This window comes from Ranitomeya imitator, chromosome 5 (genome assembly GCF_032444005.1).
Source record: "Ranitomeya imitator isolate aRanImi1 chromosome 5, aRanImi1.pri, whole genome shotgun sequence".
NCBI classification, from domain to species: Eukaryota; Metazoa; Chordata; class Amphibia; order Anura; family Dendrobatidae; genus Ranitomeya; species Ranitomeya imitator.
In genome coordinates, this window is record NC_091286.1 from 110589707 (window position 1) to 110853623 (window position 263917).

At 45.0% G+C, this 263917-nt stretch overlaps 2 protein-coding genes across 4 annotated transcripts; one reads left to right on the forward strand and one right to left on the reverse strand.

Annotated features, from left to right (window-relative positions):
- Positions 1 to 1250: 1250 nt before the first annotated feature.
- Positions 1251 to 74949, reverse strand: RIOX1 (ribosomal oxygenase 1). 2 transcript variants are annotated; one of them, XM_069769040.1, is made up of 15 exons: positions 74844 to 74923; positions 69355 to 69576; positions 66422 to 66567; positions 65712 to 65811; positions 55308 to 55421; positions 54622 to 54728; positions 46582 to 46689; positions 43090 to 43124; positions 40784 to 40962; positions 40133 to 40237; positions 35670 to 35811; positions 17670 to 17790; positions 10262 to 10361; positions 4335 to 4421; positions 1251 to 1607 (listed from the first exon to the last, which is right to left on the reverse strand). In XM_069769040.1, the coding sequence occupies exons 1-15, from the start codon at positions 74916 to 74918 to the stop codon at positions 1518 to 1520; spliced, it is 1731 nt and encodes a 576-aa protein (XP_069625141.1). In that variant the 5' UTR covers positions 74919 to 74923; the 3' UTR covers positions 1251 to 1517. The 2 variants fall into 2 exon arrangements, with proteins under 2 accessions (XP_069625141.1, XP_069625142.1); XM_069769041.1 differs by having other exon boundaries at positions 1370 to 1607; positions 69355 to 69564; positions 74844 to 74949.
- Positions 74950 to 92050: 17101 nt separating this feature from the next.
- Positions 92051 to 219879, forward strand: EDARADD (EDAR associated via death domain). Of its 2 annotated transcripts, none has more exons than XM_069769043.1 (6): positions 92051 to 92161; positions 196900 to 196958; positions 198735 to 198774; positions 210737 to 210852; positions 210942 to 210987; positions 218000 to 219879. In XM_069769043.1, exons 1-6 carry the CDS (start codon positions 92134 to 92136, stop codon positions 218362 to 218364), a joined length of 654 nt encoding a protein of 217 aa, XP_069625144.1. In that variant the 5' UTR covers positions 92051 to 92133; the 3' UTR covers positions 218365 to 219879. The 2 variants fall into 2 exon arrangements, with proteins under 2 accessions (XP_069625144.1, XP_069625143.1); XM_069769042.1 differs by having other exon boundaries at positions 92055 to 92161; positions 196897 to 196958.
- The last annotated feature ends 44038 nt before the right edge of the window (positions 219880 to 263917 follow it).

Here is a 263917-nt window from a genome sequence, read left to right on the forward strand (position 1 = left end):
AAGGGGTAAATTTCCAATGAGGTCGCTTGAGGGGGGAGGTTCTCCTATTCCAGCACTTCAGAGATCTGTATATGGAGTACGCAAACTATTCTAGGAAAATCTGCGCAAAAAGCGTTCCCATCCCACCAAGTCTCTCCATATGGCTAAGCAGTGCTATACAGCCACATATGAGGCATTTCTACATTCAGCAGAAATTGCAGGACCAATTTTGTTGGCAAATGTAAAATCTGGGGCTAAAACTTTTTTTTTTGTGGCAAAAAAATGTTTATTTTTTCTTCACAGCCCAATGGTATAAAATTCTATGACACACATTGTGTCAATATGATCACTGCAACGCTAGATTAATTCATCAAGATGTGTAGTTTGTAAAATGGGGTCACTTATGGGGAGTTCTGCTGTTCTGGCACCTCAGGGGCTCTCCCACTGGGTCATGGCACCCACAAACCATAACAGTAATATCTGCACTATATATAATCTGGCGCTCCTTTTCTGAGCTTTGTGCTGTGTCTGAAAAGTATTTCCAATTTACATGTACGGTAGGTTATTGGTGCACTGAGGAGAATTTTTTACAACAAACTGAAGTCCATTTTTTCCTAATTAGCCATTAGAAAAATTAAAAACTTTTGGCCAAAACATTTTAGTGGTAAAAATGTAATTTATTCTTTCTTCACTGCCAAATAGGATAAAAATCTGTGCTGCAGATGTGGTGTCAATATGATCAGTGCACCCCTAAATGAATTCATCGGGGGTGTAGTTTGTAAAATAAGGTCATATATACAGGGATTCCGCTGTTCTGACACCTCGGGGGCTCTGCCAATGTGACATGGCACCCGCAAATCATTCCAGCAAAATCTGAACTCCAACAGGGCGCTTCTTCATTTCTAAGCTTTGCACTGTGCCTCAAAAGTTGTTTTCGAACACACATAGGATATCGTTGTACTCCAGGGTTACACTTGGTACAGGTGAGCTCACCTCTGGGAAACAGTGCAAGCCCTTCTCATTCAACATCCATGCCAAACCTCAGGAATGCGGTTTTAGAATAAGTACAACAAACGAATACAGGTCAGGTGTCCCCCCAATTTAAGCCATATAGAGTACATTTACACCATGATTGTGCTGAAATCCACTGTGCTGGGAAAAAAAACATGGATTTTTCTGTCTTTGCATGATCCAGGGTGATTTTTTTTTAAACAAAACAAAAAACCCACACACATCTACCTTAGCATATATACAAAAGTCCTTAGTCTTAATTATACTCCTAAAATATTTAATTATTGAAAATATAATGCATTCGGTCAATGAAGCATTTACAATATACACAAGTCATTTCCAAGGCTACAGAAAATGCCAATATTATAGAAATAAAAACTTCTTTAAATTACATTTCAAAGAAATATTAACTTAATATGGAGGTAAACATCTCGAAGCAGATCATATCTAAGGTGTGGACAGTTCTCAGAATTTCATAGGACACAATCTCTCTTCACAGTATCGATGGATGGTTCTTCATTCTGAGATCACTCAGTTTCCACAGTTCTTGATAATGGAGTAAGCCGCTCTTTGGTGGTCAGCAGACCCTTCTCAAATAACATGTTGGCCACAGCAAGCTGAAAAAAAAAAAAAAAAACAATCCCTTAATAACCAGACTTGAAGGAACATTAAAGGGTTATTTCCAAAAAATCAAGTTATTTATCAATAGTATAGGCGATAACATGCTGATCACTGGGGATCCTTGAGAAAGGGACTCTGCATCCCCTTCCTGATCAGAGTTGAACATTGCATGATCTTTGCTCTAATCATGGTCGATGGGACTGACTGAAATAGTAGAGCACCCTTGTCGAAATCTCTAGAGGTCCTTATTGCTGGCTAATTTTTTTTTTTAATTTTTGCCTCTACACTTTTTTTTTTTTATACTGATGTGGCTGTATAAGGCTTTGTTTTATGCAAGCAGTAATTTATATAAATCTAAAGAGAAGTTACATTGTAACTTATTGGTGCACCTATTTTTAATGTACCGTATTGTGACGTAAATATAGATCATTATCTTTGGTTTAGTTTTTATTTTTAGGTTATACTTTTACTGGTAATGTTTCACACCAAATTACACAACCGTTATAGTCTGGATACTTCATTCAACAGGTAGATACATAACATGTAGGTTTTTTTGTTATGTCAGGGGCAGACAAATTTAAAAGGCGCCCCTATACAAGATCAATATATGGGCTCTTTTTATTCCAATAGCTCATCATAATGCACCATTGCATTTAATTTGGAGGCAGATGTGGACCCCCTTACATCTTGGGCCCCTGTGGTGGCAAATGTTGCACAAGTGGTATGTCTATCCCTGATATATGTAACTAGCTATTGAACCCGTTCTACGCCCGGGTGGCGAGCATTTATATTGGTATATGGTCTCCATCCTGGTATGTGCTGCTCCCATCCTGTGCCCCCGTTCTGTCATGTGCTGCTCCCATCCTGCGCCCCTGTTCTGTCATGTGCTGCTCCCATCCTGTACCCCTGTTCTGTCACGTGCTGCTCCCATCCTGCGCCCGTTCTGTCATGTGCTGCTTCCATCCTGCACCCCCGTTCTGTCATGTGCTGCTCCCATCCTGCGCCCCCGTTCTGTCATGTGCTGCTCCCATCCTGCGCCACCATTCTTTAATTTGCTTCTCCCATCCATATGCCCCATACGCTGCTCCATTATGGTTGATGGCCCCCATAAGATGCTCCATAGTATATGCCCCGTACACTGCTCCATTATGGTTTATGGCCCCCATAAGATGCTCCATAGTGTATGCCCCCCGTACACTGCTCCATAAAGGTTTATGGCCCCCATAAGACACTCCAGTGTGTATGCCCCCGTACACTGCTCCATAAAGGTTTATGGCCCCCATAAGACGCTCCAGTGTGTATGCCCCCGTACACTGCTCCATAAAAGTTTATGGCCCCCATAAGACGCTCCAGTGTGTATGCCCCCGTACACTGCTCCATAAAGGTTTGTGGCCCCCATAAGACGCTCCAGTGTGTATGCCCCCGTACACTGCTCCATAAAGGTTTATGGCCCCCATAAGACGCTCCTGTGTGCATGCCCCCGTACACTGCTCCATTATGGTTGATGGCCCCCATAAGATGCTCCATTGTCTATGGCCCGTATGCTGCTGCGATATATATATAAAAAAAATACCATACTCACCTATCGTCGCTGGGCGCCGAGTGCTGGGGGGCCTGAGCAGGCGGGGACACCGGCGCGCTGTGGGTGTCAGGTACCGGTATCGCCGCTAGCTCAGGCCCCCCAGCACTTGCTATATTCACCTGTCCCCCGTTCCAGCGCTGCGCGCCGCCATCTTCCGGCTCCTCTGGCTGTGACTGGTCAGTCAGAGGGCGGCGCCGGCGCGCATTAAGCGCGTCATCGCGCCCTCTGAACTGTGAACGTCACTGCAGAGGACCCGGGAGATGGAGCCGCACGCAGCGCTGGAACGGGGGACAGGTGAATATACTTACCCTCCTGGCGTGTCCACGGTCCCTGCCTCTCCGGTGGAGATCGCGGTGTGCGTTCAGTGTTTACGCATACCGCGATCTCCTGGGAGCGTCACTCTGTGGGGGCCAGACTGCGCCAGCGTTTGCGCAGTCTATAAAGGCTTCGGACAGAGTGACACTCCCAGCATTATATTATAGATAAAGAATACATAGTATGAAAAAAAAATTCTGATTTTTTTTTTTCTTTGACTTTATTGCTCATTTTTTCCACTATAAGTAGTTAAGGCATCCATAGGTGTCCCAGTTACAGGGGAAAATAGATCAGTGGCATAGCTGATGTGGATTTACTAGGACTCCGCAGCTCTGCCAGATCCTACATAAGCACTGGCAGTGCCAATGCTACCATACACTACATGTAGCCGGTGAGTGGCACGACATTAAGCACTATATGTAGCCGGTGAACTAGAAAACAGAAGAAATAATAAACTGCTTCTGTCTTCCCCCCAGGGTCCATGACCGAACCTTTGCTCTAACGTTGTGCCACAAATGTACAATGGCACAGGGCTAAAGCCCAGGACCAAGTGACAAATTTATAACTCCTGGTCTTTATCAGGTGAATATAATAAATATGACAGCATTCTTCTATTTCTGCAGTCCTGTAGCTACAGCTCAACCAAAACCCAACGTATAATGTGAATTCAGCAATGTATAAACATCGAGAATATGTGAGATGTCACCAAATGGTATATAGGAAAGCTATACTGTAAACATTTTCTGAACTTCTAAGACAACTCATCAATACCTATTCTACTCATAGTAGCAACCTCTGTAAGAAAAAAAAATGTTGCCATGTCTACCTTGTCATCCAGGTCTTCACAGGGAAGGCTTTCTACAGTCGCATATTGAGGATAACGGTGGATGAGATATTCTATTGCATCCATATGCTGTAACAGAAACAGTGACATTATCAATAACATAAAAGGAGAGGCCACATCTCAAATATTCAGAGTACAATCGACACCAAATCAGCCATAACATTAAATCACTTGCTGAGGAAGAGTCCACAAGACCTTTGAAGTTTCCTCTGGTATCTGGCACCATGACATTAGCAGCAGATCATTAAAATGCCTCGGAAAGATTTGCATGTCTTTTATATCTGCTTAAACACTAGGCAAATCAGGTTCTACAGAGTTGTTTTTTTGCCCTTTTTTTATCCTAGCCAAGTGACGGGGCTGTCCTCCATCTTTTTCTTCTTGTTAGGGAGGACAGATCATGCGCTCCTCAGTAGGGTAGCTCCATGCAGAGGTCACATTTCCGTTGGTCACCCGTTTACCAAGGCTGAGCAGGTCAACCATTACCCAGGAGGAGTTCTGGTGACCCCACAATCTTGAAAGGTCACCAAAGAGGTAACTTGACGGGTGTCCAAAACCGCATACCATTTCTCTTCCCTATCTAGTGGCTTGGGGGATTGTCCTTCATTTTTCTTCCCCTCGGGCTCTCACCTCTTTGGGCCTCTTCCATTTAGGTCCACCTCTTGCAGTGCACACTACAAAGTAATAGCACTTTTTATGCCTCTTTCATGGATGGGGGTTTCCTGCTCTTGGGAGAACTCCTAGATCCATACTGGACTTCATTGTCGATCAAAGGTCTTACTTTACTTTCAGGCCTACCATGCCGATGTTCACGCTGGATGTACTTCACTAGAGGGAGGACCAACTTATTATTTTTTTTTATTTATTTATTTATTTTTTTTAATTCAACCCCCCATGACCTGGGTGCTCCAATTTTATTTGCTCATGCTTTGACAAATGTTTACTATTTACTATAGAACGACCCAGGCTCGATCTATCCCCAATGCAGTTACCCCCTGCATGCTCAGGACCCTTGTATCTTCATTAGAAACTGTGTCCCCCTGAATGGGTCAAGTATTTAAACCATGCCATAGTTAACTTTACCAACCTCTTCCAATCTATGGTCCATTTCCTGGAGCACTTTTCAGGCCAGCTCACCAGTCAATGCTCTCTTGGCCAATCAGGTCACACAACTTTCCATGACACACAACTTGAGGAGTTCTGCTCACAGCCACTCTGACAAAATCGCTGGATCTTTCCCACTGGTCCTCTTCTACCTCCCCAGATCACTACTAAGACAGAGCCATAGATGAGACTGCTCCTCCTACTGCCCAGTCAGAATCACCGGGTGGCACCACTATGAATCAGAGTAGGATTCTAAACTGGCTTCGGCCACGCACAACCTTATCCGAGCAGTGAGGGACACCTTCCACTCTCAGGAAATAGTTTACTGCCATCTGCACTGCTGACAACAAGTCATATTCCCCAACCAAAAAAGATCTTGCTGAACTTCGTGTCAACGGTAATTGCTTGTCAAATGTCCCCATCTCATTCCATAGATCCCAGAGTAGCATGTCTGATGCATCGTCCCTCGGTGACCCACTGGATAGTAAGATTGATTCAACCTCACGTGTCCTTTTCTTCAGCTGTCTTAAAGTCACCAAACGCTATTAAAGGGAATCTGTCACCTACTTTTTCGTATATAAGCTGCGGCCACCGCTATCAGGGACTTATCTACAGCATTCTGTAATACTGTAGAAAAGCCCCCGATGTAACCTGAAAGACAAGAAAAATACGTTAGATTACACTCACCTGGGGAGATGGTCCGGTCCGATGGGTGTCGCGGTCTGAGTCCGGCGCCTCCCATCTTGATGCGATCCTCTTCCTTGCTTCCTGTCGCGGCTCCTGCGCAGGCTTACTTTGTCTGCCCTGTTGAGGGCAGAGAAAAATACTGCAGTGCGCAGGCGCTGGGCTTCTTGGACCTTTCCTGGCGCCTGCGCACTGCAGTATTTTTCTCTGCCCTCAACAGGGCAGACAAAGTATGCCTGCGCAGGAGCCGCGACAGGAAGCAAGGAAGAGGACGTCATCGCATGAAGATGGGAGGCCCCGGACCGCGACGCCCATCGGACTGGACCGCCCCTTCAGGTGAGTATAATCTTGTTGTTTTTTTTTATCTTTCAGGTTACATCGGGGGCTTATCGACAGCATTACAGAATGCTGTAGATAAGCCCCTAATGGCGGTGGCCGAAGCTTATATACGAAAAAGTAGGTGACAGATTGCCATTACCCTGCAGGTATAAGGTTAATCTGAAGGTTAATACCTTGCTAATGCTGTGTGTTGGCCAAAGTAAAAACCCAGCTACCGGAGGAAATAGCTTTATTCCTCCCAGCAGCCTTCAGGAGTCGCGGCTTCAGCCACCGCTCAGTTCATAGTGAGCCAGATCTGTAACCACGCTCCAGCACTGACTGAGAGCCGGCTCACCAGTGCATCAGCACAGAGTTGGCTTTCAGTCCATCAAACAAGCACTCCCCTTTTCAAGCTGAAGTGTGTGGATGGTGACATCATTTGTCTATCCATTCCCAATTTCAGGTTACTTTTGTAGTCTCGCGTCAGGCCTCTATTTCTCAGGTCTGAAAGATGGCCACCGGGGCCCCTGTACACACCTTCATCAAATTCTAGAAGATCCACTCTATACCCCAAGCTTGCATCAGCAGAAGCTTTAAAGTGTTACAGACTGCAGTCTGTACTGGTCATCTGTACTTTTTTTCCACCCATTGGGACTGCTCTGGGATGTCACCCTGTCTTGTTTTCCTCAATGGTATTAACAAGAAAATTGGATTTCTGTACTTACCATAAAACACCTCACTGGTTGAGTAAATTGAGGGACACAGATCCCACCCTATTCCTGGTGTTTGTGTCCCACAAGTATTTTTGGGTTGCCCGTGGCCAATGTTTTTATTCTTACCAATTTCATGTCATATTGTTTCCTGGTTCTTTTTCTTATTTGTTATTGGTTTTGTCACTGGTCACCTACTGCTTTTATCACTAAACTGAGCTTCCTTGTGTCAGAGGAGAGAGGATACAGAACACCAGGAAGAGACAACAATTTTTTTTCACCTAATGTTGAGCACCCTAGTGGCAGGGCCTATATCCACAGTGCCATGTCCCCCAATGTAAATTAGCAAAAAGGGATTTTAAGGTAATTACAAAAATCCAATTTTTACTTAAAGTGGTTGTCCCACTGCAAAACTCAATTTTAATCAATGGATTTTGGAATAAAAATCAGTTCCACAATTGGATGTATTGAAAAAAAAAAAATGTTCCTGTGCTGAGAATCTTAGAAATGTGCCCCTGCTGTGTACGGTGTAATGGCCGTGTCTTACTGTACAGGAACATGGTCTGACCATACCACAGCTACTTGGTAGGGCAGGACGAAAAGAGTATACTGACAGGACAGCAGGAGATCGCTTTCTGTGAGGTAAAACATTTCCCTGCCTGACTAAAAATATATTTTACAGCACCGAAAGAATCAGCTGCAATCCTATACTGTCCTGTCTGTATCCTCTTTTGCTTCCTCCCCTGCCCAGGAGCTGTGGTATGATCAGACCATGTTCCTGTACAGTCAGACACGGCCATTACACAGTACACAGCAGGGGCACATTTATAAGATTATCTCAGCACAGTAAAAAATTTTGTAACACATCCAATTGTGGAAATTATTTTTAATTTGAAGGTTATTAAAGATTGTTAAATTGCCTCGTCAGAGAGGCAAAAGTCTAGAACTTTACAAAGCCACCTGTTAGAAGCAGCGATCCTAAAAGTCACTATTAACCCTTTAACAAGTCTTGCAATATGAGCTACGATATAAGGCCGGTTTTACACTAGTGTTTGTGTCCGCAGCGTAGGGCTGCATACCTCTGATCAGCATACATCCGCATATGTCCTGTGTACCAATATTTAACCCCTTAAACCCAGGAGCTTTTTTCGGTTTTGTGTTTTCGCTCCCCTCCTTCCCAGAGCTATAACTTTTTTATTTTCCCGTCAATATGGCCATGTGATGGCTTATTTTTTGTGGGACGAGTTGTACTTTTGAACATCACCACTGGTTTTACCATGTCGTGTACTAGATAATGGGAAAAAAATTCCAAGTGCAGTGAAATTGCAAAAAAATGCAATCCCACACTTGTTTTTTGTTTGGCTTTTTTGCTAGGTTCACTAAATGCTAAAACTGACCTGCCATTACGATTCTCCAGGTCATTACGAGTTCATAGACCCCAAACATGTCTAGGTTATTTATTATCTAAGTGGTAAAAAAGAAAAATTCCAAACTTTGCTGGAAAAAAAAAAAAAAGCACAATTTTCCGATACCCATAGTGTCTCCATTTTTCGAGATCTCGGGTTGTGTGAGGACATATTTTTGCGTGCCGAGTTGACGTTTTTCATTATACCATTTTGATGCAGATATGTTCTTTTGATCGCCCGTTATTGCATTTTAGTTTCAATAACTTTTTATCTTCAATAACATAGCAATTGAACAACAGATTCCCTTACAAGGGAGTTCAATAAGCTTAAATCTAAACAAAGAGGAAAAACCATACATATATTAACTCAAATTCGAAAATACAGATATGACGAGACAAGAACATGGGGGACATAAAAGAGGGGAAATGGGGAAGGAAATGAGATTCTGCACCTTACTTTATGGTAAGCTGCAGTACATTTACAAGTCAGGACTATACTTTGCTCCGTTTTGAGTTTCGCCTCCCACCTCCCCGCACCCCACCCAACGTCCGTTATTGCATTTTAATGCAATGTTGCTGCGACCAAAAAAACGTAATTCTGGCGTTTTGAAATTTTTTCTTGCTTTGCAGTTTAGCAATCAGGTTAATTCTTTATTTTATTGATAGATCATGCGATTCTGAAAGCGGCAATACCAAATATGTGTAGGTTTGATTTTTTTTATTGTTTTATTTTGAATGGAGCGAACGGGGGGGGGTGATTTGAACTTTTATATATTTTTTCACATTTTTTAAAGCTTTTTTTTTTTTTTACTTTTGCCATGCTTCAATAGCCTCTATGGGAGGCTAGAAACTGGCCTGATCGGCTCTGCTACATAGAGGTGATGCTCAGATCGCCCCTATGTAGTAGAATTACTTCATTGCTATGAGCGCCGACCACAGGGTGTCGCTCACAGCAATCTGGCAACAACAACCATAGGGGTCTCAAGGAGACCTCTGGTTGTCATGCAGATGCACCGCTGACCCCCGATCACGTGACGGGGGTTAGCGGTGCGCCTGATGGCCAGACGTGCGCGCTAAATGCCGCTGTCAAGAGATTGACAGCGGCATTTAACTAGTTAATAGGCGCGAGTGGATCGCGATTCCGCCCGCACCTATTGCGGGCACATGTCAGCTGTTCAAAACAGCTGACATGTCCTGGCTTTGAAGTGGGCTCACCGCCGGAGCCCGCATCAAAACGGGGGTACTGACCTCGGATGTACTATTCCCTCCAAGGTCAGTAAGGGGTTAACATTGTGTACGCAGGGGCATGCATTGTATGCGGATGCGTGCAGATGCGTCCCCGTGCATCGTTTTGATGTGCCCAAACACAACATGTTGCGTTCGGCGGGCATGTCAAAACAATGTACGAGAATGCATCCGCATACAACGCATGTCCCTGCGTACACAATGTTATATATAGGTATGCGGGACGGATGCGGATGTATGCGGATCTGAAGGAAAGAGGTACGCTGCGGACACAAACGCTACAGTGAAAACGGCCCATGAGTGAATAGTGACTTGTAGGATCGCTGCTTCTAACAGGCAGCTTTGTAAAGTTCTAGTCCTCTTCCTCTCTGAAGAGGCAATTTGCAGAACGTGCAAAATTAATTAACTCATGTGTGCCACTTGGAAGAATTTGGCGATTCTCTTACCTCCGCATCCACTTCCATAGACTTTGGTGCCGCCTGGTGGTAAACTCTGGAATTCTCTGTTGAGTAATACAATAAACAGACTTCTCCTTCACTGCACAATCTGCACAGAAGCAAAAGAGCAGGGTATCAAGGTTTGAAAGAGAAATTTCAGAAATTTTGTTTTTTTGTTGTTTTTTTTTCCTTTAAAAACATCTATAATGAAAGCTTTATACAACCCCAATTCCAAATAAGTTGTGACACTGTATAAATGTAAAGAAAAGAAGAATGGAAGGCTGTTTGGAAACCTCCTAAAGCCATGTTTTTTTTCACAGCAGAACCCAGGACACAGATTAGTACTTGAACATTAGACATTTTTCCAGTTCGTTCAATTTAGTAATTCAAGGCAGCAACACATCTCAAAACAATTGGCACGGGGCCATGTATACTGTTGTGTAGAATCTTCTCTTCTTTTTACAACCGTCCGTAAACATCTGGGAAGTGAAGAGATCGATAGTTTTGGGACAGGAATTTTGTCCCATTTATGTCTGATGTCAGATTCTACATGCTTGGGACGTGGCTATGCTATGCTCTTGGCCTGAGAAGATGAGAGCACCATACATTCTAAACATTATCCTACTGGGATCCCGGACAATTCTTGGCCAAACATACCCTGAAGCAGGGGTGTCAAACTGCATTCCTCGAGGGCTGCTACCAGGTCATGTTTTCAGGATTTCCTTGTACTGCACAGGTGATAATTTAATCACCTACACACATAATGATTACAGCACCTTGTGCAATGCTAAGGAAATCTTGAAAACACGCATGGTTTGCGTCCCTCGAGGAATGCAGTTTGACACCCCTGCCCTGAAGGACTCTGGGGGTGTAGGAGTACCTGTGGATCCTGACCTCGGTAAACTGTGTGAGGTCCAAGAGCTCCTGGGCAGCAGCGTGTGGTGGCAGTGCCGACAGAGGAGTGTGGACGGGAGAGAAGAGCAGGAGGGCTGAGGCAGTTATACATTCCTGCTTCCGGCACTGAGACTGGTGCTCCCCATCACCATCTTCACAGCCGAAGAGAGCAGCAGGAGAGGATGGCCTCCCCAGGTTCCTAGTGCCGCTGAGCGCTCATGCTGGCTGTAAGCGTCAGTGAATCAGAGCAGCTGCAGCAGGAGAGCTGAAAGTAATCCAGGGGCAGGAGGCCAAGATCTGGTGATCTGCAGTGCGATAATGATAGGCAGTAAGAAGTTGGGGAAGGAGATTGGTGAACAGCAGGGGAGCTCCCAAGACAGAACGCCCTGTGGAAAAAGGCAAAGGGATGTTGGAGGGGATGCTGCAGCCATACTGGGGCAGTATAACCACAGAGCACCTAATACAAATCCCATGAGACAGAAAGTGGGAATGAATTTAAAGATGCCCCAGAAAACATCTCCTGAAGGATCCAGATATTCCCCCGTAGCGCATGATGAAGAGAGTGATGAATCTCCTGAAATGGAGGTTGCTATACAGGATATCCTGGGAGCGCCAAACCCCCAAAGGAGAAATAAAAGCACATCTGTTGTTGTGCCATCAGGATAATCCCCTTCATTCATGGAATCACTGTAGTTAATAAATGTAATGCTACCCTTACTACATTGGTAGGCTAGGTGGCCTTTATCCAAGAAACCTACTATGGGCCAGGATGTACAAAAGGGAGCGTCATGTACGTACAATGGAGGCTGAGGGCAGAGTGAATGAGTTGGAGGATGCTCTCCCTCTGATAGGAAGGGATGTGCAGAATCATACACAAGCTGTGGCGTCGTTATTTGCTAAGGCAAATGACCCGGAAAAAACGCCTAAGACGCAATAACATCAGACTGGTCGGGGTGCTATAAAAGGTGGAGGGGGGGGGGGGGGTGGAACAGATATTTTGAAGAATGGATACTGGACAATTTTTGGCAAAGAGATCCTTACTCCCTTGTTTTTTTAGTGGAGCGTGCACATAGGGTACCTACAAGGCCTTGTCCAGGTTGGCAGACCTCCCCGCCCCATACGAATTAAAATCCTATGAAAATTATAACGACCGGGACATTATACTAAGAAAGCAAGAGTTACAGTTAGGTGACCAAATAATTTCAGTATTTCCGGACATCTCTGTGGAGGTACAGCACAAAAGATCTATGTTTTTGGACATAAAAAGGAGAATGAGGACGCTAGGAATACAGTATTCGATGATATATCCCGCCAAATTGAGAGAGTGGTAGAGCGAGTATCAACCCATTTCTATGAATCCTCCAAGGATGTCCTTAGATGGCTGGACACTTATGAGCGCCAGTTTCTAGATGCTTAACAGTCCAGGGTCTTCGCTAGATTTTTTTTTTTTACTCAGAATGTTCCAAATGTTTTCTATTTGTGAATGGGCTGGACTTCAGGCAGCCAGTTTATCACCCAAACTTTTCTGGGAAGCCATACTGTTGTGATGGATGCAGTATGTGGTTTAGCATTGTCTTGCTGAAAAATCTTTGCTGAAGAAGCCCTTACCTGAAACAGATATTGTCCGGATGGGAGAATATGTTGTTCCAAAACGTCTACATAAGGCTCAGCAATTAATGGTGCATTTTCAAGATGTGTCCTAGTCATAGGCACAATACTACCCCATACCATCAGAGATGCAAGAACTGTGCGCTGATAAGCTGGACGGTCCTTCTCCTCTTGAGTCTGCAGGTCACGGCTTTCGGATGTCCATAAAGAAGTTCATATTTTTATTCATCTGACCACAGTACAGTTTTCCATTTTGCCTCAACCATTTTAAAAGAGCTTTGGCCTAGAGAAGACGGCAGCACTTCTGGATTATTTAGATATATGGCTTCGTATTTGCATGATAGAGCTTTATCTTGCATTTGTAGATTGTATAGCAAGCTGTGTTCACACACAATGATGTCTAAGTATTCCTGAGCCCATACAGTGATTTATATGAGTGAATCATGTCTGGTTTTATTGCAGTGCCTCCTGAGGGCCCATAGATCATGAACATCCAATATTAACCCTCAGCCTTGCCCCTTATTCAAGAAAAATCCATGTGCACAACGGAATATTTTTAAGATATTTTATACTATATATGATGGGATATTCAAAGTCTGTAATTTTACAATTGGGGAACATATTTCTGAAATTATTCTACAATTTTTAGATGCAATTGTTCAGATTGGTGAACTTCTGACCATCTTTGCTTCTGAGAGACTGCCTCTCAAACATGCTCTTTTATACACAGTCATGTCACTTAGCTAAAAATTGCCCTACCAGCCTTCCATTAGTGCCACTTTTGGGATATGTTGCAGTCAGTTTCTAAGTCAGTTAATTTTTTCAAATGAAACGGGAAAAATTGATAACTTTCAACCTCTGATCTGTTTTCTATGGCTATAAAAGTTTTCCAAATCATTGCATTCTTGTTTTTTTTTTTGTTTTTTTTTTTTACATTTTATACAGCGTCCCAACTTTTTTCTGTTTTTATGCTGCTCAAAAGGGACAGGTCAGCATGTTTTGCTCATGGACACACGATCATGACTTATGCGCAGACCCATATACTTGAAGGGGTCTACATGTGTGTCTCCTGTATGTGTGAAAACAGTCATCACACGTACCGGAGACACAGACGTGTGAAGGAAGCCTTAGATAAATAATATAATGTAGAGCTTCTTGCTGAATTATAAATACTACTAGATGGTGGCCCGATTCTAATGCATCGGGTATTCTAGAATATGTATGCTTAGTGTATTGCGCAGCCCACGCAGTACATCGCGCAGCCCACGCAGTACATCGCGCAGCCCACGCAGTACATCGCGCAGCCCACGCAGTACATCGCGCAGCCCACGCAGTACATTGCGCAGCCCACGCAGTACATTGCGCAGCCCACGCAGTACATTGCGCAGCCCACGCAGTACATTGCGCAGCCCACGCAGTACATTGCGCAGCCCACGCAGTACATTGCGCAGCCCACGCAGTACATTGCGCAGCCCACGCAGTACATTGCGCAGCCCACGCAGTACATTGCGCAGCCCACGCAGTACATTGCGCAGCCCACGCAGTACATTGCGCAGCCCACGCAGTCTACAGCAATGTGGGCACCATATCACTGTTAAAAAAAAAAAAAAAGAATTAAAATAAAAAAAGTTATATACTCGCCCTCCGGTGGCCCCCCGGATCGAAGTGGTTACCGACGCTCCTCGTGCGCTCCGGTCTGAAGAGTGCATTGCATTGCGGTCTCGCAAGATGATGACTTCGCAGTCTCCCGAGACCGCACGTCATCATCTCGCGAGACTGCAATGCATGGAGCGGTCATCGGGGCGTCGCGAAGAGCATTGGTAACCGCTTCGATCCGGGGGGGCCACCGGAGGGCGAGTATATAACTATTTGTTATTTTTTTATTATTATTTTTAACATTAGATCTTTTTACTATTCATGCTGCATAGGCAGCATGAATAGTAAAAAGTTGGTCACACAGGGTTAATAGCAGCGTTAAACGAGTGCGTTACACCGCGGTCAACGCTGCCATTAACCCTGTGTGAGCGCTGACCGGAGGGGAGTATGCGGGCACTGACTGCGGGGAGGAAGGAGCGGCCATTTTCTTCCGGGACTGTGCCTGTCACTGATTGGTCGTGGCTGTTTTGCCGCGACCAATCAGCGACTTGGATTTCCATGACAGACAGAAGCCGCGACCAATGAATATCCGTGACAGAAGGACAGACAGACAGACGGAAGTGACCCTTAGACAATTATATAGTAGATTAATTGTTTCTCAGCTGCACGAACTACTATATGCAACTGGCAATCATGACACCGTACACCTATTGGATGTAGCCATCTTAAAAAATCTAGAGAGACCTTTTAAAGGGAACCATAAAAAAAAAAACGCATTTTACCTGCAGATACGGGGTTTCATCTTCAGGTTAATAGCATTCTGAACCTGCCCGGCGCCCATACTTAAAGCTCCGCTGTTGGGAGGAAATTAATTTGCATTTGCGTTTCAGTCATGGGGCGACCTTGGCGTGGGTTTAGTCAACACTCCGTGTATAGAAAGCAGCAGCTGTAGCCGCGCCCACCGGCAGCTCCTGTCAGTCAGTGACGGTGGTACGGTTACAGCTGCCACTCTCTATACCCTGAGCGGTGACTGACCCAGCGCCAACGTTGCCCCCTTGACTTAAACCCGAATGCTACCTGGAGGAATAAAGTTTATTTCCTCCTGGCAGCATGGGTCTAAGTACAGATACAGAATGCCATTAACCTGCAGATTAACCCCCACATCTGCAGGTTAATAATGTGACAGGTTCCCTTTAACAAGCCTTGCCACATGACTTAAGAATAAGAAGCTAAACCAGACACTCATTTGCAGACACGGTGTTTCGGCGAGATCGGATTTGGCTTGACGAGAGGCTTCTTACTATGGGTCTAAGTGAGAATGTTTCTCCTCATGGAGGGTGCCAAGCAGGCGTAAGGAGACTTATAGGCCATACAATGCTCCTCTGGTAATTTAAATATGTAAATAACCTCTTCAGAGGTTGCCAAGCCGAAAACCATTAGTGCGCATGCGTCGGCGCACTATGTCCGGGAACACAGCAAAATACTTCCGGGACATAGTGCGCCAGCTCATGCGCACTAATGGTTTTCGGATTTGCCCGCAGTTGGGCAAAGCATACTGCGCAGGCGCAAGAGCCGAATTCACTGTGTAACTTCAAAAAAAGAGCATGATCTGTGCGATTCACAGATCGACTTACGTCAGACACGCCGAGGAGTGGGGGGAGAAACAGTGATTTCACAACGCCCATTTGACCAGACCAGTGTGATTGACCGGCAAAAACGGTGACTTTACTAAGGTATTTTGGCAGCAAAGGTGGGGATTCTGGGGACAATAAAGACACTATTGTAACGCACAGCTCAGGCCCTATTTAACCCTATTTTTAGCTCATATTGAAAAAACGGGGTGACAGGTTCACTTTAAGAAAACCCCTGTCCCCCGAAAAACAAACAACCGATACCGGAGCAATGGCAGAGGTTCAGCAATGGACATTGAGAGGGTGAGTAAAGGACAGTTTGTTTGTTTTATTACATTGCAGCAGGGGACAGAGGTTTTCTGAAACCAATAAATCCCTTTTAATGGCACTTTATTTTTTTTATATATTAAGTATGGTGCTCATAGGATGAACCCTCATGCTCAAAGTTCAAATACATTTCCAAGTGGTAATACAGCATTATATAGAGTAGTAAAATGTTTATGACATGCGAGCTGTATACTCCAACACAACCTAGAGGCCATATGAGTTTTACATAAAAGGTGAAAAACCCAGGGAAATTAATGATGGCATTGTTCTTCTGGAGGGAACTATTTACATGAACACATTGTTCTTTTTCAGAGCACTTTATTTTCGGCCGTTTTCAGGCCCAGGCGCCAATATGAAACACTGCAATTAAGAGGATCTAATTTCGGAGCTCTTTCCTGCCATAAATATAAATAATTGAAGCATCACAGTGAAATCAATGCATACAAAAACTAAATCCCTTCATCAACATCATTAGAGAACATTATTTTTTCAATACCTTAATTATATAAAGTCCCATGTTGTGTCCTGCTGACACGTTCACAGGATTTGCATACATCGGTTGTATGAGAATATATGAAACGTTAGACTAGATCTTATTAGAGAGATAAAGTATCTGCCTCACTTATACATATAAAAAAAAGTCATAAGCCATTGCTTCCCAATATATTGGGAAAGATTTTCTGATCCTCACAAGATGGGATCTAATCTGGTCATTGCTTAAGGGGAATGCACAATCAAGGAAAGTGTTTAAATTATTTGCCGACTTTGTTTTCTTTAAGATTTTTGGGTGATTTTTTTTTTTTTTTTTTTTTTTTTTTAAACTTGGACCTAATAATCCAGAAATCTTGCAATTTTCAATATGCCCAATTAACCTCATAATAGGCTAAAATTTGATTTTTCGGAACTTATCTCCTTATCATAACAGGCAGGATTACAATGACATTTCACATCTCTACAAGGATATCAGGATCCATCATTCACAAATGGTGAGTTCAGATTTTCCCTCCCCCCGCACTATGGCTCATGTACAGAGAGTCTATGGTGTCAGTGGCTCTTTTAGCTGGGGTAAAGCAAATCTGTCAATGCTGACACTAGTGAGACTGCAGCCTCTATAGGCATGTACAGAAAGAACATAGAGTAAAATATATATGCCTATAGTGTTTGGTTTCATTAGTCAAAATTACAGGTAATCCATTAATTGCATTAGCCAGTTGAAGTACTGCATTTTCTTTGCAGACATGCTTACTACAAAATATTACTAGGCAGCTGGATATAATACCAGTCCAATCATTACTATGCCCTGACCACTGAACAAGTTTGTAATTTGGGCAAAGAGGAGCAATCATATACATGTGACTGACCTGACTATCCCACGCCTCAGAAATCGGATCTGAGTGTCCTTCTCAAGTTGTATGATGCCGCCGGTCACATCTCCGTTCTCCCACCTGGCTGGAGCACCATATACACTGTGGTCTTTCTCTGCTGCAAGAAAGAAACACAATGGGGGGAAATTTTGTGAAGATACCAGGATACACCCATCAAAATTAGCTATACACAATAATTATATATATCACTCCTCTTTTCTCCCATTAATAAATAAACATATTTGGTATCGCTATGTTTGTAAAAGTCCGATTCATTAACCTGATCGATATAAGACGTCAATGAAAACATCACTATTGCATTTTTTTGTCACTTGATTGCAATATGAAGCAATCAAAACCTCGTATCTACCCCAAAATGGTATCATAAATGTCCGATTGGCTTGCAAAAACAGGGATTTTTGTGTTACTCACCGTAAAATCCTTTTCTCCGAGTCGTTCATTGGGGGACACAGGACTGTGGGTGTATGCTACTGCCGCCAGGAGGCTGACACTAAGTAGGTTTAAAAAAAAAAAAAAAAGTTAGCTCCTCCTCCATAGTATACACTGCCACTGGCCCTGACAGCTCCAGTTTGGTGCACAAGCAGTAGGAGATAGAGAAAACAAAACAGCATTAGAGCAAAGACAACATGTCTAGAATAATACTACAGTCTGAACAACCCCATAGACAAACAAAATGAATAGGGAGGGAGCTGTGTCCCCCAATGAACGACTCGGAGAAAAGGATTTTACGGTGAGTAACACAAAAATCCCTGTTTCTCCATCGTCTCATTGGGGGACACAGGACTGTGGGATGTCCCAAAGCAGTCCCAGGGTGGGAAGAAGACTCACTGGAAAAAAAACCCTAGGCACTTACCGCCTATAGGTGTGATACCGCAGCCTGAAGAATTTTCCTTCCCAAACTTGCATCAGCAGAGGCCTGAGTGTGGATATTATAATGTTTAGAGAAAGTGTGCAGGCTGGACCAAGTGGCCGCTTTGCAAACCTGCTCTGCTGAAGCTTGGTGCCGAAGCGCCCAGGAAGCCCCTACCGCCCGAGTAGAGTGTGCCCTGATCCCAGCCGGGATGGCTGCACCCTTGATACGGTAGGCCTCCTGAATAGTGGTTCTTATCCATCTGGCTAAAGTCGATCTAGAGGCTGCGAGTCCCTTTTTATGACCCGCAGGAAGAACGAACAGAACATCCGTCTTTCGAAAAGAAGCGGTCCGAGAAACGTATCTTCTCAGAGCTCTCACCAAATCTAGAGTATGGAGAGCTTTTTCCACCCGGTGTGTAGGCGCAGGACAAAAAGAAGGCAAGACAATGTCCTCATTAATGTGGAATGAGGAGACTACTTTTGGCAGAAAGGAAGGTGCTGGTCTCAGCACCACCTTATCCTGATGAAATTGTAGAAACGGCGCCTGACAGGACAAGGCCGCTAATTCCGATACCCGCCTAATGGATGTTATAGCTACCAGAAACAAAACCTTCCAAGAAAGGTACCTTAAAAGGAACATCTTGGAGGGGCTCAAATGGAGGTTCCTGAAGAGCACTCAAGACCAAATTAAGGTCCCAAGCTTCTATCGGAGCTTTGTAAGGAGGGACTATATGAGAGACTCCCTGCAAAAAAGTTTTTACTTGCAGATTGGTAGCGATCCTGCGCTGGAAAAGAACCGATAAGGCAGATATTTGCCTCCTAAGGGTACTTGGAGCGAGACCTGAGTCTAGACCAGATTGGAGAAAAGCTAGGACATTAGGAATGGAAAACCGAAGAGGAGGAAGACCCTTCTTCCTGCACCATGAAAGAAAGACTTTCCAGGTGTGGTGGTAAATGCGTGCTGAAGCTGTCTTTCGAGCATTAACCATAGTTGAGGCTACTTTCTGAGAAAAACCGGCCTGGGTCAGAATCCAAGATTCAACGGCCAAGCCGTCAAACGCAGGGCCTCTAAGTTCTGGTGGAATATCGGCCCCTGCGACAGAAGATCTGGCTGCATTGGTAGCTGCCAAGGAACCCCGACGATCAGCTGAACTAGGTCTGCGTACCATGACCTCCGAGGCCAATCTGGGGCAACTAGAATTGCCGGAACTCCCTCTAACTTGGTCTTCCTGACGACCTTTGGAAGCAGCGCCAGAGGGGGAAACAGATATGGAAGACGAAATTGGTTCCAAGATAGGACTAGTGCGTCTACGGCAATTGCTCCTGGATCTCAAAACCGTGCAACGAACCTGGGTACTTTGGTATTCGACCCGGTGGTCATTAGATCCACGTCCGGGATTCCCCAGTGTAGACATATCTGCCGAAAAACATCGGGGTGAAGAGACCATTCCCCGGGCGCAAGACCCTGTCGGCTCAGAAAGTCCGCTGCCCAGTTCTCCTTGCCCGGGATGTAAACTGCCGAGATCACAGAGTGATTGTTCTCGGCCCAGCGGAGGACTTGTCCTACCTCGCGCATGGCTGATCTGCTGCGAGTGCCCCCCTGATGATTTACGTAGGCCACGGCCGTGGCATTGTTCGATTGGATCCGCACCGGGCGACCTGCCAGAAGATGGTGAAAGTGCTGCAAGGCCAGCCAAATTGCCCTTATCTCCAACAGATTGATTGGAAGGGTTGATTCCCTTGGGGACCAACGACCCTGAGCCGTGTGCTGGAGAAACATTGCTCCCCAACCGAGAAGGCTGGCGTCCGTAGTGACTACCAGCCAATGAACTGGAGGAAAGGCTTTCCCCTGAAGTAGGGAAGAACTCCTCATCCACCATATCAGGGATTGCCTGACCCCAGGAGACAGACGACACCTGAGGTTGAGAGACAAAGGACTCCTGTCCCAGGCTGACAGAAGTGCCTGTTGGAGTGGACGAAGATGGAATTGGGCGAATGGAACCGCTTCTATAGCTGCTACCATCCTGCCCAAGACCTTCATGCAGAACCGGATTGAATGGAAACTCGGCTGCCGAAAAATTTTACCTCCTGCCGGAGACAAAGCACCTTGTCCTGGGGTAAAATAGTTAGCCCCCGAGAGGTGTCGAAGATCATCCCTAAAAAAGAGATCTTCCGAGATGGTACTAGGGATGACTTCTTTAAATTGACCAGCCACCCTAGACGAGCTAGGGTGTCCAAAGAGATGTTGACGTTGTCCCTGCATGCCTGAAAAGTTGGTCCTTTGACTAAGAGATCGTCTAAGTAAGGCAGAATGACTATGCCTCGAGAGTGCAGGATTGACACCACTGTTGCCATCACCTTCGTGAACACCCTGGGAGCAGTGGCGAGCCCGAAAGGTAATGCAGTGAATTGGAAGTGTCGCTCGCCTATGGAAAACCGTAGAAATTATTGATGAGGAGGAAATATAGGAACGTGCAGATAGGCGTCTTGAATATCTATGGAAGCCAGAAATTCTCCCCTTTCCATAGCTGCAATGACCGAGCGGAGAGATTCCATACGGAAGCGACGAGTGCTGATGAATTTGTTTAGACACTTTAGGTCCAGAATGGGTCTCACGGTCCCATTCTTTTTGGGAACCGTAAACAGATTTGAATAAAACCCTTTGAACCTTTCTTCCTTTGCAACAGGGACAATGACCCCGTTGGACTGAAGAGACTCGACTGCTCTGAATAAAGCTCTTAGAAGGGTTTTTGAACTGGGAAGACTGAATGGAAAAAAACGGCCTGGAGGGAGATAGGAAAACTATTTTGTACCCTGAAACCACCAGGTCTCTTACCCATCTGTCTTGAACAACTGACAGCCAGGACTGATGGAACAGTAGTAGGCGACCGCCTACCCTGTTGAAAGCGACGAGAGGCTGCCTCCAGTCATTTAGCCGAAGATCGAGGATATCTAGATCCCCCCTAGATCTTGATGGTTGATACCGCATTCTTGCCAATGGATTGGCCCTATAGGAGACCTGGTGCTCCCTGTCTTGGACAGGCCGACTTGTGGGACCTGCGCTTGGTGCCGCAGACCACCGGGAATTACGAAAGGATTTAAATCTTGCTTGAAATTGGCGACGAAAAAGTTGCTTAACCTTTTGTTGAGGAAGGAAATTACTTTTACCTCCCGTGGTATCAGATATAAGCTGATCCAGTTTTTCGCCAAAAAGACGGACACCTTGATAAGGGAGGGATGTAAGGGACTTTTTTTTAAGTAGAGTCCGCCCGCCAATTTCTTAGCCATAGGGCCCTTCTGATAGCAATAGCATTTGCCGCAGCCAATGCTGAACAATTTGCCGCATCCAAGGATGCATTAATCAGATAATTTCCTGCTAAAGATATCTGATTTGACATCTCTATCATCTCTACAGGAAACCCCTTATCCTGAAGAGCCTTAGTTACGGACTCGGACCAAGCTATCATAGCTTTGGCAACCCATGTGGCCGCAAAAGACGGCGCGAGGGCTGACCCTGAAGCCTCAAACAGAGACCGAGCTAGACTCTCTAGGAGCCGATCAGTCGGATCCTTAATAGACGACCCATTAGGAAGAGACAGCAACGTACTAGAGGCCAAACGGGACACAGGAGGATCCACTGAAGGGGATTCTGCCCACTTTTTACAAAGCTCTGGAGCGAAAGCATACCTTGCACCTAGGGCCTTCTGGCCTAAGAAACGCTTATCTGGTCGCTCCATGTGACGTTGGACTAAATCCTCAAACTCAGGATGAGTAGAAAACACCCTATGAGTTTGCTTGAATTTCTTAAAGGACACCTTATGACCAGAAGGTAAGGTGGCCACATCCTCAACTCCCAAAGTCTGGTTAACGGCCAAAATGAGACTGTCAGATTCCTGATAACCAGGAGCTTCTAAATCAAAAGAACCCTCTGAGTCATAGTCCGAACCGTGTTCACTCAATTCCGCAGGAGAGAGAGACGGGATTCAAAGATGCTGATGCACCTGACGGACCGGGAGACGCTGTGTGGGATCGTTTCCCCTGTGTCTGCCTAGAGGGAGTACGGCCCCTGCAGGCCGGAGGATCCTGAAAATCGGAGGATCTTTCCAAAACAGGCGGATGAATGTCCCTGACAGGGGCTTGAAGGGACTCAACCGCCTTTGTTAGAGACGCCATAGACTGCGTTAATGATATGACCCACTCAGGGGGAGACACTGCCGACCCAGGTACAGGCACACCCGGCAGGATAGCCGGCGGGGTAACAGGCAGGGTAGCAGACGGGGGCTCCTGCACGCGCTCGGAATCACAAGCCTCACAGAGATGGTTACTTTGCGCATGCGGAAAAGCAGACCGACAGGTAATGCATGAGGAATACAAAACTGAGTGAGTCTTAGGGTTTCTAGACATGATGACTCTAAAGCCGCTATGCTCCGTATCTCCTTATGAGCTACTAGGTCTAGAACAAATACTGTTGTCAGGCTGAGGGAAGTAGCACTCACCCCAGTCCTGTGTCCCCGTATGCTCTCAAACACTGAACCATGTCTCCTGTGCAAATCACACATATATACTAAATTACAGGGCGGATGCCTGAAAAAGTGGGAGGAGTTACCGCACATGGACCCGGTTTAGGCCGAAGCAGGGAACTAGATTTCACTCCTTCCCCTGCTCTCCCGGGAAAGCTGGATGCTCGAAACCGGAAGTAAACCGCCGCCGATGGAGGCGGGACTTCTCCCAGACTACAAGACCCATAATGCCACAGGCCGTACAGAAAAACCGGAAGCCGCCGAAAAAGGGGCGGGACTTCCGCCCATGCTCAGACTACAAGATCCATAATGCCTCAGGCTGCCTAGAGAACAGGAAACCGCCGAAAAAAGGGGCGGGACTTCCGCCCATGCTGAAGTTTGCTTGTGGGGAATAACGCTGGAAACCAGCACAACGCCGGATAATAGTCGCCACCTGTGCAGTACCAGCAGAACGCGCGATGAAGCAGGAGCCCCCTGTGCAGCCCTCTGACAGCGGATGAGGTTAGACCAAAAAAAAAAAAAAAATCACATATAAATATATATACATATGTAAAAAAGACGGTGCAGGCACCCTAACTCCTTACACCCTTCAGAAGGCGAGGAGAGGGACCGTCTGCCTCCTTTAAACACCGTAGCCGTGCATTGGTGATGAAGTGGAGGCTGCACGGACAAGGAATGAATGCCTGTACAACCTAGGGTTCCGTTACCTCAGGGTGGTCAGGTTCTTAGTCCGGCAAAAAAATCCCACGTCGCGGGAGAGGATACGTGGAGGCGACACTCCACGTGCTCGCCCGTTGTTGGTTTGGGGAGATCGGACCCCTTCAAAAAGGGTCCGTCGCCCCTGTCTTATCTTCAGAGAAAGAGAAAAAAACATCTGGGAAAACCCAGAGATGTGCCTCATACGGACACTAAGCATAAACTGGAGCTGTCAGGGCCAGTGGCAAGGTGTATACTATGGAGGAGGAGCTAACTTTTTTTTTTTTTTTTTTATACCTACTTAGTGTCAGCCTCCTGGCGGCAGTAGCATACACCCACAGTCCTGTGTCCCCCAATGAGACGATGGAGAAAAAAAGCTCCCCTTACACAGCTCAACCTCACACCTGATTCATGCTGCCCAAACGGCAGACAACCTTAATCCAAGCCTGCACAATTAGAATCCAATATACAAGTGCATCTAACAAAATTAGAATATCAAAAAAATTTATTTATTTCAGTTCTTAACACAAAAAGTGAAACTCATATTATATATAGTCATTACAAACAGAGTGATCTGTTTCATGTATTTATTTCTGTTAATGTTGAGGATAAAAGTCATTATCTCAGTAAATTACAATAACAAAAAACACCTGCAAAGGCATCCTAAGCGTTTAAAAAGGTCCCTTAGTCTGTTTCAGTAGCTCCATAATCATGGGGAAGACTGCTGACTTGACAGATGACCAAAAGGCAGTCATTGACACACTCCACAAGGAGAATAAGCCACAAAATGTCATTGCTAAAGAAGATGGCTGTTCACAGAGTGCTGTATCCAAGCATATTAATGAAAAGTTGAGTGGAAGGAAAAAGTGTGGTAGAAAAAAGGTGCACAAGCAGCCTTGAAAGGACTGTTAAGAAAAGGCCAGTCAAAAATTTGGGGGAGATTCACAAGAAGTGGACTGCTACTGGAGTCATTGCTTCAAAAGTCACCACACACAGAAGAATCCAGGACATGGGCTACAATTGTCCCGTTCCTTGTGTCAAGCCACTCATGACCAATAGAAAACGGCAGGTAAGTTTCTTACCTGGGCCAAGGAGAAAACGAACTGGACTGTTGCTGAGCGGTCCAATGTGTTTTCAGATGAAAGTAAACTTTGCATTTAATTTGGAAATCAAGATCCTAGAGTCTGGAGGAACAGTGGAGAGGCCACAATCCAAGCTGCTTGAGGTTTAGTGTGAAGTTTCCGCAATCTGTGATGGTTTGGGGAGCCATGCCATCTGCTGGTGTAGGTTCAGTGTTTTATCAACACCAAAGTCAGTGCATCTATCAGGAAATTTTAGAGCATTTCATGCTTCCCTCTGCCGAGAAGCTTTCTGGAGATGGAAATTTAAATCTCCAGCAGGGCTTGGCACCTGTCCACACTGCCAAAAGTACCAATACCTGGTTTAAAAACAACAGTATCACTGTGCTTGATTGGCCAGCAAACTCGCCTGACCTTAACCCCATAGGGAAGCTATGTGGTATTGTCAAGAGGAAGATGAGAGAGACACCAGACCCAACATTGCAGATGAGCTGAAGGCTGCTTTCAAGGCAACCTGGGCTTCTATAACACCTCATCAGTGCCACAGGCTGATTGCCTCCATGCCACGCCGCGTTGATGCAGTAACTGATGCAAAAGTAGCCCCGACTAACTATTGAGTGCATTTACTGAACATACATTTTCAGTAGGCCAATATTTCAGATTTTAAAGTAATTTTTCAAGCTGGTGTTATATAGAATTCTAATTTACTGAGATAATGACTTTTGGGTTTTCACTGGCTGTAAGCCATAATCATCAATATTAACAGAAATAAAAGCATGAAATAGAGCATTCTGTTTGTAATGACTCTATATAATATACGAGTTTCTCTTTTTGTATTGAAGAACTGAAATAAACAGGGATGTGTGTGTGTACTCACCGTAAAATCCTTTTCTCCGGGCCTCTTGTACCATCAGGCTACATTTGTTCTACAGATGAGATACTGCCGATTGCAGGATCTGTCTGCCAAGGGCCGCATCTGCAGAAGCCTGAGAATGAATGTTGTAGTGTTTCACAAACGTGTGCAAGCTGGACCAAGTCGCAGCCTTGCAGACTTGTCGAGCCGAAGCCTGGTGCCGGATGGCCCAGGGAGCCCCCACTGACAGAGTGGAGGGTGCCATAATCCCCGCTGGGATAGACTTTCCTCTGATACGGTAAGCTCCTGGATCGCTGAAAGGATCCACTTGGCTATTGTAGCATTAAAAGGCAGGTAGACCCTTCCTGTGCCCTTCTGGAAGCACGAAGAGCTGACCTGCGTAAAGGCGCTGTTTGGGAAACATATTTCCTAAGAGCTCTTACCAAATCCAATGTATGAAGGGCCTTCTCGACACTATGAACCGATACTGGGCAGAACGATGTCCTCATTCAGATGGAAGGAAGAGACAACCTTGGGTAGGAAGGATGGAGGTGTCCTCAAGACCATCTTGTCCTGATGAAAAAACAGGAATGGTGGCCTGCAAGACATGGCCACTAACTCTGAGACTTATCTGATTGATGTTACTGCCACCAGAAAGGCTACCTTCCAAGAAAGAAGAGCCAGCACCACATCCTGCAGTGGCTCAAAGGGGGCCTCTTGCAGAACCCCTAGGACCAGATTAAGGTCCCAAGGCTCCAACGACACTTTGTAGGGAGGCACCACATGGGAAACTCCCTGCATGAAGGTCTTAACTTGCGGTCTGGTAACTATCTTGCGTTGGAAAAGGATGGATAAGGCAGAAATTTGACACTTGAGGGAAGCAAGCGCAAGGCCTGAGTCTAACCCTGCCTGGAGAAACTCCAGAATGGACGGGATTGAGAACATGAATAGAGAATGTCTGCGGGCTCTGCACCAGGAGAAAAAGGCCTTCCAGGTGCGATGGTAAATGCGTAATGATGTCAGTTTCCGGGCACAGATCATGGTGGAAACCAGAAGCCAGCCTGGGTTAGAATGTGGGCTACAAGGAGAATGTGGGCTACTTGGAGCATTGCCCTTCTGCCCCTGGTTCCCCCCTGACGGTTAATGTACGCCACTGCCGTGGCGTTGTCTGACTGAATCCGAACAGGACACCCTGCCAGAAGGTGATGGAATTGCAGAAGGGCTAACATGATTGCTCGGATTTCTAGAATTTTGATTGGGAGATGCGATTCCGGAGTGGACCAGCATCCCTGAGCCATGTGGTGGCGGAAGACTGCTCCCCATCCGAGAAGACTGGCATTTGAGGAGGTGGCGATGGCGAACTCAGTCGAGGGGTTCAAGAGAGGCCTGGATGTCTTCCTGGAGCAGAACAATATTGTATCATACAATTATTAGGTTCTGTAGAAGGACGTATATCTGGGGATTTATTATGATGGAATATAGGCTGAACTGGATGGACAAATGTCTTTTTTTGGCCTTACTAACTATGTTACTATACCCCCTCTTTGGGAACTCTTTTGGGATGCTTTCCAACATAGTTTTAAACCCCTAGATGTAGAAGTAAGAAAATTAAGGTGGTAACTACAAGCCACTGTACAGGGAGAAAGGATTTCCTCTGATCCAAAGAGGACCTAAGCATCCACCAGCTGAGGGATTGCCTGACCTGCTGGGACAGTCAGAAGCGACAGTCCAGAGAAAACAGGTTCCTGTCCCAGGCTGTCAGTAGCGCCTATTGTAGAGGGCGGAGGTGTAGTTGGGCGAATGGAATCGCCTTCATCACTGCCACCATCTTGCCCAGTACTTGCATGCCGAACCATAATGAGTGAGGACGGGCAAGAGAAAGGCTCCAGACTCACCGGCTCAATGCTGAAACCTTTTCCGGAGGGAGAATTACCAACCCTCGGGAAGTGTCTAGGATCATCCCCAAAAAGGAAATTCACTGAGCTGGTACCGGGAAAGACTTGTCCAGGTTCACCAACCAATCCAGGCGAGACATCAAAAATAGGAGAAATACCTGCCTAATTATATGGCAATGCTCCAAATTGGAATAAACATCAAAGAAGGCAATATAGAAGCAATATAGCCATAAAAAAGTCAAATTTTATTAGAACACATATATACACAAAATATTTAAACGAATAATAAGTGGGGCAGAAGAATATGCAAATGGAATAACCACCGCTAGGCAAAACGTACTGTATAAATGCTAATTATGCCATATGGAAAAAGTGATAAATAAGTTAAATACTTTCAATCTAAATATAGTAATTAATGCGCAGTATAGAACAAAAAATGGTAAAAGGAGTCACAGAGGACTTCTATAAATAACATACAAGTGTAGTATATATTGCGCATAAATTATAACAGTAGACAGGCATATCATATAGCTCTACTGAATGATATCCTCATAGATCATATAGAGTATAATCAAAACAAGGTGAAGATCCTCCAAAATAGACCATAAAGGGATGAATAAAGCGCTGCAAGAAAAATTGTATACTAGGGCAAAGAAGTCCTTAGCCAAATAATAGCCTTGTTATAAATAGCTTATGCAGTCCGAAAATAGTCCTGCAACAAACAATGTGTGTGCAAAAAAATACACATGGTACCAATTCCGTGTCTACAAATGACCTAGAGGATACATATAGCTCAGCAGATAGAAAACCTATCTAAATATAAACTCATATATATATAAGCCCATGATATAGTAGGTGCGAGGATATCAGTCAGGAGAATTACCTGGCGGTAGTAGCAGCAACCCGACGCGCGTTTCGCGTGTGGCTTCGTCCGGGGATGAATGCGTCGTTGCTGCTACTACCGCCAGGTAATTCTCCTGACTGATATCCTCGCACCTACTATATCATGGGCTTATATATATATGAGTTTATATTTAGATAGGTTTTCTATCTGCTGAGCTATATGTATCCTCTAGGTCATTTGTAGACACGGAATTGGTACCATGTGTATTTTTTTGCACACACATTGTTTGTTGCAGGACTATTTTCGGACTGCATAAGCTATTTATAACAAGGCTATTATTTGGCTAAGGACTTCTTTGCCCTAGTATACAATTTTTCTTGCAGCGCTTTATTCATCCCTTTATGGTCTATTTTGGAGGATCTTCACCTTGTTTTGATTATACTCTATATGATCTATGAGGATATCATTCAGTAGAGCTATATGATATGCCTGTCTACTGTTATAATTTATGCGCAATATATACTACACTTGTATGTTATTTATAGAAGTCCTCTGTGACTCCTTTTACCATTTTTTGTTCTATACTGCGCATTAATTACTATATTTAGATTGAAAGTATTTAACTTATTTATCACTTTTTCCATATGGCATAATTAGCATTTATACAGTACGTTTTGCCTAGCGGTGGTTATTCCATTTGCATATTCTTCTGCCCCACTTATTATTCGTTTAAATATTTTGTGTATATATGTGTTCTAATAAAATTTGACTTTTTTATGGCTATATTGCTTCTATATTGCCTTCTTTGATGTTCAATCCAGGCGAGAAAGGGTGTCCACAGTGATGCTCACACACTCTGCACAGGCCTGAAAAGATGATCCTTTGATGAGCAGGTTGTCTAGATACGGCAGGATCACCATGCCCCGAGTGTGTAGAATGGATATAACAGCCGCCATGACCTTGGTGAACAATATGGGGGCGGTGGCAAGGCCGAAGGGCAAGGCAGTGAACTGAAAGTGCTCGCTGCTGACTGCGAAGCACAGGAATCTTTGGTGGGCAGGAAAGATTGGGATGTGAAGATAAGCGTCTTTGATGTCGACGGACGTGAGAAATTCCCGTTTCTCCATCGAGGTGATCACTGAACGGAGAGACTCCATTCTGAAGTGACGAACTTTGACACATTTGTTCAACAGTTTCAGGTCCAGAATTAGGCGCACAGTCCCGTCCTTTTTCGGAAGTACGAACAGGTTTGAGTAAAACCCTTTGAACCTTTCGTTGTGTGGGACCGGGACGACGACTCCGTCTTTGCGGAGTGAATCCATGGCTCGGTGTAATAAAGCTGCCTGCGCCTCTGACTTAGGAGAGCGAGACAGGAAAAAACGTGCCGGGGAGGAGATGCGAATTCTATTTTGTATCCGGAGGACACTAGATCTCTGACCCACTGGTTGTGAACGACCGAAAGCCAGGCTTGCCTACCCTGTCTGTGACCTCCGAACACTGCGATAAGTCATTGTGCAGAGAACTTGTGGGATCTAGATCCTTTGGATCCATATCATGTGGGCCTGCGTTTCCAGGAATGTGAGGGTTTGTACAAAGCCTGGGAATCCTTGTCTCTATGCGGAGGGTGAGCCGAGCCAGAGGAGGCGGTTGTGGAGGACAAGCCTGTGGTGCCGCGAAATGGCCGGAACCGAACCTGGTGTTGATTTCGAAAAGGCTGACTGGGCCTTCGTTGAGGAAGGAATTTGCTCTTCCCACCGGTAGCATCGGAGATAATTTGGTCCAGTTTATCTCCGAATAAGTGCCCACCTTGGTAAGGCAGAGAAGTTAGAGATTTTTTGGAAGCAGAATCTGCTTGCCACTCTCTGAGCTATAGTGCTCTCCTGATGGTACTGGCATTCACGGCAACTAGGGCGGCGCAGTTAGCTGCATCTAGTGAGGCATGAACAACATAATCCCCGGCCCGGGCAGTCTGGTAGGTGAGATTGTCTTGGCTAGTTTTAGCCAGAGCCTCCGCCCAGGCTAACATAGCTCTAGCTACCCATGTTGCGGCAAAGGATGGGGAAAGTGCTGCGCCAGTAGCTTCAAAGACTGACCGGGCAAGATTATCAATCTGTCGGTCTGTCGGATTCTTAATAGAAGAGCCATCAGACAAAGACAAGAGGGTTTTGGAAGCGAGACGTGATATGGGACAATCCACTTAAGAGGACTCAGACCACTCTTTCTTTAGAGTAGGAGCAAAGGGATATCGTGTCTCAAGCGGCTTTTGTCCAGTGAATAGTATGTCCGGGCAAATCCTGAGCCTCTGGACAATGTCTGTAGACTTGGGGTGGTTATCAAACACCCTGTAAGGACGTTTAGTTCTTTAAAAGACAGTGTGACTCAGACTAGTCCCGGGCTCCTCATCCACCCTCAGAGCTTTATTGACCGCTTCAATGAGGGAGTCCAGTGACTCCTGGTACTCTTGTGAGTCTGGGTATATAGACACATCAGACTCATATTCTGAGTCAGGTTCGCTGCGAACTCCTGGAGGGGAAGCGGGAAACGGAGCTCGCAGACGCCGAGGCACAAGAGTGCCTGGGGGACGGGCTATGGAGTCATTTTCTAGAAGTTTGCATGTTCCTTGCTGTGGGACGGCTCCTGTCAGAGGATGTCTCTCGCATGGCTGAAGGGTTCTCTGCGCCAGGCAAGCAGATACCCTGGCTTGAGGAGGAATCACGGAAGGACTCTATAGCCTTAGCCAGAGAAGCCATGGACTGTGCCAGAGACGTAGCCCACTCAGGGGGGCTTGGTCCACTAGGGTCGGCAGTAGCGGAGGGCTCCTGTGCGCATGTAGGATCGCAGGCCGTACAGAATGAAGTACTGTGGCCCCCGGGGCAGAGGCTCATTACATGTGGTATATGAGGCATACACAACTGTGTGTGTTTTAGTAGCCTTCTTAGAGGTCTTAGGCTGAGACATATTGGCACTTATGGCTAGTCAGAGAATGAATACTGCAGGGAAGGGGTTAAATGTTTGCAGCTTACCCAGGTGCTGTGCCTCCAAGGATTTCAGGTAATGGGATATTTGCGCATCCAACGTCCCCCTGTGCATTCTGCAGGTGCCTTGCGGCAAGAACAGAGAAATGGCTGCAGAGAATAGCGTTTGCGCTTCTTGTTAGCAATTGCAGGAATTTAAAATTTCATCCTGCAAAAACAAGCCCTCATATTGCTATGTTTACAGAAAAATTAAAAAGTTGTGGCTCTTGGAAGAGGAGAGGAAAAAATGAAAGCGCAAAAACAAAAATTGGCTGAAACGGGAGGGTGTTAATGTCAGGCTTCACCTAGTGATATTCTCTCATTTAAACTGTAATGGTGGAGCATATTTATTACGTGAGATGGGTCAGTCTTATGAGCAATGTGAAAGCGATGGAGATAAATAAGCGACTGATGTAAGGACCTTTGTTTTACTTCAATTACACCAGAAAACGGTGGGGTCTGCAACAATTCATCTCCTCATTGGCCTCATATACAAAAAAAAAATCAATTGCAAAAAGCAGCCAGACTGCAGACATCACTTTCTTCCAGGTCAGTATAGAAAATGATGGAACGGAATTGCCTCCTTGTAAAGGGTAAAAGATCATTCAAACAAGCATATATTCAGCGTACACTGACCCATTATAGCCACCGCGGCAGATGGCAAATTTTCCACATGAAGATCGCGCCATTGGAACGCAGATCGACATCTAAGGCTACGTTCACACAATGAGCTTTTGCTGCATTTTTGACACTGCGTAAAAAACACAGCGTCTTACAGTTCTAGCAAAGTGGATGGGATTTATAAAAATCTCATGACCACTGTGCTTTTATTTTATGCAACGTAAACCGATCTGAGGTGCGAGTTTCAAACCCGCAGTATGTCAATTTCTCTTGCCAGTACGCCAATGCGTTTTTTTTGTGCGTTTGTGGCGGAAACGCGTAAAAATGCATATAATCCGCACCTAGGCGTGTCAAAGTTTTGTCAAAGCAAAATAAACAGGAAGTCTCAAAAACGAAACTTTATTTACAGCATGGCACTCCAAACAGGCAAAAAAAAAAAAAACTCAGCATCAAGAACGCATGGTAAGAAAAAAAAAAAAAAGAAAACAAAGTGAAAAAACGCAAGGAACCTAATCAAAATCGTGCCAAAAGCTCATCGTGTGACCGTGGCCTAGCATCAGCACCTGTCTGTTTCATGGATGATGACAGACAGTCAAACACAACTGACCTGTTTTTTCTATAGCCACGCTGGCGTTTCAGACTAAATAACTAGAACGATTCGGCCGAGGACCATACACAGAGACTAGCCTGCTGCTGCCCCTGGCCAGCTTCTCTCAGCATGGCTGCAGGGGACTGACATTTCTCTCCATCACGTGTACATAGTGAGATACCTGTTACATGCAGCAATGGGGGAAATGGTTGTTCGGGAAATGGTTGTTCGGCGGTGGCGCCAGACTAATCTCGATTCCAGCTATGGACCTCAGACAGCCGTTCAACGGAAACTGGTTACATGAGGTAACGCTATTAGAGGACTTCTCACCAAATATTCATGTTGAACTGCACACACAATATAATAAGCAGTGCGGAGCAACACTTTGTTATTACTTCACCTCACTATGGCAGAGACATTAACGATCAAAGTATTGTGCACCTAAACGGAATTATTTTTCAAGTCCAAGTGTGAATTACCAGACAGATTTCAATGGGGGAGTGTGTGTCCTCCTCTTTCTAATGCTAACCAATCATAAGCAACCAGCAACACCCTGGGGAAAGAAGCCCCCTCAATAGAATTAATAAAGTCTGCTCTCCTCACTACAGAATGGCTACATGTGCCTGAGCACAGCAGACCTGAGTGCGTTTAACATGCAACTTTTAGCTCTCACCTTCAGCAGTCAGGGTGGGGGGGGGGGGGGAAGGGCAGTCCTAAAGAAATTTCCACTCATTGCAAACACTTCCCTTAGATTTTCTCTTGCATTCAAATTCGTTTTATTGACAGAACCAAATGCACATTAGCATTGCTAAAGCAAGTGTAGTGCTACCATTCCCCCCACTCACTGAGTGTTGTGTCTGTCTCGCACAGAGCCTGCTGTAAGCTATTTTGGGGCCATGTTCTTTCCCCCTTATATGTGGATGCCTGGGTAGGATTAGCAGGGCTGGCAGTACTATGAGAGGAGAACTACTAGAAGTATATGTAATGAGAATCAACTTCTGAAGCCCTGACCCCCATCCCAAACTGAATGCCAGAGATCAGAACGGATAGCTGTTAGTTAATCACACTCAGATCTGCTGTGCTCCAGCACATGTCCTCACTCTGCAGTAAAGGTACGTTCACACATAACGATATTGTTAACGATATCGTTGCTTTTTGTGACGTAGCAACGATATCGTTAATGAAATCGTTATGTGTGACAGCGACCAACGATCAGGCCCCTGCTGGGAGATCGTTGGTCGCTGAATAAAGTCCAGAACTTTATTTCGTCGCTGGACTCCTGCTGACATCGCTGGATCGGCGTGTGTGACACCGATCCAGCGATGTCTTCACTGGTAACCAGGGTAAACATCGGGTAACTAAGCACAGGGCCGCGCTTAGTAACCCGATGTTTACCCTGGTTACCATCCTAAAAGTAAAAAAAAAAAAACACTACATACTTACCTAACGCTGTCTGTCCTCCAGTGCTGTGCTCTGCACTCCTCCTGTACTGGCTGTGAGCATCGGTCAGCCGGAAAGCAGAGCGGTGACGTCACCGCTCTGCTTTCCGGCCGCTGTGCTCACACAGACAGTACAGGAGGAGAGCAGAGCACAGCGCTGGAGGACAGACGGCTGTAGGTAAGTATGTAGTGTTTGTTTTTTTTTACTTTTAGGATGGTAACCAGGGTCAACATCGGGTTACTAAGCGCGGCCCTGCGCTTAGGTTACCCGATGTTTACCCTGGTTACCGGCATCGTTGGTCGCTGGAGAGCGGTCTGTGTGACAGCTCTCCAGCGTCCAAACAGCGACGCTGCAGCGATCCGGATCGTTGTCGGTATCGCTGCAGCGTCGCTTAATGTGAAGGGGCCTTAAGGAGCGCAGACTGTTTGTCAATGTTAGTGATGGGATGAGTTCTCCTTTCTTTTAGTGTGTTGCTGCCAGTTTCTGATTGGTAAGCGCGAGTACCGTATTTTCCGGCGTATAAGACGGCTTTTTGACCCCTAAAAATTGTCCCAAAAGTCGGGGGTCGTCTTATACGCCGGGTACGGCGTGTGCAGGGAGCGATCCTGGATGTCGGCGTGTGGTTCCCAGGGTCTGGAGGAGAGGAGACTCTCCTTCAGGCCCCGGGATCCATATTCATGTAAAAAATAAAGAATAAAAATAAAAAACATGGATATACTTCACCCTCGGACGGCCCCTGGCTCTCAGCGCTGCAAGCGTCTGCCTCCGTTCCTGAGAATGCAGTGAGTGAAGGACCTTCAGTGACGTCGCGGTCAGGTGACTGGTCACCTGACCGCTCATGTGACCGTGACGTCATCGAAGGTCCATCACTCACTGCATTCTCAGGAACGGAGGCAGACGCTTGCAGCGCTGAGAGCCAGGGGCCGTCCGAGGGTGAAGTATATCCATGTTTTTTATTTTTATTCTTTATTTTTTACATGAATATGGATCCCAGGGCCTGAAGGAGAGTCTCCTCTCCTCCAGACCCTGGGAACCACACGCCGTATAAGATGACTGGGCGTATAAGATGACCCCCGTCTTATACGGCGGGTATATCCCAAATTCCATATTTTATATGGAAAAGTTGGGGGTCGTCTTATACACAAGAAAATACGGTACATGTCCTCAGACTTGGCCTTCAAAAAATAAATAGCATAATAATGAACGGTCTAAGATCTCTGCAATATTAATTTCTCTGTAACAAAATGTTTTACTTTGCAGTGACTGTAGCAGGGCTGGTATGCCTGAAAGCCAGCGGTTCACAAGAGGAATAAAGTGAATTTTCTAACAGATGCCGCACTTTCAGTACAGCTGTCGGGAACCTTTTAATGCAATTAACCTGCAGATTAACACTATATTCGCAGGTTAAGAGTGTAATCCTACAAGACAGATTCACTGAAAAATACAATCAATTGTGCAGCCAGGCTGCCATTCATAGTGCCCGCAATTTGGGCAGCAAGATTCATCTCGCAGGCCCCCTATAAAATAAGACAATCCCATGCATTGCATGCAAAACATAACGTGACGATCATACCCGGTGTCAGTACAGGAGGTAAGCAATCGTGCAGGAATAACTTAGCCTTCTGGTCTACAGCAGCATCGACTGGCGCGTATTCTGCCAACTTCCTTATAAGAAACTGTACTTTATCTGTAAAATTCCCTCTCCGTGGATCCGACTATAAAAAAAATAAATATATATATTAATATATTGAAAAAATACATTTAAAAGGCTTATGAGATAACACAGGGTAACAGATTAGAAAGAAAGTGGATATTCATTCAGCCGAGGATATTATGTACATGGATCCACTGTGATCACTCCAGCCCTAAGGAAAGTGAATTATTAATCTCACCCAGGAGGGGGTACATTTATGAAAAATGGCATTTCATGCACCAGTCCTGATCCATAATCCATTACCTGCTGGAGTAAGGTTTGCTACTTTTAGACAATTTATTAAGAACCACATGCCTCTGAATACATTTTTTGCATGATTCATCTAGCTGTGTGACAGAAAAATCAAATCTAGGAGCTGACGTAGATTTCTGCTCCACTGTACATTAGTTTTCTGGCGTACATTATAGTAAATCTGTTGCACTGCATTTGTCCTATTCTGCCGAGTTCATCAGACATTTTAGAGAAGTAACAGGTCTGATGTAAAAGGTCAAAAAGTCACAATGTTTTCGCACAACTGTCCTTTAAAGGGAATCTATCAGCAGGTTTTCGTCATGTAATCTAAGGACAGCATGAGGTTGAGGCTGAGACACAGATTTCAGGGATATGTCACTTATTAGGCTGTGTGCAGTTTCCATAGAATAAGTGCTTTTATCACCAGGAGATTATCACTACCCAGAGTACCTCCCTTATGCCAAGTGCTCCCACCATACCCCCTTCTCAGATTAGCAGCTCACTGTCAATAGACAATGTACACAGAAAGCTGTGGTGTTGGCTAGGTTAGGTCTCTGAGCTCTGCTACATGCTACATCTAAACACTCAGTATCACAGCTGCTTCACACAGTAAATTAAGTGATACATCATTAGAATCAGGGTCTCTTTCCTTACATTATGTTGCTCTCAAATTAGGTAGCAACAACCTGGTGACAGATTCCAGTTAATCCATATGTTGTGACTTTTACACCAGAAAACTTGAGTAAAGGGTAAAAAGTAATGATGAGCGAATATACTCGTTACTCAAGATTTCCCGAGCATGCTCGGGGGTTCTCCGAGTATTTTTTAGTGCTCGGAGATTTCGTTTTTCTTGCCGCAGCTGAATGATTTACATCTGTTAGCCAGCATAAGTACATGTGGGGATTCTCTAGCAACCAGGCAACCCCCACATGTACTTATGCTGGCTAACAGATGTAAATCATTCAGCTGCGGCAAGAAAAACGAAATCTCCGAGCACTAAAAAATACTCAGAGGACCCCCGAGCGTACTCAAGAAATCTCGAGTAACGAGTATATTCGCTCATCAATAGTAAAAAGCTCTATTAAATGACAGTAACTTTCAATACATGGCTTTTAGTCCATATTATAAAGCTGTTCAGGAAATTAATTATAATGCTATAAAAAAAGGGTAACGATGGAATATCAATTTTGTATCTGAATTCTATTGATTCCATCATAAAAATAGAAATAAAATGAAAATAATTAATTTCTTGGACGCATAAAAGTCTACTTTTTATCTGATTTACAGAGAAAACCTAGAAAAATAGCACTACAACGAACCAAATAAGAGAAAATAATCTTTATTAAGTGCACAATAAAAATAACATGTAACAAGGGAGTCCAGGAAATGACAAATGGTCACCAAAGGCGGTCAGTGTGGAGACCAGCAGGCCGAGGTACACAATACAAAGTAGGTATACAAACACTCCCATGAAATATAAATCCAATGTATATAACTGCCAATAGCATGTATAAAAAGGTATATAAACAGAGGCAAGTGCCAAGTATTACCTAAACATGCAGGGCAGAGTTGTGCTCTATATAAGAAAGAGGAGGAATGAACCCATATAAAAAAATCAAAGCATCATAATACCTGCAAGGAAACCACACTGCCGACGAGCCCCTACGTGCGTTTCGGCACAGTGCCTTCTTCCGGGGGTATGTACCAAACAAAGAAAAAAGGTATGCAAAAACAGAACGGGATCACCAACACAATAAGATACTACTTAATAATAAGTTTATTATATTGAGAACACACAACAGACTTTTAAAAACATTTAAAAGGCCTCCACCACATAGGTAGAGGTGGCGGGTCCACACTACAATTTCACAAAAACACAATATTGCACGAAAGGTACACTGATGGGTAGTACACATTAACAATAATCAATGGTAACAGTTACAATAAATAACCATAAATTCAAATGGATACACAAGCCACACAGTAACTCAATGTGCACAACAGGATCAAATATGGCAGCCAAATAGACCCAACAGGCTATAATGCCTGAGAATAACCTAGAACAACAAGGCTAAGCAATATGAAAAAACTTTTATATGTGGTGTAACCCCCTATCAGCTTAATCATAATTACCAGTCACTAATTATCGGACATAAACCACCACTAGTATGCAAGGTGTAACTATAACAGCCTACAGCCGCTTGAATAAGCTTGACTCTTGTAAGTAAAGTAGGCTCAGGCTACAAGTCCTCCAAGGTATCTCACCCATAGGCCTATAAGCTTTCTGTTGTGCCGGGCATACTGCATCCCTAAGTCCCCATCAGTGTCCTGGACCAACGCGTATCGACGCACAGAGCGTCTTCCTCAGGGTCAGAGCATGCTTACAAGAGTCAAGCTTATATATATATATATATATATATATATATATATATATATATATATATATATATATATATATATATATATATATATTTATGTATTTGTGTTTATTGCATATTGCGCATCTGTAATTTTATATAATGTATATATTACTGTCATATTTTTGTTACTGCGCACCTTTGTGCATTAATCTTTATTCCCTATCTTTTTTTTTATTCTTTGGCACTGTTGCACTTATGCATATATGTCCCATTGCTGTATTTCACTTATTTTGTTGTTCTATATATTACATGCAACTGTGTAGATTAGTCTCTTGTCACTATGCACCCTTGTGCATTAATATATAACCCACGTTTTTTACCTGTGTCCTATTTTTAGGCACTGCTGTATTTTTAGCATACCTTATCTCTGTGTGTTCCCATTCTCTTTCTCCAGTATGCGCAGTCTTTGTCATTGCTTTGTTGCCGGGCAGCGGCGGGGGCATCTCCTTGAGTTGTGCGCTGGGATCTTTTCTATCCGGCTCGCGCCTTACCGGTGGGCGTGACCTGGATGATCCTCGCGTCCTTCTCTTCTGACACACTTTCTGTTTCCTTGGCAACACCTGGACTTACTGCGCAGGCGCCGCTTGTGGAAGTATTCATTTGGTAGCAGGGACCTGATTGGTCTTTTCCGCTGTTCGCGCTCTAGTGTGCCTTTGTGCGCATGCGCGTATAATATACGGCATTCCAGTAGGGACTTTGTGATTGGTTCATATCTTGTTTAAATAATTCTTACGTTTGGAATACGCCATACCCCCGGAAGAAGGCACTGTGCCGAAACGCGCGTAGGGGCTCGTCGGCAGTGTGGTTTCCTTGCAGGTATTATGATGGTTTGATTTTTTATATGGGTTCATTCCTCCTCTTTCTTATATAGAGCACAACTCTGCCCTGCATGTTTAGGTAATACTTGGCACTTGCCTCTGTTTATATACCTTTTTATACATGCTATTGGCAGTTATATACATTGGACTTATATTTCATGGGAGTGTTTGTATACCTACTTTGTATTGTGTACCTCGGCCTGCTGGTCTCCACACTGACCGCCTTTGGTGACCATTTGTCATTTCCTGGACTCCCTTGTTACATGTTATTTTTATTGTGTGCTTAATAAGGATTATTTTCTCTTATTTGGTTCGTTGTAGTGCTAAATTTTCTAGGTTTTCTCTCTTAACTTTGGGTGGCACTGAACCTGCTTTATATCCTGGCACCCGTGGTATTTTACTTAGTGGTGTATGTATGGTCTGGTGTTTTAGTATTTTTATCTGATTTAGTTTATGAAAATAGTTTGAGCTTCACTCTATAGAAAATACTGGAGAAACTTTTGAAATGTTTCAGTCTGGAGACCAGATCAATTATTGCTCCTGATCCTGTGATTTTACTTCTCGCCCTTTTCCTGGACATGAAGGTCTTTGTAAGTATATGACACTTGAGAAACATTATATCACCTAATGTTTCACTGCCCAACAATAAGTATGATGTGCGCTGGCTACCTGCGGCTTCCAATTTCCACATAACGGCAGGCACTTACAGACTCAGCTGGACACTGCATTGTTTCTATTCTAACCACATTTTTTTTAAAAATGAGCGTACAGGATGACGTTAAAAAAAAAATGTATTACATATTTGAAGTTGAAAAATAAAACTAAAGAAAAATTAAAAAAAAACACTACTTACTAACTCCGCATTCTGCACGCCCATGTAATCAAGGTAATCCAAAGGAAGCCCTTGCCGAAACTGAACATCATCTTCAGCTGCAATCTGTAGAGCGGCTGGAAGGAGCTGGACGGAAGGTCATAAAGGAGACCGTCAGGAAATTCTCCATAAAGAATAGAATACACAACTGCTGGAGGTTACAGCTATTCAGTTTTCATTTAAAGGGGTTGTCCACTACTTGAACACCTTCTTAAATAACATAGGTCCAAATATAAAACAAAAATAACGAATACCTCCCACACCGGCGACGTTCCAGCAATGTCGGCGCCAGGTCTACCAGTGGTCGCCTGACTCACGAGCGCTGCAGCCAATGTCACCAATGCACAGGAATTCCCGGCGCAGACAATGCCGAAACGGCACTGGTGTGGAAGGTGAAAGTATATTTTTTATTATAAACTGGGGAGTACAGTATTTATTTAATAAGGATTGGTCTGAGTAACTTCTATTAAATCCTTCACATCCATTACAGCGGTCAGCAAGCGAGTGGGCATCTGCACTTCAACATCCTAGTGGAATTTATGGGCCTTAATGACCGGACTTGTAAAGCGGGGTGCACAGATGCCAATATAATGATGCTGGTGGCGAGTGATGAGGAGGCAGCACCATTCTCACCTTGTCCAGCAAGTCCACCCAACTGTTCCGCTGAAATGAAGAAACCGTGATGTGCAAGGAGTGGGCATCAGGAAGGCAGTCACCTTGGTGAATAAAGCCCCTGGGAAAGTACAGAAGGTCTCCAGCTTCCAGAATGGTCTCAAGGATAGGCTCCCCCAGGTCGCTGTCACGGAAATTAACTGTTGGTAGGAAATATAATTTACTACATGATTACTGGACCAGGAAACAAAAGCAGTCTGTCCATATCTCATACAAGCGCTATGGATAGAGAAATCAACCAGAATATACAAATAAAACAGCCACATACACGGTAATCTGAAAACTCATCACAAGGTAAAGGAGTCCTCTTTCGGAAAAGTTTTTTTCTGTAAACTCCATTATTAGTTTTTGCGCTTCTCTCACCCTCCCCGGGTCCAGCACTGAGTCTCCCCCGCTGCTTTTAGCATCTCTTATTATATGCAGCGCTGACGTTACGCTAACAGAGCCGTAGACCAAAACTGAACTCAGCGGCTCTGCCCTGCTAAAGTATATGGCACAAGCTAAGCTGACTGATTGGCTGCAGCACTGTCGATGTGATGTCAGCGCTGCAGACAGTAAGACACCGGGAGCAGCAGCAGAGACTCCATGTTAGATCCCGAGGGTTAGTAAAGCACAGTTTATTTTTATATTATTAACAGAGCTTATAGGAAATACTTTTTTCAAAAGGTGGATAATCCCTTTAAAGGGAAATTTGTCACCAGGGTTTTGCTACCTCACATGACAGCAGCATGATGTAGGGGCAGAGACCCTGATTTCAGTGATGTATCACTTACTGGGCTACGTGTCGTAATTTTGATAAAAATCAGTTTTATTTGCAGCAGATCAACCAGTTTTCTGAACACTGAGCTCTGTATAATCCCACCCACACCACTGATTGACAGCTTACTGTGTACACTGCATAGGCAGAAAGCTGACAATCACTGGTGGGTGGGTGGGTGTTAGGCCGAGTTTATGATTATGGAGGACTACATGGCAGCAGGTTTACTAGTCCTCTAACCTCCTGCTAATAAAAAAAAATGATCTTATGAAAACTACAGCAAGCAGCCCAGTAAGTGACACATCGCTGGCATCAGGGTCTCTGTCTCAACTTTTAGCTGCCTTCATATTAGGTGGCAAAAACAAGTGACCGATTCCCCTTAAACATTCAAAATGACACTATGAAATGTGGTTGTTTCTATGCTAAATTTTCATGTTTACCCTACACATTGTCTGTTGTCCACTGACACTTATCAGTAATGATCAAAACCCCGCTTTCTTTATGGGAAATTTGCATCAGTTTGTGCATGGAAAGTAGCATCTAATGTATCTGATCATCTAGGCCATAGATGTAAACTGCATAAAATCACTTACGGTCAAATCCTGTTAAATAAAGAGAGGGATCAGTAATATGTAATTCACCACAACATCCGGGGATCCTTCACCAGACAGAAATGTTAAAGAGACAGCACTGCCAAATGCATGTAGAACACATGTTGATCAATCACCTTCATAAAACTATTATTCTGTGAATTGTTTTTTCAAGACAATGTTACAGGTCATGACAATCATGTGCAATCGCAATTTTCAAGATCTTTTAAAGGGAATCCTTCTAAACATAGCACCAAGGGAGCAAACCCTGCAGCACACACATACTGCAATGTAACAGAACAGAAATGATGTCACGACATAGGCTATGTGCACACGATGCGGATTTGCTGCGGATTTTTCTGCGCAGAAACGCTGCAGATCCGCACTGTGATGTACAGTACAATGTTATTCAATGGGGCAAAAAAAAAAAAAAAAAAAAAAGATGTGCAGATGGTGCGGAAAAATCAGTGTGGAATTTCTGCGGATTTCAAAGAAGTGCATGTCACTTCTTTTGTGCGGATCTGCAGCGGTTCTGCACCCCTCCATGTTAAAAATCCGCAGTGGCAAAAAACGCAGAAAATCCGCAGCAATTCCGCATAAAGAACGCACAAAATCTGCATAAAAACCGCGGCTGCGGATTCTGCCAGGAGATGCGGATTTTGTGCAGAAAATTATGCACCTCTTTTCTTACGTGTGCACATAGCCTTACTGAGGCCTCACTCTACAAGACGACAGGTTACTACATTTTGTCCAATGTAAAAAAAAAAAAAAAAAAAATAGTTTTCAATGAAATGTACCATTTAAAATTAATTTCCCTAAATTGGCAAGTGCCACCTTGCAATGACAAGAAAAAAGAAAATGTGTTATCGGTGCGCTATAAGACAGAGGTCATCCATGCAGTAAAACAGGCTGATCCTTACCACTTGAGAATTGAGGAAGCATTTCTGAGGAGCTCCTGCAACAACAACAAAAATAATAGTGTTAAAGGGTAAGTCCGAAACCCAGAAGTAAATTTCAATTAATACATTTTTTACAATTAATAACTTTTGTAAGTTTAGTTAAATTCCCTACCGTTCACTCTCTACTGCAACTTCGGGTTACCCACTTTCTATGACGATTCATTTGAGAATGCCCAGTGCATGATGGGATACGCAAACGAATTGTCATCCGCTGGCCGAAACTGCTGAGCATGCATCGGGCGCAGTAGATAATACATAGCCCAGCCTATGGAATGAACGTCAGTGATTTAATCGATAGGACTAATCCTATAGGGGCTAATGCTATACACCGCAATAACTCAGAATTGCAGCATATAGTTATAGCGCTGTTCTTGTATGAAGCTCAGCCTGGACAGAGGACTAGGGAGTAGGATCCCAGCCATTTCGGCTTTCAGTAAAGCGCTTGGCTGACATGGTAATTTATTTGTCCTCGTGATTGCATTACGGTGGGCCGATGGGAGTCGGTGTGCACGCACACTGGCAATGGTGGCATATATTAATGTCTGTGATTGACAGCAGCATGTACATTGTTAGTTTGCAGCGACCGGAGCGCGCTCTGGTCATTGCAGTTAGAGGCTGATACTGCCTATGTAACACAGATGGATCTGCATCAGGCTCGGACTGGCCCACCGGGGAACCGGACGATCCTCCGGTGGGCCCTGGCACTGACACCTGCTGGCAGGGCCTCCCCCCGCTCCAGGGCCCCCTCCCCCGCCGCCGCTGCCCGCCTTGAATACTCACCCTGCCTGCTCCAGCGATGGTCTCGGCGTCTGCACTGCAGCTCGTCCTGAACGAGCTGTCACGTGACACCGCTCATTAAGATCATGAATATGCGCATATTCATGATCTTAATGAACGGTGTCACATGACCGCTCAAGCAGGAAGAACGTGCTGCGCCGCCGCCTGGAGTCGGGACAGAGCGCGAGGGATGTCGGCACGGCCGTGCAGTGGGACAGGTGAGTATGAGGGATGGGGGGACGGGGGGATGAAGAAGGACATAAGCCGGCGCGCCGAGCAGGAGCAGGAGCAGGAGCGGGTGCGGAGCCATGCAGGGGGGAATATGACATGAGCCATGCAGGGGGGAATATGAGCCATGCAGGGGGGGAATATGAGCCATGCAGGGGGGGGAATATGAGCCATGCAGGGGGGATTATGAGCCATGCAGGGGGGAATTATGCGCCATGCAGGGGGGGATTATGAGCCATGCAGGTGGGAATATGACATGAGCCATGCAGGGGGGAATATGCGCCATGCAGGGGGGAATATGACATGAGCCATGCAGGGGGGAATATGAGCCATGCAGGGGGGGAATATGAGCCATGCAGGGGGGGAATATGAGCCATGCAGGGGGGGAATATGAGCCATGCAGGGGGGGATTATGAGCCATGCAGGGGGGATTATGAGCCATGCAGGGGGGGATTATGAGCCATGCAGGTGGGAATATGACATGAGCCATGCAGGGGGGAATATGCGCCATGCAGGGGGGAATATGACATGAGCCATGCAGGGGGGAATATGAGCCATGCAGGGGGGAATATGACATGAGCCATGCAGGGGGGAATATGAGCCATGCAGGGGGGAATATGAGCCATGCAGGGGGGAATATGAGCCATGCAGGGGGGAATATGAGCCATGCAGGGGGGAATATGAGCCATGCAGGGGGGAATATGAGCCATGCAGGGGGGAATATGAGCCATGCAGGGGGGAATATGAGCCATGCAGGGGGGAATATGAGCCATGCAGGGGGGGAATATGAGCCATGCAGGGGGGAATATGAGCCATGCAGGGGGGAATATGAGCCATGCAGGGGGGAATATGAGCCATGCAGGGGGGAATATGAGCCATGCAGGGGGGAATATGAGCCATGCAGGGGGGGAATATGAGCCATGCAGGGGGGGAATATGAGCCATGCAGGGGGGATTATGAGCCATGCAGGGGGGGAATATGAGCCATGCATACGGGGGGGAGGGGATATGAGCCATGCATACAGGGGCGGACTATGAGCCATTCATACAGGAGCGGAATATGAGCCATGCATACGGGGGGGGGGGGGGGTCATTATACAGTATGGAGCATCATGTGTGGCCAGTGGACATTATACAGTATGGAGCATCATGTGTGGCCGTTATACAGTATGGAGCATCATGTGTGGCCATTATACAGTATGGAGCATCATGTGTGGCCATTATACAGTATGGAGCATCATGTGTGGCCGTTATACAGTATGGAGCATCATGTGTGGCCAATGGACATTATACAGTATGGAGCATCATGTGCGGTCATTATACAGTATGGAGCATCATGTGTGGCCATTATACAGTATTGAGCAACATGTGTGGCCATATTTTTGTTTGCTTATAATTATTGTATAAAAAACAGTGTGATCAGCAGTGCTAAATGGCTGCGGTTGGGACGTGGATATGGGTGTGACTAGTTGTGAAATGGGTCTGGTCAGAGGCGTGGCCTAAAATTTGCCGCGGCGCACTACGCACGCCACAAACTTAATACCGCCTTCCTTTCAAAAGTTGGGAGATATGGTACCACATTTGCCAGATCACGGCAAATGCCGCAAATCCCATAGGGAATGAATGAGGCCGAATGCAGTGTTGCTGTAAGTGATCCGTTACGCGGCCGATGCAGAAAAACTGCCTGATCTGCTGCAAAAGGCGACTTTCACATCAGCGATTCTTGCCAAAGTCACTGCGGATAGTGTCATACTCACCAAAAGGGGAGGCAGCGCTAAAAGTGCCTAGGGCAGCAGAAACTCTAAATACGGCTCTGGGGGGCTACATTATATTCTGTGGGGGGTGGCATTACACTATATGGGGGGGGGGGCTGCATTATACCCTATGGGGTGCTACATTATATTCTATGGTGGGGACTGCGTCATACCTGAGAGGGTTGCATTATATTTTGTGGGGTGCTGCATTATATTCTATGAGAGGGGACTGCATTATATTTTATGAGGGGGCTACATTATATTCTGTGAGGGGGCTACCCCAACCCTTGCTACATTATTAAGACGTGAACTACCTTATATTATACCCTGATATTAGCGCTTTTTACCGCACAATTGGTGGTCTTGTATCTATTTCTATGTAGCTACATAGTGGGCCCCAAGAATGATTTTCTCTGGTGGGCCCAAGGTGCTCCAGTCCGACGCTGATCTGCATGGTATGAAGCAGGCTCAGGTCCTGGGCTATCCTCATACAGCCATTAATAACGTATGGTAAAAATGAACATTATATGAGATTACTGAGCAATGGCTGGAAGGGTGTCAGACGGTTTCCTACATAATGTGTCATTTACATTGCCCCTGCTTACTGCACCCCCACACTGACAAGAACACCTGCAGAACATCTGAACCACATCATTACATGGAGAACTATACAGCTAGAGCCCCTCAGGACTAACCTTGGATTGTAGACCCTCCAGTGTTTCTTGCCTTCCAGCTGTACAACAAAGGCCTCAATGTCATCATAATGTGGTGCAAATCCCTGAGTGCTAGGAGGAGTGAGATACCTGTGGAAAAAAAAGAAACTGGTTAAAATACATAAAGAAAAAAAAAAAAAAAAAAGTTTCCTTCCAATAATCTTGGAATAAACTGTTCCTAGAGTCACGATTAGTGATGAGCGAATATAATCGTTGCTCGGGTTTTCCCGAGCACGCTCGGGTGTCGTCCGAGTATTTTTTAGTGCTTGGAGATTTAGTTTTCTTCACTGCAGCTACATGATTTACAGCTACTAGAAAGCATAAGTACATGTGGGGGTTGCCTGGTTGCTAGGGAACCCCCACATGTACTTAAGCTGGCTATCAGATGTAAATCATTCAGCTGCTGCAAAGAAAACAATCTCCGAGCACTTACCAATACTCGGAGGACACTCGAGCGTGCTTGGGAAATCTCAAGTAACGAGTACACTCGCTCATCACTAGTCACGATCCATTTAAGTTCACGTCTGGCCAGGAGCTGTTTGATATTCCCACCCCTTATGCCAGTGTGAACTATGTCAATCCCTCTTACTGTAAATTCTTTGGGATCACAATTATGCACAGATCTTAAGTGTCTAGGGATAGTCTTTAATTCTCATGGGTCAGCCACTGTCTTGGCTGCCCAATGTCCCGCACATGCTCCCTCACCTTAACTCTTAGTTCTCTAGTAGAGGTGAGCCCTACATAAATCAGCCGTCCTCGGCACACAACTAGGAGTCATGGCAACGGCTGTGCTCCTACTTGTGCGCGCTTGGAGGCCTGACCAGGTCACATGTGTGCAGTGCGGTCGGCCACAGGCGCATGCGCCATTACAATACAACCAATCAGCACCCAGTCACGTGATTGTCACGTGACCGGTAACTAAGGATACAAAAGGTCCTTGTTGGGAAGTAATACAATATCTCACCTTGAGAAAGCATGGCGAAATAGCGTCAGAACGCGCGTTGGGGTTGTTCACTAATCTGTGTGGTTTACCTCAGCACGTGGTAAAACGACCCATGTTTACATAAATGTATATTTAGAGGATTACTTTACATGATAATGTGGGGTGTCATTGTTCTGGCACCTAATCCTGTGACTATATCTCTAGAACTGTATTGATTAATTTATAAAACATATTAAAGGTTTGCTGACAATTTACATTGAATCTGCTGCTACCTCTTACTTGAGATATGGTTTCACAGGAAGGGTGCTAAATTGACAGGACATATCTTACCAACATAAATAAGTATACACTGTAACTTTACATTTTTAATTGATTACTGCTGAGTGTCATTACTGTGTGTCCTTAATTGCACTTTTTATGAATGTCATTGTCTATTGTCTTATATGTTAATAAAGAATTTGTGTGTAATTTTTAAAACACGCCTGTGGCTCTCCTTTTTCAAAGATATTGAAGTTAGATGGAGGTCTAGTAAAGGATTGCTGTGCAAACCCCTACCAATCAGTTGTTTGAAGGGTTGATGAGAGGAACCCCACCAATCAGATTTTTACAGCCTACGCTTAGGACAGGCAACCAATATTGCGGTGATCCCAAGAAATCCCCTTTAAAGCAGTTGATTTGTTAAGGCAGCCCATCTATCTGCAATTTACAGAGCTAATCTATATGCTCTATATCGCTGCCATAAGACCAGTACATTAAGGCCATGTGCACATGTTCAGTATTTGGTCAGTATTTTACCTCAGTGTTTGTAAGCCAAAATCAAAAGTTGATGAAAAAGTGGCGACGTGTTTCTATGAGGCCATGTGCCCACGTTGCAGAAATGCTGCGGAAATGTCCACAGCATATCCGGAACTCCCGGACGCGGGTAAAATCATGCTAATTCCGCATGCAATCTCCCGCAAAACACAAGCCTTTTGCAAGCGTTTTTAGCTTGCAGAACGCTTGCGTTTTTCAAGCGATTTGAAGCATCGCTTGGAAAAGTGATTGACAGGTTGATCACACTTGTCAAGCATAGTGCTTGATAAGTGTGACCAACTTTTTACTATAGAATGTTAAAAATAATAAAAAAAATAGAATTATTCTTACCGTTAATTCGGTTTCTAGGAGCCTTCCACGACAGCCACCAGGAGGTTGTCTCCATTCCCTAATGGGGGACAGGAAGCACAAGAGGTTAAAAACCCCTCCCACCTCCCATTAACCAGTGACTTACAACTGAACCCATAGCACCGGTTACCTTTAGGTTCTCAGAGAAATATCCAAGAACATCGGGAGGGAATTAATGCTGTCGTGGAAGGCTCCTAGAAACCGAATTAACGGTAAGAATAATTCTATTTTCTCTAGTAGCCTTCCACGACAGCCACCAGGAGGGATGCCAACCAATTCCGTATTCAGGGAGGGACCACAGCTTGAAGAACCTTTTGGCCGAAAGCAAGATCCCGATTGGACCAGAAGTCCAATCTATAATGCTTGGTAAATGTGTGTAGAGAAGACCATGTTGCTGCCCTACAAATCTGCTCTGTTGAAGCGCCAGCCCTTTCAGCCCAAGAGACGGAAGTAGATCTGGTGGAATGAGCTTTTAGGCCCGCAGGAACAGCAATATTCTGAATTAGGTATGCTTCAGAAATGGCCTTTTTTATCCAGTTGGCAATGGTACTCTTCGCTACCTTCTTGCCTTTGTTTCTGCCAGAAAGATGAACGAAGAGATTTTTGTCAATTCTAAACGATTTAGTATATTCTAAATAGTATAACACTATACGTCGTACGTCCAAAGTATGGAATCTGTGTTCTTCCGGATTTGAAGGATTGTGACAAAACGATGGGAGGACTATATCCTGTGATCGATGAAATTCTGACACTACCTTCGGTAGGAAACAAGGATCTGGACGGAATACGATGGAGTCATCTCTTATGGTAAGATAAGGCTCTCTAATTGAGAGAGCTTGTATTTCCCCCACTCTTCTTGCAGTAGAAATTGCAACCAAGAAGGCCGTCTTGCAGGACAGAAGTTGCGAGGAACAAGATGATAATGGCTCAAATGGAGGAGCCGTAAGACCCTTTAGAACTATGTTTAAGTCCCAAGATGGCACAAAAATTTGTTTTCTTGGACAATGCCTTGATGCTGCGACCATAAACCTCTTTACCCAACGATGACCCGCAAGGTCCTGATCGAAGACGGAACTCAAGGCTGACACTTGAACTTTCAAGGTACTTGGCTTCAGCCCCAATTCTAATCCTTTTTGTAAAAAATCTAATATTTGTGAAATATTAGGATGAAAAGGGTCAGGTTTATGAGGATGACACCACGAGGAGAATCTTTTCCAGATTTTTCCATATATGGCATTGGTAATAGGTTTCCTAGATTTCTGTAGAGTAGAGATTACTGACTCTGAAAGGCCCTTAGCTCTTAGTACCTGGGCTTCAATAGCCAGGCTGCCAGCTTGAACTGCTGCGGTTCCGGATGATAAAAGGGGCCCTGGCAGAGAAGGTCTTCTGATACTTGAAGAAAGACTGGACCGTCCACCTTCAGTTCTTCGATGAGGTGGTACCAGCTCCTCTTCGGCCATGCTGGAGCTACTAAGATAGTCTGGACCTGATCGTCTCGGATCTTCCAAAGGGTCTTCGCAAGTAACGGTATTGGAGGGAACCCGTATGCTAGATGGAACCTCCAAGTATGAGCGAAGGCGTCTACTCCCTGAGACCTGTCCTTGGGGTTTAGGGAGAAGTAGTTCTCGACCTGTGCATTCTGGCTGGACGTTAGAAGGTCTATATCGGGAAGACCCCACCTGTCTGTCAACATTCTGAAAACGTCCGCCTTCAGGCTCCATTCTCCTGGATGCAAGTCGTGACGACTTAGGCGATCTGCCTGAACGTTCACCGACCCCTTGAGGTGTATCGCTGAAAGTGAGAGGAGATGTTTTTCTGCCCAGCAAAATATTCTGTTTGATATTGCTCTTAGTTGGTTGAACTTCGGACTCCCCTGGTGTTTTAGATGCGCAACAGTCGTCATATTGTCCGAATAAATTCTGACATGTTGACCTATAATGAGACTGCTGGCTGCCAGAAGGGCCCTCTCCACTGCCAACAATTCTCTGGAGTTGGAGGAACTGGAGCTCTCTTTCTGATTCCAGTGACCCTGGAATGGGATTTGCGAGACCACTGCTCCCCAACCTTTTTGACTGGCGTCCGTTGTTACAGTAATCAGCGGATCTTGCACCCAGTCTACTCCTTTCAGTAGGTTTGATTGGATCACCCACCAGGTTAACGAAGCTTTTACCTTCCCTGGTGTGTAAACTCTTCTGTTTAGGGAATTTGGATTCCCGTTCCAGTTCCCCAAGATGTGCGCTTGCAGAACTCTGGAGTGGCTCTGAGCCCACTGGACCGATTGTATACAGGCCGTCATTGATCCCAGAAGAGACATCGCAGCTCGTAAGGTCGGAGAACGTTGTTTTCTGAAGTGTGAGACCTTGGAAATTAGATTTATCCGATGTTCCTCTGGTAGGAAGGATTTTTGACCTTCTGAATCCAGAGGACTCCGAGGAATTTCCTCACCTTTGATGATGATAGCTGAGACTTTTTTAGATTTGGAATCCAACCCAAACCCTGTAAGATGTTCAGAGTTTTGGAAACTCTGATTGAGAACTTCGGCGGAAGGACCAATTATTAACAGGTCGTCTAAGTACGGGACTATAGCGATGTCTTGGCTCCTGATATGGGCTACTGCTTCCGCCATGACTCTGGAAAACACCCTTGGGGCTGAGGAGATCCCGAAGGGGAGAACATTGTATTGGAAATGTAAGATTTTTTGGTTGAATTGGACCGCAAATCTCAGGTATTTCCTGTGGCAAGGATGTATTGGAATATGGAAATAGGCATCCTTGAGGTCTATTGTTGCCATATACGAATGAGGAGCTATTAGAGGGATGGCTGTTTTTACTGACTCCATCTTGAACTTGCGGTAGGTTATGTATCTGTTGAGAGCCTTCAGATTTATTATAATCCGAGATTGCCCGGAAGGCTTTTTTACTATGAAGATACGGGAATAGTGTCCTTCCCCCCGCTCGTTCACCGGAACCAAGGAAATAGCTCTTGAGTTTAGCAAGTCCTGTATTCCAGCCATCATTAACTTTTGGGTCTCCCGAGATGACAGGGAGGTGACTCTTAAGATCCTGGGAGGAGGCGCATCGAACTCTATCAACAGACCCTGTTGGATAACACTTACCACCCAGGGGCTGTTGGAGATATTCTGCCAACTGTGGACAAAGTTCGAAAGCCTCCCCCCCACCGGATCGGAGTCATTGCTTCTCTTGTTGTGCTTGTTGGGGAACAAGGATGTTTTTAGGCTTCCCCTTAGCATAACTCCACCTCCCGGATTTTCCTTTTCCTCTACCCTGGGAGGGCTGGGGCTGGGAGGGTCGAAAAAAATGCTTCCTGGGAGGCCTCTGTTCAGGAAGGGTTTTCTTTCTGTCTGTGGCTTTCTCTAAGATATCATCTAAGGAGGGCCCAAACACGTAGTCACCCTTAAAGGGAATAGAACATAGTTTTATTTTTGACGTAACGTCTCCGCTCCACATTTTTAACCAGAGAGCCCTTCTGGCTGAATTTGTCTGGACTAAGGATCTGGCGGCCACACGGATAGATTCCAGTGAGGCGTCCGCAAGGAAACCTGTTGCTCTGTGCAAAATAGGCAAGGAGTCCAGCACTTCCTCTCTTGGGGTACCTTGAGAGATGTGGCTTTCTAACTCTTCTATCCAACAGAAGAGAGAGCGGGCCACACATGTGGACGCTATATTGAATCGGAGGGCCGAGGTAGACGTTTCCCAGGACTTTTTGAGAAGGCTCTCAATCTTCCTATCCAAGGGGTCTTTTAATTGGGAAGAATCCTCGAACGGCAGAGCCGTCTTTTTAGCCACTCTAGCCACTTGGACATCAATTTTTGGAATGTTCCATTTTATTGAGTCCTCATCAAGAGGAAATCTATGCTTAAAATCTGGAGGCGGTTAGCCATTTCTCGGGCAACTCCCATTCACTATTAATCATATCAATTATGCTTTTATGGACGGGGAACCCGGGCTGTTTTTCAGTATGTATACCAAACAGTTCGTCTTGTATAGACTGAGGTACTGATTCCTCTTTTAGCCCCATCGTGTTCCTCACAGCCGATACCAATTCCTCAATATATTCCGAGGAGAAAAGGTATTTCCTAATTTCCGTAGATTTATGGGGTAACGCATCTTCCCACTTGACAGAGAAAGACGTATAGGACCCCTCAGACTCTGACTCAGAGTACTCCTGGATTTTCCTCTTTTTGGGGAGTGATGGACCAGGTGAGGATGGTGGTGGCGGTGGAGGTGGGGCGAGTGTGGCCAAAGAGGTTTGAACCTCCTGCCTAACCAGGGAGCGGATTTCATCAATCAAAGAAGGGTGTTCCGCTCTGCCGATTTTATCCGTACAGGGTTGGCATAACTTTTTCTCCCAATCTGGAGACATTTTCACATTACAGGTAGCACATCTACGCTTGGTAATGTTTTTAGGGCCAGGCTTGACTCCCTGCAATGAGAGAGGAAGCCGTGTAAGAAAAGGTATATTAAAAATGTACCTTTAAATGGGACACCCTCTGCCGTACTTACTAGGGCCTGAGGAGCGCTGGGCTCTGCAGCTGCAGGGCAAGACGAATCCATGCTTACAGCAGGCTTACCTGAGACGTTTTCGCAGCTTATATAGAAAATAAGCTGCCCAGCGCGTGGCACTTAGCCGCCCCTCCCCCTCCGCGGTCCCAGGCAGGTGTGCGAGGATGCAGCGTGCCTCGCACGCCGTTCGGTAATCCATTGGTCTGGACTGTGTCGCTCCTGTACAGGAGCGCCGATCCGGAAGTGGAGCGTCACCTGACTTCCGGGTCCCGAACAGCGTGCGCTGGAGGGGGAGACGCCGGAGAGCTCAGGGAGGCCTCCGGGTGGGCTCACCAGCCAGCTTTGTCCCCACAAGAGGACGCAGGAGGACGCAGGAGGACCGGGAACGCGGTCCCAGAATCCGGAGGAGACGGGAGGCACAGCGCAGGAGGAAGCCGCGGGGGGCCCGACCATGAGTGCCCGGCAAGGAATTGAATTCAGGTACTCTGCTAGAGCCGCCGCAGCAGCGCACCAGTAACCTCTCCATGCCCCATGGGGGACAGGAAAGACACTGGTTAATGGGAGGTAGGAGGGGTTTTTAACCTCTTGTGCTTCCTGTCCCCCATTAGGGAATGGAGACAACCTCCTGGTGGCTCTCGTGGAAGGCTACTAGAGAAAAAAAAATAAAAAGATATGGTTATTCTTACCTTCCGACGGCCCCGATATCCTCAGCAGCGCTCCCGGTACGTTAAGTGTCCAGGGATGCTTTGAGCGAAGGACCTTTGTGGCATCACGGTCGCGTGACCGCAGCGTCATCCCAGGTGATCCATGCAATGCATCCCTGGGAACGGAAGGTGCCGCGTGCACTCCGGGAGGACTCCGGGGGCCATCAGATGGTAAGCATATCCCTATTTTTAACTTTAACTTTTTTTTTTTTTTTTAACAGAAATATGGTCTCAAAGGCCTGGAGGAGAGTCTCCTCTCCTCCAGACCCGGGTACCATCCGCAAATGAAACGCTCACTTTATGGATGGTGGGCATAGCCACTTGCGTGAAGTGAGCGTTTCAATGCAATCCTATGATGGCGGAATTGCCGCGATTCTGCAGAAATAATGAACATGATGTGGATTTTACCGCTATGCGCAGTGGGAAAATCCGCAGTATGGGCACAGCAACTGCAGAATTCCATAGGATTGCATGAGAATGCGGTTTTTAAGCGTTTCCACTGTGTTTCACCAAATACTGAACATGTGCATGTGGCCCAACAGTTTGCCATAAGACAGACCCATGGCAAACAGCTAATCACGGAGGAGGCTCCAAAGTGAAAGAGCTTGTCAGTGAAATTTTGTAAAACCAAGAACCCAATCTACATCCCGAATAGAAAAGCACAGAGGAGGCAAAAGCACGGCATACATACGTGTTTGCGCCAACCATGCTGCCGAAAAGCTCCTGCAGCACAGACAAAACATTCCACACCGTGGAGGAGAAGCTCTGAGGATTCAGTAACCTCAGCGAACACCCATTCTGCAGATATAAGACAGAGCACAGGTTATAGGGTCACCAGAAATACATAGATAACTAGCAGCCACCATATGTTTACATTGAGGCTTTTAGAAGGAAACCCAATTATTAACACACAGGCTCAATATTGCACATACATTTGGAGAGCAGCACTCATTGATAAAGGGGAAGAGCGGAAACTCCAAAAGGGTACAGGAACTTATCCCCCCACATGCCATCTCCCCTCTTACCAAAAAGGAAGGATCTGTGCCCTCTCATAGGCACATTTTGGGCTTTTACTTTTGCTACTAAAGGGGTGAGAAGATGATTAGTTGCACCTCCTGCACCACATGAAACCATTGCTGACTAGATCACAGGCATTGGAGCCTGTATAGTTTGGCTAAATCTTCTGCATAGAGTTACATATGTAAGAGCAATTTTGGGCATCATAAATTCTATTTGGGTCAGACCAAAAAACGTTTATTTAATAAATCATCAAGTTTACCAACAATCATTTCCCCCTATTATTTTTTTGTATATTGATAGATCGGGTGATCCTGAACGCGGTGATACCAGATATGTGTATAATTGATTTTTTTTTACCTTGTAGTAGTCCCATACAACCATGGGTAAGGCTCTGCCAGGAGGATTGTGTGTCTCTCGTACTCCATCAGTATAACTGGTAACATCCAAATTAACACCAAACTGCACATTGTCCTAGAATTTCAAAGGTAAAATACATCACATTATACTCACTTTTTAGACAAAACGGACAAGACAAGAAACATCTTATAGACCTCCTCTTTTGCTGCTCCAAATGTTTCAGGTCTAAACATATATTCACTCCCGATTATGGTTATAAGGCCATGTGCACACGTTGCAGACTTCCTGCTGATCCGCAGTGTTTTTTTCCGGGCAGAAACGCTGCAGATCCGCAAGTGATTTACAGTACATGTAAATCAATGGCAAAAAAAAAAATGCTGTGCTAATGGTGCGGAAAATTCCATGCGGAAACGCTGCGGATTAAAAGAAGGAGCATGTCACTTCTTTGTGCGGATCTGCAGCGTTTCAGCACCCATTCCATTATAGAAATCCGCAGGGGTAAAAAGCACATTAAATCCATACAGAATACACAACAAAAATGCACAAAATCTGCATAAAAAAAGCACGCAGATTTTGACCTGCGTTTTCTGCCAAGAGATGCAGAATCCGCACAGAAAATTCCACAGGCAAATCCACACCGTGTGCACATAGCCTAATACTTTTCTATATATTGTTAGGGATGATTAAACACTCGAGTATCACAGTGCTCAGAGGTGCTCGTTACACGGCGAGTAATTGGCGGTGCTCCATGTAAAACTTGAATCCCCGCCCCGCATCTTTGGCGCCTGTTATGCAGCCAATAAGCATGCAGGGATTGCCCATGAGTCACTGTGGTAGCAATCTTGGTTGTGTGGCATTACTGTGATTGGCTGCCCGTGTGACATCAGAGGTTATGAAAAGGACAGGCGCTGCCCGGCTCGGGACACTGACACCATTGAACAGCTCTTTCACACTTTGTATTGGAGAGAGCGTGCTTGTCCAGGCCGGAGTGTGCACAGTATAACAAATCAAAGGCCTGGAGTGTTGCTACCAGTGCTGAAACTGAGCCATCATACTAACAGCTCTTCTAAGGGCATATTATTTGTATCATCTACAGTCTGCATTTAGCCTACGGAGGGAGAGACAGTCGCAGGAGCAGGAAGAGAGTGACAGTATCCAGTCTGTAGACAGGGATTAGGCCTGTGCAGTCCGATGGCATATAGGTGCAGTTTTTTTTGTGGGTGCTGAAAAAATGGAATTTATTTTGATCCATCAAGTATTATGTGCTTTTTTATGGTCCTTTTTTGTGTTATATAAAAAGTCCAAAAATTGTTGAAACATTTTCCTTGGCTACATTTCTCAGTCATGCACTATACCGTAGTGTGGAGTATATTTCTGTGATCACTAAAAGTGAACAAAACCTTTTAAAAATTTTGTAGGCTTCCATTTCTCAGACATACAGTGTTAAGTGGTCTGTGAGCATTTCTGTGATCTCCAAAACTGAGAAAAAAGCCTAGAAACATTTTTCTAGATTGAATTTGATGGTCATCCATACACTTTTGCGTTCTGTTACATTACAGTGGAGAAAACTCACAAAAACCACTTTGATTGCTGAAAAATGACCACTTTTTTTTCTTTTATTAAAAACAAACTTGGTTTCATTAAGGGACAGGGAAGTAGAAGTGCTAATGATGGTGCACACAGATGCTGAGGACGTGGGGCAGGTGTGCGAGAGCACAAGAAATACACCCATCCATTACACATAGGTTCCTGTCCCACTTTGCAGGGAGGCACGGTACACCATTTCTGAAGCCAAAGCAGTGTGAACAGGTGGTCGGTTGGATAGCAGATAATGCTTCCAGCTGCACAGCACCACACAGTCTTCCACACGGTTCAGTCTCACCAGCCTAAAGTCTGGATCACTTAATCCTCACCCTGATCCTACTTCCTCCCACCACGTTGAGTCTCAGGAGACTAGTGATCCCACACTACTACACTCCAAAGGAGCCGTTTACCACAACATTTCTTCATCGTGGCCTCTTAACCCGCATGCTCCAAGAGGAACAGGATGACATGGTGTTTAGTGATGCACAAAACTTAAGAGCAGCCACGACCACAAAAACATGATGGTGGGGAACTGCAAATTTGGAATAAAGATGATGATGATGATAAACAGTTGCAGCTAAGTCTTGTTGTTGTTGTTGTTGTTAAGTCAGGAGGACCAGGGTGCAGTTGTGGAAAACGAGATGGTGGATGATGAAGTCACCGACCCAACCTGGGAAGCTGGCATACAGAGTAAGGCCAGCTGCACTGAGGGGGAGAGAGCAGCAGCTCCGAAACAGACAGGAAGAGGCAGTGGGGTGACCAGAGGGAGAAGGCGGGCAACTGTTCCACAGAGCACTGACAGTCCTGGATTTCTCCATCAAAGAGTGAGGTGTTCCCTGGTCTGGGACTTTTTTTTTTTTTAAAGAGATCCCTGAGACAAACAAAATGGACATTTGCAACTTGTGCCATGCAAAGATCAGCAGGGGCCAGACCACTAAGAACTTAACTACCACCAGCATGATCAGTTACATGTCATCTAAGCAACCGATTCGGTGAGCAGAATGCCTAGGTACATGATTCGTGCCATCGGGTAACACCACTGCGTCTTCCCCTGTGCTAGGTGCTTCCCAATCCCCCTGTCCAAAACACTGGCGCAGTTGCCTCCCGCCATGCACTTATCCTAGCACATTCTGACTTACCATCATCAGGGACTTCCAAATCCTTGTCCCACTCCAGCATTCAGCTGTCCTGATCCCAGGCCTTGGAACGAAAAAGAAAGTTTCCAGCCACCCATGGGCCCAAATCCCAAACGGGCATATTTAACCCCTTTACCCCCAAGGGTGGTTTGCACGTTATGGACCGGGCCAATTTTTACAATTCTGACCACTGTCCCTTTATGAGGTTATAACTCTGGAACGCTTCAACGGATCCCGGTGATTCTGACATTGTTTTCTCGTGACATATTGTAATTCATGATAGTGGTAAAATTTCTTTGATATTACCTGCGTTTATTTGTGAAAAAAACGGAAATATGGCGAAAATTTTGAAAATTTCGCAATTTTCCAACTTTGAATTTTTATGCAATTAAATCACAGAGATATGTCACACAAAATACTTAATAAGTAATATTTCCCACATGTCTACTTTACATCAGCACAATTTTGGAACCAAAATTTATTTCTGTTAGGGAGTTATAAGGGTTAAAAGTTGACCAGCAATTTCTCATTTTTACAACAAAATTTAGAAAACCATTTTTTTAGGGACCACCTCACATTTGAAGTCATTTTGAGGGGTCTATATGGCAGAAAATACCCAAAAGTGACACCATTCTAAAAACTGCACCCCTCAAGGTGCGCAAAACCATATTCAAGAAGTTGATTAACCCTTCAGGTGTTTCACAGCAGCAGAAGCAACATGGAAGGAAAAAATTAACATTTTACTTTTTAGTCACAAAAATGATCTTTCAGCAATAATTCTTTTAATTTCCCAAGGGTAAAAAGATTAAATGGACCTCAAAAGTTGTTTTCCAATTTGTCCTGAGTACGCTGATACCCCACATGTGAGGGGGAACCACTTTTTGGGCGCACGGCAGGGCTCAGAAGGAAAGGAGCGCCGTTTGACATTTTCAATCTAAAATCGGCTGGAATTGAGATCGGACGCCATGTCGCGTTTGGCGAGCCCCTGATGTGCCTAAACAGTGGAAAACCACCACAAGTGACCCCATTTTGGAAACTAGACCCCCTAAGGAACTTATCTAGATGTGTCGTGAGCACTTTTATCCCCCAAGTGCTTCACGAAAGTTTATAATGCCCGGGCGTGAAAATAAAAAATCCTATTTTTTCCATAAACATGATCGTTTAGTCCCCAATTTTTTATTTTCTCAAGGGTAAAAGGAGAAATTGGACCCCAAAAGTTGTTGTCCAATTTGTCCTGAGTACGCTGATACCCCATATGTAGGGGGGAACCACTGTTTGGGCGCATGGCAGGGCTCAGAAGGAAAGGAGAGCCGTTTGACATTTTCAAGCTAAAATTGGCTGGAATTGAGATCGGACGCCATGTCGCGTTTGGCAAGCCCCTGATGTGCCTAAACAGTGGAAAACCCCCACAAGTGACCCCATTTTGGAAACTAGACCCTTTAAGGAACTTATCTAGATGTGTCGTGAGCACTTTTATCCCCCAAGTGCTTCACGAAAGTCTATAATGCCCGGGCGTGAAAATAAAAAATCCTATTTTTTCCACAAACATGATCGTTCAGTCCCCAATTTTTTATTTTCTCAAGGGTAAAAGGAGAAATTGGACCCCAAAAGTTGTTGTCCAATTTGTCCTGAGTACGCTGATACCCCACATGTTGGAGAAAACTACTGTTTGGGTACACTTCGGGGCTCGGAAGGGAAGTAGTGACGTTTTGAAAAGCAGACTTTGATGGAATGGTACGCGGACATCATGTTCTGTTTGCAGAGCCCCTGATGTGCCTAAACAGTAGAAATCCCCTACAAGTGACCCCATTTTGGAAACTAGACCTAATTTGGAACTTATCTAGGTGTGTGGTGACAATTTTGAACCCCCAAGTGTTTCACTTAAATTTATAACGCCCGGGCGTGAAAATAAAATATCCTATTTTTTCCTACAAAAATGATCATTTAGTCCCCAATTTTTAATTTTCCCAAGTGTAACAGGAGAAATTGGACACCAAAAGTTGTTGTCCAATTTGTCCTGAATACGGTGATACCCCACATGTGGGAAAAAATACTGTTTGGGCACGGAAGGGATGTGGTGACGTTTTGGAAAGCAGACTTTGATGGAATGGTCTGCAGGCGTCATGTTCCGTTTGCAGAGCCCCTGATGTGCCCAAACAGTAAAAAAAAACCCACAAGTGACATTTTGTAAACTAGACCCCCAATGAACTTACATAGATGTGCCCCCTTTTTGGAACTAATCTACTGTAAAGTAAATTAGTAGTGCATGGAGGTGTGGTACACTCTGAAGCAATCCTTCATACACAGGCCAGGTTTTTCGGGGCAGGTGTCGCATTGATAAATGGTGTCCTTGCGTATTCCCCTTTTGTAACACACTCGGCACCTTTTTTGCGACTTACCTCTTTTTGCAGTTTGCGGGACCTCCCCCGGGAAATTCTGACCTGGTACGATACGAGCACCTTCAGTTCCGGAAGTACTGGGGCCAGCTCCTTCCCTCGTGCCAAATAACAGGGCCTTAACCACTACCTCCTGGAACTGAAGGTACGACGTATCGCTGTGGCGTGCACATCGTGACAGCAGGAAAGCGTTGAGCATTGCCATTTGTACGATGTGCACGGACAGCTTTTTGTACCACACCTTGGCCTTCCTCAAAGCACTGTATGGTTGGAGGAGTTGATCGGAGAGATCAACGCCCCCCATGTTTTTGTTGTACCCCAGTACACAGTCCGGTTTGCAGACCTGTGTAGAGGTACCCCGTATAGTGCTGAGGGCACTGCCATCACCGTGTATGGTGGTCAAGAGAAGGACATCCCTCTTGTCCTTGTACTTGACCACCAGCAGGTGGTCGCTACATTGGGCTCTGCTCTCACCTTTTCTGAGCATCTGCCCAAGTAGCGTCTTTGGGAGGCCTCTCTGATTTTTGCGGACAGTACCGCAGGCTGCGGTATCTCGCGCAGAGAGGGATTTGTAGAGAGGGATGCTGGAATAAAAGTTATCAGTGTAGAGGTGATAACCTTTATCCAGCAGTGGGTGCACCAAATCCCACACTATTTTCCCACTCACTCCCAGGACAGGGGGACACTCAGGCGGTTCAATCCTGCTGTCCTTCCCCTCGTAGACTCTAAAGCTGTGGGTGTACCCTGAGGTACTCTCACACAGCTTGTAGAGTTTGATTCCGTACCTGGCCCTCTTGCTGGGCAGGTATTGACGGAATCCGAGCCGCCCCTTAAGATGAACCAAGATGAACCAAGGACTCATCCACGCAGATGTCCCTTTTGGGCACGTACACTTCACCGAACTTTTTGTTGAAGTGTTCGATGACAGGCCGAACTTTGAACAGACGGTCAAAGTTGGGGTCATCTCGTGCGGGACACCGTGCATTATCGGAATAATGCAGGAACTTGTGGATGGCCTCAAAACACGTTCGGACTATGACCATTCGGAACACTGGAGTGTTGAATAAAATATCAACACTCCAATATTGCCGAACTTCTGGCTTCTTCAGGAGCCCCATATGAAGCATCAGGCCCCAAAACTGCATCATCTCAACTGCGTCTACAGGAGACCAGTTGGAATATGATGAACCGGTGTTTTGCTCCAAAAATTGAAGAGCGTACAAATTAGTTTGCTCCACCATGAGGTTAACAAAATCCTCAGAGAAAAAGACTTTGAAAAAGTCTATTTCTGTGAGGCCGGTGGTGTCAAACCTGATTCCTGATTCTGCCACAAAATCAGGAATCAGTGGCTCGTAATTTTCGGGGGGCGAGGTCCGTACGGGGTCCGAAGAGGGGCGCGCTGGTTCATCTTCAGGAGTGGGCCCTGCCTCATCTTCATGAATGATGGGCACTTCTTCTGTCCTGCGGCGTCTGCGTGGCGGTTCCGCAGGGCCGGAGGAGGAAGATGAGGAGGGGGAAGAGGATGAGGAAGAATCAGAAAAATAAAGAAAAGTGGGATCCTCTCCCTCGCTATCAGTGTCGGAGGCAAGGAAAGCATATGCCTCCTCCGCTGAATAGCGCTGTTGGGACGAACGGGACGAACGGGACATTTTTTTGTCAGTATGGTGCTTTTGTGTACTTTATTGGTAACTGTGTACGTGTGGGGGGGATAGTGTTTGGTGCAAACTATTCTAAAAAGAAAAAGCTAAAGGAAAAAAAAAGCAAAGGGGAGAAAAAAATACCTGTGAAAGGAAAAGTCTAAAACAGCAGGCCCTAGCTCTGATAAGTGAACCGCGTCACTTATCAAATTTCGGCGCCTGCTGGGTGTACGAACGGGGATGTGGAAAAAACACCAGGCACGAGAGCTCTGATAAGTGACACGGTTCACTTATCAGAGTTCGGCGGCTGCTGGGTGAGCGAACGGGGATGTGAAAAGGGAAGGCACAGATTAGACGCGGCGGCTGGGGGAGCGCAAAGGGATGGGGAAAAAAAAAAAAGGAAAGGCACGGATTAGACGCAGCGGCTGGGGGAGCGCACGGAGATGGGAAAAAAGAAAAGAAAAGGGAAGGCACAAATTAAACGCGGCGGCTGGGGGAGCGCAAGGGGATGGGGGAAAAAAAAAAAAGGAAAGGCACGGATTAGACGCAGCGGCTGGGGGAGCGCACGGAGATGGGAAAAAAGAAAAGGGAAGGCACAAATTAAACGCGGCGGCTGGGGGAGCGCAAGGGGATGGGGGAAAAAAAAAAAAAAGGAAAGACACGGATTAGACGCAGCGGCTGGGGGAGCGCACGGGGATGGGGAAAAAAAAAAAGAAAAGGCACGGATTAGACGCAGCGGCTGGGGGAGCGCACGGGGATGGTGAAAAAAAAAAAGAAAAGGCACGGATTAGACGCGGCGGCTGGGGGAGCGCACGGGGATGGGGAAAATAAAGTGAGCACGAGTGTTGATAGGTGAACTGCGTCACCAATCAACGCTCGGCGGCGCTAAGGGGGTGAAAAAAAAGCGAGCACGAGTGTTGATAGGTGAACTGCGTCACCAATCAACGCTCGGCGGCTGCTAAATTTGGGCACGGATACGGCGCAAGGAGGGGGATGGGAGAAGGGGGGATGGGAGAAGGGGGGATGGGAGAAGGGGGGATGGGAGAATGAATAGAGATCGGGCCGGGATCGGGGTATCAACACTTACGGTTTGTAGTCTCTCTTCTTTCTTCTCTCTTCTTTCTTCTCTCTTCTTTCTTTAGCAAGAATTGTGGTGTCACAGGCTACTGTGGCACCACAAGTCTCAGCACAGGAGGGGATCTCGCAGCGTGACCGCTCTGAAGGAATCCTCACCAAGTGTGAGGATTCCTTCAGAGCAGTTACACAGGTCAGGGGCAGGTGAGACAGGTCACAGAGCGGTCACACCGCTGCTGTGACCTGTGATTGGTGGGATCGATGATCACATCGATCCCACCAATCAAAGAAGGCCCTGGTGACGCTGGTGTTGCTATGCACCAGCCTATGATCGGAGCTCACAGCTCCGATCATAGGCAGGTCACCAGCAGGTCACCAGCAGGTGACAGGCAGGTGACCGGCAGGTCACCGGCAGGTCACCATCAAGGCACAGCGCGGTCACACCGCTGTGCCCTGTGATTGGCGCGATCGACGATCACATCGATCGCGCCAATCAGACTAGAAGGATGCCGGTCCAGAGGCAGGGAACAGGGGGCTGCAGAGCGCGCAGGTAGGCAGGACACAGCGGCGGTAACAGCAGCGGTAACACCGCCGCTGTGTCCTGCGATTGGCGCGATCGATGTGATCGTCGATCGCGCCAATCAGCATTGAATGCTCCGGAGCCATGGCAGGGGATCCGGAGCCATGGCCCGGGGCTGCAGAGCGCGCAGGGACAGGCAGGGCACAGAGCGGTAACACCGCCGCTGTGCCCTGCGATTGGCGCGATCGATCGATCTCGATCGCGCCAATCCTGGGGGGGTGTGGGCCCATGCCTGGCACTGCCAGGCACTGGCCTAGGATCGAGTACATCGGTACTCGATCCTAGGCTGGGACCTCACTGTTTCAGCCAAATTGATTGGCTGAAACAATGAGAAAGGCTGCGATTGGCTGCTCAGAATTGAGCAGCCAATCACAGCGATCGGGAGGCCGGGGGGGCGGCGACAGGCCCTAGGATGCCGACACCATCTTCCTGCAGGTAAGATGGCGTCGGAATTTTAATGCGATCACTGCGACTTAAGTCGCAGTGTCGCATTAAAGGGCATGACGTACTATTCCGTCCTTGGGAAGTAAAGCCCACCCCACATGGACGGAATAGTACGTCTGATGGCAGAAAGGGGTTAAATGCAATTTCCAGTGGGCATGGAATGTTTTATTGTCAATCCTTAAAGTGGAGTAAAAGTGTGACACCATTGTTCTCAGCATCGATCTGGGGGTCAGAGATGCTTCCAGGGGTCTTCCCCATGCTGTTCTCCTTCCATTCAGCACTTTTCCCACCCATTTGAACATTTTGACCGTCTCCCAGACCAGACCTGAACTGGATGGACAAATGTCTTTTTTCGGCCTTACTAACTATGTTACTATGTTACTATGTTTAGAGGCAGGAAAAAAAGCTCGGCTTTTCCTTTGACTGTCATTACACTCAATACGAGCATGAGTGGCCTACCGCCTCAATGCATTAACCTAACGATCCCTGTGTGGCCTATTTATAATAAAAAAAAAAAAAAAAAAAAAAAAAAAGGGTTCCTCGCATCATGTTCTCATACACTTTATGCAGTATTAGCCCTCTGTGTCTGTACTGCTACATACTTAGGCAGGTAACTGGTTCATGCAGCTTTACATGAACACCTGAGCCTTACACTATGGCCGGTCCGAATAACTAAAGCAATTGTTACCATCCACCTCTCGTGTCTCCCCTTTTCCCCATAGATTGTAAGCTTGCGAGCAGGGCCCTCACTCCTCCTGGTATCTGTTTTGAACTGTATTTCTGTTATGCTGTAATGTCTATTGTCTGTACAAGTCCCCCTCTATAATTTGTAAAGCGCTGCGGAATATGTTGGCGCTATATAAATAAAATTATTATTATGAGTGTATCAGGAATTACTCGGTTCGAGCAACGAGCACCAGAGCATTTTAGTGCTCGCTCATTTCTACTTGTTACCACTCACTATGCGGCTATGATGTGTTCAAAACCAGTCTGCCCCAGTATTAGACATTTGGAGTTAGGACATCTGTGTTGTATGTGTGGTTTGGGTGTGCATTAATGCGGTCATCAATGTAAAAGAGGGCTACATAGAGAAATCTAAAGTTAAACACATATTCTGGTTTGTTTCTAACGTGTTACTTTACTCCTTGCACTTATACGTGTTCCTTTGTCGTTTTGCTGCCATAAGTCTGAGTCTACACTGTGCACATTCCAATAAGGACAAGGAAAACCATTACATGAACAGGAGTCTCCAAACCCTTGACTAGTAAAGTATAATTTTCAATTATCAAAGTATACGTGTGCTACCTCTACACACTACAATAATCAGAAGAAAGAGCTGGTCTTATTGTAATGTGCATGGATGGTCTACAACACGCCCATTAACCTTGCGTCTGTTGGAATGTAATTGGTGACAAAAAAGTCAGAGGGTCAAGTTGTTTGTAGGTGTTGATGGCTAAATCTACAGACTTTAACATCAACTTTACATACAATCAAAATTTGTCGTTTCCAAGTTAAGAGCAGAAACCACCACCAGCATTGAGCGAACAACTCACTTCTCGGAGGATCCGATCAAACTCTGAAGTAGAAAATAATCCATTGTAGTATTTGCTGTTGTGTCGTTTAAGCAAAGCAGGCTTCTTCTCCCAAATACATCTGAGAAAAACAAAAAATGGGGGAATGGACACGTATTTCAGAAGAACGCCATATAGGAAAAAATTAGATCTAGAAATGTTCCACCAGCATAGCTCTCCAACCACCACTGATGACAAACTAAGTTTAGGACCAGCTAAGGAGACACCAAGCTAACTTGCCCATAAACCTTCTCCTGAATGCAGGCCAAGCATGATGACCAACATTTCCATATATTACCCCAATGTTTAAAGGAGTTGTGTACTGCTTGGAAAACCCCTTCTTAAATGTTGTAGGCCCCTGCAAAAAAAATTTCCAAAAGGTATAATTACCTCCCACACCGATGCTATTCAAATAATGTCAGCACCAGCTCTTCTGGTGCTCCTGAGACAGGTGGCCACAGTCATTCTTCCCTCATCTGGGAAGTGTGAGCGCTTTAGCGACATAATGCCACACAAGCTATGGTCGACTCAGTGTTGTCATCACTGGAATGGCGCCAGTGCAAGATGCAAGAGTAGCTTTTTAGGGAAATACAACATTTAAACATGAGATGCTCAAGTAGTGGAAAAGCCCTTTAATATAACAAACTTAGCCGCCCCAGCGAAGGTACAAGCATGATAAACGCATCACATACCTGAAGAAATCATCTGGTTTAACAGGAGAAATAAGCCATTCAAACAGGGCATTAGCTCTTTCCCTACTGTTCTGGATTTTTCCCAAATTCTGTAGTACTGAGTCTAGCAGAGGGCCCACGTGCCGTTTGCTGCTGTTCTCTGAGCCCTGGAACAAGGAGGAAATGGTGATGATACTTTGGTTGATGCTAGAAATTTCCCAAAATTCACATCTGAATGGGCATTGAGACTTAAAACCTCTTTTATTATCCCCCCAATCACACACATTGACACGTTCTGCAAACTTGTTAGCATATTACCGTATATACTCGAGTATAAGCCGAGATTTTCAGCCCATTTTTGAGGCTGAAAGTCCCCCTCTCGGCTTATACTCGAGTCATACCCTGGGGTCGGCAGGGGAGGGGGAACGGGGCTGTGTAATTATACTCACCTGCTCCTGGCGCGGTCTCTGCACGTCCCTGGCTTCCCGGTGCCCCAGTTTCTTCCTGTACTGAGTGGTCACATGGTACCGCTCATTACAGTAATGAATATGTGGCTCCATCTCCCATAGAGGTGGAGCCGCATATTCATTACTGTAATGAGCGGTAACGGTGACCGCTCACTACAGGAAGAACATGCGGTGCCGGGGAACAGAAGTACAGGGACCGTGCCAGGAGCAGGCGAGTATAACAGGGAGCTCTGCGCTGTGCGATACTCACCTGCTCCTCGTTCCGGGCGCCGCTCCGTCTTCTGCAGTGACGTTCAGGTCAGAGGGCGCGATGACGTGGTTAGTGGGCGCCCTCTGCCTGAACGTCAGTGCAGGAGACGCTGAAGATGGAGCGGCGCCGGAGTGAAGTCAGGTGAATATTCAAAGTGCCGGGGGCCTGAGCGAAAGCGACGGAGAGGTGAGTATGTGATTTTTTATTTTTATCGCAGCAACCGCAAATGGGGCAAGTGTCTGTATGGAGCATCTTATGGGGCCATAACGTTTGTGCAGCACTATATGGGGCAAGTGTCTGTATGGAGCCATAATCAACGTTTGCGCAGCACTATATGGGGCAAGTGTTTGTATGGGGCCATAACGTTTGTGCAGCACTATATAGGGCAAGTGTCTGTATGGAGCATCTTATGGGGCCATAATCAACATTTGTGCAGCATTATATTGGGCAAATGTGTCTATGGAGCATCTTATGGGGCCACTATTAACCTTTATGCAGGATTATATGGGGCATATTTTAATATGGAGCATCTTATGGGGTCATCATAAACTTTATGGAGCATTATATGGGGCTCCTGATTCAATATGGATATTCAAAAACACTTAACCTACTGATGTCTCAATTAATTTTACTTTTATTGGTATCTATTTTTACTTTTGACATTTACCGGTAGCTGCTATATTTCCCACCCTAGGCTTATACTCGAGTCATTAAAGGGAACCTGTCACCTCGAAAATCGCGGGTGAGGTAAGCCCACTGGCATCAGGGGCTTATGTACAGCATTCTGTAATGCTGTAGATAAGCCCCCGATGTTACCTGAAAGAGGAGAAAAAGAGATTAGATTATACCCGCCCAGGGCGATCCCGGTCCGGTTCTGGTCCCATGGGCGACGCGGTCCGGTCCGGTGCCTCCCATCTTCTTACTATGACGTCCTCTTCTTGTCTTCAAGCTCCGGCACAGGCGTAATTTGTCTGCCCTGTTGAGGGAAGAGCAAAGTACTGCAGTGTGCAGGCGCTGGGCCTCTCTGACCTTTCCCGGCGCCTGCGCACTGCAGTACTTTGCTCTTCCCTCAACAAGGCAGACAAATTACGCCTGTGCCGGAGCTTGAAGACAAGAAGAGGACGTCATAGTAAGAAGATGGGAGGCACCGGACCGCGTCGCCCATGGGACCAGAACCGGACTGGGACTGCCCTGGGCGGGTATAATCTAATCTCTTTTTCTCATCTTTCAGGATACATCGGGGGCTTATCTACAGCATTCCAGAATGCTGTAGCTAAGCCCTTGATGCTGGTGGGTTTAGCTCACCTTCGATTTTGGGGGTGACAGGTTCCCTATAATGTTGGCAGGCAAAAGAGACGCCTAGACGAGTGAAAGAGGCAGGTTTCTAGGACGTCTGTCAGTCTGAGAAAGAGGAGAAATATTTAGGGATATGCATTTGATTTAGACATTACAGTCCTGATGGACGTGCATTATTGGTAATTAAGGAGTAGCAAGGTGCGCATGTATAGTGCTGGCAGACTTCAGAGACTGTGGACAGCACCGATAATGCACGTGAACAGCAAAGAAAGTAGCTCTCGAAGGAAAAACAGATAATGATTTTAATTTTCACATCTTACTTAAAAGCAGAGAGGGCTGAATACTGGAAGCCCATGCTTTTACATAAATTTCTGGGGAAAGTACAGGTATGCGCAAATTCTATTTTTTTTAATTCGCAAGAAGTTAAATAATTGGTGCAATTTCGATGGGCAGGGAGGCAGGGAAGACACTTGCCAGGTCTTGTTTGCCCAGGAAATGCTATAGGGCAGTGTTCCCCAAGTGCGGTCCTCAAGAGCCACCAACAGGTCGTGTTTTCAGGATTTCCTTAGTATTGCACAGGTGATAATTGCATCACCTGCACAGGCAATAATTCCATCACCTGTGCAATACTAAGGAAATCCTGAAAACACGACCTGTTGGTGGCTCTTGAGGACCGCACTTGGGGAACACTGCTATAGGGTGTCCCTGTGATAATACAGAGGAGAGTTCAGACATTGTGGATTTGTGCTGCCGAATGCTCACCATAAACCTGCAGCGTTACAGTGCAGTGGATGGAATGAGAAAATGGCATCTATATGTAGAAATCCCCACTTTGGATTCACGTGTGTAGGGGTGACATCTATGGTGACTCTGCACCAAATCCCCTAAAAAGCTTCTGTAGTGGAGAATTCTGTCATGTGTGAGAGATCCATCATGATTACCTTTATTCTGTGAAGGCGCAGTTCTTTTCCATTGGCGATCTTGTTTGGGGTTTTGGCTTTTTTACTTGAGCTCTTTTTTTTAATTGGATATGACACCCGGCAATTATCTTCTTCTTGGTATTTGGAATTTCTCAGCAGTTCTTTACTCCTGGCCTTCTTCTTTTTCAGCACCTTTTGCGGCGACTTTGAGATTGACCCTTTTTTCTTTTTCTGCAAACCCAACTAAGACAAAAAAAGGAGACATGAGTACAACTAGAAAAGCTACAACTACACAGTCACGTCATATCCAAGAGAAATGAATTGTTACCAACTGTGGAAGCACAACAAGGGGTTTCTTACTTGTTTCAGAACATTGGTGTGGATAACGCAATGTTTGAACCTGGTTTAACGTACTGTGTTAATAACCTCTAAAATCTATGGTAATTCATCATTTATAGTCTGAACGGACAACGATGAACAGATTGGACATTGTATATACAGAAAATGACTATTAATGCTGAACACTGGCTAGCAAATAAGCTTCCCCAAGGGAAGAAAGTTACTCTCTAGTGCCACCTATTAGAAGAAGTCACCTTTAAGTCAATGTCCAACCTTCTAAAGGGGTTCTCTTGTAGTAATGTTCAGGAGTGCATCCCTGTCCAGTCTCCTGCTGGCTGGAGCTCATCCAATCCTGCCCGATTGAGAGCTTGAACTACTATCCCTTTGTGCCATTGGACCAGACTGTGCGCTCTCCACTGCCACTATGTGAGGCGGCAGCAGCGGAGGAGCACACAAACTAGTCAGGTTGGGAGCTAAAACGGCTCTCACGGGATCCAACTACAGTAACTCCTTAATATATTCGGTCACTGGCATTTGCAACATAAATTGACTGGCAGTGCAAATATGAATGTCATGGCATGTCAATTTATAATGTGGAGATTTCCCCCTTGAAATGTGTTATGTGACTGCATCACAGTAACTAAAACAGCAGCAGTATTTTTTGTTCTTGTGCAATGTCTACATGACACCTGCTGTCCCCACACATAAAAAAAAAAAAAAAAATCACATCACTTAGGATATTGGCAAGTTAAAAATCAGATCCCCATCATTATCACAACCCCATCAGTGTGTCGAAGGGATACATAAAAAAAAAAAAAAAAAAATGCAGAAAAAAGTGATGTGAGGATTGATCTAGATGGGTTCAGTTTGATCAGCATTCTATCAAATATAACTGGCTGCTTCTGATCCGATTAACTCTTTGTAGGGGTAAAGAATAAACCTCAGAGCTGACTGCAAATGACCGGAATATAAGATGTATGGTGATTAGTGACCGTGTCGGATAAGGTGTTGTCCGTGCTCATGTGCTAATAGAAAAATATGTTCGAGTCCCCATGGCTGCTCACCTGTTTCTTAGGCAATCACTGCATGTGTTGTGGCTGTCCAGACGCGATACATGCAGCCGCGGGAACTTGAACATATTTTCCGAACAGAACGAAGACACTCAGAATCCAAGCATGCCCAGAAAACACCTTATCTGAGCACGTTCGTTCAGAACTAATGGTGTACTAACTTTTATTAGTAGCACTGCAGGCGTTTGAGTCGTAACAGATGCATTACAGATGGGTGAAACAGAGATTGTTAGTTGTATTGTTTGCTGTTCGTTACCTAGATTACCATTGGTCTGTTAGGCAAGGAACACAGTGCATAAAAGCTTTTTCCAACTGAACTTTAATCACTCCTCTGATGCTGGCCTAAATGCCTTAGGGCACAGTAAGCTCCAGATCCACCCAGCGTCAGTACCACCGCACTCCTCTGATGCTGGCCTAAATGCCTTAGTGCACGGTAAGCTGCAGATCCACCCAGCGTCAGTACCACCGCACTCCTCTGATGCTGGCCTGATTGCCTTAGTGTGCAGTAAGCCCCAGATCCACCCAGCGTCAGTACCACCGCACTCCTCTGATGCTGGCCTGATTGCCTTAGTGCACGGTAAGCTCCAGATCCACCCAGCGTCAGTACCACCGCACTCCTCTGATGCTGGCCTAAATGCCTTAGTGCACGGTAAGCTGCAGATCCACCCAGCGTCAGTACCACCGCACTCCTCTGATGCTGGCCTGAATGCCTTAGTGCATGGTAAGCTCCAGATCCACCCAGCGTCAGTACCACCGCACTCCTCTGATGCTGGCCTGATTGCCTTAGTGTGCAGTAAGCCCCAGATCCACCCAGCGTCAGTACCACCGCACTCCTCTGATGCTGGCCTAGATGCCTTAGTGCACGGTAAGCTCCAGATCCACCCAGCGTCAGTACCACCGCACTCCTCTGATGCTGGCCTGATTGCTGTAGTACACGGTAAGCTCCAGATCCACCCAGCGTCAGTACCACCACACTCCTCTGATGCTGGCCTGATTGCTGTAGTGCACGGTAAGCTCCAGATCCACCCAGCGTCAGTACCACCACACTCCTCTGATGCTGGCCTGATTGCCTTAGTGCACGGTAAGCTCCAGATCCACCCAGCGTCAGTACCACCGCACTCCTCTGACGCTGGCCTAGATGCCTTAGTGCACGGTAAGCTCCAGATCCACCCAGTGTCAGTACCACCACACTCCTCTGATGCTGGCCTAGATGCCTTAGTGCACGGTAAGCTCCAGATCCACCCAGTGTCAGTACCACCACACTCCTCTGATGCTGGCCTAGATGCCTTAGTGCACGGTAAGCTCCAGATCCACCCAGTGTCAGTACCACCGCACTCCTCTGATGCTGGCCTAGATGCCTTAGTGCGCGGTAAGCTCCAGATCCACCCAGCGTCAGTACCACCGCACTCCTCTGATGCTGGCCTGATTGCCTTAGTGCACGGTAAGCTCCAGATCCACCCAGCGTCAGTACCACCACACTCCTCTGATGCTGGCCTGATTGCTGTAGTGCGTGGTAAGCTCCAGATCCACCCAGCGTCAGTACCACCGCACTCCTCTGATGCTGGCCTAGATGCCTTAGTGCACGGTAAGCTCCAGATCCACCCAGCGTCAGTACCACCACACTCCTCTGATGCTGGCCTGATTGCCTTAGTGCACGGTAAGCTGCAGATCCACCCAGCGTCAGTACCACCGCACTCCTCTGATGCTGGCCTGATTGCCTTAGTGCATGGTAAGCTGCAGATCCACCCAGTGTCAGTACCACCGCACTCCTCTGATGCTGGCCTAGATGCCTTAGTGCGCGGTAAGCTCCAGATCCACCCAGCGTCAGTACCACCGCACTCCTCTGATGCTGGCCTGATTGCTGTAGTGCACGGTAAGCTCCAGATCCACCCAGCGTCAGTACCACCGCACTCCTCTGATGCTGGCCTGATTGCTGTAGTACACGGTAAGCTCCAGATCCACCCAGCGTCAGTACCACCACACTCCTCTGATGCTGGCCTGATTGCTGTAGTGCACGGTAAGCTCCAGATCCACCCAGCGTCAGTACCACCACACTCCTCTGATGCTGGCCTGATTGCCTTAGTGCACGGTAAGCTCCAGATCCACCCAGCGTCAGTACCACCGCACTCCTCTGATGCTGGCCTAGATGCCTTAGTGCGCGGTAAGCTCCAGATCCACCCAGCGTCAGTACCACCGCACTCCTCTGATGCTGGCCTGATTGCCTTAGTGCACGGTAAGCTCCAGATCCACCCAGCGTCAGTACCACCACACTCCTCTGATGCTGGCCTGATTGCTGTAGTGCGTGGTAAGCTCCAGATCCACCCAGCGTCAGTACCACCGCACTCCTCTGATGCTGGCCTAGATGCCTTAGTGCACGGTAAGCTCCAGATCCACCCAGCGTCAGTACCACCACACTCCTCTGATGCTGGCCTGATTGCCTTAGTGCACGGTAAGCTGCAGATCCACCCAGCGTCAGTACCACCACACTCCTCTGATGCTGGCCTGATTGCCTTAGTGCACGGTAAGCTGCAGATCCACCCAGCGTCAGTACCACCGCACTCCTCTGATGCTGGCCTGATTGCCTTAGTGCATGGTAAGCTGCAGATCCACCCAGTGTCAGTACCACCGCACTCCTCTGATGCTGGCCTAGATGCCTTAGTGCGCGGTAAGCTCCAGATCCACCCAGCGTCAGTACCACCGCACTCCTCTGATGCTGGCCTGATTGCTGTAGTGCACGGTAAGCTCCAGATCCACCCAGCGTCAGTACCACCGCACTCCTCTGATGCTGGCCTGATTGCTGTAGTACACGGTAAGCTCCAGATCCACCCAGCGTCAGTACCACCACACTCCTCTGATGCTGGCCTGATTGCCTTAGTGCACGGTAAGCTCCAGATCCACCCAGCGTCAGTACCACCGCACTCCTCTGATGCTGGCCTAGATGCCTTAGTGCACGGTAAGCTCCAGATCCACCCAGCGTCAGTACCACCGCACTCCTCTGATGCTGGCCTAGATGCCTTAGTGCACGGTAAGCTCCAGATCCACCCAGCGTCAGTACCACCGCACTCCTCTGATGCTGGCCTAGATGCCTTAGTGCACGGTAAGCTCCAGATCCACCCAGCGTCAGTACCACCGCACTCCTCTGATGCTGGCCTAGATGCCTTAGTGCACGGTAAGCTCCAGATCCACCCAGCGTCAGTACCACCGCACTCCTCTGATGCTGGCCTAGATGCCTTAGTGCACGGTAAGCTCCAGATCCACCCAGCGTCAGTACCACCGCACTCCTCTGATGCTGGCCTGATTGCTGTAGTGCACGGTAAGCTCCAGATCCACCCAGCGTCAGTACCACCGCACTCCTCTGATGCCAGAGGATGAGATGCACCAGCTTGCAGCTTTGGGGAGCACTCAGTTCAGGCCACCTGCTATAAGATGAACTGTTAATGAGGAGCGCACCGCCCCTGGAAAACAGGAAGTCAGAACGGAACATCTGGAGACTGATATTTAGAAAACCCCTTTCATTCCTGAAAATTGTCAAATAGAGGCAGAGGCATTTAGAGGGGTTGTACCCTTTCAAAAGAGGTGCTTTGCTTACACTCCCCAGGCCCATCACCGTCTCCGAAGTTGCCCTGGTGTCTACTGATCGTCTGCAGAGGTGACTGCTGCAGCCAATCACTGATCTCAGCAGCTCTGCAGATGTAGGCAGCACAAGCAGATAAACTCAGTGATTGGCTGCTACGCCCTATGTCGTGATGTCCCTGCTGCAGCCGATATAGAGACCGGGGAAGCATCGGATCACAGCGCTGGACCCTGGGAGGGGAACTAGGGCACACTTTTATATATAGGTTTCTGAGCCTGCAGGAAGTTGTTTTGTTTTTAAAGTGGTCTTCTAATCTCGTACATTTCTGGCAACCACCGTTACAAGGTGGAAACACCCTTCAAGGTAGATAAAAAAAAAAACATCCTGCAGTCTTACTTGGCACAAAATGTTGCAGGGAAACATGCTGGCACTTGTAGTCCCTCCAAACTAGTAAATAGTGCTCTGAACTCTCCAGCCATGGAAACCTGCCGCAATAGAACACAACATTGAGCTCGGATACAACTGACCTGCGGTTTCGTCTCCTGCTTTGCCTTCTGATAAGCAGCGAACGCTGAAACACGTGGGGGAGCCATAGCCTCCATATACAGGAATCAGATGGTAAGGGAAAAAGTCACGTACGAAACGGCTTCAGTTGCCAGTGCTACGTCCTGACGTCACCGGAACGTCTTGAAGTACATGAGACAAATAACTGGAGAAGATTGGAAAGTGCTCCGTCTAGTGGGTGACTTGTGCAATAGCAAGCGCGCAGAGAATGGGTGATTTGCTTTCTCTGTGTGGTGTTTTATTTGTTCTTCTACGCACCAGTGTATTGCTCCACGTTCAGTGACACGAGGAGTGTGTAAGCAATTAGTCAATGGCAATTACACCAGAAAAAAAACTCCTTGTCAGGATAGTTTTGCTTCTAGGGGTCACTGCGGCTGTCATTATGGGGGCACCCTGAGTGATTACCCTCTTTGGAGCGCACACACGCACGCACACACGCACCCTGAGTGATTACCCTCTTTGGAGCACACGCACGCACGCACGCACGCACGCACACGCACCCTGAGTGATTACCCTCTTTGGAGCACACGCACGCACGCACGCACACGCACCCTGAGTGATTACCCTCTTTGGAGCGCACACACGCACGCACACACGCACCCTGAGTGATTACCCTCTTTGGAGCGCACACACGCACGCACACACGCACCCTGAGTGATTGCACGCACGCACTGCCCTCATTCACAAACTTACCTACTGTATATCTCTATATAATAATAAACTAGGTAGTTTGGTTAATGAATGATGAGATGCTGCTTTCTTCTGTACAGAGTGAATCCAGTGGATTTTACCAAGTACTGCCCATACAGTTGTGTTGGGGGCCCAGATCTACATTTGGGGCCTCTTTCTTTCCCAAATATAGCAAAATATAATTTTTATTTAAACATGTTAGAATACATGAAATGCAATACACACAAATAGGCAAGATAAATCCAAATATGAAATTTATGACCAGTCAAAGATATAGTTTCCATGATCCAAAGGATATGTATATTATAGAATATCACCGATATGTGAACACCAAGTGGTGGAATAAATCTGTATACTGACGACCAATGATCTAATCTAATCTCTGTGTATACATTGAAGTATGTCTCAGGTCATACCAGAAAATGTGTCCACAACATGGCTATGTGTAGATAGAGTAAGTTTCTCAACCTAGTACATAGAAAGGTAAAACAAAACCATAAAGGGTCACATCAGTACTGAGGTGCCACAAAGACTAATCCCCATGTGGTTGTCTTCAAGATACACCTAATGGACACTCCTGATAACATACATATCGACAGAAAAAAAAAAGAGTGGTACGTCCAATTGAATAAAAAGATATAAATTTATTAATACATACAAATTACATTAGCATTACAGACTGGGATCAGGTAGTGATGGCTAACAATGTCCTAACACTCCAGTGTATACTATGCTGCAAATAAAGTGCTTAGTGCACGGGAAGGCACAGTGGGAGCGAATATGTTAGGGCTAATGTATTCCAAAGATCATTATAAATGCGCGCAAAATCAGTGGAGCCTGTTCACCCCACCTTACAGTTACTTACCCACAGTATAAAGGAGTCCGGACACGTGCCACACCAACACCGACGCGCGTTTCGCCTTTCTTTCTCAAGGTGTGTCATGCATAAGGCCATATATAAATACTCATTCCTCCAGGTGTCCGTGATGGCGGCGCATGTATCCAGAAGTACGCACCGGGTGCTACATCACTTCCGACAGAGTGTACCAACGATGCGTGTCAGCCGGGTCCGTCGCCATGACGTTGCTGACACACACACGTCACCACCCAGCGCCATCAGAGATGTCCCAGATCGCAGTAATCCGCAGACATGCGCACACATGACTGGTAAAGAAATACCACATAGAAACCATGTTTTTAAAGCAAGACTTGCTATCTATCCGGAAAAAGAAACAAGCCATATAGTGTAACAGACCAGCAGAGATGCTTAACTCAGTGTGGACCTGTCAAACAACCCCCCCGACGCACGTTTCGCCCATCTTCAGGGAGCGTAATCATATTATTTTTGTTTCATATTAGTCTAGAGTGTTTTCCCTGTTACTATGATAGATCCAGATTAGGCTTCTTCGGTTCTCTTCTGGCTCTTATATGCTGGCTTTTCTCAAGTATTCAGTTTTTTTCTTTCTTAAAACCTGCTAAACGATTCCAGAGATTTGGACCTTTATATTTAATGCGCCCAGCATGCTAAGTGTTATGGTAATTAATAAGGGGGTGTTGGTTACAAGGTAATTATACAGAGCAGCCTTAAGACATGACCCATATTGATAGGACTAAATAAGAAACCCATATCGCTGGAAAATATGTCTCATTTTAAAAAAAAATGATGTTCAGGTAAGCAGCAGGAATATAATAAGAGCAAAAACTGGCCATTTTTGACTGGGTGACAGCCTGGTTACATAAATGGGCTAAGTCATGACATGCCGTACATGCACAGGTATATTTTGGTGCTACACACACTGACATGCATGTTTGTAAGAGGATGAGTATAAGATGTTTTCATTTTACGTGGGGGAATATTGTAATTGAGAAGGAGTTGTCCAAGTAATAAACAACTCCTTTAAGGACACCATGTGCCCTACATACCCTACACTAACATGGATATGTGAATCCAGTGTTAGGGCTCATCCAGATGTCCGTGAAGTTTGGTCCAAGATCGGACTGCAATGCGTGGGCTGGCTGCAGCACTTCTCACTGAAACTGTACGCCACACTGTTTCATTGCTTCTTTAGTTTGCTTTAGCAAGCCTTTCGATTCGCCTGTATCATGTGAGGCATTACAAGTTAATGACAAAGGTCCTTCAAAAATAGGCGTCTCCTGTCCTTCCTCCTTGCATGGAATTCTGGATGAGTTTCTGTATTAATGATTAATGAATTTAGGGCTGCTACATCAAGCATATTTGAAAAAAGTACTACAGGCCATCGTTTTGTTTGCCTCTTGCATGAATATTCTCCCACCATCTCATCCATTTTGTCTACACCTCCTTTTGTTTTATTGTAATGCAGGATGATTTCTGGTTTTAATTTTCTGTCATTGCTGTCAATACTGCAATTGTGATGCATGGCACTGAGTAAAATCACTGATTTCTCCTTCTTCGCTTTGTAAGATACCAAAGTGGCTTTGTTATTGAATCCAAAGACACTCTCATAAAGTGCTCGCTGACGACTGTGTTTCAGTGCTTCTGGAATTTCTCGTCGGTTTGGCTTGATAGTACCAACAAGTGTAATAGCTTTTTGAAGCAGAAAATTGCCAAGTTCAACATTGGTGAAATAATTGTCCATGGTAATGTTTCTACCAGAATTGAATATTGGAACAGCAAGAGTTTTGACAATTTCAGACCCCAGATCCTTCTGTACTGGTGCACCAACCTCTTTGCCACAGGAGATTGCGCCATTTATGCCATAATAATTTGCAGAATCATACATCCAGAAGATTTTGATTCCATATTTGGCTGGCTTGCTGGGCATGTATTGTATGAACTTGCAGCGTCCTCTGAACGGTACAAGTTGCTCATCTACTGTAACATTAGTACTAGGATTGTAAAGTTTGGTGCAATTTTTGATAAATATGTTCCAGATATAACTGATAGGGGCTAATTTGTCTGTTTCAAACCTCAATGCACGTGTTCGCTTATCATCCAATCGAATGTGTCTTCTAATCTTCTCATATCTGTCCACTGACATTGCCTTATAGTGTGGATCAGAAAGTGCGTCCAGAAATAATTCTCGTAATGGAACATCATACGATTTTTGACTCCCTGCCAGCAGTAAAAGTCCAATGTATGCATAAAGTTCCTCTTTTGAGATATTTTTCTTAGGACTTATTTTTTGCAGAAGCGATACGTCTTCCTTCTAGGTTTGAACATATTCACAATTAGCTCACAGTGGATACTCACTACACAGCTCATTACTGTGTTCAGAAGAACCTGAGATGATGTCATGGCCTTATCTCTCCCTCCAAAAATCACATGACATCCTCATATGGCATTATCCACACCCTGGCCCCTCCACCAGCATTACTGAGTACAAATAAAGTAACTTGAGGCACAAACACTACTGAGAACATGATAAAAAATACATGGGGGCCTAAAAGGCCCCCCAATCCGTACAGATGTGGTTTTCACCAAAAAAGCATTGTTACTCCGAAATGCCTATGAAACAAATTATATGAACAACTGGATATTACCAACAACGACATACTTGAGGATTACCTGGAGTTTCAAAATTCTAACTTAACCCCTTAGTGACAGAGCCAATTTGGTACTTAATGACCGGGCCAATTTTTGCAATTCTGACCACTGTCACTTTATGAGGTTATAACTCTGGAACGCTTCAACGGATCCCGCTGATTCTGAGATTGTTTTTTCGTGACATATTGTACTTCTTGTTAGTGGTAACATTTCTTCGATATTACTTGCGATTATTTATGAAAAAAACGGAAATATGGCGAAAATTTTTAAAATTTTGCAATTTTCAAACTTTGCATTTTTATGCCCTTAAATCAGAGAGATATGTCATAAAAAATAGTTAATAAATAACATTTCCCACATGTCTACTTTACATCAGCACAATTTTGGAAACAAAATTTTTTTTTTGTTAGGGAGTTATAAGGGTTAAAAGTTGACCAGCAATTTCTCATTTTTACAACACCATTTTTTTTTAGGGACCACATCACATTTGAAGTCATTTTGAGGGGTCTATATGATAGAAAATAATGAAGTGTGACACCATTCTAAAAACTACACCCCTCAAGGTTCTCAAAACCACATTCAAGAAGTTTATTAACCCTTTACGTGCTTCACAGGAACTGAAACAATGTGGAAGGAAAAAATGAACATTTAACTTTTTTTTGCAAACATCTTAATTCAGAACCATTTTTTTTATTTTCACAAGTGTAAAAACAGAAATGTAACCATAAATTTTGTTATGCAATTTCTCCTGAATACGCCAATACCCCATATGTGGGGGTAAACCACTGTTAGGGCGCACCGCAGAACTTAGAAGTGAAGGAGCGCCGTTTGACTTTTTCAATGCAGAACTGGCTGGAATTGAGATCGGACACCATGTCACATTTAGAGAGCCCCTGATGTACCTAAACAGTGGAAACTCCCCACAAGTGACACCATTTTGGAAACTAGACCCCTTAAGGAACTTATCTAGATGTGTGGTGAGCACTTTGAACCCCCAAGTGCTTCACAGAAGTTTATAACGTAGAGCCGTGAAAATAAAAAATCGCTTTTGTTTACACAAAAATGATCTTTTTGCCCACAAATTCTTATTTTCACAAGGGTAACAGGAGAAATTAGACCACAAAAGTTGTTGTGCAATTTCTCCTGAGTACGCTGATACCCAATATGTGGGGGTAAACAACTGTTAGGGCGCACCGCAGAGCTTGGAAGAGAAGGAGTGCCGTTTTACTTTTTCAATGTAGAATTGGCTGGAATTGAGATTGGACGCCATGTCGCGTTTGGAGAGCCCCTGATGTGCCTAAACAGTGGAAACCCCCCACAAGTGACACCATTTTGGAAACTAGACCCCTTAAGGAACTTATCTAGATGTGTGGCGAGCACTTTGAACCCCCATGTGCTTCACAGAAGTTTATAACGTAGAGCCGTGAAAAAAAAAATTGCATTTTTTCTACAAAAATGATCTTTTTGCCCACAAATTTTTATTTTCACAAGGGTAACAGGCGAAATTAGACCACAAAAGTTGTTGTGCAATTTCTCCTGAGTACGTCGATACCCAATATGTGGGGGTAAACTACTGTTTGGGCGCACCGCAGAGCTTGGAAGAGAAAGAGTGCCGTTTTACTTTTTCAATGTAGAATTGGCTGGAATTGAGATCGGACGCCATGTCGCGTTTGGAGAGCCCCTGACAGGGCTGCCACTAGAAATTTCGGGGCCCCATACTGGCAAAATTTTCGGGGCCCCCTTGAAACTCCGCCCAGGCTCCACCCCAGCCCCGGCTCCAGGCTCCACCCCACGATCTGTCCACAGTCCCACCACTCTCTCTTGGAAAATCTCCACTTCTCACCTATCACACATTAACAGTTCCCATCACCAGATCACACATATAGCCGGCAGCTTTTGTTTTGGCCAAAAGATTTTTTAAGCCGCCACCACAACAAGGTAGACACTTTTGGCCGGGCCCTACTCTACTGTAACCTACTAAATATTTGTTAAAATATGCAATACAATTTAGGTATATTTTTATTTATTTTTCAATTTTTAAAATGACCTATAATACTACATACAAGGAACAAATACCACAACACTATGACCAGATGACATATTACCACCACAGTGATCGAATAATATAAAATACAAGGAACAAATACCGCTACACCATTACCAGACCACATATTACCTCCACATCATGACCAGACCACATATTACCAACAATGACTGAATACTACAATACTGATCAGTAATACAAAAAAAAACCACAATACTATCACCATCAGTGCCATTATGCACAGGAGATCTGTAATTAGTAAGCAGTGTCTGTGTACAGGTAATACAGTGATCACTGGTGACATTACACACAGGAGCTCTGTATATAATGTATAGATAATACAGTGATCACTGGTGACATTGTACACAGGACCTCTGTATATAGTATACAGTGTATAGTGTAAGTGTATAGGTAACACTGACTCACCAGTGACGTCTCTAGGTGAAGTCCTTCATCTTTCATCCAGCACAGACCGCCATCACTTTATCCAGCCAGGACTCGTCTCTGCAGGAAATAAAACAGTTATCTCGAGTTCCGCTTGTAGAACACATTACTTAATTTTCCCAACTTCTACATTACACCACATGAAGAAGGCAACATAGTATCACTCTACACAGTAACAGGACCGCCCCCCCATTTACAACAGTATACTCAAAAAATAAAATAAATACATCACTGCAATAATAATATCCCTTAATTAGCCCCTATGGTAATATTCGCCATCCTGGCCACCGTGTGTCTCATTCCAGGCTCCAGCCATATGTTCTCCCATCCTGCCCTCATGAGTATCCATTCTACCCCATATGATCTCCCCATCCTGCCCCATCTGTCTCCATCGTATCCATCCTGCCCCATCTGTTTCCAATCCTGCACCATCTCTGTCCAGCACTCTGCCCCATCTCTGTCCAGCACTCTGCCCCATCTCTGTCCAGCACTCTGCCCCATCTCTGTCCAGCACTCTGCCCCATCTCTGTCCAGCACTCTGCCCCATCTCTGTCCAGCACTCTGCCCCATCTCTGTCCAGCACTCTGCCCAGCACTCTGCCCCATCTCTGTCCAGCACTCTGCCCCATCTCTGTCCAGCACTCTGCCCCATCTCTGTCCAGCACTCTGCCCAGCACTCTGCCCCATCTCTGTCCAGCACTCTGCCCCATCTCTGTCCAGCACTCTGCCCCATCTCTGTCCAGCACTCTGCCCCATCTCTGTCCAGCACTCTGCCCCATCTCTGTCCAGCACTCTGCCCCGTGTCCAGCTTTCTGCCCCCCATGTGTCCAGCTTTCTGCCCCCCATGTGTCCAGCTTTCTGCCCCCCCCCGTGTCCAGCTTTCTGCCCCGCCCCCCCTGTCCAGCTTTCTGCCCGCCCCCCCCCCGTGTCCAGCTTTCTGCCCCCCCCCGTGTCCAGCTTTCTGCCCCCCCCGTGTCCAGCATTCTGCCCGCCCGTGTCCAGCTTTCTGCCCCCCCCGTGTCCAGCTTTCTGCCCCCCCGTGTCCAGCTTTACTGCCCCCTCTGTGTCCAGCTTTACTGCCCCCTCTGTGTCCAGCGGCCTTCTGCCCCCCTGTGTCCAGAGGCCTTCTGCCCCCGTGTCCAGCGGCCTTCTGCCCCCTCTGTGTCCAGCTGCCTTCTGCCTCCTCTGTGTCCAGCTGCCTTCTGCCCCCTCTGTGTCCAGCTTTACTGCCCCCCTGTGTCCAGCGGCCATCTGCCCCCCTGTGTCCAGAGGCCTTCTGCCCCCCTGTGTCCAGAGGCCTTCTGCCCCCGTGTCCAGCTGCCTTCTGCCCCCTCTGTGTCCAGCTGCCCCCCTGTGTCCAGCTGCCTTCTGCCCCCTCTGTGTCCAGCTGCCTTCTGCCCCCTCTGTGTCCAGCTGCCTTCTGCCCCCCTGTGTCCAGCTGCCTTCTGCCCCCCTGTGTCCAGCTTTACTGCCCCCCTATGTCCAGCTGCCTTCTGCCCCCCTGTGTCCAGCGGCCTTCTGCCCCCCTGTGTCCAGCCTTCTGCCCAACCCCCCCCCCCCCGATCGCCGCTCTCCGCTCTCCGCTCTCCGCTCTTAATAGAAAAAAAAAAAAGTTCTACATACCTGCCGCGCTCCTGATCTCTCCACGCAGCTGCACTGTGCACTCGCCGGCGACTGACAATGACGTCAGACGCCGGCGACCTGCACGCTGCGGCTGGCGGCTGTTAACTATTGACGTGCGGGCGCGGGCCCGCATGTCAATAGCGTACAGCTGCAGCGCCGGCCGCCGCTAAGGGCCCGGTTCAGCCTGCGGCTGCCGGTAGGGGCCCGGTGAGCAGGTAAGAGGGGGCCCGATGCGGGCCCCCTCTGCTCACCGGGCCCCTTACGCCAGTCACGGCTGTAATGCCCTGATGGCGGCCCTGGCCCCTGATGTGCCTAAACAGTAGAAATCCCCCACAAGTGACCCCATTTTGGAAACTAGACCCCCCATGGAACTTATCTAGATGTGTGGTGAGAACCTTGAATGCCCAAGTGCTTCACAGAAGTTTATAATGCAGAGCCGTGAAAATAAAAAATATTTTTTTTTTCCACAAAAAAGATTTTTTAGCCACCAAATTTTTATTTTCACAAGGGTAACAAGAGAAACTGGACCCCAAAAGTTGTTGTCCAATTTGTCCTGAGTATGCTGGTACCCCATATGTGGGGGTAAACCACTGTTTGGGCGCACGGCAGAGCTCGGAAGGAAGGAGCGCCGTTTTGGAATGCAGACTTTGATAGAATGGTCTGCGGGTATTATGTTGCGTTTGCAGAGCCCCTGATGTACCTAACCAGTAGAAATCCTCCACAAGTGACCCCATTTTGGAAACTAGACCCCCCAAGGAACTTATCTAGATGTGTGGTGAGAACTTTGAATGCCCAAGTGCTTCACAGAAGTTTAGAATGCAGAGTCGTGAAAATAAAAAATATTTTTTTTTTCCACAAAAAAGATATTGTAGCCCCAAAGTTTTTATTTTCACAAGGGTAACAGGAGAAATTGGACTGCAATAGTTGTTGTCCAATTTATCCCGAGTACGCTGATGCGCCATATGTGGCGGTAAACCACTGTTTGGGCGCACGGCAGAGCTCGGAAGGGAAGGAGCGCCTTTTTGGAATGCAGACTTTGATAGAATGGTCTGTGGGCATTATGTTGCGATTGCAGAGCCCCTGATGTACCTAAACTGTAGTAACCCCCCACAAGTGACCCCATTTTGGAAACTAGACCCCCCCAAGGAACTTATCTAGATGTGTGGTGAGAACTTTGAATGCCCAAGTGCTTCACAGAAGTTTAGAATGCAGAGTCGTGAAAATAAAAAATATTTTTTTTTTCACAAAAAAGATTTTGTAGCCCCCAAGTTTTTATTTTCACAAGGGTAACAAGAGAAATTGGACCCCAGAAGTTGTTGTCCAATTTATCCCGAGTACGCTGATGCCCCATATGTGGGGGTAACCCACTGTTTGGGCGCACGGCAGAGCTCAGAAGGGAGGGAGCACCATTTGACTTTTTGAGCGCAAAATTGGCTGTCGTGTTTGGAGACCCCCTGATGTACCTAAACAGTGGAAACCCCCCAATTCTAGCTCCAACCCTAACCCCAACACACCCCTAACCCTAATCCCAACCTCATCCATAATCCTAATCACTAACCCTAACCATAATCACAACCCTTACCCCAAAACAACCCTAATATCAACCCTAACCATTACCCTAATCAAAACCCTAAATCCAACACACCCCTAATCCTAATCTCAACCCTAACCTCAAACCTAACCCTAATCCCAATACACCCCTAATCACAACCCTAACCTTAACCCTAATCCCAAACCTAACCCTAATCCCAAGCGTAACCCTAATGCCAACCCTAACCCTCATACGAACCCTAATCCAAACCCTAACTCTAATCCCAGCTCTAACCCTAACTTTAGCCCCAACCCTAGCCCTAACTTTAGCCCCAACCCTAACCCTAGCCCTAGGGCTACTTTCACACTTGTGTCGTTTGGCATTCCGTCGCAATCCGTCGTTTTGGACAAGAAACGGATCCTGCAAATGTGCCCGCAGGATGCGTTTTTTGCCCATAGACTTGTATTGCCGACGGATCGTGACGGATGGCCACACGTCGCGTCCGTCGTGCACTGGATCAGTTGTGTTTTGGCGGAGCGTCGGCACAAAAAAAGTTCAATGAAACGTTTTTTTGTACGTCGCATCCGCCATTTCTGACTGCGCATGCGTGGCCGTAACTCCGCCCCCTCCTCCCCAGGACATAGATTGGGCAGCGGATGTGTTGAAAAACTACAGCTGCTGCCCACGTTGTGCACAATTTTCACAACGTGCGTCGGTATGTCGGGCCGACGCATTGCGACGGCCCCGTACCGACGTAAGTGTGAAAGAAGCCTAACCCTAAGTTTAGCCCCAACCCTAACCCTAAATTTAGCCCCAACCCTAACCCTAAATTTAGCCCCAACCCTAGCCCTACCCCTAACCTAACCCTACCCCTAACCTAACCCTACCCCTAACCCTACCCCTAACCCTACCCCTAACCTAACCCTAACCTAACCCTACCCCTAACCCTACCCCTAACCCTAACCCTACCCCTAACCCTAACCTAACCCTACCCCTAACCCTACCCCTAACCCTACCCCTAACCCTAACCTAACCCTACCCCTAACCCTACCCTTAACCTAACCCTAACCTAACCCTAACCCTACCCCTAACCCTACCCCTAACCCTAACCCTACCCCTAACCTAACCCTACCCCTAACCCTAACCTAACCCTACCCCTAACCCTACCCCTAACCCTACCCCTAACCTAACCCTAACCTAACCCTACCCCTAACCCTACCCCTAACGCTACCCCTAACCCTACCCCTACCCCTAACCTAACCCTACCCCTAACCCTACCCCTAACCCTACCCCTAACCCTAACCCTACCCCTAATTTTAGCCCCAACTGCTGTTCTCCTGCCGGCCGGCAGATGGAGACAGATGGCGGGCGCACCACTGGGCATGCGTCCGCCATGTTCTGCTGCCGGCGGCCAGGAGGAGCAGCAACAGGATCCAGGGACCTAGGTGAGTATGCTAGGGTCCCCGAATCCCCCTATTTCTCTGTCCTCTGATGTGCAATCACATCAGAGGACAGAGAATTACACTTTACTTTTTTTTTTTTTTTTTTTTTTGCGGTCGCCGGTAAACAGTTAATTACCGGCGATCGCAAAACAGGGGTCGGTAATACCGACCCCGATCGTGCTCTTTGGGGTCTCGGCTACCCCCGGCAGCCGAGACCCCAAAGATTCTCCCGTTGCCGGCCGGCGGGCGCACTGCGCATGCGCCCGCCATTTTGAAGATGGCGGCGCCCACCGGGAGACACGAGGAGCATCGGGGGAGCTAGGTGAGTATTGGGGGGCCACCTGGGACCCCTTTTCTCTGTCCTCCGATGTGCGATCACATCGGAGGACAGAGAAATTAAAAAGAGATCGCTTTTTTTTTTTTTTTTTTTTGCGATCGCCGGTAAACGGTTAATTACCAGCGATCGCAAATGCGGGGTGGGTTAAAAACCCCCCGAATCATGTTCTCTGGGGTCTCGGCTACCCTCGGCAGCCGAGACCCCGGAGAAAATCGGCCTCTGGGGGGCGCTATGGACTTTTTCCACAGCGCCGTTAATTAACGGCGCTGTGGTTTAAGTACCCTTAGCGGCCGCCGTTAAAAGGCGTATCGGTGGTCGCTAAGGGGTTAAAGGAAAGGTGCCGCGTTTTAATATTGTAAAAAAAAAAAACCTCTTTAATTCCTTATTTTTATAAGTTATTTTCAAGTGCATAGTATTTATTGTTTTTTTTTATTCATTTTTTTTTTCTGCCACTGGGCGCCGCCATTTTGATTTGCAGGACTGTAAGTGTAGCTGCACGACACTTACAGTTTGCAAATACGGCTGCCCTGGACATAGACATCTGCAGTCGGGAGGCGACCCCATACCTAGCATTATAAGCTGCTCTCTGCTCTGATGTGGCCACGCCCCCTGGGCTGTCTCCACATCACAGCAGAGGCAGGAGATCGGCGCCATCTTGCTTCAGCCTACAGTGGAGTGTACCTGACTGTGTGTCCACTGTGACTGAGAGCTGTGCTGTTGGAGGGGCAGCTACATCTGTCTCCCCTCACACTGTCAGCGGCCGTTCCCTGTCCTCTGCTGCCTGGTGTGTGGCTGTAATCGCTAGAGAGGGTGAAGGAATGCTGCAGTCTGATGTCCTCTATCAGGAGCTGCAGAAAGGTAAGAGGGGGATGGGGGAGGCTCTGTGCTGCTCCGACCTCTCACTGCAGCTCCTCACAGGACATCAGACCCTGCATCTATCACTATACTGTGCTGAGCCATGTATCTAATCCTCTCCTGTGTGATACTGTCTGGTGAACCGTGTATCTAATCCTATCCTGTGCTGACCTGTGTATCTAATCCTCCTGTGGAATACTGATTGCTGAGCCATGTATCTAATCCTCTCCTGTGATACTGTCTGCTGAGCCGTGTAGCTAATCCTCTCCTGTGTGATACTGTCTGGTGAACCGTGTATCTAATCCTATCCTGTGCTGACCTGTGTATCTAATCCTCCTGTGGAATACTGACTGCTGAGCCATGTATCTAATCCTCTCCTGTGTGATACTGTCTGCTGAGCCGTGTAGCTAATCCTCTCCTGTGTGATACTGTCTGGTGAACCGTGTATCTAATCCTCTCCTGTGCTGACCTGTGTATCTAATCCTGTGGAATACTGACTGCTGAGCCGTGTATCTAATCCTCTCATGTGTGATATTGTCTGCTGAGCTGTGTATCTAATCCTCTCCTGTGTGATACTGTCTGGTGAACTGTGTATCTAGTCCTATCCTGTGCTCACCTGTGTATCTAATCCTGTGGAATACTGACTGCTGAGCCGTGTATCTAATCCTCCTGTGTGATACTGTCTGCTGAGCCGTGTATCTAATCCTCTCCTGTGTGATACTGTCTGGTGAACCGTGTATCTAATCCTATCCTGTGCTGACCTGTGTATCTAATCCTGTGGAATACTGACTGCTGAGCTGTGTATCTAACCCTCTCCTGTGTGATATTGTCTGCTGAGCCGTGTATCTAATCCTCTCCTGTTTGATACTGTCTGTTGAGCTGTGTATCTAATCCTCTCCTGTGTGATATTATGCTGAGCCGTGTATCTAATCCTCTCTTGTGTGATACTGTCTGGTGAACCGTGTATCTAACCTCTCCTATGCACTCCTCTCCCCCCTGCATATCTTTCCCCATTGCACACACAACTCAATGCGTGCGATAACAGGAGCTGCGGGCGTCATGCTGTATTATGGCATTATGTGAGATCTATATGACGGTATTATGTGATCTGTATGGTGGTATTATGCTTGATAAGTATCAGAAAGACAAATATAAATAACCATGGTACCGCTGAAAACGCCATCTTGTCCCGCAAAAAGCCGCCATACAGCATCATCAGCAAAAAAATAAAAAAGTTATAGTCCTGAGAATATATAAAGCGATGCCAAAATAATTATTTTTTCTATAAAATAGTTTTTATTGTATAAAAGCCCCAAAACATAAAAAAATATAAATGAGGTATCGCTGTAATCATACTGACCCGAAGAATAAAACTACTTTATTAATTTTACCAAACGCGGAACGGTATAAACGCCTCCCCCAAAAGAAATTCATGAATAGCTCGTTTTCGGTCATTCTGCTCACAAAAATCGGAATAAAAAGCGATCAAAAAATGTCACATGCCCGAAAATGTTACCAATAAAAACGTCAACTCGTCCCGCAAAAAAACAAGCCCTCATATGACTCTGTGGACCAAAATATGGAAAAATTATAGGTCTCAAAATGTGGAGACGCAAAAACTTTTTTGCTATAAAAAGCGTCTTTTAGTGTGTGACAGCTGCCAATCATAAAAATTCGCTATAAAAAAGCTATAAAAGTAAATCAAACCCCCCTTCATCACCCCCTTAGTTAGGGAAAAATAATAAAATTAAAAAAAGTATTTATTTCCATTTTCCCGTTAGGGTTAGGGCTAGGGTTAGGGATAGGGTTATGGTTAGGGCTAGGGTAAGGGCTAGGGTTAGGGTTAGGGCTAGGGTTGGGGTTAAAGTTAGGGTTAGGGTTGGGGCTAAAGTTAGGGTGAGGGTTGGGGCTAAAGTTAGGGTTATGGTTTGGATTACATTTACAGTTGGGATTAGGGTTTGGATTAGAGTTAGGGATGTGTCAGGTTTAGAGGTGTGGTTAGGGTTACTGTTGGGATTAGGGTTAGGGGTATGTTTGGATTTGGGTTTCAGTTAGAATTGGGGGTTTCTACTGTTTAGGCACATCAGGGGCTCTCCAAACGTGACATGGCGTCCGATCTCAATTCCAGCCAATTCTGCGTTGAAAAAGTAAAACAGTGCTCCTTCCCTTCCGAGCTCTCCTGTGCGCCCAAACAGGGGTTTACCCCAACATATGGAGTATCAGCGTACTCGGGACAAATTGGACAACAACTGTTGGGGTCCAAGTTCTCTTGTTACCCTTGGCAAAATAAAAATTGGTGGGGCTAAAAATCATTTTTGTGGGAAAAAAAAGATTTTTTATTTTCACGGCTCTGCGTTGTAAACTGTAGTGAAACACTTGGGGGTTCAAAGTTCTCATAACATGTCTATATAAGTTCCTTGGGAGGTCTAGTTTCCAATATGGGGTCATTTGTGGGGTGTTTCTACTGTTTGGGTACATCAGGGGCTCTGCAAATGCAATGTGACGCCTGCAGACCAATCCATCTAAGTCTGCATTCCAAATGGCGCTCCTTCCCTTCCGAGCTTTGCCATGCGCCCAAACAGTGGTTCCCTCCCATATATGGGGTATCAGGGTACTCAGGACAAATTGTACAACAACTTTTGGGGTCCAATTTATCCTGTTACTCTTGTGAAAATACAAAACTGGGCGCTAATAAGTCATTTTTGTGAAAAAAAATTTTTTTATTTTCACGGCTCTGCGTTATAAACTGTAGTGAAACACTTGGGGGTTCAAAGCTCTCAAAACACATCTAGATAAGTTCCTTAGGGGGTCTACTTTCCAAAATGGTGTCACTTGGGGGTTTTAATGTTTAGGCACATCAGGGGCTCTCCAAACGCGACATGGTGTCCCATCTCAATTCCAGTCAATTTTGCATTGAAAAGTCAAATGGCGCTCCTTCCCTACCGAGCTCTCCCATGCGCCCAAATAGTGGTTTACCCCCACATATGGGGTATCAGCGTACTCAGGACATATTGTACAACAACTTTTGGGGTCCAATTTCTTCTCTTACCCTTGGAAAAATAAAAAATTGGGGGCGAAAAGATAATTTTTGTGAAAAAATATGATTTTTTATTTTTACGGTTCTGCATTATAAACTTCTGTGAAGCACTTGATGGGTCAAAGTGCTCACCACACCTCTAGATAAGTTCCTTAGGGGGTCTACTTTCCAAAATGGTGTCACTTGTGGGGAGTTTCAATGTTTAGGCACATCAGTGGCTCTCCGAACGCAACATGGCGTCCTATCTCAATTCCAGTCAATTTTGCATTGAAAAGTCAAATGGCGCTCCTTCGCTTCCGAGCTCTGTCATGCGCCCAAACAGTGGTTTACCCCCACATATGGGGTATCGGCGTACTCAGGACAAATTGTATAACAACTTTTGGGGTCCATTTTCTCCTGTTACCCTTGGTAAAATAAAACAAATTGGAGCTGAAGTAAATTTTTTGTGAAAAAAAAAGTTAAATGTTCATTTTTAATTAAACATTCCAAAAATTCCTGTGAAACACCTGAAGGGTTAATAAACTTCTTGAATGTGGTTTTGAGCACCTTGAGGGGTGCAGTTTTTAGAATGGTGTCACACTTGGGTATTTTCTATCATATAGACCCCTCAAAATGACTTCAAATGAGATGTGGTCCCTAAAAAAAAATGGTGTTTTATAAATGAGAAATTGCTTGTCAACTTTTGACCCTTATAACTCCCTAACAAAATAAATTTTTGGTTCCAAAATTGTGCTGATGTAAAGTAGACATGTGGGAAATATTACTTATTAAGTATTTTGTGTGACATATCTCTGTGATTTAATTGCATAAAAATTCAAATTTGGAAAATTGCCAAATTTTCGTCAAATTTCCATTTTTTTCACAAATAAATGCAGGTAATATCAAAGAAATGTTACCACTATCATGAAGTACAATATGTCACGAGAAAACAATGTCAGAATCACTGGGATCCGTTGAAGCGTTCCAGAGTTATAACCTCATAAAGGGACAGTGGTCAGAATTGTACAAATTGGCCTGGTCATTAACGTGCAAACCACCCTCGGGGCTTAAGGGGTTAATCAGAAGTCAGTGATAACTATTTATCTTTTCAGGGAACTGCTAATGAAATATTGTGACAAGTGAGTAAGAAAGTATCCTGGGGGCTTCGTAAACTTTCCGAAATAAAACCTCTTTGATTCTTATTTTTATGCGTATTTTTAGCAGTTAACTGAGCCGTGAACGACCATTCATGTACTTGATGACACATAGATTGCAGTCATCACGTAACTATTCTGCAGAAGTTCATACAAAACTTTTTTCTTAATTTTAATTCATTTTCAACTAATCAGAACGGACACAAAATATGTTTCTCAAATAATAGAGTTTTTTCCGCAAATGCAAAAAACATTGTCGGAATCCTGAAAACTGTAACAAATGATGTGGATGGCGATGATTATGGATAATGGCCTGAGGCTTCTATTCTCACTCCGAGATCTGCTGCAGTCATACAATGAAGGTATGTCTGAATGGGCCTCTTTATGAACAGGGTGGGGAGGCAGCAAGGAGGGGGAGAGGTGTTACATTCACATAATCACCATATCCAGTAGGTGGTGTGAATATGCTTCTGAAACGTCACTTTTTCTTAGAAAAAAAAAAATAGAGAGAAGATGCTTATTGTCGAAGCAGGAAGTACGGAGCGTAGTTCACAGTAAAACCTACTTGTGGATCCTGGGACAATACAGACACATGGCTTCTGAGGAGTCTCACTCCGAAGGTAAAGATGTTTTTTTTATGATCTAATTACCTGTTGCATTTCTTTTAATAAATATGAATTGTCTGTCTAAGAAGAAAAGTTGGCAATGACCTGATGTAAGGTCACTCAGGGTCCTGAGTCCTGACCTGCTTCATTGTCTTCTGTTCATGTCTTAAGTGATGATGATGGTGAAAATAAAGTAATTGCAATTGTTTGGCACTGCAAAAGTGAGAATTATTTTGGGGTGTTTATGGGAGTGGGCAGTATCTTTGAACCGTCTGAACATTTGGAGGTCGCTTACTGGTTTGTTGGTGTTTTAGATCTTTTATATCAGAACTTGAACTTCATAACAAAACATTGGAGCATTCTCTTCATGTTAGGAAATTATACATATATCAATTCTCTATTCTTCTTCAATTATTGGATTTTTTTTCCATTACTGCATTTAAATAATAAATCCAAGTAGAAAAGGCAGTAGAAAAGGCAAGTAGAAAAGGCAAGTAGAAAAGTCAGAATTTTCTAAATTGAGTATACTTACATACATTAATAAATAGGAAAGATGCTCTTCTGGCATATTCATTAACAATGATTGTACTAATAGAAATTCCCGTCAGATACATTTTTGTTTAACCTGATCATTCTCCAGTGGTTTGAAAAATAACTACGTGTAAAAGTAACTTTCAGCGTTAGCCCAAATAGCATAATCATGCAAACCTACCGTGCTGCTGTGTGGTTAAAGACGACCTGCCCACTCTCTCACCATGTCTGTTGTAGGAAAAATGTGAATTCCCTGTTAATTAGTAATTCTCAAACATCTTTTCTTAGAACTGTCTATCATTCTAACGCATGGAACATTCCATTGTCAATTTATTCTTACATTTCCATGTATTGACAGCATTCATTTGCCTCTGGTGCACACACAGTGTCGGATTGAGGTGCCTAGGGCCCACAGGTAGAATTGACTCTTGAGGCCCACACAACAGCTACAAGCAAATACCAGTTAGGTGTTATCCCCATTAAAGCAAAATGTCAACTGAAAAATACAGATGGCTCCTACACATCTACTGTGCCCATCCGATAACTGTAATGCCCTCCCCATAACTGTGTTGCCCACATCATAACTATGCACATACTCAGGGATGGACAAAGACAGAAGAGGTCCCCTGTGCAAGAACAATATATGAGTCCTTGGCAATCCAATCATCTTAATGCACTATTTCTTCTACTTTGGAGGTAGAGGTGGACCCCCTTACCTTTTGTGTTCCTGTTCATCTGTACACGTCGCACCAATGGTATGTCCGCCCATGCTCATACCGTAATTGTGATGTACAATTAGTGGTTTGCATTAAAGTGGTCCTTCAATGAAAACACGTTATCACCGATCTACAGGAACTTTCATACCTGTTTCAAAAGAAAGTAGCAAGTAAGATGCCCAACCACCATGCCAATCATTCTATATAGAGCTACTAGAATAAGCAGAGGCTGAGAGCAGTTCTCAGCAGCCCCTCAGGGACTTAATAGAGCGGAGGTCAAACATGCTGCCTCATTCTAATGGGGATAAAACTTTTCCATTCTGACGATTGGTGCAGAACCCAGCCATTGGGCACCCACTGATCAAAAAATTAAGCTTTCAAGTATTATATCACTAATGGAAATTAGAATTCTCTTTTTATTGATATCAGAGACATCAGGTTATCTCATACACAACACAATCCACTGTACCATGACTAATATTGCAATAATACCACATACAAGGGACACATACTGCTACACCACAACCAGACTACATATTACCACCACCACATAGTGACCCAGTAGTACTGCTATACTAATCATTACCAAAAACCACTGTACTAAAACTATTACCACCAGTGACAGGTAGATCCAGTGACAGGTAGATCCAGTGACTCACATGTAATATCTTCAATTGAGTCATTAATTTTCACTTTTCTTTTCGCCTGGCACAGACTGCTATGACTTTTTCCAGCCATGTTTTGTCTCTGCAGAATGAAACACACAGACACATATGGCAGATCACTTCTAGAGCATCTTACCCATTTTTCCGCCCACTTGTACACTACACAGGCTGTAAAAGAAAAGTGCCATAGTGTCACCCCAGTGCTCTGCACAGTAACATTACCTCTCTTTTGTTCATCTAACAGTAACAGAATCCCCCAAAATAAAATATTTTACAGTATAGATGTCCCTCATTTTGACTTCCTCACCGTAGAAATGTCCTCCTTAATGGACCCCATAACATTTTTAAACTGGGCTGCTGCCATGCTCAAGTCTTTCGACAGCTAACTCTTTGTGAAGCATCAGAGGAGAAACAAGTACGGTATGTCTGTCTCCTATTGGCTCTGAGCTGGATAGAACAGCCAGAATGTTTGCCTTGTTTTCAGTCTCTTTACCATACCTCCATATGTTTTTTTATTTCAGAGAAAATCAATAGGAACTACTGATCTGCTTAAGGATGCAATCCACTAATTCTAAATGTAGAAATTTTCTTTATTCAAAAATTATTTAAAAACATGGGCAAAGACAAACAGACTACAGTTGCATGGTACAATAGTGTAAAACACCTACACATTTCACAAATGATCTTGTTTTTAGTCATGGCAAGGTCCTCGACTGATACGCCCGGAACAGAGACAAAAACATAATAAAGCATAGAAAGGCCAAAAAAGCCACTAGAGACTGAAGACTTTCACCACCTGGCATCTACAGACAGTAGCTGACGATATTGGGGATTCTGTCAGCACAGAATTACTGTTTAAACCAGCATTTGGTGTTTCACAGTGGGGCCAATGATTTAAATACATCTTCCAAACTGCTTGTTTTCCATCTACCTACGCCCTTCCAGGCTCCATGATGCCAGAGTTGTCAATCAAAGAAGAATGAGGGTGAAGACTGAGGGAAAACGAGCAGATGGGAAGGTGTATAAAAATTATTGGCCCCGCTGTGAAGTACCGGGTGGCAGGACTTAGTTTGAAAAGTCATCCTGTGCTGACGGAGTCCCTTTAAGGTGGTAAACAGTGTTTGATCTTAAACAATATTGTCCACTGGTGACTACGACCCACAACATATAACAAAAACAGATGAAGGACATGGCTATAAAATGATCTTGGAGGAACGTGTGTTATTTAGGCTACCTCTACAAATACAGACTTTGATGGGGTATTTTGTGTAGATTAAAAAAAAGGAAAAATGGAATCTCTCATTTGAATTTTCTCTCCCCATTCCTGACTCTGTTCAAAGGCTTCCATCTGAATTCCCCATAAACAGGATTCAGACATGACCGAGATGAAGCCATTGATGAGTAATGAGCGAAATCAAATACAATATATTGGAACCTCAGATTCAGTTTGGCCTCCTTTGCTGCGGTGTCTGTCTTTTTATATATCAAATCGGCTTAAATTAAATGGGAATACACAACTTTAGGTTGGTTTTTTTTTTCACTTTTTCTTCACAATATCCCAAATAAAATCAGGAAAGCAAACAAACACTTGTAAAAAGTTTAAGCTCGAGACTGAAACATGCAGGTAGCAAATTTTCGTTTCCAATTATTTCTTTAACATCAACTCCTCCCATCTTCCAAAGCTAGTAGAAAGCAATGTAGGATGTAGCCACTGGTGATTTCCATCTATAGTAAGCGTACACAAGTGCATAATAACACACCTGAAGGAATGTTGGAAGCCGGGGACCACATTGTCTTTCGTTTGCTGTTATTTATTATGAAAATGATGAGCGGATTGTGACTGGAGGAGAAATGTCTGGAACAGGAATGCAGTTGTTTTCCTTGATCATTTGTTCTGCATTTTGTCTGCTCAGCTCAGGTTCAAAAACCGTCTTTGTTTGGATTCACTTGGGAGCCATCTAGCAAATTAGTAGGAAAAACTAACGATTCGATTAACAATATTTTTCTAATATGCACAAATAACTAAAAATGTGAATACTTTTCTGAGTCATGGCTTCATCATAGTTTTGACGTTACAGTGTTGTTTTCATGGTTAGTTGTTTTTTTTTACATGCTTACTACGTTGCAATGTCTGTGTAAATTATCTTTTCTTTTTACAACACATCAAAAATATTACATGTCTCTGGTCTTAGAGAGCGTCTATTAAGCTCAGCGTGACCGGTACAGTCCACCATTCATCATAATTGCAATCTTCCACTAGAGTCTGTTGTTCCTGCTGGGCTCAGACCAAGAATGTCTCGGGGAGTCGATGGAACAAGAGGGGCAAAGCATGTCCCAATGTAGTCGGCGTACCGGATCGGATCTGTCTTCATGCTTCACACCATACACTGGTCCATTCGGAATTACCTGCTTCAACACCTTGTAGGGTCCCGATTCCCAGTGAACATCCAACTTTCCTATGGTAGTCTTTACACAGACCAGCACATTTTTCCGAGGTTTGCACTGTTCAGTTTGGACTGGACCACAGCCTCAGGGCAACAGATTTGGTTGCTTGCCTCCTACCAACTGGTGAATAGTTTTCAGTCTGATTCGATGCTCCGCTCCTGCACCCATGAGTCTGGAGTGCAGTGTTTTTCTTTGGCTTGAGTACTCAAGTTAAATTCGGACACTTCTCTTCCCAACTATCCGAATAGTAACATGTAGGGAGTGTAACCAGTAATGTTATGCACTTGGTTATTGTAGGCCCAGAGCAGTTTAGGCAAATAATCCGGCCACCGCTATTTCTTGTCTCCCTCCAGGGTTCGAAGCATCTGCCACAGTGTTCGATTAAATCGCTCACAGGGGCCATTTGCCTGTAGATGATATGATGTGGTTTGTGACCTGAAACCCATAAATCTCAAAGCGTTTCCAAGACTTTTCCTTGAAAGTATGCTCCTTGGTCAGAGTGAATCGTCCTCAGACATCCATATACCTGAATTAAGTGTTTACTAGTGATGAGCGGATATACTGGGTACTTGAGATTTCCCGAGCACGCTCGGGTGTCCTCCAACCAGGGGTGGATTAAGGGTAGCCAGGGCCCCGGGCTGTTCAGACACTGTGGGCCCCCCGGTCATGTGATGGGGGTCATGTGACGGGGGTCATGTGACGGGGGTCATGTGACGGGGGTCATGATATACCTGAACCAGATTATTCCAGAAAAATGGCCGGGCCCTACTCTACTGTAACCTATTAAATATTTGTTAAAATATGCAATGCAATTTAGGTATATTTTGATTTATTTTTCAATTTTTAAAATGAGCAATATCACATTCAAGGAACAAATACCATCGCACCATGACCAGACTACAAATTACAACCACAGTGATCGAATAATATCAAATACAAGGAACAAATACCACCGCACCATGTCAAGACCACATATTACCACCACTTAGTGACCAAATAGCACATACAAGGGACAAATACACGAAACACCATTTCCAGACCACATATTACCACCACTTAGTGACTGAATACTACAATACTGATCAGTAATAAAATTTAAAAAAAAACAATACTATCCCCATAAGTGCCAGTATTCACCGGAGATCTAAACCTAGTATGCAGTGTCTGTGTAGAGGTTATACAGCGATCACTGGTGACATTATACACAAGAGCTCTGTATAAAGTATACAGTGTATAGTGTCAGAGTATAGGTAACACACTGACTCACCAGTGATGTCTCTAGGTGAAGTCCTTCATCTTTCATCCAGCACAGACAGCTATCATTTCTTCCAGCCAGGTCTCGCTTCTGCAGGAAATAACACAGTTATCTCAAGGTCCGCTTGCAGAACACATTACTTATTTTTTCCCAATTTCTACATTACACCACATGAAAAAAAGGCGATATAGTGTCACTCTGCACAGTAACAGGACCGCTCCCCCATTTAAAACAGTATACTCAAAAAATAAAATAAATACATCACTGCAGTAATAATATCCCTTAATTAGCCTCTATGGCAATAATATTCCCCATTCCCCATCCTGGTCCCGTGTATATCATTCCTGGCTCCTGCAATATGTTCTCGCATCCTGCCCTCATGAGTATCCATCCTGCCCCATGTGATCTCCCCATCCTGCCCCATCTGTCTCCATCGTATCCATCCTGTCCCATGATCCAATCCTGCCCCATGTCTTTCATTCTGCCCCATGTCTCCAATCATGCCCCGTATCTACATTCTGCCCATGCCTCCAGTCCCGCCCCCAGTGTGTCCAGCAATCTGCCCCAGTATGTCCAGCATATTGACCCAGAGTGACCAGCATTGCCCCCAGACAGTGTGTCCAGCAATCTGCCCAAGTATGTCCAGCATATTGCCCCAGTGTGTCCAGCATTGCCCCCAGACAGTGTGTCCAGCAATCTGCCCCAGTGTCTCCAACATTGCCCCAGTGTATCCAGCTATCATCTGCCCCAGTGTGTCCTCCGGCTCCAGCATATTGCCCGCAGTCAGACAGTGTCACTGACTGTCCAGCATTCTGGCCCGCCCGGATTGCCGTTAGGTTAGCAAAAAACAACAAAAAAAAACAAAAAAAAAAACGAGTTCTCCTCACCTGACCAGCGCTCCAGGTGGCGAGCTCCCTCCAGCAGCGCGCACTCGCCAGCGACTGACAATGACGTCAGACACTGGCAACGTGTGCGCTTCGCCTGTTGCCGACTTCAGCTGCCAGCCTCCAATTGGCTGGCGGCTGTTGTTAACTATTGACGTGCGGGCGCGCGCCCGCACGTTAATAGGAAACCGCCGCAGCACCGGTAGGGGCCCGGTGAGCAGATGAGAAGGGGCCCGATGCAGGCCCCCTCTCTCTGCCCACCGGGCCCATAAATGATAACGCCAGTCAGGGCACGGGCAGTAATGCCCTGATGGCGGCGGGCAATCTGTGCGGTAGCCCAGAGCCCCCCCACACCACTGGGCCCTGGGCTACCGCCCAGATTGACCCTCTTATAATCCGCCCCTGCCTCCGAGTATTTGTAAGTACTCTGAGATTAAGTTTTCAGCACCGCAGCTGAATGATTTACATCTGTTAGCCAGCTTGATAACATGTGGGGATTCCCTAGCAATCAGGCAAACCTCACATGTACTTATGCTGGCTAATAGCTGTAAATCATTCAGCTGCGGCGCAGAAAACTAAATCTCCGAGTACTTACAAATACTCGGAGGACACCCGAGCGTGCTCGGGAAATCTCGAGTACCGAGTATAATTGCTCATCACTAGTGTTTACACATAACCCTAGCCACCGTCTCTGTAGTTTGGTCTCAGGTCAGTATGGCCATCGCAAGTTTTGAAAATGATCCATCATTACTACACAGTACTGTAGCCTTCCTGCGGCAGGCCCAATCAGTAAATAATCAATCATCAAGATCTCCAGGTGTGCAGTTGACCGGATGACTTAAGTCGGTGCCCTCTGCTCCTGTGTCTTCACCAGCCCGCAAGCTCTGCATTGCTAAGAGATTTCTCTTACAGTCTGCTTCAACTGAAGACAGTAGACAAATCGTAGAATCCATTTTGTAAGTTTTCTCTAGACCAAAATAAGCACTTTTCTCATGGTTCTCCTTAGCCACACTCTGAGCTAGGCTGCAAGGAATCGTGACTTGCCACTTCTTTTCTCTCTTTCTTTTCTCTTACGGCAAATACACTGTCCGGTACATTATGTCATCTTTAACAAGGAGTCTTTCCCACTGATGCAGAATTTTCCAGCTATCTGAGGATAATTCAGCCCAAGCCATTACTGAAGGCTGTTCTCCTTCTACTAGCCAGCCCTTGATCATTTGGAGTACAGGGTCATAATCTTGTGTCTGTGCCCATTTGGCTGGTGTCCTGCTGAGCAACACCATCTGGCCTGTTGTTACTCCATTAGTCTTGGCTATGGAAGCCATGGGTTTCACTCGACCTAAGTCCAGTATCTCCATCTCTTTTTCCTCATTCACCTCTCTGGAGGCAACGATAAGAGTGACAAGAAATAAAGCGTCAGTATTTGCATTCTCTTTGCCGGAACGGTACTTGATGGAGTAATTAAACTTCGTCATTCTGGTAACCCACCTCTGTTTCAGGGCCCCCAGCTTTGGACTTTGCAGATGATCCAATGTATTATTGTGCGTCACACTTTGCAGATGAGCCAATGGATTATTTTCTGTCTGGACCAAGGAATGTGCTCCAGTGAGATATTTGGCGAATGTCTCCTTTATGGTCCAGATGAGCGCCAACAACTCCATCTTCATCTTAAGGAAACTGTAGTTATCTGGTTTTGTTTGGAGTTTCTCAAAGACCAACTGCTGTACACTATTACTCATTCCTGGCCCCTCTGCTCCTGGGCCAGCACCGTTCCCAATCCTTGAAGACTTGCGTCCGTACATAGAATGAATGGACAATCATATTGAGCGTATGCCAACACAAGGGCATTGGTCAAGCCTTCGTTCAACTAATCCAAGGCTCGTTGTTGCAAGGGTCCCCAGGCAATGGGCCAATTCTTTGGGCCTTGTGCGGTCCCCTTTAGTAACTTGTGAAGAGGCTCGGCTGTCTTAACGAAGTTCGAGATGAAACTTCAATAATATCTGGTTAGTCCCAAGTCTGCAGCTCTTAAAGAGTCCGTGGCGGAGGCCAATTCCTTATAGCTTCCGCTTTGCTGACTCCACCCGAACACACCACATGCCCTAGATATTCAATTTCTGTCTGAAACAAATGACACTTTCAGGGCTTTAACTTCAGACTGTGGGTCTGTAGGTGGGTCAGCAATTGTAGTCTTCATAGATGTTGCTCGAAGGTGGGTGCATGGACGATGACGTTGTCCTGATAGTTCAAGATGTATTCAAAATACAGCTCTCCCAAACAGTGCTCCATTAACCGCTGAAACATTCCAGGTGCATTACATTAGTGAATCCCAAAGGCATTCTATTGAACTCGTACAGGCCCTTTGGTAGAATGAAAGCTTTCTTTGGCATGTCTCTTTCAGCCACCAAAACCTGCCAGCAGCCAGTTGCCAGATCTAAGGTGGAGAAATATTTGGCCTGTCGAAACGTGGTCAGGGATTCTTTCATTCTAGGCAAATGGTAAGCGTCTCATACTGTGACACTATTCAACTTGTTCAACTTGCGATAATGGACACATAATCTCAAACTTCCATCCTTCTTTCGGACAAGCACTATCAGTGCGGACAATGGACTCTGACTCTACCGCACAACTCCACTACTCAACATCTGTGATAGCATGGCTTTTACTTCCTGGTACACACTAAGGGGAATTTGTCGATATTGCTCATGGATCGGAGGTGTGTCTCTCGTCCTAATCTAGTGTTCAATGAAGGTTGTACAACCAAAATCATCTTTATTTCCGTAGAAAACAGCTTGAAACTCCCATGACAGGTCTTCTATCAGCTGAATTTGTTTGGAGGAGAACTGACTAGTGTCCAGTCATAAAATTTAGAGTATCTTCCTGCCATTCAACTCCAGAAGATGGCTTAGTCCTCGGAGCTTCGGACACAGTCACAGTCCACGGTTCCTGTTCCTCAGCAATCAGGGCCAGTTGGACTTTTGGTACTGTCTCTCCTCTAAACACGTAGAAATCTGCAACTTTTTCACATGCATGAAGCACGACAGGAGAATCATGTACATTAGCACACTGGACAACCACTTGTCTATCCACCATTGTTGCCATAGTATGTACTGTCATCAGGCCTTGTCCGGTTCCTGATGGCTTCTGGGGCTCAATAATCACCTTATTAAATTGAGTCTTCGGTCACTTCCCACATCCAACTGTACAACCTGCTCCTGACTAGGGGAGATAATATTTTGACGCCCTGGTGGGACGGTCGCCATCCCCACCACTTCATCTTGGGGAGCACTGTAGCGAATCTCACATACCCAGCTCAATCTCTGGAACACCTTCTGTGTGGGCAAATATTTGGTGACTCTTTGCCAGTATCTCGGGACATTTTTGTGGAACATCAACCGGTCTAGATCACGCAGGGTATTCATTCATAATATAATCGAGATTCCTGACTGTAAATCCCCATCCACCAGCACAACACCATTTTGACCCACATCAAGGTCTCCAATCTTCACGTGCATCCATGCTATCCTGTAGACTGGAATCTTTGTTACCGGCCATCAGCTTAATCAGTTTGCCTTGCTCGGCTTTGATAAATTTACCGAAATGGGTGTCAAAATACTCCAGTGGCGTTGTGGAGACTTTGACTCCTGTACCTCCTAGGCCGTGCATGGTGTTGTTTTCAATCAGTATGTGCATCACTGGACTTCAGGACACCAGGTTTTTAGAGCATTTCAGACCTTGACTACATGGGGCATTTCCTCCAGTGCACCCTACCACTGGAGATGACCCTTGTTTCAATGTCCTGGCTCACACTCTACCATCCATTGTCTGAGCTGGGGGAAGTTCCTTGAGACATGCCCGGTTTCTCTGCACCTCCAGTATATTGGGCCACAAGGTAGAGAGTATTTAGTGTTCTCAGGTTTGGCCTAGTTTGGACGAGGTTGTCCTTGGGGGTGGGTCAGACTGCATTGGGCCCATCCGATCCCAGGTCTCTTCTGGTGACCTATACAAAGGTACGTTTGTCAGATGTCTCTGTTCTTCCCACCCCATCTGTCAGGGCGATGGGTCATACGTCGAATGGACCGGCTTCCTCCACCACACTTGACGGGGTGATGGAACATGAGACCTTCTTAGCTGAACCATTTGCCGGGTCAGTTCTTGAATTGCAGCCCTCATCTCAACCAAGGAGTCAGACTGCTGATTTTCAGCTTGGACTCCCTGACCTCTAGGATCATACACACAGTGCTGGAGCCCATACCATCCTCACCTTCATGAGCCAAAGCTTCTGAAGTGTGTCATCTTCCCATATCTGATATTTCCTATATCACAATGTCCGTCTCAGCGATGACTCCATCAGTCCCTGAACAAACTGTTCTTTCAGGATGGTATCAGGATCGTGGAAAATAGAGGCTCCAGCCTTGCATTTTTTTGATGAATCTGTAACATTCTCTGTAAAGCATTTACAGTTAGGTCCATATATATTTGGACAGAGACAACATTTTTCTAATTTTGGTTATAGACATTACCACAATGAATTTTAAACAAAACAATACAGATGCAGTTGAAGTTCAGACTTTCAGCTTTCATTTGAGGGTATCCACATTAAAATTGGATGAAGGTTTTAGGAGTTTTAGCTCCTTAACATGTGCCACCCTGTGTTTAAAGGGACCAAAAGTAATTGGATAGATTAAATAATTTTAAATAAAATGTTCATTTTTAGTACTTGGTTGAAAACCCTTTGTTGGCAATGACTGCCTGAAGTCTTGAACTCATGGACATCACCAGACGTTGTGTTTCCTCTTTATTGATGCTCTGCCAGGCCTTCACTGCAGTGGTTTTCAGTTGCTGTTTGTTTGTGGGCCTTTCTGTCTGAAGTTTAGTCTTTATCAAGTGAAATGCTGCTCAATTGGGTTGAGATCAGGTGACTGACTTGGCCATTCAAGAATATTCCACATCTTTGCTTTATTAAACTCCTGGGTTGCTTTGGCTTTATGTTTTGGGTCATTGTCCATCTGTAGTATGAAACGACGACCAATCAGTTTGGCTGCATTTGTCTGGATCTGAGCACACAGTATGGCTCTGAATACCTCAGAATTCATTCAGCTGCTTCTGTCCTGTGTCACATCATCAATAAATACTAGTGACCCAGTGCCACTGGCAGCCATGCATGCCCAAGCCATCACACTGCCTCCACCGTGTTTTGCAGATGATGTGGTATGCTTTGGATCATGAGCTGTACCACGCCTTCGCCATACTTTTCTCTTTCCATCATTCTGGTAGAGGTTGATCTTGGTTTCATCTGTCCAAAGAATGTTCTTCCAGAACTGTGCTGGCTTTTTTAAATGTTTTTAGCAAAGTCCAGTCTAGCCTTTTTATTCTTGATGCTTATGAGTGGCTTGCACCGTGCGATGAACCCTCTGTATTTACTTTCATGCAGTCTTCTCTTTATGGTAGATTTGGATTTTGATACGCCGACCTCCTGGAGAGTGTTGTTCACTTGGTTGGCTGTTGTGAAGAGGTTTCTCTTCACCATGGAGATTATTCTGCGATCATCCACCACTGTTGTCTTCCGTGGGCGCCCAGGTCTTTTTGCATTGATGAGTTCACCAGTAGTTTCTTTCTTTCTCAGGATGTACCAAACTGTAGATTTTGCCACTCCTAATATTGTAGCAATTTCTCGAATGGGTTTTTTCTGTTTTCGCAGCCTAAGGATGGCTGGTTTCACCTGCATGGAGAGCTCCTTTGACCGCATGTTTACTTCACAGCAAAACCTTCCAAATGCAAGCACCACACCTCAAATCAACTCCAGGCCTTTTATCTGCTTAATTGAGAATGACATATCGAAGGGATTGCCCACACCTGTCCATGAAATAGCCTTGGAGTCAATTGTCCAATTACTTTTGGTCCCTTTAAAAACCGGGTGGCACATGTTAAGGAGCTGAAACTCCTAAACCCTTCTTCCAATTTTATTGTGGATACCCTCAAATGAAAGCTGAAAGTCTGAACTTCAACTGCATCTGAATTGTTTTGTTTAAAATTAATTGTGGTAATGTCTGTAACCAAAATTAGAAAAATGTTGTCTCTGTCCAAATATATATGGACCTAACTGTATATACTGGGAGATGCTGTCGACTTCTTACTGACACCGATTAAAGAAGCGCATTTGGAAACTAGTGGCCAAGCCTTTCTCTCTGTTAACCTCCTCTAATATAGCCACAATGTTTTCTAGAGTCCCTTTAATAAGAGGCCATCTTTGTAACAAGTCAGCATGTGAAATTTCTTCCAACCTAAATATTCTATGATCAACTACAGTATTAGTGGTATTTTTGAAAAGTGTAAGCGTTTATTAGCTATAACTCAGCCAAAAAGCACTATGTCAAGCACTGTGTGAAGTTGTGGGCAACGCACGGCTGTCAGGTGCTCCACCATCACTGAACCACAGGACGCATCTCGATCTGGCAATTTGATTAACAAGAAGTTTGGCAAAAGTTTCCTGCCTGACTGCATTGTGTCAACTGTAATGGCTGTGAAGGAGGGATAATTATGGGATTGGTCTAGATGCAATTGTTTTAGCAAACACAAAGCGTAATGTTTTAGCATACTAAGACATTTTAGCCCATTTGTATGTTTCCAGCTTTTTTTGTGGGCATGGGGAATAGTCTTTTCTGTTCCAGCATGGCAGCTCACAAAGTAAGGTCTATAAAGTCATGGTTGGGTGAGTTTGGTGTGGAAGAACTTGGTGAGCAATACGGAGTCCTGCCCTCAATCCCACCAAACAGGAATGAATGAGAATGCAGGCCTTGACGTCCTTCCTTTTCTTGATGATTGAGCAAAAAATCCCCACAGGACGACTCCACTCCCAGGAGCCTCCAACACTGACCGTGCAGGACCTACAGCACACAGGCTACTCAGTGCCAAAGCCCAACCATGTGCTGTTCAGGAATTCCCAGGATTTACAACACAGGCTTCCAGGGCCTTGCACTTGGACCATACAGATCAAACACAGGAAAACAATGTGACCGACACCCTGGTCACATTACATACCCGTAACCACTCCCTTGGGTGGGAGTGTGGGTGTGTGTGGCTAGTTTGTCCCGCCCATCTCACATAACTAGCCCTGCCAATCTCCCATTAGAACTTACACATTTACATGTGGGACTACAGGTCCCAGACCACAACATAGTAGAACAAAGCCGTGTGCACTACTGTACGTATGGTGCTTAGGTAGGTTCCCACACCTTAGTGTAATAAACAAGAAACCTAGCACTCAACTTGATGCTCAAAGTGAAGAATTACTACAAATAAATTCTTCACTTTGAGCATCAAGTTGAGTGCTAGGTTTCTTGTTTATTACCAGACCACAACATAACTTTAGACTGACAGCGCAGAGTGTCCTCCTCTGCGACACACATACCGGCCATCTACAATTCTGCCGGACTTTATCTCATCACAACTATGCCTCCAAGTGCATCTTGAAGTGCACACACAGCGCCCCCTGGCTGTAACGTGGGTCACCGCACCACATAAGTCTTCACAGAACAATGGAAGCTATAACAGCTGCAGAAGGGAACCACCTCAATATTAATGCCTGTGTATTTAGCAAAGAGATGTCATTAAAATTCTTAGGGCTCGTGCACAAGACGATAAAAGTTGGATGAGTGATAGTCATCATTATAATGGATAGCACTCATTCCTATGCTATTCAATGAGGCCATGCACATGTCCAATTTTTGGGCAAAAAATCGCAGCATGATTGATTTGCATTTAATTTTTGGATCACACTCCGTAATTCAAGTCTGTGGGTCCGTGGAAAACATCAAATGACAGATGACAGATGATATCCGAGTGCGGTCCAATTTTCAAGGACAGACAAGGTGGAAAAACTTATTTTTTCTCACCCTCTGCATCAAATTCTGATCACAGTGTAATTAGGAAAATTAGACCGATTTTCACCGAGGTATAATGTGTACGTGCACGTGTACGTGCACTTTTGTCCATATAGTGTGTACTCAATAACACACATTCATAAACATTTCCCTGATGGTGCCACAATTTTCAGATCTGCCAATCATTAGGGACTAACTTAAAAACTTGCTGCATATTTCCAGATAACAGCCGAAACTGGAAAAAAATGGAATTCCCCATGGAGACCACAAAGACTTATGAAATAGCATGAAAAATAGTCAATACTACTAAATAGGTTGGCTGTTGGGCTCACATATATTGACCAATCTGTGCGCTAAGTAATTTATTTTTAACTGTTATTTTTCATCGCAATTTTGCAGTTTAATTTTTCCAATATACCATATGCTCATAATGTAGTGTTTTCCTATTTTCTAATGCAGTTCCAATGTCTTATAGTTATCATTCTCAGAAATGCAACTTATTCTTTTACTAAATAGGTAAAACGTACAATGGAGAGGAATGTATCCCAAAACTCCACTTTGTATCAATTTTTATCAATCCTTAATGACCACTCATAATTACAGTGCAAAATGGTCTTCGTCTCAATATAAATGGGATATTTACAATTGAAAACACATCATTACATTACTGTGGTGGTCTTTTGGGGAGAGGGTTTATAGTGTTTATTGCTTTTACCATAAATGTGTCTTTTCTTTACTAGAAATCACTGTCTACTGTTACAATCTCTTAACTTAGGAGACATCACTATAACTAATTGGCGTATTATTGTAGCATTGTTAATTTGGACTGCAAACATCTGGCATGGGAAGTTGAGAATGCCATTTTAGAGTTCAGTACATTTTTTTCATGAGTATCAATTTTAATGTTTTGTAAGGATATGTTCGCACATAGTATTTTTGCAGCCTTTTTCTTTGCATGAAACGAGGAAAGTGTTGGCAGGACTAACGCTGTGCACATTATGCAGCTATTTTTCCATTTTTTACACATTTTGATGCATTGGGATTTTTTTTCATATTTTTCTTATGCATTTTTTCTTATGCTGTTTTTAAATTGTAATTTTTATTGAAGTGTTTCAAATTTTACAAGAAAAGAAAAAATAATTAGGCATTTTAGATTTTTCACTATAATTTATAGGTTAACAACCAATCATACATTTTCAAGTATATAAAGAGTAAAATCTTGCAAACAGATAAACACACAGACTTATAGACAATAGTTGTTTTTTTTAGGTATCACTATCTCGCTTTTGCTCTTCTGGATGATGCAACATTCTTAAAAATGCACCAAACTTAAAAACACTACAAAAAAAGCATGAAAAACGCATGTAAACTTTCAACTACGTTTTTACTGTATTTTTTAAACCCTCATCTCAATGGGTATATGGGTCAAAACTCAACGACAAAATAAGCACCTTAGGTATGAGATTTGAGAAATCTCATTCATTTTGCCGCTTCAGTAAAATTCTGATTTTTTTTATACACCAAAATGCGAGTAGAAATAAGTGCATCAAATATGATACATGTGAACGAGCCCTAATGGTACAGTCAGCTCATACAGGGCCACCTTGTTTAGCACTAGCGCATTAGGCTAACATTGATCTGTATAGTTACCGTGTACAATCTATTGGGTACATAGACAGCATATAGACCCATAAGCAAGGAATACAATAAAGACAGTCCTGACACTCCTCTGATTTGTACAGTAAAGTATGAAGATGTCCTCTGACTATAGAGATGCCATGTATGGACCTATCTTGACAACTAAATTACGAGTTTTGCCATTGACAGTTTTTATATGAGCCTTACGTCTATGAAAATTAACCAGACACTGAACAATGCAGAAAATATTCCTCATTCTAGAAAATATAACCCCCATGCCTTGTAATAATTCATATATTTCCTGCCGGATGACAAGCAAAGCTAATTTTATTTTCCTACTATTCTCGCAATTGGGTTCTTTTATACATCTCTTCATTTTATAACACCCTGCAGCTGCATATTTATCCTGCACATATAATAGCGGGTTTTGAAACTTGCCAGCAATGATTTTGTCATTTTTCATCTCTGATACCTATAATTATATTGTAAGTTTATGTATCTTTTTATTGTAATAATAGACAGAATACTATACGTTGAATTTAAACATGATGTTTAGTATTCTACCCGTGATGACATTCTGCGGAGTGGAGAGTCTATTATTGACATTACACCTTATTTTACATATATAGAATTTATAGCTGGATCTTCACATACTGGTTTTCTGAGAGGTAGCTACAACTACCAGTCTCATGGAAATTGGATATTATTCTGAGAGGTCTGAGATGCTCCTCTCCCCACTGATTTCTGATGAGACCATCACCATCATCAGCACTGGTCCTACCAGAGGCCAGCGGAGGGAAAGGGGCATGTCTCAGTCTTTTCAGAAAAACCTCCAACAGATTTCAATGGCCAAAAGAAGCAGGTGGGATTAGGAGGAGGGCATCTGGTATGTTGAGTATACATATGACATTGATAGTCAGACTTTCATTTTAGAGGGTTAGGCTCATTAATCTACTTGATTTAGTTGATGAGCTATTGCAAGCACTTTTCCAAAGGAGAACTGTCCCTCATGGCTTTAAGAAGTAGGATACTCCCTTGAAGGGAGAGCCATGACACTGCATGTTCTCATACACAACTTCAGATTGTTGGTAATAGAGGTTGTCTCAACATGATAAATGGTTAAAATGGCAATTTTAAACTTTAAACTTATTAACAGAAACATAATCAACATGAGGGTAGGAGGTGTTGCATTGTATATTATTAAAATGTATATCTCCACAGAGATCCAAGCTTCAAAGACTGGTAGCTCTGTATGAACTGTGTAGGTTAGAATACAAGGAGAGGAGAACAAAAAGGACACTATTATAGGTGTTTACTATAGACCACCTGGACAGAATGAAGATAGGGATAAACTCTTTTTACATCAGATATATCTTATCAAAAAAGTACAACTTGGTGATCATGGGAGATTTTAACTATCCAGATGTTTGTTGGTAATCTCTCACAGACAAAAGATCTGTAATTTTGGACCAAATTCTTATCAACAGGGATGAAATGGTTGAGGAAGTAAAGTTGTCTGAGAATTTACGGGGCAGCGATCATGCTATCCTTGAACTTTGGATTACAAGAGGCGGAAGACAGGCGAGAACTCAGACTTTAAGGTTGGACTTCAGAAAGGCAGATTTTAATGGACTCAGAAAGAGGTTAGGGAAGGTCCAATGGCTGGATGTTTTAAAGGACAGAAATATCCAAGAAGGTTAGGAGATTTTGCTAAATGAAATGCTCACTGTACAATGGGTAACAATCCCAAAAAGAAGGAAGAATTGGAAGCATTTAAAGAGACCATGATGAATGAATACAGAGCTTAGTCACTTGTTAAAAAAGGTAAAAAAAATGTATATTAAATGGAGAGAGGGGGGATACCTAAAGAAGAATATAATGCTGTTTGCAGGGAATGCAGGGCAAGAGTTAGAAGTCCTAAAGCCAGTAATTAATTGAGGCTTGCAAGGGACCAAGAGCAGTAAAAAGGGATTTGTCAAAAGCAAAAGAAAAATCGAAGATGCTATAGGATTTTTACAGGATGGAAAGGATAAAGTGGTAAAAAATAATGTTGAGAAGGCCGAATCTTTAAATTCCTACTTTGCATCTGTGTTCTCTAAGAAAGCAATTGTAATATCGACTGATCTTCATGGTGCCATCGAATCCACACTATCTGTAAACAAAAAGATAGTGAGGGAAAAGTTAGTTAATTTAAATTAATTTCCTAGTCCAGATGAATTACATCCTTGGGTACTAAGAAGTATTGTTTTTCCTTGCGGAGAGCGACATGTTAAGCATGTCGCGATAAGGAGACTTAAAGCCGCAATGCTCCTCTGGGAAATATGCAAATTGTCTCTTTAGAGAGGAAGAGAACTAGAACTCTAGTGCAACCTATTGGAAGTAGCAATCCTAACAGTCATTGTCGACTCTTTAACGAGCCTTGTCACATGACTTAGGATAAAAGCCAAACCAGAATCTCAATTTGCAGGCACTGTGTTTTGGGGTACTGTCCCTCGTCAGTGCAAAGGAAATTGCAGAACCACTAGCCAGAATCTTTGAAAAATCCTGGAAAACAGAAGTCCCAGATGATTGCAGAAGGGCAAATGTTGTCCCTATCTTCAAAAAAGGAAAAAGATGGAGCCAGGAACTACAGGCCAGTGAGCCTTACTTCTATACCAGTAAAGATCTTTGAAGAAATTATTAAATAGCATGTATGTAAATACTTGGATAAGAATATAGTAATTAACCAAAGCCAGCATGGATTTGTAGCAAACAAGTCATGCCAAATTAATCTAATTTCCTTCTATGATGGAATCACTGACTTGGTGGATCAGGTAAATGCAGTAGATATAGTATATCTTGACTTCAGCAAAGCATTTCATAAAGTATCTCATACTATCCTTATTGAAAAAATGACTACCGTATATACTCGAGTATAAGCCGACCCGAGTATAAGCCGACCCCCCTAATTTTGCCACAAAAAACTGGGAAAACTTATTGACTCGAGTATAAGCCTAGAGTGGAAATGCAGCATTTACCGGTGAATTTCAAAAATAAAAATAGATCATTATTTCCCCATAGCTGTGCCATATAGTGCTCTGCACCGTTCATTTTGTCCCATAGCTGTGCCCCATACTGTGCTCGGCACCGTTCATTATTGCCCCATATCTGTGCCCCATATACAATGCTCTGCACCGTTCATTTTGTCCCATAGCTGTGCCCCATACAGTGCTCCGCACAGTTCATTGTGCCCCATACAGTGCTCTGCACCGTTCATTGTGCCCCATACAGTGCTCCGCACAGTTCATTGTGCCCCATACAGTGCTCCGCACAGTTCATTGTGCCCCATACAGTGCTCTGCACCGTTCATTGTGCCCCATACAGTGCTCTGCACCGTTCATTTTGTCCCATAGATGCTCCACATAAATCTGTGCTGCCGCTGCTGCTGCAATAAAAAAAAACAAACAAAAAAAAAAAAACACATACTCACCTCTCTTGCTTGCAGCTCCCAGCGTCTGGTCCCGGCGTCTCTCTGCTCTGACTGATCAGGCAGAGGGCGCCGCGCACACTATATGCGTCATCGCGCCCTCTGACCTGAACAGTCAGAGCGCAGACACCGGGAAGATGGAGGCGCCGGGAAGATGGAGCGACGCCCGGCGGCTGGAACGCGGACAGGTGAATATTACATACTTACCTAGTCCCAGCGATCCTGACACTCACTCTGCCTGTCACAGCTGGTCTTCGGTGCTGCAGCTCTTCCCCTCTTCAGCGGTCACCGGCACCGCTGATTACAGAAATGAATATGTGGTTCCACCCCTATGGGAGGTGGAGCCGCCTATTCATTTTTCTAATGAGCGGTCCCACGTGACCGCTGAAGAGGGGAAGAGCTGCAGCACCGAAGACCGTGGGACGGCAGGGACAGCGCCAGGATCGCTGGGACTAGGTAAGTATGCCTCAGCGCCCTCACCCGCCGACCCTGCCACCCACCTTGACTCGAGTATAAGCCGAGGGGGGCACTTTCAGCCCAAAAATTTGGGCTGAAAATCTCGGCTTATACTCGAGTATATACGGTATGTTTTGGTAAAAAGCGAAAATTCCAAAACTTGTGTCGCTGTCCAAATATTTCTGGACCTAACTGTACACGGGGGAAAAAAAAAAAATTTGTTCTGCTTTGTTTCAAAGTTGAAAGGAGTTTTGCTTTATGAAGGTATCTTGGATTTTAGAGAGTTAAATGGTAAGGCATGACGCTAAGCAATTTACAAAGATGCCAAATTAATGTTTGAATAATTTCTGATTTAGCGACGACAAGCAGTATAGATTTTCATAATATTACGACTTCCACTGAGGTCACAGAAAATGAAAACATTCATATCCAGATAGTCTATTGCCAGAAAAAGGCTAAACGTTCCCGTGTCTCTACAGGGGGTTACAGTGATCGGAGCAGGTCTCCATGATGGCAACAAGTGAAGGCGCCAATACTGAAGCACAGGCACTATCACTACACACCCCCAGGAACTGATGGAGGTGGTCACCTCGCAGCTTACACTCGCAGATTACGGCAGATCTGTGAACATGCTGACCTCTTGTTGCTGGAAGATGTCGGTATATTTCCCCAGTCCAAGCTTGCTGAACAGTTCAGGAAGGTCGGAGCCTTTGAATGAGCTACTCAGATTACAGCCATTGCTTCCAGTTAGAGAGGAGATGCAGTCCATGTAATTGCTGCTGCTCAGATAGTGTTCTGCTGTGAAGTAAGGGGGAGGAAGAGTGAGGTTAATGCAGGTTCACGTAGCACCTAATACATAAAGGACTGATGATAAATAGAACATAGCTAACTATTTATCCACCTTAAGTATTTACATGCAGGCAGTGTAACCCAGTCACCATAAGGATTAGATTAAATCATGGCAAAAGCAGCAATTACTCCCAGACTTCCACCAACCCATCACAAGCATTAGGATTCATGCCCTGAGCTTATTGTATAATTCCAGCTGTAATATTACTTAAACAGGTCTTCCCACTAAAGTTTTTTTTTTAAATCAATAGATCTTAGAATAAAAATAAGTTCCACAATTAGATGTGTTAATATAAAATGTTCCTGTGCCGAGATAATCTGATAAATGTCCCCCTGATATCTAGTGTGTAATGGCTGTGTCTGACCGTGCAGGAACATGGTCTGATCATACCACAGCTCCTGGGCAAAAGAGTATACAGACAGTACAGCCGGATGTCACAACTGTTTCTGTAAGGAAAAATATTTCCCTGCCTGTTTTTAAACATGTTTTGCCTCACAGAAAGAATCAGCTGTGATCCCGTGCTGTCCTGTCTGTATACTCTTGTTTCCTCCCCTGCCCAGGAGACGAGGTGTGATCAGACCATGTTCCTGCACAATCAGACACAGCCATTACATAGCGCACAGCCGGGGAACATTTATAAGATTATCTCAGTACAGAACACTTTTTAATATCACATCCAGTTGTGAAACTTATACCAAGATCAATAATTAAAATTACCGTATATACTCGAGTATAAGCCGACCCGAGTATAAGCCGACCCCCCTAATTTTGCCACAAAAAACTGGGAAAACTTATTGACTCGAGTATAAGCCTAGGGTGGAAATGCAGCATTTACCGGTGAATTTCAAAAATAAAAATAGATCATTATTTCCCCATAGCTGTGCCATATAGTGCTCTGCACCGTTCATATTTCCCCATAGCTGTGAACCATATAGTGCTCTGCACCGTTCATTGTGCCCCCTAGCTGTGCCATATACGGTGCTCTGCACCGTTCATTGTGCCCCATAGATGTGCCATATACGGTGCTCTGCACCGTTCACTGTGCCCCATAGATGTGCCATATACGGTGCTCTGCACCGTTCACTGTGCCCCATAGATGTGCCATATACGGTGCTCTGCACCGTTCACTGTGCCCCATAGATGTGCCATATACGGTGCTCTGCACCGTTCACTGTGCCCCATAGATGTGCCATATACGGTGCTCTGCACCGTTCACTGTGCCCCATAGATGTGCCATATACGGTGCTCTGCACCGTTCACTGTGCCCCATAGCTGTGCCATATACGGTGCTCTGCACCGTTCACTGTGCCCCATAGCTGTGCTGTGCCATATACGGTGCTCTGCACCGTTCACTGTGCCCCATACATAGCTGTGCTGTGCCATATACGGTGCTCTGCACCGTTCACTGTGCCCCATAGCTGTGCTGTGCCATATACGGTGCTCTGCACCGTTCACTGTGCCCCATAGCTGTGCTGTGCCATATACGGTGCTCTGCACCGTTCACTGTGCCCCATAGCTGTGCCATATACGGTGCTCTGCACCGTTCACTGTGCCCCATACATAGCTGTGCTGTGCCATATACGGTGCTCTGCACCGTTCACTGTGCCCCATAGCTGTGCTGTGCCATATACGGTGCTCTGCACCGTTCACTGTGCCCCATACATAGCTGTGCTGTGCCATATACGGTGCTCTGCACCGTTCACTGTGCCCCATAGCTGTGCTGTGCCATATACGGTGCTCTGCACCGTTCACTGTGCCCCATAGCTGTGCTGTGCCATATACGGTGCTCTGCACCGTTCACTGTGCCCCATAGCTGTGCTGTGCCATATACGGTGCTCTGCACCGTTCACTGTGCCCCATAGCTGTGCTGTGCCATATACGGTGCTCTGCACCGTTCACTGTGCCCCATACATAGCTGTGCTGTGCCATATACGGTGCTCTGCACCGTTCACTGTACCCCATAGCTGTGCTGTGCCATATACGGTGCTCTGCACCGTTCACTGTGCCCCATAGCTGTGCTGTGCCATATACGGTGCTCTGCACCGTTCACTGTACCCCATAGCTGTGCTGTGCCATATACGGTGCTCTGCACCGTTCACTGTGCCCCATAGATGTTCCACATAAATTTGTGCCGCCGCTGCCGCAATAAAGAAAAAAAAACACATACTCACCTCCCTTGATTGCAGCTCCCGGCGTCTCGTTCCGGCGCCTCCATCTTCCCGGCGTCTCTGCGCACTGACTGATCAGGCAGAGGGCGCCGCGCACACTGTATGCGTCATCGCGCCCTCTGCCTGAACAGTCAGAGAGCAGAGACGCCGGGAAGATGGAGGCGCCGGCCGGGAAGATGGATCGGCGCCCGGCGGCTGGAACGAGGACAGGTGAATATAACATACTCACCTAGTCCTGGCGATCCTCGCGCTGTCCCCTCCTGTCTTCGGTGCCGCAGCCTCTTCCTCTATCAGCGGTCACCGGCACCGCTGATTAGAGAAATGAATAAGCGGCTCCGCCCCTATGGGAGGTGGAGCCGCTTATTCATTTCTGTAATGAGCGGTCCCACGTGACCGCTGAAGAGAGGAAGAAACTGCAGCGCCGAAGCCCGTGGGATGGCAGGGACAGCGCGAGGATCGCTGGGACTAGGTAAGTATACCTCAGCGCCCTCAGCCCCTCACCTGCCGACCCCACCGCTACCGTGACTCGAGTATAAGCCGAGGGGGGCACTTTCAGCCCAAAAATTTGGGCTGAAAATCTCGGCTTATACTCGAGTATATACGGTAAGTATGGGATTGACAAAACTACGGTTATGTGGATTCATATCTGGCTCAGTGATCTTACTCAAAGAGTGGTAATAAATGGTTGCACATCCAATTGGAAGAGTGTTTCAAGTGGGGTTCTACAAAGCTCTGTCCTGGCCCCAGTGTTGTTCAACATTTTTGTAAATGATCTAGATATGGGAACTGAAGGTCAACTAATCAAATTTGCAGACAATGCAAAGCTATTAGGGATAGCTAACACTAGAGAAGACAGAGAAAGGATTCAGAAGGATCTACAGTGGGGACGGAAAGCATTCAGACCCCTTTACTTTTTTCACTCTTTGTTTCATTGCAGCCATTTGGTAAATTCAAAAAAGTTCATATTTTTTCTCATTAATGTACACTCTGCACCCCATCTTGACTGAAAGAAAACAGAAATATAGTAATTTTTGCAAATGTCTTAAAAAAGAAAAACTGAAATATCACATGGTCATAAATATTCAGACCCTTTGCTCAGTATTGAGTAAAAGCACCCTTTTGAGCTAGTACAGCCACAAGTCTTCTTGGGAATGAGGCAACAAGTTTTTCACACCTGGCTTTGGGAATCCTCTGCCATTCTTCCTTGCAGATCCTGTCCAGTTCCGTCAGGTTGGATGGTGAACGTTGGTAGACAGCCATTTTCAAGTCTCTCCAGAGATAATCAACTGGGTCCAGGTCAGGGCTCTGGCTGGGCCAGTTAAGAATGGTCACAGAGTTTTTCTGAAGCCACGAATTGTTATTTTAGCTGTGTGCTTAGGGTCATTGTCTTGTTGGAAGGTGAATCTTCAACCAAGTCTGAGGTCCAGAGCACTCTGGAAGAGGTTATCATGCAGGATATCTCTGTACTTGGCCACATTCATGTTTCCTTCAGTCCTGTCCCTGCAGCTGAAAAACACCCCCATAGAATGATGCTGCCACCACCATGTTTCCCTGTTGGGATTGTATTGGGTAGGTGATGAGCAGTGCCTGGTTTTCTCCACACATAAGGTCTATCTTCAGCTTATCAGACCAGAGAATCTTATTTCTTATAGTCTGGGAGTCCTTCATGTGTTTTTTTTGTAAACTCTATGTGGGCTTTCATATGTCTTGCACTGAGGAGAATAAACATAAGGATGAATGACCTCGGGGAGATCAAAACATCCAACACCGCGGAGGCACCATCACGTGTTTCTCAACGCAGTGATCCAGAACACTGCTCCCATCCCTTATGGGAAATATGCAAATGCATGTAGAAAAGCCGCGGAGACACCATCACGTGTTTCGCAACGCAAGGAATAAATAGCCAGGTCTTTCACCGGGAAGGAACAACCACGGGAAGTGCAGCATCCAAAAAGGAAAACCACCTATGCCCAAACATGGTATCCATCCACAGACAGCTGTTTCAGGGTATCTGTCCCTCATCAGTGTGGAGTCCTTTTACTAGGCACTGCTCCTAATAGCCAGTTTCCTACTCCACACTGATGAGGGGCAAATGCCCCGAAACAGCTGTCTGTGGATGGATACCATGTTTTGGCATAGGTGGTTTTCCTTTTTGGATGCTCCCTTCCCATGGTTGTTCCTTCCCAGTGAAAGACCTGGCTATTTATTGCTTGCGTTGAGAAACACGTGATGGTGTCTCCGCGGCTTTTCTACATGCATTTGCATATTTCCCATAAGGGATGGGAGCAGTGTTCTGGATCACTGCGTTGAGAAACACGTGATGGTGTCTCCGCGGTGTTGGATGTTTTGATCTCCCCGAGGTCATTCATCCTTATGTTTATAGTCCTTTTACTAGGCACTGCTCCTAATAGCCAGTTTCCTACTCCACACTGATGAGGGGCAAATACCCCGAAACAGCTGTCTGTGGATGGATACCATGTTTTGGCATAGGTGGCTTTCCTTTTTGGATGCTGCCCTTCCCGTTGTTGTTCCTTCCCAGTGAAAGACCTGGCTATTTATTGCTTGCGTTGCACTGAGGAGAGGCTTCAGTCGGGCCACTCTGCCATAAAGGCCCGACGTCCATCTCCCTACTGCATCTCTACTGCTCAGCCACAGTGATCTTGGGGTTCTTCTTTACCTCTCTCACCAAGGCTCTTCTCCTACGATTGCTCAGTTTGGATGGATGGCCAAGTCTAGGAAGACTTATGGTGGTCTCAAACTTCTTCCATTTAAGGATTATGGAGGCCACTGTGCTCTTAGGAACCTTGAGTACTGCAGAAATTCTGATTTAACTTGTTTTAACCACAATTCTCTCTCTGAGCTTCTTGGCCAGTTCCTTTGACCTCATGATTCTCATGTGGTCTGACATGCACTGTTAGCTGTGAGGTCTTATATAGACAGGTGTGTGCCTTTCCAAATCAAGTCCTATCGCTTTAATTAAAAAGAGCTGGACTCCAATGAAGGAGTAGAACCATCTCAAGGAGGATCAAAAGGAAATGGACAGCATGTGACTTAAATATGAGTGTCTGAGGAAAGGGTTTGAATACTTATGACCATGTGATATTTCAGTTTTTCTTTTTTATTAAATTTTCAAAAATTTCTACATTTCTAGTTTTTTTTTAGTTAAGACGGGGTGCAGAGTGTACATTAACCCCTTTATCCCCAAGGGTGGTTTGCTTGTTAATGACCGGGCCAATTTTTACAATTCTGACCACTGTCCCTTTATGAGGTTATAACTCTGGAACGCTTCAACGGATCCCAGTGATTCTGACATTGTTTTCTCGAGACATATTGTACTTCATGATAGTGGTAAAAATTCTTTGATAGTACCTGCGTTTATTTGTGAAAAAAATGGAAATTTGGCGAAAATTATGAAAATTTCGCAATTTTCCAACTTTGAATTTTTATGCAATTAAATCACAGAGATATGTCACACAAAATACTTAATAAGTAACATTTCTCACATGTCTACTTTACATCAGCACAATTTTGGAACAAAATTTTTTTTTTGTTAGAGAGTTATAAGGGTTAAAAATTGACCAGCAATTTCTCATTTTTACAACACCATTTTTTAGGGACCACATCTCATTTGAAGTCATTTTGAGGGGTCTATATTATAGAAAATATCCAAGTGTGACACCATTCTAAAAACTGCACCACTCAAGGTACTCAAAACCATATTCAAGAAGTTTATTAACCCTTCTGGTGCTTCACAGGAATTTTTGGAATGTTTAAATAAAAATGAACATTTAACTTTTTTTCACAAAAAATTTACTTCAGCTCCAATTTGTTTTATTTTACCAAGGGTAACAGGAGAAAATGGACCCCAAAAGTTGTTGTAAAATTTGTCCTGAGTACACCGATACCCCATATGTGGGGGTAAACCACTGTTTGGGTGCATGGGAGAGCTCGGAAGCGATGGAGCGCCATTTGACTTTTCAATGCAAAATTGACAGGAATTGAGATGGTACGCCATGTTGCGTTTGGAGAGCCACTGATGTGCCTAAACATTGAAATCCCCCACAAGTGACACCATTTTGGAAAGTAGACCTCCTAAGGAACTTATCTAGATGTGTTTTGAGCGCTTTGACCCACCAAGGGCTTCACAGAAGTTTATAATGCAGAGCCGTAAAAATAAAACAAAAATTTTTTCCCACAAAAATTATTTTTTAGCCCCCAGTTTTGTATTTTCCCAAGGGTAACAGGAGAAATTGGACCCCAAAATTTGTTGTCCAATTTGTCCTGAGTACGCTGATACCCCATATGTGGGGGGAACCACTGTTTGGGCGCATGGCAGGGCTCGGAAGGGAAGGAGCGCCATTTGGAATGCAGACATAGATGGAATGATCTGCAGGTGTCACATTGCGTTTGCAGAGCCCCAAATGTACCTAAACAGTAGAAACCCCCCACAAGTGACACCATTTTGGAAAGTAGACCCCCTAAGGAACTTATCTAGATGTGTGGTGAGCGCTTTGACCCTCCGAGGGCTTCACAGAAGTTTATAATGCAGAGCCGTAAAAATAAAACAAAAATTTTTCCCCACAAAAATTATTTTTTAGCCCCCAGTTTTGTATTTTCCCAAGGGTAACAGGAAAAATTGGACCCCAAAAGTTGTTGTCCTATTTGTCCTGAGTATGCTGATACCCCATATGTTGGGGTAAACCCCTGTTTGGGCACACGGAAGAGCTTGGAAGGGAAGGAGCACTGTTTTACTTTTTCAACGCAGAATTGGCTGGAATTGAGATCGGACGCTATGTCGCATTTGGAGAGCCCCTGATGTGCCTAAACAGTGGAAACCCCCCAATTATAACTGAAACCCTAATCCAAACACACCCCTAACCCTAATCCCAACTGTAACCCTAACCACACCTCTAACCCTGACACACCCCTAACCCTAATCCCAACCCTATTCCCAACTGTAAATGTAATCTAAACCCTAACCCTAACTTTAGCCCCAACCCTAACTGTAGCCCCAACCCTAACCCTAACCCTAGCCCTAACCCTAACCCTAACCCTAGCCCTAACCCTAGCCCTAACCCTAGCCCTAGCCCTAACCCTAACCCTAGCCCAACCCTAACCCTAGCCCTAGCCCTAACCCTAGCCCTAATGGGAAAATGGAAATAAATACATTTTTTAAATTTTTCCCTAACTAAGGGGGTGATGAAGGGGGGTTTGATTTACTTTTATAGCGGGTTTTTTAGCGGATTTTTGTGATTGGCAGCCGTCACACACTGAAAGACGCTTTTTATTGCAAAAAATATTTTTTGCGTTACCACATTTTGAGAGCTATAATTTTTCCATATTTTGGTCCACAGAGTCATGTTTTTTGTGGGATGAGTTGACGTTTTTATTGGTAACATTTTCGGGCACGTGACTTTTTTTATTGCTTTTTTATTCTGATTTTTGTGAGGCAGAATGACCAAAAACCAGCTATTCATGAATTTCTTTTTAGGGGAGGCGTTTATACCGTTCCGCGTTTGGTAAAATTGATAAAGCAGTTTTATTCTTCGGGTCAGTACGATTACAGCGACGCCTCATTTATATTTTTTTATGTTTTGGCGCTTTTATACGATAAAAACTATTTTATAGAAAAAATAATTATTTTTGCATCGCTTTATTCTCAGGACTATAACTTTTTTATTTTTTTGCTGATGATGCTGTATGGCAGCTCGTTTTTGCGGGACAAGATGACGTTTTCAGCAGTACCATGGTTATTTATATCTGTCTTTTTGATCGCGTGTTATTCCACTTTTTGTTCGGCGGTATGATAATAAAGCGTTGTTTTTTGCCTCGTTTTTTTTTTTCTTACGGTGTTTACTGAAAGGGTTAACTATTGGGCCAGTTTTATAGGTGGGGTCATTACGGACGCAGCGATACTAAATATGTGTACTTTTATTATTTTGTTTTGTCTTTATTTAGATAAGAAAATGTATTTATGGGAATAATTTTTTTTTTTTTCATTATTTAGGAATATTTTTTTTTTTTTTTACACATTTGGAAAAATTTTTTTTTACTTTTTCACTTTGTCCCAGGGGGGGACATCACAGATCGGTGATCTGACAGTTTGCACAGCACTCTGTCAGATCACCGATCTGTCTCAGAGCACTGCAGGCTTACCAAGCGCCTGCTCCGAGCAGGCTCTGTGAAGCCACCTCCCTCCCTGCAGGATCCGGATGCCGTGGCCATCTTGGATCCGGGGCTGCTACAGGGAGGGAGGTAGGGAGACCCTCGCAGCAACGCGATCACATCGCGTTGCTGCGGGGGGCTCAGGGAAGCATGCAGGGAGCCCCCTCCCTGCGCGATGCTTCCCTGCACCGCCGGCACATCGCAATCATGTTTGATCGTGGTGTGCCGGGGGTTAATGTGCCGGGAGCGGTCCGTGACCGCTCCTGGCACATAGTGACGGATGTCAGCTGCGATAGGCAGCTGACACCCGGCCGCGATCTGCCGCGCTCCCCCCGTGAGCGCGGCCAATCGCCTATGACGTACTATCCCGTCGGTGGTCATAGGGGCCCACCCCACCTCGATGGGATAGTACGTCTAATGTCAGAAAGGGGTTAATGTGAAAAAAAACTTTTTTTTTAATTTACCAAATGGCTGCAATTAAACAAAGAGTGAACAATTAAAAGGGGTCTGAATACTTTCCGTACCCACTGTATATAAGCTTTAACAATTGGCAGTGGTATTTAATAGAGAAATGCAAGATTCTACATCTGGGCAAGGAAAACTGAATGGGAGGAATGGAACTAAGCAACATCACATGTGAAAAAAGACTTGGTTATACTAATAGATCACAGACTGCATATGAGTCAACAGTGTGATGCAGCAGCAAAAATTCCAAACACAGTTCTAGGATGTATTAAGAGAAGTATAGAGTCTAGTTCACGTTAAGTAATTATCCCCCTCTACTCCTCTTTGGTCAGGCCTCATCTCGAATACTGTGTCCAGTTCTGGGTACCACATTTTTAAAAAGACATTGAAAAACTGGAGCAAATTCAGAGAAGAGCTACCAGCATAATGAGTAGACTGCAGAGTATGTCTTACGAGGAACAGTTAAAGGATCTGGAAATGTTTAGCCGGCAAAAAAGAAGGCTAAGAGGCTTAATACCTGTCTACACATCTCTGAAGGAATGTCACAGTGTAGAGGGATCATCCTTATTCTCACTTGCACATGGACCACAAGAAGCAATGGAATGAAACTGAAAGGCAGAAGATACAGATTAGATATTATGAAAACAATTTTGACAGTGAGGGTGATCAATAAGTTGAACGGGCTGCCAAGAGACATGGTGAGTTTTCCTTCAATGAAAGTCTTCAAACAGAGGCTGTACAGACATCTGTCTGAGATGGTTTACTGAATCCTGCATTGAGCAGGAGGTTAGATGTAATTACCCTTGAGGTGCATTCCCACTCTAACATTCTATGATTCTATGATAATCGAATAGTGTTTTTTGGACTCACTATCGTTCACATGATCAATTGTCTTTCCTCTTTACATGCTGATTGCATTACAAAAAAACAAGGATTCCTATTTACACAAATGTAAGTCCTCTCGATAAATGAATATAAAAGATGTTATTAACGACTGCATTTATTTACATTGCAATGATTAGGAATGATTGTGATTGTCATCCTTCCTTGCAAAAAAGCCTCTAAGCCAACTAATGTGTAATGTACTTGTCCATCTTTTTATCTGTACGTAAGAAAGATTTTAGCTAAAATACACAAAAATTTATTATCTGATAAATATGATCATTTTTCATCACTGCATAACATTTATTTAACTTGAGTTAACCTAGATATATGAATAATAGCACTACAGCTCTAAAGGCATAAGCATATCAATGTATTTTTCCTTCAAAGGGTTTCTCCAGGATTAAGCCTTGCTTGTCCACTGTAAAAATAACAAAACTTTACTCGCCCACTGTCTTCAAGGATGACATCGTGACTAGAGCAAAAGACCGCTGCAGCCAATCTCTTAGCGCATCAGCGATGCCCATGTGCACCGAAAATACTTCTGCACCAAGTGATTGACTGCAGCGGTTATTTGCTATGGTCATGATGTTAATGCTACATCCATGTCCACATAGACTGGGGGCAGTGGCAGGGAGGCAGTAATGGAGCGGTGGTGGTTGAGTGAAGCTTGGTTTGTTCTTTATGCACAGGACAAGCCAAGAGATATTAAAAACTTTGTCCTGGAAAATTCTTTCAAGGTCAAAACATTAGTTTCATTCAAGGGCTGAGCAGTTGTTGGATATGTAAGAAGAAGGACCGGACCAGGCGTACCTTTTCCGTTTCGGGTCTGGAACTGTCAGGGCTGTCACCCAAGTTGCATGGGGAAAGCTTAAAATCCCAGACCGACCTTTGCACTCAGTGTTAGGGGACATGGCTATACTAAAGAAGCTGCAGCACGTGGGAAGCGGGGCAAACTTGATGGGAACGTGCAGCGCGCAGGAGGACATAGTCAGGGCTCCGACCTTTGTGCAATGGGACGGAGCAGCCCAAGCCCCAAGCCCAAAGGTCATCAGATCCTCAACCAGAGACTGCCAACAGAGATCAGCGAAGTATACGCTTACACCGGGGACCGTGAGTGACAAAGTCCTCTGTCAGGACTTAGACGTGCGCGTGCTGAGACAAAGACTCCGGGTGATCCGCTGTGAAATGTATCCTGATACACCCGCTTGCATCTGCTGAGTAACATCACACTCTAGCAGTGTTAGAGACTGTGACGGTATCTCTACTCCGTCTTCTGGTCCCAGGACCCCCGTTAGGGCAACGAGGATACACCGCTGCCGCCAAGACCCCTGTCAGGACAATGAGGATTCACCACCGCCAGGACCTGGAACGCCATCTTCCTCAGGATGACGCTGACCCCTTGGGCACCATTGCCTTGATGACACCACTTGAATTCAGGATTCAAGATTCTGACGTTGTCGGACTGATAAGTGTAACCTTACTGATCTTCCCCTTACATTGCCCGCACCTGTTTTATTCCAAGTTAACAATTACTGCTCGAACCAGTTTAATTCCCTTTCTTCCCTGCGTGGAGTATCCACTGTTATAATAAATCCCACATTAACCCTTGCTGTGCCTCTGGTCCATTACTGCATCCCTCTACCTGCTCACAGATAATTGCTTATGTGTGTGGTGAGATTTGTTAATTTGGCATCTGATAATCTAAGTGTCAGCATCTGATATCGAACAGTTACAGGAATATGATGTGAAATTTTACAGGAACAAAAACAAAACACAGCAAAGACAACCAACTTTGACACTGACTTTTAAAAATTGATTATAAGATCACATATCATTATAACACTTTGTTTTCCACTTTCATTTTTTGGTGACGTCCAATGTTCTTACTGTAAAGAGTTAAGTTACTGTTTATGTTTATTATCAGAGGGTTTCCCCTTCCAAAATGGAACATGTGTCATTATCGATAAGAGGCTGTAAGCTGCTTGTCTCCTAGACATGAGGCTTCCTGGTAAACTACTACTGGTAGCAATGTGCAATTAACATGTAAACCTATTGGGGAATATTTATTAATACTGTCTAAATATCACAAATTGTCAAGTAAAGGTCCATTTACAATGAAAGATTATGAACGAGCGTTTCTTAGGAACTTTGCCGTTCACCTATTAAAAGAGCAAAACGCTCCTTCATTGAATAAAATTGTGTTTTGATTTGCACAAAACATCACCATTCTCGGCAGCACATTGTATCGTGTAAGTAATGGCAGTCTATGCGCAATGAACCATCCTATTACAGATTGCTCAGTGCGCATATGAAGCAGGATCGGCATGAATAAACAGAGTATTAAACCACCGCTGGTCTGAAAATAAGTACATTTAGTGCTGTCGGTCTTCAGCTGTTAACACACCTTTAGGCCGGTTTCACACGTCAGTGGCTCCGGTACGTGAGGTGACAGTTACCTCATGTACCGGAGACACTGACTCACGTAGACACATTAAAATAAATGTGTCACTGCACAAGTCAGCGTGTTTTCACTGACCGTGTGTCCGTTTGCAAAACACGGAGACATGTCAGTGTTCGTGGGAGAGCACGGATCACACAGACCCATTAAAGCCAATGGGTCCGTGTAAACACATACCTCACAAGGATGCTGTCAGTGTGCCATCCGTGTGCTGTTCGTGTGCGTTTTTCTTGTCATAGGGTTAAAATTGTAAAAATTGTGGCAATACACGGACACGGACACACGTACAGCACACGGAGCCTAAAAACGTACTCACGGACATCACACGGATCCCACACGGATGGCCTACATGAGCACACAGACACACGGACACGGATAACTCCGGTACCGTTTTCTCCAGTACCGGAGTTATCTGGACGTGTGAGACTGGACTTAGGCTTGATGGCATTTACACTGCAAGATATTTGTGAACCAGTATTATTACAAACTTGTGTTTCAGGATTATCTTGCTGTGTAAACAGGCTGCTAATCAACTGATACTTGTTGATCAGGTGAAATGATCTCTTATGCAGCATAAAGGTACCGTCACACTAGACGATATCGCTAGCGATCCGTGACGTTGCAGCGTCCTCGCTAGCGATATCGTCCAGTGTGACAGGCAGCAGCGATCAGGCCCCTGCTGTGCTGTCGCTGGTCGGGGAAGAAAGTCCAGAACTTTATTTCGTCGCTGGACTCCCCGCAGACATCGCTGAATCGGTGTGTGTGACACCGATTCAGCGATGTCTTCACTGGTAACCAGGGTAAACATCGGGTAACTAACCGCAGGGCCGCGCTTAGTAACCCGATGTTTACCCTGGTTACCATCGTAAAAAAACAAACAGTACATACTTACATTCAGCTGTCTGTCCCTTGCCGTCTATTTCCTGCACTGACTGCTGGCCGCAAAGTGAAAGTGAAAGCACAGCGGTGAGTCACACAGCGGTGACTCACCGCTGTGGCTGTGCTCTGCTTTCACTTTGCGGCCAGCAGTCAGTGCAGCAAACAGACGGCAAGGGACAGACAGCTGAATGTAAGTATGTACTGTTTGTTTTTTTACAATGGTAACCAGGGTAAACATCGGGTTACTAAGCGCGGCCCTGCGCTTAGTTACCCGATGTTTACCCTGGTTACCGGGGACCTCGGGATCGTTGGTCGCTGGAGAGCGGTCTGTGTGACAGCTCTCCAGCGACCAAACAGCGACGCTGCAGCGATCCGGATCGTTGTCGGTATCGCTGCAGCGTCGCTAAGTGTGACAGTACCTTAAAAGATCATAGTTTTTGGGGGTGTATGGTCCAGTTTAAACAAGTCTCACATAATTGACCTTTTTATAGATCACTCAGTGTGCATTGTTTACTTTGGTCTGCCTGTGTAAATTAGCAGATTGGCAATTACCAATCTGGTGTATTGTTAGACTAATCTAAATTTTCACCACCTATTCGTTTTTTGACTGTGCAAAAAAGTGAAAATAACTAAAAACACATACCGTAATAAAGGTGGTCATTAAAGACAGGTTTTATACCAATGTATTGAATGTGGAGTCAGTCTTGACATTGGGACTAAAGCTGTCTCTGCAGTCAGATACCTGAATATTACACAGTAATGTAAATTACATATATACATGACGGGCAAGGAACATTTCACGCTGGTTTGCGCTTCTACTGGTCCATATTCATAGAAGCGCATACCAGCGCGAAACGTTCGTTGTCCGTCATGTCTCTCTTTATGTAATTACTGCACCTGTTGCAAGGCTGCTAGCACTTTTGCACTTTTTTGTCAACTGTTCAACATAATGAAAGTTAAAAAGGACTGAATTTTCTTCAAAAAGAAGGGTGATGCTGACTTTCTTTTCATATACGTTATAGTGAAACTCATATTGTTTCCTGTCTTTGCACCGCTCTTTATTTGACCAATAGAGGTTGCAATATCTATAACAAGTACCTTAACACTGGTGAAAAAGCTTTGTAATTTGGTGCTTCAACACTTTTAAGAAATTAATGGGGTTGTACAGGGAAGATGAGCAAATGTACTCGTTGATCGGATTTTCCCGCGCACGCTCGGGTGACCTCCGAGTAGTTGCTAGTGTTCGAAGATTAAGTTTTCATCGTCTCAGCAGCATGATTTATAGCTATTAGCCAGCTTGATTACATGTGGGGATTCACTAGCAACCAGGCAACCCCCACATGTACTCAGCCTGGCTAGTAGCTGTAAATCATTCAGCTGCGGAGATGAAAACTAAAGGTACATTCACACTGAATGATATCGCTAGCGATCCGTGATGTTGCAGCGTCCTGGCTAGCGATATCGTTCAGTTTGACAGGCAGCAGCGATCAGGATCCTGCTGTGCCATCGTTGGTCGGCGCAGAAAGTCCAGAACTTTATTTAGTCGCTGGACCTCCCGCAGACATCGCTGAATCGGCGTGTGTGACGCCGATTCATCGATGTCTTCACTGGTAACCAGGGTAAACATCGGGTTACTAAGCGCAGAGCCGCGCTTAGTAACCCGATGTTTACCCTGGTTACCAGTGTAAATGTAAAAAAAAAAAAAAAAACGCTACATACTTACATTCCGGTGTCTGTCCTCCGGTGCTCTGCTTCTCTGCACTGTGTAAGCGCAGCGGCCGGAAAGCACAGCGGTGATGTCACCGCTGTGCACCGCTGTGCTCTGCTTTCCGGCCGGCGCTTAGTGCAGAGAAGCAGAGCGCCGGAGAGGACAGACGCCGGAATGTAAGTATGTAGTGTTTTTTTTTTTTTTTTACGTTTACGCTGGTAACCAGGGTAAACATCGAGTTACTAAGCGCGGCCCTGCGCTTAGTAACCCGATGTTTACCCTGGTTACCAGGGGACTTCGGCATCGTTGGTCGCTGGAGAGCTGTCTGTGTGACAGCTCTCCAGCGACGCTGCAGCGATCGGGATCGTTGTCTAGATTGCTGCAGCGTCGCTTAATGTGACGGTACCTTAAATCTCCGAACACTAACAAATGGAGGTGCTCCCTCCATTCTGAGCCCTGTCATGCACCCAAACAGTGGCTTTCCCCCACATATGGCATACTCAGGAGAAATTGCACAAAAATTTTTTTTGGTCCATTTTCTCCTGATACCCTTGTGAAAATAAAAAAAATTAGTTCCAAAGAAAATTTTTGGTGAAAAAAGTAAAATGTTCATTTTTTCCTTCCACATTGCTTTAGTTGTCATGAAGCACCTGAAGGGTTAATAAACTTCTTGAATGTGGTCTTGCGCACCTTGAGGGGTGCAGTTTTTAGAATGGTGTCACTTTTGGGTATTTTCTGTTATTTTGACCCCACAAAGTCACTACAAATGTGAGGTGGGTTCTAAAAAAAATGATTTTGTAAATTTTGTTGGAAAAATGAGAAATCGCTGGTCAACTTTAAACCCTTATAACATCCTAACAGAATAAAAATTTTGTTTCCAAAACTGTACTGAAGTAAAGTAGACATGTGGGAAATGTTATTTATTAAGTATTTTGTGTGACACCGCTCTCTCATTTAAGGGCATAAAAATTCAAAGTTCGAAAATTGCAAAATGTTCAAAAATTCACCAGATTTCCCTTTTTTTTAAATAAACGCAAGTCATATCAAAGAATTTTTACCACTAACATGAAGTGCAATATGTCACGAAAAAAACATTCTCAGAATCAATAGGATCTGAGCGTTTCAGAGTTATAACCACATAAAGTGACAGTGGTCAGAATTGTAAAAATTGGCTTGGTCATTAAGCAGCAAATTGGCTCTGTCACTAAGGGGTTAAGGTATGGGGGGTGCAATCACTTTTTCTCACATGGTCCTGTAGGTTTGGATTTATTTTTCCCTTAATAATAAAGACCTTCATTTAAAAACTTCAATTTGGGTTTACGTGTTATCTTTGTCTAATATTCACATTGGTTTGATGATCTGGACATTTAAGTGAGACAAAGATGCAAAAGAATAGGAAATCAGGATGGGACAAGCACTTTTTCACATAACTGTAGATCAGGAGGGGTTCGGCCGCTAGGCCCTGGAACAAGTGGCACTTTTATCCCTGTTAGAATGGGGTCTCTTTGGGCATAACCACGCCATTTAATACCTAAGATACTGAGCTTGACTTTTTCTGGCAGCTCCATGGAGAGTGAATGGAGCGTCGGTCTGGCATGCACACTGTTTTTCTGCTCTAACGATGATAACATTTTCTCATTCTGACAATTGGTGTGGGTCGCAGGCGTCGTACCCCCAATCTATAAGTTATCATCTATCCTGTGGATAGGTTATATCTTCTCATAACTAGAGAACACCTTTAAATAAAGGATGGATAAACTCAACCTCAAATAAATGGGCTAATAAAGTTCACAAAAAGTCTGGGCTGATAATCAGGAAGCAAGAGTTTGTCTGAACTCTCTTTTGCAATAATCGGCCTATTTAAACAAGCAAGCAAACACCCAACGAATGGGTAAAATGCTTTTTTGGTGAGTTCAATGATTTTTATGCTGCCATAAAAAGCTTTGTTGTTGGTGGCACATTGTCCTATGTAAATACAAGATGTGCTGCCGATAACATGATATTCTATGTGCACAGAACAATCTATTCCGATCATTCTGTGTGCATAGAAGTGTGATCACTCAGTCTAAACAAGCCATTAAAGGACCACCGATCGGCCGTAGTTTAGCAGCTGTCATCGTTCCGTGCAAACCCGGCATTAGTGTAAAAAAGTCTATTAGTAACAATGGAAGCGACAACTTTTTTTTTATAAATTAAAGTAAAATTCATTTAACATTTTCAGACTTTATTTGAAAATATCAAATGTACATTTTCTTTGTAGTTTAATCTTCATGAGTAAATTAATAAGATCAGCTGAAAATCTGCACAAAAAGATTGAGTGTTAAAAAGGGGGGACCTTTAAAACAGAGAGCAGTTGGGTGCCGGTGTTATGTTTCACGTTGTCAGCAGTGATAATGTGTTTGTTATCAGCGCTACCGCGCTATACGCTGTCTGCGGCATCAGTCGTGTTTAGATAACTACAAATGGGTTTCAGACAAACTTCTACTGCCGGTTATAGTTTGCAACACCCAGGCCCATTATACTCTGCATTTCTTGCCAAATGTAAAGAGCAAGCACAAACCACAATTCAATTCATGTTTCAACAAATACAGGATTAACATGCGTGTCTGCCATGCAGCTCAAGTCTCTACACGTAACATTCATTTGATGTGGAAGTCTCATGTCGACACACACTTCCAGTCTTTTTTTAATTTTATTTTTTAACTCAGTTATAATTACGGTACATATTTTTTCATATATAGAATTTGTTGCGCTGACTATAACATAATATAATTCATTGGCTGTTGCTATTATTGCAAATTATTATTCAGTTTATGCTATTTATGACCTTACAAGAGAAGGTAATGCTATTCTGCAGTGGTGCATTGTGCATGTGTTAGGCTAGGACTATGCAGCAACTTTTGCATTTCTTGCTTGATTTGATGTTTCGTGGCTACATCGCAAGTTATCATGGAGAATAGGATTGGGATGCAACCTGCATCCCCACAATGTCAGTGGCATTTGCGCAGTAATGGCTTTCTTCTGTTGACTTGATCATGCAGCCCATTTTTTAAGTGCCTCCTTATTGTGCATCTTGAAACAGCCACACTGCTAGTTTTTAGAGAGTCCTGTATTTCAGCTGATGTTATTTGTGGGTTTTTCTTTGCATCCCGAACAATTTTCCTGGAAATTGTGGATGAAATTTTTGTTAGTCTACCTGACCGCGGTTTTGTTTTTGCAGAGCCCATGATTTTCCATTTGTTAATCACAGTTGGAACGCTGCTGACTGGCATTATCAATTTCTTGGATATGTTTTTGTATCCCTTTCCTGTTTAATACAGTTCAACAACCTTTTCCCGTATATCTGTTGACAATTCTTTTGCTTTTCCAATGACTCACAATCCAGAAATGTCAGTGGCTGGATAAAAGATGCAAGAGTCTGTCTGGATCCCAGAAACTCATTCAGTTTTTATGCACGCACACTGATTACAAGCAAACAGGTCACAGGTGAGGATGTTACCTTTAGTAGCAATTTAAACCCATATGTGTCAACTTTTGTGCAGGTTGTAAGGCCAAAATCACCAGGGTATGTGAACTTTTGATCAGGGTCATTTAGATGTTTTGGATTGCCATTATAATATTAAAAAAAAAACACAGTAGTTTGACAATAAATGGCTTCACCCAACCATTAACCATGAGTGGAAAAATTTTTTTGGTGTTATTATTCATATTCTCTGAAAAAAGGCAAAGAAAACAAAAATTCTGCTGGGGTATGTAAACTTTTGAGCACATCTGTAGAAGGCAGGAAGCTGGCAGGAAAAAAGTGGGGAAGTAGAAAACCTGCAAGTGCAGTGCCCACCCACTCCATTTGCGGCACATTAGCATATCATTTCAAATACAGATTCTTTAAAAACAGCAATATAGATTTGTACATGAAAGGTAAGTATTTAACAAATATTAATGCACCTTTTCATATATATTTAGTTTGGTGTATAAATTCCTTATGACATGTTCCCTTTAAATATTTAACAGTGCTGCTGACTGCATCTAATCTATACGATACTGTTACGTTATTACGATCCAAATGTATATGTAAAGAGCTGACTTGACATTGTAATTGATCGCTCTATTAAGTGTGATGCAGTGACCCCTGTTACAGGTAGGGGGCGCTGCATGGTCTCCCCAGAATATGCATAGGGGCATATTGAGGCCATAGGAATGCATGGCAGTGATAGGCATAACTATAGTGATGAGGCAAAGTCCGGCATTATTGTGAATGGCGGTATGTGTGTCGCAGTATGTGTGTCGCAGAGGAAGATACTCTGCACTGTAAGCCTGAAATAAGGTTGTTCTGGGACCTGTAGTACCCCAAGTAATTGTGTTGTTCTGGAGGGAGGCAGGGCTAGTTTGAGAGCTAGATGGGTTCATCTAGCCACACACACACACACCACCCATCTATGGGAGTAGTTACAAGTATGTAATGTGACCAGGGTCTGGGTCACATGGTTCCTGTGTATGGACCTGAATGGTTCTTGGCTGGGAGTTCCTGTGAGAGGAAAGGCCTGGGTGTTGGGAGGTCCAGAGTGGGGTCCAGATCCCTTAAGAGCACCTGGTGAGGCCGGGTCCTGAGTGGCCTGGGTGTTGGGAGGTCCAGAGTGGGGACTGGATCCCTGAAGAGCACGTGGTGAGGCCATGGTCCTGAGTGGCCTCTGTGTTGGGAGGTCCTGTGTGTGGACCGGATCCATGAAGAGCACGAGGTGAGGCCAAGGACCTGCAGAGCCGGGGATGGCTGCTGTGTTGGGGAAGCTTCCGTCCTTCGGTGGGTCTGGAACCGACTTGTGTATTCCTTACAGGCAAGTTGGTAATCCCCGTAAGGCAGCTTTCCCAGGGAGAGAGGACTGACAAGGAGTCAGCAGGTGGAGCAGGAGCTCCCGTAAGGTACCTCCACAGACTGTTGGTGCTTATTGTGTTGTATGAACTAATGAACTGTGCGACATGCGGTTACCCATGGCACCTGGAAAAAATAAGATCCAGCATGTTTAGTGTCTGCGAGATGAAGCCGTATATGAAGTGATGTAATGAACTGTTCATGGTTGCAGTTTATGATACCTGAATAAACCGGATAGACTGTTTTTGTGTTAAAAACCGTGCCCGTGTGCATTTATCCCATTTCCAAGCGAGTATTACCCTACCCGTTAGTGAGCGCTATCTCACATAAGGTTAGTGAAATTTTAATGTACTGATGCTATTTTTGGTGTGGCATTCCTGCACAAATGATGTGTCACGTAGTGTTAAGAGACTGTGCGCACCTACCTGATCCCGCGAACTAGGGGCGCCCTAGTCTATCCCTATCCCCCAGATTACTCCAGACGCCGGGTTCACGTACCTATTTATGCTCCTAACTTCACTCTTATCAACTTCTCCACCCACAGAGGTGAGGGGCTGAAGTGTATAGGAAAACAATAACCAGACAGGGTTAACAGACAGGGATTTTTACATTTTAAAACTACAATCATACAAATACATTCACAAAACAACAGAGTGGGAAAAGGGGAGGTTAAACCAAATGTGAGAGGATAAAGAAAAAAATGCAAACCAACTCCATGCAGCAATCTCCAAAAAAGCTCTCCAACCGCCAATTCCATACACTGAACTTTCTCCTTCACCACCAAACCAGGAAGTAGAACTATCACTGGAAACTTCCAAGTGCCAGTGGTGAACATATATACCAGAGGGCAGTGGCCAACACTGAACAGTTGAGATAAATCAGGATGGAGAACTCCAGGAGATCAACTGAACTGAATAACCGTTGCCATGACAGCAAGGAATCTTGCACTGTTTAATAGGATGATGAAGCAGTTGTAATAAGTGCATGAGTTCGTGTAACCAGTCACCAAAATTATCGGACCACAACCTATTGCGGTATCCCCGTCACACCATAGTGTTGTTGCTGCATTCCTTTACAGATGATGGTTCCCGTGATATATCTGTATACTGATAATGGTTCTGGTTCCGTGTTCATGTACGGATGATGATGATTTCATCCTTTTTTTTATACGTTTATCCTGTAGCAGTGTAGATGTTTTAATCCTTAATTTGTCTATGTTAATTAAACTATGTACCATCTGAAAAGAAAAGGGTTCCTATATCAGTATTTACAAGTGCTTCTGACTAAATTAGGATATCATCAAAAAGTTAATTTATTTCAGTTCTTCAATACAAAAAGTGAAACTCATATATAAATGTTTATTTCTGTTAATGTTGGTGATTATAGCTAACAGCCAATTAAAACCCAAAAGTCATTACCTCAGTAAATTAGAATACTTTATAACACCAGCTTGAAAAAATGATTTTAAAATTCGAAATGTTGGCCTACTGAAATGTATGTTCAGTAAATGCACTCAATACTTGGTCGGGACTCCTTTTGCACCATTTACTGCATCAATACAGCGTGGCATGGAAGCAATCAGCCTATGATACTGCTGAGGTGTTATGGATGCTCAGGTTGCTTTGATAGCAGCCTTCAGCTCATCTGCATTGTTGGGTCTTGTGCCTCTCATCTTCCTCTTGACAATACCCCATAGATTCTCTATAGGGTCAAGGTCAGGCGGGTTTGCTGGCCAATCAAGCACAGTTATACTGTTGTTTTTAAACCAGGTATTGTTAATTTTGGCAGTGTGGACATGTGCCAAATCCTGCTGGAGAATGAAATTTCCATCTCCAAAAAGCTTGTCGGCAGAGGAAAGTGGATCACCCCCAAGGGCCGTGGGGTTCTCGGTACTGGGTCCTTCGGTTCACAGGGGGATGTCACGGTGGCTGACCCGGTCCGTGGCCCTGGGAGGTCCATGTAAAAGGGAAAGGTCTTTAAAGGGATAGAGTTTATGTTCGTGTCACCACCTGTGGTATTCGGTCAGAGTGACCGACGCTGCTTTAAGGATTTGCGCCTCAGAAGGAGACAGCTTGAGCGGGGCTGGTCCCCTTCTGGTATCCTCTCCTTTGCTTCGACTTCCTTCACGCTCGCTGCAATACAATTCTGCCTTTCAATGTCTCTTTCTGTGAGCTGCAGCTCTGAGGGCATGCACAGCTCCTTTAGCCTTCTGTCCTCCTCAGACTACTGTCTGGAACTCCCTCCAGAACTCCTGTCTGGAGCTCTGTCAGGAACTACCGGTAACTAGCTTTCCCTACAGACTACCAGTTATATATATATATGGGGAGTGACCTAATAAATAGGAGCCGAAGCTCCCCCTGGTGGTCTGGAGTGTGAAATGTGTTGCATGCGTGTGATACCTGGATACAGTTATCCTTCCCTGCATCCAAACGTAGCATCACTCTCCTCGAGAGGAAAGCAATACCACTGTGACGACCAGGATCCTGGGGCGCCACCCCCACCGCCCCCCTCCCCCTGTTAAATCCAGTACTCCTGGACTGGGAAAAGAAAACGACAGTTACAGGTTAGCAAAAGACATACAAATTTTTAAAGTGCAATAAACTTATAAAACAAATTAATACTATAGCTAAGCTTCCCTTTATGGGAGGTGAGGACACTTGAACGTTGCATAAACTATTTACATTGTGGATCCATTTCTAGGAACAATCTAAGGGAACAGTGCAACAATTGACTAACTATGAAATACGATGACCCTTACGGGTATACTATCTCTTAAATGCTAAGGCAAACATTCTATCAAAGTTTTCGTGCAACCCCCGCAGGTCACTTTTGTTTCTCTTCATTTTATAAAAAATGCATCAGGATATCAGTACTCACTATCAGCTATATTGAAGCAATTCAAATTTCAGCTTTCATTACTATTAACTATATTAACTCTTTAATATACTATATTAACCTTCTATCTTGTAACACACAAGTCTATCTATCATAGTGCAGCTAGCAAACATTCCCTTTAAGGGTTCAATCAATATTCAAGTCTTTTTAATGAGGTAGTGCAAATGTATCAATCACATTAATATTCAAGTCAATCAAAACTTTAGTACAGCAGCAACGATGCGAGGGACCCGTCATTAACCCACAACTTTGGCTTGGGCGAGCTACAAGGCGTGTATCCAGACCCGGAATCCAGCCGCGCCAGATGGGTTTTTCTTCAGGTCTCTGGAAAACAAAACACTTTCAAGCAACATTAAAAGCAGTCTTCTTAGAAGCAGTCTCTTTAACCCCTTAGTGAGAGAGCCAATTTGGTACTTAATGACCGAGCCAATTTTTGCAATTCTGACCACTGTCACTTTATGAGGTTATAACTCAGGAACGCTTCAACGGATCCCGCTGATTCTGAGATTGTTTTTTCGTGACATATTGTACTTCATGTTAGTGGTAACATTTCTTCGATATTACTTGCGATTATTTATGAAAAAAACGGAAATATGGCGAAAATTTTTAAAATTTTGCAATTTTCAAACTTTGTATTTTTATGCCCTTAAATCAGAGAGATATGTCATGAAAAATAGTTAATAAATAACATTTCCCACATGTCTACCTTACATCAGCACAATTTTGGAAACAAAATTTTTTTTTGTTAGGGAGTTATAAGGGTTAAAAGTTGACCAGCAATTTCTCATTTTTACAACACCATTTTTTTTAGGGACCACATCACATTTGAAGTCATTTTGAGGGGTCTATAGGATAGAAAATAATGAAGTGTGACACCATTCTAAAAACTACACCCCTCAAGGTTCTCAAAACCACATTCAAGAAGTTTATTAACCCTTTACGTGCTTCACAGGAACTGAAACAATGTGGAAGGAAAAAATTAACATTTAACTTTTTTTTGCAAACATCTTAATTCAGAACCATTTTTTTTATTTTCACAAGTGTAAAAACAGAAATGTAACCATAAATTTTGTTAAGCAATTTCTCCTGAATATGCCAATACCCCATATGTGGGGGTAAACCACTTTTTGGGCGCACCGCAGAACTTAGAAGTGAAGGAGCGCCGTTTGACTTTTTCAATGCAGAATTGGCTGGAATTGAGATCGGACGCCATGTCACGTTTAGAGAGCCCCTGATGTGCCTAAACAGTGGAAACTCCCCACAAGTGACACCATTTTGGAAACTAGACCCCTTAAGGAACTTATCTAGATGTGTGGTGAGCACTTTGAACCCCTAAGTGCTTCACAGAAGTTTATAACGTAGAGCCGTGAAAATAAAAAAATCGCTTTTGTTTACACAAAAATGATCTTTTCGCCCACAAATTCTTATTTTCACAAGGGTAACAGGAGAAATTAGACCACAAAAGTTGTTGTGCGATTTCTCCTGAATACGTCGATACCCCATATGTGAGGGTAAACCACTGTTTGGGCGCACCGCAGAGCTTGGAAGTGAAGGAGTGCCGTTTTACTTTTTCAATGTAGAATTGGCTGGACTTGAGATCGGACGCCATGTCGCGTTTGGAGAGCCCCTGATGTGCCTAAACAGTAGAAATCCCCCACAAGTGACCCCATTTTGGAAACTAGACCCCCCATGGAACTTATCTAGATGTGCGGTGAGAACTTTGAATGCCCAAGTGCTTCACATAAGTTTATAATGCAGAGTCGTGAAAATAAAAAAAAAATTTTTTTCCACAAAAAATATTTTTTAGCCCCCAAGTTTTTATTTTCACAAGGGTAACAAGAGAAATTGGACCCCAAAAGTTGTTGTCCAATTTGTCCTGAGTATGCTGGTACCCCATATGTGGGGGTAAACCACTGTTTGGGCGCACGGCAGAGCTCGGAAGGAAGGAGCGCCGTTTTGGAATGCAGACTTTGATAGAATGGTCTGCGGGCATTATGTTGCGTTTGCAGAGCCCCTGATGTACCTAACCAGTAGAAACCCTCCACAAGTGACCCCATTTTGGAAACTAGACCCCCCAAGGAACTTATCTAGATGTGTGGTGAGAACTTTCAATGCCCAAGTGCTTCACAGAAGTTTAGAATGCAGAGTCGTGAAAATAAAAAATATTTTTTTTTCCACAAAAAAGATATTGTAGCCCTCAAGATTTTATTTTCACAAGGGTAACAGGGGAAATTGGACTGCAATAGTTGTTGTCCAATTTATCCCGAGTACGCTGATGCGCCATATGTGGGGGTAAACCACTGTTTGGGCGCACGGCAGAGCTCGGAAGGGAAGGAGCGCCTTTTTGGAATGCAGACTTTGATAGAATGGTCTGTGGGCATTATGTTGCGATTGCAGAGCCCCTGATGTACCTAAACTGTAGTAACCCCCCACAAGTGACCCCATTTTGGAAACTAGACCCCCCAAGGAACTTATCTAGATGTGTGGTGAGAACTTTGAATGCCCAAGTGCTTCACAGAAGTTTAGAATGCAGAGTCGTGAAAATAAAAAATATTTTTTTTTTTCACAAAAAAGATATTGTAGCCCCCAAGTTTTTATTTTCACAAGGGTAACAGGAGAAATTGGACCACTAAAGTTGTTGTCCAATTTATCCTGAGTATGCTGATGCCCCATACGTGGGGGTAAACCACTGTTTGGGCGCACGGCAGAGCTCGGAAGGGAAGGAGCGCCGTTTTGGAATGCAGACTTAGATAGAATGGTCTGTGGGCGTTATGTTGCGTTTGCAGAGCCCCTGATGTACCTAAACAGTAGTAACCCCCCACAAGTGACCCCGTTTTGGAAACTAGACCCCCCCAAGGAACTTATATAGATGTGTGGTGAGAACTTTGAATGCCCAAGTGCTTCACAGAAGTTTATAATGCAGAGTCATAAAAAAAATATATATATATTTTTCCACAAAAAGGATTTTGTAGCCCCCAAGTTTTTATTTTCACAAGGGTAACAAGAGAAATTGGACCCCAGAAGTTGTTGTCCAATTTATCCCGAGTATGCTGATGCCCCATATGTGGGGGTAACCCACTGTTTGGGCGCACGGCAGAGCTCAGAAGGGAGGGAGCACCATTTGACTTTTTGAGCGCAAAATTGGCTATCGTGTTTGGAGACCCCCTGATGTACATAAACAGTGGAAACCCCCCAATTCTAGCTCCAACCCTAACCCCAACACACCCCTAACCCTAATCCCAACCTGATCCATAATCCTAATCACAACCCTAATGATAATCACAACCCTTACCCCAAAACAACCCTAATGTCAACCCTAACCATAACCCTAATCAAAACCCTAAATCCAACACATCCCTAATCCTAATCTCAACCCTAACCTCAAACCTAACCCTAATCCCAATACACCCCTAATCACAACCCTAACCTTAACCCTAATCCCAAACCTAACCCTAATCCCAAGCGTAACCCTAATGCCAACCCTAACCCTAATACCAACCCTAATCCAAACCCTAACCCTAATCCCAACTCTAACCCTAACTTTAGCCCCAACCCTAGCCCTAACTTTAGCCCCAACCCTAACCCTAGCCCTAAGGCTACTTTCACACTTGCTTTGTTTGGCATCCGTCGCAATCCGTCGTTTTGGACAAGAAACGGATCCTGCAAATGTGCCCGCAGGATGCGTTTTTTGCCCATAGACTTGTATTGCCGACGGATCGTGACGGATGGCCACACATCGCGTCCGTCGTGCACTGGATCAGTGTTTTGGCGGACCGTCAGCACAAAAAAACGTTCAATGTAACGTTTTTTTGTACGTCGCATCCGCCATTTCTGACCGCGCATGCGTGGCCGTAACTCCGCCCCCTCCTCCCCAGGACATAGATTGGGCAGCGGATGCGTTGAAAAACTTCATCCGCTGCCCACGTTGTGCACAATTTTCACAACGTGCGTCGGTATGTCGGGCCGATGCATTGCGACGGCCCCGTACCGACGTAAGTGTGAAAGAAGCCTAACCCTAAATTTAGCGCCAACCCTAACTCTAAATTTAGCCCCAACCCTAACCCTAAATTTAGCCCCAACCCTAACCCTAAATTTAGCCCTAACCCTAACCCTAATCCTAGCCCTAACCCTACCCCTAGCCCTAACCCTAGCCCTAACCCTACCCCTAGCCCTAACCCTACCCCTAGCCCTACCCCTAACCCTACCCCTAACCCTACCCATAGCCCTAACCCTACCCCTAACCCTAACCCTATCCCTAACCCTAACCCTACCCCTAACCCTACCCCTACCCCTAACCCTAGCCCTAACCCTACCCCTACCCCTAACCCTAACCCTAATTTTAGCCCCAACTGCTCTTCTCCTGCCGGCCGGCAGATGGAGACAGATGGCGGGCGCACTGCGCATGCGCCCGCCATTTTCTTTTGCCGGCGGCCAGGAGGAGCAGCAGGAGGACCCAGGGACACAGGTGAGTATGGCAGGGCCCCCGAATCCCCCTATTTCTCTGTCCTCTGATGTGCGATCACATCAGAGGACAGAGAATTGCACTTTGACTTTTTTTTTTTTTTTGCGGTCGCCGGTAAACAGTTAATTACCGGCGATCGCAAAACAGGGGTCGGTAAAACCGACCCCGATCATGCTCTTTGGGGTCTCGGCTACCCCCGACAGCCGAGACCCCAAAGATTCTCGCGGGGCCGGCCGGCGGGCGCACTGCGCATGCGCCCGCTATTTTGAAGATGGCGGCGCCCACCGGGAGACACGAGGAGCATCGGGGGAGATAGGTGAGTATTGGGGGGCTACCTGGGACCCCTTTTCTCTGTCCTCCGATGTGTGATCACATCGGAGGACAGAGAAATTAAAAAGAGATCGCGTTTTTTTTTTTTTCGATCGCCGGTAAACGGTTAATTACCGGCGATCGCAAATGCAGGGTGGGTTAAAAAAAACCCGAATCATGTTCTCTGGGGTCTCGGCTACCCTCGGCAGCCGAGACCCTGGAGAAAATCCGACTCTGGGGGGCGCTATTTACTTTTTCCACAGCGCCGTTAATTAACGGCGCTGTGGTTTAAGTACCCTTAGCGGCCGCCGTTAAAAGGCGTATCGGCGGTCGCTAAGGGGTTAAAAGCTTATTTTGTAAAACCAGTAGTAAGCACCTTTAAGAAGGTGCAAACTATTTACAAGACAGTTTGTGAGCCATTCACTGTCCATGACTCCAGTGTCTTTAAAGCAACGGATAACAGTGAACTATATACAGTCATTTTTAAATTTTCTTTTGTTCTGTTATAGCAGTAGCCAAGGTACCAGTCGGTATCGAACACTTCCTGGCCTGGGAAGGTAACATAGTAACATAGTAACATAGTTATTAAGGTTGAAGGAAGACTTTAAGTCCATCTAGTTCAACCCATAGCCTAACCTAAAAGGCCCTAACATGTTGATCCAGAGGAAGGCAAAAAAAACCCATGTGGCAAATACTAAGCTCCATTTTGGGGAAAAAAATTCCTTCCCGACTCCACATACGGCAATCAGACTAGTTCCCTGGATCAACGCTCTATCAAGGAATCTAGTATATATACCCTGCAACATTATACTTTTCAAGAAAGGTATCCAGTCCCCTCTTAAATTTAAGTAATGAATCACTCATTACAACATCATACGACAGAGAGTTCCATAGTATCACTGCTCTTACAGTAAAGAATCCGCATCTGTTATTATGCCTAAACCTTCTTTCCTCCAGACCTAGAGGATGCCCCCTTGTCCCTGTCTCAGGTCTATGATTAAAAAGATCATCAGAAAGGTCTTTGTACTGTCCCCTCATATATTTATACATTAAAATAAGATCACCCCTTAGTGTCCGTTTTTCCAAACTAAATAGCCCTAAGTGTAATAACCTATCTTGGTATTGCAGACCCCCCCCCCCCCAGTCCTCTAATAACCTTGGTCGCTCTTCTCTGCACCTGCTCTAGTTCAGCTATGTCTTTCTTATACACCGGAGACCAGAACTGTGCACTGTATTCTAAGTGTGGTCGAGCTAGTGACTTGTATAGAGGTAAAATTATGTTCTCCTCATGTGCATCTATGCCTCTTTTAATGCATCCCATTATTTTATTTGCCTTTGTAGCAGCTGCCTGACACTGGCCACTGAACATGAGTTTGTCATCCACCCATACACCCAGGTCTTTTTCATTGACGGTTTTGCCCAGAGTTTTAGAATTAAGCGCATAGTTATACATCTTATTACTTCTACCCAAATGCATGACCTTACATTTATCCCCATTAAAGCTCATTTGCCATTTATCAGCCCAAGCTTCTAGTTTACATAAATCATCCTGAAATATAAAATTGTCCTCCTCTGTATTGATTGTATTGTCCTCCTCTGTACCCTGCAGAGTTTAGTGTCATCTGCAAATATTGAAATTCTGCTCTGAATGCCCCCTACAAGGTCATTAATAAATATGTTAAAAAGAAGTGGGCCCAATACTGACCCCTGTGGTAACCCACTGCTAACCTCGACCCAGTCCGAGTGTGCTCCATTAATAACCACCCTTTGTTTCCTATCCCTGAGCCAAGGTGGGTATCTGGATCTTCTTCTGGTTCCAAATAAGCGTCATGGGTTTGTCTCTCATGTATGGTCAAGTCATTAGCTGCTATCAATGTTTGGGTAGCTTGAGTACGGATGTCAGCGATTGCAGTCGCCACAGCAGTTGTCTCAGTGGTGGTGATTATGCACACAGTGGTAGTAGTGTTGGTTTGAGGAGTTGCAGGCTCTGTAACTGGAGGAATAGTGGTGGTATCAACTTTGACACTAGGTGGCGCTGTGGTGGGTGCGCGTTTCCTAACATTTCAAGCGCACCAGCCTTTTTCATCCCGTTGTCGGGTGTAGGTCACATGATCCCCTCGGCATAGATCCCGTGCAGGATGTCTCTCCCTGAGATGAGATTCCACATCACAGCGGGTGACATAGACCTTTGTCAGCAGCCCAGATTCCTGAATGAAACCCCAACCCCTTTTAGGGTAGAAGGCCACTACTACACCCCATCTGGCTGGGCCGTTGTCACTTTGCTGGGTGTTATGGGTCTGCGATTTGCGTTGGGCCTCACTCCTTTTATCCTCCTTCCATTTTAGTACCAGACGTCGGTCATATTCCTCCCAGGTGAGGGCTTTAATATGGGACCCCTCTGGTTGGGCTTCCCCAGGGGACCCGATTGGTTCTGCTCTCGGATTGTCCCATTGAAAAACTACATCCTCAGGGCTCACTTTCAGCGGTGTGCCTATGGGTGTTGGGAGCGGGCCTGTCAGCATCTCGTCGTCGGTGGTAATAGTCGCTGGAGCAAGGTTAGTGACTGGGGGAAGAGCGGTCACTGTAGCGGGATTGGTCACCGGGGCAGGGTCGCTTTCTGTACCTGCGTCTGATGTGGTTCCACCGATGCCGGTCTGCTCCGCTGATGAGGATACTGGAGTCATCTGCTGCCCGGACTGCGACTCTTCCAGTGCGATCTTCCTGCACAGGGCCAACTTCCATTTCTTCACTGCGGTCAGCTCTGTGTCCCGGAACTGGCAGCTCAGCTCCTCCACCTGCGGTTCCAAGAAGTCCGGATCTCCCAGCAGCTGCAAGTCTGAGTTCTCCGATTGCCTGGAGTAGTCCTGGATCCCATCGTCATCCTTCGGGCACCCGCTGGTCACCATCCCTGCTCCTGGGTCTGCGGCCACACATGCACGCTGCTCCTCCATTTCTTGGGGGCGGGGCTTCTTCTCCTTGTTCCCGCCATCGCAGATCAGGAGGCGAACCTCTTTGGCAGACGGGCATATCCTCGTCGAGTAGTAGCATTCGTAGGGGGCGTTCAGCACTGTTCGCGTCGCTATGGTAGTCTCCTCCCATGATGGCACGCCCCTTCTTCTCCGGCGCTCCTTGTGGCGCCGTAATGGCGGCAGTTTTGGCGGCAATTTTGGCGTTCTTTTGTGATACACAGTCTCACAATAAACTCACAGTTTAGGCACAATTCTGGCACAGTCTTTAGGCGCACATGACCCGATTCACGGGGTTTAGTAGATCCTGTTCGTGACGCCAAGTTTAATCGCCCCCCCAAGGGCCGTGGGGTACTCGGTACCGGGTTCTTCGGTTCACAGAGGGATATCACGGTGGCTGACCCGGTCCGTGGCCCTGGGACGTCCGTGTAAAAGGGAAAGGTCTTTAAAGGGATAGCGTTTATGTTTGTGACACCACCTGTGGTATTCGGTCAGAGTGACCGATGCTGCTTTAAGGGGTCCACTGGGGTGATGTTATGACAGCTAGATGGTATACCTTCCCACAGGTGAAGTATGTCCCCAGGGCTTCCCGGTGTGTAGATGGTGGTATGGTGAGAGGCGCAGAGAAGAATGTGGACACAAGGTTGCAGTCTCTTTACCTTTAGTGACGGCTTCAGCATCCACAGTCCAGGGCACCAGATCACAGAGCAGGCAGAGTCCGGCCAGTTTGGAGGCAAGTTCAGAGTTCCCTTGTCTAGGTGGAAATCAGTAGCGTTCCCTTGCGCTGAGGTGGTTTAGTCCCTTACTGTCTATGGCTTCACATAAGGGTCTCACAGATGTGATGTTTCGCTCTCTCTGTCCCCCATATAGGATAGGAAAAAACCTGTATGACTGGTGACTTGAGCCTGTTTATAGGGTCTCTTAGATAGGTGTGGACAGGTAACCTGCAATTAGCTGTTCTGAAATAAGGGGTAGAGGTCCTTACTCCCTCGGTGTTCCGGCTACCGGGATTTTGCACCTCAGAAGGAGACAGCTTGAGCGGGGCTGGTCCCCTCCTGGTATCCTCTCCTTTGCTTTGATTTCCTTTACGCTCGCTGAAATACAATTCTGCCTTTCAATGTCTCTTTCTGGGAGCTGCAGCTCTGGGGGCAAGCACAGCTCCTTTAACCTTCTGTCCTCCTCAAACTACTGTCTGGAACTCCCTCCAGAACTCCTGTCTGGAGCTCTGTCAGGAACTAACTAGCTTTTCCTACAAACCACCAGTTTTATATATATATATATATATATATATATATATATATATATATATATATATATATAGGGAGTGACCTAATAAATAGGAGCCGAAGCTCCCCCTGGTGGTCTGGAGTGTGAAATGTGTTGCATGTTTGTGATACCTGGATGCAGTTATCCTTCCCTGCCTCCAAACGTAGCATCATTCTGCCCGAGAGGAAAGCAATACCACTGCGACGACCAGGACCCTGGGGCGCCGCAAAAGCATTAAGTGCCCTTAAATTTCCTGGTAGACGGCTGCGCTGACTTTGGTCTTTATAAAACACAGTGGACCTACACCAGCAGATGACATGCCTCCCCAAACCATTAGACATTAGACCTCAAGCAGCTTGGATTGTGGCCTCTCCACTCTTCCTCCAGACTCTGGGATTTTGATTTCCAAATGAAATGCACAATTTACTTTCTTCTGAAAACACCTGGGACCACTGAGCAACAGTCCAGTTCTTTTTCTCCTTGGCCCAGGTAAGACGCTTCTGGTGTTGTCTATTGGTCATGAGTGGCTTGACACAAGGAATGCGACACTTGTAGCCCATGTCCTGGATACGTCTGTGTGTGGTGGCTCTGGAAGCAATGACTCCAGCAGCAGTCCACACCTTGTTAATCTTCCCCAAATTTTTGAATGGCCTTTTTTTAACAATCCTTTCAAGGCTGCGGTTATCCCTGTTGCTTGTGCACCTTTTTCTACCACACTTTTTCCTTCCACTCAATTTTCCATTAATATGCTTGGATACAGCACTCTGTGAACAGCCAGCTTTTTTAGCAATGACCTTTTGTGGCTTACCCAGGGCCGGCATTATGCACAGGCAGACCAGGCAGCTGCCTGGGGCCCCTGCTCTTTCAAGGGCCCCCTGCTGGTTCCACAATGGAGCTTGCTTGCAATTAAAATAGCACAAGGCAGTGCTTCGCTTTGCAGAAGAGGCAGACATAAGTGCATCTGTCTTATCTGTTATGCAATGCGAGCGTTTCCTGGCGGCGCTGCAGCCTGCACTGCCTTGTGTTATCTATTGTAATGTCGGCTGCAATCCCAGAGGCAGAAGCAGTCGGGTGTGTTAGGGTATGTTTCCACGTTCAGAAAACGCTGCATTTTTGATGCTGCATTGAGCCGCAGCGGCAAAAATGCAGCGTCCAGATGTTACAGCATAGTGGAGGTGATTTCATGAAATCCCTTCTCTATTATGCATTAAAAGACGCATGCGGCAGACCCGCGGAAACGCACATGCGGCGCGTCTTTTAAGAACGCAGCATGTCCTTACATTGCAGAAAAACGCAAGGACAACGCAGGTGACCTGCCAGTGACCTCAGGTGCAGATTTGGTCAGGATTTTACCTGCATAAAATCCTGACCAAATCCTGATGCAATCCTGAACGTGGGGACATACCCTAATACTGACCTGACCTGCGCTCTGCGCTCTCCTGTTCTTCCGCTATGGCCGTCTATCCTCACTCTGCAGCAGGCTTCAGGGTTATAATTTATACTGTGTCCTGGGCTAGCATCTGCTGTTCAGTGGCAGGACCTTCCTATGTGACACCAGACCACTGACGTTGTCCTGACGCTGCACAGCAGCAGCTGCCTGTCAGGACACAATACAGGAGCTGTGCTGCCACCCAGAAGTGTTCCCATATAGACACTTCACTGCTTACTGGTGAGTTTTTTTTCAACTGCACTACCACACCAGTCACACACTGCAGTCTGCACAGTCAGCAACCAAAACTCCAATGTAATTAACGTAAAAAAGAAATTTAAAAAAATAGTGATATAAAAAAATGAATGATACCTTCTGTCACTTGTCAGCATCCTGCACAGGCCGCTCTGCAGTGTGCGCTGGCACCAGGAGTGATGATGTCACTGATCTCTAGCCACGGGACCACTTTGTTCTGTGAGGCTATGTGCACACTCTGCGGATTCCATTGCGGATTTTTCCACGCGGATTCACCGCGGATTATCTGCGGATTTTATGCAGATTTTGTGCGGATTTCACCTGCGTTTTTACACCTTTGTATTCCTATTATGGAATAGGTGGAAAACGCTGAAGAATCCACACAAAGAATTGACATACTGCTGAAAATAAACTGCAGTGTGGAATTTTCCACAGCATGTGCACTGCGGATCTGGTTTTCCATGGTACTGTATACTGCATGGAAAACAGCTGCGAATCCGCAGGGCCAAGTCCACTGCAGATCCGCAGCCAAATCCGCAACGTGTGCACATAGCCTTATAGGGGTCGCTCACACTAGTGTATATTCTCTCATGCAAGATAATTGCGATGATTATCCTAATGACACTTGACACCACATTGGGCCCCATCTCTTCTGCTCCCGGCCCCAGTGGCAGGTTTCTGCCTGTGCAGTAACTGAACCTGCGTCTGAGACGGGCCCACACGGCAATAGTTAAAGCGCCAGCCAATCGGAGGCTGACAGCTGACGGAAGCACGCACGCCACCGGCGTATGACAACATTGTCATTGGCCGGCGAGTATGAGCTTGAAACTCTTGGAGGGATCATCGCCGCAGGAGCACAGCCAAGTAAGGAGAAAGGTTTTTTTTTATTATTATATATATTGAAAGCGGCAAGAAGCAATATGTTTCACTGGCAGGATGGAGACACATAGGCCATATGTCTCCATTCTGCCCAGGGTGGAATGGAGACATGGGGCAGAATGGAGAGTCGGGGGCAGGATTGGAGACACGGGGGCAGGATTGGAGACACGGGAGCAGGATTGGAGACAGGTGGGGCTGGAATGGAGACATAGGGACAGGATGGGAGACACGGGGCTCGGTGAAGACATAGGGACAGGATGGTAGACACGGGGCTCGGTGGAGACGGGCAGGATGGGAGACACAGGAGGCAGGACGGAGACGCAGGAGGCAGGATGGGAGACACAGGAGGCAGGATGGGAGACACAGGAGGCAGGGTGGGAGACACAGGGGGCAGGATAGAGACAGGTGGCAGGATGGGAGATGGGGCAGAATGGAGACATAGGGACAGGATGAGAGACACGGGGCTCGGTGGAGACGGGCAGGATGGGAGACACAGGAGGCAGGATGGGAGACACAGGAGGCAGGGTGGGAGACACAGGGGGCAGGATAGAGACAGGTGGCAGGATGGGAGATGGGGCAGAATGGAGACATAGGGACAGGATGAGAGACACGGGGCTCGGTGGAGACGGGCAGGATGGGAGACACAGGAGGCAGGATGGGAGACACAGGAGGCAGGGTGGGAGACACGGGGCAGGATGGAGACAGGTGGCAGGATGGGAGATGGGGCAGAATGGAGACATAGGGACAGGATGAGAGACACGGGGCTCGGTGGAGATGGGGCAGGATGGGAGACACAGGAGGCAGGATGGGAGACACAGGAGGCAGGGTGGGAGACACGGGGCAGGATGGAGACAGGTGGCAGGATGGGAGATGGGGCAGAATGGAGACATAGGGACAGGATGAGAGACACGGGGCTCGGTGGAGATGGGGCAGGATGGGAGACACAGGAGGCAGGATGGGAGACACAGGAGGCAGGATGGGAGACACATGTGGCAGGACGGAGACACAGGGGGCAGGATGAAGACACAGGCAGGATGGAGACACAGGCAGGATGAGAGACACGGGGCAGGATGGAGACACAGGCAGGATGGAGACACAGGGGGCAGGATGGAGACAGGTGGCAGGATGGGAGATGGGGCAGGATGGAGACAGGTGGCAGGATGGAGACACAGGCAGGATGAGAGACACAGGGGCAGGAAGGGAGACACAGGAGGCAGGATGGAGACAGGTGACAGGAAGGGAGATGGGGCAGGATGGAGACAGGTGGAAGGATGGAGACATGGGGGCAGGATGGGAAACACAGGGGGCAGGATGGAAACAGGGTTTGCACTAAAGAGAGAGAACTTAATTTATCCGTCTTCTCCATTGTCTCTGTCTGCATACATCAGACTGCACTCAGATAACATCTGAGTGCAGTCCGATGTCTTACATACACCCATAGACTTGTATAGGTGCAAATGGTCCAGTTTGCAGAGCCACCCGCAGCACGCTGCGATAGTCTTATGCAGATCTGCACTGCCCCACAGTATAACTTTAGGTTGAGTGCTACTATGCGATAAAACATCACATAGCACTCGGCTGTTTTATACACTATTGTAAGCAAGCCCATAATCTGCATCAGTCAGGTGACTTGTACCATGTATCATTGTATGTTTTCATAATGGCGCTCTGCTCAAATCACCGGACTGCTGCAGCCTATTACAGAACACAGTGGTCCTGGCACTAGCGATCAGTGACATCATCACTCTTTGTGCCAGTGCACACCACAGAGCAGCCTGTGCAGGATCCTGATCAGTGACCACAGGTATCATTCATTTCATTATTTCTAGTGAATCAACGCTGCCATGCAATATTATATTTAGCTCAGACATCACTGTTCAAGGGTGTTCTCAAGGTTAGAAGATGTCACTCATCCACGGGATAATTTTAAGATCTCTGGGGTCCGACTGCTGTGGCCCCCCACTATTCCCAAGAATCAGGGCTTCAGAGCCCCAGCTGAATGGAGCAGAGATCGATTAGGTGCACCACAACTCTATCCATTCTTAAGGCTCATACTCATTTACGACAAAAACGGACGAGTGCAATCCGAGAAAAAAATTGGATTGCACTCTGACCAATGTTATTCTATGGGTGACATTTCATCTGCGATATTTTCCACATATCCATTTTCTTGTACTGAATTTAAAACATATTACAAAGCTGTGCTCTTTGTAGGATACAACTAGAGTGAGGTTACCCGAGAAAATTTGTTTTTACAGTATATTTTAAGGCATGAACGTGCTTGGATTTCTGCATACTCGATTCTGAATAAATCAAGATGTCTTGAAAATGTAATTTCCATTTTTTTAAATTTCTGTTTCTGGCTTGTTACTGCTGATCTGAGCTGGCAAAAAAGCGTACCGTCATTGTGCACATCACACAGTGACCATCGCACTGGGTCTAGCAAAGCCCTTGGACAAGTGTCACTGACGCTTCATATCAAGGAGGAGGCAGAGACTGCGGCAGTGACCGCAGCCTCTGCCCCCTGATGACACTTGGTTTAAAAGGAACTTGTCACCCCCTCAGGGCATTTTTAAGTAAAAGAGCCATCTTCAGCAGTACTAAGGCTGCTTTCTGTGAAGGTGGCTCTTATGTTTCTGATCCCTAGTAACACTGAAATATTGACTTTTATAAATTGCGTCCCATACCTGTATTGAATCCCTAAAAAGGTATGGTGTTTCCCCCTGTTTCAGCCTCCTCCCAGGCGTCCATCATCCCCCTCTTGCATCTGTGCGCCGCCTCCTGTGTTGCTGTTACAAGCCCAGCACCTGCGCTGTGCCAACAGTTCTCGGGCATGCACAGTACGCGCTGCCCGGGAACTGACATCAGGCTATCATGCCTGCGTGTTGCGGGGGCCCCAGATCTCGCCCCGCAATGTGTTATGATGTATTCACACTGCGGGGCTGGGAATTTGGCGCCTGCGCAGTGGACACCGTGCTCCATTGAAGATAGTGCCGAAGTCTCGTGAGACTTCACAAATCTTGCTCTGTCTCCTGCTTGTCAATACATCCCTCGTAACTGCTAGAACCTTACATTTGGCGTAGTCGGCAGGATGCAGTCTAACAGCATGGAGGCAGCAGATCAAGCAGTTGGGGGTGGCCCCTGGTCCAGTATTTCGTTGAGGACAATGTTGAGCAATTTACCAAAATTTACGGGAAATGACACCATGTTGTGGAGCTGGACTGAACGTATAAGGGGTATGATGAGAATGCACTCTATGACCCCTAGATTGGCTGAGGTGGCTACCATGGCCTTAGATGGAGAGGCCAGGGACTCACTTATGTTAGGGCCCCCCAGGGAACAGGAGACCTTTAACAAGGTGTTGCAAGGACGAGACTCATGGAGACCCCACAGATGTAGGGGAATTGAGGACACGTCTCTTTAGCCAAATGCTGAGGGAGGGGGAGACTGTGACGCAATATATGATGCTGCGAGACCTTTTAGTGATGGGCTTGCGGGATGCACTGATGAACAAGGCCCTGCAGGAGCGTGTGTGGGTAAACCCTGGTATGACTTTCTCAGAAATAGGAAGTGAAGCGCTCATGCGTGAACAGGAGCAAGGGGGGACAGTCCCGGTGGGGAAGGTCAGAAGCGCAGAGATGTCCATGAATGTCACTGAACCCCAATGGGTGGAAGAATTGAGAAGAGATCTTCTGAATATTGAGGGAGAATTGGCTGACTTCAAAAAGAAGACGGAGGCTACCGCAAATTCATCAGGAGCTAAAGAAGGTCCGGAGTACTGCTGTGATACTAGAAAGCTTCGTCGACAGAGACCCCTCACCTGCTTTAATTGTGGCGAGAATGGACACATAGCGCGGGAGTGTATGTGCCTGGGAAGGATTTTACCCAGACGTCCGTTAAACTTGTCGTAGCTGTTTTCGTTCTGACCAATGTTAGCTGACAGTTCACCAGTGAGGGCCAAATTGTGGAATTACGCCCGTCATTTTACAAGCGCTTGGAGACAAAAGAATCGCACACGTTGTTCTGTGGGAAATTCACTTTTATCTGATGTAATGCAGCAATAGGCAATATTTTATACCATTTACAACAAATGCATTTCAATGTAAGTCATGTAGCTCCCACCATCACCCAGGGTCATACTTTATATACCATAACCCAGAACATGTTGTGGCTGACTATTAATAACATACATTGATAAGAAGTAAGGTCTCCTTGAAAGGAGACCATCAGACTACTGCGTCAACAGATTCTAGCAATTCTAAGAATTAAAGGCAAAAGGCACTTAAAGGCAAACTATTAACCCTTCTATATCAATTTCCCCCTTTTGTAAATGGTATAACCTCTGCTACAGGGTCAGCTGATGTCCACAAAGGAGCTACTGTCTCATGGGTCTAGTACCCACAAGGGGACTTCCTACCTGCTTCGCCCATCCACCCTCAGTGTGGACACTCACCTCCCCCGTCAGCAGTGGCTACACGGGGCCTATGATACACTACAGAAGGTTCAGCCTTAGATTTTTTTTCTACACCTACATTATTCCATAGCTTAGGTAATATATATATTAGCGCTTTTACGGCTACATAAAACAATAAGCAAAGCAACAAAATTTGCATACAAGTCTGTAAAATGCCAAAAATAATCCATCCCGCTAGGCCGCTAAGCCAATTGGCTGGATTAAAAAGGAGTCTCTATATTGTATTAGTCTCATTAAGAACCTTAAGGAACCAAGAAAATCTGAGTCCAAGTCTCATTGTGTATGCAGTGTGGTGTTAATACCTTCCTTGGCTCCAGGGGTGAAGGCTAAGTACAGCATAGTCCTTGCAGATACTGGGCTGTGTGTACAGATCCAACAGTCCAACAGTTTTTGTCCTTCCGCGTCTTTTATAAAAAAAACAAGATGTTGAATAAGTTTGTTTATCCAGTGTCTCTGTAAGGTGCAAAAACCCTACCACTGCCAGTAAGGTGATTAGGAGAACAGTCATTCTGCTGGTGAAAAGATCTTTTTGCAGTGACTGGCATGGATCCAGGTGGGCTTTCCCTCAAGTTTCCCTGAGGTGAATGTGGTCAGCTGGACTTTAAAACGGGCCGTCAAACCGTGGGTCCAGGCTCCTTCTCACGTGTCTGTGTATGACCACCAATCACCTGGATTCAGCTGATGTACGTCTGCACTGACATTAGGATCTGGAATGGATGAAAACACATGTTTATGCATCACATTAAAGGCCCCTTCACATTTAGCGACGCTGCAGCGATACCGACAACGATCCGAATCGCTGCAGCGTCGCTGTTTGGTCGCTGGAGAGCTGTCACACAGACCGCTCTCCAGCGACCAACGATGCCGGTAACCAGGGTAAACATCGGGTAACTAAGCGCAGGGCCGCGCTTAGTAACCCGATGTTTACCCTGGTTACCATGCTAAAAGTAAAAAAAAACAAACACTAGATACTTACCTACAGCCGTCTGTCCTCCAGCGCTGCGCTCTGCTTCTCTGCTCTCCTCCTGTACTGTCTGGGAGCCGGAAAGCAGAGCGGTGACGTCACCGCTCTGCTTTCCGGCTCACAGACAGTACAGGAGGAGAGCAGAGCGCAGCGCTGGAGGACAGACAGCGGTAGGTAAGTATGTAGTGTTTGTTTTTTTTTACTTTTAGCATGGTAACCAGGGTAAACATCGGGTTACTAAGCGCGGCCCTGCGCTTAGTTACCCGATGTTTACCCTGGTTACCAGTGAAGACATCGCTGGATCGGTGTCACACACGCCGATCCAGCGATGTCTCCAGGGAGTCCAGCGACGAAATAAAGTTCTGGACTTTCTTCAGCGACCAACGATCTCCCAGCAGGGGCCTGATCGTTGGTCGCTGTCACACAGAACGATTTCATTAACGATATAGTTGCTACGTCACAAATAGCAACGATATCGTTAACAATATCGTTATGTGTGAAGGTACCTTAAGTCTTTTCTGCAAGGCCTAGACATGGGCTGTCATAGCACCGTGTTGCATTTGTAGCACCTGTGGGAAGTACAGACCAGCCTTTGGCAAACTACCATACAGGACTTCAAAAGGACACAAGCCTGTTTTTCTATTTGGAGTGTGTCTGACTGACATGAGTGCAAGAGACAAGCACTCTACCCCGCTCTTTCCTGTGTCTGCCATGGCCTTTGATTTTTCAGTTTAAGTGTCCCATTTAGTCTCTCCACTTTCCCACTACTTTGTGGTCTATATGGTGCATGATATGCTTGCTGTACTCCCAGGACCTGCATGACTTCCCTCATTATTTCTCCCGTGAAGTGTGTGCCCCTATCGCTCTCTATGGTTTCTGGGACACCATACCTGCAGATCAGTTCTTTCATCAGTTTGTCTGCAGTTACTTTAGCATTTGCAGATTTTACCAGATAGGCTTCCAGCCAACCAGAGATCTACACATACTAGGACATTTTTCACACACTCCTACCTTGGGTAGCTGTATGTAGCCAGTCTGCAGTCTCTGAAACGGGTAGGGAGGCCTGGGTGTCGCTTTCTTCGGGACTTTTACTGTTTTACCTGGGTTGTGCTGTGCACAGATGAGGCATGACTGTACAAGCTTTGCGGCTGCGTAACTGAAACCAGGAGCGATCCAGAAGGCATCTACCATGGACACATGTGACATTTTGAAGTGTGAGTGGGGCCATGTGTTGCTTGTGCCATAATTAGGAACAGGGACCTTGGTATATACGATTTATCCCATACTCTTTCTGAGTTCAGCTCAGCTCCCATTCTCCCAGTGTTCCTTCTCTGTTTGGGCAGCTGGTGGGATTTCAGGACATCTAGGCTCAGTGTGGCTAGAATACTCTGACTCCCTGCCACCGTCCACTGCTCCCTAGGCCGCCTTGCTGCTACTTTAGCAGCCTCATCCGCCCTTTTGTTGCCCTCTACCTCCACAGAGTCACCGTCCGTGTGTGCTTTTACCTTGACGATGCAAACCTGGACTGATAACGTCAATGCCTCCACTAATTGTTTCACCAGCTCTGCATTTTTAATGGGCTTACCAGCTGATGTAAGAAACGTTCTGCTTCTCCAGAGAGGGCAATAATCATGGGATATTCCCCATGCACAATTCGAATCTGTGTAACTGTTAGCGACTTTACCTGCAGCAGCTCTACACGCCTCAGTGAGTGCCTTCAACTCTGCCTCCTGCACGGACATGTGAGGAGCGAGTGGTTCAGCTCGGATTACCTCATGTGAGGATACTACTGCATGTCCAGTGTAGAATCGCCCATCCTGGTGGTATCTGGAGCCATCTACAAAAATAAAAACCTCAAAATATGCATTAGGAACAGGTTTTTTTCCATGAACATATGTAAAACACTGTCTCCTGACTCATCAGTTCCTATGCAGGCATGTTCGTGCGTCATGCCAACGTACCAGAGTACTCTTTTTTTTTTCTCTCTTTTTCCAACGCTGTCACCAATTCCCCCTTTTCTGAATCCACAGGCAGATGAGTGGCTGGATTCAGAACATTATGTCTTTTGAGGGTGACGTATTCAGGAATTAGTATTAGAGCACATTCAAGTCTGATCTGTCTATCCATCGACAGGTGTTTTGGTTGAACTTGTATGAGTATGGCATTAATGTCATGTGGGGCACAAATTGTCAAAAAGAAAAAGTCAGTGTGATCTCACATGCCTTTCAGTAATACAGCAGCTCTTTACAGCACGGACACACGTAGGAGACCCTCTAATCACTGGGTCTAATTATGCTGAGTAATAAGCTATCGGTCTCTGTTTCTTTACATGTTGTTGTGTCAGTACTGCAGTGGCATGTCCACCCTGCTCTGTGTAAAATAAGAAAAATGGCTGATTATAGTTTGGAATGCCTAAGGCCGGGGCTGACACAATGAGCAGCTTGAGAGAGTGGAAGGAGTCAATTGCTTCTTGAGTGAGATTGTAGGGGTCTGATGACAAACAGTCATAGAGTGGTTGCATCATTTGTGAAGTAGACCTTATCCAAGGCCTACAGTAGGTCACCAAACCTAGAAAGTGCGTAGATGCTGGTGTGATCTGGGTAAAGGGAGATTTTGTATTGCCTGTTTTCTGTCTTCAGTCAGGTGTCTCGTACCTTCAGCAATACAATGTCCTAAAAATGTCACCTTTTGTTTGCAATACTGTAATTTGTCACGTGAGACCTTGCAACCCTTTTCTGCCAAAAAACACAGCAAGGAAACTGTAGCTTCCCTGCAGGATGTCTGGTCCGGGCAGCAGAGCAAGAGGTAATCCACGTACTGTAATAGTACAATCTGTGGATGAGGTGAAGAATGCATTTGCCAAATCAGTGACTGTGAAACATTTTTACGTGGCGGGGATCTGTGACCGCACGGTGTGTGTATTAGGGACAGTTGGGATCACACTCACTGTAACATCATTAATAGCCCTTAAGTCATGAACCATTCTGTAAGGACTAGGGGAACCCTTGGGTCCTTTTTTCTTAATGGGATACAAAGGGGTGTTGCAGGGGGAATATCTCTGCACTAGAACCCCTGCCTTAACATACTCTTTAATATCCCTGCTCAGGGCCATTGATTTGACTAGACTTAAGGGGTATTGCCTTAACCAAAGAGGAGTGGTTCCTTCTCTTGATTTATCATGACAGGGGGAATGGGCAGCCGACCCATATCAGATTTTCCCCTTGCCCAAACGGTGTCTGGTACCTGACTCTTTTCCCTGTCCTCAGACATTCTGGTGTCAGGTATTACTTTCACTACTCTATCCATATACACCATTTCTGCAATATTACACAAGTGTTTATATAAGTCACACATTAATGTCCAAATATTTATACCCGTATTTGATTGGGTAGAGTACCCCTTAAAAAAACTAAATTTGATTCACAAAATGTTACCAAAAGAAAATTATATATATGATTACGAAAGATACTGAGTCATAAAACGGGGGAGCACAATGCCATAGGCCACAGCAAAGCACAAGCTTATTCTAAGAAAGTAGCAGCCCTATATAAATCCATAACTAACAGTTCCAAATACAAAAAGAAGGGATTTGAAAAATACCAAATATCAATACCAGTTGCTTGTGATAAGGTATAAGAAGTGGAAAAGACAAATAAACAGTGACTATGGTTTGAGCCAATATAATAAATGCTCTGAGCTGGGGGGGGGGGGACACTGACAGGGGGGAGCCAGAACAGATACGAAGAAGTAGTGGAAGTCCCGCAAATCTAGTGTCAGCGAGTCCTCTGGTGTGGGCTGAAATAGATGGTCGTGCAGTGCGTTGCCTGGTAGACACAGGCTTATAGGTGACTACGATGCCAGAAAACTACTTTCGGCGACATTTTCCAGAAGCAAGATGGCCTGAGTGGGGCCCTGTGATAAAGTTAATGGCTGCCAATCAGTTGCCTGTTCCGGTCGCAGGGGTGGTGTGGATGCATATCTCCATCTGTTTAAAAGACCTGGGATGAACATGTGCGGTGCTTACTCAGGGAGAAGTGAATAATGGACACGCAGTCACCCTGGGAATAAACATTTTGAAGGAATTTGGGAGTCTCCTCATCAATGAGCCCTTTAATGAGACTATGAAGCAGTCGAGTCCGCATACTCCTCAGAGAAAAGAGTGTTCCAACAGCTAGCTCGGGTACCATGAACACAGGCGTCTGCTGTGAAGGGGGAGTATTGGGAAAAGTGATCGTTCCCACCTTGTCCAAACTCGTCCTACCATCTGGACAAACAGTACTCACCCTGCCCGTTTGAGCTTGCATCCCATTGGAAGGAGTTGACATCCAAAATTGAGCCCTCTTTTTCAGAACAACTCCCCTTGGGATTCCTGGTGGCGTGTTCGTTAGCCATTGTGCATGAAGGGACTGTTCCTGTACGCTGTTTCAATTTGGAGGACCAGAACATCACAGTGATCACCAAAAGCGAGGTAGATTGGATTGTGGGCATACCTGAGGAGATAATACCACCTCAGGCTGTACAGCTGAAAATTCAACATGGGGACCCCTGGACTGTGATGGTGAACTCCACCTCAACGCCAGAACCTCAACACATTCTGGATGGGCGACATATTCTGGAACAAATGCGAGCCAAGTTGACCGAGCTTACTCAGACACAGGTGCAGCAGATGGAAGCTCTGTTGGGGCACTATGGGAACGTGTTTTCTCATCATGAAGATGATTTTGACTGTACCATGGCCATCACACACAAAATACCCACTGGAAACACCACGCCCATAAGGGAGCGCTATCGACAAATTCCACCATAGCTGTACCAAGAGGTGAAGAGTATGCTAGGTCAGATGTTACAGAACGATGTCATCAAAGAAAGTCAGAGTCCATGGGCCGCTCCAATAGTGCTGGTGCAGAATAAAGACCGGACCATGTGTTTTTGTGTGGATTACTTAACTTAATGCCTGTACCATGAGAGATTCATACCCATTGCCCAGGATTGAGGAATCCCTGTCTGTGCTGGGAAAAGCCAATTTTTTTTCCACATTAGACCTCGCCAGAGGCTGTTGGCAAGTTCCTATGTCAGAACAAGATCGAGTGAAGACAGCTTTCATTCTACCTATGGGCCTGTTTGAGTTCAACCAGATGCTGTTCGGCTTGGCCAACGCTCCCAGAACTTTTCAACGTCTCATGGAGAGGTGTCTGAGAGATTTGAATTTTGAAGCTACCCATATCTACCTGGATGACATCATAGTCTAATGCTGCTTCATTTGAGGAACATTTGCAATGATTGGAACAGGTACTGAGTCATCTTCAGAGGCACTGACTTATAGTGAAACCTCAAAAATGTCATTTGTTCCGAACACAGATTGAATACTTGGGCCATGTGGTTTCCGCTCCAGGGGTGAAACCACCCAGAGAAAAGATTGCTGTGATACAGGATTGGCCTACCCCAGAGACAGTGAAGGATGTCCGGGCGTTCCTGGGACTGACCGGATATTACCGCCGAATTGTGAAAAGTTTTGCCCGCCGGGCTAGGCCACTACTGGAGATGCTAAAAGGAGTGCCCTCGGATGCAAAGAATTGGAAAATTTGTTGGAAGGAGCCTCAGGAGGAAGCTTTTCAAGATCTGAAGAGGGCACTAACGGAGGCTCCTGTGTTGGCTTATGCAGACTTTTCTCAGCCATTTATTCTCCACACCAACGGGCGTTTTCTGGGATTTGGGGCTGTGTTGTCACAGGTGCAGGATGGGAAAGAGAGGGTGATCGCTTATGCAAGTCGATCCATTCATGATTCCGAATGTAATCCGGACAATTTCAGTTCTTTTAAGTTTGAGCTGCTGGCATTGGTGTGAGCTATGATGGAGAGATTCGCGAATACTTGTCTGGTGCTGAAGTCCTGGTACGCACTGACAACAATTCGTTGGCCCACCTAGAAAATGTGAGGCTGGGAGCCAGAATGGCGAAGATTTGGTACAACATTTCTTACAAAAGGGGAGCGGAAAACACTCATGCTGATTCCCTATCTAGGATAAGACATACTAAACCTGAGCGGGACAGGGATGAGGAGCTGGAAGATGAGGAAATCCCCAGATTCCTAGGACCCACCAGGATGGTGGTGGCGACGCAGGAGCAGGTACAAGCTGTGACCTAGGAGGACGTCTTGGGATGATTTCAGGATGAGTGGGTCTGGTTGCAGCAAAAGACAGAGAGAGACAGTGTGCGACCTCCAAGAGACTACCCAGTTCGACAGAGAGGAACACTCTATCCCCGGAGGGACTGCGAATTCTTCGGCAGTGGGAACATCTTTGGATGAAGAACGGATTACTGTACCAGAAAGTGCAACTGCAAACTGAGCTAAGTGAGACCTGGCAAGTCATAGTTCCAGCAACGTAACTTTCTGAGATTGCTACTGCAGCACATGAATGAGGGGCACACTTTGGCCAGGAAAAAAAACTTTTCACTGGTTACAGTGGTTCATTTATCATCCTCAGCTAAAGATGGCAGTGGAAGAGGATTGTAGGACATGCCGGACATGTGAGTTGGCTAAACCGCCAGAGCAGAGAGCCTCCATACAGCCCATTGTGACGTCCGCCCCCCTAGAACTGTTAATGATAGACAATCTGACTATTGGATCGGCCTATCAGGGTTATGAACATTGCCTGGTGATGGTGGACCACTTACCAAAATTTGCCATTGTGACTCCAATCCGGGACCAAACTGCGGAATCCGCTGCACATGCAATCTGTAAGAACTTCATCCATCTCTATGGATGTCCGAGATGGATTCATTCTGACCAGGGAACCTGTTTCTTAGGAAAAGTAATGGAAGAGTTTCATTGCATGTACCGGATTGAGAAATCCCGCACACACCATATCAGAAAGGGCACCGGTGAGCGGTTCAATCAGACGTTAATTTAAATGTTGAGAACTTTGGAAGAAGACCGGAAAGCCCGGTAGCCTGAGTATGTGTCAGAGCTGGTGTGGATATATAACAGAGCAAAAAAGGGGAGAAGCCAGCGCAGCCTAAGGTTAAGACGCAATACATAAAGTGCAAATGCACATATTAATTTCTAACTGTATTATCAAAATGAGACATTTAGCAAACAATTGATCAATTCTTTGAGCCACCCCGCCTCTTCACGGCAATCTCATATTGGGGCAGTCCTACACTACGTTTTTTATATTCGCTGTGCCATAAAGGCCTCCTAAATGAACTAAAAGCAAGACCACATTAAAAGCATGCTGTACCTGGAGCATTACTGAGTCACCCCCATGGCGCCAGAGTAGGCAAGCGAGGATAAAGGTTGACCAGGTCCAGACAGACATTTCGGATCCAACCTCCACACTGCCCATCCAGAGCCACAGATGAAGAGTGAGACAGGCTGAGGAACAGGTGCATAATTAAACAAAGCCTGAGGCAGGGCTGGGCTGCTATGTGTGTGTACAGCAGCCTATCAATCACTGAGACACAGAAAGAATGGCGCACATAACCAGGCGCGGCGCACGGCAACAGTGGTGGTCAGCCACTTACCAATAACAGAGCAAAAAAGGGGAGAAGCCAGCGCAGCCTAAGGTTAAGACGCAATACATAAAGTGCAAATGCACATATTAATTTCTAACTGTATTATCAAAATGAGACATTTAGCAAACAATTGATCAATTCTTTGAGCCACCCCGCCTCTTCACGGCAATCTCATATTGGGGCAGTCCTACACTACGTTTTTTATATTCGCTGTGCCATAAAGGCCTCCTAAATGAACTAAAAGCAAGACCACATTAAAAGCATGCTGTACCTGGAGCATTACTGAGTCACCCCCATGGCGCCAGAGTAGGCAAGCGAGGATAAAGGTTGACCAGGTCCAGACAGACATTTCGGATCCAACCTCCACACTGCCCATCCAGAGCCACAGATGAAGAGTGAGACAGGCTGGGGAACAGGTGCAGTTCGCATGTAATGTGGTCCCTTTTTTTTTTTAATTCTCTTTATACATTCAGGAGGCCATAATGGCACAATGTAAATAAAATACGTAGATTAGGACTGCCCCATTATGAGAATGCCGTGAAGTGGCGGGGTAGCTCAAAGAATTGATCAATTGTTTGCTAAATGTCTCATATTTGAAATACAGTTAGAATTTATGTGCAATTGCACTTCAGTTATTGCGTTCTGACCATAAGCAGTGCTGGCTTCTTCCCTTTTTTTTTGCTTTGCATTGGTATGTGGCTGACCACCACTGTTGCCGCGCACGCTGGGTTATGTGCGCCATTCTTTCTGTGTTCACTGTGATTGATAGGCTGCTGTGCACACACACAGCAGCCCTGCCCTGCCTTAGGCTCCAGTTAATTGTGCACCTGTGTCTCAGCCTGTCTCACCTTTCATCTTTGGTGCGGGTTTGGCAGTGTGGAAGCCAGACCTGAAATGTCCGCACTGGTCCTGATCGGCTTTTATCTGCGCTTGCCTTTCCTGGCACCAAGGGAGTGATTCTGAAAATGCTCCAGGTACAGTTCGCATGTAATGTGGTCCCTTTTTTTTTATTTTTTTTTTTTTTTTATTCTCTTTATACATTCAGGAGGCCATAATGGCACAATGTAAATAAAATACGTAGATTAGGACTGCCCCATTATGAGAATGCCGTGAAGTGGCGGGGTAGCTCAAAGAATTGATCAATTGTTTGCTAAATGTCTCATATTTGAAATACAGTTAGAATTTATGTGCAATTGCACTTCAGTTATTGCGTTCTGACCATAAGCAGTGCTGGCTTCTTCCCTTTTTTTTTGCTGGATATATAACAACCGAGTGCACTGAACTAGGGGGTTTACCCCATATTCCCTCTTATTCGGCTGGGATAGAAAGGGGATCACAGATAGCTGGAATTGGATCCAGAAGAGGACTACCCGTTGACGGGGGTGTCCTCCTGGGTTAGTGAACATAGTCATCGCCTGCAGACTTTACATCGGTTGGTACAGACCAAGCTTCGAGAGGTGGAGCAGAGAGAACTACTCCGTGGGCAACAGAACTTCAGGTTGGAGACCGTGTCTTAGTACAAAATAGGCGTCCTCAAGACAAACTGGAGAATCGATGGGAAAATAACATGTATCAAGTGAAGCAACGAGTCAGACCTGAGGGACCTGTGTATGAGGTTCAACCTGAAGGAGAGGTGAACACTCCTACTCGGACAGTCCATCGGATTATGTTATTATTATTATTATTATTTATTGTTATAGCGCCATTTATTCCATGGCACTTTACATGTAAGGAGGGGTATACATAATAAAAACAAGTACAATAATCTTAAACAATACAAGTCATAACTGGTACAGGAGGTGAGAGGACCCTGCCCGCGAAGGCTCACAATCTACAAGGGATGGGTGAGAATACAGTAGGCGAAGGTAGAGCTGGTCATGCAGCGGTTTGGTCGATGTTTCGGCCTTGTCTATCAAAAAATCCTGTACAAGTAAAAGAGGTGCCAGAGGCTCCCGAGCCAGCTTCCACTTTGGTAAATGAAGAAGACGAGGAGGAGAGTGATGATCTAAGACTCAGGGACCCCAAAAAATTTGATCCAGTGAGTATAGACACATCAATGCCCTCTCCTATACTACCTGATTCTACCCCTCAAGGGGACTCCATTACTCCTTCCAACTTACGATGCTCCGAACAAACAACAGCTGGCAAACACCCCAATCGTTATGATCAAGAAAATTTCATTTGGCAGAGAAAAAGAGAGAAAGGAAGACAGCCACATCCTTCACAGGAATCTTCGCCCGTGGATTGGGGAGCAAAAAGAGTGGCGGAATGTAGGAAGAAAGACCAGGCTAGTGGTCTCTCTTGTGTATCCGGGCCGGAACTGTCGGGGCTGTCACCATTGATGACGAGGACAAGTGTTCCTGACTAGAGCAGACCTGTGCACCTGACTGAGGGGGATGGGTCAGATATAAAAGGGACTGAGCGCAGGATGACGTGACCTTTGGTGGATACTCAGCCTGTGCCACCGGAGAAGGTTGACTCTCTCTCCGCTGACTGATGCCAAATGACAGATCAGCGTGACTTGACTACAGTCCCCGCTCAGACAGACCTTGCTTTCTTAAGAGACAATTACACGCCGCCCTTTGACTCCGAGAGTGCTGCCTGGACTGTGCCTCTGACATCCACAGACGTACCACACAGTGCAGATCCCTCAGTGCACGCTGAGTGTGGGAGTGATGTTGTGGCCTGCTCTTCTGAATGGTGCATTTCACCAGTGGTGCTGCAAATTTCCTCGCGGACAGCTCCCCATTTCAAGGACAGGAGACCACGTGCAGGAAGGACCTGATACTTCACCTCCTTGCAGAGACAGTGTTTCAACTATTTCCAAGACCGGATCAGAGACTTCTCATGCCACTTACGGCGCCATTGTGGGATTTTCCAGCCTCCACCATCCAGGAACCAGAGACTGATAAGTTAATTTTGTTTTACTTGTTCCTCGGCTATTACCCTGTTGCCGTTATCACTTATCTGTTGTTTTGCATATTGTTCCCCATTCTCCCTGTGCGGAGAGTAATCGTTGAATTGTTTAATTATAAAGAACTAGTTAACTCTTGCTCTGTCTCCCGCCTGTCACTGCATCCCTCGTACCTGCTAGAACCTTACATAGCATTATGATAGAGGTTGGATTAAAAAGGATAAAATTAAATTACTTTGCCTGGTTGTCAAAAGTTGGCTAAAACTTCTCGAATATATACAGGACGTTTCAGAATATATATCAATAAAGACCTTTCACCACTGTTCACCTTAAAAACTGTACATTCTTGCACAAACAAGCAGGAATATAGATAAAAACTTTTTTCCTGATTTTATTTTGTATACTTTGGTGTGGTGAAACAGGGTGCCAAAATTACTGGCAACATCATCAAATAATATGGTGACCTATGGTAAATGTCATATATATGCTAATCTTTTAAGGCAGGCTAGCGGAACCTATTTTAGTCCAATAGCCACATTGTTATACTGAACCAATCCCAAGCGCCACAATAATCTACTATACAGTTAGGTCCATATATATTTGGACAGAAACATCATTTTTCTAATTTTGGTTATAGTCCTTACCACAATAAATTTTAAGCAAAACAATTCAGATGCAGTTGAAGTTCAAACTTTCAGCTTTCATTTGAGGGCATCCACATTAAAATTGGATGAAGGGTTTAGAAGTTTCAGCTCCTTAACATGTGCCACCCTGTTTTTAAAAGGGCCAAAAGTAATTGAACAGATTCAATAATTTTAAATAAAATGTTCATTTTTAGTACTTGGTTGAAAACCCTTTGTTGGCAATAACTGCCTGAAGTCTTGAACTCATGGACATCACCAGACGCAGTGTTTCCCCCTTTTTGATGCTCTGCCAGGCCTTCACTGCGGTGGTTTTCAGTTGCTATTTGTTTGTGGGCCTTTCTGTCTGAAGTTTAGTCTTGAACAAGTGAAATGCATGCTCAATTGGGTTGAGATCAGGTGACTGACTTGGCCATTCAAGAATATTCCATTTCTTTGCTTTAATAAACTCCTGGGTTGCTTTGGCTTTATGTTTTGGGTCATTGGTCGTCGTTTCATACTACAAATGGACAATCAGTTTTGCTGCACTTGGCTGGATCTGAGCACACAATATGTCTCTGAATACCTCAGAATTCATTCGGCTGCTTCTGTCCTGTGTCACATCATCAATAAACACTAGTGACCCAGTGCCACTGGCAGCCATGGATGCCCATGCCATCACACTGCCTCCGCCGTGTTTTACAGATGATGGGGCATGCTTTGGATCATGAGCTGTACCACGCCTTCGCCATACTTTCCTCTTTCCATCATTCTGGTAGAGGTTGATCTTGGTTTCATCTGTCCAAAGAATGTTCTTCCAGAACTGTGCTGGCTTTTTTAGATGTTTTTTAGCAAAGTCCAGTCTAGCCTTTTAATTATTGATGCTTATGAGTGGCTTGCACCGTGCAGTGAACCCTCTGTAGTTACTTTCATGCAGTCTTCTCTTTATGGTAGATTTGGATATTGATACGCCGACATCCTGGAGAGTGTTGTTCACTTGGTTGGCTGTTGTGAAGGGGTTTCTCTTCACCATGGAGATTATTCTGCGATCATCCACCACTGTTGTCTTCCGTGGGCGCCCAGGTCTTTTTGCATTGATGAGTTCACCGGTGCTTTCTTTCTTTCTCAGGATGTACCAAACCGTAGATTTTGCCACTCCTAATATTGTAGCAATTTCTCGGATGGGTTTTTTCTGTTTTTGCAGCTTAAGGATGGCTTGTTTCAACTGCATGGAGAGCTCCTCTGACTGCATGTTTACTTCACAGCAAAACCTTCCAAATGCAAGCACCACACCTCAAATCAACTCCAGGCCTTTTATCTACTTAATTGAGAATGACATAACGAAAGGATTGCCCACACCTTTCCATGAAATAGCCATGGAGTCAATTGTCCAATTACTTTTGGTCCCTTTAAAAACAGGGTGGCACGTGTTAAGGAGCTGAAACTCCTAAACCCTTCATCCAATTTTAATTTGGATACCCTCAAATGAAAGCTGAAAGTCTGAATTTCAACTGCACCTGAATTGTTTTGTTTAAAATTCATTGTGGTAATGTCTAGAACCAAAATTAGAAAAATGTTTTCTCTGTCCAAATATATATGGACCTAACTGTATAACTGTCTAAGGGTCACTTCCGTCTGTCTGTCTTTCTGTCACAGATATTCATTGGTCGCGGCCTCTGTCTGTCATGGAAATCCAAGTCGCTGATTGGTCGCGGCAAAACAGCCACGACCAATCAGCGACCGGCACAGTCCGGGGGAAAAATGGCTGCTCCTTCCTCCCCGCAGTCAGTGCCCGCTCCGTACAGGGTTAATGCCAGCGTTAATGGACCGCGGTATAACAGCTATTAACCCTGTTGACCAACTTTTTACTATTGATGATGCGTATGCGGCATCAATAGTAAAAAGATCTAATGTTACAAATAATAATTATAATAAAAAAAGGTTATTCTCACCCTCCGCCGTCGTGTCCTGTCCTCGGCAGTGTAAGCGGCAGGTTCCGGGGCCAAGGATGGTATGCGAGAAGGACCTTCCATGATGTCACGGTCATGTGACTGCGATGTCATCACAGGTCATCCAACCCTGGGACCGGAAGCTGCCGCCTGCACCGCTCACAGGCGACAGGACTACAAGGGCTCCCTCGGAAGGTGAGTATATGTTTATTTAACTCTTTTTTAACCTGTTACATACGTGTCTGGGCAATATACTACGTGTCTGGGCAATATACTACGTGGCTGGGCAATATACTACGTGACTGGCCAATATACTACGTGACTGGGTAGTATACTATGTGGCTGTGCTGTATACTACGTCGCTGTGCAATATACTACGTCGCTGGGCAATATACTACGTGACTGGGCAATATACTAAGCGGCTGGGCAATATACTACGTGACTGGGAAATTTACTACGTGACTGGGCAATATACTACGTCGCTGGGCAATATACTACGTGACTGGGCAATATACTACGTGGCTGGGCAATATACTACGTGGCTGGGCAATATACTACATGTCTGTGCTGTATACTACGTGGCTCTGTGCTGTATACTACGTCACTGTGCACTATACTATGTAGCTGGGCAATATACTACGTGACTGGGCAATATACTACGTGGCTGGGTAATATACTACGTGGCTGGGCAATATACTACGTGGCTGGGCAATATACTACGTGGCTGTGCAATATACTACGTAGCTGTGCAGTATACTACTTGACTGGGCAATATACTACGTGACTGGGCAATATACTATGTGGGCTGTGCAATATACTACGTGGCTGTGCAATATACTACGTGGACATGCATATTCTAGAATACCCGATGCGTTAGAATCGGGCCACCATCTAGTACTAAAATATGGAACTAGCTTTTGTGACATTTGTGGTGTGCTGAAAGTATCTATATATATAATTGTCTAAGGGTTTTTCCGTCTGTATGTCTGTCTGTCTTTCTGTCTGTCTGTCTGTCTGACCTGGCGGCCTCAACCAATCAGCGACGGGCACAGTATCGACGTAGATGTCATAATGGTTGCCATGGCGACGATGATGTCATAAAGGTTGCCTCGACCAATCAGCGACGGGCACAGTCTGCCGCGAATTCTGGAATCATCATTGTCCATATACTACGGGGACATGCATATTCTAGAATACCCGATGCGTTAGAATCGGGCCACAATCTAGTATACCATAAATGTCTGAGAAGTTCAGATTTTACTTACAGGATGCTTACCTCCACCAATCAGTGCTCTAATGGTCCACTCATACAGAGATTTTTAACCAAGGATTTAGAAAGAGATTCTGCTGCAAAGTCCACATAAAAATGATTAAATACTCTGAATTAAGCTACTGATTGATTTTAATGGCAAAAAGTTCCTATAGTGCGTAAAGCAGCGGAGGAGATGGAGAAAGGAAAATGTCTCCATCTCCTCAATTGCCTGCGTCCAAGGGACTCACACTGCACTAGGATGATATCCGCAGACTTCAATCTATTAGAGCTATTGTGCGATATGCTAAAAAATCAAGCCTCATGCTTGGATGTCCTCTAGAAGTAAGAATCTACTACTTAGTATGATTCACCATATGTTAATGCTGGTGTGAGAAAGATATAATGTACTTCTTTCTAAAATGAAATCAAAGAAATGAGCCGGAGCTAAGTTGATATCCATACAATTTATAAGAGCGTGTTCACACTGGCCATTTAATAGGTAAAACCTAAGATAGAAACAAAATGAGCATATACCATAGTAACATAGTAACATAGTTAGTAAGGCCGAAAAAAGACATTTGTCCATCCAGTTCAGCCTATATTCCATCATAATAAATCCCCAGATCTACGTCCTTCTACAGAACCTAATTGTATGATACAATATTGTTCTGCTCCAGGAAGACATCCAGGCCTCTCTTGAACCCCTCAACTGAGTTCGCCATCACCACCTCCTCAATCAAGCAATTCCAGATTCTCACTGCCCTAACAGTAAAAAATCCTCTTCTATGTTGGTGGAAAAACCTTCTCTCCTCCAGACGCAAAGAATGCCCCCTTGTGCCCGTCACCTTCCTTGGTATAAACAGATCCTCAGCGAGATATTTGTATTGTCCCCTTATATACTTATACATGGTTATTAGATCGCCCCTCAGTCGTCTTTTTTCTAGACTAAATAATCCTAATTTCGCTAATCTATCTGGGTATTGTAGTTCTCCCATCCCCTTTATTAATTTTGTTGCCCTCCTTTGTACTCTCTCTAGTTCCATTATATCCTTCCTGAGCACCGGTGCCCAAAACTGGACACAGTACTCCATGTGCGGTCTAACTAGGGATTTGTACAGAGGCAGTATAATGCTCTCATCATGTGTATCCAGACCTCTTTTAATGCACCCCATGATCCTGTTTGCCTTGGCAGCTGCTGCCTGGCACTGGCTGCTCCAGGTAAGTTTATCATTAACTAGGATCCCCAAGTCCTTCTCCCTGTCAGATTTACCCAGTGGTTTCCCATTCAGTGTGTAATGGTGATATTGATTCCTTCTTCCCATGTGTATAACCTTACATTTATCATTGTTAAACCTCATCTGCCACCTTTCAGCCCAAGTTTCCAACTTATCCAGATCCATCTGTAGCAGAATACTATCTTCTCTTGTATTAACTGCTTTACATAGTTTTGTATCATCTGCAAATATCGATATTTTACTGTGTAAACCTTCTACCAGATCATTAATGAATATGTTGAAGAGAACAGGTCCCAATACTGACCCCTGCGGTACCCCACTGGTCACAGCGACCCAGTTAGAGACTATACCATTTATAACCACCCTCTGCTTTCTATCACTAAGCCAGTTACTAACCCATTTACACACATTTTCCCCCAGACCAAGCATTCTCATTTTGTGTACCAACCTCTTGTGCGGCACGGTATCAAACGCTTTGGAAAAATCGAGATATACCACGTCCAATGACTCACCGTGGTCCAGCCTATAGCTTACCTCTTCATAAAAACTGATTAGATTGGTTTGACAGGAGCGATTTCTCATAAACCCATGCTGATATGGAGTTAAACAGTTATTCTCATTGAGATAATCCAGAATAACATCCCTCAGAAACCCTTCAAATATTTTACCAACAATAGAGGTTAGACTTACTGGCCTATAATTTCCAGGTTCACTTTTAGAGCCCTTTTTGAATATTGGCACCACATTTGCTATGCGCCAATCCTGTGGAACAGACCCTGTCGCTATAGAGTCCCTAAAAATAAGAAATAATGGTTTATCTATTACATTACTTAGTTCTCTTAGTACTCGTGGGTGTATGCCATCCGGACCCGGAGATTTATCTATTTTAATCTTATTTAGCCGGTTTCGCACCTCTTCTTGGGTTAGATTGGTGACCCTTAATATAGGGTTTTCATTGTTTCTTGGGATTTCACCTAGCATTTCATTTTCCACCGTGAATACCGTGGAGAAGAAGGTGTTTAATATGTTAGCTTTTTCCTCGTCATCTACAACCATTCTTTCCTCACTATTTTTTAAGGGGCCTACATTTTCAGTTTTTATTCTTTTACTATTGATATAGTTGAAGAACAGTTTGGGATTAGTTTTACTCTTCTTAGCAATGTGCTTCTCTGTTTCCTTTTTGGCAGCTTTAATTAGTTTTTTAGATAAAGTATTTTTCTCCCTATAGTTTTTTAGAGCTTCAATGGTGCCATCCTGCTTTAGTAGTGCAAATGCTTTCTTTTTACTGTTAATTGCCAGTCTTACTTCTTTGTTTAGCCACATTGGGTTTTTCCTATTTCTAGTCCTTTTATTCCCACAAGGTATAAACCGCTTACACTGCCTATTTAGGATGTTCTTAAACATTTCCCAATTATTATCTGTATTCTTATTTCTGAGGATATTGTCCCAGTCTACCAGATTAAGGGCATCTCTAAGCTGGTCAAACTTTGCCTTCCTAAAGTTCAGTGTTTTTGTGACTCCCTGACAAGTCCCCCTAGTGAAAGACAGGTGAAACTGTACAATATTGTGGTCGCTATTTCCTAGATGCCCGACCACCTGCAGATTTGTTATTCTGTCAAGTCTATTAGATAGTATTAGGTCTAAAAGTGCTGCTCCTCTGGTTGGATTCTGCACCAATTGTGAAAGATAATTTTTCTTGGTTATTAGCAGAAACCTGTTGCCTTTATGGGTTTCACAGGTTTCTGTTTCCCAGTTAATATCCGGATAGTTAAAGTCCCCCATAACCAGGACCTCATTATGGGTTGCAGCTTCATCTATCTGCTTTAGAAGTAGACTTTCCATGGTTTCTGTTATATTTGGGGGTTTGTAACAGACCCCAATGAGAATTTTGTTACCATTTTTCCCTCCATGAATTTCGACCCATATGGACTCGACATCCTCATTTCCTTCGCTAATATCCTCCCTTAAAGTGGACTTTAGACAAGACTTTACATAGAGACAAACCCCTCCTCCTCTCCGATTTTTACGATCCTTTCTAAATAGACTGTAACCCTGTAAGTTAACTGCCCAGTCATAGCTTTCATCTAACCATGTCTCGGTTATTCCCACTATGTCAAAGTTACCTGTAGATATTTCTTCTTCTAGTTCTTCCATCTTGTTTGTCAGGCTTCTGGCGTTTGCGAGCATGCAGTTTAGAGGATTTTGTTTTGTTCCAATCTCCTCGCTTTTGATTGTTTTAGAAATGTTCTTACCTTCCTTCTGAGTATGTTTTCCTGGATCTTCTTTGTTCAAGTCTAATGTTTTTCTTCCCGTCCCCTCTTCTTCTAGTTTAACGCCCTCCTGATGAGTGTAGCGAGTCTTCTGGCGAATGTGTGTTTCCCAGGTTTGTTGAGGTGTAGTCCGTCTCTGGCGAGGAGTCCATCGTACAAGTAATTCACACCGTGGTCCAGGAATCCGAATCCTTGTTGTCTGCACCATCGTCTTAGCCAGTTGTTTGCATCAAGGATCCTGTTCCATCTCCTGGTGCCATGCCCGTCTACTGGAAGGATAGAAGAAAAAACTACCTGTGCATCCAGTTCCTTTACTTTCTTCCCCAACTCTTCAAAGTCTTTGCAGATTGTCGGTAGGTCCTTCCTTGCCGTGTCATTGGTGCCAACATGTATCATAGTAACATAGTAACATAGTAACATAGTTAGTAAGGCCGAAAAAAGACATTTGTCCATCCAGTTCAGCCTATATTCCATCATAATAAATACCCAGATCTACGTCCTTCTACAGAACCTAATAATTGTATGATACAATATTGTTCTGCTCCAGGAAGACATCCAGGCCTCTCTTGAACCCCTCGACTGAGTTCGCCATCACCACCTCCTCAGGCAAGCAATTCCAGATTCTCACTGCCCTAACAGTAAAGAATCCTCTTCTATGTTGGTGGAAAAACCTTCTCTCCTCCAGACGCAAAGAATGCCCCCTTGTGCCCGTCACCTTCCTTGGTATAAACAGATCCTCAGCGAGATATTTGTATTGTCCCCTTATATACTTATACATGGTTATTAGATCGCCCCTCAGTCGTCTTTTTTCTAGACTAAATAATCCTAATTTCGCTAATCTATCTGGGTATTGTAGTTCTCCCATCCCCTTTATTAATTTTGTTGCCCTCCTTTGTACTCTCTCTAGTTCCATTATATCCTTCCTGAGCACCGGTGCCCAAAACTGGACACAGTACTCCATGTGCGGTCTAACTAGGGATTTGTACAGAGGCAGTATAATGCTCTCATCATGTGTATCCAGACCTCTTTTAATGCACCCCATGATCCTGTTTGCCTTGGCAGCTGCTGCCTGGCACTGGCTGCTCCAGGTAAGTTTATCATTAACTAGGATCCCCAAGTCCTTCTCCCTGTCAGATTTACCCAGTGGTTTCCCGTTCAGTGTGTAATGGTGATATTGATTCCCTCTTCCCATGTGTATAACCTTACATTTATCATTGTTAAACCTCATCTGCCACCTTTCAGCCCAAGTTTCCAACTTATCCAGATCCATCTGTAGCAGAATACTATCTTCTCTTGTATTAACTGCTTTACATAGTTTTGTATCATCTGCAAATATCGATATTTTACTGTGTAAACCTTCTACCAGATCATTAATGAATATGTTGAAGAGAACAGGTCCCAATACTGACCCCTGCGGTACCCCACTGGTCACAGCGACCCAGTTAGAGACTATACCATTTATAACCACCCTCTGCTTTCTATCACTAAGCCAGTTACTAACCCATTTACACACATTTTCCCCCAGACCAAGCATTCTCATTTTGTGTACCAACCTCTTGTGCGGCACGGTATCAAACGCTTTGGAAAAATCGAGATATACCACGTCCAATGACTCACCGTGGTCTAGCCTATAGCTTACCTCTTCATAAAAACTGATTAGATTGGTTTGACAGAAGAAATGGGTGGACGTCCTTGGAGCTGAAGAGCTTTGGTATCCTATCGGTCACATCCTTGATCATCGCACCTGGAAGGCAGCATACTTCTCTTGCAGTTATGTCCGGTCTGCAGATGGCTGCTTCTGTGCCTCTCAGTAGTGAGTCTCCCACCACCACCACTCTTCGTTGCTTCTTGGCTGTACTTTTTGCTGTCACTTGTTGCTGTGTGCCCTTTTCTTTTTTGCTTGCTGGTATTGCTTCATCCTTAGGTGTGCCATCTTCATCCTCTACAAAGATTTGATATCGGTTCTTCAGTTGTGTGGTTGGTGATTTCTCCATGGTCTTCTTGCTTCTTTTGGTCACATGCTTCCACTCATCTGCTTTTGGAGGTTCTCTGACACTTTTTTCACCTTCTGTGACCAGTAGAGATGCTTCTGTTCTGTCTAGAAAGTCTTCATTCTCTTTGATGAGTTTCAAAGTTGCTATTCTTTCTTCCAGACCCCGCACCTTTTCTTCTAAAAGGGCCACTAGTCTACACTTCTGACAGGTGAAATTTGATTCTTCTTCTGGTCGATCTGTGAACATGTAGCACATGCTGCAGCTCATCATGTAGGTTGTCACATCTGCCATGTTGCTCCTAGATCCTGCTGACTTGCTGTGTGTTATCCTTCTTGTGTAATCTACTCAGCCAAGCTCTCTTGCAATAATGTCCTACAGGCAAAAATGTTCTTGGTTTAGCTACTGTGGATATGACTACAGGCAAAAATTTGCGCGCCGTAAGGCGCGCGGTTTGGTGATGCTTTCCAAGCAGCTGGTCCCGGCTGTACCCAACGATCTTCTAGCTTAGGGAGACTCTTCGCTTTTCCCAGAAGGCACCTGGAATATGCAAATTAGCCTCTTCAAGCTTGAATCCCTGGTTTGGTGATGCTTTCCAAGCAGCTGGTCCCGGCTGTACCCAACGATCTTCTAGCTTAGGGAGACTCTTCGCTTTTCCCAGAAGGCACCTGGAATATGCAAATTAGCCTCTTCAAGCTTGAATCCCTGGTTTGGTGATGCTTTCCAAGCAGCTGGTCCCGGCTGTACCCAACGATCTTCTAGCTTAGGGAGACTCTTCGCTTTTCCCAGAAGGCACCTGGAATATGCAAATTAGCGTCTTCAAGCTTGAATCCCTGCTTTGGTGATGCTTTCCACGCAGCTGGTCCCGGCTGTACCCAACGATCTTCTAGCTTAGGGAGACTCTTCGCTTTTCCCAGAAGGCACCTGGAATATGCAAATTAGCCTCTTCAAGCTTGAATCCCTGGTTTGGTGATGCTTTCCAAGCAGCTAGTCCCGGCTGTACCCAACGATCTTCTAGCTTAGGGAGACTCTTCGCTCTTCCCAGAAGGCACCTGGAATATGCAAATTAGCCTCTTCAAGCTTGAATCCCTGGTTTGGTGATGCTTTCCAAGCAGCTGGTCCCGGCTGTACCCAACGATCTTCTAGCTTAGGGAGACTCTTCGCTCTTCCCAGAAGGCACCTGGAATATGCAAATTAGCCTCTTCAAGCTTGAATCCCTGGTTAGTGAGTAAGTAAATAGTGAGTGAGTGCAGTGAGTAAGTAAATAGTAATAGTACATACAGTATAAATAATATAGGGTACTTATTAAATGCTGTTTTTGACCAGAAAAATGTAAAAACCATCCCACCCTAACAAGGTGAACCCCAATCAGGACTATCCTATGCACTAGTATTAAAACCTCATCTTGTGTCAAATGACCTGAATGTACAGTAGATGGGAGCAGATATGGACCAGGGTCTAACTGGTCAGACACCTGGCTATGGGAAGCTATATAAATTAAATGCCTAGCTATTTCTAAAATGCACAAGATACATTTCATGTTTTATCCTTTCAGACTTCAAAGTCAACTACAGACAAAAAGGTAAGAGAAAAAGGAAGGGTTCAAGTAGTCATGGACAGGGTCAAGTGCAAGTGTGTGCAGTCTAGATGAACTATTTTAATTACGAAGAAAGAGCTTTTCAGCACAAGTCATTGAAGACAATGCCTGTCAATCACATACTTCCTTAAGGAGGGAAGAAATGAAAGTTGAAGAGTGCCAACAGGCTAATTCCTCCACCACAACACAGAACTAGTACAATTTACGGCTTAATGGAGTTCAAATGATTAACGTTTTATTAATATCCCACATAATAACATGGGTGTAACTAAAAGCTGCAGGCATCATAGCAAATTTTTGAAAGACAGAAAATTGTCTCTTTTGTGTTCAAAGCAGCTAGTTCACACATATCTAGTGCTTTATCCTATCACAGTATATAGCGGTGGTCTTTGTCATATGAGAATATTTAAAAAAAATTGCACAAAAACTGAAATGGGCCATCTTTTATCCCCTTGTCCGCACACATTTTCTATATCTGTATTAATAAGAGTACAAACTTAAAGAAGTTGTGCCATGAGCAACACTTGAGGAACGTATGATCACTGGGATCCACTTGTGGAGACTCTGACCAATCCCGAGAACAGAAGGCCCAAAATCTCCATTGTGAATGGAGCAGTGGCGGGGATACACTATCGCCACTTCAAATGTTCTGAGTTTTTAAAATGACTGTTCTCAACACAATTAATTCTAATACAGACACAAAAAGGCTTAAGCCCAAATAGACGTGATCTGTGAATGTTCTCGGAGAGGAACAACCGTGAAAGACAGAAATCCATTTGTTTTTGTTTTTCCGAACATTAGTAAACCAATAGCTAATATCGTTACAAGTAACTGGACTATACTGGGGCAATCAGTCCCACAAGTGGCAGCATTGACTCCCCCCCAACCTACCTCTTATGTAATACTGTATAGAAGATCTAAAAATCTTAAAGGGGTGAATTTGAATTTCATGCTAAATGTCTATTTAATTTATTAATCTACAGTAATCACTTTTCCAATACACTTCAGTTATAAATTCTTGACTGTTCTCTTTCTGGTCTATCTTTCAGTTTGTTTGTTTTTTTACTTCTGTCCCAATGACATTTCATTTGAGAATCCGTAGTGCTTGCTCGGATCGAATGCTCAAACAAGATGTCATCAGGGGGCCAGGGCTGCCATCACTACCACAACTTTTGTTTCCACCCTAAAAAAACACCATCAGTGACATCCGTTTCAGGGGGCTAGGCTAGTCCCTGCTCCACTGAGCATCATCGGTTGTCAATTCCAGTGTCACGGCGCCAAGCCTGCCGCTCCGCCCCCCGCTTGCCGGCATACTTACCCTCTCCGGCGCGCTCCTCTTGCAGGCGCGCGTTCTCCCTTCTCCTCCTGATGCACCGCAGCTTCCTGGTGTCCAAAGGCCGCACATGCGCACTCCATCTCCCTCTGTGCACGCGCACTTCCTCTGTGACATACTGGCACGCTGCTTCTCTTCTCTATGGCCTGGAGGACCCTGACCCGGAAGTCCTCCTGCACACCATCTATTTAAGGTACGCCCTTCCTCTACTCCATGCCTGATTGTCATTTGTCCTCATTTGACCCAGGTCCCTCTGTACCTTGCTCTGTCCTGTGCGTTCGCCATACCTGGAGGGAGCTGTTCACCCTTTCAAGATCTATACTGACCACAAGAATCTGGAATACATCCGTTCTGCGCAAAGACTAAATCCCCGACAGGCCAGATGGTTGTTATTCTTTGCCCGCTTTAACTTTTAACTACATTTCCGTCCTGGCAACAAACACTTTAAAGCTGATGCCTTGTCCAGATCTTTTCTTGCATCCGATGTAGAAGAAGAACCTTCACATATCATGGATCCCAGCTAGATCATTCTTGTAGCTCCGATCAGCATGTCTTTTTTACCTCCAGTTAAGACCTTCATCCAGGCTAACAAGTGGTCTTGAGTTCTACGTTGGGGTCATGTAGGGTACAAGAAGACACTCGCTCTCATCACACGCTATTATTGGTGGCCGTCTCTTCTACAAGACGTTCGAAGTTTTGTCGCCTCATGTCCTTCTTGTGCAAGGAATAAGGTTCCTAGACATTTACCCTCCGGTCTCTTGCATCCGCTTCCAGTTCTTTCGGCTCCCTGGCAACACATCGCCATGGATTTTATTACTGATCTTCCTCGCTCTTCTGGACATTCGGTCATTTTTGTAGTCGTGGATCGATTTTCCAAGATGGCTCATTTTGTCCCTTTGCCTTGTTTACCATCCGCTCCAGAGTTGGCAAGAATCTTCATAGCTCACATCTTCCCAATTCACGGTTTTCCTCTACACATTGTCTCAGATAGAGGAGTCCAGTTCACCTCTCGATTGAGATGCGCTCTATGCAAGCTGATGAATGTTGCTTTGGATTTCTCTACTGCTTACCATCCACAGACCAACAGACAAGCTGAGCGCACTAACCAAATTCTAATGACCTATCTCCGTCATTTTTCCAACAGTCATCATAATAACTGGGCTGATTTGCTTCCGTAGGCCGAATTCATGTACAATAACCATATCAATGAGTCTTCTTCCAAATCTCCCTTCTTCATCGTCTATGGGCAATATCCTGGAGTTCCTCTGCCAGTGCTTCCTGTCTCAGGTGTGCCAGCGGCCGACCTTCTGTCCGACGAGTTCTCCAGGGTCTGGCAGGAGACCAAAATCGCTCTTGAACAGGCACAAGTCAGGATTAAGAGACATGCCGATAAGAGATGCCTGGATCCTCCGTTATATCGGCCAGGTGATAAGGTCTGGTTGTCTTCAAGGTTCATTCATCTTAAGATCCCCTCGTATAAGTTGGGTCCGCGGTACATAGGTCCCTTCGAGGTTTTGGCTCGTATCAACGATGTTTCCTACAAGTTGAAGTTGCCCGCTTCACTTCGCATACCCAACTCTTTTCACGTTTCCCTTCTCAAACCTGTCGTTTTCAATCAGTTCCATGCCTCTCTTGCTCAAACTCCTTTACCAGTTTCTGACCCGGATATCTTTGAGGTTAAAGATATTCTCGCCATGAAGAGGTCTAGAGGTAAAACTTTCTTTCTGGTCGATTGGAAGGGTTTTGGTCCTGAGGAGAGGTCTTTGGAGCCCTGTGAAAACATACAGGCTCCTTGTACTCTAGCCAGATTCCTTTCTGGTCTTAGAAAGAGGGGGAGTAAGGGGAGAGGTACTGTCACGGTGCCTGCCGCCCCGCCTGCCGCTCCGCCCCCACTCGCCAGCATACTTACCCTCTCCGGTGCGCTCCTCTTGCAGGCGCACGTTCTCCCTTCTCCTCCTGATGCAGCGCAGCTTCCTGGTGTCCACCGGCCGCGCGTGCACACTCCATCTCCCTCTGCGCACGCGCACTTCCTCTGTGACATACTAGCGCACTGCTTCTCTTCTCTATGGCCTGGAGGACCCTGACCCGGAAGTCCTCCTGCACACCATGTATTTAAGGTATGCCCTTCTTCTGCTCCATGCCTGATTGTCATTTGTTCTCATTTGACCCAGGTCCCTCTGTACCTTGCTCTGTCCTGTGCGTTCGCCATACCTTGCTCAGTCCTGTGCGTTCGCGATTCCTTGCTCTGTCCTATGTGTCCGTCATACCCTGCCTGTCCTGAGTTTCCGCCATAACCTGCCTGTCTTGTGTTTCCGCCATACCCTGCCTGTCCAGTGTTTCCGCCATAACCTGCCTGTCTTGTGTTTCCGCCATACCCTGCCTGTCCAGTGTTCCCGCCATATCCAGTTTGTCCTGGGCGTCCGCCATATTCTGCCTATTCTTAGTCTCAGTCATTGCCAGTCAGTCCTGTGTCTCCATTACAGCCAGTTCTGCGTCTTTTCCGCTCCTACTTCCTGTCCCCGGGTATCAGCTTCAGTGGCAATAGTCTCCCTCGGGCCGGCCCCTAACACTCCCTGTATTGGGGGTGGTCCACCTGGCCAGATCACCCTTGGGAGGTTCGTTGTCGCGGATCTGCGGGTTCACTTTAGGAGTTCCAAAAGAGCTGACATCCAGCACATGCTCATTATGTTCACAGTACTATATTCCTTTGATTGCGCAGTGACAGTGCGCTCCAACAACAAGTCTAAAGAGAAGTGACGAGCCAGCAAGATAGCGCACTGTCAGTGTGCATTGAAAAGGAAGAACGTGGCAAGCAGGCAGAACAGAGACCAGCCCAGCCCCAGAAAAAGGATGTCATAATGATGAAAAGATGGATATGCAGCCTTCCGTACTTTATGCTTGACTTTTAGTATTTAGCAGGCATTTGAGTTGTTTGATAATGGTGCAATAGACTCCCATGAAATGTGCAGTTCAGTAGACAGGAGTGCACACAGCCCAGGATATTGATTCAATAGAAAACATAGGCTGTAAGTAATCCATACTCCGCTTTGTGTGCACTCCTGTCTGCTGAGCTGCACATTTGTCAGTGGTCTATTGCGCGATCAGAGGGGGTCTCGGGACTCTGACTGATATGCTGGCATTATACTGTATGTGCTTGCTAAATATGAAAAATCAAGATGAAAGTTTATTAACTTGTTAGCCATTGTTAAACAAGCTTTTAGGTCTTGTTCATGCAGGGGAGTTTGTTGCAGTTTTGGAGCACCTATATAGTGACCACAACTTACCTGTCCTTGTCTGCAGCTGCCTTTAACAGGTATCAGAGTGCACCATGTAGCTGATGATGATGATGTAGATGAGTACATGCATTGGATATTCATATTAGAGTGTCTTCCCACATACCTGAGATTACTATGAATAGTAGTACATTGCTAGGGCAGAGCTCACCTCCACTCGGCTCTTAGACCTCACTACCGGCGGGTCCTCAAGATAAAGGATCGGGCCCGCAAGGACCGCACCGCTCACCAGGCCCCGCGCAGGCAGGGCACCGTTGTTGAGTTCCGGCTCCGTGGAGGATGGGGCTTCATCAAGGAACTGGACCTATATTCTGAGGTTTTCGTAAACCGGAGGGATGTGGAGTCCCATCTCAAAGAAGGCCACCCGGACCGGGATCTATACAAGGGGCACGAAGTCACCTACACCCGGCACTTCGGGGAGAGGGGTTGGTTCGCCCTGAATGTGCGCGAGCAGCCAATCCCCATGAAATCATCGATGAAAGCGGCGGAGAAGCTGTCCCCCATAGCGAGGGTGCCCCCTTGTGACCGGACCACGACCGTCACCAAGACCACGGTGGTGACCCCTACATGCACTGTTGTGAAAACCACCACTTGCACTGTGGACACTGTTACTACGGTGGTGGCGGAGAGCTCGACCTCGGGAGTGGTTGGCGCCTCGGTTGTTGCGAGGTCCAGGACAATCGTCACACAGATCCCTGACTGGAGCTCGGGATCTCCTGTGACCACACCGAGTCCCCGCGAGTACCCGGCGGGGTGGCCCCGCCCACTGCTGCCGGTGGAGTTGTCACGACCACTAGCGCCGAGGAAATAAACCTCGGAGATCCGAATATGTAAATAGTTAACTGTTTCCTGCTGTTGCTGCTACTTTAAACCCGTCCAGGGTTATTTCTTAAAGGGGTCCCTTTGTTTACCCGGGATCCCTATTGTTTCTATTGCTTTTTCTACTTTTTTGCACAAAGTTCATCATTGTTTCTAAAGACTGCCGGATCATGGACGGTGAATGATTCAGAACTGTTTTGTATATAGTTTGCACCTTCTTAGAGGTGCTCCCTACTGGTTTTACAAGTGAAAGCAGACTTTGCGAAGATAATGCTGCTGGACATGACGCAGAAGGTCTTGCTTTCAGTGGACTTGCAGACAGAGAGAGAATCTGCACTACCTCCTAGAGACTTGGGTCCCTCTTAAAGGGAATGTTACCTGATTGTTGCAATAAAAGTTGAAACGTTAATAATGTTAAAATTTAGAAAGTTTGATAATGTTGATAGAGACTGAGGACAGGAAAGCTTGAAGTGAACCCATAGGGGTTAGAGAGAGAGTCCTCCTGAGAGATGTAGAAAGATGGTCGGCACAATGACAGTAGGCCCAGCCAAGGAGCTAGGCGGTCCTGCATTGGTGAAGTTGGAACGGAAAGAAAAGTTGAGTTATTTATATAGTATTCTATAGTAGGCCTTTAGTGGGTTCAGCTTATACGCCCTTAAAGGAAAAGTAAAATCAGAGTTTGCACTTAGTAGAATACCCAGCTGGGTACTGAGAGTTATTTATAGTCAAAATGTTATTTAAAAATATTTAATCCTGTTTTTGTTTGTAACGTTCAAGTGTCCTTACCTCCCATAAAGGGAAGCACCTTTTCTATGTACTTGTTCTAAGCATTTCAAAATTTTGTATGTCTTTTGCCGTATTATATTGTTGTTCTTCTTCCCAGTCCAGGAGTACTGGATTTAACCGGGGGGGAGTGCAGCGCCCCAGAGACCTGGTTGTTGCAGTATGGCACTCTGCCGCTAAGGGGAGTGGCGGTACGTCTGGTGGCACTAAGGAGTTGTCCTGACCAGGTATCACCAGAACACATTACACTTCACACTCCGGCCACTAGGGGGAGCAAAAGGCTTTATTTATTGGGCCACTCCTCACATTGGTAAAACTAGGCGTTGGGGAGGAAGTTAGTCAGAAGCTGACTGGGTTGGATTCAGGCAACATCCCGTGGCAGGGGGTGTTGCAGGGAGAAGGCCCAGGGGGGTCCCTGTCAGGCGTGGGAACCTGGCAGGTGCCTAGCGAACAGAACAGAACGTAACGGAACCGCGCCTGCACACCCTGCAGCGGTATCCTAAGAAAGACACGAAGGGAAGGATATTGTGGAACCATGTAAACGAGATCAAGCACAAAGGAGAGCCAGTAAGAGTCGTGCCGAGAGACAGAGGCAACATCTTACTGAGGCGCGTAGTCGGTGGCCGGAACACCGCAGGAGTAACTGACTTCAGGCACTACTTCAAACTCTGCCGGACAGTTAATTATAGGTTGGCTGTCTACCTTACTACACCTACGAAGACATAGGGGGCAACGCGTGGAGAGGGGCGTCTCTAGGGTCCCGGAAGAGCTCCGAGCCTTCCCGTCATACGGGTGGCGTCCTAGCCATAACATACCTGGGGGACGTTAGACACTAGTAACATCTGGAACCAAAGAACGAGAGAGCTGTAGAGAACGAACGAACGAGAACAGCAGTTGTGAGGACTATTCCAAATGCTCAGCAGGGTAGGACTACAACACACAGGCGCTAGTGGTAGGCAACGATTTCCATCTGCGAGGGAAACTCTGGATGTGCCCATCGGACCGGCCGGTCTCAGAGAGCCCTGTTAAACATACTCTGGATTGAGGATCCTGAAGCCTTCAGTAAAGAGGTAAAGAGACTGCAACCTTGTGTCCTCGTTATTGACTGCACCTCACACCATCACCATCTACCTTAACTGGGAAGCCCTGGGGACATACTTCACCTGTGGGAAGGTATACCATCCAGCTGCCATTCTATCACCCCAGCGGACCCCACAGCAGCGTCGGTCACCCTGACCGAACACCACAGGTGGCGTCATGAACCCTTGACAGACTGTACCCCCCTTTTACTGGACGCCCCTTAGCAGGGTCACGGACCGGGTCTAGCCACCGTGACAGCCTCGGAACCGAACCAGAGAGGCCCGGTACCGAAAACGCGTGGCCCTGTGTCTGAGGGCGCTCCAGTAGCCCGTGACAGTTCCTTTGTACAGCTTTGGCCATGGAGTGTGTTATATTGTATGTGATCGGTACCCAAAAATCAGGACAGGATGTTTCCTGATTGTAATGTAAATGAATGATTCATAGTATGACTCATTTTACTACTCAATATTTATCATATGTAAGAGCAAATTACCATCTTTCAATGTGGCATTTATGACTATGTTACTATGTTTCACTGAAAGGTGCCAATAAAAGTCAAAATCAAACATATAAAACTTTGATTCTGCGTAAAATAAAAAGCTAAATATAACTTTCCTCGAACAACAGGGTGTGGTAGAAATATGGGTTGTTGTAATTAGTGGGGTCATATTTGTTGTAACTTTTCAATTTTTCATTGCAATTCAGTAATATACTTCAATGAAGGGTAGGTGCGCACAACAATATTTTTTGTCATCGGACCAATTATGAAAATGACACGCTGATCAGAGTTTGTTCAGAGTATGATCATGAGTGATCCGATTCTCTTTGATGACGAGAAGATGGAGAAAAAAAATCTCCATCTTCTCCATTGTTGTCGGATCGCATAAATCATACTGCACTCAGATGTCATCCGAATGCATGCAGATGTTTCCCACACATCCCTAGACTTGCATGGTTAAATGCGATCCAAATATCAGACCAAACTCAGGCATGCAGCAATTTTTTCCCCCAAACAGTGTATGTCCAAGGGAAAAAAACGGACATGTGAACGGCTCCATAGACTAACATTGGTCCAAGTGCAATCCGATGTTTTGTTGGATTGTGCTCGTACAGCAAATACGCACGCCTGCAGGAACCCTAAAGGGAATCTGTCTCCAGGATTTTACACCTACTTATATGTGCATGTAGCTCTTTCAAAGACAAGTCCAATAGTAGCTTTACATAGCCAGTCTTTTCCTCCATTACTGAGAAATCAGTATTTGAATTTATATACAAATGAAAATGAAGACCTATTTATAGTTCTGAAACCTCAGTCACTCCAGATACACTATATTCTCCTCCAAGCTCTATTTGGAAGGGCTTCCATGGACAAGATGCACAAGCAGAGGCGTAGCTAGAGCTTTTGCCGCCCGGGGCTGATCCCGAGTTTGGCGCCCCCCCCCCCCCCCCAGCTCAATACACACAAAGGTTACCAAAAATGGTTTTCCTGTTTTGTAGAACTTAAACTGGGCCTAATGGTGTCACCCCCACATGCCACACCTGTGACTTAATACCACCACACCATGACCAGGCCACATAGTGACCGAATAATACTACATACAAGGGACAAATAGCACCGCACCATTTCCAGACCACATATTACCACCACATAGTGACTGAATACTACAATACTGATCAGTAATAAAAAAAAAACCAGAATACTATCACCATAAGTGCCAGTATTCACAGGAGATCTGTACTTAGTATGCAGTGTCTGTGTAGAGGTAATACAGAGATCACTGGTGACATTATACACAGGACCTCTATATAGTATACAGTGTATAGTGTCAGTGTATAGGTAACACTGACTCACCAGTGACGTCTCTAGGTGAAGTCCTTCATCTTTCATCCAGCACAGACCGCCATCATTCCTTTCAGCCAGGACTCGTTTCTGCAGGAAATAACACAGTTATCTCGAGCTCCGCTTGCAGAACACATTACTTAATTTTTCACAACTTCTACATTACACCACATGAAGAAAAAAAGGTGATATAGTGTCACTCTGCACAGTAACAGGACCGCCCCCCCATTTAAAACAGTATACTCAAAAAATAAAATAAATACATCACTGCAGTAATAATATCCCTTAATTATCCCCTATGGTAATAATATTCCCCACCCTGGCCCCGTTTATCTCATTCCTGGCTCCAGCCATATGTTGTTGTATCCTGCCCTCATGAGTATCCATTCTACCCCATATGATCTCCCCATCCTGCCCCACCAGCCTCCATCGTATCCGTCCTGCCCCATGATCCAATCCTGCCCCGTGTCTCCAATCATGCCCCGTATCTACATTCTGCCCATGCCTCAAGTCCTGCCCCCAGTGTGTCCAGCATATTACCCCCATGTTGTCCAGCAATCTGCCCCAGTGTCCAGCATTGCCCCAGTGTGTCCAGAAGTCTGCCCCAGGGTCTCCAGCATTGCCTCAATGTGTCCAGAAATCTGCCCCAGGGTCTCCAGTATTGCCCCAGTGTGTCCAGCAATCTGCCCCAGGGTCTCCAGTATTGCCCCAGTGTGTCCAGCAATCTGCCCCATGGTCTCCTGTATTGCCCCAGTGTGTCCAGCATTCTGCCCCATGGTCTCCAGTATTGCCCCGGTGTGTCCAGCAATCTGTCCCATGGTCTCCAGTATTGCCCCAGTATGTCCAGAAATCTGCCCCAGGGTCTCCAGTATTGCCCCAGTGTGTCCAGCAATCTGCCCCAGGGTCTCCAGTATTGCCCCAGTGTGTCCAGCAATCTGCCCCATGGTCTCCTGTATTGCCCCAGTGTGTCCAGCATTCTGCCCCATGGTCTCCAGTATTGCCCCGGTGTGTCCAGCAATCTGCCCCATGGTCTCCAGTATTGCCCCAGTATGTCCAGAAGTCTGCCCCAGGGTCTCCTGTATTGCCCCAGTGTGTCCAGCATTCTGCCACATGGTCTCCTGTATTGCCCCAGTGTGTCCAGCAATCTGCCCCATAGTCTCCTGTATTGCCCCAGTGTGTCCAGCAATCTGCCCCATGGTCTCCTGTATTGCCCCAGTGTGTCCAGCAATCTGCCCCATAGTCTCCTGTATTGCCCCAGTGTGTCCAGCAATCTGCCCCATAGTCTCCTGTATTGCCCCAGTGTGTCCAGCAATCTGCCCCATGGTCTCCTGTATTGCCCCAGTGTGTCCAGCAATCTGCCCCATGGTCTCCTGTATTGCCCCAGTGTGTCCAGAAATCTGCCCCATAGTCTCCTGTATTGCCCCAGTGTGTCCAGCAATCTGCCCCATGGTCTCATGTATTGCCCCAGTGTGTCCAGCAATCTGCCCCATAGTCTCCTGTATTGCCCCAGTGTGTCCAGCAATCTGCCCCATAGTCTCCTGTATTGCCCCAGTGTGTCCAGCATTCTGCCCCATGGTCTCCAGTACTGCCCCAGTGTGTCCAGCAATCTGCCCCATGGTCTCCAGTATTGCCCCAGTGTGTCCAGCATTGCCCCAGCCCCAGACAGTCAGACATAAAGAAAAAAAAAAAAAAAGTAAAATCCTCACCTCTCCCGTTCCCAGCGCAGGTCCGGTGCAGTCAGCGTCTCTCCGGCTCTGCGACGCTCAGGACAGAGAGGCAGAGCGGCGCGCACAGTAGTGACGTCATCGCGCCCTCTGCTCTGAGACGTCGCAGAGTCAGAGGACGCTGCAGCTGCCGGCGCCGCAGGAACCAGGAGAGGTGAGTATAGAGCGGGGGGCGGGGGCGGGGGCGGGGTTGCGGGACCCGGGGGTGGGGGGAGCTGGCCCTGGTCGTGGCGGCGGACGGCGCCGCCCGAAGATTTAAAGGGGCGTCTTTTTTTTTTTTTTTTTTTTTTAATCTTCTTCTCCTGCAGCGCCGGCCGCCCCCAGCATTGTGCCGCCCGGGGCGGACCGCCCCCCCCGCACCCCCCTTCCTACGCCACTGTGCACAAGCAACTCTGTTTAGCAGGTCCCAAGAAAAACCTGGCCTTCACCTCTAAAGGTACCTTCACACATAACGATATTGTTAACGATATCGTTGCTTTTTGTGACGTAGCAACGATATCGTTAATGAAATCGTTATGTGTGACAGTGACCAACGATCAGGCCCCTGCTGGGAGATCGTTGGTCGCTGAATAAAGTCCAGAACTTTATTTCGTCGCTGGACTCCTGCTGACATCGCTGGATCGGCGTGTGTGACACCGATCCAGTGATGTCTTCACTGGTAACCAGGGTAAACATCGGGTAACTAAGCGCAGGGCCGCGCTTAGTAACCCGATGTTTACCCTGGTTACCATCCTAAAAGTAAAAAAAAATAAACAGTACATACTTACCTACCGCTGTCTGTCCTCCAGCGCTGTGCTCTGCACTCCTCCTGTACTGGCTGTGAGCGTCGGTCAGCCGGAAAGCAGAGCGGTGACGTCACCGCTCTGCTTTCCGGCCGCTGTGCTCACACAGACAGTACAGGAGGAGAGCAGAGCACAGCGCTGGAGGACAGACGGCTGTAGGTAAGTATGTACTGTTTGTTTTTTTTTACTTTTAGGATGGTAACCAGGGTAAACATCGGGTTACTAAGCGCGGCCCTGCGCTTAGTTACCCGATGTTTACCCTGGTTACCGACATCGTTGGTCGCTGGAGAGCGGTCTGTGTGACAGCTCTCCAGCGACCAAACAGCGACGCTGCAGCGATCCGGATCGTTGTCGGTATCGCTGCAGCGTCGCTTAATGTGAAGGTACCTTCAGGCCCCCGTTACACGATCTAATATTTCCAGTGCTGGACCTATCCATGTCCGTATGTACGTGTGCGTCATCCGTGTGTCGTCCGTGTGCACTATCCATGAGACACGTACTGGAATAGAATCCAAAATAAAAATGACTGATTAGTGGTGTTAAAGATGTGCAAATACAGAGATAGCAAATAGATTAATGGCTGCACTCAATTGTACTAAAGCAAATGAAATTAAAGCACATTCATTTGCTTTAGTACAATTGAGTACAGCCATTAATCTATTTGCTATGTAAGTTGTTTTTGGTTATGCACTAGATCAGACTAGTTCTCTGTTCAGTCAGTTTACTATTACTTGCAAATACAGAGATAGATATCTGTGAGATATATAATTAGTGCTTTGTATGTGTAGTTTACTGTACATATATTAAGCTAATAAATAAATGACAAAAAAGGGGATCCCACCTATTTTTGACAACCAGCCAAGGTAAAACAGACAGCGGTGGCCTTATATTATCAGGTTGGGAAAGTCTCTGGTTATTGGGCACTTCCCAATGTAAAAATACCATACTGCAGCCACCCCAGAATTGGCGCATCCACTTCCTGCTTGCACTGTTGTGGTGGTAATCGGGGTATTGGGGTTAGTAACATAGTAACATAGTAACATAGTTAGTAAGGCCGAAAAAAGACGTTTGTCCATCCAGTTCAGCCTATATTCCATCATAATAAATCCCCAGATCTACGTCCTTCTACAGAACCTAATAATTGTATGATACAATATTGTTCTGCTCCAGGAAGACATCCAGGCCTCTCTTGAACCCCTCAACAGAGTTCGCCATCACCACCTCCTCAGGCAAGCAATTCCAGATTCTCACTGCCCTAACAGTAAAGAATCCTCTTCTATGTTGGTGGAAAAACCTTCTCTCCTCCAGACGCAAAGAATGCCCCCTTGTGCCCGTCACCTTCCTTGGTATAAACAGATCCTCAGCGAGATATTTGTATTGTCCCCTTATATACTTATACATGGTTATTAGATCGCCCCTCAGTCGTCTTTTTTCTAGACTAAATAATCCTAATTTCGCTAATCTATCTGGGTATTGTAGTTCTCCCATCCCCTTTATTAATTTTGTTGCCCTCCTTTGTACTCTCTCTAGTTCCATTATATCCTTCCTGAGCACCGGTGCCCAAAACTGGACACAGTACTCCATGTGCGGTCTAACTAGGGATTTGTACAGAGGCAGTATAATGCTCTCATCATGTGTATCCAGACCTCTTTTAATGCACCCCATGATCCTGTTTGCCTTGGCAGCTGCTGCCTGGCACTGGCTGCTCCAGGTAAGTTTATCATTAACTAGGATCCCCAAGTCCTTCTCCCTGTCAGATTTACCCAGTGGTTTCCCGTTCAGTGTGTAATGGTGATATTGATTCCTTCTTCCCATGTGTATAACCTTACATTTATCATTGTTAAACCTCATCTGCCACCTTTCAGCCCAAGTTTCCAACTTATCCAGATCCATCTGTAGCAGAATACTATCTTCTCTTGTATTAACTGCTTTACATAGTTTTGTATCATCTGCAAATATCGATATTTTACTGTGTAAACCTTCTACCAGATCATTAATGAATATGTTGAAGAGAACAGGTCCCAATACCGACCCCTGCGGTACCCCACTGGTCACAGCGACCCAGTTAGAGACTATACCATTTATAACCACCCTCTGCTTTCTATCACTAAGCCAGTTACTAACCCATTTACACACATTTTCCCCCGGACCAAACATTCTCATTTTGTGTACCAACCTCTTGTGCGGCACGGTATCAAACGCTTTGGAAAAATCGAGATATACCATGTCCAATGACTCACCGTGGTCCAGCCTATAGCTTACCTCTTCATAAAAACTGATTAGATTGGTTTGACAGGAGCAATTTCTCATAAACCCATGCTGATATGGAGTTAAACAGTTATTCTCATTGAGATAATCCAGAATAACATCCCTCAGAAACCCTTCAAATATTTTACCAACAATAGAGGTTAGACTTACTGGCCTATAATTTCCAGGTTCACTTTTAGAGCCCTTTTTGAATATTGGCAACACATTTGCTATGCGCCAGTCCTGCGGAACAGACCCCGTCGCTATAGAGTCCCTAAAAATAAGAAATAATGGTTTATCTATTACATTACTTAGTTCTCTTAGTACTCGTGGGTGTATGCCATCCGGACCCGGAGATTTATCTATTTTAATCATATTTAGCCGGTTTCGCACCTCTTCTTGGGTTAGATTGGTGACCCTTACATAGTAACATAGTAACATAGTAACATAGTTAGTAAGGCCGAAAAAAGACATTTGTCCATCCAGTTCAGCCTATATTCCATCATAATAAATACCCAGATCTACGTCCTTCTACAGAACCTAATAATTGTATGATACAATATTGTTCTGCTCCAGGAAGACATCCAGGCCTCTCTTGAACCCCTCGACTGAGTTCGCCATCACCACTTCCTCAGGCAAGCAATTCCAGATTCTCACTGCCCTAACAGTAAAGAATCCTCTTCTATGTTGGTGGAAAAACCTTCTCTCCTCCAGACGCAAAGAATGCCCCCTTGTGCCCGTCACCTTCCTTGGTATAAACAGATCCTCAGCGAGATATTTGTATTGTCCCCTTATATACTTATACATGGTTATTAGATCGCCCCTCAGTCGTCTTTTTTCTAGACTAAATAATCCTAATTTCGCTAATCTATCTGGGTATTGTAGTTCTCCCATCCCCTTTATTAATTTTGTTGCCCTCCTTTGTACTCTCTCTAGTTCCATTATATCCTTCCTGAGCACCGGTGCCCAAAACTGGACACAGTACTCCATGATATGACCCTTAATATAGGGTTTTCATTGTTTCTTGGGATTTCACCTAGCATTTCATTTTCCACCGTGAATACCGTGGAGAAGAAGGTGTTTAATATGTTAGCTTTTTCCTCATCATCTACAACCATTCTTTCCTCACTATTTTTTAAGGGGCCTACATTTTCAGTTTTTATTCTTTTACTATTGATATAGTTGAAGAACAGTTTGGGATTAGTTTTACTCTCCTTAGCAATGTGCTTCTCTGTTTCCTTTTTGGCAGCTTTAATTAGTTTTTTAGATAAAGTATTTTTCTCCCTATAGTTTTTTAGAGCTTCAATGGTGTCATCCTGCTTTAGTAGTGCAAATGCTTTCTTTTTACTGTTAATTGCCTGTCTTACTTCTTTGTTTAGCCACATTGGGTTTTTCCTATTTCTAGTCCTTTTATTCCCACAAGGTATAAACCGCTTACAGTGCCTATTTAGGATGTTCTTAAACATTTTCCATTTATTATCTGTATTCTTATTTCTGAGGATATTGTCCCAGTCTACCAGATTAAGGGCATCTCTAAGCTGGTCAAACTTTGCCTTCCTAAAGTTCAGTGTTTTTGTGACTCCCTGACAAGTCCCCCTAGTGAAAGACAGGTGAAACTGTACAATATTGTGGTCGCTATTTCCTAGATGCCCAACCACCTGCAGATTTGTTATTCTGTCAGGTCTATTAGATAGTATTACCGTATATACTCGAGTATAAGCCGAGATTTTCAGCCCAAATTTTGGGGCTGAAAGTGCCCCTCTCGGCTTATACTCGAGTCACGGTAGCGGTGGGGTCGGCGGGTGAGGGGGAGAGGGCGCTGACGCATACTCACCTAGTCCCAGCGATCATCGCGCTGTCCCTGCCGTCCCACGGGCTTCTGTGCTGCAGCTTCTTCCCCTCTTCAGCGGTCACGTGGGACCGCTCATTAGAGAAATGAATAGGCAGCTCCACCTCCCATAGGGGTGGAGCCGCCTATTCATTTCTCTAATCAGCGGTAACGGTGACCGCTGATAGAGAAAGAAGCTGCGGCACCGAAGACCGTGGGACGGCAGGGACAGCGCGAGGATCGCTGGGACTAGGTAAGTATGTAATATTCACCTGTCCCCGTTCCACACGCCGGGCGTCGCTCCATCTTCCCGGCGCCTCCATCTTCCCGGCATCTGCGCTCTGACTGTTCAGGTCAGAGGGCGCGATGACACATATAGTGTGCGCGGCGCCCTCTGCCTGATCAGTCAGAGCAGAGACGCCGGGAAGATGGAGGCGCCGGGACCGGACGCTGGGAGCTGCAATCAAGAGAGGTGAGTATGGCTTTTTTTTTTTTTTTTATTGCAGCAGTAGCAGCGGCACAGATTTATGTGGAGCATCTATGGGGATATGTGAACGCTGCAGAGCATATATGGGGCACAGCCAAGGGGGAGATATGAACGCTGCAGAGCATAAATGGGGCACAGCCAAGGGGGAGATATGAACGCTGCAGAGCACTATATGGGGCACAGCCAAGGGGGAGATATGAACGCTGCAGAGCATATATGGGGCACAGCCAAGGGGGAGATATGAACGCTGCAGAGCACTATATGGGGCACAGCCAAGGGGGAGATATGAACGCTGCAGAGCATATATGGGGCACAGCCAAGGGGGAGATATGAACGCTGCAGAGCATATATGGGGCACAGCCAAGGGGGAGATATGAACGCTGCAGAGCACTATATGGGGCACAGCCAAGAGGGAGATATGAACAGTGCAGAGCACTGTATGGGGCACAGCTATGGGGAGATATGAACAGTGCAGAGCACTGTATGAGGCACAGCTATGGGGCAATATGAACAGTGCAGAGCACTATATGGGGCACAGCTATGGGGCAATATGAACAGTGCAGAGCACTGTATGGGGCACAGCTATGGGGCAATATGAACGGTGCAGAGCACTATATGGCACAGCTATGGGGAAATAATGATCTATTTTTGAAATTCACCGGTAAATGCTGCATTTCCACCCTAGGCTTATACTCGAGTCAATAGGTTTTCCCAGTTTTTTGTGGCAAAATTAGGGGGGTCGGCTTATACTCGGGTCAGCTTATACTCGAGTATATACGGTAGGTCTAAAAGTGCTGCTCCTCTGGTTGGATTCTGCACCAATTGTGAAAGATAATTTTTCTTGGTTATTAGCAGAAACCTGTTGCCTTTATGGGTTTCACAGGTTTCTGTTTCCCAGTTAATATCCGGGTAGTTAAAGTCCCCCATAACCAGGACCTCATTATGGGTTGCAGCTTCATCTATCTGCTTTAGAAGTAGACTTTCCATGATTTCTGTTATATTTGGGGGTTTGTAACAGACCCCAATGAGAATTTTTTTACCATTTTTCCCTCCATGAATTTCGACCCATATAGACTCGACATCCTCATTCCCTTCGCTAATATCCTCCCTTAAAGTGGACTTTAGACAAGACTTTACATAGAGACAAACCCCTCCTCCTCTCCGATTTTTACGATCCTTTCTAAACAGACTGTAACCCTGTAAGTTAACTGCCCAGTCATAGCTTTCATCTAACCATGTCTCGGTTATTCCCACTATGTCAAAGTTACCTGTAGATATTTCTTCTTCTAGTTCTTCCATCTTGTTTGTCAGGCTTCTAGCGTTTGCGAGCATGCAGTTTAGAGGACTTTGTTTTGTTCCAATCTCCTTGCTGTGGATTGTTTTAGAAATGTTCTTACCTCCCTTCTGAGTATGTTTTCCTGGGTCTTCTTTGTTCGAGTCTAATGTTTTTCTTCCCGTCCCCTCTTCTTCTAGTTTAACGCCCTCCTGATGAGTGTAGCGAGTCTTCTGGCGAATGTGTGTTTCCCAGGTTTGTTGAGGTGTAGTCCGTCACTGGCGAGGAGTCCATCGTACAAGTAATTCACACTGTGGTCCAGGAATCCAAATCCTTGTTGTCTGCACCATCGTCTTAGCCAGTTGTTCACATCAAGGATCCTGTTCCACCTCCTGGTGCCATGCCTGTCTACTGGAAGGATAGAAGAAAAAACTACCTGTGCATCCAGTTCCTTTACTTTCTTCCCCAACTCTTCAAAGTCCTTGCAGATTGTCGGTAGGTCCTTCCTTGCCGTGTCACTGGCACATACATACCAATTGATACATTGTGTTGGCACACATGTATCAGAAGAAATGGGTGGACGTCCTTGAAGCTGAAGAGCTTTGGTATCCTATCGGTCACATCCTTGATCATCGCACCTGGAAGGCAGCATACTTCTCTTGCGGTTATGTCCGGTCTGCAGATGGCTGCTTCTGTGCCTCTCAGTAGTGAGTCTCCCACCACCACCACTCTTCGTTGCTTCTTGGCTGTACTTTTTGCTGTCACTTGTTGCTGTTTGCCCTTTCCTTTTTTGCTTGCTGGTATTGCTTCATCCTTAGGTGTGCCATCTTCATCCTCTACAAAGATTTGATATCGGTTCTTCAGTTGTGTGGTTGGTGATTTCTCCATGGTCTTCTTGCTTCTTTTGGTCACATGCTTCCACTCATCTGCTTTTGGAGGTTCTCTGACACTTTTTTCACCTTCTGTGACCAGTAGAGATGCTTCTGTTCTGTCTAGGAAGTCTTCATTCTCTTTGATGAGTTTCAAAGTTGCTATTCTTTCTTCCAGACCCCGCACCTTTTCTTCTAAAAGGGCCACTAGTCTACACTTCTGACAGGTGAAATTGGATTCTTCTTCTGGTCGATCTGTGAACATGTAGCACATGCTGCAGCTCACCATGTAGGTTGTCACATCTGCCATGTTGCTCCTAGATCCTGCTGACTTGCTGTGTGTTTTACTTCTTGTGTAATCTACTCAGCCAAGCTATCTTGCAATAATGTCCTACAGGCAAAAATTTGCGCGCCGTAAGGCGCGCGGTTTGGTGATGCTTTCCAAGCAGCTGGTCCCGGCTGTACCCAACGACCTTCTTGCTGAGGGAGACTCTTCGCTTTTCCCAGAAGGCACCTGGAATATGCAAATTATCCTCCTCAAGCTTGAATCCCTGGTTTAGTGATGCTTTCCAAGCAGGGCCGGCGTCAGCACCCGGCGTACCGGGGCAAATGCCGGGGCCCTGAATAAATTGGGGGGCCCACTCGTGGCCGGGATACCAGGGGGCCCGGGCAGCTCCCCCAGCAGCTTCGGCACTACTTGAGCTCAGCCGTCACTTAAATAAACATGGCCGTGCACAGTGCACTCTGCAGCGATGTCTCTGCAAGTAATGACGCGGCCGGGCGGACACACAAGCAAAGTTAAAGGCACAGTGTCTGCCTGACCGCATCATTAGTAACAGACACAGCTGCAGCGTGCACTGTGGGTGGCCATGTCTGTTTAAGTGAGGGCCATCGATCAAGCAGCACTCCCTCCACAGCCACATGCCAGAGGAGCCTGACGGGTGACAAGCCTGGGGGAGGTGAGTGAGGCTTGTGTGTTGTGTCTGTCTGTATGTCTGGGTATGCTGTATGATGTGCATATCTGTGTGTATATCAGTGTGTTTGACTGTACATATTTATGTATGTTTGTGAATTTGTCTTAAAAAATATGTATGTAAATATCTGCGTATTGCATGCGTGCATGTCTGCGTATTGTGTGTGTGCACATGTCTGCGTACTGTATGTGTATGTCTGCGTATCGTGTGTGTGTGTGCATGTCTGCGTATTGTGTGTGTGCGTGCGCATGTCTGCGTACTGTATGTGTATGTCTGCGTATCGTGTGTGTGCATGTCTGCGTATTGTGTGTGTGCGCATGTCTGTGTATTGTGTGTGTGTGTGTGCATGTCTGCGTATCGTGTGTGTATGTCTGCGTATTGTGTGTATGTGTGCGCATGTCTGCGTACTGTATGTGTATGTCTGCGTATTGTGTGTGTGCATGTCTGCGTATTGTGTGTGCATGTCTGCGAATTGTGTGTGTGTGCGCATGTCTGCGTACTGTATGTGTATGTCTGCGTATCGTGTGTGTGCATGTCTGCGTACTGTATGTGTATGTCTGCGTATTGTGTGTGTGTGCATGTCTGTGTATTGTGTGTGTGCATATCTGCCTATGTGAAGGATGAGGGGGAAGGCTAGGCCCTATGTAGTATATCTTTATTTCTCCGCCGTATCTGTGCATCATGAATCGTGGTATGTGGGCCCACTGAGACTCTTTTGCCCGGGGCCCACAAAATCCTGGAGCCGGCCCTGTTTCCAAGCAGCTTGTCCCGGCTGTACCCAACGACCTTCTTGCTGAGGGAGACTCTTCGCTTTTCCCAGAAGGCACCTGGAATATGCAAATTATCCTCCTCAAGCTTGAATCCCTGGTTTGATGTCAGCTATCTTCTTGTGTCAAAAATCAGAGCTGGCATCAAGTACTGGGCTTAATAATGGAGAGGTGTCTATCAGACACCCCCATTACTAACTCAGTAATAAGAAAAAACACACACAGAAAAAATACTTTATTTGAGTAAAGACTCCCCAACACATTCCTTAATTTACTGGACTCATGCAGGACTGCCTTTGTAATATCCACTGAGTGGCTGCTCACCAGTCGAATGAGCGGGCAGAGAGAAGGGTCATCAAGCTGAATCATCTCCAGAAGGTCAAAGATAGGGACAAAATAAGAAATCAGACGTGGTTAGGAGGATGCCGAGATCTGAGTTACATGAGTATAAACCAGAATAAGTATAATTTATGCTGGCAGCTAGAGACAGACTGTTAGGGGTTTACATAGGGGAGAGTCTGGCCAATGGCTCCCTGCAAAAACCTAAGTATATCTGATTACTAGCTCTTTGCAGCAAAACACGGGTGAACTATTGTTGGGACAACAAGTGTCAGCTATCCTAAAGTTTCACTGAAACATGTTGCCGTCGCCTAGTTGCATTCGCAATGTTAGTGCCACTTACAATAAGGTCTGTTGACTGTCATGATTTCCATTTTTTTTACAACTGTGGTCAATTTGGAAAAGAAATCCCAATTTCCTAGACGACCATATAGACTCTTTAACCCAAGTTGTATGATGTCTTGGTTGTTCTACATAAGGACAAATATGACACTTGGTTCAAGTGTCAAGATACAAGATCCTTTTTAACAAATACTGTACATAATTTATTAGTTGACTGATGCAGAGTCCTCAGTTTCTGTACTTACTATATGTTCTTGGTTTAGCTACTGTGGATATGACTACAGGCAAAAATTTGCGTGCCGTAAGGCGCGCGGTTTGGTGATGCTTTCCAAGCAGCTGGTCCCGGCTGTACCCAACGACCTTCTTGCTGAGGGAGACTCTTCGCTTTTCCCAGAAGGCACCTGGAATATGCAAATTATCCTCCTCAAGCTTGAATCCCTGGTTTGGTGATGCTTTCCAAGCAGCTGGTCCCGGCTGTACCCAACGACCTTCTTGCTGAGGGAGACTCTTTGCTTTTCCCAGAAGGCACCTGGAATATGCAAATTATCCTCCTCAAGCTTGAATCCCTGGTTTGATGTCAGCTATCTTCTTGTGTCAAAAATCAGAGCTGGCATCAAGTACTGGGCTTAATAATGGAGAGGTGTCTATCAGACACCCCCATTACTAACTCAGTAATAAGAAAAAACACACACAGAAAAAATACTTTATTTGAGTAAAGACTCCCCAACACATTCCTTAATTTACTGGACTCATGCAGGACTGCCTTTGTAATATCCACTGAGTGGCTGCTCACCAGTCGAATGAGCGGGCAGAGAGAAGGGTCATCAAGCTGAATCATCTCCAGAAGGTCAAAGATAGGGACAAAATAAGAAATCAGACGTGGTTAGGAGGATGCCGAGATCTGAGTTACATGAGTATAAACCAGAATAAGTATAATTTATGCTGGCAGCTAGAGACAGACTGTTAGGGGTTTACATAGGGGAGAGTCTGGCCAATGGCTCCCTGCAAAAACCTAAGTATATCTGATTACTAGCTCTTTGCAGCAAAACACGGGTGAACTATTGTTGGGACAACTGTTGTGAATTCTGTGGCAGAGTTCACTCCTGTGGTCACAAGTGGTACTTTGGCTGATTCTCTCTGGGAGCTTCCGTTTGTGGAGGAAAGTGGTACTGCAGCTTCTGAGTTTCCTCCCTCAGGTGATCTGGTGAGGTCGTTAGCTGCTTCTCTACTTAACTCCACCTAATGCTTTGATTCATGCTTCCTGTCAATGTTCCAGTGTTGGACTTGTGTTTCTCTGGATCATTCCTGTGGCCTGCTGCTCTGCATAGCTAAGTGCTTCTTTGCTATTTGTTGCTATTTTTTCTGTCCAGCTTGTCTATTTGTTTTGCTGGAAGCTCTGGGACGCAAGGGGTGTACCTCCGTGCCGTTAGTTCGGTACGGAGGGTCTTTTTGCCCCCTTTGCGTGGTTTTCTTTGGGGTTTTGTGTGGACCGCGGGGTTATCTTTCCTGTCCTCGTTCTGTCTAGAATATCGGGCATCACTTTGCTGAATCTATTTCATCCCTACGTTTGTCTTTTCATCTTACTCACAGTCATTATATGTGGGGGGCTGCCTTTTCCTTTGGGGTATTTCTCTGAGGCAAGGTAGGCTTATTTTTCTATCTTCAGGCTAGTTAGTTTGTCAGGCTGTGCCGAGTTGCATAGGGAGCATTAGGCGCAATCCACAGCTGCCTCTAGTTGTGTTTGGAGAGGATCAGGAATTGCGGTCTACAGAGTTCCCACGTCTCAGAGCTCGTTCTGTTATTTTGGGTTGTTGTCAGATCACTGTGTGTGCTCTGATTGCTATGTACATTGTGTTCCTGAATTGCCTATCACAACAGATAACAAGTGTCAGCTATCCTAAAGTTTCACTGAAACATGTTGCCGTCGCCTAGTTGCATTCGCAATGTTAGTGCCACTTACAATAAGGTCTGTTGACTGTCATGATTTCCATTTTTTTTACAACTGTGGTCAATTTGGAAAAGAAATCCCAATTTCCTAGACGACCATATAGACTCTTTAACCCAAGTTGTATGATGTCTTGGTTGTTCTACATAAGGACAAATATGACACTTGGTTCAAGTGTCAAGATACAAGATCCTTTTTAACAAATACTGTACATAATTTATTAGTTGACTGATGCAGAGTCCTCAGTTTCTGTACTTACTATATGTTCTTGGTTTAGCTACTGTGGATATGACTATTAAATGCTGTAGGAAATTACATGAATAAGTATTGAACAAGTTTCTGGTAATGATTCCAACATATAAACATTGATTTTTGTGGTGTTTCATCTGACATTGTTTTCTCAGCAGATCATGAGGCCAAAGAACCAGTTGAGGACACTGAGCCTAGCACACTATTCTTTGAAACAGTAGGTAGAACAATCATTGATTTGTTTTATTATACACTCGTGTACAATGCTATATACTGAGAGAAAAAGAGAAAACAAAACGATCAAAAAGGCCAAGTTCATAAAAAATAGAAAAACTTTATTTCAATATATAACAGGCAAAACAGTGGGTACTCCCATAGTGAATCTGTGCAATCTACAAAGAAACGTGGGACATGGAAAGGTCAGCGGCTTATAGTATTATATTTGTACAGTAAATGACCAATATCATAATAATACCCCACCGCAAAGTAATAAATATGAGGTTCACCTGCGTAGTATATAGAAGTAGAGGTAGCTATAGGGTCATAAACAGACCAAGGTATTGATAGAGAAACTATGTCTTATATGCCACCAATAAATCAGCTCATAGATGGACTTAAAGCAAGTCCTAATAGTTTTCTCATACCTGAATCAATAAACAGGAGACCTCCTAAATAACAGATGGGGGAGCCGGTAACACGATCCACGTCACCCCGACGCGCGTTTCGGCAAAAGCCTTCGTTTCGGCAATAGCCTTCGTTACCATGCTATATACTGGTAAAAACATCCAAAAATGTCCACCGCACAGGAGCTTCATATTGTTTGCAGCTTGCTTAAGGATTTGTTCACACACTGAGTTTTCGTTGCATTTTTTGTGTGTGGCGTGTTAGGGAAACAGGAAGCTCAATGAGATTTCTAAAATCTTAATCACATGTTGCATTTTTCCTTGTGTTTTTCAACCTATGTTGCAATATTTAAAAAAAAACACAACATGTCAATTCTTTCAGCATTTTTACTGCAGTTTTTTCTTATTGTGTATGTGAACACAGAGTCTTTTTGCACAGTTTTCAAAGTTTTTGAAGAGTTTTTCTTTTTGGAGAAGGATTTGGAGAGATTCCACTCAAAAAAAATTCCTAAAAAAACCTCATAGCCATTTAGATCAAAATGGGTTTATAAAGAAAAGTACCAAAAAAACTGCTTTAAAACAATCACAATTTTTGCCACAGTTTTCTGGCCATAGTTTGGGGTTTTCATACGTTAAAACAGCATCAAAAAGCTACGTGTGAACATACTCTATGTTTTTACATATGTACTGTACTTTATGAGTCTACTGTTTTATTACATGTCCCTTACCTCTTAAGTGGTCTAGTCTAATTTTTCTCTTGTTATTGTAGTAGATCACCAGAATTTTTTCGAATAGTGTTCTCTTCTTTACAATTAGAAGTACTCCCTTTATTGGAGGTAATTCTTGGCAGGTTTGATGATGATGGAAATAACAGCAGCCTATGTTCTGTCAGGGTATTGCAGACACAGATGTAGAACACACTGATCTGAATGGTCCCAATAAGAGGGTTATATTTTTAAACATCTATTTTCCAATCTTCATAACATAATCAACAAAGTGGCTCCAAAATAAAACGAAGGCCGGGTTCACACTTGCGAGTGCAATGCGAGAAACTTGCGCAAGTCTCTCGCATCAATACCCAGCACTGCCGACGGCACTCGGGACCGGAGTGTGTGACTGCATATAAATTCATGAAGCCACACGCGTCGGTGCCGGGTATTGATGCGAGAGACTCGCACGAGTTTCTCGCATTGCACTCGGAAGTGTGTCCCCGACCTAACAATACATTCCAGATGGCTTTTTGTGTCTCCACCATAAATGTTTGACTTTTTTTTCTAAATCACAACATGAAGCCTCCACGTGGTCTGGTTATAGACTAAGAAGTGGAATTTGTGTATGCCATAATGTTTTTGTGTTGTGTTTTTTAACAGACAGACACGTATCCAGTTCAAGATACAGCTCTTCCAAAAGGTAAGAAATCCATGACTACACCCAACCTCACCCAGGCCTGGGGTATGCGATGGTGCACTGGGGCTGATCATCTCTTTATTTGTTGTTCAGATTTTCCTGAAGATTTATAGAACTGAATGTTGAGCCTTTTTTTGAGAATCATACAATTAGAAAATTCTTAGACATAGTCATCGTTTCATGTATAATATGGATCATTGAGTAGCATATTTGGTACATTTGTGGGGAGGCAAACACAGAGGCCTACACCATAATGTGCCTTGCCTGATTCATTGGGAGGCGTGTGCCTGTTAATAAATCAGGAGCATCTTCAACAAGACCCCTCTTCAACACCTATGAGAGTATTGCCGATCTTGGTGAACAGGATCCAATAACTTGAATACAAATCTATGTTTATCAAAAATGATGTCATTTTTGACAATATTTTCTATGCTTAATTCCTTTTCACCAATCCATATTTGTTGCATCTTAGTGAAAGATTTAGCAAAATTTATGCCAATCCAGTTTTTCAACCATATTTAGTACACATCCCAATGTTAGAACAGAGTGGAAGATGAATATTTCAAATATCACATGTTAAAGTTCAGTTATGCACAAATTGTGAAATGTATACATGGTTAAAGCAAAGCTGTCAGCAGGATTTTGCTAAGTAAACTACAGACACTGTCAGGTTGGCAGTGTTAACGGGAACCTGTCACCCCGTTTTTTGAGATTGAGATATAAATACTGTTAAATAGGGCCTGCGCTGTGTGTTACTATAGTGTATGTAGTGTACCCCGATTCCCCACCTATGCTGAGAAATACATTACCAAAGTCGCCGTTTTCGCCTGTCAATCAGGCTGGTCAGGTCGGGTGGGCGTGGTGACATTGCTCTTTTCTTCCCCAGCTTTCCGTTGGTGGCGTAGTGGTGTGCGCATGTCCAGAGTTCCGAATCCCCTGCGCGCACGTGAAGCAAAAGCGCGCGTTGTGCGCTATTGCCCCTGTCATCGGTGGGGGCGGCCATCTTCCTGGGGCCGCGCGTGCGCAGATCGAGTGCTCTGCTGCACGGGGCTTCACGAAAATGGCCGAGGGATGCCGCGCGTGCGCATTAGAGATCGCGGCGGCCATTTTCCCAAAGCCGAGATGCACGCGCGGCCCCAGGAAGATGGCCGCCCCCACCGATGACAGGGGCAATAGCGCAGAACGCGCGCTTTTGCTTCACGTGCGCGCAGGGGATTCGGAACTCTGGACATGCGCACACCACTACGCCACCAACGGAAAGCTGGGGAAGAAAAGAGCAATGTCACCACGCCCACCCGACCTGACCAGCCTGATTGACAGGCGAAAACGGCGACTTTGGTAATGTATTTCTCAGCATAGGTGGGGAATCGGGGTACACTACATACACAATAGTAACACACAGCGCAGGCCCTATTTAACAGTATTTATATCTCAATCTCAATAAACGGGGTGACAGGTTCCCTTTAAACTGATTAAAATGAAACCTGGGGTGAAAAATCCGTCTTGCGGTATAATAAGTGTTAGTGTTACAGATCGGCAACACAGGACTAAGGTAGAAGGGGGAAAACTGACCCTGCACTATGACTAGGCTGAAACCCTACGATGGAGTGGACGACCCATTCCTTGTGAATAGACCCACTGACGATCCTAGGTTAATCTCAAACAAAGACCTATAGATAAGGGGAAGGGGTTCCCAAAAAGAACTAAGGACTGGGTACAAAAACGGGTCACCTCCTAATAGAAAACACAGAGAAGGCTGCAGAAACCAATAGAAAACAGAAACTAAGGCTAGCAGAACCAGAGGTACCAGCACTGCACAAATAACACATACAGTACACAAAGCCAAGCAGCAAGCTAGAGCTCAAGTAGATTAACACTGTTGTCCAGCAAGGACTGGGAGGCAGGTGCTGGTTAATAAAGAGTGATACAAACACCTGACCCAAGACAAACCCAGCACCAGAGGAAAAAGACCAGCAGCCCGAACTCCATAAGCAAATGGCGGATAGTCACAAACTAAACAGATTCTAACAGCTTGAAGTTTTCAGTTAAAGAGATGCTTGTGCTCCGGGGCGGGACTGTGGGCAGAGTGTTATCTTAGTGCTCTAGGCTAGAGAAACCAAGGAAAGGCCTGCCCACCCCAAAGCACAAACATGTTCTTCATCATAGAGACAGACTGTGCTTCGGTGCGGCCTGTGGGCAGGTCTTTCCTTGGTTTCTCTGGCCTAGAGCACCAATATAAGACTCTACCTACAGTACCACCCCAGAGCACGGACATCTCATTAACAACACAGGTAGAAGAATCTGGGTTAGCACGGAACTGTCCAGCAAGCTGAATAGTTCAGAGGGTATAGCTGCCACCTGGTGCACAAGAGCTGTTGGGTTCAAGTCCTGACAGTACTCCCTCCAGGATGGGCACAGGCTTGTCTGATGAAAAACTCTTGAAAGCCTGGGTGCATGGATGTTGTCCTCTAGCTCCCAAGAATTATGCTCTGGTCCTAACCCCTCCACCAAATATTATAGTATTACTCTAAATCTTTTAGAGTCCAGAATTTCATCCACAATGTAGTTTTCTTCACCATAGACTTTTTCTGGTGTAGGAGGTGGCTGAGTTCTACCTGGCAATGGGTTCTCACCGAATGGTTTGAGGAAGGATACATGGAATACAGGGTGAATTTTAAGGCTGTTAGGATGTTTTAAATGGAAAGCAACTGGTTTAATTTGTGCAGAAATTTGAAAAGGTCCTATGAATTTTTTACCCAATTTGGAAGACGTACACTACTGTTCAAAAGTTTAGGGTCACTTAGAAATGTCCTTATTTTTGAAAGAATAGCACAGTTATTTTCCAATGAAGCTAACATTAAATGACTCAGAAATACACTCTTTACATTGTTAATGTGGTAAACGACTATTCTAGCTGCAAACATCTGGTTTGTAATGCAATATCTACATAAGTGTATAGAGGCCCATTTCCAACAGCCATCACTCCAGTGTTCTTATGGTACTTTGTGTTTGCTAACTGTATAAGAAGGCTAATGGATGGTTAGAATACCCTTGAAAACTCTTGTGCAAGTGTGTTAGCACAGCTGAAAACAGTTTGGCTGATTAGAGTCCCTATAAACCTGACCTTCCTTTGAGCTAGTTGAGAATCTGGAGCACTACATTTGTTGGTTCCATTAAACTCTCAAAATGGCCAGAAAAAAAATAACTATCATGTGAAACTATACTGTCTACTAGATGGTGGCCCGATTCGGGTATTCTAGAATATGTATGTATGTATATAGCAGCCACATAGTATATAGCACAGGCCACGTAGTATATAGGAGTACTACGTGGCCTGTGGTATATACCATGTGGCTGCTATATACATACATATTCTAGAATACCCGATGCGTTACTATAGGCCACGCAGCAAATAACACAGCCCACGTAGTATATAACACAGCCCACGTAGTATATAACACAGCCCACGCAGTATATAGCAGCCACGCAGTATATAACATAGCCCACGTAGTATGTAACACTGGCCACGTAATATATAACACAGCCCACGTAATATATAGCACAGCCAACATAGTATCTAACAGTGGCCACGTAGTACATAGCACGCAGTATAGAACACAGCCACGTAGTATATAACACTGCCCACGTAGTACATAGCAGCCATGTAGTATATAACGCAGCCCACGCAGTATATAACACTGGCCACATAATATATAGCACAGCCCACGCAGTATAGAACACAGCCCACATAGTATCTAACACTGGCCAGGTAGTATATAGCAGCCACGCGGTATCTAACACAGCCCACATAGTATTTAGCAGTGTGGGCACCATATCCCTGTTAAAAAAAATAATTAAAATAAAAAATAGTTATATACTCACCCGGCGGGATCCAGCGTAGATACAGCGAACCTCTGGCAATGCACGCGGTTGCCGCCATCTTGCGTTCCCAGGATGCATTGCGAAATTACCCAGATCACTTAGCGGTCTCGCTAGGCCGCTAAGTCTTCTGGGTAATTTCGCAATACATCTCTGGGACCGGAAGCTGGCAGCAGGCGCGAGCGCATCGTCGGACTACCGAAGGTGAGAATAGCAGGTTTTTTGTTTTTTTTATTACTTTTAACATTAGATCTTTTTACTATTGATGCTGCATAAGCAGCATCAATAGTAAAAACTTGGTCACACAGGGTTAATAGCGGCGGTAACGGAGTGAGTTACCCGCAGCATAACGCGGTCCGTTACCGCTGGCATTAACCCTGCGTGAGCGTTGACCGGAGGGGAGTATGGAGCAGGCGCTGACTGCGGGGAGTATGGAGCGGGCGCCGGGCACTGACTGCGGGGAGTAAAGAGAAAGAAAATTTAAAAAAAAGTCCAAATTGTGGATTTTCAGTCACCACACCTTCTTACAAAAATGCAATAAAAAATTATAAAAAATCCCTCAGGCCCCATTATACCCAATATCAGACAATCCCACCTTTTTACCGGTGCTATCTTCCAATCGAATTCTGGGTAGAAGTAAATATCACCCTCTTCACTTTGCTCATGTACTATCTAACGCAGAGTCACATAGAGTGACTGTAGACTTGTACCCTAAGGCCGGACAACCCCTTTAAGGTGGTGAGTATAGGTTATGCTCCTAAGGGATTTGTAGAAAGTACTTTATAAACTAACTTTTCCCAATAAATTATATATAGAGTTATTATATGCTAAGGGTGTGTAGTATGGAGATTTAGGAAACACAAGCAGATGTTCAATTATCGAACAGTCAGGATAAGGAAACATCACCACAAAAAACTTCTAAATAATTTTGTAGTTAAATAAATTAGTTCTAAATTATTATTGTTGGCAGGATATCCAGCTATAATACCTCACCTTATTATAAATGTCAGATTCGAATTGAACTTATCTTTGGGAGCTTTGTGCAAATCACTTAATATCACGGAAGATTAAAGGATTTTTACCTGCACATAAATTCTAATGGAACATTTTCTTTGCAAGTTGGAATAAACAAATTTAATTAGTAATAGTGTTTGATAATCAATCGTAACCCCTTCATCTGTCTGGAAATAAGCCCAGGGGATGGATGGGAGGAGCTGCCAGAGACATGTACAAACGCAGCCAGGTTCTTTCATCTGTGACTTAAACTTGCATGAACTTATACGTAGTAACGTTAAAATGTAATAACATGAATCTTTCTATCTAGATTTACATTCCTCTATTCCAGGGATGGGACTCTATTTTGTACTCAACTTAATACTTTTTTATATCAATCTTTGGAGAATCTCCATTGACATTTCTGTAAACAGTGTTGGGGATGTTCTGAAGTCTATAGGATAATACATTAATAGTTATTCGCACCTTGGCAATGTATTTATTTTTTCAAAACACAATATCTGCATGAGTATTGTTAATATAGAGTACAAGCCCAAGATACAATTTATTTATTTTACCTTTGTGCCTCTTTTCATCTCCTTACATCCTTCTGTGCATCTAACTTCACAGAGCAGTCCCTTTCTTATCCGCTAAAATTACATTTCGCAGCGGCACACTGCTCCTTCTTGGTGCTGCAGGTTCCTCCCTCTGCCTTCCTGTGTACTTTCTTACAGACATAGATCTCAACATGTGAATTGTTTACTTGTATGAATGAAGTGACCATTGATAGGTTTGAATGTAGTGACCCATTATTTAGGCAATATCCATTACTATTTATAAATTGCACATTTCAATTTTGTTTCAAACGGATCTTCAGATCATGCCCATCCCTGCATGTATAGCATAGCTGAGCTGTGCTACAATATGGCTGCATGGAAATGAGGATCTAGTGGGATTGGCTGGGCGATGTGTGATTAGACAGGGTAATAGGTGCATATATTCTGTTATGTATTAAACAGGATCATTAGATTCAAACAAAGGTGGTATCCGTGGGATCTTTGGCACAGCATAGCTGTTCTATTCTCAAAGTGGATGCTAGTGAAAGAGCATGTGACCAGATGTGTCCATCAGCCTCCTCCAAATGAAAAAACGCTTTCCAATATACAGTGTTTTTTTTATTGGAGGAGACTTATGTACAGGTTTTGTCACTTACACATTCACTATCAGCCATATTGAGAACAGGAGAGTTGAGCTGGCTTTGAGGAAAGCAGAACTAACAAGAGCAGGATGAGAACATGTAATACTTATATAATAGAGTCATGGAATCATGTCCCCAACACTTTTGTGAAAATAATGATGTAGAAGAGAAGCCCCTTAATAAAAAAAATCTAAAACTTTTCGAACCTCTCAGTGGGTGTGCAGGGGCCACAATAAGTTTTGCTATGATGTCTCTGTTTCTTATTTCTTAAAGTGAGGACATGAGTCAGTGGCCTAAGTTGAAGTCTATGGGTCCCAGTGCAAAAAAATTACAAAAGACCTTCCTGGATTCTAAAAGATCATGGTGGTGGGGTAAAAGACAGTTTTGCAACCACCCCCTTAGACTACATGGCTTGGGTGCGACTGCAACCATTGTACCCACTATTGTTAAATCCCTGTCAGCTTAGGCTAGGTTCACATTGCGTTAATGCAGCCCGTTCAACACATGCGTTAAACGGGCTGCGTTAACACAAGTGCCAAAATGTGATCACTCTAGCACAGATAGAGCTAGCAGATGATCTATCTGCACTAGCGGTGAAGGACCCAGAAATGCTGCAGCCCGCGTCCCAGGGTCCGTTACCCAATGACGGCACATCGCTAACGCACGCCCATTGTGGGTGTGCGCTAGCGATGCGTCCGACATAGGACGTAATGGCGGCGTTAACGGACTGCTTTACACCGCGTTATGCCGCATTAACGCAATGTGAACCTGGTCTTAAAGAGGACCTGCCATCAAGTCAAGTCAGTGGCCATTTTTGGCTCTTATTTCATTACTGCAATGTCCCTTTGAGGACTCCATGTTTTTTTGTTTTTAAATCTGCTATACGGTTCCAGAGATATGGGCTTTTCTCACGGTGGCGCAGTGGTTAGCACAGCAGCCTTGCAGCGCTGGGGTCCTGGGTTCTAATCCCACCCAGGACAACATCTGCAAAGAGTTTGTATGTTCTCTCCGTGTTTGCGTGGGTTTCCTCCGGGCACTCCGGTTTCCTCCCACATTACAAAGACATACTGATAGGAATTTAGATTGTGAGCCCCATCGGGGACAGTGATGATAATGTGTGCAAAACTGTAAAGCGCTGCGGAATATGTTAGCGCTATATAAAAATAAAGATTATTATTATTATTATTATTATTTAGGCTATGTTCACATTAGCGTTGTGCGCCGCTGCGTCGGCGACGCAACGCACAACGCACGCAAAAACGCACCAAAACGCACGCAAAAACGCTGCGTTTTGCGACGCATGCGTCGTTTTTTGCCGAAATTTGGACGCAAGAAAAATGCAACTTGTTGCGTTTTCTTGGTCCGACGCTTGCGGCAAAAAAGACACATGTGTCGCACAACGCAACAAACAAAAACGCATGCGTCCCCCATGTTAAATATAGGGGCGCATGACGCATGCGTCGCCGCTGCGTCGCCCGACGCAAACCCGACGCAAACTAGCATAACGCTAGTGTAAACGTAGCCTTAGTGCTATTTCATATGGTCTTTACAAAGGTGCTTTGCTTAAAGGGTGATAATACTGAGCGACCTAAATAAACCCCCTGGAGAATCCTGTGAGCCATGGTCGTTTGGTAAACACCATAAAAACTAAACAAGATTAAAAGGCTAATATCTCTGGAACTCTATGGGGGAGTTAAATAAATAGGAATCACGGGATCAGCAAAAAAGAGCAAAAACTGTCCACTTTTGACCTGCTGACAGAACAATATGTTACAGGGAACTATCATGTAAGATCAACATATAACAGCTCAAGGTCTGTACTAGTAGCCAAGCGGGCACAAGAATAGTGTGAGTAGTATGTGCACACGTTGCGGATTCTCTGCGGATCCGCAGCGTTTTTTGAGGTGCAGAAACGCTGCAGATCCGCAATTGATTTACATTACAGTGTAAATCAATGAGAAAAAAAAAATGCTGTGCACACTTTGCGGAAAATCCGCTGCGGAAACGCTGCGGTTTAAAAGAAGTAGAATGTCACTTCTTTTTTGTGAATCTGCAGCGTTTTTGTACCCATTCCATTATAGAAAACTGCAGGGGTAAAAAACGCAGCAAATCTGCAATAAAACCGCAGCAAAAACGCACAAAAAACGCTGCGGAACCGAACAAAAAACGCGACAAATCCGCAGGTGCGTTTTCTGCCAGGAGAGGCAGAATCCGCACCAGAAATTCCTAAGCCTAATCCGCAATGTGTGCACATAGCCTTAGTTGGGATTCTATTTTTTTAGACACAATGGGAGAATCAAGGTGTGTCTATACCTCAGTACCCTTAACAAGTAGAAAAGTGAATGATTTTTGAAATTACATGTAAAATGCACACCTTTCTTCATTCCACATGTTACATAAAGTATTTAAGCATTTCCACAGAACTGCAGTAATCTAATTCAGGGCCAGCTCCAGATTTTCATGGGTCCCAGGTGAAAGAGTCTCAGTGGGCCCCTTCAACATTCATGATGCACAAATATGGCAGAGAAATATAGAAATAAGTAACAACATAATGTAAAATTAACTTGCTATGTAGATTTCTGTCTTTTGTAATTTCTTTTAACTGCTCCAGGCTTTGAAAGCGCTTAAAATACATCACTGGCCTAGATTTGTGTTCACCCAATGCTACTCTGAGCAGGTTTACAGTTTGGGGAAAGGCTGTACATACACTAGACAACAGCACATACACTACAATGTGCTCCCTGAACTCTGCCATATAACATTGAAAATTAAAGGATTTATCAACTACCGGACCACCCCAGCTAAATCAATACAGGTCTCTAATGTAAACAAAACCAGTGTATACTCACTTCCTACAGAGGCACTGTATCACTGATGTTGGCATCGCCATTTAAGAACAATGAAGTGATTTGTTGTGTCATGTGCAGTTGTAAGGTGCCCAGGACGGTAGCTGTGGGGGAGCTGCTGCTCTATAACGCCGTGGCACTTTACAAACAATTCGCGTACCAGTTGTGGTAGATCGACTCACTCGCCTGCTTAACAAGCTAGTTAAAGGAATGGTTTTCATGTGTGTGAAAAAGTGTTTGCCCCCCCTTCCTGATTTTCTATTCTTTTGCATGTTGGTCACACTTAAATGTTTCAGATCACCAAACAAATTTAAATATTTGATAAAGATAACACAAAATGCAGGTTTTTTTTTTAAATGAAGGTCTTTATTATTAAGGGAAAGAAGATCCAAAACTACAGGCCACTGTGTGAAAAAGTGATTGACCCTCCAATTAAAACATAAATTAACTGTGGTTTATCACATCTTTGGGAAGCTGAGTTCAAATTACCTAGCCACATCCAGGCCTGATTACTGCCACACCTCAGCCACAATCAATCAAGAAATCACTTAAATAGGACCTGCCTGACAAAGTGAATTAGACAAAAAGTTCCTCAAAAGCTAGACATCATGCCGCTATCCAAAGAATTTCTGGAACAAATGATAAACAGTAATTGAGATCTATCAGTCTGGAAAAGGTTGTAAAGCCATTTCTAAAGCTTTGGAATTCCAGCTAACCACAGAATGAGACATTATCCACAAATGGCGAAAACATGGAACAGTGGTGAACGTTCCTAAGAGTGGCCGGCCGACCAAAATTACCCTAAGAGCTCAGCGACGACTTCTCCAAGAGGTCACTAAAGACCCCGCAACATCATCCAAATGGCAGAGTTCCAAGACGAAAACCACTGCTGAGCAATAAGACCATAAAGGCTTGTTTCAGTTTTGCCAGAAAAAGTCTTCATGATTCCCAAGACTTTTGAGAGAATACTCTGTGGACTAATGAGACAAAACTTGAGCTTTTTGGAAGGTTTATGCCCCATTACATGTAGCGTAGAAGTAACACAGCATTTCAGAAAAGGAACATCATATCAACAGTAAAATTTGGTGGTGGTAGTGTGATGGTCTGAGGTTGTTTTGCTGCTTCAGGACCTGGAAGACTGTGGTAAATGGAACCATAAATTCAGCTGTCTACCAAAAAATCCTGAAGGAGAATAGTCTGCCATCTGTTTGTGACCTTAAGCTGAAGAGCACTTGGGTTATGCAGCAGGACAATGATCCAAAACACACCAGCAAGTACATGTCACGAAACATAGCTGTCGGGTGACCCCAGACCCAGGGCTCCTTCCCTGTCCCTAATATTAGGGGGCTCCCTAGCTCGCCCTGTTCCCCGGGATACTTCAGATGGAGAAGATGTCAGTGCCCACACCCTTGCCTTATCTTCTAAGTTAGCTCTCCGTCTGTTCTTCTCCCCCACCTAGGGAAGAGGGGGTGCTACTGTGCACCGTAGTACATCAACCCGACAAACAAGGCAGCACGGACAAGGGTTAACAGAAAACTCCAGGCATACAAAATATTCACTCACATGTAACAGAGTAATGCATCGGGGTGTGAAGGTAGGGGAATAAATAAAAGCGGAGAAGGATAAGGAATAACCACGCATACAAACCAAACAACAGTCACTAATAACTCCTTCAACTCTCCTTCTCATATGTGCTCCTATCCCACGTTAGCCATGCAGCAAATGCTAGCTCTGATGAGGATTAGTAATGGAGCCCAGGTTATAAAGAGAAAAGGAGTGGCTAACCAAGCACAGCTGTGAGCACAGGGATTTCCAAAATGGCCGATTAACCCCTGTTCGGCCAGAAGACATAAACACATTTAAAATGCAAGACAAGTGCTTCTTCTCAGCGCCGGAGTAGGAGCAATCAGACACTGCAGTCTTCTGGCTCTACACTGTCGCGGTAACCCCGTGACAGTCCACCTCTGAATGGCTTAAGCAAAACAAAATTAAGACGTTCGTGTGGCCTAGTCAAAGTCCTGACCTTAATCCGATTGAGATGCTATGGCATGACCTTAAAAAGGTGGCTCATGCTCGGAAACCTTCCAATGTGGCTGAATTACAACAATTCTGCAAAGATAAGATAGTCAAAATTCCTCCAGAGTTGTAGAAGACTCATGGCCAGTTATCGCAAACGCTTGATTGCAGTTGTTATTGCTATTGGTGGCCCAATCCAGCTTGTGTTTTTGCAGCATTGCATGGGGTTTTCAGCATTTTAGAAGAAACATACTTTGAAAAAAGACAAGGCTAATTAGTTATAGGGACATGTTTCCAGCACCTTCTCGCTGTCCTGCTTCCTTAGATTAACGGGTCTCTCTCTCCCATGTGTATAACTAGGGGAGAAAAACAAGGAGCAGCCGTCGGGAACATCTCTCTTAGACCAGTTATCCTCATGCCTCATCACATCACCCCGACCGGCTGGTATATTCTCTCTGAAATGCTGCAGCGTTCCAAGTAAAACATACATGGCTGCATAAACTCTGATTTCTGTGTCCCCAGTATTTCTACCTCAAGTGTTATTTTTATTTTTTACTTCTACAATGCCCAAGCTTGTAGATGTTTCATCACTACCCCCTTGTGTCACTGTAATAATAGATCTTTGGAGAAGTAATTTTTGTATCAGTTTTCTACTGCAAATATGTGCACTGTGGAAGTTCAGTAATCAGTGTGCTGCTGTAGGGGGCGCTATTTGCTTATCTTCGGATGCAGGAAAATGTGCACATGCACCTATCTACACACTTATTGCAATCACGCGCTGTTAATAACAAGGTTAAAGCATCTCTGTCTGAATAATTGAAGATGTAATTAAGAATTTACCTCCCCCACCCCTTCAGAAACACATACAGATAACATGCAATGCAAAATAAATTGCAATCAATAAAGCAAAGAAGTCGTCATCTAGTAGTAAAGTATGTTGATGTATTTTACCAATACAGAACCCTAAAACATGATTATTAAGAAGCTTAAAATAATTATAAAAATAATTAGTACTTTGGTATCTTTATTATAGTGACCATCACAACCAATTATCCAGTAGAGAACAGTTGTCCTGCAGATTATATCATAGCAGAGAATCCAGCTTATCCCATACCTGCCACCATAGGGGACTCTGATGGAATAAAGCAGGTAATGAACTTGTCCTACTTCGCAACACGTTTTAGGGTATATATTGCACTCAATTTGAAAAAGTTGAGTTCATTTTTTTTTTTTTCCAGTCAGAAGAAAATGTCTGTCCTGTGACCACCATAAACGCTCTCTCCGGTAAGATAAATATGCTCCCATTTTACAATGTTTTGCAGATATCATTGGATAATCAATTAATAACATCAGTATTGTGTTGTCTGAGTAGTTAGACTATGACCACGTTCACACGTTCAGTATTTGGTCAGTATTTTACATCAGTATTTGTAAGAAAAAAAACAGGAGTGGAACAATCAGAGGAAAAGTATAATAGAAACACGTCACCACTTCTGCATTTCGCACCCACTCCTGGTTTTGGCTTACAAATACTGATGTAAAATACTGACCAAATACTGATATTGTGAACGTGGCCTATCAGGCACTTACTGGTAAGGGCCTCAGCACTCATATTTTTCTACAGGGCTCCACGCAGGCATAAAAGGACTCCTGTGCAAGAACAATATATGGACCCTTTCCAGTCCTATAGCTCATTATAATGCACAATTCCACATGTTTTGGAGGTAGAGGTGACCCCCTTACATCCTGGGACCTTGTCTGACTGCACAGGTTGCATCAGTGCAGAGACATAGCTAGGGGTTCAGCTCGGGTGGGCGGGGGGTTGGGAGTTTGGCGAAATATCTGAGTGAGCCGCTATCTGGTAACCCTGATTACATCTCAGGTGGCGTACTCTAGTCATGGGTATTGGGGTACCTCAGCAGATGACCCTGGAAAAAAATCTCTATACAAGGGCCAATACTGATATTACTGCCATACGGTGACCTCATAATGGTAGATACTAGTCCTGCAGAATATATACAGTGTATATAATATATATATATGTATATATATATATATATATATATATATACAGAAAAAAGTATACTATACAGGTACCAAACCTTCTAGCATATATTGATCCTCAATATAGTAGCAACAAAATGAAGGCAGCACACCATTTAGACAAAATGAAAAAATAGCGTTTTGGTTTTCCTGGAAAAAGGTTCTCAGTAGAACTGAAATGTCGCTGAGCCCCAATGGGCTATTAAAACACTATTTTTTCATTTTGTCAATGGCGTGCTGCCTTCATTTTTTGGCTACTATATATTTTTACATTCACATACATACAGTATATAAGTATATGAAGAGGGAAAGAGACAAATTCTAATTTGCGCTGTTCTACAGCCGGGGTGATGTCTATCAGTGCAGTGGATGATACTGACTACTTCTGTCAGTCCCTCTATCTGAGACACAATGAGATTTATGGCAGCTTCTTGAAGTCTTTTACAGATCAGGTGATGCTCGGGCGATTTAAATTGACAGAGGCACCAATCTGTTTAAAAGTTCAAGCAGCTGCCATAAATCTACTGTGCCTCAGATACAAGTCATCAAACACAAGAAAATAAACCATCAGGACTTGTCAGGATTGGAGCAGTGTCCTGTCACCTCCTTACTGCACAGACACATCCGGGCCCCGTGTGCAGGCAGCAGTCTGAGCTCCTACTCACAGCCCTATCCTGTGCTCTGTTCGGCTCCTCTCTGGCGGGAAGAAGTTGGTGCCCTGCATGGTGACGTCTCTCCTGCAGACACAGTCCACACAGCGTGCAATGTGGGAATGTCTGCAGTTTGACAGAAGCAGCCTACAAGTACACTGTCAGCATTCAGTGTCCCGGAGGGCATATGCTCCTATGTCCCCCCTTTTCCCGGTCTATAGACAGCGAAAGTGCAGGGAGATCATGTCTCCCTGCACTACCATGGAGCTTAGCTACATCGGTGTGCTGTGCTCACTGATAAAGTTAACAGTGGCAGTAGCTCCAGGTGGGCCCCTCAGAGCAAGGTGCCCGGGGCGACTGCACCCTCTGCTCCCCTGGTAGCTATGCTACTGCATCAGTGATCTGTCCATCCCTGGGCTCCATGTTCATATTAAATTGGTTGGCAGTACAGCCAAAGTGCAGTGGACAACCCCTTTTTAAATAATATTTAGTTCAACCTTGTAAAATTAAAATAACATATATTTCCCTCTCATACTGGCACGGTTCCAGCGTTGTCAGGTACAGGTCTTGCGGGACTCGCATGTAGTTGTTATGCCACATGAGCCGTGCAACCAGACAGTGACCACTATTGGACTTCTGGGATCTCACTTCCCTTGGATGAACCTTGGACAAGCGTAAGAAGTGAGAGCACAGCAGCCCAGCAGTGGCCGCTGTTTCCGTACAGGGCATAAATGGCATTAACATACAGTAGCTGAAACGACTCCAGTGCAGAAGGTGAGTATCTCTTATTTTTATTTTGCACTTAAAAAGGGATTGGTCCAATTAGTGGGCAACCCCTTTAAATTATTATTCCTTCCACATATCTATGTGAGCATATCCAGTACTATCCATATCTGTGTAATCATATCCCAGATCACTCATTAAATGGAACTTGTTATGTGAAAAAAACAATTGTAACATGGAGATATGGGGCTATTCTGCAGGTTAATAGTGTTCTGAAGCTGCCCAGTGGCTGCACTGAAAGCTCGGCAGCTGGGAGGAAATCAATTGTATTCCTCCCAGCACCCCCAGACTTTTAGACATACAGGTGCTGCCGGCGTGGCTTTAATCACTGCTCAGTACAAAGTGAACGGTGGCTGAAACCACGCCCCAGTCGTGACTGACAGCCAGCTTAGCAGTGCATCAGTATGGAGCTGGCTGTCAGTCACTGCGGAAGCGTGGTTTCAGATGCCGCTCACTATGCAGTAAATGGTGACTGAAGCCACGCCAGCCCACCCCTATAACTGAAAGCACAAGGTTGCTAGGAGGAATAGAGTTTACTGCTGTATATAAATCACATAGAAGACAGCAAGGCTGCTGTACATAAATCACATAGGAGAAACCAACACCTAAGCTGCTATATATACATCACAGCAGACATGGAACTGCGGCATAGACATCGCTAGAGAGACATGGAACTGCAGTATATACATGACAGGAAACATGGGGCTGCTCTATAGACATCACCAGAGAGATATGGGACTGTGGTATATACATCACAATAGACATGGGCCTGTGGTATAGACATCACATGGGACATGAGGCTGCAGTATAGACATCATATGGACACATGGAGCTTCAGCATAGACATCACTAGAGAGATATGGAACTGCAGTATAAAGATCACAGGAGACATGCGGCTGCAGTATAGACATCACTGGAGACATGTAGCTGCGCTATAGACATCACCAGAGAGATATGGGACTGTGGTATATACATCACAAAATACATGGGGCTGCAGCATAGACATCATTAGAGAGACATGGAACTGCATATATACATGACAGGAGACATGGGGCTGCTCTATAGACATTACCAAAAAGATATGGGACTGTGGTATATACTGTACATCACAGTAGACATGGGCCTGCGGTATAGACATCACATGGGACATGAGGCTGCGGTATAGACATCATGTGGGACATGGAACTGCACTATATACATCACAGGAGACATGGAGCTGCAGCATAGACATCACTAGAGAGATATGGAACTGCAGTATAAAGATCACAGGAGACATGCGACTGCGGTATAGATGCAGCGCCCCAGAGTCCTGGTCATTGCAGTAATGTTGCTCTGCCACTAAGGGGAGCGATGTTATGTCTGATTGCACTAAAGGAGTTCACCTGACCAGGTATCATAGTCACACACTACACTTCACACTCCGGCCACCAGGGGGAGCAAAAGGCACTATGTACTAGGCCACTCCTCACACTGGTAAAACTGGGGGTTGGATAGGAAGTTAGGTGAGAACGCAGCCTGGGAGAGCTCCAAGGAGGACCTGTCAGAGCTGGGAACCTGGCAGGTATCTAACAGATTGTTACGGGACCGCGCCTGCACTACCTTGCGGCGGTATCTCAAGGAAGGACACGAAGAGAAGGATATTGTGGAGAAGTGAGAAGTGGGATCATAGTACAAAGGAGATAGAACCAGAAGGAGTCGTGCCCCGAGATTGGCAACATCCTTCTGAGGCGCGTAGCCGGTGGCCGGAGCACCGAGGAAGTAACAGACTCCATGCATTACTTCAAACAGCGGCAGGACAGTTGATTACAGGTTGGCTGTCTGACTTAAATCACCTAAACGGACATAGGAGGCAATCGTGGGAGAGGGGCGTCGCTAGGGTCCCAGAATAACTCCAGGCCTACCTGTCATAAAGGTGCGTCCTGTTATGACCTGGTGGTGAGGACAATAATGGACCTGGTGGTTAAGAGCACACAGAATGACCTGATAGTTACTAATAATGCAGGACAAGCTCTGAGACGTGGGAACTCTGCTGACCGCAATCCCTAATCCTATCACACACACTAGAAATAGCCGTGGATTGCTCCTAACGCTCCCTATGCAACTCGTCACAGCCTAAGGAACTAGCTAGCCCTAAAGATAGAAAAATAAAGCCTATCTTGCCTCAGAGAAATTCCCCAAAGGAACAGGCAGCCCCCCACATATAATGACTGTGAGTTAAGATGAAAATTACAAACACAGAGATGAAATAGATTTAGCAAAGTGAGGCCCGACTTACTGAACAGACAGAGGATAGGAAAGGTAACTTTGCGGTCAGCACAAAAAACTACAAAAAGACCACGCAGAGGGCGCAAAAAGACCCCCCGCACCGACTCACGGTGCGGAGGCGCTCCCTCTGCGTCCCAGAGCATCCAGCAAGCAAGACAAAAATCAAAATAGCAAGCTGGACAGAAAAAATAGCAAACATAGAAAAACAAGCAGGAACTTAGCTTCTGCTGGGAAGACAGGTCACAAGAACGATCCAGGAGCGAACTAGACCAATACTAGAACATTGACAGGTGGCATGGAGCAATGATCTAGGTGGAGTTAAATAGAGCAGCCAGCTAACGAATTAACCTCGTCACCTGTGGAAGGAACCTCAGAAGCCGCAGCCCCACTCACAACCACCAGAGGAAGCCCATGGACAGAACCAGCCGAAGTACCATTCATGACCACAGGAGGGAGCTTAACAACAGAATTCACAACAGCGTCCTAGCCATATAATCTGGGGGACAGAGAGAGAGAAAGAACAGATACGACAGTTGTGAGGACTATCCCGTGGTGCTCAGCAGTGAAGGACTACAACACCCAGGCGCTAGAAGGTAGACACTGATTCCCACCTGCAAAGGGAACTCTGGATGTGCCTTCGGACCGGCCGGTCTCAGCCAGCCCCGTTAGCAGTGCTCTGGACCCCGAAGCCTTCAGTAAAGGTAAAGAGACTACAACCCTGTGTCCTTGCTATTCCTCGGGCAGCATGGTGGCGCAGTGGTTAGCACAGCAGCCTTGCAGCGCTGGAGTCCTGGGTTCAAATCCCACCAAGGACAACATCTGCAAAGAGTTTGTATGTTCTCTCCCTGTTTGCCTGGGTTTCCTCCCACATTCCAAAGGCATACTGATAGGGAATTTAGATTGTGAGCCCCAATGGGGACAGTGATGATAATGTGTGCAAAACTGTAAAGCGCTGCGGAATATGTTAGCGCTATATAAAAATAAAGATTATTATTATTATTATTCCTCGCACCTTGCACCACGCACCATCACCTTTCATTGGACGCCCCTTAGCAGGGTCACGGACTGGATCTAGCCACCGTGACAACCCCGGATCGAGTACTCCGTGGCCCTGTGTCTGGGGGCGCTCCATAGACATCATATCGGACATCATATCGGACATATCGGACTGTAAAGCGCTGCGGAATATGTTAGCGCTATATAAAAATAAAGATTATTATTATTATTATTCCTCGCACCTTGCACCACGCACCATCACCTTTCATTGGACGCCCCTTAGCAGGGTCACGGACTGGATCTAGCCACCGTGACAACCCCGGATCGAGTACTCCGTGGCCCTGTGTCTGGGGGCGCTCCATAGACATCATATCGGACATGAGACATGAGCTGCTGAGGTATAGACATCACAGGAGATGCTGGAGCTGCCGCATAAACATCACAGTAGACATAGGGCTGTGGCATAGACATCACAGAAAATGCTGTCCTCTGTTGAACGGAAGTGCATTGAGCGCTAACTGCACCCACATAGTGCATCCTGACACTGGCACTGGCCAACGTAAGGACATAATCCTTCGTTGCACGATCCACAGCGTTAAGAGTAACAAGAAATTTAAGGGCCCGCAGCTATCAAAACGCAGCTGCCGGCCCTAACATTACAGTCCCCGGGAATCTGCCCGGGAGCTGGATAAGAGGTCATCACAGGCCCACAGGCCTGAGGGAATAGTACTCCATAAATGACCTGTCGATTAGCTACAAAGGCTTAAGGAATTTTGCTCCAATTATTTCAGTTGCTCCTAGGGGAAACAGTGGAGTTTTCAGTGTCCATATTTATTAAGACGGACGGCTTCAATAGTAGCTGTACAGTACAAAATGTTATGCAGTAAGTTTGCTCAAAGCTTTAAAACTGTTTTGCTCAAAACTTTAAAACTGTCCTCATGGTGCCCACAAGCAGCCACAATTTTATTATTTAAATTAGTTTTCCCATATCAACATTTATCATCAGAGTATTTAATTAATGTCTGCTCTATTGACCTCCACCAGTTACTAAAACAGGTGTCACAAGTCTTCTGCTACTTTTCACCTTATTAACTCGGTGAAAAGGAGGGTAGATGGAGTGGTGGTCAGGTATGTGTCCCTCCAGTCCATTTAGTGTCTATAAGACTGATGGAAAGACTAAAAATAGTGTTGAATTGCATTGGACCATGACACCAGTGCTTCTGCTTCAGAGAGAAGGTGGGCTCCAGAACTAGAGGTAGGTGTTCACTTCTCATCAGAATTTGTCTTTGATCAAAATCTTCCTATCTCTATGAGCCTCATTACCTGCAATTGCCATGTTAAATAAATGGACAACCCAACTGGTAGAACTAACAAAGTTTTAAGATTGTGTCAACCACCAGGTTACATCTTGGGTCAAACTCTTTAAAGATTTTTTATAATTTTAGAAGATGATGACTATGGTCCTCTGGATCATATGTGGTTTTTGGAATTATTTGCGCCAGCCATATGAATTAATTGCCCCTGGTACATACATTTATTCTTGTTCTTCTTTTTCACAGATTTAACTAATTCTTACAAAGAAAACAGTGAAACAAACTCGCCACCAACAATTAGTGACTTGCTGGATGATGAAGATCTTCTGTATATTCTGAAGATAAAATTGGATCCCTGCCACCCTACAGTGAAAAACTGGAGAAATTTTGCCAGCAAATGGGGAATGAGTTACGATGAATTATGTTTCCTGGAGCAGAGGCAGCCTAGTCCGACCATCGGTTTCTTGCTACGGAATAGTGAGAGGACTGTGGAGCAGCTGATCGATCTGTGTAAACTCTATAAGAGGGTTGACGTTCAGAAAGTCTTGCTGAAATGGGTCAATGTGGATTGGCCTATGAAAGGCCATAAAACATACAGGAGCAGTGTGTGATGATGAGGAGTCCTATGGACTGGGGATATTATTTACCATTGCAGAATGTCTAGCGCACTCATGACTTGATTGTACTTTGTAGGCTAGGGAAAGCTTTAGAGTAGAAAGGAAATCGGAAAGTAGATGAGATCATTATAGTTAAGAAATGACCAATTAATCTCCGTCCATATTTGTCTATTGGGCTGAGGTAGGAGTTTTTGTTTTGATTGTTCCAAAATAGGTTTATTGATATGCGTAGTTTTTACACTGAAACGGGCATATGTATGTTTGTCATAGTTCAACCCTGTAAATTTATGTATCTGAGATTTATTTTCTTTGCTAGTCAAAGAGCATGCTTTCTATTAGCTTCTCCCAAGTGGCTACTAAAAAGTTCACAACTTTACAGTGTATCACAAGCCCTCTTGAAAAAGCAGAGAAAGGAATTCCCCCAAACCAGAAACCTCTGCAAGGGTTGGGAGCTCTGTTTCTACGTTCTCATCCACTCTCCCCCTCTACGTAGAATCTTATCAGTAGTAATTGCCATCTCCTATCTCAGTAATGTAAACATTTGTCTTCACTGTATACAGATTTTACTCTGGAATTGAGAATTTTGAAGATGATCAGTCGTCGAGCAGAAAGAAGCAGATTTCTCCGATGAGATATATTACAAAGTTTATTATTTTCATGTGTGCTATTGATTTATAAAATAAGAATTAAAATGACGCTTACTCTTTAAGTGGATTTGGCTTCACCAGAAGGGGGTGAGGAACTTGATGACTGTTATGCAGGCAATCCAGTAACACAGTGTGCAGCAATCAGAGCACATACAGTGATCTGACAATAACCCAAAAACAATAGAACGAGCTCTGAGACGTGGAATCTCTGTAGACCGCAATACCTGAACCTATCCTAACACAACTAAAGGCAGCTGTGGATTGCGCCTGTCACTACCTATGCAACTCGGCACAGCCTGAGGAACTGACTAGCCTGAAGATAGAAATACAAGCCTGACTTGCCTCAGAGAAATTCCCCAAAGGAAAAGGCAGCCCCCCACATATAATGACTGTTAGCAAGATGAAAAGACAAAACGTAGGGATGAAATAGATTCAGCAAAGTGAGGCCCGATATTCTAGATAGAGCGAGGATAGCAAAGAGAACTATGCAGTCTACAAAAAACCCTAAAGCAAAAACCACGCAAAGGGGGCAAAAAGACCCACCGTGCCGAACTAACGGCACGGCGGTACACCCTTTGCGTCTCAGAGCTTCCAGCAAAAACGAATAGACAAGCTGGACAGAAAAAACAGCAACAAAAGCAAAGAAGCACTTATCTAAGCAGAGCAGCAGGCCACAGGAAAGATCCAGGAGCTCAGATCCAACACTGGAACATTGACAAGGAGCAAGGAAGACAGAATCAGGCGGAGTTAAATAACAAGGCAGCCAACGAGCTCACCAGAACACCTGAGGGAGGAAGCCCGGAGGCTGCAGTACCACTTGTGACCACAGGAGTAAATTCAGCCACAGAATTCACAACAGTACCCCCCCTTGAGGAGGGGTCACCGAACCCTCACCAGAGCCCCCAGGCCGACCAGGATGAGCCACATGAAAGGCACGAACAAGATCTGCATCATGGACATCAGAGGCAAAAACCCAGGAATTATCTTCCTGAGCATAACCCTTCCATTTAACCAGATACTGGAGTTTCCGTCTAGAGACACGAGAATCCAAAATTTTCTCCACAATATACTCCAATTCCCCTTCCACCAAAACAGGGGCAGGAGGCTCAACAGATGGAACCATAGGTGCCACGTATCTCCGCAACAACGACCTATGGAATACATTATGTATGGAAATGGAGTCCGGGAGGGTCAGACGAAAGGACACAGGATTGAGAATCTCAGAAATCCTATACGGACCAATAAAACGAGGTTTAAATTTAGGAGAGGAAACCTTCATAGGAATATGACGAGAAGATAACCAAACAAGATCCCCAACACGAAGTCGGGGACCCACACAGCGTCTGCGATTAGCGAAAAGTTGAGCCTTCTCGTGGGACAAGGTCAAATTGTCCACTACCTGAGTCCAGATCTGCTGCAACCTGTCCACCACAGAATCCACACCAGGACAGTCCGAAGACTCAACCTGTCCTGAAGAGAAACGAGGATGGAACCCAGAATTGCAGAAAAATGGAGAGACCAAGGTAGCCGAGCTGGCCCGATTATTAAGGGCGAACTCAGCCAACGGCAAAAAGGACACCCAATCATCCTGGTCTGCAGAAACAAAACATTTCAGATATGTTTCCAAGGTCTGATTGGTTCGTTCGGTCTGGCCATTAGTCTGAGGATGGAAAGCCGAGGAAAAAGATAGGTCAATGCCCATCCTACCACAAAAGGCTCGCCAGAACCTTGAAACAAACTGGGAACCTCTGTCAGAAACAATATTCTCAGGAATGCCATGCAAACGAACCACATGCTGGAAGAACAAAGGCACCAAATCAGAGGAGGAAGGCAATTTAGCCAAGGGCACCAGATGGACCATTTTAGAAAAGCGATCACAGACCACCCAAATGACTGACATCTTTTGAGAAACGGGAAGGTCAGAAATGAAATCCATTGAAATATGTGTCCAAGGCCTCTTCGGGACCGGCAAGGGCAAAAGCAACCCACTGGCACGTGAACAGCAGGGCTTAGCCCTAGCACAAATCCCACAGGACTGCACAAAAGTACGTACATCCCGTGACAGAGATGGCCACCAGAAGGATCTAGCCACTAACTCTCTGGTACCAAAGATTCCTGGATGACCAGCCAACACCGAACAATGAAGTTCAGAGATAACTTTACTAGTCCACCTATCAGGGACGAACAGTTTCTCGGCCGGACAACGATCAGGTTTATTAGCCTGAAATTTTTGCAACACTCGCCGCAAATCAGGGGAGATGGCAGACACAATGACTCCTTCCTTGAGGATACTCGCCGGCTCAGATAAACCCGGAGAGTCGGGCACAAAACTCCTAGACAGAGCATCCGCCTTCACATTTTTAGAGCCCGGAAGGTACGAAATCACAAAATCAAAGCGAGCAAAAAATAACGACCAACGGGCCTGTCTAGGATTCAAGCGCTTGGCAGACTCGAGATAAGTAAGGTTCTTATGATCAGTCAATACCACCACGCGATGCTTAGCTCCTTCAAGCCAATGACGCCATTCCTCGAATGCCCATTTCATGGCCAGCAACTCTCGGTTGCCCACATCATAATTACGCTCAGCAGCAGAAAACTTCCTGGAAAAGAAAGCACATGGTTTCAACACTGAGCAACCAGAACCTCTCTGTGACAAAACCGCCCCTGCTCCAATCTCAGAAGCATCAACCTCGACCTGGAACGGAAGAGAAACATCTGGTTGACGCAACACAGGGGCAGAACAAAAACGACGCTTCAACTCCTGAAAAGCTTCCACGGCAGCAGAAGACCAATTAACCAAATCAGCACCCTTCTTGGTCAAATCGGTCAATGGTTTGGCAATGCTAGAAAAATTACAGATGAAGCGACGATAAAAATTAGCAAAGCCCAGGAACTTTTGCAGACTTTTCAGAGATGTCGGCTGAGTCCAATCCTGGATGGCTTGGACCTTAACCGGATCCATCTCGATAGTAGAAGGGGAAAAGATGAACCCCAAAAATGAAACTTTCTGCACCCCGAAGAGACACTTTGATCCCTTCACGAACAAAGAATTAGCACGCAGTACCTGGAAAACCATTCTGACCTGCTTCACATGAGACTCCCAATCATCAGAGAAGATCAAAATGTCATCCAAGTAAACAATCAGGAATTTATCCAGATACTCACGGAAGATGTCATGCATAAAAGACTGAAAAACAGATGGAGCATTGGCAAGTCCGAACGGCATCACTAGATACTCAAAATGACCCTCGGGCGTATTAAATGCCGTTTTCCATTCATCTCCTTGCCTGATTCTCACCAGATTATACGCACCACGAAGATCTATCTTAGTGAACCAACTAGCCCCCTTAATCCGAGCAAACAAGTCAGATAACAATGGCAAGGGATACTGAAACTTAACAGTGATCTTATTAAGAAGGCGGTAATCAATACACGGTCTCAGCGAACCATCCTTCTTGGCTACAAAAAAGAACCCTGCTCCCAGTGGTGATGACGATGGGCGAATATGTCCTTCTCCAGGGATTCCTTCACATAACTGCGCATAGCGGTGTGTTCAGGCATGGACAAATTAAATAAACGACCTTTAGGGAATTTACTACCAGGAATAAAATTGATAGCACAATCACAATCCCTATGCGGAGGTAGGGCATCGGACTTGGGCTCTTCAAATACATCCTGAAAATCAGACAAGAACTCTGGGACCTCAGAAGGAGTGGATGACGAAATAGACAAAAATGGAACATCACCATGTACCCCCTGACAACCCCAGCTGGATACCGACATAGAGTTCCAATCCAATACTGGATTATGGGTTTGTAGCCATGGCAACCCCAACACGACCACATCATGCAGATTATGCAGCACCAGAAAGCGAATAACTTCCTGATGTGCAGGAGCCATGCACATGGTCAGCTGGGCCCAGTACTGAGGTTTATTCTTGGCCAAAGGTGTAGCATCAATTCCTCTCAACGGAATAGGACACCGCAAAGGCTCCAAGAAAAAGCCACAATGTTTAGCATAATCCAAATCCATCAGATTCAGGGCAGCGCCTGAATCCACAAACGCCATGACCGAATACGATGACAAAGAGCATATCAAGGTAATGGTCAGAAGGAATTTGGACTGTACAGTACCAATGACGGCAGACCTATCGAACCGCTTAGTGCGCTTAGGACAATCAGAAATAGCATGAGTGGAATCACCACAGTAGAAACACAGCCCATTCAGACGTCTGTGTTCTTGCCGTTCAACTCTGGTCATAGTCCTATCGCACTGCATAGGCTCAGGTTTAATCTCAGACAATACCGCCAGATGGTGCACAGATTTACGCTTGCGCAAGCGACGACCGATCTGAATGGCCAAAGACATAGACTCATTCAAACCAGCAGTCATAGGAAAACCCACCATGACATCCTTAAGAGCCTCAGAGAGACCCTTTCTGAACAAAGCTGCCAGCACAGATTCATTCCACAGAGTGAGTACAGAGCACTTCCTAAATTTCTGACAATATACTTCTATATCATCCTGACCCTGGCACAAAGCCAGCAAATTTTTCTCAGCCTGATCCACTGAATTAGGCTCATCGTACAGTAATCCGAGCGCCAGGAAAAACGCATCGACACCACTCAATGCAGGGTCTCCTGGCGCAAGAGAAAATGCCCAGTCCTGAGGGTCGCCGCGCAAAAAATAAATAATAATCAAAACCTGTTGAACTGAATTACCAGAAGAATGAGGTTTCAAGGCCAGAAATAACTTACAATTATTTTTGAAGCTCAGAAACTTATTTCTATCACCAAAAAACAAATCAGGAATAGGAATTCTTGGTTCTAGCATAGATTTCTGATCAATTGTATCTTGAATCTTTTGTACATTTATAACGAGATTATCCATTGAAGAGCACAGAGCCTGAATATCCATGTCCACAGCTGTGTCCTGAAGCACCCTAATGTCTATGGGAAAAAAAAGACTGAACACAGAGCTGAGAAAAAAAAATGATGTCAGAACTTCTTTTTTCCCTCTATTGAGAATCATTAGATTGGCTCCTTGTACTGTTATGCAGGCAATCCAGTAACACAGTGTGCAGCAATCAGAGCACATACAGTGATCTGACAATAACCCAAAAACAATAGAACGAGCTCTGAGACGTGGAATCTCTGTAGACCGCAATACCTGAACCTATCCTAACACAACTAAAGGCAGCTGTGGATTGCGCCTGTCACTACCTATGCAACTCGGCACAGCCTGAGGAACTGACTAGCCTGAAGATAGAAATACAAGCCTGACTAGCCTCAGAGAAATACCCCAAAGGAAAAGGCAGCCCCCCACATATAATGACTGTTAGCAAGATGAAAAGACAAAACGTAGGGATGAAATAGATTCAGCAAAGTGAGGCCCGATATTCTAGATAGAGCGAGGATAGCAAAGAGAACTATGCAGTCTACAAAAAACCCTAAAGCAAAAACCACGCAAAGGGGGCAAAAAGACCCACCGTGCCGAACTAACGGCACGGCGGTACACCCTTTGCGTCTCAGAGCTTCCAGCAAAAACGAATAGACAAGCTGGACAGAAAAAACAGCAACAAAAGCAAAGAAGCACTTATCTAAGCAGAGCAGCAGGCCACAGGAAAGATCCAGGAGCTCAGATCCAACACTGGAACATTGACAAGGAGCAAGGAAGACAGAATCAGGCGGAGTTAAATAACAAGGCAGCCAACGAGCTCACCAGAACACCTGAGGGAGGAAGCCCGGAGGCTGCAGTACCACTTGTGACCACAGGAGTAAATTCAGCCACAGAATTCACAACAGTACCCCCCCTTGAGGAGGGGTCACCGAACCCTCACCAGAGCCCCCAGGCCGACCAGGATGAGCCACATGAAAGGCACGAACAAGATCTGCATCATGGACATCAGAGGCAAAAACCCAGGAATTATCTTCCTGAGCATAACCCTTCCATTTAACCAGATACTGGAGTTTCCGTCTAGAGACACGAGAATCCAAAATTTTCTCCACAATATACTCCAATTCCCCTTCCACCAAAACAGGGGCAGGAGGCTCAACAGATGGAACCATAGGTGCCACGTATCTCCGCAACAACGACCTATGGAATACATTATGTATGGAAATGGAGTCCGGGAGGGTCAGACGAAAGGACACAGGATTGAGAATCTCAGAAATCCTATACGGACCAATAAAACGAGGTTTAAATTTAGGAGAGGAAACCTTCATAGGAATATGACGAGAAGATAACCAAACAAGATCCCCAACACGAAGTCGGGGACCCACACAGCGTCTGCGATTAGCGAAAAGTTGAGCCTTCTCGTGGGACAAGGTCAAATTGTCCACTACCTGAGTCCAGATCTGCTGCAACCTGTCCACCACAGAATCCACACCAGGACAGTCCGAAGACTCAACCTGTCCTGAAGAGAAACGAGGATGGAACCCAGAATTGCAGAAAAATGGAGAGACCAAGGTAGCCGAGCTGGCCCGATTATTAAGGGCGAACTCAGCCAACGGCAAAAAGGACACCCAATCATCCTGGTCTGCAGAAACAAAACATTTCAGATATGTTTCCAAGGTCTGATTGGTTCGTTCGGTCTGGCCATTAGTCTGAGGATGGAAAGCCGAGGAAAAAGATAGGTCAATGCCCATCCTACCACAAAAGGCTCGCCAGAACCTTGAAACAAACTGGGAACCTCTGTCAGAAACAATATTCTCAGGAATGCCATGCAAACGAACCACATGCTGGAAGAACAAAGGCACCAAATCAGAGGAGGAAGGCAATTTAGCCAAGGGCACCAGATGGACCATTTTAGAAAAGCGATCACAGACCACCCAAATGACTGACATCTTTTGAGAAACGGGAAGGTCAGAAATGAAATCCATTGAAATATGTGTCCAAGGCCTCTTCGGGACCGGCAAGGGCAAAAGCAACCCACTGGCACGTGAACAGCAGGGCTTAGCCCTAGCACAAATCCCACAGGACTGCACAAAAGTACGTACATCCCGTGACAGAGATGGCCACCAGAAGGATCTAGCCACTAACTCTCTGGTACCAAAGATTCCTGGATGACCAGCCAACACCGAACAATGAAGTTCAGAGATAACTTTACTAGTCCACCTATCAGGGACGAACAGTTTCTCGGCCGGACAACGATCAGGTTTATTAGCCTGAAATTTTTGCAACACTCGCCGCAAATCAGGGGAGATGGCAGACACAATGACTCCTTCCTTGAGGATACTCGCCGGCTCAGATAAACCCGGAGAGTCGGGCACAAAACTCCTAGACAGAGCATCCGCCTTCACATTTTTAGAGCCCGGAAGGTACGAAATCACAAAATCAAAGCGAGCAAAAAATAACGACCAACGGGCCTGTCTAGGATTCAAGCGCTTGGCAGACTCGAGATAAGTAAGGTTCTTATGATCAGTCAATACCACCACGCGATGCTTAGCTCCTTCAAGCCAATGACGCCATTCCTCGAATGCCCATTTCATGGCCAGCAACTCTCGGTTGCCCACATCATAATTACGCTCAGCAGCAGAAAACTTCCTGGAAAAGAAAGCACATGGTTTCAACACTGAGCAACCAGAACCTCTCTGTGACAAAACCGCCCCTGCTCCAATCTCAGAAGCATCAACCTCGACCTGGAACGGAAGAGAAACATCTGGTTGACGCAACACAGGGGCAGAACAAAAACGACGCTTCAACTCCTGAAAAGCTTCCACGGCAGCAGAAGACCAATTAACCAAATCAGCACCCTTCTTGGTCAAATCGGTCAATGGTTTGGCAATGCTAGAAAAATTACAGATGAAGCGACGATAAAAATTAGCAAAGCCCAGGAACTTTTGCAGACTTTTCAGAGATGTCGGCTGAGTCCAATCCTGGATGGCTTGGACCTTAACCGGATCCATCTCGATAGTAGAAGGGGAAAAGATGAACCCCAAAAATGAAACTTTCTGCACCCCGAAGAGACACTTTGATCCCTTCACGAACAAAGAATTAGCACGCAGTACCTGGAAAACCATTCTGACCTGCTTCACATGAGACTCCCAATCATCAGAGAAGATCAAAATGTCATCCAAGTAAACAATCAGGAATTTATCCAGATACTCACGGAAGATGTCATGCATAAAAGACTGAAAAACAGATGGAGCATTGGCAAGTCCGAACGGCATCACTAGATACTCAAAATGACCCTCGGGCGTATTAAATGCCGTTTTCCATTCATCTCCTTGCCTGATTCTCACCAGATTATACGCACCACGAAGATCTATCTTAGTGAACCAACTAGCCCCCTTAATCCGAGCAAACAAGTCAGATAACAATGGCAAGGGATACTGAAACTTAACAGTGATCTTATTAAGAAGGCGGTAATCAATACACGGTCTCAGCGAACCATCCTTCTTGGCTACAAAAAAGAACCCTGCTCCCAGTGGTGATGACGATGGGCGAATATGTCCTTCTCCAGGGATTCCTTCACATAACTGCGCATAGCGGTGTGTTCAGGCACGGACAAATTAAATAAACGACCTTTAGGGAATTTACTACCAGGAATAAAATTGATAGCACAATCACAATCCCTATGCGGAGGTAGGGCATCGGACTTGGGCTCTTCAAATACATCCTGAAAATCAGACAAGAACTCTGGGACCTCAGAAGGAGTGGATGACGAAATAGACAAAAATGGAACATCACCATGTACCCCCTGACAACCCCAGCTGGATACCGACATAGAGTTCCAATCCAATACTGGATTATGGGTTTGTAGCCATGGCAACCCCAACACGACCACATCATGCAGATTATGCAGCACCAGAAAGCGAATAACTTCCTGATGTGCAGGAGCCATGCACATGGTCAGCTGGGCCCAGTACTGAGGTTTATTCTTGGCCAAAGGTGTAGCATCAATTCCTCTCAACGGAATAGGACACCGCAAAGACTCCAAGAAAAAGCCACAATGTTTAGCATAATCCAAATCCATCAGATTCAGGGCAGCGCCTGAATCCACAAACGCCATGACCGAATACGATGACAAAGAGCATATCAAGGTAATGGTCAGAAGGAATTTGGACTGTACAGTACCAATGACGGCAGACCTATCGAACCGCTTAGTGCGCTTAGGACAATCAGAAATAGCATGAGTGGAATCACCACAGTAGAAACACAGCCCATTCAGACGTCTGTGTTCTTGCCGTTCAACTCTGGTCATAGTCCTATCGCACTGCATAGGCTCAGGTTTAATCTCAGACAATACCGCCAGATGGTGCACAGATTTACGCTTGCGCAAGCGACGACCGATCTGAATGGCCAAAGACATAGACTCATTCAAACCAGCAGTCATAGGAAAACCCACCATGACATCCTTAAGAGCCTCAGAGAGACCCTTTCTGAACAAAGCTGCCAGCGCAGATTCATTCCACAGAGTGAGTACAGAGCACTTCCTAAATTTCTGACAATATACTTCTATATCATCCTGACCCTGGCACAAAGCCAGCAAATTTTTCTCAGCCTGATCCACTGAATTAGGCTCATCGTACAGTAATCCGAGCGCCAGGAAAAACGCATCGACACCACTCAATGCAGGGTCTCCTGGCGCAAGAGAAAATGCCCAGTCCTGAGGGTCGCCGCGCAAAAAATAAATAATAATCAAAACCTGTTGAACTGAATTACCAGAAGAATGAGGTTTCAAGGCCAGAAATAACTTACAATTATTTTTGAAGCTCAGAAACTTATTTCTATCACCAAAAAACAAATCAGGAATAGGAATTCTTGGTTCTAGCATAGATTTCTGATCAATTGTATCTTGAATCTTTTGTACATTTATAACGAGATTATCCATTGAAGAGCACAGAGCCTGAATATCCATGTCCACAGCTGTGTCCTGAAGCACCCTAATGTCTATGGGAAAAAAAAGACTGAACACAGAGCTGAGAAAAAAAAATGATGTCAGAACTTCTTTTTTCCCTCTATTGAGAATCATTAGATTGGCTCCTTGTACTGTTATGCAGGCAATCCAGTAACACAGTGTGCAGCAATCAGAGCACATACAGTGATCTGACAATAACCCAAAAACAATAGAACGAGCTCTGAGACGTGGAATCTCTGTAGACCGCAATACCTGAACCTATCCTAACACAACTAAAGGCAGCTGTGGATTGCGCCTGTCACTACCTATGCAACTCAGCACAGCCTGAGGAACTGACTAGCCTGAAGATAGAAATACAAGCCTGACTAGCCTCAGAGAAATACCCCAAAGGAAAAGGCAGCCCCCCACATATAATGACTGTTAGCAAGATGAAAAGACAAAACGTAGGGATGAAATAGATTCAGCAAAGTGAGGCCCGATATTCTAGATAGAGCGAGGATAGCAAAGAGAACTATGCAGTCTACAAAAAACCCTAAAGCAAAAACCACGCAAAGGGGGCAAAAAGACCCACCGTGCCGAACTAACGGCACGGCGGTACACCCTTTGCGTCTCAGAGCTTCCAGCAAAAACGAATAGACAAGCTGGACAGAAAAAACAGCAACAAAAGCAAAGAAGCACTTATCTAAGCAGAGCAGCAGGCCACAGGAAAGATCCAGGAGCTCAGATCCAACACTGGAACATTGACAAGGAGCAAGGAAGACAGAATCAGGCGGAGTTAAATAACAAGGCAGCCAACGAGCTCACCAGAACACCTGAGGGAGGAAGCCCGGAGGCTGCAGTACCACTTGTGACCACAGGAGTAAATTCAGCCACAGAATTCACAACAGTACCCCCCCTTGAGGAGGGGTCACCGAACCCTCACCAGAGCCCCCAGGCCGACCAGGATGAGCCACATGAAAGGCACGAACAAGATCTGCATCATGGACATCAGAGGCAAAAACCCAGGAATTATCTTCCTGAGCATAACCCTTCCATTTAACCAGATACTGGAGTTTCCGTCTAGAGACACGAGAATCCAAAATTTTCTCCACAATATACTCCAATTCCCCTTCCACCAAAACAGGGGCAGGAGGCTCAACAGATGGAACCATAGGTGCCACGTATCTCCGCAACAACGACCTATGGAATACATTATGTATGGAAATGGAGTCCGGGAGGGTCAGACGAAAGGACACAGGATTGAGAATCTCAGAAATCCTATACGGACCAATAAAACGAGGTTTAAATTTAGGAGAGGAAACCTTCATAGGAATATGACGAGAAGATAACCAAACAAGATCCCCAACACGAAGTCGGGGACCCACACAGCGTCTGCGATTAGCGAAAAGTTGAGCCTTCTCGTGGGACAAGGTCAAATTGTCCACTACCTGAGTCCAGATCTGCTGCAACCTGTCCACCACAGAATCCACACCAGGACAGTCCGAAGACTCAACCTGTCCTGAAGAGAAACGAGGATGGAACCCAGAATTGCAGAAAAATGGAGAGACCAAGGTAGCCGAGCTGGCCCGATTATTAAGGGCGAACTCAGCCAACGGCAAAAAGGACACCCAATCATCCTGGTCTGCAGAAACAAAACATTTCAGATATGTTTCCAAGGTCTGATTGGTTCGTTCGGTCTGGCCATTAGTCTGAGGATGGAAAGCCGAGGAAAAAGATAGGTCAATGCCCATCCTACCACAAAAGGCTCGCCAGAACCTTGAAACAAACTGGGAACCTCTGTCAGAAACAATATTCTCAGGAATGCCATGCAAACGAACCACATGCTGGAAGAACAAAGGCACCAAATCAGAGGAGGAAGGCAATTTAGCCAAGGGCACCAGATGGACCATTTTAGAAAAGCGATCACAGACCACCCAAATGACTGACATCTTTTGAGAAACGGGAAGGTCAGAAATGAAATCCATTGAAATATGTGTCCAAGGCCTCTTCGGGACCGGCAAGGGCAAAAGCAACCCACTGGCACGTGAACAGCAGGGCTTAGCCCTAGCACAAATCCCACAGGACTGCACAAAAGTACGTACATCCCGTGACAGAGATGGCCACCAGAAGGATCTAGCCACTAACTCTCTGGTACCAAAGATTCCTGGATGACCAGCCAACACCGAACAATGAAGTTCAGAGATAACTTTACTAGTCCACCTATCAGGGACGAACAGTTTCTCGGCCGGACAACGATCAGGTTTATTAGCCTGAAATTTTTGCAACACTCGCCGCAAATCAGGGGAGATGGCAGACACAATGACTCCTTCCTTGAGGATACTCGCCGGCTCAGATAAACCCGGAGAGTCGGGCACAAAACTCCTAGACAGAGCATCCGCCTTCACATTTTTAGAGCCCGGAAGGTACGAAATCACAAAATCAAAGCGAGCAAAAAATAACGACCAACGGGCCTGTCTAGGATTCAAGCGCTTGGCAGACTCGAGATAAGTAAGGTTCTTATGATCAGTCAATACCACCACGCGATGCTTAGCTCCTTCAAGCCAATGACGCCATTCCTCGAATGCCCATTTCATGGCCAGCAACTCTCGGTTGCCCACATCATAATTACGCTCAGCAGCAGAAAACTTCCTGGAAAAGAAAGCACATGGTTTCAACACTGAGCAACCAGAACCTCTCTGTGACAAAACCGCCCCTGCTCCAATCTCAGAAGCATCAACCTCGACCTGGAACGGAAGAGAAACATCTGGTTGACGCAACACAGGGGCAGAACAAAAACGACGCTTCAACTCCTGAAAAGCTTCCACGGCAGCAGAAGACCAATTAACCAAATCAGCACCCTTCTTGGTCAAATCGGTCAATGGTTTGGCAATGCTAGAAAAATTACAGATGAAGCGACGATAAAAATTAGCAAAGCCCAGGAACTTTTGCAGACTTTTCAGAGATGTCGGCTGAGTCCAATCCTGGATGGCTTGGACCTTAACCGGATCCATCTCGATAGTAGAAGGGGAAAAGATGAACCCCAAAAATGAAACTTTCTGCACCCCGAAGAGACACTTTGATCCCTTCACGAACAAAGAATTAGCACGCAGTACCTGGAAAACCATTCTGACCTGCTTCACATGAGACTCCCAATCATCAGAGAAGATCAAAATGTCATCCAAGTAAACAATCAGGAATTTATCCAGATACTCACGGAAGATGTCATGCATAAAAGACTGAAAAACAGATGGAGCATTGGCAAGTCCGAACGGCATCACTAGATACTCAAAATGACCCTCGGGCGTATTAAATGCCGTTTTCCATTCATCTCCTTGCCTGATTCTCACCAGATTATACGCACCACGAAGATCTATCTTAGTGAACCAACTAGCCCCCTTAATCCGAGCAAACAAGTCAGATAACAATGGCAAGGGATACTGAAACTTAACAGTGATCTTATTAAGAAGGCGGTAATCAATACACGGTCTCAGCGAACCATCCTTCTTGGCTACAAAAAGGAACCCTGCTCCCAGTGGTGATGACGATGGGCGAATATGTCCTTCTCCAGGGATTCCTTCACATAACTGCGCATAGCGGTGTGTTCAGGCACGGACAAATTAAATAAACGACCTTTAGGGAATTTACTACCAGGAATAAAATTGATAGCACAATCACAATCCCTATGCGGAGGTAGGGCATCGGACTTGGGCTCTTCAAATACATCCTGAAAATCAGACAAGAACTCTGGGACCTCAGAAGGAGTGGATGACGAAATAGACAAAAATGGAACATCACCATGTACCCCCTGACAACCCCAGCTGGATACCGACATAGAGTTCCAATCCAATACTGGATTATGGGTTTGTAGCCATGGCAACCCCAACACGACCACATCATGCAGATTATGCAGCACCAGAAAGCGAATAACTTCCTGATGTGCAGGAGCCATGCACATGATCAGCTGGGCCCAGTACTGAGGTTTATTCTTGGCCAAAGGTGTAGCATCAATTCCTCTCAACGGAATAGGACACCGCAAAGACTCCAAGAAAAAGCCACAATGTTTAGCATAATCCAAATCCATCAGATTCAGGGCAGCGCCTGAATCCACAAACGCCATGACCGAATACGATGACAAAGAGCATATCAAGGTAATGGTCAGAAGGAATTTGGACTGTACAGTACCAATGACGGCAGACCTATCGAACCGCTTAGTGCGCTTAGGACAATCAGAAATAGCATGAGTGGAATCACCACAGTAGAAACACAGCCCATTCAGACGTCTGTGTTCTTGCCGTTCAACTCTGGTCATAGTCCTATCGCACTGCATAGGCTCAGGTTTAATCTCAGACAATACCGCCAGATGGTGCACAGATTTACGCTTGCGCAAGCGACGACCGATCTGAATGGCCAAAGACATAGACTCATTCAAACCAGCAGTCATAGGAAAACCCACCATGACATCCTTAAGAGCCTCAGAGAGACCCTTTCTGAACAAAGCTGCCAGCGCAGATTCATTCCACAGAGTGAGTACAGAGCACTTCCTAAATTTCTGACAATATACTTCTATATCATCCTGACCCTGGCACAAAGCCAGCAAATTTTTCTCAGCCTGATCCACTGAATTAGGCTCATCGTACAGTAATCCGAGCGCCAGGAAAAACGCATCGACACCACTCAATGCAGGGTCTCCTGGCGCAAGAGAAAATGCCCAGTCCTGAGGGTCGCCGCGCAAAAAATAAATAATAATCAAAACCTGTTGAACTGAATTACCAGAAGAATGAGGTTTCAAGGCCAGAAATAACTTACAATTATTTTTGAAGCTCAGAAACTTATTTCTATCACCAAAAAACAAATCAGGAATAGGAATTCTTGGTTCTAGCATAGATTTCTGATCAATTGTATCTTGAATCTTTTGTACATTTATAACGAGATTATCCATTGAAGAGCACAGAGCCTGAATATCCATGTCCACAGCTGTGTCCTGAAGCACCCTAATGTCTATGGGAAAAAAAAGACTGAACACAGAGCTGAGAAAAAAAAATGATGTCAGAACTTCTTTTTTCCCTCTATTGAGAATCATTAGATTGGCTCCTTGTACTGTTATGCAGGCAATCCAGTAACACAGTGTGCAGCAATCAGAGCACATACAGTGATCTGACAATAACCCAAAAACAATAGAACGAGCTCTGAGACGTGGAATCTCTGTAGACCGCAATACCTGAACCTATCCTAACACAACTAAAGGCAGCTGTGGATTGCGCCTGTCACTACCTATGCAACTCGGCACAGCCTGAGGAACTGACTAGCCTGAAGATAGAAATACAAGCCTGACTAGCCTCAGAGAAATACCCCAAAGGAAAAGGCAGCCCCCCACATATAATGACTGTTAGCAAGATGAAAAGACAAAACGTAGGGATGAAATAGATTCAGCAAAGTGAGGCCCGATATTCTAGATAGAGCGAGGATAGCAAAGAGAACTATGCAGTCTACAAAAAACCCTAAAGCAAAAACCACGCAAAGGGGGCAAAAAGACCCACCGTGCCGAACTAACGGCACGGCGGTACACCCTTTGCGTCTCAGAGCTTCCAGCAAAAACGAATAGACAAGCTGGACAGAAAAAACAGCAACAAAAGCAAAGAAGCACTTATCTAAGCAGAGCAGCAGGCCACAGGAAAGATCCAGGAGCTCAGATCCAACACTGGAACATTGACAAGGAGCAAGGAAGACAGAATCAGGCGGAGTTAAATAACAAGGCAGCCAACGAGCTCACCAGAACACCTGAGGGAGGAAGCCCGGAGGCTGCAGTACCACTTGTGACCACAGGAGTAAATTCAGCCACAGAATTCACAACAGATGACTACACCAACTCAAAAAGGGCACAACACACATAGGGGCACTACATCTTTGTGATGTTCAAAAGTGAAAGCTCAAAGGTATGGTCCAATACTCTGACAATCCCTTTTACTATTATTATAATCGCCCATGAAAGACTAAAACACCCTGTGGAATGAAGTGGCCCATTAGTGGCCACTGATTGACTGCAGGGCTCACATGACACAATAATGTCACGTGAGCCCCAGGAGACCTGGCGCCAACATCACTGGAACAGTGTTGGCATCCGAGGTGGGTACGGACTTTTATTATGCTACATGGGGGAATATAGTAATTGAGAAGGGGTTTTCCGTATAGTGGTCAACCCTTTTAATTAAATAAATACAGATCTTTGCAATTTTATGAGAGCCCACATGTTAAAGTAAAATGAACTGCATGTGAAAATGCCATCAATCAGTGGGATCCCATTCATATACTTGAAGCACTGTTGTGCTATATGGTGCTGGAAGGTCTTTTATATTGTTCGGAGAGTTACAAACCACTAATTCGCCACAAATATTAGTTAGTCCTATTTGAATTGGATGAGCTTGTTTATATTTCCTATAAAGTTAGGAGGAAAAGCCATAAGGGAATCCTGGTCATTTGTTAGACAATTATCATCTATATTATGGATAGCAAGGTAATTACCCCTTCCAATATCAAAGATATATAGATGGGACATGATCGGTACATTTCAGATGTGTAAGATTTTTTATTTTAGTCAAACTTTAAAGCATGTGTTCTTCTTTGTAAATAATTTTACAGTTACATATAGAATTAATAATTTATCTACAAAAAAAACTCTAGTACATATTGCATTTGTATTGATGGAGCTCAGTACCTTAAAAAATGTGACTGAACATCTGGTCACAATAGGAAATGCAATGTATATACACCGTTACCCATTTTGGTATCTATATTACATCTATAAAGTAACTGTAAAATGGTGCTTAAATGTAAACCCACAGTTTAAGGGCTCATGCACGTGACTTATTTTCTCGGACAGGTGCTATCCATAGTTTTTACCATGTTCTTCTATGGGGCTGTGGACATGTCCGATTTTTTTCCTCAGACCCTATGGTGCGTGGAAAAAAATCGGGAGACATGTCCAATTTTGATCTGAGTGTCAGGGCAAGATTGACCATGCAAATCTATGGATCTGTGAAAAACATCGGACCACACTTGGATGACATCCCAGTCCTATTTTCACGGACTGACAGAATGACGAAGGCGGGGAAACTTTTTTTTCACTCCTCGTCTGAGAAAACTTTGATCAGAATAATTGAACTGTTTCTTTCAGATGTGGAGAAAATGGTTGTGTGACCATACCCGAATTTTCAGAAATATAACTTCCATTTGATATTACTGGATTTGCATGCATTTTGATATTGCGCTCATGTGGTACTATGATACGTTTTCTATAGACCTTTTGTAAGTATATTTTTGGTTTGAAAGATTAGTTTTTGAAAGGCCCTTCAAAATAATAATAGTTTTAGGAAAACACGTTTTGGTTGGGGTGCATCTAGCATTTACATCTGATCACCATTCACATGAACTGGGCTGAGCTGCAATTGCAGATGTTGGAGCAAATCAGTTGGCCTCTTTTGACCTAGTGCTATCACTGGAACATGTTTGGTGAGATTAAAGGGCCAACTTATAAAATTTATTGAAATACAGCTGCATATTTAATAAAAAAAAACACTTCTGACTGTTTCTTTCCCCTACCGATCTAGCGTTGATACATCTTAGTTTACATGAAGCCGATACTAACATAACTGCTGAGCACTCGGAGTCATGATGCCAGTCGTGCCGCAAGTGGCTACTGTGTCAGTCAAATGTCAGCCATCAAAAGACAGGGAGCACCTCTGAGGGGTCAGTGCCGGATCGTTGGGGGAGAGAAAAGGTGACTACTGGTACTTTTGTTTCTAATTACATTGACAGATGTCTGAAAAAAAAGGGATACGTTAAATAACCCCTTTAGAGCATGTTTACACGGAAGTTTTTAGTTACAAAAATTTTAAAGCAGAATATGCTCCAAATCTACCGTATATAAAACCCCATATTATATGCTCTTTAAATGCTCTCTGCTGTGGATTTTAAAGCATCTGTGCCTCAAAATGTAATGTAAATAGCTCTGTACATGTAAAATAACTCTGTGTGAACATATACTTAAAGTAAACATTACGGCCTAAGTGAGTCTTGATCTGCTTTGTGTTGATTTTGGGTACATCTATGTACTGTGTATTCTTCTTTTTTATATAACGGAGTTTTACTGGGTTACGTTTTCATTAAATGCTTATTATTGCCTTACTGACTTATGTTCTTTTGTATGAAAAACAACCATGTAAAAATGCATTTGAATTACACAAATTTGGAAAGCAAAATTCACTAATATAATACATTATATTTTTGAAGTAAAGCAGATAGATCGGGGGGTCAAGTTCTTATACTGAACCAATTTGGGGGCCACACAAAATATTAAGAGGGTATTACCTTCTCTGACACTTATCTCATATCAAAAATATATGCATACAGTGGCATGTAAAGGTTTGGGCCCTCCTGCTCATAATTACTGTTTTTGTGAACAGTTAAAGTTATACAGTAGATGAAATGATCTCTAAAGGACCTAAGGTTAAAGATGACACCAAAGGTGTAGCTCGGGGTTCAGCTCTGGGGGAACGAAACATCTGAGTGGGCACCTAACTGGTAATCCTGATTATAACTACGGCTGCCTTATCGTGGCTATATGGGAACCTCAGCAGATGACCACGCTGTTACTGGAAAAAAATTTCTACAAAGATCAAGATCTATATTATCACTATATAGTGACCATATAGTGGTAGATACAGAACATATAAGAGATCACAGCACAGTTACAGATGGTGACTTACAGCTGACGTTATTTCTGATGGAGTCGTTCACTTTTCCCATCTTTTCCATTTGGCCCAGACCGACATGACATCATTACAACAAAGACACATTTGACTTCTCACATTTCCTGCATGGTCGCCATCTATAACCAACCTGCACAAACCCCTCATCCTGCCGATACATCAATGCCCCAATGTGTCCCTATTACTGCACCTGCTGTGTGGTACAATAACATATCCTCTTATTTCCCCTCAAAATAATGCCCACCATAGTAATAATGCCACTTTTGTGCCCTCTAGATGGTAAAATTCCCCCCTAGAAAATATTAAAGTCCTCTGCAAGTGCCTTAGAAAACAGTGTCTATATTTTGTCCCGAGAAAGTAATAATGTCCCATGTGAACATTTGTGACAATACTATAAGTGTCCCTATTACAATAATACTTCTTAAGTGCCCACTTAACATCTAATAATGTCACTGAGTTCCCCAATGTACAGCTCCTCTATGTACATTATGATGGACGCACAGCTCCCCCATACACAGTATAGTTCATCCACAGCTCCTATGTGCACAATATGATGCTCCCACAACTGTCCTCTACACAGTATAGTTAGCCCACAGCTCCCCTATGCTCAGTAGAATGGGCCCACAGCTCCGCTGTACACAGTGTGATGGGCCCACAGCTCCCCAACACATAGTTTTACGGGCCCACAGCACCTCTATACACATTATGGTGGGCCTACAGCTTCACTACACATAGCAATATGGTTTTCCGCACTGCTCCACCAAAACACAGTACAGTGACCCGCACAGTAGCCCTCAGACTATATAATGGACCCCGCATTTGCCCAAAAAGTGAATAATGGTCCCCACATTAGCTCACAAATTGTATAATGCCCCCACATTAGCTCCAAAACTGTATAATGGCTTCCCCAGATTAGCTCCCAAACTGTATAATGGCCCCCAAGCTGTATAAAGTCCCTCACACTAGCTTTCACACTTTCTAATGGCCCCTACATTAGTACATTAGTTCCCTGCATTAGTCCGAAAGCTGTATAATGGCCCCTGCATTAGTCCCCAAGCTGCAGATTGGCCCCTACATTAGTCCCCAAAGTGTATAATGGACCTGTTAAAGAAATGGTTAATCTTCATTTTGTTAAATATCAGAAAATAGCCGAAAAACAAAGTATTGCGCAAGATGTTATCATCTGTCTCTCTGTTGTGAATTCTGTTATCGAACTCCCTCCTGTGGTCATGAATGGTACTTCGGCGAGTTCTGTCCATGGACTCCCTCTGGTGGCTGTGAGTGGAGCTGCTGCTTCTGAGGTTCCTTCCACAGGTGAGGTGGTTTATTCTTAGGCTGGCTGTTCTATTTAACTCCACTCAGATCGTTACTCTATGCCAGCTGTCAATGTTCTTGTACTGGTTCAGTTCGCTCTTGGATCTTTCTGGTGACCTGTCTACTCCAGCAGAAGCTAAGTCCCTGCTAGTTTATTATTTGTTCATTGTTTCCTTGTCCAGCTGGCTATCATGACCTTGCTTTGCTAGCTGGAAGCTCTGGGATGCAGAGTGGCACCTCCGCACCGTGAGTCGGTGCGGAGGTCTTTTTGCACACTCTGCGTGGTCTTTTTGTAGGGTTTTGTGCTGACCGCAAAGATACCTTTCCTATCCTCAGTCTGTTTAGTAAGTCGGGCCTCCCTTTGCTGAAACCTGTTTCATTTCTGTGTTTGTGACTTTCATCTTAACTCACAGTCAATATATGTGGGGGGCTGCCTTTCCTTTGGGGAATTTCTCTGAGGCAAGGTAGGCTTTATTTTCTATCTTTAGGGCTAGATAGCTCTTAGGCTGTGAAGAGGCGTCTAGGTCGTGTTAGGTACGCTCCACGGCTATTTCTAGTTGTGTGATAGGATTAGGGGTTGCGGTCAGCAGAGCTCCCACTTCCCAGAGCTTGTCCTGTGTGAGTTTAACCATCAGGTCGTTCCGGGTGCTCCTAACCACCAGGTCCATAACAGTACAGCTGGCCCAAAGTATTAATGTATCTCAATAGAGGGATAAGAGAAGTTCTGAGACCATTTTTTTTTCTCTGCAGTGTTTTTTGTCTTTCTTTTCCCCTAAACCTCTGGGTGGTTCAGGACACAGGTGTAGATATGGACATTCAAGGTCTGTCCTCTTGTGTGGATCATCTCACTGCAAGGGTACAAAACATTCAAGATTTTGTGGTTCAGAATCCGATGTTAGAGCCTATAATTCCAATTCCTGATTTGTTTTCTGGGGATAGATCTAAGTTTCTGAATTTCAAAAATAATTGTAAACTGTTTCTAGCTTTGAAACCCCGCTCCTCTGGTGACCCCGTTCAACAAGTAAAAATCATTATTTCTTTGTTGCGTGGTGACCCTCAAGACTGGGCATTTTCCCTTGCGCCAGGAGATCCTGGATTGCGTGATGTAGATGCGTTTTTTCTGGCGCTTGGATTGCTTTATGATGAACCAAATTCAGTGGATCAGGCAGAGAAAATCTTGCTGGCTTTGTGTCAGGGTCAGGATGAAGCGGAGGTGTACTGTCAGAAGTTTAGAAAGTGGTCTGTGCTTACTCAGTGGAATGAGTGTGCCCTGGCGGCAATTTTCAGAAAGGGTCTTTCTGAAGCCCTTAAGGATGTCATGGTAGGATTTCCCACGCCTGCTGGTCTGAATGAGTCTATGTCCTTGGCCATTCAGATCGATCGGCGCTTGCGTGAGCGCAAAGCTGTGCACCATTTGGTGGTATTCTCTGAGCATAGGCCTGAGCCTATGCAGTGTGATAGGACTTTGACCAGAGCTGAACGGCAAGAACACAGACGTCAGAATGAGCTGTGTTTTTACTGTGGTGATTCCACTCATGCTATCTCCGATTGTCCTAAGCGCACTAAGCGGTTCGCTAGGTCTGCCACCATTGGTACGGTACAGTCTAAATTTCTTTTGTCCGTTACTCTGATTTGCTCTCTGTCGTCCTATTCTGTTATGGCATTTGTGGATTCAGGCGCTGCCCTGAATTTGATGGACTTGGAGTTTGCCAGGCGCTGTGGTTTTTTCTTGGAGCCCTTGCAGTATCCTATTCCATTGAGAGGAATTGATGCTACGCCTTTGGCCAAGAATATGCCTCAGTACTGGACTCAATTGACCATGTGCATGGCTCCTGCACATCAGGAGGATATTCGCTTTTTGTTGTTGCATAATCTGCATGATGTGGTCGTTTTGGGGTTGCCATGGCTACAGGTCCATAATCCAGTATTGGATTGGAAATCTATGTCTGTGTCCGGCTGGGGTTGTCAGGGGGTACATGGTGATGTTCCATTGCTGTCAATTTCGCCTTCCACTCCTTCTGAAGTTCCTGAGCTTTTGTCAGATTACCGGGATATATTTGAAGAGCCCAAATCCGGTGCCTTACCTCCTTATAGGGATTGCGATTGTGCTATTAATTTGATTTCTGGTAGTAAGTTTCCTAATGGCCGACTGTTTAATTTATCTGTGCCAGAGCACGCCGCTATGCGGAGTTATATAAAGGAATCCTTGGAGAAAGGTCATATTCGCCCGTCGTCATCACCGTTGGGAGCAGGGTTCTTTTTTGTGGCCAAGAAGGATGGCTCTTTGAGACCTTGTATTGATTACCGCCTTCTTAATAAGATCACAGTCAAATTTCAGTACCCTTTGCCGCTGCTGTCTGATTTGTTTGCTCGGATTAAGGGGGCTAGTTGGTTCACCAAGATAGATCTTCGAGGGGCGTATAACCTTGTGCGAATTAAACAGGGCGATGAATGGAAAAGAGCATTTAATATGCCCGAGGGCCATTTTGAGTACCTGGTTATGCCATTCGGGCTTTCTAATCTCCATCTGTGTTTCAGTCCTTTATGCATGACATCTTCCGAAATTACCTGGATAGATTCATCTATATATATAATTGTCTAAGGGTTTTTCCGTCTGTCTGTCTTTCTGTCTGTCTGTCTGTCCTGGAAATCCCGCCTCTCTGATTGGTCGAGGCCGCCAGGCCTCGACCAATCAGAGACGGGCACAGCGACGATGATGTCATAATGGATGTAGACATCCCGCGTCTGATTGGTCGAGGCCGCCAGGCCTCGACCAATCAGCAACGGGCACAGTATCGACGTAGATGTCATAATGGTTGCCATGGCGACGATGATGTCATAAAGGTTGCCTCGACCAATCAGCGACGGGCACAGTCTGCCGCGAATTCTGGAATCATCATTGTCCATATACTACGGGGACATGCATATTCTAGAATACCCGATGCGTTCGAATCGGGCCACAATCTAGTGATTGTATATTTGGATGATATTTTGGTCTTTTCGGATGATTGGGAGTCTCATGTGAAGCAGGTCAGAATGGTGTTCCAGGTCCTTCGTGCAAATTCCTTGTTTGTGAAGGGGTCGAAATGTCTCTTTGGGGTTCAGAAGGTTTCATTTTTGGGTTTCATTTTTTCCCCTTCTACTATCGAGATGGACCCTGTTAAAGTTCAGGCCATTTATGATTGGACTCAGCCGACATCTGTGAAGAGCCTGCAGAAGTTCCTGGGCTTTGCTAATTTTTACCGTCGCTTCATCTCTAATTTTTCTAGTGTTGCTAAACCGTTGACTGATTTGACCAAGAAAGGTGCTGATGTGGTCAATTGGTCCTCTGCGGCTGTAGAGGCTTTTCAGCAGTTGAAGCGTCGTTTTTCTTCTGCCCCTGTGTTGTGCCAGCCAGATGTTTCGCTCCTGTTTCAGGTCGAGGTTGATGCTTCTGAGATTGGAGCAGGGGCTGTTTTGTCGCAAAGAAGTTCTGATGGCTCGGTGATGAAACCATGTGCCTTCTTTTCTAGAAAATTCTCACCTGCTGAGCGCAGTTATGATGTTGGCAATCGAGAGTTGTTGGCCATGAAGTGGGCATTCGAGGAGTGGCGACATTGGCTTGAAGGAGCCAAGCATCGCGTGGTGGTCTTGACGGATCACAAGAATTTGACTTATCTCGAGTCTGCCAAATGGTTGAATCCTAGACAGGCTCGATGGTTGCTGTTTTTCTCCCGTTTTGATTTTGTGGTTTCGTACCTTCCGGGCTCTAAGAATGTGAAGGCTGATGCCCTGTCAAGGAGTTTTGTGCCTGACTCGCCGGGTGTTTCTGAGCCGGCGGGTATTCTCAAAGAGGGGGTAATTTTGTCTGCCATCTCCCCTGATTTACGGCGTGTGCTGCAGAAGTTTCAGGCTGATAGACCTGACCGTTGTCCAGCGGAGAAACTGTTTGTCCCTGATAGATGGACTAGTAGAGTTATCTCTGAGGTTCATTGTTCGGTGTTGGCGGGTCATCCTGGAATCTTTGGTACCAGAGATTTGGTGGCTAGATCCTTTTGGTGGCCTTCTTTGTCACGGGATGTGCGTTCTTTTGTGCAGTCCTGTGGGACTTGTGCTCGGGCTAAGCCCTGCTGTTCTCGTGCCAGTGGGTTGCTTTTGCCCTTGTCGGTCCCGAAGAGACCCTGGACGCATATTTCCATGGATTTTATTTCAGATCTCACTGTCTCTCAAAGGATGTCGGTAATTTGGGTGGTTTGTGATCGCTTCTCTAAGATGGTACATTTGGTACCCTTGTCTAAATTGCCTTCCTCCTCTGATTTGGTGCCATTGTTTTTCCAGCATGTGGTTCGTTTGCATGGCATTCCGGAGAACATCGTCTCGGACAGAGGTTCCCAGTTTGTTTCGAGGTTTTGGCAGTCCTTTTGTGCTAAGATGGGCATTGATTTGTCTTTTTCTTCGGCTTTCCATCCTCAGACAAATGGCCAAACCGAACGAACTAATCAGACTTTGGAAACATATCTGAGATGCTTTGTTTCTGCTGATCAGGATGATTGGGTGTCCTTCTTGCCTTTGGCTGAGTTCGCGCTTAATAATCGGGCCAGCTCGGCTATTTTGGTTTCGCCTTTTTTCTGTAATTCTGGTTTCCATCCTCGTTTCTCTTCAGGGCAGGTTGAGCCTTCAGACTGTCCTGGTGTGGATACGGTGGTGGACAGGTTGCAGCAGATTTGGACTCATGTGGTGGACAATTTGACATTGTCCCAAGAGAAGGCTCAACGTTTCGCTAACCGCCGGCGCTGTGTTGGTCCCCGACTTCGTGTTGGGGATTTGGTTTGGTTGTCATCTCGTCATGTTCCTATGAAGGTTTCCTCTCCTAAGTTTAAGCCTCGTTTCATTGGTCCGTATAAGATTTCTGAAATTCTCAATCCTGTGTCATTTCGTTTAGCCCTTCCAGCTTCTTTTGCCATCCATAATGTGTTCCATAGGTCGTTATTGCGGAGATACGTGGCGCCTATGGTTCCCTCCGTTGATCCTCCTGCCCCGGTGTTGGTCGAGGGGGAGTTGGAGTATGTGGTGGAGAAGATTTTGGATTCTCGTATTTCGAGACGGAAACTCCAGTACCTGGTCAAGTGGAAGGGTTATGGTCAGGAAGATAATTCCTGGGTTTTTGCCTCTGATGTTCATGCTGCCGATCTAGTTCGTGCCTTTCATTTGGCTCGTCCTGATCGGCCTGGGGGCTCTGGTGAGGGTTCGGTGACCCCTCCTCAAGGGGGGGGGTACTGTTGTGAATTCTGTTATCGAACTCCCTCCTGTGGTCATGAATGGTACTTCGGCGAGTTCTGTCCATGGACTCCCTCTGGTGGCTGTGAGTGGAGCTGCTGCTTCTGAGGTTCCTTCCACAGGTGAGGTGGTTTATTCTTAGGCTGGCTGTTCTATTTAACTCCACTCAGATCGTTACTCTATGCCAGCTGTCAATGTTCTTGTACTGGTTCAGTTCGCTCTTGGATCTTTCTGGTGACCTGTCTACTCCAGCAGAAGCTAAGTCCCTGCTAGTTTATTATTTGTTCATTGTTTCCTTGTCCAGCTGGCTATCATGACCTTGCTTTGCTAGCTGGAAGCTCTGGGATGCAGAGTGGCACCTCCGCACCGTGAGTCGGTGCGGAGGTCTTTTTGCACACTCTGCGTGGTCTTTTTGTAGGGTTTTGTGCTGACCGCAAAGATACCTTTCCTATCCTCAGTCTGTTTAGTAAGTCGGGCCTCCCTTTGCTGAAACCTGTTTCATTTCTGTGTTTGTGACTTTCATCTTAACTCACAGTCAATATATGTGGGGGGCTGCCTTTCCTTTGGGGAATTTCTCTGAGGCAAGGTAGGCTTTATTTTCTATCTTTAGGGCTAGATAGCTCTTAGGCTGTGAAGAGGCGTCTAGGTCGTGTTAGGTACGCTCCACGGCTATTTCTAGTTGTGTGATAGGATTAGGGGTTGCGGTCAGCAGAGCTCCCACTTCCCAGAGCTTGTCCTGTGTGAGTTTAACCATCAGGTCGTTCCGGGTGCTCCTAACCACCAGGTCCATAACATCTCTCCTTGTGGACAGTTTCCCGGACATTCCACATAGTAGTGGTCAGAATTTCATAGAATCGCCAATTCTATGTCTGTTTTCCAGAATGTTCAGCCAAAATCTAATAAAATGCAGACATGTGCAAAGCACCCCCCCCCCCATTCTTTCACCTAATCTATCTTGTATCCCAGGATGTGTATGTGCCAATTTATTATGTAACTCTACATTTCCTTTTGATCTTGGGCCTTTATAAGCCCAGCCCTAAAAATGAAGACCAGAGACTATTTGGACAGACAACGAGCGTGTGTCTCTCTGATTATTGCTTCATTGCGTAGGTACCTAAAGACAGAACACCTGAGTAGGTTGGAAATCCCTTCTCTAACAACTTGGAGGCCCCAGCGAGATAATATAATTTCTCCTTCGACATTCATCTTAGACTGAACAATTGACTGCCTCCGTCCTGAACAGAAAACCAAATCCCGGGTAAGTGAGTAGATTTTTTACTCACACAGTTTTCTCTCCGGGAAAGGAGGTTTTCTAGAGTCAGTCTTTGGGGATTTCTAACGGGAAAGTCCTTAGGTAAAAGAAAGTATCTGTAATTTGTTTTGTTGTCTCTTGCTTGTCTTTGTCTGTTTGGTTTGTTTGTTTAAGTGCTGCTAACAATTGTTTTTGTTTCATTATAAAGTACGATGATTTTCCATCATTTGTTTTGTCTGTATCTATAACAAGGGTTTCTGTCTGTCTGTCTGTAACGATGTCAATGTATGTTAAAGGGAACCTGTCACCCCGAAATTCGCGGGTGAGGTAAGCTCACCGGCATCAGGGGCTTATCTACAGCATTCTGTAATGCTGTAGATAAGCCCCCGATGTTACCTGAAAAAGGAGAAAAAGACGTTAGATTATACTTACCCAGGGGCGGTCCCGCTGCTGGTCAGGTCAGATGGGCGTCTCCGGTCCGCTGCGGCGCCTCCTATCTTCTTTCCATGACATCTTCTTCTGATCTTCAGCCACGGCTCCGGCGCAGGCGTACTTTGCTCTGCCCTGTTGAGGGCAGAGGATAGTACTGCAGTGCGCAGGCGCCGGAAAGGTCAGAGGCTCGGCGCCTGCGCACTGCAGTACTTTGTCTGCCCTCAACAGGGCAGAGCAAAGTACGCCTGCGCCGGAGCCGTGGCTGAAGATCAGAAGAGGACGTCATGGAAAGAAGATAGGAGGTGCCGCAGCGGACCGGAGACGCCCATCCGACCTGACCAGCAGCGGGACCGCCCCTGGGTAAGTATAATCTAACGTCTTTTTCTCCTTTTTCAGGTAGCATCGGGGGCTTATCTACAGCATTACAGAATGCTGCAGATAAGGCCCTGATGCCGGTGGGCTTACCTCACCCGCGATTTTCGGGGTGACAGGTGCCCTTTAATACTGTAAATATTGTTATAGAAGGGTCTTGATCCTGCTCTGCTCTGCTATACTTGTCCTATGATTGTTCTATATTTCTTTCCTTTATTTCTCTTATTCTGCTTTTGGTTAGTAAATTATATCAGTTGAGTTTATTGGTGCCTTGTCAGTTGATAATTGATAAGTAGTACTGATAGAGCTGTGCTGAACTGTTCTGATTATACTGTGTTTCTTTCTGATATATTGCTGAATCTATGTTGTGGGGTACGGAGCAGCACTCATGATGTATGGAGACTAAATGATGTGTGCTTAGTGTATAAATAGCCTTCTCATTAAAAGCAGTGAGTAAGATAAAACTCTCCGGTTAGTTGTTACTTGAAAAAACTTACAGGAAGGTCCTGGGTGGGAGTTTGTAGTGAAGTGGGAAAGAGCACGTGAAGACAATCTATGTGAACATGAATGCTCATTTTTGTATGCAATCCTGTACACAGATAGGAAATGAATTAGAGGATATAGTGAACCAAGAAAGAGATTCCATAAATAGATGTGATTTATGTTTTTGTCCATTGGCACTAGATCATTTTGATAAGATGTGAGGAGCGAGAAAGTACTAAGCAATGTGTGTATGGATGTAATTGAAAAATCAGACAAATGCTTCCCATGTGCAGCACATGCTCTGTGAAAAGTGTCTATGTTGAGTTCACCAGTTTAGGCACAGCGAATACTCTTGTCATATAGTAACTCATCCTCATGGATTGATGAGAAGCTGGGTAGATATATTAGACTCTAGATGGTATATGCCAAGGTGGGAAGATAATGTCACGGACGAATATTAACTTATTGAACCCAGAGTAGGTTCAGGAATAGACCTTGCATATTCAGAGTCTAGTGAGGACTCAGATCCAGATGTATGAGGAGTATATAGCGCTTGTGGTTGGAACTGCGTTGTTCATAGTGATCTACTTTTACAGGACAGTGTGCATCAGCATCAGGACAGAACAGAGGACTGCGGTTCAGCTTATTGCTTTGGAAGCAGGATTGCTGGCTATCATAGTAGACCACTGGGATCCAGCTTATATATAACAGGGCTGAAGATAGGGGTCGCTACCTTTGACAGCTGTTATGGGTGATACATTAACCAGGTCAGGATAGATTACGGATCCGAGATATAAGATAAAGGACCTGGTGGGAAATAAAGCAGATAAGGATACCGCTAATAATTCTAGAAAAGGCAGGAATGCCAAAGGAATGGATGTTTGGATGCTGAGAGATGGAAGCATTTATGTAAGAAGCATGCCACATGGACTGATAAATATGACTATGGGATGCAAGTTGCAGTATGGATCAAAACCTCTGAACGACATGATCCGTATTTTAATACTGAGATGAATGAGGAACATGATGAAGTTACAATGTGAGCATATATGAGAGGCGATTTGCAGCATTCCCCCCGCAGGCACAGGCAGCCCCCCTTACTGAGTTCAGTGTCTGTGCAGCTCCCTCCACCCCTGTAACAGGGGGGATGAGATCAGCCCCCTTCAAGCAGCAGCCCAGTGAAGAGTGAGACTGCAATGGAAAAGGAAGGTTGATTCCAGCGTCAGTCACAATGCAAATGCAAGCAGGCTTCCCAGCATACGTTTCCTCTCCTCCTATGCATTTAACTACAAACCAATACCCTGGGCTGCCAAAAGGATCCAAGGATAGTTTTTCCACTCCAGTAAATAGTCCCAGACAGCAGCAGGAAGCCCTTACCTAAGGAAGTGAGGACAGGTTTCACTTACAGACTACCCCTACACTTCCTCCGGGTGACAATAAAGCAGAGTAGACAGCGAATGGAGGTGTATAGGAGATGGCCAGTCCAGTGAAGGGTTGATGGGGGCTACAGAAAGGAGTCCCACGCACCCACAACCCCCAGTGCACGCAGGCAATCCACAGGATAGGCAGAGGGATAAAAGAGCCAAGGGATCCACTTCCTGGATCTGTAATAAAACAAGCCACAAGATAAAGGAAAAACCCAATGTGACTTCTGTGCTATGACAGAGGGGTGACACAGCAATAGCCCTCCCTGTAATAACACAGACCACCAGCAAACCGCAGGAGATTGGTGAGGAAAACGCAAAGATAGATACCACTGATTAGTATACACCATGGAGCAGATCTGAGCAACTTGCCATGGCGAATAGTTTACCAGACCCGTATAAAAATCCCCTTGAGTTTTATAAAGCCATGAAGGGTACAGCTGATAGCTATGATGCTGCGTGGAATGATTTGGAACCATTATGCTGCATCTCTGATGGGGTGTCGCTAACTGAGAAAATAAAAGCAGTTCAGGTGAATGCCATAAATGCCATAATACAGGAGATACAAGCAGACAAGAAAACTAGGGAGTCGGGACAGTAATTTCTAGCCAGGTTACTTGTGGTTGCCAGAAAGCAGACAGAGGACTTAGTCTCAGGATTACCAGAAGTATTTTAGGGTTCAGTGGAGCCTATTGACAGATTTTATGCTAGATGTACAGCAGTGTTCACAGTCTCACAGATCATGATTATGACCTGAAGAATTTAGGGAAGTTAGGTTTCTTAAAAATATGTACCTGACAGGATTAAGAGAAGAGTGAGGCCAGAATGTATCTATGTAAACTCAATCAGTCCCTTCCCATGTTATGGTGAATATACCTCCGGATGCATTTAATAATGCTGTGAAAACTGCGGTGCAGGGGACAGGTATATATCCCAGGGGAACAGGTGGAGAGAAAAGGAAAGATGGTTGGAGTTCGCCAAGAGAAGAGTAAACAAAAATAGTGGTCCCCACAGGATGGCAATCACTTTCACACAATTATAATGCCTGATTGATACATGGGCGAGTCGTACTGATATAAGAAAATGGATATGCCACAACGATTCATGACAGTGAAAACAGTCCAGGGTGTAGGGACAGATCGGGCAGTCTATCCCTTGCACGAAACAGAACCCAAGAATGTGTGAATAGCACGGACCACAGACTTGTGTGCCCAATTGCTGGTCTCAGATAAATGTCCTAAGCTTGATAGGTGCTGATATCCTGAGTGCAATGAATGCATTTATTAATTATTTGAAAGAAAAGTATTACTGTTGCAGGCCCATTGTCTGGAGCAACCCTCTCCACTATGATGTCGCTAATTTAGCTACATGATGAAAAACTGCAAATTGATAAAGATGAAGACATTCAGCAAATGATCGAGCAAACTGCTGCAGTATGGGTAAAGGATAAGAGAGATGTTGGTTTGTTAAGGATAAGGGTATGTGCACACGTCAGGATTTTTAGCGTTTTTTTGCGGAATTTCGCCATAAAAACGCTATAAATCCGGTAAAAAAACGCTAACATTATGCATCCTATCTTTTAGAATGCATTCCGCATTTTTTGTGCAGATGTTAGCGTTTTTTTCCGCAAAAAAAACGCATACTGCAAAAAATCCGGACATGCTCTATCTTTTTCTGGATTTTTTGCGGATTTCCTATCAAAAAGGTCATTCCGGAAAAAAAAAAAGCAAAAAATCCGCCAAAAATCCGCGCAAAAAACACGCAAAAACCGCGCAAATTCCACGAGAAATCCGCGCGAAAAAAGCACGCGGATTTCTGGCAGAATTCTCAGGATTTTGTCAGGAATAAATCCTGACGTGTGCACATACCCTCACACAACTATCCATCAAATTCAAGCCAGGTATTGTACCGGTGTGTATTAGACAAAATCCCCTGAGCAGAGAGCAACCAGGTATGTCTAATTGAAAATAGATTCTTTGCTAATCTTTTTGTACCACAAAGGATGTAAGGTTTCAAGAAAAAAAAAAAAAAAAGAGGAAAAAAGTAGTTTTCTTAGGTCGCTGAATGGGTAAAAGGCCATAAGTACACTGGGACCATCCCTAGGGCTGATCAGCTACTGTAGAGAATGGATTCCCTCTGCATCATAAATCATTGAGCCTCTATTTGATGTGTTGTCAATGTGAAACAAGGGTCAGCCATACAAACTGACCACAGAAGCAAAAGAGAGGTTTATGGACCGGAAGGAAGCCATTCTCTCAGCCCCAGCACTAGGAATCCCAAGTTATGACCTCCCTTTCCGTTTGTACTGTCATAAATCCGGGGGGACATGTTATGGGTGTACTGTTTTAACACAAATACTTGCCAATATGCAAGAGCCACCAATCCCTAATGTAAATCTAGAGCTTTATGTAAATGGGTCACAGGTTTTTTTTTTTAAAAAGACATAGTACCTCATAGAGGTTGTGCAATAGTTGATCAACATGAGGTGGTAAAAAGTGAAGCTATACGTTCTAGGATGTCTGCTCGGGAAGCTGAATTGAAAGCACTCGCTGAGGCATGTATAATGGCAGAGCATTTACTGATAGTGCCACACATTCGGCATTTTCCATGATTGCGGTCCCATGTGGAAGAGCAGAAAGTTTATTGGTTCTTCTGGTAAACCCGTTAAAAAAAAGCAGAGTTGGTAGCTCAGCTTCTGAGGGCGCTGGAACTGCCCAAGAGAGTTGCAATAATTAAAGTGCAGGCTCATACTAAGGAGCGCACTAGAGAAGCTGAAGGCAATAATAGAGCTGACATTGCGGCAAAGGCTGCTGTGCTGCTACCTCTCCCCGCAGAAATATACACTGTGCAGGTGTCCGGGGGGATGGACCTACAACTACTCCAGAGCCTGTAGATCAGGCCTCTGCAGCGGAAAAAGAAGGATGGCAAAGGCACTCAGGTGCGAAGGAAGAAGATGGACAGAGGAGAGCGGACAGTAGGGCACTGTTCCCCATGATGTGCGCTCTCTCTCATGGACTGGTGCATCAGTCTAAAGACGCAATGGTAAGTCAGGTAAAAGCTAATTGGGCGACCCCAGAATTCCATTGTGCTGCTGCTTGATTCGTATAGGAATGCGTAGTCTGTGTATGCCTAAATGTGGGAGAAGTGCACCGCCTGACCATTGTACCTGCTCCAGCTACCTCAAATTAATTTCATACAGCTTCTAGAGGTAGGCATCTATGAAAATGTGTTGGTATGTATCGACTAGGTGACATTTTTGATAGTATAACTGATTATTTGATGCTCTAAATGTTGAATCAGCCTACATGAAACAGCTTATAGTTATTATTAATCATCATTCTATAGTACATAATTATCTCACGGCCTCTCATGGAGGCTTCTGTCAGGTGGTAGGACCTGCCTGTTGCCGCTATATAGATCCTTCCGGACTAATGAGAGTTACTCCTGATATAGAATAGAAACTTGAAATGATGAAGGGAAGGGGTGCGTAAAGCTAATTCACCCCTCCCTGAATGGCTCTTATGGTTAAACCCTGTGAACCTGTTCAAAGGAATAGGTGGATGGATATCGGGTGTAATTCATGTCCTAATTCAAGCAGCTTTAGTGTTACTATTAATTGGAGTGATCATAAAGTTATTTGTTATGCAATACAGAAAATTCTCAGTTCTAATTGTAAATGTTTTACAGGTAAACATAAAGCTAAAATCAATACTGACTTTGATAATAAAGCAAACCCAAGTGATGACTACCTCAATAACTGCACTCCAACCTGAATGCATATTCTGCAACAAGCAAACTTCAGTAGACTTGGCGGATTGTATTTCAGAAGACCAAAGGTCTGATAGAAGACAAAGAACCCACAGACAGCTTACAAAGACTCATTGACAATATGGACTCTATGAATTATACTAACAAACAAAAACTATATTCTATTTTCTAACACATTTTAATATATTAAAATGTCTATATTTCTCTATCATAAAATTTTTTTCTATATCATCCCCTTATAATAATCCCTCAATAGAAATAGGGTTAGAAGGAACAGAAGGTCTGACCCACAAGTTTAATTGGAATGGATACACAGCATGTCGGTATCCCATGATATACACTGGATAAGCCATGTATTTTGTGAAGTAGGGTTATTTTGCAGACCTGAGTAGCAGGAAGGAATCAGTTAGGGCAAGGTAGATCAGATGATAAAAAGAGGGGAATTGTTAAAGAAATGGTTAATCTTCATTTTGTTAAATATCAGAAAATAGCCGGAAAAAAAAGTATTGCTCAAGATGTTATCATCTGTCTCTCCTTGTGGACAGTTATCCAGACATACCACATAGTAGTGGTCAGAATTTCTCATAATCGCCAATTCTATGTCTGTTTTCCAGGATGTTCAGCCAAAATCTAATAAAATGCAGACATGTGCAAAGCACCCCCCCATTCTTTCACCTAAATCTATCTTGTATCCCAGGATGTGTAAGTGCCAATTTATTATGTAACTCTACATTTCCTTTTGATCTTGGGCCTTTATAAGCCCAGCCCTAAAAATGAAGACCAGAGACTATTTGGACAGACAACGAGCGTGTGTCTCTCTGATTATTGCTTCATTGCGTAGGTACCTAAAGACAGAACACCTGAGTAGGTTGGAAATCCTTTCTCTAACAGACCCCACATTAGTCCACCAGCTCTATATAGGCCACTGCATTAGTCATCAAGTTGTATATTGGTACCTGCATTAGACCACAAGCTGTATAATGACTCCTGCCCTAGTCCCTAAAATGTATAAGGTCCTCCAGCACTTACATTTATCTTGCCCCCACCTCACACCACAGGTTTTAATTAAAAAAAAAATTTACTCACCTAACCTAGGATCCTGATGATGCCAGCAGCAAGACAACATGATGTCATAGTGCCAACTCACTCACAAAACATCAGTCCCGTCACAGTGACATCAATGTGATGTCCTGTATGTGCTTTGGCACCTTGGTTGTTCTGTAGACCGCAGGCTTAAAGTGACCTGCAATCTATAAAATGAAGAGTGGTAGTGCACAGAGACCATGTTTCCCTGCTGTACCACAGGGCTTAACTGTATTGGCATGTTATACACGCTGATCAGGTAAGGGTAGCATAGCCTTCTGTGGGCACCTCTGAGCCTTGTGCCCAGGGTAACTGCTCCCTTTGACCCCCTGGCAGCTATGCTGCTGGATGACACATTTCCTTGGTATTTTAGGCAAAAAAAATTGTCATTTTTTACATTTTAAAAATTACAAAAAGGAAAATGGGCCAGTTTAAAAGTTTTTGCACCCTTGGAGATTTGTGTGCCCAGATAACTTTGACTAATGTTCCATACCTTAATTAACGTGTTAGTGTTATGGCTTGTTCACTATCATCATTAGGAAAGGCCAGGTGATGCAGATTTCCCAGCTTTATAAAAATCCAGCCTCCTCTAACCTTGTGCCAAAAAACAGAAGTCATGGGTTCTTCTAAGCAGCTGCTTAGCACTCTGAAAATGAAAATGGTGGAGGCCCACAAAGCAGGAGAAGTCTATAGGAAGCTAACAAAGCGTTTTTAAGTTACCTTTTCCTCAGTGTGAAATTTAATTAAGAAATGGCAGTTAACAGAAAGAGTGGGGGTCAAGATAAGGTCTGGAAGACCAAGCAAAATTTCAGTGAGAGCTGCTCGTAGGATTGTTACAGAGGCAAATCAGGACCGCCACTTGACTGCAAAATACCGTCATAAAGATTTATTAGACTCTGGAGTTGTGGTACATTGTTCTACTGTTCAGAGACAACTGTACAAATATGGCCTTCATAGAAGAGCCATCAGAAGAAAACCTGTCCTTCGTCCTCATTATAAAATTCGGCGTCAGAAGTATGCAAAAGAACATCTAAACAAGCTGATGCATTTTGGAAACAGATACTGTGGACTGATGAGGTTAAAATAGAACTCTTTGGTCACAATGATCATGAAAAGAGCATCTTGCCAACCATTAAGCATGGAGGGGGATCAATCTGTCATGATCCCAATGGCAGGGGATCACAAAAGGACAAGCACAAAAACAAAACAAGCTCTAGGGTGATGGAACCTGAGCTGACCGCGATCCTGAACCTAAACACACAACTAGCAGTAGCCGGGGAACGTGCCTACGATGATTCCTAGACGTCTCCCGCCAGCCGAAGGATTAACTTCCCCTATTAGAAGAAACACAGACCTCACTTGCCTCCAGAGAAACACCCCACAGAAATAGCAGCCCCCCACCTGTAATAACGGTGAAATGAGAGGAAAGCACATACGTAGTTATGAAAATAGAATCAGCAAAAATGAGGCCCGCTAAAGCTAGATAGCAGAGGATACAAAAGTGAACTGCGCGGTCAGCGAAAAACCCTTCAAAAAATCATCCTGAAATTACTTGAACTCATGTGCCAACTCATGGAACATGAGGAGTAATTTCAGCCCACTAGAGCAACCAGCAGCAAGGAATCACATATCTGCAAGCTGGACTAAGACAAAAATAAAGCAAAACGTGGAACAGGAAAATAAAAACTTAGCTTGTCCTGAAGATAACAGACGCAGGGAGCAGAGGTAAAAGGACACGCTGATTACATTGATAGCCGGCGAGGAAATGACAAAAAAGCCAGGTTAAATAGGAAACTCCCATAACCTGATGGAACAGGTGGACACCAGAGACCGCAGAGAACACAAGTCACCCAGTACCATCAGTAACCACCAGAGGGAGCCCAAAAACAGAACTCACAACAGTACCCCCCCCCCCCCTTGAGGAGGGGTCACCGAACCCTCACGAGAACCACCAGGGCGACCAGGATGAGCCCTATGAAAAGCACGGACCAAATCGGCAGCATGAACATCAGAGGCAATCACACAAAAATTATCCTCCTGACCATAACCCTTCCACTTGACCAAATACTGGAGTTTCCGTCTGGAAACACGAGAATCCAAGATCTTCTCCACAACATACTCCAATTCACCCTCCACCAGCACCGGAGCAGGAGGCTCAAGCGAAGGAACAACAGGTACCTCATACTTCCGCAACAACGACCGATGGAACACATTATGAATAGCAAACGATGCCGGGAGATCCAAACAAAACGACACAGGGTTAAGAATTTCCAAGATCCTATAGGGACCGATGAACCGAGGCTTGAACTTAGGAGAAGAGACCTTCATAGGAACAAAACGAGAAGACAACCACACCAAGTCCCCAACAAGAAGTCGAGGACCCACGTGGCGACGGCGATTAGCAAACTGCTGAGCCCTCTCCTGGGATAACTTCAAATTGTCCACCACATGACTCCAAATCTGATGCAACCTATCCACCACCATGTCCACTCCAGGACAATCAGAAGGCTCCACCTGACCAGAGGAAAAACGAGGATGAAACCCCGAATTACAAAAGAAAGGAGAAACCAAGGTAGCAGAACTAGCCCGATTATTAAGGGCAAACTCGGCAAGCGGCAAAAAGGAAACCCAGTCATCTTGATCAGCAGAAACAAAACACCTTAAATAAGTTTCTAAAGTCTGATTAGTTCGTTCCGTCTGGCCATTCGTCTGGGGATGGAATGCAGACGAAAAGGACAAATCAATGCCCATCTTAGCACAGAACGTCCGCCAAAATCTAGACACAAACTGGGATCCCCTGTCAGAAATGATGTTCTCCGGAATGCCATGCAAACGGACCACGTTTTGAAAAAAACAGAGGGACCAACTCAGAGGAGGAAGGTAACTTAGGCAAGGGTACCAGATGAACCATCTTAGAAAAGCGGTCACACACAACCCATATGACGGACATTTTTTGAGAGACAGGGAGATCCGAAATAAAGTCCATGGAAATGTGCGTCCAAGGCCTCTTCGGGATAGGCAAAGGTGACAACAATCCACTGGCCCGAGAACAGCAAGGCTTAGCCCGAGCGCAAACTCCACAAGACTGCACGAAAGAACGCACATCCCTCGACAAGGAAGGCCACCAAAAAGACCTGGCCACCAAGTCTCTAGTACCAAATATTCCAGGATGACCTGCCAACACAGAAGAATGGACCTCGGAGATGACTCTACTGGTCCAATTATCCGGAACAAACAGTCTTTCCGGCGGACAACGATCAGGTTTATCCGCCTGAAACTCCTGCAAAGCACGTCACAAGTCTGGGGAGACAGCCGACAAAATCACCCCATCCCTAAGGATACCAGTGGGCTCAGAATTTCCAGGGGAGTCAGGCACAAAACTCCTAGAAAGAGCATCCGCCTTCACATTCTTTGAACCTGGCAGGTATGAAACCACAAAATTGAAACGGGAGAAAAACAGTGACCAACGAGCCTGTCTAGGATTCAGACGCTTGGCAGACTCAAGGTACATCAGATTTTTGTGATCAGTCAAGACCAGCACACGATGTCTAGCACCCTCAAGCCAATGACGCCACTCCTCAAATGCCCACTTCATGGCCAAAAGCTCCCGATTACCAACATCATAATTCCATTCAGCGGGCGAAAATTTTCTAGAAAAGAACGCACATGGCTTCATCACTGAGCCATCGGAGCTTCTCTGTGACAAAACCGCCCCCGCTCCGATCTCGGAAGCATCAACCTCAACCTGAAAAGGAAGCGACGTATCTGGCTGACGCAACACAGGAGCAGAAGAAAACCGGCGCTTAAGTTCCTGAAAGGCCTCCACAGCCGCAGGAGACCAATCAGTAACATCAGCACCCTTCTTAGTCAAATCCGTCAAAGGCTTAACAACACTAGAAAAATTAGTTATGAAGCGACGATAAAAATTAGCAAAACCCAAGAACTTCTGTAGACTCTTAAGAGATGTAGGCTGCGTCCAGTCACAAATAGCCTGAACCTTGACGGGATCCATCTCAATAGTAGAAGGGGAAAAATATACCCCAAAAAAGAAATCTTCTGGACTCCAAAGAGACATTTAGAACCCTTTACAAACAAAGAATTGGCCCGCAGGACCTGAAACACCTTCCTGACCTGCTGAACATGAGACTCCCAGTCATCAGAAAAAACCAAAACATCATCCAAATACACGATAATAAATTTATCCAGATATTCACGGAAAATATCGTGCATAAAAGACTGGAAGACAGAAGGAGCATTAGAAAGTCCAAAAGGCATCACCAAATACTTGAAATGGCCCTCAGGCGTATTAAATGCGGTTTTCCACTCATCACCCTGCCTTATCCGTACAAGATTATACGCACCCCGAAGATCAATCTTAGTGAACCATTTAGCCCCCTTAATGCGAGCGAACAAATCAGTCAACAATGGCAAAGGATACTGATATTTGACTGTAATCTTATTCAAAACACGATAATCTATGCAAGGCCTCAAGGAACCATCTTTTTTGGCCACGAAAAAAAAACCTGCTCCCAAAGAGGACGAAGATGGACGGATATGTCCCTTTTCCAAGGACTCCTTAACATAATTCCGCATAGCAGTATGCTCTGGCACTGACAGATTGAACAAAAGACCTTTAGGGAATTTACTGCCAGGAATCAAATCTATAGCACAATCGCAATCCCTGTGAGGAGGAAGCGAACTGAGCTTAGGCTCCTCAAAAACCTCCCGATAATCAGACGAAAATACCGGAAGCTCAGAAGGAGTAGATGAAGCGATAGAAATCGGAGATGCATCATCATGAACCCCCTGACATCCCCAGCTTAACACAGACATTGTTTTCCAGTCCAGGACTGGGTTATGAGTTTGTAACCATGGCAGACCAAGCACTAAGACATCATGTAAATTATACAGTACCAGGAAGCGAATCACCTCCTGATGAACGGGAGTCATACGCATGGTCACTTGTGTCCAGTACTGAGGTTTATTCATAGCCAAAGGTGTAGAGTCAATTCCTTTCAAAGGAATAGGAACTTTCAGAGGTTCCAGACTAAACCCACAGCGATTGGCAAATGACCAATCCATAAGACTCAGGGCAGCGCCTGAATCCACATAGGCATCGACGGAAATGGATGATAATAAACAAATCAGAGTCACAGACAGAATGAACTTAGACTGTAAAGTACCAATGGCAACAGACTTATCAACCTTTTTTGTGCGTTTCGAGCATGCTGATATAACATGAGCTGAATCACCACAATAAAAACACAATCCATTTTTCCGCCTATAATTTTGCCGTTCACTTCTGGACTGAATTCTATCACATTGCATTATCTCAGGTGCCTGTTCAGAAGACACCGCCAAATGGTGCACAGGTTTGCGCTCCCGTAAACGCCGATCAATCTGAATAGCCATAGTCATGGACTCATTCAGACCTGTAGGCGCCGGGAACCCCACCATAACATCTTTAATGGCCTCAGAAAGGCCATCTCTGAATTTTGCAGCCAGAGCGCACTCATTCCACTGAGTAAGCACCGACCATTTCCGAAATTTCTGACAATATATTTCTGCTTCATCTTGCCCCTGAGAGAGGGCCAACAAAGCTTTTTCAGCCTGAATCTCTTGGTTAGGTTCCTCATAGAGCAAACCCAATGCCTGAAAAAACGCATCCGCATTAAGCAACGCAGGGTCCCCTGGTGCCAATGCAAATGCCCAATCCTGAGGATCACCCCGCAGGAAAGATATAACAATCTTGACCTGCTGAGCAGGGTCTCCAGAGGAGCGACATTTCAAGGAAAGAAACAACTTGCAATTGTTCCTAAAATTCAGAAAACTAGATCTATCTCCAGAAAAAAACTCTGGGATAGGAATTCTAGGTTCAGACATAGGCGTATGTACAACAAAATCTTGTATATTTTGAACCTTAGCAGCAAGATTATTCAGGCTGGAAGCCAAACTCTGGACGTCCATGATAAACAGCTGAGGTCAGAGCCATTCAAAGATTAAGAGGAGGAAAGAAGCAGCCAAGCTGCAATTAAGGCTAGGCAGCAAACACTGAGGAGGGGAAAAAAAAAAAAAATAACTTCCTCAGACTACTTTTCCTCCTACTTTAGCCAAAACGATGACCAATTTTTTCAGGCCGTCTATACTGTCATGATCCCAATGGCAGGGGATCACAAAAGGACAAACACAAAAACAAAACAAGCTCTAGGGTGATGGAACCTGAGCTGACCGCGATCCTGAACCTAAACACACAACTAGCAGTAGCCGGGGAACGTGCCTACGATGATTCCTAGACGTCTCGCGCCAGCCGAAGGATTAACTTCCCCTATTAGAAGAAACACAGACCTCACTTGCCTCCAGAGAAACACCCCACAGAAATAGCAGCCCCCCACATGTAATAACGGTGAAATGAGAGGAAAGCACATACGTAGTTATGAAAATAGAATCAGCAAAAATGAGGCCCGCTAAAGCTAGATAGCAGAGGATACAAAAGTGAACTGCGCGGTCAGCGAAAAACCCTTCATAAAACCATCCTGAAATTACTTGAACTCATGTGCCAACTCATGGAACATGAGGAGTAATTTCAGCCCACTAGAGCAACCAGCAGCAAGGAATCACATATCTGCAAGCTGGACTAAGACAAAAATAAAGCAAAACGTGGAACAGGAAAATCAAAACTTAGCTTGTCCTGAAGATAACGCGGACGCAGGGAGCAGAGGTAAAAAGACACGCTGATTACATTGATAGCCGGCGAGGAAATGACAAAAAAGCCAGGTTAAATAGGAAACTCCCAGAACCTGATGGAACAGGTGGACACCAGAGACCGCAGAGAACACAAGTCACCCAGTACCATCAGTAACCACCAGAAGGAGCCCAAAAACAGAACTCACAACATCAATCATGCTTTGGAGTTGTGTTGCAGCCAATGGCATGGGGAACATTTTACAGGTAGAGGGAACAATGGATTCAGTGAAGTTTCAACAAATTCTTCATGCAAACATAGCACCATCTGTAAAAAGACTGAAGGTGAAAAGAGGATGGCTTCTACAAATGGATAATGATCCTAAATACATGTCAAAATCCACAATAGACTACCTCAAAAGGCACTAGCTGAAGGTTTTAGTCCCCTGATCTGAACATCATTGAAAAACTATGGCTAGACCTCAAGGAAGAATGAATGAAAATCCCTCAAATAAGTATTGAAAGACCTTTGTCTGGCTACAAAAAGCGTTTGCAAGCTTTACTTTAAAAAGGAGGTGCTTCTAGGTACCAATCATGCAGGGTGTCCAAGCTTTTGCATCCGCCCATTTTCCTTTTTTTCCTTTTTAAAATATAATGGATGAAAATATATATATATATACAGTATATATATATTTTTTTTTTTTGCCTAAAATACAAAGGAAATGTGTCATCTTTAACTTTAACCCTTTTAGAGATCATTTCATCTTCAACTTGCTTAACTGTTCACAATAACAGTAATTTTGACCAGGGGTGTCCAAACTTTTACATGCTACTGTATGTAAAATGTCTGACAGGTATAAATTATACTTACCGGACTCTAAGGCTACTTTCACACTAGCGTTAACTACAATCCGTCACAATGCGTCGTTTTGCAGAAAAAACGCATCCTGCAAAAGTGCTTGCAGGATACGTTTTTTCCCCATAGACTTGTATTGACGACGCATTGCGACGGATTGCCACACGTCGCATCCGTCGTGCGACGGATGCGTTGTGCTTCTGCGGACCGTCGGGAGCAAAAAACGCTACATGTAACATTTTTTGCTCCTGACGGAACTCCGCCCCCACCTCCCCGCACCTTACAATGGGGCAGCGGATGTGCCGGAGAAATGCATCCGCTGCCTCCGTTGTGCAATGCGTTAAACGCTAGCGTCGGAATCTCTCTTGCTAGTGTGAAAGTAGCCTTATGTCTGTAAATCAGCACTCTAAGGCTATGTGCCCATAAGATTTTTGGGAGTTTTTGACGCTGCCTAATTATGCTGTTTAAAAAATGCAGCATTTTTTCAATTTCTAGCAAAGTGGATGGAATTTATAGAAATCTCATTTCCACTGTACTTTTTTTACACACTGTAAAGTAACCTACAGTATGTGTTTCAAATCTGCAACATGTGAATTTCTCTGTTAAGTAAACTGAGTTTTTAGAATTGTATTATATGCAGAAAATCTGCAGGTAAAACACATACAGTCATGGTTGAAAGTGTCAGCACCCTTGAAATTGTTCCATAAAATTAAGAGTTTCTCCTACAAAATTATTGCAATTACACATGTTTTGTTTACACATGTTTATTTCATTTGTGTGTATAGGAACAACACAAAAACGAGAAAGTTAAGGAAATTGAACATAATTTCACACAAAACTCTAAAAATGGGCTGGATAAATTTGTTGGCACCCTCAACTTAATACAGTATTTGGTTGCACACTCTTTGGTATAAATAACTACAGTCAATAGCTTCCTGCAACCATCAGCAAATTTCTTACAACTCTCAACTGAAATTCTGGACCACTCTTCTTTTGCAAACTGATTGAGGTCTCATATATCGAAAGGGTGCCTTCTCCCAACAGCAATATTAAGATCTCTACACAGGTGTTCAATGGAATTTTGATCCTGACACATTTTTGGCCAATTTAAAACTCTTCAACCATTTCTGGTAGGTTCTTGAAGTATGTTTGGGATAATTGTCTTGCTGGAGGACCCATGACCTACTGTAGGATGCAAACCCAGTAGGTCATGGTGTACTCACAGGTTTTGGAAAATTGCAGTCTAGATGTATCTGTGTAAGCAATGAGGTTGATCCTATTCATAGAGTATTTGAATCATTTTTTTTATTTTTTTTTATAAAACCATCTTTATTAAACAATAAACAAAGGGTACATAAACTGTTCAGAAGCATTAGAGAAGATCTGACAAATAGCGTTTTACAGTACTTTGAACATTAAATAGTGTATTTAACTATAAATAACTATAACCAACTTCCTCTCCCTCCCCCGGGCACACATCCACAACTTAATAAGACAAAATCAGAATTCAAGATTCAGTCAAGACCAACTGAAATTTTGCCATCAATTTGCTCTCTCATGTACCAGTCAGTAAATTGGAAGCAACAATGAATCGCCTAGGGTATAGATAATGTCTGGGTATTAATAAAAGAAGACCATGTAAGGAAAAACCATTTAGTGTAATTTTCTTTATTCAATATGAACTCTATCCAGTCCATCTTGATGAGATAGGCTACCTTTTTAGTAATTAAGCTCAAAGAGGGAGTATTATCCTGCGCCCATAGATGAAGAATACTTTTGCGGGTGGCTGCCGCACAGATGAATAAAATGCGGCACTGCTGAACAGAAAGTCTCACCAAAAGATCTTGTGGGAGAATGTTGAATATGGCCCACTCCGGAGAAAGAGAAATAGATACACCAAAGGTATTAGTCAGATGTTGCAAAAGTGTATCCCAAACCTCCCATATTTTTGGACAGTCCCAGAGACAATGAAAAATATCAGCTGGAGAACGTAAGCATTTAGGGCAGGGAAAAATCACCTGAGGGGGACATTTTAGATTTAACCTCTGGGGAGATATATGCTCTATGGAATATCATGAGAGTCATGGTTATGTAACTATCATACGGTAATATAGAGTTAATACGTAATGTGGCTTTCAAGAGGTCTTTTACCTGACAGTCAGTTAGTTGCGATACCCATCTCCTTGAGCCTGGTGAAGAGTCTGACCACTGTATGGAAGGTTTCAGTGACTTGTATATAAAACTCAAAGAATAATTCCCTGCGCAAGCTTTAATGGAGATTAAGTTTAGAGGGTGTATTCTAGCATCACCCGGTATATCCCACAGTACCGAGCCTACATAATGTCTAATTTGAGTAATAGCAAAGTTATCTCCCACCAGGACTGGGTATTTAAAGACAGTGTCTTCCAAAGTAAGAGGACACTGATTGTCCACCAACATATCACATACCAGTCTACCTCTATTACTCCCAAGCACACAATAGAAGGGAGGTGGCCTGCTCTGTAGAAAGGAGATATTGCCTCGGAAGGGAAGAAACACTAAAATATGGGGGTCAAGTCCACTAATTTGTCTAGCATGGCGCCATCCCAAGATTATTGACCACAGTAGGGGGTTATCCCTAATCTCCACTGGGACCTTGGCTTGTCGTAGGTGAAGCAGACTAGGGGGACTAAAAGGTCTACACATCGCCTCATCTATTGGAGTATTGGTGAAGCGGGTGAAGGCATCGATCCAATCCAGGGAGTGGCAGAAGACAGCCACTTTACTATATAGATGTACAGTATATTAGGGAGATTAAGGCCACCTAAGGATTTAGTTTGTTGCAGCTTAAAAATACTAATTCTAGAGACCCAATTTGAGCCCCAAATAAATTGACGGAAGACTTTTGTTAAAAACCTGTCATCAGCTTTAGTTATTGGAATGGTCATCGTCTGTAAGGGAAAAAGTATTTAAGGGGAAGAGATCATTTTAATCAGATAGGCCTTGCCCGCAAAGGACAGTTTAAATGATTTCCAGGATAGTATTTCCTGTACAACTGCAGTGATGAAGGGTCGAACATTCAGTTTATAAATGTCAGTGGGGTTTGCGTGTAAGTAGACCTCAAGATAATGCAGGGAGTCTCTCCTCCACTGAAAGGGGAAAGGGAAGACCTCCGATTCTGAGAAGCTTTGAAGATAGCTAAAGCATGAGATTTGTTGTAATCTATGCAAAATCCCGAAACTGCGCCAAACTTGTTAAAGGCATCCATTATAGAAGGAATGGATTCCTTAGGGTTGGCTATCATGAGTAAAATATCATCAGTAAATGCCAATGTTTTAAGTGTATGGTGACCGATCCCAATACCCCCAAAAGGAAGGGATCATCTCCAGGTATC

Bases quoted from the DNA above. Each gene is read 5' to 3' on its own strand.
- RIOX1 (XM_069769040.1), bottom strand. From the start codon at position 74,918: ATGGAGGCTATGGCTCCCCCACGTGTTTCAGCGTTCGCTGCTTATCAG. The intron at 10,362-17,669 runs GTCAGTCACATG...GCTTCTGTGCAG, and splicing joins CTGAGGCGTGGGATAGTCAG to ATTGTGCAGTGAAGGAGAAG. The intron at 1,608-4,334 runs GTAGACATGGCA...TTTTTTTTTCAG, and splicing joins GTGAAGACCTGGATGACAAG to CTTGCTGTGGCCAACATGTT.
- EDARADD (XM_069769042.1), top strand. From the start codon at position 92,134: ATGGCTTCTGAGGAGTCTCACTCCGAAG. The intron at 196,959-198,734 runs GTAGGTAGAACA...GTTTTTTAACAG, and splicing joins GCACACTATTCTTTGAAACA to ACAGACACGTATCCAGTTCA. The intron at 210,988-217,999 runs GTAAGATAAATA...TCTTTTTCACAG, and splicing joins CACCATAAACGCTCTCTCCG to ATTTAACTAATTCTTACAAA.